The sequence below is a fragment of the Schistocerca piceifrons genome, chromosome 1, assembly GCF_021461385.2.
Source record: "Schistocerca piceifrons isolate TAMUIC-IGC-003096 chromosome 1, iqSchPice1.1, whole genome shotgun sequence".
In the NCBI taxonomy this organism is placed as follows: Eukaryota; Metazoa; Arthropoda; class Insecta; order Orthoptera; family Acrididae; genus Schistocerca; species Schistocerca piceifrons.
The window spans coordinates 876,556,929-876,761,720 of record NC_060138.1 but is presented as its reverse complement, the minus strand read 5'-3'; the positions used below and the strand labels follow the sequence as shown (position 1 = coordinate 876,761,720).

At 40.2% G+C, this 204,792-nt stretch overlaps 2 protein-coding genes across 3 annotated transcripts in view; both read right to left on the bottom strand.

The window, feature by feature from the left end:
* Window positions 1-15,596, bottom strand: part of LOC124716420 (SUMO-conjugating enzyme UBC9-B) — a 37,521-nt gene extending 21,925 nt beyond the window's left edge. The window contains exons 1-4 of one of the 2 annotated variants that reach the window (XM_047243172.1): window positions 15,443-15,596; window positions 14,747-14,833; window positions 14,587-14,670; window positions 14,396-14,513 (exon numbers count right to left, since the gene is read on the bottom strand). In XM_047243172.1, coding sequence (XP_047099128.1) covers window positions 14,396-14,513; window positions 14,587-14,670; window positions 14,747-14,812 — 268 coding nt within the window. In that variant the 5' untranslated portion in view covers window positions 14,813-14,833; window positions 15,443-15,596. Of the gene's footprint in view, window positions 1-14,395; window positions 14,514-14,586; window positions 14,671-14,746; window positions 14,834-15,412 lie in introns of both variants that reach the window. The other variant, XM_047243173.1, reaches the window with a different exon arrangement.
* A 73,479-nt stretch (window positions 15,597-89,075) lies between these two features.
* Window positions 89,076-202,126, bottom strand: LOC124792438 (4-aminobutyrate aminotransferase, mitochondrial). The gene is made up of 10 exons (XM_047257941.1): window positions 201,923-202,126; window positions 195,662-195,795; window positions 184,004-184,171; window positions 182,869-182,949; window positions 177,140-177,338; window positions 138,755-138,927; window positions 131,424-131,561; window positions 126,469-126,626; window positions 123,065-123,333; window positions 89,076-91,187 (listed from the first exon to the last, which is right to left on the bottom strand). Exons 1-10 carry the CDS (start codon window positions 201,999-202,001, stop codon window positions 91,066-91,068), a joined length of 1,521 nt encoding a protein of 506 aa, XP_047113897.1. The 5' UTR covers window positions 202,002-202,126; the 3' UTR covers window positions 89,076-91,065.
* Between the last annotated feature and the right edge of the window lie 2,666 nt (window positions 202,127-204,792).

Below are 204,792 nucleotides of genomic sequence, written 5' to 3'. Positions count from 1 at the left end.
TGGACTGAGACTTGGGTTTCGTTTCAACTGTAAAGAATGGGAAGTATTATAACTTTATTAGACAGAGCAGTAAAGTAAAGCCACAACTAAATACTGAACTGCAATGCAACTTACATAAGGTCTCCAACCCCAAGATTGTACCTAGACATGTAGAAGGAAACATTAGAAGAAGTCATCTTGTTCATTAAAATAATCAGCAGACAAAGGGAGCCACCAAGAGACTAGTGAAAAAACCACTTAAGAAAAAATGGACTGATTAATATAAGAAATACAAATGTACCAAGCTCAGAAAAAGAATTTATATCAGCAAATTCTTTTGCCACTACTGCTGATTTGTGGGTTTACATTGCATATTACAGATATTAAAGTTATAACAAACATTCCTAAACTTACTTGGACACAATGAAAGATGTTTCCAGAATAATTATGCAGGTAATGATTGGGTAGCACATTTATTAAACAAAATGAAGTTATCCTCACACCACGGCTTATAAACATCTTAACCGAAGTAAGACAGAAGTAAACTCAAAAAATACTTCATTAATTTGGAAACAACTTCCCAAAGATTTACCAGCCTGTAATTCATTTATGCTGAATACAATCTCCGAGATGATCCACGAAGGAAGAAACTGATATTTCACTGGAGCTAAGTGTTCTGACCATTTTCTCAACCATACCAAACCATCCACAACCACTATATGCAGATCAGCTTCTGATTTTTGTTGCCAGTAAGTTTCTCATAAAAGTGAAAATGTATGATACTTCGACTCAGGAGGCCCAATGGGTGCTGTAGAGATGGAACAACAATTGAACTCAACATAGGTGGTTTTACAATTTAGTATTAACAGATTAGTTTAAAAACTGCTGCCACCTCATGCTAAAATACCTGCCTAGAAAAAAAAAATAATGACAGGAGGCAACCTAAGTTCACATTCCACAAGTTTGGTTCTTCAGCTACGTGAAGAAAATGACATTCTCAGTCATACCATCGGCAATGTTTCCAACCCTTCTTAATGAATTCAAATAGTCTAGTGGATAAGACAAACCTCCAAAATGTGTTCAAGGGCATATGGAATACTCTCACTCAAAAAAGAAGCTGTCTTCTCTAAACTCCCAGGTGAACATGATAAGGAAGAGAAAAAGGAAGCTGTAGCTGAATCTCTGGCCTCTTATTTAAAGTCAATATGGAAAGAAAAAACCAATAGCCCTTCTAAAAACGATAAGACAGAAAACTGATAAGCCCTGGCAGTGTTTTAGCTGTTCATGCGTTGAGCACTGGCCCCGAAACATTTGCATATTAAATGAAAATGTGTGTGCACCACAAAAACTTCAAAGGAATAGTCCATATCAATTTAGGCAGGCTACAAAAATCTTTCATAGTCTCTGAAATTGAATTTAGCATATTTTAAAATGAGGGATCAAGTAAGAAACTTTTTCTTTCACCAAAAAATTTCTGCTCAGATACACCACTCCAAAGCTGACACTGCGCACACCATTTTGAAGATGTGAATTTTGGAAAAATTTCGAAATTCTTTATCTCTGGAACAGTTCTAAATATTTTGCTATGGTTTTTTATTTGAAAGATAACTGCTTATGATTGCAAAGAAATACTCCATTTGGACTTACCTGTCAAAGTTCTACTATAGCATTCTGAACTTTTTTGTAATTTATGGAAAAATTTTTTTTTTTTCAAAATGGCAATCCATAAAATTGATTTTTTCCGTTTATTAGTACCATATAGTTCTACATTCCCCGAAAAGGAGAGTTTCCACTTTTAGGTTGAACAGGTTTTATAAACAATTGAAATTTTTGCCGTACATAAAACCTGTTTTATTACTACATTATCACGTAACAGGCCCATAAAAAACAAAACCTAGCCTTACTTAACATAATTTTAGTTTTGAAAGATGAGTAATAAGAGACTCATTTTGAAAGCATTTTAAATGGTTCCAAAATGTATGTGGAAGGTCCGAAGACTTAAAGGTTTCAATTTATACAACTTCTGTGCACTCTGTTCTGTACTGAAATCAGCCAGTTACTGAACTAAAAATGTGTTCTACTATTCAGTATCTCCCTTTGATAGAGTGCACTGCCTTCCTGCTGAACCAATAGCAACTGGAGCACTTACAATCTTCAAAACATTTTGAAGAGGAAGTGAGCCCCGATGGCATTGCTGTCCTTCAGCTGGAAACCTATATCCAGCAGCTGATCCATGTGGTAGCATGAAGTTCACTACAATTTCATTTAACTCCTACCTGGTGTCTAATCTCTGCAACACACACACACACACACACACACACACACACACACACACACACACACACACCCATCCCCTTTCGCTCATCACTTTCTGTCCAGAAATGTGTCTTCTGAATTCCTTTCACAGAAGTAGTTTGGACCATCCTTTTTTCTGCTCAAGGAATTCTCCGATTTCCACTTTGGACAAAAGAATGAGGGCTGTTGATGTGTAAAATTTCACAACTCCCATAAAATCCTCAGCATTCTGAATTGCAGCTGTATTTGGTTGGTAAAGATTATATTCTGTAGCATGGTGCTTCAGCAGGCCTCTTACACCATTGCAAGGTCCCTTCCTAGTAGCACTGTGCACCCAAACAGTTAACAAGTGACTTAATTCAAACAGCTGGTAACTATTTTTAACATGACTAGGAGCACCTCAGAAATAATAATGATCTTCTCTGCCCCTCTTTGTAGTTGAATAATTTTGGGCATTGCTAGCAAAGCACATGCTAAGTCATGACCTGTGCCTTCACTTATAACTGCAACACCTGTGGTCTTGCTTTGTGAGCCCTGTAAAAATTGAAACTCTGTCATTACTCCAAAGATAGCCTCGTACTTGTTGTGGTAGAATTTCAGACCAGTTCTCAGCAAAATCACAGTAAAGCACTAAAGATAGTTCTTCAGCCTGTACACACCCTTTCACTTCTGCAATGTGTTGTTGCAATTTTTTCAGATGCTTCTGTGTTACTGCTTTCACTGACATTTACCAAGTTTATCAATGAAACTGTCAAAGGCAACAGTTTTCTTAGTTTATTTTCCTCCCAAGTTGCATATGTAATTTTTGCAGAGTTATTTGCTACACCTTACAGGCCAAGTGTGTTTAAAGGAAGACCTCTCTTCCCAGTGCAGTCACCACATTTTTGAGACAAACAAGTATCTCGCTTTATGTCACATACTACTAAAGACGTCACGCGCCCAACCAAGGTGTCATATGGCATGTGCTCCAGTAAGTTCTTCAAAGTTACTACACAAAGTTCAAAATTCACACAGTACAAACATAACCAGACATCCGTGTGGGTGTGGAATTACCCACTTAGGTCATATTGCATAAAATGTTGATCTTCCAATATGTGAAGTTGTATAGTTGCTCTTATAAATGGGTCAGTCCAAATGAAGTGGTCCAATAAAAATAAGTTGGTTGCTTGACCACATTTATATATTTTAATTTTTTTACCCTATAATTGAGAAGTTCAGAACGGTTTTTAAAAATTTTTACCTTTCACCTTTACTGGATGGCAGCCGTATTTATTTGTAGGCGCGCGATGATTTTTCAGTCTGAAGACATTAGCGAAAATTTGAATATCTCTGGACTGGGTTAAGTTAAAACACTGCAGTTGACTTTAAAAAAAAAGAAAAAAAAGAGTGTCCTCTACAACAGTGTCTATTACACAAAATATCCTAAATTCAAAAATAACCAGTCAAAATTACCTCCAAAGTTTGGTATACAAATTTTCAAAAATCCACTTTTTAGGCCCAAAAATAGCAAACAAATGATTTATGAGTTTTTTTTCCTATAGTTAGATATCATACACTACTAGCCTCATATAGAGCAAGAACACATAACTGTTTCCTTAATTTTTTTATGATTTTCTGAAATTTGATAATTTTCATTTTTGTAAATTTTGGGGTTGGTTATCTCAGGTGGGACTGAATATAAAAATGATTTTTTTACAGTTTGTACACCTATATGATAGCAATATACTGTAAAAATTTCAACATTGATATCTGATTGAACATAGATATCAATTTTTGAAAATGAGATAATTCACATTACTCTACAACTGATCTTATGGCTGTTGCCTATTCATGTGTGATTTTGGCAGGATATAATCAATTATTATTGAAGTAAGGTACTGAATTATATACAAAACGTGGAAACATCACTGAAATTAACATTTATATTATTTTGACATACTTAAATATTTTCAATTAACATCCTTCAAGATGCAACTGTTCCTAAACCTGGTGGTGAATGTTAAGAACACTTACTTCTTCAGGCAGCTTCTGTGATATAGAATAAGATCTCCCAGTTGCTGTGGCAAGATCAAGTACTGAAAGTTTCCTTAAAACATTTTTCATTGGTATCCAAACTTTGTCCCTAGTAGATTTATTGAATGATGGTCTTGTGCCAGCAGGGTGGTAAAAATGCACAAAAATAGCATTGTTTTCCAAACTTATTCTTTCAGCCTCTGCAAGCCACCACTGTCCATCATACACACACGCCACTATGTCATTCAACGTTACAGACAATTTTATTGACAATGATCCTCAAATTTCAGTTTATGATAATACATAGCAATGAACTAGGGTTTCTGCAATGCCAAGGAATTTGTGGAAATGCCTTGTTCCTTTTATTGCTATACACTTTCCAAATCTGGTTTGAATATTTTTCATATGCAGAACGATTTTTTTCTTGATCAGAAAAGAGGTAATGCCTTTCATATTATCCTTGCAAAGGACACACACATCCTGTACTGTGAGAATTTGGTCTGCAGTTGGTCTTTGTAGGGTGGCTTTACTTCACATTTTGTTATCGCTCCTACTCCATCACACACCATGGCAAGATGCAAAAAAGTGCCATTCACCCAAGTCTACTTTGTGGTTGCACAGACGTGAAAAATTTTTCGTTCTTATACTGACTACTACTTCCATCTGGAAAGTAGGCCAGCTTCTCAACTTGCGAAAATTTTCTTTTATGTAATTTATTACATACTTTTGAAACATGTACAGCCAAAGTGTTGTGCTCCAGGTAGTCGCTTAGAATGCGAACTGAAGAACTACAAACTTCATCCTCCTCATTTTTAAAGTAGAGGATAAAAGGATGCACTGTTGCCTGGTCACTGATCCAGTGGTACCCTTGTATTGCATCCTGAACCAAAAATGAAAAATTTTCTGCAAAATCAGCTAGCACTAAGCATTCAGTCTCATGAAGTAGTGCTTTTTGTCCTTCAAAAACTTGCTTTGGATTTTAGAAACATAATGGTGACTTGAGTTTTTGTAAGTTATCATTAAATATTACATGTACTCTTCCTGAGATTTAACCACTGTTATTTCTGCCCTGTCAGTTGTGACCCACTGTTTGAAGGTAATACTTTCTGGCATTTACTCATCATATTCTTGAAACAATTCAATAACGGTTTCCTTACCAGGGCATTTATTACCCAAACTCATCATACAGTCATAACTGTTAGTGTCAAAGACCATTAAATCCAGCAACTCTTTGTAGTTACTATCACTGAGTTTTGCACCCACAATCATCAGTTTGACATTTTGCTTATCTCATCAAACACGTAAGGAGTGTATCCTTGAGGATCCAGCCAAAATACACCACATAGGGCGGAGGTCACAAAATTTTGCAATCAGAATTTTCGAAAGCTACATAAAGTTCATTTAAATTCGACAGCACTAGTTGTTTCTGCTTTGTTACTTCAACTCCATTTATAACAACTCTTTCGCTATCTTTGCAACCTGGGCATGTTTTACTGTTTTCACAATCTTCAGAAAACTGCTGTATCTTTTCAGTTGTTTCTTCACTTATACCTACTCCTTTCTTCTTTCCTAAAACTGGAAGAATGCCTTGCTCTTCCACTAATTTTCGGGTTAGTTTAACCAAACGATGAGAAACACTGAATTCATGAACTATTTTTTCTCTTGACCGAGTCAGGGAGCAAACTTAAAATTTTAACTTTTTCCTCTTTAGATGTCACTGAACATCTAACTTTTAATTTCTCTATTAAGCTCAAATTTTCAGTGTCAGATGATGCTGGTGGTAGCTTTTCTTCTATAGAAACAATGTTGGTACCTGCATTATTAAAGCACGATTCCAAGTCTTTTCTAATTTTGTCTGGAATTTGTTGTACCTTATTTTCAATAGCTGCTTATCTTTTTCTGCTACTTAATTTTATTATTTTCGATGCAGGAGATACATCTAACTTAGAACAAGCAAAATCTAATATGCTAACAGCTTGCTCATTAGGAATATAAATGTCATTAACAACGTTACATGATTCTGGTTCTGGATTCACAACAAATATTTTTGAGTAACAATGTGGGCACAAGGAATTTCCAGGAATCACATTACGTTTCACTCTCACATAACAAGGACAAATGTTCAAGTTTTATTTCCCTCAAACCTTCAGTAATAGGCTTTTTATGAACTTTAAGTGGATCACAGCACTTTCTTCCAAAAATGTGGTTGTACTTCAGAATATGTTTCTTTATTATACTAACACAATGATGTTACAGAAGAACTCACTCTAAATTTAAACAAAGTTTGTCTAACTTCATCAAAGTCATTGACATTTTTCAAGTTTTCTGAAACTGAACCGTAAATTGTTGCGACACACTTCACTAGCTATCTGTCCAACAAGAGCACTGTTCATCAATGTTACTGCATTCCTGCTAATCTCTCAAAATTAATTACAAATTACACAGAGAACAAAGCACATTACACATTCTACACTGTTCAAGTATGTACATCCACTCTAACAGTGGTTTCAGAACTGACTGCATCAACACCACGCCCAGCAATAATGTACTTCTTTATTGACACTAAACCTAAACGGAAATGGGCATTTTCATTACCACAGACCAAAAGCAAATGCTCCTATTGTTTAATATTGTATTATTAAAATTAAATAAACTAAACGAATATTGGGTGATAGTGTTAACTAAAATGTCTCAAATTTTATTACAATGACAATAAACCAATTAAATGAGCAATAGCCATAAGATTAGTTTTAGAGTAATGTGAATTGTCGCCTCATATTCAAAAATTCGTATCTTTGTTCACAGTAAGATATCAATGTTGAAATTTACAGTGTACAAACTGTGCAAAAATCATTTTTATATTCAGTCACACCTGGGATAACTAATCCCAAAGTTTACATAAAATGAAAATTTTCAAATTTCGAAAGTTCATAAAAATTAAGGAAACATTTGTATGTGTTCCTGCTCTATACACGGCTAGTAGTGTATGGTATCTAACTATAGGAGAAAAATGCACTCAAATCATTAACCCAGTCCAGAGATATTAAAATTTTCACTAATGTCTCCAGACTGAAAAATCATTGCGCACCTACAAATAAATATGGCCGCCAACCAGTAAAGGTGCAAGATAAATTATTTTAAAAAACTGTTCTGAACTTCTCAAATATAGGGCAATCACATAGAAAGATTAAAATATTTAAAAATGGTCAAGGAACCATCCCTGGACCACTTTTATGGATTGACCCAAATTGCAAAAGTTTCTTTAATACTGCAAGTCATGTACCTCTAAGTTTCACAACTTTTTGACCTTCAACTGTTACAGTTATAGTATCTTTTTTTGATTGCACTCTGGTGATAACAGTCCCATTTGTCTTCCAGATAAAATGACTGCACTATCTGAACTTGAGCTGCTTCTACAGGATGACCATAATAGGGATCTGCTCTTCCAAAGACTCCACCTAGCATGTACTTTGATACTGAAGGAACGTGGTTCAAAGTTTTTTCTTTGAAAATGTCTCTGGAATAATAGTTAAAACTTGCACTTTTTCACTGTAGGATGAAGAATATTCAGCAACTGAATTGATATTTGTGAAAAATTCCTGCCGAGAGGTGCTCAAGAGCTTTGGTTCATTTTCTTCTGAAGATGGAATTTCTACTTTGAAGAGTAGTCAGTTTTGCTGTAGTGTCTTCATCCACAGCTTTAGTAATTTCTCTGCATTTTCTTGCTGCATAGAGCTTATCACTCTACTTCACTGACCACTGTTTTGTAACAGGACTAACACATACCTCTGTAGTTGGCTGATTCAGGGTATTCAATTCTTCTTCTATTGATGCAAAATCTGCATCATCTGCACCATGGGAGGCTCAACCTTGTTCACATACTATCATTGTTGTTATGTCAAAACAATAACACAAAACGTCACCACTGGCAACCTCTTCACTTTGAGATAGAGTCTTCAAATGAGAACACTTATTCCCAATCTGAACAAAGTGTTTCTTTAGTTTGTATTATGTATCACTTTTATGGATATGCACCCAGCACACTTCACTCACCTGTGGCCCCAGCCAGAAGACATTTCAAACAGTCCTTTTCACAAAAACGCACTGCAACTGTGTCAACTGGCACAGTCCTCACAAAAACACAGAACTCACTGGACGGTCTCAGATTTCTTAGAAGCCTCTTCAGTAAACAAATTAGTACTGAACAACCACGACAAACTGACAAGAAACTACAACAAAGTGATAAGAGATAACAGTATCAAAGACGGGATAATGGAAGTGTCCAATTCCATCCCTCTGCTTTGACCAATGACGTCACCAGTATGGCGGAAACGACCATTCACAACAACTCAGATACCGCTCCTATGACATCATGTAAACATAACAAACACGTAAATAGATTGGAAAACCACCAAACAGATGTTCCTCCAAAAATATAATGAAAGTAACGGGACAAGCAGTGCAAAATTGGGGGTTTTTTGGGTGGGGACATACTAAATATAAACAAATACCACTACACCAAACACCAAAAAACACTAAATTAACAAGACCCCACAACCTTCCCAAATTCCATTACATACAAAATCCACTGGAATCTATCACTTCCCTTGACCTATATAGGTCAACAGCAACTATCGATACCAAACCAGCCATAGCCACAATCACACCTTGCAATCAAACACTTCTCTCCCTCTCCCTCTCCACCACACAAACCAACAAAAAACCACACATACCAACAAAAAACCACACATACCAACAAAAAACCACACATACCAACAAAAAACCACACATACCAACAAAAAACCACACATACCAACAAAAAACCACACATACCAACAAAAAACCACACATACCAACAAAAAACCACACATACCAACAAAAAACCACACATACCAACAAAAAACCACACATACCAACAAAAAACCACACATACCAACAAAAAACCACACATACCAACAAAAAACCACACATACCAACAAAAAACCACACATACCAACAAAAAACCACACATACCAACAAAAAACCACACATACCAACAAAAAACCACACATACCAACAAAAAACCACAGGGTCGACAGAAGCGTCCGATCCCACGGGTCGGCTTTGACCCGTGACGTAAGGGTGTTGTGTGTGACGTCATGACGGCGCGGAGTTTGGTTTGAGTGTGGCTGTCTCCACTTCTGTTTTATCTTATTTTATTTTATTTTATTTTCTGATCTGTTCGTTCTATCTCTTGAGATTTTTTAAATTTAAAAACACTTATTACTTATTTTAATTATCTGTTTCCTCCAATTTCTGTTTTAGTTTATTATATTTATCTTTCTGATCTGTTCGTTCTATCCCGTGAGATTTTTTTTTTAAAGAGACAAAAAACACTAATCAGCTACTGAAGCATCTTTATCTTCTATGGGTTGCAGGGGTTACGACCCCTGGGGAGGTGGGTGGGTATTCATGCATGGCTGTCTTCAGTTACACGTTGTAGCTACGCAAGGCGTCTAAATTTGTTTATATTTACTTTGCCCCCGACCCAAAACACCCCATTTCCCGCGCTTGTCCCGTTAGTGTCATTAGGCTTCTTGTGGAAAGTGTGTGTGTGTGTGTGTGTGTGTGTTTTTGTTTCCGCCATATTTGTGATGTCATGGGTCAAAGCAGACGGGTGAGATCGGACGCTTCCGTATTTCCAAACCACACAAACCAACAAAAAACCACAACCAAATAAAACTCACGCAAATAAAAGACCCATAAACCAAGAAAAACAAAAAAATCACACTCACACTACAACTGCAACAAAATATCCTCTACACAAAATAAAAAACCACCCCTCCACATCCCTCTACAAACTTCACCATCAACTAACCCCCCAGCCCAACACCTAACCAACCCACAACCTTCGGCCTATACATCCTACTAACAACCTTTAAAAAACCCTAAAAATACAATAGCCCTCAGGGACATGTCCAGCTTAAAAATGGAAGCTCTCCTTTACAGAGAATATAGCACTACATGGCTATAATTAACAGAAAAATCAAGTTTTCTGGATTGGCATTTTTAGAAAAAGAAATTTCTGTAAGTTATAAAAAGTCCAAAAGGTGACAGTAAAAAATCTTGACTGTCCAAATGGAGTATACCATTGTAATCATAAAGCAATTATCTTTCAAATACAAATACAAAATATCTATAACTGTTACAGAGATACAGCATTTTAAAATTTTTTCGAAAATACTAATCTTAAAACTGGTGTTTGCAGTGTCTTCTTTGGAGGCCAGATCTCCGGGCAGGAATTTTTGTGGAGAAACCAAAAATACGTGTTCCTTACTTACTCTTAAATTTTAAGATATGCTAAATTCAACATCAGAGACTGTTAAGGTAACCCCCTGCCTGAAGTGATACGAATTATGCCCAAACTGTCCGCAGGTACAAATGAACCTCAGCATAGTTGTTCCACATCATCTACAGCTAATGAGCCCTAACTAGACAAGAAAATCTCTTCCAAAAGTGTGAATTCTTCATCAGATGATGATCTTTGTGTAATATTGCCAGAGTATCTGGAAACTCATTACAGTGATTTTGTTTCTTCGGACGATCCTGTTATTTGCTGCTCACAAAGTGCAAGTAAAGATCTTTTTCCAGATAATGTTATGGTGGAAGCAATTGGGGCTAAAAGAGGAAATAAGCTTTTCACTACATTTGTAGTATTCAATAAGTTGCAACAAAGGGAAAGGTAGTTTAAGTAATGGGGCTTCATTCCAAAAGAACATATTTTCACTGCACCATTCTGTTATATGATGTGATTGGCAACATGCCTCCACCAGAGCTAGACACTGATGGGTGTATAATTCTGTACGAATTTCCAGTGAGAATTTTGGTATAAAAGCTTAACATTTTTGTCACAATAGTTTTTTTACAGTGTGTTTCAATCAAGGATTGATAATATTCATAGAAATGTGTGTTTCAGCAATACCTAACTTATAAGCATTTTACAAAACACCCAGTTTTCAATGTAGGTCACAGAATACTTTACAGGGGCCCTACTCATACTGCACTAGAGTAACATTTATACCAAGACCATTCCGCCCATGTTTATAATAAAACAAATTTCAAGTAGTCAATGAAACCCCACGTTGCAATGTAACAGGGACCTGTTGAAGTTCTTTTTCTACGAGGGTGGTTTGAAAAGTTTTCAGAATCACCACGAGTAGTAAGTGCTAACACAACGAGCTGTTCACGTGATATTCATTGACTGTTGCCTGTAAACATGTGTCATGTCAGTGCTCTTGAAAGAGAGCTGTGGCAGTGACTTGGCTCTGTTGTTCCTGCATAGTGACTTGCAAACACTGGGGTAAAAAAAAAAGAAAGAAAATCTAGATTTGAGCAGTGATTAAGTACTTAATAAAAAATGTAAAAAGCAAAGGACATTCACACTGATTTCCAGACTATACTGGGACTGCTCCTGACATTCAACTGTTGCCAACTGGACAAATGAATTTAAATTTGGTTGGCAGAGGTTAGATGATCCGCACAGCGATCAGCCAAGATGTGTTACTACCCCAGAAATCATTGGAGAAGTGCACAAAACGGTCATGGAGGATTGCCAATTGAAAGTCCTCACACTTGCCAAATGTCATCTGAAAGGGTATATCACATTTTAACTGAAGAATTAGAAATGAAAAAATTATGTACAAGATGGGTGCCATGACTTGATGCGCACCCACACACGTGCCGTCGCCACGGCAAAATTACACAAACTAAGGTATGAATTGTTGCCACATCCACCTTATTCACCTGATATGACTCCATCATCAGAGTTCCATCTCTCCCCAAAACTGAAATTTTTTTCTTGGTGTGCAGATTTACTTCAAACGAAGAATTGATAGCTGGAGTTGACAACTATTTTGCAAGCCTGAGGAAACTCACTTTCAAGATGGGATCAAGGCACTGGAACATTGTTGGACCAAGTGCATTAATCTACAAGGAGACTACATCGAAAAAGTTTCAGAGATGTAAGTACATTTTATTGCGTTCCGAGAACTTTCCAATCCACCCTCGTAGTAATCTATGAAAAATATAACTTGCACAGTGCACTATGAGTTTTTGTACAAGAATAATGCATAAAATACTATGAACACAAATTGATATATGCCTGATAGTCTGCAAAAACATCAAAAAACGGATAAAACTTACCCTACATGATGGTACTGAAGTTTAACACCTTTGTAAAGATCAAACTGCACTTTGATTTGATATGCAACATTACCATTGACAATGTACTATGGGAGAAAATATTTTCATAATCTCAAAAACACCCCTCTTATTTTTATCAGAAGGGTGCATGTATTATGTACCTCTTTTACCCCTTGGGAAAATTTGTGGCATTTTTGTTGTAGCTTTAATTAAACTGTTACAAGATTTTCCACTGTGTATGCAGCTAATACCAGAAGTAGTGACTGAAGTGCACTTACAGTGTCAGCAGCTCTTCCACTATTGCTGTTAGCAGTTCATTTCTGCTGGTTGTCACTAATCAACTGATAGTATATAATAGTCAATAAGTATTGCTGAATCTAATGACTTATTTCTGAGAAACAAACATATTAAATATGCACGTTTTCAACATGGAGAATGCAGGATTGACAATTACTGATCTGGCTGCCATGTATTACAAGACTGGTTTTCCTATTTACATCTTGTAGCATATGTCTCTTGGAATATGACAAGATTTATTGCGATATTGTTTTGTTATCCAAAACAAATGGCTCCGAGCACTATGGGACTTAACATCTGAGGTCATCAGCCCCCTATAGTCTAGAACTACTTAAACCTAACTAACCTGTGGACATCACACACATCCATGCCCGAGGCAGGATTCGAACCTGCGACTGTAGCAGTCGCGCGGTTCCGGACTGAAGCACCTAGAACCGCTTGGCCACGCTGGCCGGCTGTTTTCCAAAACAGTTTGGTTGAGGGATGACAAAGCGAACAAATGTAAATGGTAGGAAACTAGCTGTGGTGGACTGAACTATAGCTTGGCAAAAAGATGTTTGAAAAAACCACAGCTCAAAACCAAGTGTTCAAGACTGAAAATTTCGAAAGTTAGTAATAAGGCAGGTTGCAAGTCAAAAATGTTATCACGTGTTCTGAAAGTCTGTGTGAAACAATGCTACTATTTTGGTGAGTTGGACTGTAAACAAAACAGACATTCCAAACTTGAACTATATGGCCTAAGCAACTAATTAGGGGAAGGAGCATTCTGAGCAGCAAAGTTGCTAAGCATGGGAAGAAATTATATTCAACAACAGCCAAGTTACTGAGACACTTCCCATGCTGACAAGATTGACAGAACAATGCCAGGGAAGAAAGAACCATCAACTAATGACAAGAAAATTAACATGCAGCAAAGGTTAATCTTGGCCAACCTTTGAGGCTAACAGCCTTTTTTTACTTGTGAGTACCAACTCATAAGGTATAATTTTTCAAGTTACGTGAACTGTTTTAGCAGACAGTCAAGAACACATCCTGTCTGTGATTTTGAAGAAAACTGATTTTATAGTTAAATACTTATTTATTCATAACATGAGAGAGGAGTGGTCAATACAAGTGTTATTTAGTTTCATATTCATTGGCTTCATCAAGGTGAGACAGCAGCTACTTTAGGATACCAAAGTGTGCATTAGCCAGTCTTTTTCACAAGATCAAATGTTTCATAATTATGGCACATGAAGATTTAAGCATGACATCAGTTTCAGCTTAGAATGAAAACCAATATTTTTTTTTGTTTAATTTGAAAAACACACACTCTACAAAGAGTAATATTGCTTGCTTACCTACTTTACAGGTGTATAGAATATAAACAAATCTGATTTAATGTGGAATGAACAACTAGTAAATATGCTCCACAAATGAAAGTGTTTCTTACTAGTCGCATTGTGTTCATACTGGATAAATACTGTCTGCTTTTTATAGTTTCTCTACTGACACTTTTAAATGGGAAAATTCAAATCCACAACTTTCAGAAAAATTGTTTTAGCTATCTGGCACAACCAAATCCTTTGTAATATATAACATGAAGGACTAAAATAACTGCAATAATGCACCTTGTGTGTACGCAACTTACCTGAAGGATAGACATTGGGATGGAACAACGGTGGTTCAAATTTGCACTTTGGGGGGCTAGAAGGATAATCATCCTTAAAGATCATTCTTAGTTTATATTGACCTCCTTCCCAAGGTGTCTGTAACAATCAAACATTTGTTAAAAACAATCATGTAATTTGTGGATGCACAATATTAGGCATATTTTCTTACCCCTTTCTTCCCAGGTATGGAACATTCCCAGCTCATCAGATTTAAGCTTCCATCTGCGTTCTTTACAGGTCGAGCTACAAAGCCCTAAACAACACAACAATTTCGTTGAAACTTTATTCCCTCAAACGAGCCTCAAACAGGAAAATAAGTGAATCCTTACAAATGGGTGATCCTTCCTCCAGGCTTTCCGCTCCTCCGCTAGACGTGCTATGGCGATCCCCGACATTTCTGCACCGAGCCTAGCGGTCTGAAAATAAAATGGATTTAAGAGGAAAAAAACAAACGATATTTCTCGCAACATTTTGCAATTTGAATATGTAGGGAAGTGGACTAAATAGAAAGCAGCAGCATTTCGAGATATGATTCTGTGGTCCATCAATTTGTTTGGACTGAGATTTGTTTTCGCTTGTCAAAGACACGTGCGTATTCTTTTGATTCGCACGTCAAACACTGGTCATTACAAATTTCACTGAATACGCTCATGACGACAGCGGTCATACACTGACCACCGCTGTCAACATAAAATTGTCATCGACCTTCTTTTCCATTATTTTTGAGCAAATGTGAACAGGCGGGAAATCGTTACACCATAACTATCGAAGACTGTCAATGCGACAGGTTTCCAGAATCAAGAATTCTTAGTATTATTTGTCACTTAAGACTCGGTTTCGCTGCTACCCCCTTGGCGCAATCCACAACTAATCATGCTGTACGAAGTAGTTAAAATCAATGCAAACAATAAATTTTCATGTTGACACTTATATATATGCCTCGTCCAATCCATGCAACCGCTTTAAAATCAGCGTAAAAAATCTTAATAACTTACACGTCATACTCATAAACTTCTACACCCTACCTGCCCCAAGCGTTAACCACGTATAACACGAAGAGCTATCCAAACACCAATCTTGCGAACACAATACCCCTCCCGTTCAAACACACGAATATGGCCGCTTCTCTTGAAACTCAAAGCCCAATAAACAGTCAGAGATCACACTAGTATGCTAAGACGATATCAAAGTTTCTCATTTTTTTATTTTATTTTCCAAACAATTACAATACAAATAAAATACTAAAGAAGCTGCCGTAAAGGATACAGCAAAAACCATAGTATAGAAGGACGTCACCTCGACTAAAATTTTCCATAAAAATCTGCCTATTCACACTGTGTTTGGAAAAAGGTAAAAAAAAAAACGGTTGAGCAGGTATTACCATAATGATAATAATGAGAATTCAAGACTTCTATTCGTTAAAGATACTATAGAAAATATTGTAAAATTCCTCGAGCGTATTATAGTTCACAGTTATTATAGTTCTCCGGCTTCTGCCTCGGGTACGAGATCTCCGCTAAATAAACCTGTCAATGTGCCTATTGCGAGACGCAACAAGTGTTTCTTAAGCTTCTCAAAGACTCGTGTTTTTCAGTTATAAAATGGTATATTTCACCTTGAAATAAAACAGTAGGAATTACTATTACTTCGTTTCATTATCCTTTTGGTACGTAATAATGTCTAGGCTCATCCACTACTGTATTAACCGTTAAGCTCATTTCACGCTCACGCTGAAGCAACCATTGCTCAGTTGCATTTCCACCAACGAGTTAAAATTTTAACTCGTTGATTTCCACGTTAATTTAACGGAGTATCGCTGCTCACAGAAACTGTTTATATTTTTATAATATACTATCAATATGCTTCTTCTGCGGAAGTTACTAATTACTACGACGCAGTTTCAATCAGCTTACGTATATAGTTCCGTGCGCCTTTCTGTGATTAAACTGAATCACTAAAATACTTTTACCCAACGATGCCGATGCGACGTAATACTTTCAACTTACAACACTCTTTAGCAAATTCTTCAGATTATTCAAGCGCAATTCTGCGCATGCTACAGCTTCTTGAAACGTCTCCCTCGTTCGCAAAAACCCGCGTGAGCAATAGAGCCTGAGCGTTGTTGATGTTACAACAGCGAGCAAATCAATGTCCTCGCCAGAAAAAATGCACGCTTAGGTTTGAAAATTCCAGAAGCCAGCCATGAGTAAGAAGTATGATTTTACAACGTCATAATACTACAAATAACAGGATTCCTCTCATCATCCCAGTGGAATTAAAAATAAAGAGAAAGTAGTTTTTGAAGCCCCACAACCCCTAAAAAAATAAAAATCCCTAAGAAAATTACGATCGAGCGAAATGATCCCCACAGAAACATATAATCGCATACTAGCGAACAACCCAACAGTAGATACTTCCTACTGAGTTATCAGTCCATTATAGCACACATTTCACATTGTTTTGTCCCTATACCAAAAAGGAGAATCTCTTTACATTTTAGTATTTTTATGAGGTGTAGACATAGAACACACATGAAAACTAAGTTGGTCAGGTAACAGAATTACACAAGAACAAAATATCGAAATTCTCTATACTTGTGTATTCGAGTAGCATCTGTGAAAATAGTATCAAAACAATATAAAGCAGTCCAATTAAATCTCTATCCCAAACAATTCTTCAAAAGTTGGCCACCAAGTGAGATATACATGTATATTTCCTCCAAAATAGTGTTAAATTTAAATTTGTTTTGTATGCCTGTAGTAATGTCTTTTCTTGTTACAAAGTGAACATTTAGCATTTATATTGCGCTTTCCCATGAAAACAACTTGCGTTATTTGAAACCCCGACAGTCGGGAAGTAGGCCGAAATTTGCGTCAGAAACATCGAAAATTCTATTTACGTTTTCTTAATAGTATAAATTTCGTCAAAACAAGGAGCTACTAGCAGTGAAGCTAGTCTATCCTTGCCACGAAAGAGTAATTAAACGTTTATAAATCGTACATCTCAATAGATTTCGTACTGACTACTCATTAAATAGACGCGATCTAGGCCTAAACCTTCCGTGTTATAGACATTTAAAAACGTAATGAAACAACCTTGATAACGCGAATTCTCTAAAACTAATTCATTCTTCTATCATTATATCTCCAAATCAGTACAAAAGCAGTGGCAACAGCACAGAACGCTTTTAGAGTTATTTCTATACAGCCAATCTGGTGTCTTTGATAAACTTGATACATTCTTTAAAGTTAAAGATTAGATTAGATTAGATTAGTACTTGTTCCATAGATCATGAATACGACACTTCATAACTATGTGGAAGGTGTCAGGTTAATAAAAGTTTTCTATACAAGATATTACATTACACAAAATATTACATGACACTTAATATTTTTTTTCGGTGTGGGCGTGGGGAAATTACTCACTTACTATGTCCAAAAATTCATCTAATGAGTAGAAGGAGTTGCCATTCAGAAATTCTTTTAATTTCCTTTTAAATGCTGTATGGCTATCTGTCAGACTTTTGATGCTATTAGATAAGTGACCAAAGACTTTTGTGGCAGCATAATTTACCCCCTTCTGAGCCAAAGTTAGATTTAACCTTGAGTAGCGAAGATCATCCTTTCTCCTAGTGTTGTAACCATGTACACTGCCACTACTTTTGAATTCGTTTGGATTGTTAATAACAATTTTTAAGTGAGTATATATATTGTTAGGCTACAGTGAAGATTACAGGCTCTTTAAATAAGTGTCTGCAGGATGGTCTTGGATGAGCTCCAGCAATTATTCTGATTACACGCTTTTGTGCAGTCAAAACTCTTTGACTCAATGATCAGTTACCCCACAATATGATGCCACACGAAATCAGAGAATGCAAATAGGTGTGACAAGCTAATTTACTGAGATGTATATCGCCAAAATTTGCAATGACCCTAATAGCATAAGTATCTGATCTCTAACGTTTCAGCAGATCTTCAGTGTGTTTTTTCCAATTCAACACCTCATCAATGCATACGCCTAGAAATTTCGAATATTTTACCTTAGCTACCGATTTCTGATCGAAGTCTATATTTGTTAATGGTGTCATTCCATTTACATGTGGAACTGTATATACTGTGTTTTGTCAAGGTTTAATGAGAGCCCATTTGCAGAGAACCACTTAATCATTTTTTGAAAAACATCATTTACAATTTCATCAGTTAATTCTTGTCTATTGGCTGTAACAGCTATACTTGTATCATCGGAAAAAAGTACCAGCTTTGCATCTTCGTGAATATAGAATGGCAAGTCATTAATATATATTAAGAACAGGAGAGGACCCAAGACCAAACCTTGTGGCACCCCATACTTGATTGTTCCCCAGTTTGAGAAATCACCAGTTTTTTTGCGTATTATGTGAACTGCTTATTTCAACTTTCTGCACTCTTCCAGTTAGGTATGATATAAACCATTTGAGTGCTGTCCCATTCATACCACAGTACTTGAGCTTACCTAGAAGTATTCCATGATTTACACAATCAAGAGCCTTTAAGAGATCACAAAAAATTCCAATGGGTGACTTCCCGTTACTCAGAGCATTTAATATTTCATTAGTGAAAGTATACATAGTATTTTCCATTGAAAAACCTTTCTGGAAACCAAACTGACATTTTGTGAAAACTTTATTTTTACAAATGTGTGAAGCTACTATACAATACATAACTTTTTCAAGAATTTTGGATAAGGCAGTCGGAAGACAGTAGTTGTTGACATCAGATGTATCCCCTTTTTTATGAAGTGGTTTTACTTCAGTCTATCTGGGAAAATACCCTGCTTCAGAGAGCTATTACATTTGTGGCTAAGACTCCCACTTATCCCTTGGGAACAAGCTTTTATTATCCTGCTGGAAATGCTATCAATTCCATGTGAGCTTTTATTCTTGAGAGAGTTCATTATCTTCCAAATTTCAGAAGGAAAGTGGGTGGAATTTCAATTGTATCAAATTGTGTGGGTAAGGCCTCTTCCATTAACTGCCTTGCTTCTTCTAATTAACATTTAGATCCTATTTTCTCTACAACATTTGAAAAATGATTATTCAATATGTTTTCGACTTCCGGCTTGTTGTTTGTCAAGTTCCCATTCGCTTTGATGGTACTCTTGGTTGCCCTGTTTCCCTTGTCAAAATATTAAAAATTGTTTTGATTTTGTTATCAGAGGTATTAATCTCAGACACGATTCACATGCTTCTGGACTTTTATATAACCTTTCTTAATGTAGCACAGTAGTTTTTATAACATGTGGCTGTTTCTGGGTCATTACCCTTTCTTGTTGTTAGATACAGCTCCCCTTTGTGGTTACAAGATTTTTTATTCCTTCAATAAGCCATGGTTTTTAGCATGGTTCCTATAATCAGATTTAACTACTTTCTTGGGGAAACAGTTTTCAAATTCTCTTACAAGTGTATGATGAAATATGTTCTATTTTAAATTAGCATGGGGTTCCTTGTACACCTAATCCCAGTCTAAATGCTGAAGATTTTGCCTGAAATTTCTAATTGTTGAGTCATTAATTGAATGCACAACTTTGGAGGGTATGGAGCTATGTCATATACTGTAACTATCTGAGCAACATGATCAGAAAGGCCAAGAATTTACGTTTTTAAACTTATCTTGGTCTATAAAAGTGTTATCTATGAATGTGCTGCTGTCCTTTACTACCTGAGTAGGAAAATTAATGACAGATGTCAAATTGAAAGAACCAAGCAAGACTTCCAGGTCATACTTCCTATTACACTCTTTCAGTGAATCAACATTGAAGTCCTGACAAATAATAATTTGCTTTCCCCTATCTGACAGATAGCACAATAAGGCATCCAAGTTTTCCAGGAATAAGTAAAAGTTTCCTGAAGGGGACCTATATACTGTTACAATTATAAAAGAGCCCTCCTTCAGTTTAAGTTGACAGTCACATGCTTCTATATGTTGCTGTAGACAAAACTTCTTTGTATCTATGGTTTTTACAGTGATACCTTTTGACATATATGGCAACTCCTCCTCTCACCATAATCTCTCTACTCATATGTGCAGCTAGTTTACAAGCACTAATATATACCTTTTCCATATCAGAAACCATCTGCTGTTCAGACAGGCATAGTATATCTATTACATTATCAGATTCAATGACATCTAAACAAAACAGGAGCTCATCTACTTTATTCTTCGACCCCGAAATATTTTGGTGAAAAATGGTAACATTATTTTTTACTTAACTTTTGTGATGATCTACTTTTTTCTTTAATCCACCAATATTTTGGTTAAATATAGTAACATTATTATTTATTTTACTGTTGTGGGAATCTTGTGAGTTTTGGACCTCTTTAGCACCTGCCTGCCTAAACTTCTCATTGGACACTGATATTAGTCTAAAAAAGAGGTACATCCATGAGTACTAGTGTCCCCCCTTATGGATTTCGCTAACAACCCTGCCAGTTTACCCTTTCCTTTCCTATTGAGGTATAGGCCATGCCTTGTGAAATACCCCCATTAATAGCCTTGGCAGGAACGAATCCAATGTCTGACAGAGTGGCTGCCCTACGCAACTGATCCAACTCCATATTTACCCTCCTGACAAAACGGTTCAACTGGGGCTGATCATGCCAGATCAGAGCACGCACCATCTCAACATTGGTATGGCTCGTTTCCGAGGCTATTTTCACCAGGTCACACTCAGTACTGTAGACCTGATCCCTATCAATACTGTTTCCCACTCCACCCACTATCATCACATTATCCTGCTTTGAGAAACCCTTGCACGAGGAGCCTATATCCTCTACCATCTGGCTAAGACATGCACTTGGCTTGAAAAAGTTTGTGACCTGGCACCTGGCACCTAATTTTTCCTGTAAAATCTGGCCCACACCTCTTCCATGACTGCTACCTAGCAACAGAACTTCCCTCTTACTTTCTACTTTTTTTGAAACAGTTGCTTTCCTAGAGAGATTCTGTTGCATCTTAACTACATCTACTTCTACTGGAGCCTCTTCCTTACTTAACTGTGGTAGCAAGGCAAATCTATTGGTTGTGCCAATTGGGAAACTGTCAGGCACTGTTTTCTTTCTGTGGCCCCTGTTCCCAGCTACCATTTCCCACCGCTGTTAATCCTCCTGCCCCTTAACCTCTTCAGTTCCTCCCTAGCTCTGTCCAAATCAGCCTGAAGGGCTCTAATTTTCTCCTCCTGTTCAGCTATAATCCTATCTCTTTAGCAAATCCTGCAAAAGAATGGAAGAGTCTCGTTTGCTTCCCCAATTCCCGCGCCGCTACAATTTCCCCAATGAAACCATCAGTAACAACAGCTGCACAAAACCCCTGAACTAACTTTCCTACTGCAGCTCACACACTTAGCATTCATTGTAGTTCGGAAATTAGTTAAGAGATTTACTAAGTGATAACGATAATATATTAAATACAGATGTAAAAGGACACAAATTATGTTTTGGAAACTAATATGTGAGTAAATTATTAGCAAATGCACTTAAATTTGTGGTACAACGCTAAATATGCAAGTTCAAAAATTAGGACTAAACAGCGGAATGTAACCAAAACGAACTTTTTGCGATTACTGGAAGAATACGCAAATAGAGGAAAAGCCTTAAATGGGAAGCTTGAAGAGCACACTAATGAATGTATTTAATCAGTTAATCTATAGCAAATGCACTTAATATTGCGGTATAACGCTAAGTATGCACATTCGGAAAGTAAGGCAAAGCCGCGAAATGTAAACAAAACGAACTTTTCGCGATTAATGGAACAATACGCAAATAAAAGAAAAACCTTTAATGGTGAGCTTGAAAAACCCACTAATGAACGTATTTAATCAGTTAAACTATAGCAAAAACTTAATTCTTCTTCCGAAACTGACAGTGAGTGGGAACTGTGAGAGTTGTTATAGGGTATTAAGCTGGAGATTTGTTTCCAGCCTTGTAGGAGATATTTTCACTGTGGGGCAGAACATTGGGGAACAGTAGATGCTCTCTCGCAAAACTGTAGGGTATGCAGCAAAAACATTTTGATTAAGGAACAGGAAAGGAAAATCAGTGTCCTTCAGGCAGAGTTGGTTGAACCAAGGTAAGAACTGATCAGAACCAAGGGAGATAGAGCAGAGGACGGTGGTTAGGAACTGGCTGTTGATAAGAAGATGGAGAGAAAGAGAACAGAAGCCGATAGTTTTATTATCAACATTAAAAACAGGTGTCTACCGCTGCCAGAATGAAGTGAGAAGAGCCTCAGGCAGGGCCAGCAGCAGGAAATGTGAAGCACATTTCAACTGATATCAGGAAGCCCAGGCATGTGCATAGTGTTTTGAAGAAGAAAGTGGTGCTACTAGGTAGTAGCCATGGGCGATGTGTAGGCAAATGACACATATGCTTCATGTCATAAAGAAAACGAAACCGTTGAAAAAACCAACAGGGGACATTTCGCAGTCTTAACTATGCTTCATCAATAAATGCAGTCAATAAAAACGTAGAATACAACAATTTTAAGTTGGGGCGCTTTCTGTAAACTGCACAGTAGTTTATGTCATTGACCATTGGCATAGAGACACAGAAATCCAAAATGTAGTATTATCATTATATGAAATGACAGTCTCTACTACAAAGTGTGGAGGATCATGCATCAGTATCAGAAAAGAAACACAGTTCAAATCAAAATGTGATCTTAGTACTTCATTAAAGGCAAACACTATGAAATATCAGCTACTGAATTAACAGTGTTTCATAACGAGGAGATATAATCATAAACACAAATGTAATAAATGAAACCAGAAGCGCCCTCATAAATATCCTTTAGAGATTTGGCATATCCCTGTTGACCACTTGTGCAATGCCTGCATGAGTAATTGACCATGCAGCCACAAATATGGATGGGGAAAAGTGTGATGTAGATCTTGGGCTATCAGACCATTTCTGCCAAATAATGACAGTAAAACTGTGGCATTTTCAAGAACAAATATTAGGTGAAGAATCTAGCTATATCTATATCTGCATCTGTAACCTGTAGCATTTTATCAGGTCACAGGTAACTCTGCAGTAAGTGTGATGTCTATTAAGATTTATTGTCAGGCCATTAAAATACAGAATTAACAGCAGAGGCTCCAAGCACTTTCCTGTGCCATGTCTAAAGTTACTTCACATCTGCCTCTAACTCCCCATCCAAGATAATATGCTGTATTTACCTTAACAAGAAATCCTTAATCCAGATGGACATTTTTTTGGTGTTGTGTATGATTGTACTTTCATTAGTAAGCTTTGGTGTGGTACTAAGGCAAATATATTTTGGAAAACAAGAAATACTGCAGCTACCTCACTGCCTTCATCCACGACTTTCAGAGTATCATGCGAAAAATGCATAAGGTGCTTTTCACATCATCTATGTGTTCGGAAACTATGCTGATTGGAATAGAGGAGATCATTCAGTTCGAGATACCTCATTACGTATCACATGATAATATGTCCTATGTCTCTTGGATGATAGTTTTGTGGATCATTTCTACTATCATTAATGTAGACAGTTTGTATTTCATTTATTTGCAGCAGTGTGAGAATAAAATTAGGGCGATACACTTGGGTTTTCATTTTGTAAGTAATGTTTGAAAACATAGTTCAGAATTTCTGCTTTTGCTTCGCTAACCCCACTTTTCAGTTCTGAATTCCTGGATAAGAGTTTTGGTGCCACTAACAGTCTTTACATATAATTAGAATTTCTTTTGGTTTTGTGAGAGATCTTCCTGTTATATAGTGCTATGATAATCATTGAAAGTTTCATACATCTCTGTCTTGACAGCCAAATGCTTTTCATGCAGCATCTCTCTACCTATTATTTACTTATTTATTTACATTTGAAATCTTTTGGATGATATATTGTACCCTAATGTCAGACCAAATTTTATTCGTTTAAACACTGTTAAATCGAATATTATTTGCTAGGGTCATTTTTATGAGGTTTGAATAAGCATATTTTACGATAGAGAAAATTCTTTACATGGGAAGTTTACATAATTTTCTATTGTTAAGTGACATATGTTTAATATATAGCCCTACACTTTGTTTTACATTTATCCTGCAGTAAGAGACGTTGGTAGGTACTGTGAGAGATGTGCTCTGAACTGAGTACCAACTTCAAGGGGGTGACAAAACTTGCTACATCCTGTGACACAATTTGCAACCTTTTTTTAAACCGATGCATGCTGACAGAAAATGTATTTAAAATGACTAACATAAAGTCTTTTGCTACATCTCCAATAGAGGACTTCTGAATTTCCATCACTGACCAATGTTCTGGGTGCAAGGAGTTCTTCCACCTGATGCAGCGGCTATAGGGAGTCACTTATGTGGCTACAAAACTGATTTCTTAAACATAAGAATGTAAGAAATGAAACTGTATCGTCAGATTTAGCATTACGTTTTATTCTACATGAAAATATAAAAAAAATCCCCTTTTTTCATGTGTTCCAGGAGGTTTATCCCATTAAAAAGAGGGCTATTCCCTTAAAGGTGATTTATCCCAGAGGATTATTCCAAATGAATTTATGAATGAAAGTATGCAATATGTGTTAACTTAATTGTCTCTCCCCGAGATCTGCAATGATTCTAAGTGCATATGTGCTGAGTTAGGTTGTTTAGGATATGTAAAGTGAGCTTCTTCTGGTCATATACTCATCATTATGGACATTTAAAAATACATTTTCCTTTCATTAGTTTCCATTTCACACAACGGATTGCACAATGACATATCAAAAATAGTTTATTGAGTCTTTCAAATCCTGTTACAGGATTAGACTACTTGCTCAGTATTACATATTTTTCAAAAATCTGAATTATGTAGCAACTTTTACATAGAAAAATTGGCCAGACATTGTCATATTTAAAGTCTTTTTTTACATCTCCATAAAGTATTCTGATTCAAAGGGGCAACATGAAAATTCAATACATACGCAAAAATAATATTAAACAAAACATAAAAAATATCTATCATAGGAAACACAAGTAAATTGTATACAGCATGAGATATTGCATTTATTTTGTAAAAAATGGTGTGGTGCTTTCCATACACATTCCCAAAACTGGTATACTAAAAATATAGAAGTTTCACTGTATCACAAATAAATCTAGATAGCTAAAAGGAATGCTGAAATGGTCAGTTTTCAAATTCCAGAGTCTTTTTACACAAAAATAAACGTGCATGAGGGACAAATACTAATTCATTATGTCCAATAAAGAAAGTTATATTAAGAACTAAATAAATGCTCAGGAACTGACTGAGTTTGTACTTAAAGCTTCAGTTTTTCAAATGATAAGTTAGTTAAAACATTACTCTATACATTGACAAATGACATTGTAAAAAAGAAATTACTTTACATGAAAAACATATTAAAATACAAATCATGACTTTTTAACAAACTTGATTTTCATAATATCAGTCATATTCTACACAAAATAATGCTGCAGAAATCTGCAGGTTGTCAACTAACTTCACCTGAAAAGGTTTTCATTGGAATGTTGCAAATTTTGGTGTTAACATTGTTTATAAGATTTCTGTTAACTGCATTATTGGGCAATTCTTCAACCTTCTTACAAAGGACAGAAACACTACTTTCTAGAATGTGGGTTTTGTTGTTACTCAATTTTACATTCTCTACGAATCTATCATTTACTGTCTTCATCTGTTCAACAAAACTGCTTTCAACAAGTGCCAGTTTGGTATCAACATTAGTTTCCAAAGTCGAAATTTGACTATTCACATCTTTGTCAACAGTTCTTATTTCCTCACACACTTTTTCGAAAACAATTTTGTTTTTCCCAATCTTCAGTGATTTTGACATTTTTGACTTGAGAGTTGAATTCAAGTTCAATTTCTCTCATTTTGGGCTCAACAGACTCTACTTGAACATCTAATCTATCAATTTCTTCGTTGGTACAGTTTATTTGAGCTGTATTTTTACCAATAGAATCAAATAACGCCCCTATTGAATAACGAAATTCTGAACTGTTTCTTACTTTCTTGTTCATGATTTTCAAATTATTCATTAATTTTTGCAAACTAGTCATTATTTTCTTGTTTATGACTTTCAATTTGCTCATTAATTCTTGCAAACTGGTTATTGCTCGTTATTATTAACAATGCCAACATGAGAGTTATGCCATTATAATTATCTCGTTTTACTAATTTACATGATTTGACAGCGTCTTCTTTTCTGTTCTACTGCTTCAGCAATAAAGCTTTCCTGTTTTTGTTTCATAGCTGTACCTAAGTCTCCCATGTCTATATTACTACCCACTGTTTTGGTTTCTTGTTCAATTACTGTCATTAATCATCATTATTCAACGAAACACTTCAGCACTAAAAGAAAAAAATAAAGAAAATATTTCCAGTGCTTTGTTGTTGGATGTCGGTGTTATTGATTGTTCAACTAACTTTTGATTTTTCACCCTCTTCTTCATGTTGATTGCGACCTCCTTTTGCTGCTATTGTTGTGGCTTCGTAGCATTGGTTCATACCTGGCTGATAGTTCACATAATATTTTCACAATATCTGCACTTTTAATCTGCAACAAGAAAAATGGCCCAACACAGTATTCAGATTTTATTTTCAGAAAATCACAAACGATGCCACCATACTCTGACAATTACCACCATCTTGTACCCCAAAGACACTTTATTAATTGTGAAGTATGTTAATAATTTGGGAGAGCAGTCACAGTTTCACACACTTGGCACAGTGAGTTTGTGACACACTGCAGTGAGAAGTAGCAATGGTAGAACTATAAATAGTTTTCACAAGACTATCTTTATTCTTCCTCTTTGCTCGAAGTCACATCCTTGTAGCCCATTCTGAAATGCCATATTTTTTTATATTGGTCTAGAGGATGCTAGGATTCAATTCGTTAAATAATATAACACTTACTTCCCAATACAAATCAACATCAACCACCATGCTAACACAACAAACACATAACTTTTGCTCCATCCTCGCCCTTCAAACTTGTACTACGAACTGCCCAAAGACAAAAGATTTACCTCTAACAACATATAGGAAAGAAAATACTATCATCTGTCGACCTATTTGTGCAAAATTACCTTTGAAACAAACATTTCAAAAATAAAGTACAAGTAACTTTATCAGTGCTTATCTTTTTAAGAAGTCAATAATCATCATCGTAATTACATTAAGTGTTTATATATGTTGACGTTTATACATTTTCGTATAGCTATATCGTAGTGGATTTCTGGGTTTTGATTCTTCAACTTGGGAACTGGTTATTTCATATGACCCAAGATCGGTTAGTACATTTATCTCAACAGAACGAGTTTTATTACAGTATCATACCCCAGAATTTACTGAAAACTTTTATTCTTCCACAGATATTTCTCTCCTTTCTCACAAGCAATACGTGTCACAGTCGATATGCCCACAAGACCAAGGTAAGTTTTAGGGACATTTCTGAAGACCCTGAACCTCACTGAAATGTCGTGCAAAAGGCTTGTCTTCGCAGCCTTCTCTGCCATTCACATTTCAGCCCTCTACAGCTTCTCACGTACCCACACGTTAGGAATTATGGTGACAAGATTAGATTAATTGTAGTATGCATAAAGACATTTAAATTATTGTTCTTCCTGTGCTTCAAATGCAAATGGAATGGGAAAAAACCAAACGCCTGTTCTAAAGCTAAGAAACTTCTGTCATGCACCTCACAGCGGTTGTCAGAGTATTTACATAAATGTATATGTATTTATAGATGGAGGAGACAAGACGATCAATACACTGGTTTTCGGAATTCGATATTTCGTCTAGTGGAAGTTGTGTTGCAAAGCTAAAAGGTAGTCTTGTCATGGGCATACCTCCACTTCGCCAGAGACATGCTATTGTTGTCTTAGGCTAAGCCTGTGTTCACTAACATCCATGACTTTGTAAGAAAGGCAGATTACTGAAGATCCCGGATTACCAAACGAACTGACAGAGATCTACATTGTCAAAAAATGGCTCTGAGCACTATGGGACTTAAAATCTGAGGTCATTAGTCCCCTATAACGTAGAACTACTTAAACATAACTAACCTAAGGACATCACAAACATCCATTCCTGAAGGAGGATTCGAACCAGCGACCGTTGCAGTCGCTCGGTTCTGGGCTGAAGCGCCTAGAACCGCTCGGCCACCACGGCCGGCCTCTCTATTGTCATCGCCGTCTGCTGACAGCACTATGACCCTCTGCACCGATAATACTCATAATGGGTTTCATACATACATGTGACAAGTGTTGCAGGAGTTTCACAAGTTTTCAAACACATGCTTTGCATTTAAAGTTTCTGCAGTGCTTTTGAACTGTAGCGTCACGTTTTTAGGCGCTTGAGAAGGACAATACTCGTGAACCAATTGAATTATGCCCACTTTGTGAGAGCAAATTTGATAAAAAAAAACACTTAATAACATCACTAGTCACACAGGGTTGCTATGGCGACAGAGACTTCGAGACTGAACAGTAAAATTTCCGAAAAATGGCAGATTCAATCTGAAAAGGAATCTAATTTCAGATTTGTAAAGCAACATGCTCCAAGACCCACTAATGTGGGTGTCCACGTGGAAAACTGCCTACAAGACACTTGGCATTCCATCTTAGCATATTTCTAAAGTGTATGGGCCCATTACCAAATAGGACCACAGCAGATGTATATCGTATACATGAAGGGCCTAACAGATTAGATTTGTAATGATCTTGCTTAAGCAGATAAGTGAGCACAAAATGCGATATGGAGTGAACACAGTGTGATTTGATCCCAAGTTTTGTGGCTGAACATTGAAGTCACGACTGAGTCCTAGTAATGTTTGATCCTAGAGACGTTAAACACTTATTTATCAGTGTGAAACTACAGCCAATGTGTGTGTTTATAACCATGCAGCATGAGGATGCAAGTATGGTAAGTAATAAGACTGAAACTAAAGTGTAAACATTGAAGAAATCAGCGAATCTAAACAGCAATGTTCGGAATAAATTTCCGTCGGTTGTAGACAAATGCAGGTAAACCTACTCTGTATGTATATTGTAAAAAAATTCCCAAATTAACTGCCTTCCACGAAAGTTCTTGCGTTCAAATTATTCTCGGGACCGAGAGCTGGCTGGATTTCGAAGTGGGAAGCTCAGAGATATTTAGTGAGTCACAAAACGTATATCAGAATGACTGATTAGAGACCATAGGAGAGGGAACGTACATTGCAATTGACAACAATATTGTTTCTACTGAGTTCTAAATTGAGTGTGACAATGAAGTTATTTGGTCGTGTATAAAATGTCTAGGTGAACCAAGCTAATTGTTGGATGTTTTTACTGGCCTCCCGAATCTGCTGTGACAGTTCTAGAATCATTCAAAGACTGACTACGGGTAGTAACTCGTAAATATCCAGATCATGCATTACTAGTTGGAGGTGACTGTAACCTACTGAGTATAGATAGAGGTGTCTATGGATTGAAACTTCCTGGCAGATTAAAACTGTGTGCCAGACCGAGATTCGAACTCGGGACCTTTGCCTTTCGCGGGCAAGTGCTCTACCAACTGAGCTACCCAAGCAGGATTCATGCCCCCTCCTCACAGCTTTACTTCTGCCATACCTCGTCTCCTGCCTTCCAAACTTAACAGAAGCTCTCCTGCGAACCAGCTTCTGTTAAGTTTGGAAGGTAGGAGACGAGGTACTGGCAGACATAAAGCTGTGAGGATGGGGCGTGAGTCGTGCTTGGTTAGCTCAGTTGGTAGAGCACTTGCTTGCGAAAGGCAAAGGTCCCGAGTTCGAGTCTCGGTCCGGCACACAGTTTTAATCTGCCAGGAAGTTTCATATCAGTGCACACTCCGCTGCAGAGTGAAAATCTCATTATGTTTATGGATTCGTTGAGAGGTGTACAGACAGACAATCATGCAAAGTACTTTTGAACACGTTTTCTGAAAGCTGTCTTCAGCAGATAGTTCAACAGTCCAATCACAATGGAAAAGTCTTAGACATTGTAGCTACAAATAGGCGGACCTTACCAACAATTTCAGCATGGAAAAGGCGGTTAAAGATCACGATATCGTAATAACAACTGTGGTTACAAAAATTGATGACTCAGTTAAGAAGGCTAGGAGAGTGTTTCTGCCAGGAAAGGCAGATAAGCAGTTGTTAGCATCTCACTTGGACAGTGAATTGACATCCCTTAGTTCCAGTCAGATGAATGTAGAGGAAATATGGGCAAAGTTTAAGCAGACTGTAAATGCTGGTCTGGAGAATTCTCTGTCTAGCAAGTGGACTAAGGATAGAAAATATCCCCCATGCTTTCATAACAAAATTCAGAAGATGCTGACGAAGCAGAGGTTGTTGCACTTGGTGGGTTCAAAATATAACGCGCAAATGGCGGCAAGAAAAGGTTAGTAGTGATTCATGCATCTGTGAAAAGATCTATGCAAGGAGTGTGCAACAACTACCATTGTCACACCTTAGCAAAACATCTGGCAGAGAACCCAACAAAATTCTGGTCGTATGTAAAATCTCTTAGTGGGTTTAAGGCTTCCATCCAGTCACTTGTTGAAAAGTGTGGTGTGGTAGTTGAAGACAGAGAAATGAAAGCCAAGTTTTAAATTTCACGTTGAAGAAATCGTTCATACAGGAGATTCGTACAAACATACATCGTTTGACCATCTAACTGACTCTTGTGTAGACAACACAGTAGTAAGCATCCCTGGGGTACAAAAACAACTAAAGGAGTTGAAAACAAATAAGCCACCAGGTCCAGATGGAATCCCAGTTCGGTTTGTCAAAAAGTACTCTATGGGATTGGCTGCTTACTTAGCTGGCATGTATCGTGAATCTCATACTCAGCACAAAGCCTCAAGCGGTTGGAGAAAGGCGCAAGTGACTTCTGTGTATAAGAAGGGCAAAAGAATGGACCTGCAAAATTACAGACAAACCAAACGTTGGTTTGCTGCAAAATTATTGAACATATTCTCGGTTCGAACATAATAAATTTTTCTGAGACCAAAAAGCGTGTGCCCTCGAATCAGCATGATTTTAGAAACCAACGCTCATGCAAAACTCAGCTTACCCTTTTCTCACATGATATACTGCGAACTATAGATGAAGGGCAACAAACGGATTCCGTATTTCTAGGTTTCGAGGAAGCATTTGACACAGTGCATCATTGCAGGCTGTTAACAAAAGTACGAGCATATGGAGTAAGTTCATAAATATGTGAGTAGCTCGAAGACTTCATAAGTTATAAACTCAAGTATGTTGTCCTCAACAGCGATTCTTCGTCAGAGACAAGAGTATCGTCAGGAGTGCCCCAATGAATTGTGATAGGACCGTTATTATTCTTTATATACATAAATGATTAGGCGGACAGGGTGGGCAGCAATCTGCGGTTGTTTGCTGATTGTGCTGTGGTGTAAGGTAAGGTTGTCGAAGGTGAGTGACTGTAGGAGGATACAAGATGACTCAGACAAAACATCTAGTTGGCGTGGTATATGGCAGCTAGCTCTAAATGTAGAAAAATGTAAGTTAATGTGGATGAGTAGGAAAAACAAACTCATAATTTTCGGATACAGCATTAGTAGTGTCCTGCTTGACACAGTCGTTTAAATATCTGGGTGAATCGTTGCAAAACGATATGAAATGGAAGGAGCATGTGAGAATTGTGGTAGGGAAAGCGAATGGTCGACTTCGGTTTATTGTGAGAATTTTAGGAAAGAGTGGTTCATCTGTGAAGGAGACCGAATTTAGGACGCTGGTGCGACCTATTCTTAAATACCTCTCTATTGTTTGGGATCTGTACCAGGTCAGATTAAAGGAAGACATCAAAGCAATTCAGAAACGGACTGCTTGATATGTTACTTGTAGGTCTGAACAACACACAAGTGTAATGGACTTGCTTTTGAAACTCAAATGGGAATCTCTGGAAAGAAGGCGACGTACCTTTTGAGGAACACTAGTGAGAAAATTTAGAGAACCAGCATTTGAAGCTAAATGCAGAACGAGTCTGTTGCATTCAGCATACATTGCATATTAGGACCATGAAACTATGATATGAGAAATTAGGGCTCAAATGGAGGCATACAGACACTCGCTTTTCCCTCGTTCTATTTGCGAGTGGATCAGGAAAGGAAATGACTGATAGTGGTACATGGTACCCTCTGCCATACATTTCCAAAACAATAGAAACCAGAATTAAAAACAGACTAATGAACTACTTGAATAAACACAACCTTCTATGCAATGAACAGTTTATTTATTTTTATCTATCTTTCAATATTAACATGCAATCGATGTTGTCAGAAGAATTACAGCTGTTTGTTCATTATGTTTTACATAACAAAATATTATATGGAAAAATATAGTAGGGTTGTACCCTACTAGCTTATAACTGCCTCTACACCCATATCTATACATGACAGTAAGCCTTAATTTATCAATAAGTTAGGTCATCTTCACAACTATTCTGAGGTTCTTCTATACTATAAAAGGTATTTTCCTTCATCCACACTTTGGCTTTAGTTTTGAAAATATCCAGTGAAACCAATTGAGCCTGTATGGGTAAAGTGTTGAATAATTTTATGCCTATGTATTCATAGCTAGATTGGGTTTTCTGAAGCCTGGTTGTGGGTATACCAATCATATTTGTTTGTCCAGTATTGTGTTGATAAACAGATATCTTTATAGTGTAGTGGTTTAAGTTTTCTTTTGTGTTTAACAGACAACAATATATGTAAAGAGATGGGACTGTGAGAATTCTTAAGTCTTTAAAATAAGGTCTACATGAGGTCTTGTTGTCAGTGATCCCATAAAGACGTCTAATTGTTTTTGTCTGCCAAGTGAAAATTTTTTTGGCTCCTGGAGAGTTACCCCACAAAAGAATGCCATACTGTAGATGGCAGTTAAGGAGGCGTAGTATGAATGAAGTAATAAGTCTTGTGTAACACATGTGTGTAGTTTGGCTAGTAGGTAGATAACTCGTGATAACTTATAATCTGTATGTGTGTCCCACATTAATTTCGAGACAATGTGTATTCCTAGTAGTTTAACAAATGATAACTCAGTGTTACTTTTTGATGGACTGAAGACTATCTTGACAGTCTTTTCATGGTTCATACTTAACTCATTAGCTTTAAACCAGATATTAGATATTTTGAGACATTCTTCACTTTCCTCCTTCAATTTGTTTATATCTTTTCCGGAATTAGCTAATGTCATGTCATCAGCGTAGAGAATAGATTTACAAGGTAAGTCACTCGGAAAGTCATTCACAAATAATATGAATATTAAAGGGCCAAGCACTGAGCCCTGTGACTTTTGTTCATTATGCTTTACAATTTGTTTCTCTTGCTGAGCTATGATTCAATTAGCGAGAGTTCGAAGTGTTTGATTCCATAGCAACACAGTTTATCTAATAATAATTTGTAGTTAACTGAGTCAAAGACCTTAATCAAGTCAATTAAAATGGCTTCAGCAGATAATTCTGACTTGAATGAGCTTAGTACAAAAGAGATAAGGTTTTAACTGCTTTGACTGTTGATAAGTTTGACCTAAATCCACACTGAGAATCATTTAATATATTATTGTCTGATATGTGTAAGCATATTTGCTGCAGTATGCAATATTCTATTATTTTTGAGAGAATAGGCAAAAGTGAAATTGGTCTATAATTATTGATACAGGACTTGTCACCCTTTTTGTAAAACGGTATGACAACTGTCTTTTGGAGACATTCTTGAAAGAGCCCACTAGAGAGCATTCAATTTATCAGTATGCAAAGAGGATATGTATGAGATCAACAATTTTTTTAATTACAAAGTTTGACAGGCCATAAACATCTGGAGTATCCTAATTTAGGAGTTGCTTTAATTATATCAATCACTTGTACTTCTCTCCATTACAAGCTGACACTATGTTTGTAATGTCTTGTTGAAAATTTCTGCCAGATGTCGGGTAAGAAATAGGTGAATGTGTAAAATTGGAATTCTGGTTGGCCTGAGTTGAGAGGCTAAGTTTGGCAGAGTTGATAAGAAAGTGATTGAAATCATCAGCAGTGATGTTAGCAGCATTTGTGTTGTCTTTATAGTTTATATCCATACCTAGCTCTGCTTTATTACTTTCCATGCAGCCATACATTTATTGTGTGATTTTTTAATGAAATCACCATTTGCCTTACACTTGGCTATTTTAATTTCAGATCTGTGTTTTCTTTTCAGTTATTTTTTAAGTTCCTTTATCTACTGCTCCCTTTTTGACCTTATTGTGACATTGCCAATAGTCTCAGTTTTTGTAATTGAGGTGAAAACCACTTCTGTAAAGTGAAGTAGTTAGGTTTTCTGACCTTTTTTGTTTTTTAACCAGTGGACAGCATGTATGGAAGACTTCAGAAATGATTTTGAGGAAAGTGCCGAAGGCTTCATCAACATTTCTGGAGGAATGTGTAACAGTGTTCCAATCTATAGACTTAAGTTCTTCTCTATACTTGCTAATATTTCTATCTGTAAATAGTCTCACACACTGAGTTTGTTTCTGGTCTTCTTTTGGTTATTCAGTAATTACTTTCACCCATATAACTCTATGGTCTGACAGGTAATCGACATTAAATAAGCCTAGCTCAAAATCACATTGGTATACTTTTATTATTAGATTGTCAAGACAGGCCCACAAGAAGTACACAGTCAGCTATAGTACAGTTTACTATGGTAGTGGTCGAAGCACTAGACAAGGACGAGAATGCAACAGGCATTTTCTGGGTCTGTCGAAAGCATTCGATTCAGATGACCACAGAAATTTACTATAGAAATTAGTAATATTAGGAATAAAGTGTATGGCACAGAATCGGTTTAAGTCCCACTTCAAAAACCAGGTGCAAAAAGTTGAAATCTCACATGTTTCTAAAAGACTAGTAGTAAAGATCCAAAGTATATTAATATAGGTGTTCCCCAGAGAAGTGTTATGCCCAATCCTTTACCTTATACATATAAATGATTTCCCACAGAGCGTCATGTATGGAGAAAAATTATGATTTATTGATGATGGCACCCTAGTTACTAAAGATCAAAATTCAACTCAGTTAGCATAAGGATCCAATGTAGCTCTCAGAGATGTCCACAATGATCTTTCAGAATAGAGTAAATATAAATGCGAGACAGACAAACTGCATAAACTTCCAACTCAATAAAAAAACCCAGTGATACAGTACTGAAAGTAAGCAATAATGTACTGGATTGTGCAACGGACACAAAATTCTTGAGGATGAATGTGGATTGCCAGTTGAATATGTGAGAATATTTTGGGAAAGAAACTATCCTCAGCACATTATGCCCTGTGAATTGCTGCACCAGTATGCAGAATTTTATGCCTAAAAGTAGTCTATTTTGGATACATGAATTCAATCCTCAGTTACAGGATGTTGTTGTCGTTTTTGTCTTCAGTCCTGAGACTGGTTTGATGCAGCTCTCCATGCTACTCTGTCCTGTGCAAGCTACTTCATCTCCCAGTACCTACTGCAGCCTACATCCTTCTGAATCTGCTTAGTGTATTTATCTCTTGGTCTCCCACTACAATTTTTACCCTCCACACTGCCCTCCAATACTAAATTGATGATCCCTTGATACCTCAGAACATGTCCTACCAAACGATCCCTTCTTCTAGTCAAGTTGTGCCACAAACTCCTCCCCAATTCTATTCAATACCTCCTCATTAGTTATGTGATCTAACCATCTAATCTTCAGCATTCCTCTGTAGCACCACATTTCGAAAGCTTCTAATCTTTTCATGTCCAAACTATTTGTTGTCCATGTTTCACTTGCATACATGGCTACAATCCATACAAATACTTTCAGAAACGACTTCCTGACACTTAAATCAATACTCGATGTTAACAAATTTCTCTTCTTCAGAAACGCTTTCCTTGCCATTGCCAGTCTACATTTTATATCCTCTCTACTTCGGCTATCATCAGTTATTTTGCTCCCTAAATAGCAAAACTCCTTTACTACTTTAAGTGTCTCATTTCCTAATCTAATTCCCTCAGCATCACCTGACTTCATTCGACTACATTCCATTATCCTCGTTTTGATTTTGTTGGTGTTCATCTTATACCCTCCTTTCAAGACACTGTCCATTCTGTTCAACTGTTCTTCCAAGTTCTTTGCTGTCTCTGAGAGAATTACAATGTCATCGACGAACCTCAAAGTTTCTATTTCTTCCCAAGGATTTTAATATCTACTCTGAACTTTTCTTTTGTTTCCTTTACTGCTTGCTCAACATACAGATTGAATAGTAACGGGGAGAGGCTACAACCCTGTCTCACTCCCTTCCCAACCACTGCTTCCCTTCCATGCCACTCTACTCTTATAACTGCCATCTGGTTTCTGTACAAATTGTAAATAGCCTTTCGCTCCCTTTATTTTACCCCTGCCACCTTCAGAATTTGAAAGAGAGTATTCCAGTCAACATTGTCAAAAGCTTTCTCTAAGTCTTCCGAAAATAATAGCTGGGAAGATACAGACTCTTTGCATGATGCAGAAAAGAGCTGTACGAATAGTAATAAATAGTTGTAACAGGACACACTGTAAAGAATTATTCAAAAAGCTAGAGATCCTGACACTTCCGTGCAAATACATCTATCATAACATAATGTATGTAAGAGTAATCTTAATCTCTACACCACAAACAGCACAATACATGACCTTGGAACCAAATCCAGATATGTATGCATCTAAACAGAAGAAACAAGTCAAAAATTCAAAATAGTCTATTATACTATGGAATAAAATTGTATAACAGTCTGGCACGAGAAAGAAATGATGTAGGTGATCCCCACACCTTTAGACAAAGCCTAAAATGTATTTACTAAATAGTAGCTACTACACTCTAAATGATATTTAAAATAATTATAGTATGTAACTTAATGTTCATGAAAATCTACTAAGTAACAATTTATGATATTATTAGAAAAGTAGGACTAAGTATAGGAGATATAAATACTGTAAAATGGATGTTTATTTTAAAAAGAAGTGTTGTGCAAACATTTGATGGCATCCATACCATGTATATTGTTCTACAGATGAATCAGTCAATCAATCAATCTACCTAGATGTCGATGTAGATTGTGCATAACCTGCTTAACTTAGTTATATTTCCATTCAGGAGCGAATCATTTAAAGCAACACAGTTATAAGAAACCCTTCAATCATTGCGCATAATAAAAAATTGCATTTCAGTAAGGTGTGTTTAATGCGTGGTAAAGATATGAGATCTTCTAATGTTGTTTCTGTTGAAGGATCAATGAACTAGGCTAATAATTAATTGATACATATGTACATTATGGTGAAGTTAGAGTTACAGATGTAATTCCACAGCCCCTCTAGTATAAGTAGAGATGTCAGAAAACAAGCTAATGCGATTTAAAACAGCATAATGCTTTCTACTTTATTATGGAAGTTATTAATAAGGCATAGATTATGGCAGTTGATATGTGGACCGTGTTGCAGAGACAGATGCATTAAGGCTGGTTCACACCTCAGTGAATGTTATGTCATATCATATCAACAAATTCCTCAATGCATTTCAAATTCCGACTTTCACGCCAGTCATCAATGGCAAAGAAAGTCACTTTATGTCACACCACCTGAATGTCAACGTTTTTCGGAAATATAGTTTTGTCGGAGCCCTTGGCGGTGGGAACTGTCTCAGTGTCTGCTAATGTTGGAATTTAACGTATTGTCATTGCCCTCCCTCAAGTTATAGAAAAGAATTTCGTGCTTTTGTCTCTTCTTAAAGTTTATTTTATTATTTTGCTTCATTTACATGGCAAATTGCAAATGTTCCATGTGATTTGAAAATTTTCTATTGATTGTTCTTCTGTAAGCGAGGCCAGATCTCCGAAAGCGTAGAATGATTTAAAGTTTACAACAAGAGAACAGAGGTGATTCCTGCACTGCGTATAATTAAAAATGCAAGTTGATGAAGCAATTTTCGTTAAATAACATTTGTTTAAGTAAATAAGACAGCTTTATTAAAGGAGAAAAACACGGTTGTTTATGAAGCTATTCGCTGCATAAGAAACAAACACAATGGATAAGTCAAACAGGCTCTATTTAATCTCTTATCAATGTTATTTGCTGTGTTTCCATGCATATATTTTCCCTATCAAATAAAAATCAGTGTTTTAAAAAGATGTTTCACTTCTCAACACATTATCAGACAAAACTGATTAAGAACATACATGATGAATTTGCTTTGGTCATTAATAAACGTTATCGCTATCAGTTTCCCAGTTCCGATACTACACTCAAACTGTTTGTATTCTCAATGGTATTCATAAGCGCACTTTCACTGTTCAATACTGGTCTAAGCAAATGGATGTGATATGACATCCAATGTTAATACATCCTGATGTTGACAAGACGTGACATGATGTGACCCCCTTTTCCATTGACATTTAGTATGAATCAGCCTTTCTTTGATGTTTACTTCACGTTATATAAACATAGATTGGCCCCATATGAATAATATTTTTATTTACAACTAAATTCCCTGATCTTAAGAAGACTAAAGTGGCTATTGCGAAAGAAATTGAGGAAGGGATGACTGATTGAAAAATTTCGCCAGACATCTATCAAGTTGCAAATGTGAAAAGGTTATGCTTCTTTCCAAATATATAACTGTTACGTTTCTGTTGCTGTATTAGTGTGTAGTGCCTTATTGTCAAATAGAAGTGTTACAATTTGTATAGTATTTCATCAGTGCACACCAAATTTTTCTCAATAAGCCTTCATAATTTCCACATCAGTTCTGTACTACTTCTCTCTTCTTTTTTTATTCATTAACATAGATTCTTAAAATGCAATGTCATCGACAGTCAGAAAAAATCGATAGTTTCAAGGACTGAAAAATAACAAATCCTTTGCAGCAGATGAAGCAGATCTCTATATTTTAATGCACCATGAAGATGATGATGACACTCTAAAGCGATGAAGCGGACATAAAAAGGATCTACCAAACCAGACTACAGTTGTAAGAAGTATTTTATGTATACCAGCAACAAGAGCACCCAGCGCTTTATTATCGACAAAATGTGTGAAAAGTTATAGATGTACAGGTTCCTCATATATTTGTTTATAAACACATTTGTGTTTATAGATTTCAGGGACAGTATTTATTTAATGTGAACATAGCATCCTATCACTAACAACCAGAATAAATCTACTGATCAGAAATGATTTTGCTTTTTTCTGTCGTTGCACAGCGATCATCCATCGAAAACCGTACTTGTCAAGTTTCTAGAACTAGAATCAAGTGAAGATTCTAGGAATACGTGGAACCCCTCACATATCGCGACCACAGGAACCGTGAAGACAAGGTTACACTAATTATAGTACACAGGTGGGCTTTTCAGCAGTAATTCTTTCCACGATCTGTGATGTGATGTGATGTGAGTGGCACAAGTGAAATCCTGATATATGATACAATTGGAAGCACCTTTCACAGTGCATATTACAATGGTTTGCAGAGTATGTACTGTGACATTGTAGAATAAATTATGGGATGTAAAATGATAATGAATGTTCACACTGCTCTTCTTTCTGATTCGTATTGGAGGAATAATTGTCTAATGGTGAAGTTAATAACCATTGTTTCCACTGAACATCGACTCATGAACCCCCAAGTACATTAGCACAAACAAACAAAAAATTGAATAAAAGCAAGCAAAAGCTCTGTTCTTAGGGCCTCCTTACATATGGTTAGATTTCAAATTATTGTCTGTGCCACTGTCCAGGGGCCAACCAACACATCCATCCCATTAACAATAAATAAAATCAGTAACAAGTTATATATATGTAGGTAGGAATTTGTGGCAAAACAATGCACGTCATACAGTGTTTTACATTATTTTGTAAAGAAACGGAGTTTATTGCATAAAACGAAAATGTCTCTTCATGCTGTTGACAATCAATATCTGTCAGTGCGAGGGCCTTACTAAATTGACCAACATCACATTTTCGCTTAAACTTTCGTAAATCCAAGAAAAAGTTTTGAAGTAGTTTCAGCATATTTTTAAGCTGAAGTTCTTTGATCGGGAATTAACAATATTCTAAGTGTTGATCACTCTCAAAGTTAACATAAGAACAGTTTTTTAAAGTTTCGACTAAGCACCCTAACCTGATAGAGTCCACATACGGCAAATGTTTCAGAGTCTTTGCGACTGTTAAGCAAGGAATACTTCAAGTCCCCACTAAGCAGTCTGGCCAATGTGGATTTCTATGTCCACACGAATTAAAGATATTTCAGAGTACTTGTGGTCATCACACGTAAACTTTTTACAAATCCGTTACGAAACGCGTAGAAAATATTTTGTTACACATATGAGGCAACATCCAAACCCACATTCGTCACACCTGTTCACAAACCCCACTCCAAGTACCCATGCGACAATGGCCACCATTACTTACATCTTTGCACTGATGTAAGTCAAGATTACGCACTTCTATTTCCTAAATCATGCATAAACTATGAATTTAATTTTATATGTACATATTTTCTGAAAAATGCCTTTAGCAAGTAGCTCGGTAACCCATATGCAATGGAAATAGCTTAGACATTGAGCTACAAATAGGCCAGACCTTATCGATAACCCCAGCATAGAAACGGCGATTAGCGATCATGATGTCATTATAGCAATTATGATTACAAAAGTTAATGAACCAATCAAGAAGGCTAGTAGAATGTTTCTGTTAGAGTAAATAAGCAGTCATCAGCAACTCACTTAGACAGTGAATTGATATCACATAGTTCCAGTAAGGTGGCCGTAGAAGAATTATGGGCAAAGTTCATGCAGATTGTAAATCGTGGTCTGGAGAGTTATCTGCCTAGTAAGTGAATAAAGGATGCAAAAGACCCGCGATGGTTTATTAACGAAATTTGGCGGATGCTGAGGAAGCAGAGGCTGTTGTACTCTCGGTTCAAGGAACCACACAAATGATAACAAGCGAAAGTTATAGAGACTTGTGCGTCTGTGAAAAGATCTATGCGAGAAGGATACAACAACTACCACTGTCATACCTTAGCAAAAGATCTGGCAGACAACCCAACACAATTCTGGTCCTATGTAAAATCGCTAAGCGAATATAAGGCTTCCAATCAGTCCCTTATTGACCAGTCTGGTGTGGCATTCGAAGATAGCAAAACAACAGCCGAAACTTTAAATTTCGCCTTCAAGGAATCATTCACACAGGAGAATCGTTCAAACATACAGCCATTTGACCATCACACAGACTCCTGTATGGACGACATAGTAATACGCACCCCTGTTGTAGAGGAACAGCTGGAAGATTTGAAAGTAAATAAATCACCAAGTCCGGAAGGAATCCTAGTTCAGTTTTACAACTTGTACTTCATGACATTGGTCTCTTACCGAGCCTGTATTTTTTCGTGAATCTCACGTCCAGCACGAAGTCCCAAGCGACTGGAAAAAAAGCGCCTGTGACCTCAGGATAGGATGAGGGTAAAAGAACTGACCCGCATACCTAACATTGGTTTGCTGCAGTATCCTTGAACATACTCTCAGTTCGAATATAATAAACTTTATTCAGACTGAGAAGCTTACGTCCACGAATCAGCATGGTTTTAGACAGCATCGCTCGTGCGAAACCCGGCTTGCCCTTTTCTCACATGATATACTGTGAACTACGGATGAAGGGCAACAAACAGATTCCATGTTTCTAGATTTCCAGAAACCGTTTGAAATGGTGCCCCATTGCAGGCTGTTAACGGGGTTATGAGCATGTGGAATAAGTTCACAGATATGTGAGTGGCTCGAAGACTTCTCGAGTTATGTGAGTGGCTCGAAGACTTCTTAAGTTATAGAGCGCAGTATGTTGTCCGCGACGGCGAGTGTTCATCAGAGACAAGGGTATAGTCAATAGTGCCCCAGGGAAATTGATAGGACCACCGTTGTTGTCTGTATACACAAATGATTTGGCAGACAGAGTGGACAGCAATCTGCAGTTGTTTGCTGGTGATAGCGTGGTGTACGGTAAGTAGTCGAAGTTGAGTGACTGTAGTAAGATATAAGACGACTTAACAAAATTTCTAGTTGGTGCGATGAATTGCAGCTAGCTCTAAACGTAGAAAAATGTAAGTTAATGTGAATGAGTAGGTAAAACAAACTCATAATGTTCGGATACAGCATTAGTAGTGTCCTGCTTGACACAGTCAAGTCCTTTAAATATCTGGGTGTAACGTTCAAAATGATATCAAATGGAACGAGCATGTGAGAACTGTGGAAGGGAAAGTGAACGGTCGGCTACAGTTTATTGCAAGAATTTTAGGAAAGAGTGATTCACTTGTAAAGGAGACTTCATATAGGAAACTGGTGCGACCTATTCTTGAATACTGATCAATTGTTTGGTATCTGTATCATGTTGGTAGGTTCGAACAAGACGTGTTATGGGGATGCTTCGGGATCTCAAATGGCAATCCTTGGAGGGAAGGTGAAGTTCTTTTAGAGAAACACGATTGAGAAAATTTAGAGAACCGGTATTTGAAGCTGACTGGCACGCGATTCTACTGCTGTCAACATACACTGTGCGTATGGACCGTGAAGATAAGACACAAGAAATTAGGGCTCATACGGTGGCAAATAGACTGTCGTTTCTCCCTCGCTCTATTCGCGAGTGGAACAGGAAAGTAAATGACTAGTAGTAGTACAGGTTAGCCTCCTCCTACGTGGACCGTACATTGGCTTCCGAAGTGTCTATAGCGGTAGATGTAGAATTCGGAAGCAAATTTCATCAGCTCTTCTATGCTTCTCATAGTTTTTGTGTAGCTTTAAAGGTTTTGTTAAATAGTGTTTTCTTTTGTGGACTTTATTTTGCGTCGTTATATCATTAATAAATATTAAATAATTAAACTAATTACGCTTATATATCCACAATTATATCTGTTTACTAATGCTGACGCTACTTTGACTGTTTATTTTATCTACGAGAAAATGCACTTTTTCATGCGCGGAATATAATTTAAAATATGTTATATTCACAGGCTAGAACAGTTTCATAGTAGTCACTGAGACCTTTCCATTGACACTGCATTTCTCTGAATAACTTAAGAAGGTAGTACGTTATTAATTTTTGAAAGGAATTTTACAATGAAGAGCCAAAGAAAATGGTACACCTGCCTAATATCGTGTAGAGCCTCCGCGAGCACGCATAAGTGCCGCAACACGACGTGGCATGGACTCGACTAATGTCTGAAGTAGTGCTGGAGGGAATTGAAACCATGAATGCTGCAGGGCTGTCCATAAACCCGTAAGAGTACAAGGTGGTGGAGATCTCTTATGAACAGCGCGTTGCAAGGCATCTCAAATACGCTCAATAATGTTCATGTCTGGGGAGTTTGGTGGCCAGCGAAAGTGTTTAAACTTAGAAGAGTGTTCCTGGAGCCACTCTGTAGCAATTCTGGACGTTTGGAGTGCCGCATTGCCCTCGGAATGCACAATGGACATGAATGGATGCAGGTGATCAGAAAGTATGCTTACGTACGTGTCACCTGTCTGAATCGTGTCTAGAGTATCAGGGATCCCATATCACTCCAACTGCACACGTCCCATACCGTTACAGAGCCTCTACCAGCTTGAACAGTCCCCCGCTGACAAGCAGGGTCCATCAATTCATGAGGTTGTCTCTATACCTTTAAACGTCCATCCGCTCAATACAATCTGAAATGAGTCTCATCCGACCAGGCAACACGTTTCCAGTCATCAACAGTCCAATGTCGATGTTGACGGGCCCAGGTGAGGCGTAAAGCTTTGTGTTGTGCAGTCATCAAGTGTAGACAAGTGGGCCTTCAGCTCTGAAAGCCCGTAAGACCGCTTCGCACGCTGACACTTGTTGATGGCCCAGCATTGAAATCTGCAGCAATTTGCGGAACTGTTGCACTTCTGTCATGTTGAACGAGGCTCTTCAGTCATAGTTGGTCCCGTTCATGCAGGATATTTTTCCGGCCAAAGCGATGTTGGAGATTTGATGTTTTACCAGAATCCTGATATTCACGGTAAACTCGTGAAATGGTCGTACGGGAAAATCCCATTTCATCGCTACCTCGGAGATGTTGTGTCCCATCGCTCGTGCGCCGACTATAAGACCACGTTAAAACTCACTTAAATCTTGATAAGCTGTCATTGTAGCAGCAGTTACCAATCTAACAACAGCGCCAGACACTTGTTGTCTTATGTAGGCGTTGTCGACTGCAATGCCGTATTCTGCTGCTTACATATTGAATACGCATGTCAATACCAGTTTCTTTGAAACTTCGGTGTATATCTACAACATTGGACTTTCAACAACTTCTTTACTAAATATCGCAGCGAAGATGCGTCTTTCTCATGCACTCGTCTAGTTTTTCTCTTTAAAACCAGGTGCCTCGCTTCTCTGTCACTGGTTTGATTTAATTTTCATTTAGAGTTTCTCTTATTTAATATTTTCCTTATTCATTTAATTCGTCAATGGCAGTTACCCTCCAAATCCACTCCAATGCCCATGGTTTTTTTTTTTTTTTTCCACCACGCAGCCTGTGTCTTCTTCTAGCTGACCTGTACTCAGGATTTCTCAGGCTTTGAAGTCTGCCAGTCACTGCATACCAATTTGAACAAGGAGGGGCAACTGACCCTCAACATAAGCAAATGTAACGTACTGCAAATACGTGGACAGGAAGACCCTTTCTCGTTCGATTACACAATTGCAGGACAATCACTGGAAGCAGTTTCTTCCGTAAAACATGTAGGGGTATGTACTTAGTGCGATTTAATGTGAAACGACAAAAAAAAACTAATGGCAGGAAAGGCTGTGCCACACTGAGGATCACTAGGAGAATCCCCAGAAAATGTTGTCCATCAACAAATGAGGTAGCCTACAAAAGCCTCATTGGACCAGTACTTGAATATTGCCCCTCAGCATGAGATCTGTACCAGAGAGAACTGATAGAGCAAATAGACAAGATCTAAAGAAGGCAGCACATTTCGTTACCGGTTCATTTAGTAAGACAGGAAAGCATCACAGAGATCATCAACTAACTCCAGTGGGAGACACTGCAAGAGAGGTGTTCTGTATCACAGTGTGGTTTATCGTTAAAGTTCGAGGTGGATATGTTTGTGGATGAGTCAACGAATATATAGCTTCCTTCTACATACATCCCACGAAAGAAGATCGGTAGTCGGTGTATATTGTTCGAATATGCAGGGGGCATTGTCGACATCAGCCCTGCACACGAAAGTGTCATTCTCATGTGCTACAAAAGGCGAGGGCTTTGCCTGTCGATGTGCAGCACCGAACTGAACACTGTATAAGTCACTGCCTTGTATTCGTACTTCTCCAACACTATAATTGCGAGATTGTTCCATTGTTGTCACATATAAAATGAGATGATGAATGCAGGATAATCTGTAGTAGGTGTTGACATTTGTCACGGGTCATCAACGCGGAGAAGATACAGATGAGGATGCTGCTGTATTGATTGTAAACACAAATACCGAATATGTACACTAAACTGCTTGGAAGCAACACACAAGAAAACGTCTGAATACAATTGGAGCTAAGAATGACATGACTGCAAAGATAATCCTGCAGCACATGTGCGTCACTGAGCAGACAGTTTTCTTAAACCAGCAGATGTAATCGCTGCTCTGTCGCTACAGAATTAATTGTAAAAGTCTCTACTGTCTGCTTCTATGCACTCCTTACGTAGGTGCTAACTCTGCCACTTATCTAGGCGCTTAACGCTCCTAGTACACGATTGAAAGCACACAAACTCATAAAATCTAAATACTTGAAAATGGACACATTCAGGCGACAATCAAAACTATAAAAATAATCTAGTATGTAGCACATCAGTTGTTGTAATACCTTATTGTACAATTAAAAAAAATAGCTTCTAAAGTTTTTGTTCGATCAATTAGTGCTGTACGTCAAAGTTTTCCATTTTAAATTCCTTTGCACTGTAGTGCTTGATTTTGTTATAGCTCAGCCAGTACTGAAAGATGTTCGTTATACAGAATCTGCATATTGCTGATCTGCCATTATTAATTTTCACTATGGGATGCCGTTACCATGTAAGACCATAGATTATGCCTATGGTATAAGGTTACCATTCTCACCAGGAGAACTTCGCCGCCGACACCGGCGGCCACACGGTTCTAGGCGCTGCAGTCCGGCACCGCGCGACTGCTACGGTCGCAGGTTCGACTCCTGCCTCGGGCAGGGATGTGTGTGATGTCCTTAGGTCAGTTAGGTTTAAGTAGTTCTAAGTTCCAGAGGACTGATGACCTCAGACGTTAAGTCCCATAGTGCTCAGAGCCATTTGAACCATTTTTTGAAGAACTTCGTCCGAGAGAGGTTGGGATGCTGGACTAACAAAGAAACTGATAGCTGCTTCTGCAAAAATGGCTCTGAGCACTAAGGGACTTAACTTCTGAGGTCATCAGTCCCCTAGAACTTAGAACCACTTAAACCTAACTAACCTAAGGACATCACACACATCCATTCCCGGGGCAGGATTCGAACCTGCGACCGTAGAGATCACGCGGTTCCAGACTTTAGCGCCTAGAACCGCTCGGCCACTCCGACCGGCAGCTGCTTCTGCAGTCAGAGTTTGGAGAACGCCTTTCAATGATCCTGTAACACACAGTTATATACATATACCCACATATGCAGAGAACAACTTCACTAACTTTTTGGTGAACAAAACGTTAGACACTCAGCTCCAAACAGACTGCAAATCGTCCATACCAGTGCACCAGTTCACAACCGATCTTCAATGTATGCGTGCATCCATCACATCAGTCCTCCCTCTTTTGGGAGAGCTGTAGCTCAGCCATGTTTGCTAAATGTCCAAATAGTGGGCACAAAAAACAGCATAATAATATTACAACTTGTGGAGCACTAAGTGCTATGAATGCAAAACAGTGCAAAATACAAGAAAAGATAAACATATTACGAGAGCAAGGTAATAGTAGATTAAAGTATAATGGACCAAAAATCGTTGACACAAGAAAACACACAATGAAACAAACAGCATAGACACTGTAATCTCCCCACGGAAAATTACCCTCTACCACGCAATAATTAATAATTATCAATCAAATCATCCACATTTATTCACTTTTGGAAAGTATCTGATCGGATTTTCTAGTAATATATGCGCCGACAGCTCGTCGACGCCAAGGTATTTTTCTAGTACGTTTATTCTTTGGAAGAACAGAGATACATATATGTATTCTCCATGGTTGTTAGGGACGGATAACGAGGACAGCTTCGGAAGTATCTGTTGGAAGATTGTCGGGTTGCTAAAAGAGACATATTTGCTCATCTTCTCGCTAAAGCGAGCTATTAACGTTTGTGCCACTAGCGGGTTATTTGAAGAGAGAGAAAAACTGTAAACGCAAATTAAGTAACACTTGTTATCAACAGAAAACGGAACATGTAATGGAGATGGATTGAATATACAATTTTCCTCAGAAATAAGGTTTGTGACCCTTTTATTCTAGAGTGAATGACGAATGAGTTCTCTGTCTGAATCATTGATGATTGTCTTGGCCCTGTAATTAGTGGGGAAGTTTCAGTTGTGACGAAGAGAGCCTGCAATCACCGAGATTTTATAAAATCGTCCAAAAAGGCTTCGGACACATCTGAAATTCTAAATCTGTCGTAAAATGAACGAATTGTTCAAACGATCGATTTTCCCAACTGAATGCAGCGCTTAACAAGAATAATAGATATAAAGATCTTTTACAGCAAGCCAGCCGCTGAATATTAAGACGAAGGGCTCCACCAGAGATTCTATTGGGCTGAGTTCACGTAATGAAATATTATATTTAAAACTGTATATAGATAAAGGACAGAGAGAGAGAGAGCGAATGAAATTAGAGAAAATACGCAGAATCCGCCATTAGTATAATTGTTTGCCTGTCTTATCACGGATCAGCCTAAAGATAAAACAGGAGGCCCTTACTTTACTGTACAGGTTTATGTGTGAGAGACATTACACCAAGTTAGCGGCAAGCTGCATTCACATACTTTCATCATTTACAGTATAATCCATTATAATGGCCAATCCGTGACAGGACACGTTTTTGGACGTTGTTAAAATAATTTTGTTCTCTGTTTCATGTGAACTATGACGAGCCAACTTAACTGACGCTTGGAAAAGAGAAGAAATACTCGCAGTCACATTAAGTGGATCTACAAATAAGAACATAAAACAACTCGGTGGGCGGAGAGAAAAGGCCAGATCTATAATTTTATTATTAAAGCTTGCTAGTATAGATGAAGTATACGCTTTTCTATTTAGTATTATTGGATATTTGAACATTGATTAATTGTGTTCATGCTAGATGTAGTTTGATTGACCTGTCCCAGTTGCATTTATTTGTATAAGTACAGTAAGAAACTAGCCACAGAAGTACTCTTGTGTGAACAGAGTTACATATAGTGACAGTAGAAGGGATATATATATATATATATATATATATATATATATATATATATATTGGCGGTAGAACATTTACATGGTTTTAACTAGGGCAATGTTTAAGATGAGTCAAGCAGAGCAGAGCAGCACGCAACAGCCTTCAGCTGTTAGCACTGATAATAATGATGTAGTAAGAAGTGTTGTAGAACCGATTGCTACAGATAGCGCAAGAGAACGCCCTGTAGACAGGGCTGGAGATGAAACGGCAAGTACGCAACATGGGTTAGATCCATTGGTCATTATCATGAGACAGATGCAGATGATAACCGAGAGCATGAATAATATGAATACAAAATTAGCCTCAGTTACTGAAGGGCAAAATGATTTGAACGCGAAATTAGCCTCAGTTACGGAAGGGCAGGAAAATTTGAAAACTGAGATTAAGCAGCAGTTACAAGACAGTTTTTCCGAATTAGAGCAGCGGATAGAGGCGAAGACAAAGGAACTTAAAGATCAGGCCGAAGAGACGGAACGAAAATTAACTGCACAAATAGAATTGGTGAAAGCTCAATGTGAGGAATCTACTCACCGCGTACGTGTAGAAATGAAGGAGTATGTGGCTATTAAGATAGATACCGTACGGGAACAGGTGGAAATGGTTCTGCAATTAGTACAAAAGTAAGATGCCATGTCATGTGCAATTGCGCAACTTCCTGAATTGGCACGTACACAGACTAACCTAAAGGAAAGTGTTGAACATCTGACAGAGCGTCAAGATGTTATAGACCACCAAATTAATGTATTAACGGGTAAATTATCCGAAATCACATTAGAAAACAAAAGGCTAATGTGTGAAAACGTTGAGCAAAATGTTAAGGCAGCATTCCAGAGTCTATTTGGCAAACAGGAAGAGAATTTGTTTGCGAAAGGACTTGAGGAAGTGCGACAGCAGTTAGGTGCTGATTTCGAGCATTGGAAACAAACGATAGAAGAGTCGATACGCGTTTCACAACAAGGCTCAGAACAAATGAATACAGGCCAGCAGCAGAAGTTGGCAGCGACTATAGAGCCAGTTACTGCACATTCGCACACGATACCGACTTGTGTAAGTAACTCAAACATTAAATTGCCTCGAGCTAGTTGTTCGCGTGAAGTCTTAACTAACGGAGATTGCGAAAGCCTTTGCCATGCCGAAGAAAAAATGATAAAGCATCGGCAATTCCAGATTTTTAACACTGACCAATTGTTTTTATTCGAAGTTTCAGAGGAGTGCTACCCAGAAATTGGTCGGAGTGGCAGAAGATCAGTTTCGTTACAGGATATATACAAGGTTCGGGGGCGATTTGGGCCTCGGACATGACTTCTGTTTGCTCGACATATGACGATTTTGAGAAGGCGTTTTTAGCAAAGTTCTGGTCAGAAGGAGTACAGGAACGCCTAAGGCAGGAGGTGCTCTACCCAGAGCCTTTCTCCTTTTCAAAAGGAAGCCTTAGGAAGTATTTTGAAAAATATATAAATAAAACTAGATACTGGGACAGACCTATGCCCTTGCCAGACATAATAAACATACTTAAGGAAAGACTACCAATTAGCATCCGGAATCAATTGATTTACGGCAATGATAAAGACTTGGAGTCGTTCCTCACGACGTTAGACCATATAGATATGGAAATATACGGCTTTCATTTATTCCGGAAGAAGTTACCAATTTACTGTAGTTCCTTTCGGACTCAACATTAGTGCTGGAATCTTTATAGCAGCTCTAGATTATGCACTAGGCCCAGAACTAAGAACCAGGATAACAGTGTTTGTTGATGATTTGCTTATTGCATCGAAGACTTGGGAGGAGCATATTACCTTACTGAGCTGGGTGTTGGACGTGTTCAAAACCTTGGGATTAACTGCTAACCTACAGAAATCTCATTTTGCAGTAAACAGAATCAAGTTCCTGGGGCATATAATTGACGCAAAGGGAATTTTACCAACCAAGGAGAAGCTAATTGCGATTAGTAAGTTTCCAACACCCAGAAATAGGAGGCAATTAAAAGGGTTTATGGGTCTTGCCTCATTTTTTAGAAGATTTATAACAAATCAGGCCATGAATGCAGCAGCTCTAAATAGTTTGCTGAAGAAGGATGTGCCCTGGCTCTGGACATTAGAGTGTCAAGAAGCATTCGAGGAGATAAAGAAGCAATTAGTAAATGCACCGCTTTTGTACCATCCGGACATGCAAGAAGAATTTTACTTGTCAACAGATTCGTCGGATGTGGGTCTTGGAGCGTGCCTTTTCCAAGTACGCAAGATAAATGGACAACTCACCTTCTGTCCTATTGCGTTTGCCAGTCGTGTTTTGTCCAACTGTGAACGAACTTACACGACGACAGAATTAGAGGCTCTTGCGGTCGTCTGGGGTTTTAAAAAATTTCATTATTATCTATATGGGTCAAAGACTAGCGTATATTGCGATCATCAATCATTAACGTTTTTACAAACGTGTAAACTGTTACACCCCAGACTGGCTAGGTGGACTCTCGCTCTGCAACAATACCAATTTAAGATCGTGCATGTCTCAGGACAGCAAAACATTATTGCTGACGCTCTATCAAGGTCACCGCAGGGTTTGACTAAAGAGATTGAAGTAAATAATAACTCTGAATTCCCTGTATTGCTGCTGCAGGAAAATCCATTTAAGACGTACTACGTCAATTTGTGTGCGCATATGGCACAGTTACAGAAAAGAGATGCTCAATGGGGAAGTGTCATTCAAAGGTTACAACACCAACTTTCGGATCAGATGGCAAATTATTACAAACTGGTAAATGGCGTATTATTTTTCCGCTGTGGAAGGCAAAACAAAATCCGTTGGTGTGTTTGTATACCTGAGGCGCAAATAGAGAAACTAATATGGTTCACCCATTTAACCTGGGGACATTTCGGTGCGACAAAATGTGCAGACAAGATAAGTGGGTACTGTTATTTTCCCAACATAAAGTGCAGAGCGCATGAGGTCTTCAAGAAATGCATAATCTGTCAAAAAACAAAGCCGGATTCAAAAGGGAGTAAGCACCCATTATGCTCTATATTAGTCCAAGAACCAAAAGAATTAATTTCGTGCGATCTGTGTGGACCGTTACCTACTTCAAGAGGTGGTGTTAGATATGTGTTGGCATTTCTCGATGTGTGTACGAAATACGTAAAGCTATACCCGATAAAGGCGGCTACAGCCAAAGTAATTGTATTAAGATTGATAAGGGATTATCTTCCACATGTTGGTACCCCTAAAGCGATCATAACAGACAATGCCAAGATATTCACGGGACTCCGATGGAAACAGACTTTGTCTCAAGTCGGTGTGAAACACATACTAACATCATTTTACCACCCACAAGGCAATTTGGTTGAGAGAATTTTTAGAGAGTTCAATCGATTTATGAGGACGTATTGCCATAATAAGCAGACTGCGAGGGCAAATTATGTGGAAGAGTTTGAGCAGATATACAATAACATGCCCCACTCCTCAACTGGATATACACCTCATGAATTGATGTTCGAAGCAAAAGAGGAACACTTCTGGACTGAACATATGCCCAAAACTCAGGAAACTGAGATGCCTTGGGAAGAAAAAATAAGACAAGCCATCATAAATATGCCGAAAAAAGCTGATCAGAGAAAACAACAATTTGACAAATTAATCAAGAGGGTACAGACATACCGGGTCGGAGAAAAGGTACTAGTCAAAAGACATACCAAATCATCCTTAAGAAAGAAAAGTATAAAGAAATGGGAGTTACTATATACTGGCCCATACATTATCCTACAAATTCCGAATCCTGGGGCTTATCTATTAGCATACCCGGGATCGAACAAAATAAAAGAGTTATTTTCCCATAACGACTTGAAAAAATTTAATGAAGATTAGAAGATAGGGAGGAATGGTGTTGCGAGTGACAGAGATGAACGCTCGTAAAAAACATAACAATAAACTGTGTGTGTAGTGTTAGAAAACTTTAAATTGAAATAATTAATCAGTGACATAGACTATAGAAATAGTGACTAACTATTACTATCGAGTGTTCCAAAGAAGATAGTGGAGATAGGCTTCACTTGTGTTTGGGTGAACATGGAACTTTAGCATTGCTAATGTCATCAAGATTTATAAAGGATCTAACTGACCTTCAAGAACAATGAAATGTTTCCCGTAAATGACGCTGAATAATCAAAAGAGGTTCCGAGTGAAGGTTCATATATAATTTCAAGTGCACGCTTAGATGAGTAAACGTGTGAAGGGATGTGTTGAGGCAGTGAATCATGAGTGACGGTTAACGCCGCAAAGATAATTTCCCGCGCAAAACAGTTGACGTCGGCGCGAGAGTTAAAATCGATATAGACGACACAGATATGCCTTGTAAGAGACTCGCATCAAACGCGAGGGTAAACTGATTCATTTTAAACTTTAAAAAGAAAAGGTGTTATAATTAGAAGTTAAGAGTTTTTAATTTATTAATGAATGATTAAAGAAAGTAATATTCATAGAATTAGTAGTTATTTAATGGTTCGTGTTCGTTTTGGAATTTTGTTTGAAAAATCCATTTCTATATATGTGCATGTATGAACGCCGTATGAATCAGATGTTGGTGGTGGTGGTGGTTAGTGTTTAACGTCCCGTCAACAACGAGGTCATTAGAGACGGAGCGCAAGCTCAGGTTAGGGAAGGATTGGGAAGGAAATCGGCCGTGCCCTTTCAAAGGAACCATCCCGGCATTTGCCTGAAACGATTTAGGGAAATCACGGAAAACCTAAATCAGGATGGCCGGAGACGGGATTGAACCGTCGTCCTCCCGAATGCGAGTCCAGTGTGCTAACCACTGCGCCACCTCGCTCGGTATATGAATCAGAGAATAAATGAAAGAAGTGAATCCGCATTCCTCAATGCTAATAACTTTTACATTACAGCAATCAAGCGGAGAAATATACGTATTTAGAATAAAAAGTTTTTGAGTATAGATAAATTATATGACTTTTCAAGGAAATGATGGATTATGTCTTTGTATAAAATGAACTACACTTTCCATTATTCGATGATTTGAATCCAAAATCTATTGTAAGTTGCATGAATCCTTTAAATTACGAAGAACAAATTAGTGATAGAAAATGTGTCAGAACTTTTGGACTTATAAGCACAAGTGGGGATGCAAAGTCAAAAAGAGTATTCAAACGAGAGTAAATATGATGATGCTTTTGGCAACATCATTAGTTAATGGCTAAATTCCTTGAAGTACGTCGTAACAAAAAGGATGCATGAAGCCATAAGGATTTTGCTTTCAAAAAGGATAATCTTGGACGGTGCAACCTAACCAGTTCTCTTACAGGAAGAGTTTCCCTTTTGGTCATTGCTAATTCTTTTGGAATGAACGTTGCATGTGAATTCGAGTATCCCTGTCCCTTCTACTCTTCCCATTGTGGGTCGCGTAGAAGACCGACTACAAAGTGGGCCGCGTAGAAGACCGACTACAAATGTGGACGTCGGGGACATGCAAGACCCGGGGGAGTTTTAGCACCGCAAGATATTGTCCTAGGAACAAGATTGTAAAACGAAAATTCACGTTATTTATTGTGAATATTTTTTTTTTTTTTTTATCGCGATAGAAATTGATCCCTGTCTTTCCTTTAGAGATCTATTTCAAAATTATTTTTTTTCTTCTATAGGCTTTCCTATCTTCTATGTACCGTAGGCTAGGGGTCTAGGTTTAAGAGGTTTTCCAAGGTTTCCCTGCTTAAGAAAGTTCCCGAATGGGTAGACCCTGATAACAGTTTCATGAAAGATCATCTTCTTTGGTTGTGCACAGCAAACATAACACCTAGATGCACGTAAAAGCAATACAGCCGCGGTACCTGTCTCTTCATTTCTTCTGTTTTCAATATTTCTTTTCTTCGTCTGTCTTAAACATAATATTCCTTTCCAGTCGGAGGACTGACAATTATCACTTCCGGGTTATCCACACTAATAGATAGCTCGCGAAGTGTGTTCGGCAAATAAAAATTGAGCTCACAAACTTCGCTCGCTGCGAGGGGCATTGTAATCTCCCCACGGAAAATTACCCTCTACCACGCAATAATTAATAATTATCAATCAAATCATCCACATTTATTCACTTTTGGAAAGTATCTGATCGGATTTTCTAGTAATATATGCGCCGACAGCTCGTCGACGCCAAGGTATTTTTCTAGTACGTTTATTCTTTGGAAGAACAGAGATACATATATGTATTCTCCATGGTTGTTAGGGACGGATAACGAGGACAGCTTCGGAAGTATCAGTTGGAAGATTGTCGGGTTGCTAAAAGAGACATATTTGCTCTTCTTCTCGCTAAAGCGAGCTATTAACGTTTGTGCCACTAGCGGGTTATTTGAAGAGAGAGAAAAACTGTAAACGCAAATTAAGTAAGACTTGGAATCAACAGAAAACGGAACATGTAATGGAGATGGATTGAATATACAATTTTCCTCAGAAATAAGGTTTGTGACCCTTTTATTCTAGAGTGAATGACGAATGAGTTCTCTGTCTGAATCATTGATGATTGTCTTGGCCCTGTAATTAGTGGGGAAGTTTCAGTTGTGACGAAGAGAGCCTGCAATCACCGAGATTTTATAAAATCGTCCAAAAAGGCTTCGGACACATCTGAAATTCTAAATCTGTCGTAAAATGAACGAATTGTTCAAGCGATCGATTTTCCCAACTGAATGCAGCGCTTAACAAGAATAATAGATATAAAGATCTTTTACAGCAAGCCAGCCGCTGAATATTAAGACGAAGGGCTCCACCAGAGATTCTATTGGGCTGAGTTCACGTAATGAAATATTATATTTAAAACTGTATATAGATAAAGGACAGAGAGAGAGAGAGCGAATGAAATTAGAGAAAATACGCAGAATCCTCCATTAGTATAATTGTTTGCCTGTCTTATCACGGATCAGCCCAAAGATAAAACAGGAGGCCCTTACTTTACTGTACAGGTTTATGTGTGAGAGACATTACACCAAGTTAGCGGCAAGCTGCATTCACATACTTTCATCATTTACAGTATAATCCATTATAACACTTAAGTAAAATATATCCTGCAGCCTGCAGGAAAACGTAGAATTGTTTGTTCATACATGGATATCTCTATTAATTTTGGCATGAAAAACCAGGCGCACCAGGAATCTACGGAAACGTACACCTCACTGGCCTGCCGGAGCATGTCTGCACTACTTGTTGGGTAGCCTGTGAAGGGGAAAGAATGTAGAAATGCTCAGTCAAGGGATCCCTATGGCTTGGGGCCGCCAAAAACTCATTCTGAAAGGCATGGTGTTCATCCTCAATGTACGCCAGTTTAAGGTGGTCAGCCGATATCGTATCCCGCTTTCCATTCTTATCAATGCTGAAGGTTTCTCTTTTCTATCAATCATCCGAAAGTAATCCACATACTGGGGGGCAAGTGGTGGCTTGACTGAATCATCTTTGACCGAGATGAATTTAAAAGCGAAGAGTCCTTGTGCTAGAAAACTGGCTTAGTACCGTGTTGGATAGGATGTATATGCTGAAGGATACGTCTGTGAATTTGGAAGCACAGTATTGCAAAAATTCGGAATATTCTCCAACTGATAAACGTGAAGGAGGAGTAGGGGAAAAAATTCATTAGGTATCCTCAAAACCTCGCCGTACTCCAGCTGGGTGGAGGAATATCCCAAATCGTCCTTGAATACAAACCCTAAGCCCAGTAGCACTAATGGGAGCGCAGTGGTCCAGAACTCTGCCTGACAAAACGGGTAGCATTCATCTCACGCTAGGTGAGGAGAACCCTACGTCATAATGACGTAACCGTACGTCAACGTGACGTAAATAACCTAAATCGACTAAATGAGTACGTATATCGATCTTTGCAGTTGTACCGATAACGTCAAAGCTAAATGTAAATACATGTGTACAAACGAAGTGGCAGGCGTTGTATGATATGCTCATCCCAGCTGAATGAATTGTTAAATGTAATCCAAACAATTTGCGATGTTATTGTGTATTTTTAAACATAATGTCTGAGCGAAGGAGCCATAAAGAGATAAAAAAAAAAGCTTGTCATTCTTTTTAAATCCGATGAATCGTGGATAAATCGTGTGGACAGAAAAGTGAAGTAATTAATTATTAAGCTGCAATTCAAAGAATGTGGGATGTTATTGTGTGTTTAATGAACGTAACGAATATCTGAATTAAGGAATCTTAACCATAACGAAAGTTAAAAAAAGTGTCTAGTCATGTTTTCAATCCGATTAATATTGAATAAATCATGTGGATAAAAACGTGAAATAGGAAGAAATTAAGGTGTTTCGTATTTTTATAAAATCCAATGAATTGTACATAATTCATATGGGCAGAAACGTTAAACTGAGAAATTAAAGTGGTTCTGAAGATAATTCCGAATGTTGCTAGAAACATTAAACCATCTAGTTCCATTTAATTTTGCCATCGTGTTGTAAATCAACAATGAAAGATAGTGAAATCTTTCAGACTATCTTCATGGATCTGCTCGAAAGTTATCTCCGTTAGAGCCCATATTCAGAGCGACGTAAACGCTAGCAACACCGGACAATAGGACAATGAAAGCACATAAACAAATAACAATGCAGATTCAAGACGCACACAACAGTCGATATATACAGAATGCACACAATAGTCGATAGGACAACTCGTGAAACTCATGATGACGCGTGCCTACGTCACTATGACGTAGGGCTCTCCTCACCTAGAGTGAGATGAATGCTACCCTGACAAAACAGAGCAGCCTCTAAAGTGCAGGTGCACACACTCCACCATCCCATTACTGTGCAAATGTAAGAGTTCCTCAAACAGCTAACAATCAAACTGTTTGCCTCTATCTCATGATATCAGCTGGGGAATCCGAAATGGGAAAACTAAGAGCAAACAACAGCAAGCACGACCGGAATAGCGGAAATGTCAGAGACAGGAATCGCCTCAGGCCACCTAGAGAATCGGTCCACCAAGAAACGAAAGCCCTCTGAGGGGGTAGAGGTGAGCAATATCTACATGGAGGGGAACAAATCTCCCTAATGGTGTAGCAAAAGCTTCTACAGGGGCAAATATAAGTCAGCAGACCTTAGATTTCTGACATTGGATGCAGCTTCATACCCAACGATGACAATCTTTCTGCATACCTGGTTACACAACTTTATCTGATATCAACTTTGCAGATACTTTGATCCCTGGACGTGATAAACTGTGGAATTCTTAGAAAACAGCACGATGCCAACCAGGTGGGATGAAAGGATGGGCCCTGTTGCTGACATGTCACACCAGATATGGAATGCAGATCCTGTAGTGGCACATGCCTCAGATGCAGTCCAGTGGAAGCAGCGTTTGATCGGCAATTCAGGAAGAACGGGTCAGCCTCTTGCTCGGCAGCCACTGCTGCCCAATCAATATCAGATATGGCTGTGCAGTTACGAGACAGACAGTCAGCAACCACATTCTGCTGCCTGGAAATGTGTTGGATATCCGTAGAGAATTGTGCGATAAAATCACCTTTGCATACCTGGCTGGGAGAATTGAGCTCAGTAACATGCAAACAGGAGTTTGTGATCTATGTAAATCTTGAACATTTGGCCCTCCAACCATGGCCGAAAGCGTTTAACTGCCAAATAAATGACCAACAGTTCCCTGTCGAAAGCACTCCAACCCTTCTGTTTCTCTGACAGGTTCTTAGAAAAATATGCCATAGGCTGCCATGTGGATGAAGTCATTTCCTGTAACACAGCACCCACAACGGTTTGACTCGCCTCTACTATCGACACGATGGATCCCAGGGACAGGGTGAGCAAACAATGTTGCACCCAGTAAAGCTATTATCAAATACTGATAAGCTTTAGTGGTCTCAAGATTCCAAGGGAATTCCTGCTACCTGGCGTGTTGTCGCCTTTAAGAAATTCGTTAAAAGGGCCTTGCATCTCAGCTAAATGTGGTAAATGTCGTCGGAAGTAACTGAGCATTCCAAGAAATCGGCGGTGGCGTTTAAAAGCTAAAGGAAGTGGCATCCACATGGCATCTGCTACCTTAACTGGAATTGGAGAAATGCCAGATTGTGTGATAATGTAACCAACGAACTCAATCTTGTCTTCAAAGACACACTTGTCTATATATGTATCTTGATCCCATATTTGTCCAATCTTGATAGTAATACACACAAACGTTTGATGTGCTCCTCCATTGTGTGAGAAAATGTCAGTATATCGTCAAAATAACAGAAAAAGAAAGGCAGCCCATGCAGTGCTTCATCCATGAAACACTGCCAAGTTTGGGCCTCATTTCGAAGGCCAAAAGACATAACATTGTGTTGGAAAAGACCAAATGGCGTTGTCACAGCTGTCTTATGTTTGTCCCGATCTGCCTTCGGAATCTGTGTGAAAGCCTTGGTGCAATCAGTGACGCTAAAGAAACTAGCACCACTCAAATTATTGTTGAAGTCAGACACATTGGGAACTGGGTATCTGACAGGAATAGTGCCTTCGTTGAGACCCCTATAATCCCCACAAATGCACCATGATGCGTTTTTCTATTTTACCATTTGCAACGGCGGTGCCCAGACACTGTATGATCTAGACACCGTCTCATCAGAAATCATTTCATCAACCGCATCTTTAGCGGCGCGTAATCTTTCAGGAGGTAAGCGCCTAGGCCTACTAACCACAGGTGGGCCAGCAGTAGTGCATATGTGGTGCGTGGTAGAGCGCCCCACTGTACCCTGGACCACAGCGGGATCTGTGTGTCGGGAACGCTCGAAGAATCAGCTGACCAAGGTCGTTGTCCGCCGGCGGCGAGTCCAAGGAAGGGGACCCAGAGGAAGGGGAAGAGGGCTGCGTCACGCAGGCACCGTAGCTCCGCGAGTATGTTCTCCAACTGCTGTTTCCGTGTTGCCACCTTCAATTTCAAATCGGTGTTTTCTTCGCGTAGTGTAGCAACATTCTGTACTTCCTTGGCATACAAGAGGTTGATCTCGTAGATTTATGCGTTAAGCGTCGCAAATTCCACCTGTAATGCAGCAACCTCGGAAATATCACACGACGGCGGCGGCGTCTTCTCGCGTAGCGCACACGCGTGCGCATCCACATTCAGGCGAAAACGGTGGCGGTAACAACTCATGTGTCGCGGTAGGAAAACGACGTGCTCGAAATCGGCGGCATCCCGCAGTACGCGGCCAGGCGCGGTCGCGAGCTCAGAAGACACACGTATATTCATCAGGCAGCAGCGTACCAAATCAGGGACCAAAGAAAAGTGCTTGAGAAAGTCTGTTCCCAATATCCGGCCTGAAACATCAGCAATCACAAATGTCCATGTAGGGGAAAACTCGTCGTCAAATGTCAACTTTCAAGTCTTTTTGCCAAACGTGGGAATGTGCGAATTATTTGCCGCCATCAAAATAGGAGCTGCATGTGGATCGGAGGACTGTTGGCAGTGATCTTCCTCTCATGGAACAACATTAGTCTCCGAGCCAGAATCCACAAGGAAATGAATCCCTGAAGTTCTGTCAGTAATGAATAATCTTTCAAATTTGTCTACTGCCGACACGCTCTGAGTAATCCGGACGAGTGCGCGCGCCCACTGGCGCTCGTCGATAGCATTTGTATAGTTGCAAGGACGGATGCACTGTCTTGCAGCTTTTCCAAAACGCCTGGGGTACCAACACCAAGAATAAGCCGTGCATTCAGCCTGGCAAATTCGTTGAGCAGTTTGTTCATAGGTGGCTCTGGAGCAGCGGCATGGGCTGCGCACTGTGAAATACAGGGATCGGGGGCAGATTCAAATGGTTCAAATGGCTCTGAGCACTATGCGACTTAACTTCTGAGGTCATCAGTCGCCTAGAACTTAGAACTAATTAAACCTAACTAACCTAAGGACATCACACACATCCATGCCCGAGGAAGGATTCGAACCTGCGACGGCAGCGATCACGCGGTTCCAGACCGAAGCGCCTTTAACCGCACGGCCACACCGGCCGGCGATCGGGGGCAGATGCCGATGCTAGCATGCGCGGTTCGTGGCCGCCGTCCAGAACTCTGCTCGTCACAGCACAAGAATTACTACTTGAACAAGCAGTTGCCACAGTGTCAGGTTAGCGCGTGAGTTCATCTAGAGAGAAGTCAGAGAAAGCAGAAAGGACAGCCCGTACATTTTGAGGCAACCTGGGGATCCAGAATAGCTGTAATGATTGTTCAGACAACAGTTCATTTCCCGCCAACGCGTGCAACGAATGGAGCACTTGGATGGAGGAATCACTAAGACAAACCTCATTATCTACAATATGTTGCAACCGCGCCTCTGTCGGTGAAAGGAAAGGCTGCAGCACAGTTTCTCTGAACAACGCATACTATTGATGGGTCAAAATATCGTCCAGCTGATAAATAGTCAAAGTAAATCTGTCAGTATCCGACGCAATGCCATACAGCCTGAAAATGGCTTCCACTTGCGTAAGCCAAAGTTGTGCTCGTGTGCGACAGAAGGGCGGAATTTTAATGTTTGAAAATCTGTTACCGTTGGTGCCGTTTTCGACGCATGCAGGAGCAGCAGACACCTGTACAACACCAGAAGAGGAGGGCAAAACAGATCTTCCGTCTTTACGTCGGCAGGATTCATTTGTGAATGGAGTGTAGCACGACGGAGAAAATGAGAAAAATCCGTTCAGTACGGGGTCACCACTTTGGAGAACAATATTCAATGATCCTCTAACAGACAACTGATATGAGCCCTTTATTATTCACAGTTATATATACACTCCTGGAAAAGAACACTTGACACCGGTGTGTCAGACCCACCATACTTGCTCCGGACACTGCGAGAGGGCTGTACAAGCAATGATCACACGCACGGCACAGCGGACACACCAGGAACCGCGGTGTTAGCCGTCGAATGGCGCTAGCTGCGCAGCATTTGTGCACCGCCGCCGTCAGTGTCAGCCAGTTTGCCGTGGCATACGGAGCTCCATCGCAGTCTTTAACACTGGTAGCATGCCGCGACAGCGTGGACGTGAACCGTATGTGCAGTTGACGGACTTTGAGCGAGGGCGTATAGTGGGCATGCGGGAGGCCGGGTGGACGTACCGCCGAATTGCTCAACACGTGGGGCGTGAGGTCTCCACAGTACATCGATGTTGTCGCCAGTGGTCGGCGGAAGGTGCACGTGCCCGTCGACCTGGGACCGGACCGCAGCGACGCACGGATGCACGCCAAGACCGTAGGATCCTACGCAGTGCCGTAGGGGACCGCACCGCCACTTCCCAGCAAATTAGGGACACTGTTGCTCCTGGGGTATCGGCGAGGACCATTCGCAACCGTCTCCATGAAGCTGGGCTACGGTCCCGCACACCGTTAGGCCGTCTGCCGCTCACGCCCCAACACCGTGCAGCCCGCCTCCAGTGGTGTCGCGACAGGCGTGAATGGAGGGACGAATGGAGACGTGTCGTCTTCAGCGATGAGAGTCGCTTCTGCCTTGGTGCCAATGATGGTCGTATGCGTGTTTGGCGCCGTGCAGGTGAGCGCCACAATCAGGACTGCATACGACCGAGGCACACAGGGCCAACACCCGGCATCATGGTGTGGGGAGCGATCTCCTACACTGGCCGTACACCACTGGTGATCGTCGAGGGGACACTGAATAGTGCACGGTACATCCAAACCGTCATCGAACCCATCGTTCTACCATTCCTAGACCGGCAAGGGAACTTGCTGTTCCAACAGGACAATGCACGTCCGCATGTATCCCGTGCCACCCAACGTGCTCTAGAAGGTGTAAGTCAACTACCCTGGCCAGCAAGATCTCCGGATCTGTCCTCCATTGAGGATGTTTGGGACTGGATGAAGCGTCGTCTCACGCGGTCTGCACGTCCAGCACGAACGCTGGTCCAACTGAGGCGCCAGGTGGAAATGGCATGGCAAGCCGTTCCACAGGACTACATCCAGCATCTCTACGATCGTCTCCATGGGAGAATAGCAGCCTGCATTGCTGCGAAAGGTGGATATACACTGTACTAGTGCCGACATTGTGTATGCTCTGTTGCCTGTGTCTATGTGCCTGTGGTTCTGTCAGTGTGATCATGTGATGTATCTGACCCCAGGAATGTGTCAATAAAGTTTCCCCTTCCTGGGACAATGAATTCACGGTGTTCTTATTTCAATTTCCAGGAGTATATATATATATATATATATATATATATATATATATATATATATATATATATATATATATATATATGCAGAGCACAACTTCACAAACTTTTTGGTGAACAAAACATTAGCCAATAAGCTCAAAAGACATTACAATCGTCGATACCGGTGCATACAGCATGCTACATCAGTTCACAATCAATCTTCGATTTATGTGTGCATCTGCCACAAGAGTACCAAGATCCTACACAGTGACAGCCATTCCAGCAGATGAAGTGAAGCAACAATAGTACTTTCATTGCAATTTCGAAATCTATTGTTACCTTTTCATCCTTCACAAATGATTCACCGCCAACTTGATTCGCAAGATTTACGTGAGTTTCGTGAAAAGTGATAAGAAGTTTGCCGCGCGGGATTAGCCGAGCGGTCTAAGGCGCTGCAGTCATGGACTTTGCGGCTGGCCCCGGCAGAGGTTCGAGTCCTCCCTCGGGCATGGGTGTGTGTGTTCGTCCTTAGGGTACTTTAGGTTAAGTAGTGTGTAAGCTTAGGGACTGATGACCTTAGCAGTTAAGTCCCATAAGATTTCACACACATTTGAACATTTTTGATAAGAAGTTTCCTGCTAGTACAAGACTGCATAAGTCTGATTGGTTAAAATTTATGTCCAGGTTGGTAGCTCACAAAGGTCCTATAGGTTTTTAGTTCAAAACTGCACTACTGCAACGCATTTTTTGCAACTTACCACATATTTCACCGCTGAAATCGGGATTTTTAACATGATAAATACCAACTTGCAAATTGGTACGGAGTCTGCATTGAACTGAGTACGCCAGTTCTTAGATTGGAAGAGGGAAAGGGCTTATCAGAGGCAACAGGATTATTCCAGTGGTAGCGACATTCATTTGTTACAGCGCTCTCTGCCTCTACATCCTGAGATGGTACATCCAGGAAATGGCTACTAAGAAACTTTAACAACAGACATGGTGTCCTGTTGTAATCCTAGCAGCTAAACTGGCAAGTGTTGTGGCAGCTACCAAGTGGTGCCTTAACAGCTGAGGGGGACAATTCCGAGCCAGACGAGCTTTGCGGCTTCGACACATCACTCCTTTGCAGGTCTTCCCCATTTCGCCACGATTTCCTAGCATCACGACTGCTCTATACACAACAGCACCATCTCCGAAAAGCCTCGTGGAACTTCCGTTGTTACCTACATGGTCATTTACACATGTTATGAAAAGTAATGGTCCTATAACATTCCCCTGGGGAACACCCTAAGTTACTTTTATGTCTAAAGACTTCTCTCCACCCAAAATAACACGCTGTGCCCAGTTTGCTAGAAACTCTTCAGTTCAATCACACAGTTGGTCTGATATTCCATACGCTCGTATTTTATTCATTAGGCGGCAGTATGGAATTGTATTGAATGTCTTCCGGAAGCTAAGGAACACAGCACCTATCTGGGCTCCTGCATCTACTGCTCTCTGCGTCTCGTGGGCGAACAGACCACACTGGTTTTCACACGACTGCTGTTTTCAGAACCCATGCTAGTTCCTACAATGGATATTTTCGGCATCCAGAAACGTCATAATATGCAAGCATAAAACATTTTCCAAAATTCTACAACTGACCAACCTCCGAGATATAGGCCTTTGGTTTTTTTCATCTGTTTGACGACCTTTTTTGAAAACTGAAATGACCTTTGCTTTTTTTTTAATCAACAGGAACACCTCACTCTTCCAAAGAACTATAGTATACCGCTGCTAGAAGAGAGGCAATTTCTTTCACATACTCTATATAGAATCACACTGGTATCCCATCAGATACAGTGACCTTCCCTCTACTGAGCGATTCCAGTTGCTTTTCTATCTCACGGTCACTTATGTCAATACTAACCATTTTTCGTTCGTGCTACACAAGCACGCACGCACGCACACGACGACGCAGTGCTGCTCGAAATGTCGATGCGAGAAGTGTCTTTCCATGCGAAGGGTGTGGCGGATCGTCGTCCGTCGGGGCCAGCTCAGGCGACTGAGCTGATCCCGGTGGCGGCCCCATCCGGCCTACCACCTATGACGAACCAGCTACCGGCCCATAACTATGCTAAGGATGACTCTTTTACTTCTGACTTGCACTCTAGTGACCGGGCGTTCATTCTTATGAACAAGCTCGCGCATGGGGCTCCTACCCTGGCCGAGAAGATGATGAAGCGGCCATACTCGCCTTCTGTAACATTCGGAAGGCTGCTGCACTACCGCACACGAGGCAGCAAGAGTCGGGTGTGTCACCGAGAGCCTCGCCGGGCGCACTGCAAGAGTTTGCCGGCCCGGCGGCGACGGCTTCGACGGGTGTTGCGCCGCTGGACTCGACCACTCAAGAGGTCGATGTGCCCCCGGTTGCCCCTCTGGCCCCACAGACACAGGAAGAGCCCGTGGCTGCGCTAGTTGATGCCCCGTCCTGCGCAAGGGGAAACCCCGCGGTCTGGACGGAGGCACAGTCAGCTGCAGAGACCACCGAGATGGACGCCGTCGAACTGCCGGACGCAAATCTTGCTGAGGCAATTGCCGAGGCAGAACGTCGCGACATCGACGCTGACGACGCCTGCGCGCCCAGAAAGCGCCTGGCTGTGACGCACGACGATTCCGACAACTCCCTGACCTCTGACACCGCGAGGCCGCGGAAGAAGGCGGCTAGGGCCTCCCGCGCCTCCACCACAGAGGCTGTGCAGACAGTTGCGGGCTCCTCCCGGAACACCGCCAAGCCGAGACCGGCAACGAAGACGCAGCGACCCACTCGTTCGCCTGCTGTCTCCCGGCAGCCTGATGCGGACGGCTTTGTTGCCCCACCCAGGCGGCACACCGCCAGGGCTGCTGCGCTGCAACAAACGCAACCGCTGACGACCGCCAACACGTTTCCATGCGCCAGCGTAGACGCGATGGAGGACGGCGACGCTTCTCTGGCGCCGTCCCAGAAGAAGCCGCCACCCCCGCCGCCTATCGTCGTCCAATGGGACGACGTATACAAGGATTCGCAGCAGAAACTTGGCAGGGTGGCCACGTCCACTACTGTCAAGGCCGCCGGTCGTGACCCCTACAAGGTCACAGTGACGTCAGATGAAGAGTACCGCGCGGTGATGGACACCATATGCACGGATGACCTCCCGTGCTACACGCACCCTTCCGAGCCACTCAAACTTCTGAAGGTGGTTTTCCACCACCTTCCCCACAAGTTTGGCGCGGACTACCTCCGTGAGGAGCTCGAGGACATGAGCTTTGGCATCTGGTCCACCGGCCTGATGAAGTCCCCTCGAACGCACCGAGACATGCCGCTGTACCAGGTTGTCCTCGTTGACAACCTGGAAAACCGGAAGAATTTCCAGGTGCAGCTGGTCGGCCGTGTCAAAGTCGCGGTGGAGCTGCTTCGGGCCAAAGGCAAGAGGGCCCAGTGCTTCTCCTGACAGCGGCTGGACCACGTCTCCCGTTACTGCTCAATGCTGCCTCGCTGCGTAAAGTGTGCGGGACAGCACGAGAGCACACCCTGCGGGTTCAACCGAGACGAAAAACCGACGTGCTGCAACTGCGGCGGGCCGCACCTTGCCAGTTACGGAGGCTGTTCGGCTTTCAAACGGGGCCGACACCAGCAACGGGGCGGGGCTGCTCCTTCTCGTAAAGTGCACCCGTCCACCAGCTTTGCTGCCGCCACCGAGGGCGGACCGTCTGCCTCCTCCACCCAGCGAACAGAGCAGGCCGCTGGCGAGAGGCAGCAGCCGACTGCGCCGGCCACGGCTTCGCCCGGGATGGTGGCAACCACTGCACCCACTGCTGGCGCGCGGGATGCCGCCATACGCAGGCGTCGCCGGCGCGCGGGCCGGGCCACCACTGCCGCTGCGCAACGGACTGCTGCCGACACCCTGCCGCGGCAGCAGCCGGCAACTCGTGCTGCGCCGCCACTGCAACCAGCTGCCGATGTTCCACGGCAGTTGGCTACTACGGTGCAGTCACAACAAGCCGCCCCCGTAGCGGAGGCCGCCCCAGCAGCCCCCGCCGCCCCCTCGGCTCCCGACGCAGCTGAGCTCCGATCGCTTTTGCGGTCGTTGAGCCAGCTGCTCGAGCAACTCCCGGTGCTCGTCACCGCTGTCACGACGGCCCACCAGGCCGGCGTTGCTACTTCTCCCCGCCACGGATAATCGCCACATCCGTGGCCTTACCGTTTGCGTCTTCAACGCGAACAACTCGGTCCCCCAGCAAGGGGAATTCCGGCTGTTCTTGCGCGACGAGGCAATTGACATTTGCCTTGTGTGCGAGACATTCCTGAAGCCGGGAATTCATGTCAAGGCGGCCAACTATCGGTGGTACCGCACCGACAGGCTTATCCACGGTAGCGGGACGACCATCTATGCCAAGACGTCCCTCAAACATCACGAAGTCCAGCTACCGCCCCTCACCGTGGTGGAGGCCACTGGGGTGGCTGTCACTACTACGGCTGGGGTTATTACCTTCGTTGCGGCCTACAGGCCGCCGAGGGGACTGTTTCAGGAGGCTGACTTCGACGCTCTGCTGGCGTTGCGAGGGAAGATCTTCATTGCGGGTTACTTGAACCCCAAGCATACGCAATGGAACTGCCGCATCACCAACGCCAGCGGCCGCCGCCTCCTTCGCGCCACACTACGGCATGGCGCGATAGTACTGGGGCCCTACGACCACACCGTCTTCTCCCAACGCGGCCAGCCTGACGTGCTCGACGTCACGTCTGTCACCGTTAGATGCGCCACGTCGTGCGACCACCTCCCGGTGGTCTTCGACATAGACGTCATTGGTGCCTCTATGCCGACAGACCGCCGCAACTTCCGCGGCATAGATGAGGCCAGATTTCGTACCGAGATCTTGGATTGCCTCGAAGGCGCGCCCGACCCGGATGTACAGGGAGCCGATGCAGCGTTGGCCTACTTCACCCGGCACGCTCTCGGCGCAGCAGAGGCGACCACTCCCAGGCGGCCGAGATGGCCGCTAGGCATGTCGCGCCAACTCCCGCCGCACATCTTGGAGGCGATCACACTCAAAAATCGCCTCTTTCGAGAGTGGCAGCTCACGCGGCTGCCCGAGAAGAAAGTGCCGCCTCAACAGGGCGCGGCGCGAGATTCGGGAAGCCATAGATGACCACCGAAATCGTGATTGGGCCGGCCTTGTGGCCACCCTAACGACGACAGATGGCAGTGCTTGGCGGACGGCCAGGCGCTTCCTTCGCCGTCTCCAGCGAGTCCCGCCCCTCCTCGAGGTTACGAACGTTGTCTGCGAGCCGGATACGAAAGCCAGTATCCTTGCGGACACGTTCGCGGAGAATTTCCAGCCCGCCGATGGCGTGTTCAATGCCGACCACGCCCGCCTCGTGGAGGACCGCCTCCCGGTTTTCCTCACTGCGCGTGAGGACGACGCGGTAGAGGAAATCACGGCTGCAGAAGTCGATCTGCAGCTCCGTGGCCTCACCCCAAGAAGGCGGGTGGCACGGATGGTGTCACCAACCGCCTGTTGAGATTGCTTCCGCCAAATGTACACCAGTTTCTGGCGGACATCTTCAACAGCGTCCTCCGCTCTGGGACTTTCCCTTCCGCGTGGAAACACGCGGAAGTGGTCGCCATCGCCAGGAGCGGCAAGGACCCACGTCAGGCAGCGAACTACCGGCGAATCAGCCTGCTCCCGTCCCTCTCAAAACTCTTTGAGAAGGTGTAGGTGGGGCGGCTGCTACGCCACGTGACTGAGCAGCAGCTCATCCCCGAGGAACAGTTCGGGTTTCGGAGCGGCCACTCAACCACCCAGCAGCTGTTGCGTCTCGTGGAGCAGGCGATGCGAGCGCTGGAGACGCCGGAGTACCTAGGGGCGGTGCTTATCGACGTCTCCGAGGCCTTCGACTGCGTGTGGCACGGCGGCCTCGTGTACAAACGTTTTGTACATGGGGTACCGACGTCGCACGTGGTCCTACTGCGCTCGTATCTCTCTGGCCGCGCATTCCACGTCCGAGCAGATGGTTGCACCTCCACCGACCGGCAGACTCGAGCGGGAGTGCCGCAAGGGTCGGTTCTCGGCCCCCTGCTGTACTCCCTATATACCGTCGACGCACCGCGGGTGGCACGCGTGGAGTTAGCGCTTTATGCTGACGACACTGCGTTGTTCATCCGCAGCACGAATGCGGCCGAGATTCGCCGCCGCCTTCAAGTCGGATTGACGTCCTGGGCGCCTGGTCCAAGAAGTGGCGCCTGAAGTACAACGCTGCGAAGAGCCAGGCTGTCGTCTTCAGCAGGAAGAGGCTACCTCCGGACCTGCCGCCGATCACGATCATGGGAAGCCCCATCCCGTGGTTGCAGACCGGCAAATACCTCGGGGTCACGCTGGACAAGCATCTGACGTAGCTGCCCCACGTCCGCGACGTCAGAGGGCGAGCAGTGGGGAGACTACGAGCGCTGTACCCGCTGCTCAACCCCTCGTCTACACTACCTCCACGCCACGGCCTCTCCACGTACCTGGCCTCGGTACGGCCAGTTCTGGAATATGCGGCCGTAGTGTGGGGCAATGCAGCAAAGACGCACATTGCGACGCTCCAACGCGTCCAGAATAGGACGCTGCGACTTGCCCTCCACAAGCCGCCTCGTTACCCCACGAGGCTGCTCCACGAGGAAGCAGGCATCCCTTTCCTGTGGGATCGCTTCCGGCACATCGCCAGGGTGTTCTACAACAACGCAGAACACTCTGACAGCCGTCTAATTCGTGGGATGGGCCAACAGGTCCACCACAGGCCGACAACTCGTTGGCCCGACCTACTGCGGGAGTAGTTCTCTCCCGAGTCCCGATGACGTTGCAAAGAGTGTCTCTACAGCCAGGGACATTCACTGAGGACAGCTCGTCACGATAGGTCACATTGCCAACACCATAGGTCAGCGCAGGAACAGCAGCTCCGCTGTTTACACTGCCTCTACACCTGGCATATGTCGCCAGTGTTTTACAGCGAGCGAACGAGCGTTCGTGCTACGATTTGAAGGAGGCACTACAGTGCGATCTTCCTCTGTGAAACAGTTTTGGAAAAAGACGTTTAATATTTCTGCCTTTTCTGTGTCGTTCTCCATTTCAGTGCCATTTTAGTCACAGAATGTCTGGACAGATGGCCTCGATCCGTATACCAGTTTAACATAAGACCAAAACGTCTTAGGATTTTGTGTCAACTTGGTAGACAGAATTTTACTTTTCTAATTCACTGAACTCTTCTTCACGCATGGCTCTCCTTGTGCTAGTTTTGGCTTCGTTTGGTTTTTGTTTGTCTGAGAGGCTTTGGCTACATTTAGATTTGCAGTGAAGCCCTCTTTCCTTTCATAGCAGTTTTCTAACATGGCACTCGAACCATGGTGGTTCTTTTCCATCCCTCACAATTTTGCTTGGTAGATGTCTGTGTAAAGCCTATTGTACACTTCTCCTGAGCTTTGTCCATTGATACTCAACAATGTTAGTGTTGCAGATGAAATTTTCGTACTTACCCCTCAGGTAATCGGACATCTGTTTCTTGTCGCTCTTGCTTTCTTTGTATGCACTCTTCACGAGTTGGTCCTCCGATTAACTGTTCAAGATATTTCTCTGATAAAGCACTTAGAAGAATCTGAAATGGTTCTCTGTCGCTACCACCCATTCTAATCACTTGAGTTTCCTAATATACAGCTGGTAAGTTAGAATCTACACCTAAAACAATAACATGACCAGGGAATTTACGCGAAATATTCTCCAAGTTTACCCTCAACTGTTCGGTAACTACTGCTTCTGTGGCAGGGGGTCTACAAAAGCATCCAATAACCAAATTTGTTAACATCGAGTATAGATGTAAGTGTCAGGAAGTCGTTACTGAAAGTATTTGTATGGAGTGTAGCCATGTATGGAAGTGAAACATGGACGATAACTAGTTTGGACAAGAAGAGAATAGAAGCTTTCGATATGTGGTGCTACAGAAGACTGCTGAAGATTAGATGGGTAGATCATATAACTAATGAGGAGGTATTGAATAGGATTGGGGAGAAGAGAAGTTTGTGGCACAACTTGACTAGAAGAAGGGATCGGTTGGTAGGACATGTTCTGAGGCATCAAGGGATCACCAATTTAGTATTGGAGGGAAGCGTAGAGGGTAAAAATCGTAGAGGGAGACCAAGAGATGAATACACTAAACAGATTCAGAAGGATGTACGTTGCAGTAGGTACGGGGAGATGAAGAAGCTTGCACAGGATAGAGTAGCATGGAGAGCTGCATCAAACCAGTCTCAGGACTGAAGACCACAACAACAACAACAACAACAACCATTTTTGATCTTCTTTTAATACTTGTCTTCAGCCAAATTGTTTCGCATTCCGTACCTGTATTAATCTCACTAGATATTAACGTAGTGTTTGTGGCTATAAACACCCTTCCAGTACCAGCGTTCAGTCTCCCTTTGCGATACGCATTCAATCGGAATTTAGAATTTCACATTGTGTTTCAGCCAGCTTTTTGTCCCCAGTACTACGTGTGCATTGATACCCTTTCGAAGCAAAATTAGTTACACAGTCTTTTCGTAGATGCTCCTGCAGTTAACTAATATTATGTTAAAATTTTCTTTCTCCGGTCTGCTATGACAAATGCTACTCTGTCTGACTCTGAAGGCGTCATATTGGAAGGGATTTCTCTATCCCAAAAAAACCAGATGAGCACACAATATATACTCCACTACCCTTGTAGCCGCTTCCTGCGTGTAAGGCATGCTTAATGGGAACCCAACAGTTCTCCATTCGATAGTGGAGGTCGAGAAATCTGCATCAGACACCATCGCAGAATCATCTGGGCACCTGTTTTACACCTTCACTCTGGCCCAAATCAGAGCACCACGATCGATTCTGGAGAAGATGTTCTGCTTCCATCATACGGTCGAGGCTAGCTGTCTTCATCAAATCAGCAGCTGTCTTTAGAAACAGAAGATGACCTCTGAACCCAGATGGCAGGCTTGGTGACTTTGGTGAAAATTGCAACTCGTTTGCATACAAAGAAGATGCTGTTGAACGAACCTTCACGGATAGACACAATGGAATTTTGCTCGACATTTGTCATGCGTATCACGTTGCATACAGTTCTGCCGAACCAGTTCTCATTGTCGTGTGGAACCTGTCCAGCTGGGCCACGCATGAACACTTTTGCAGAATTTTCTTCTGCGTCACAGTTGTCCCAAAAGAGCTTGTCCATCATTGCTGCCTACCAGCTGTGATGCCACATGCATACCAGAATTTTGGTGACATACCTATTAGCCTCAAATAACAATCCAAGCTGCCCACCACAACTGGTTGTGTGGTTTGCTATCGCAGGGGCATTCTCTACAACCATGGAATGTCTGATGACAGCTCTATATTTCTGACGTTACTAAGAAATCTAAGTGAATATGTCGACATTATTAAGACACTGTTACGCCCATCCAACTAGCAGCAAATATAACAAGGCGAAGATACGAAACAAGAGGACATTCTAAAGACAGCTGTTATCATCCCTTCTGAATTTTATGAATTCCTTTTGTGACATAGCCATGGATTTATTATGGTAGCCAATACCTTCCTACAGGTGATGAAAAGTCACAGTTTTCGTTGCAGATGTATGCTTACGACGGAACAAAAAAATGGTTTAAATGGCTCTGAGCACTATGGGACTTAACATCTGAGGTCATCAGTCCCCTAGAACTTAGAACTATTTAAACATAACTAACCTAAGGACATCACACTCATCCATGCCCGAGGCAGGATTCGAACCTGTGACCGTAGCGGTCGCGCGGTTCCAGACTGAAGCGCCTAGAACCGCTCGACCACACCGGCCGGCTTACGACGGAGCAGATCGTAATTGCTGCAGCTGTGGCTGAGTGATGTCATCATCATAGGAAGTCCTAACCAGTCAAAACAATGTAAAAAGGGTACTATACTTCTTACGTCGAGAGAAGAGCTCTGACAGCTGGCAGCCCTGTTGCCAATATTCGACATGGACAGGCAGCGAGCCAGCAGCGATCGCCCAGTACTACAGCACGCTGGGGCGTTGCCACAGTAACGTAAACAAAAGCTCACTATTTGATTGGCCGTCTTGGATGCGCGAAGCACGTGCGGCAAGGCCGCGTCAACTGTAGAGCTCGTCTCTCGCCATACGCACTGTAGGAAAGTTTTGCAATACGACGCAAAAATAAGTCGCAGGAGGCTGATTATTGCTGTGTTCTGAGAGTATTTCATACTTGTACTGTAGCCGCCGTGCCAAGTCTGTGGGCGCAGTCGTTCACTAGCAGGGTTTGTTTGAAGTGCTTGCTATGACACCGTGGTCACGAAGTGAGATTCGTACGGTTTTGCGGCACACATTCGAGCGTGGTTTAAACATAGAACATTTGCTTTGAAGAAATGACTCTTACACTTGGTGATGTGTGTCCACATTGTACAAGTATATTCAGTTGGTGCAGAGAATTCCAAAGAGGAAATTTCACTCTGGAGGACTCTGAGAGGACGGGAAGGCCATGATCATCAATTACAGAGGAAAACATTGATGCTGTGAGGAAAATGTTAGACAGACAGGTGAGTGACCTATAGGCAGATAGATGATACCTTAGGGCTAAATGCACCATCATGATCATTTGTAAGTAAAGAAACTTTGTTTTCTCTGTGTGCCGCATAGACTGATGGAAAACCAGATGACACGCAGTCAGCACCACCGCTTGTGTCATAGTGGAGACGTGCTGATTCACGTTGTCTGGGGAACGCGACACCACGCTCGGTCAGTGGCTGCGCAGGTGGGAGGAGGTTAGTGGTACGAGGCATGGCCCAGCTCGCAGATGCGGCGGCTCGTGATGACGCCGAGAGTCGCCGGGGCAGCAGCGGGCAACGCCCCCACTGGCCGGTCCTCGGGTGACAGCGTCACTGATGATGACAACGTGAAAGCGACCGAACGTCCAATCGGTCAAACCGAATGCTGATGCCCACCTCTGATGCCATTAAATAGTGCAGACCGCTGCCAGTTACGAGGCGGCATGTTTATTAGAAGGTTCTCGATGAGTTGGCTAACGCAACTGCGCCACACGCGGCCCACGCCTGCGTAATTCTGCTAATGTTACTTTCTGATGGCTGCCACGCACGTACGCACATACCGACGCTCGTTGCAAAACTGTGTCACCTGCATAACGTGCTGGCCAGCCTTCGTCCGCCGTATGCCGTGAGGCTGGCGCATCGCGCACTGAAACACACTAAATCACAATTTCGCACCATATTTCCCAAAAATAGCCCCTTGGCCTCTACACTCAAGATATCTTTAGCACCTCCTCCTTGAGGTTTTTCTGTATCTGCCACTGATGACACGGAATGTGACTTGGTGCTGGGAGATGTTAAAGAAGTTTTCATAGGGACAATCTCAGTATGTGAATAACCTCGTGTCAGGTGATGAGACTTGGCTCATGCCAACTAAGACTAAAAATAAAGTTTGGGTGTTTGAAGATGACGACACACCTGTAGCTATCATAAAATCCCGATCAGTAAAGAAGGAAATGATAGCTGTTTTTCTCAAACCGAACAGAATTGTGGAGCATGTTGTTTTGGACACACGTAAGACAGTAACAACTAAGTGGTACACTGAGTAATGCCTGCTCAGAGTCATCCAGTCTTTGAGGAACCTGCAACTGAAGTCAAGAATTGACACTTGGTTTCTCCATCACGACAACGCTCCAGCTCAGCACGCCAAAGCATGCACTGAATATTTGTGGGGTAAAGGATTGAAACTTCTTGAGCATCCTTCTTACAGTCCAGACCTTGCACCTTGTGACTTTCACTGTTCCTGCATGCGAAAAATGAAGCTGAAAGAACTGCAGTTTTCAAGTGCTTAGGACCTCCTGAGAGCTTGGAACAATGAGTGCGCCTTACTCCCTGCAGAAACTTGGGAGGACTGGTTTAGAGATTGGTTTCGGAGGATGGCGAGGTGTATTCAACATGACGGAAATTACGTAGAAAAAATTAAATAAATAAAGCTGTATTGCAAAACTTTCCTAGTACCCTTTGTATTTTAGTAATTATATTTTATCTTCTGCTAATATGATATCTTTTATTAATTACTGCAATTTAAAACATTTAGTTGTTAATCTGAATGAAGGTATGAATGCAAAGTAATTTGATAAATGAATATTGTTATGTCTATTAAGTGAGTAAATGATAGCATAGGAATTTGTATCTTTATAACATGAGTTATGTGCTTAGGGGAAATTTGTCATGTATAATTCACCAATTTGTGGTACTGGAGAAACAAGAAGCATATCAGATAATTTAGTTAGGTATTTGTGGATTTTCTAAATTTGTGCATTTAATAAATCGCTCCAAAAACATATTATGTTGTAATTTCTTCATCGTAAAATATGCAGGATAGCGTGGTGTAATACAGAAAACTGATCGGATTTGATGTCTCTTCACCAATCAGAAGCGAAAATATTCACACATATATTATGAAGTCTAGAATTCATTTCGAGCTCAGTCATTATATCTTTGTGATGCATATACTAGGAGTACTGAAAAGTGGTTGTAATTTTGCAGAATTATGAGTTAAAATTGACTGTGGAGTGCTGTAAGGTAATCGCAGACGACCGATAAAGACAAATGTGCGAATTCCGTAAATTCTGTGCAATCTGTGACTAATGAATAACTAAAATCTGCGTGGCTCTTTGTGCAAGTCGTAATCTAGAACTTAACATTCCAAGTGACCGATTTATAGGATATAGAGGGATCATTCAAAAACACAGAACATCTGCTTGTAAACTTTCCGCTGACGGTACTGGTTAAACATGATAAGCTGGCTATTAAGAGTGAATGTGATAGTGTGTGAATGTCGAAATTGTAACTTCAGATGGGTATGGACTTGGTCGTTATTATATATCAAAAAGAAGTAATAATACATCATTATGTTCATTCGATGTCTATTTATCATTTGGCGGTCCAGTTAACCTGATACTAGAAAACATTCGCTGCAGCCTTTAGAATCATTTAGAGCAACTAGTTTTGCTGGCGATGTATGAAGAATTTGACATTTTAATGACGATGTGGAGGACAGACCTATGACCATCTATACTGCCAATTGGTCTCTGGCAGGTTCCATTCGCAATCTAGCACAAGACTGTTGCCCATCGTGTTCTAGCCATTTAGATTAATTGTGCAATTCACAAAAGATATCTAACATCTTCATTGCACTGATATTGTTGTGGCAGATGATCTCTCGAGGTTCAACACACTCTCAGTGGGTAATGATTATGGCAAACCAGTGTAAGTATAACTGCAGGATGTGCAATTATGTGAACTCCTACATGACATATTAATCAGTTTACACATGCAATGACAGACTGATGGGAAAAAATCTCAGTACTAAGAATCAGGTGTGCAATATAAATGAAAGTCGGTACGAATGTTCCTACATCAGGAAGATGTTGTCTATTCAAATTTCGCGCCAGTCGCATGAGAGTGGCGCTAGTAGCGCCACTATGAGGATGCAAATCGCGTTTGCTTTAAAGGCACGCTGTAATGGTCTTGAGCATTGATGGCTTTTAAGATTGGATGTGGTGAGTTGATGTTATAAAAGAATGCCTTTACGCCCAGAAAGACACTATTATCAACAACTCACTGAATCTGCACAGGGTCATGCAATAGGGCTACAAGAAGTTGGATGTTCCTTCTGCGATATTGCAGAAAGACTTGACAAGAAAGTAGCCATTGTACCTGATTACTGGCAGCGGTGGTCACGAGAATGTACGGTCGAGAAGTCTGGGCTCCAGACTGCCTTGTGGCACTACTGAGAGGGAAGACCATCTCGGTCAGCGTATGGCTCTGACGCATTATACTGCATCTGCAACAGAAATTTGAGCAGCAGTTGGCACCACAGTGACACAATGCAGTTTTACAAATCGGTTACTTTGAGGATATCTCTGAGCTAGATGCCCTGTAATTTACTCCGTAGGTGCAAACAAAACGTTTAGGCTACAGACAAAGATTGTTAGAATAATAAAGCATGCTAAGTGCAGAGAGTCCTGTAGACCAATATTTAAAAATATCAGTATACTGCCTCTTCCTTGCTTATATATGTATGAAATATTAAATTTCACAAAAGGAAGTATTTTAAAAGATGGAAATATCTTCTAGTATAACTGTGATTACCACCCTCATGATACTAGGCAGAAACATTACTTGCATGTCAATACAGTAAGTACAAACATTTGTAAGAGAGGAGTGTATAACACTGGCATAATGCTGTACAATCACATGCCATCCTACTTGAAACATATGCAAAGTTTACAAAAGTTTAAAGTGAAACTGAAAGAGTACTTGCTTGACCACTGCTTCTATTCTGTTTCCGAGTTTTTAGAGTACCATAAAAGTGTAGTGTAATTGCTCAAATATTCTTAATAAGTCTATCATTTTATTTTATTATATTAAATTTGTTATCAATATTCAACATGTATTGAATAATTTTTAATTATTTATCCTTTCAAAATAACAATGGGTATGATGATGTATATACTGTACCAACCTGACTTGTCCTACATCGTTTGTGCAAAATATGTACCTAAACACGATTTACAGGACCAATAAAGAAATACAAATACATTCCATTGACTCTGAACCACCGCCATTTGCGACTTCAGTGGTGTCAAGTGAGAGCCTTTTGGAGGGCAAGGTGAAGGTGTATTGTGTTTTTTGATAAAAGCTGGCTCTGCCTCAGTGCCAGTGATGGCTGCATGTTGGTTAGAAAAGGATCAGTTGATGACCTGCATGCAACATATTTGTGTTCTAGACACAACTGACCTACACCTGTAGTTATGGTCTGCAGTGCGATTTCATGTGACAACAGGAGCAGTCTTGTGGTTATCTCATGCAACCTGACTACAAATCTGTGCGTCAGTCTGGTGTTTCAACTGATGAAACCTGTTTCGCTGGCATTCGTGAATGCCATTACAGAGGGTGCCTTCCAAGAGGATAACGCTCGGCTAGACACCACTGTTGTAACCCAACATGCTCTAAAGAGAGTCGATGGGTTGTGGCCTGCTTGATCACCAGATCTGTATCCAATCGAGCACATATGGGACATTATTGGACGACAACTCCATCATCATTCACAAATAGCATTAACCGCACTGCATTGACCGAGCGAGAGCAACAAGCATTGAACTCCATCCCACAAACTGCCATTTGGCGCTTGTAAAACATAGTGCATGAACATTTGCATGGCTGCATTCAACATTCTGGCAGTTACACCGGTTGTTAATGTACCAGCATTTCATATTTGGAATGGATTATCTTGCAGCTTCATTAAGCTTGCAACGTTAATTCTTAAAAATATTACATAGGCGAATGTATTCTGGAAATTTCATTACTCTACATTAATCCTATTTTGTTGTTGTGATATTTTTCTGATTCTATATATTACGAACTCTTGATCTTACTACTTTTTCAATAATTTTCACGTTGTTCTAAACTATTATCCACATTTTCTGGGCATTTACTCTCTTCTTCTACAACAACAAAGTTATTCTTGGATATGTATTAGTAGAAATTAATTTCCCAAATTCCCTGGGCAGTTAAGTTTGCTGTTTTCGTTTCTTTACCTTCACTATGTGCTTCAGTGTTATCTGACTTTATTTCTTATTCGCTTAAATGTAACTTTTGCTGACGAAAGCGCCTTTCCACTTACACATTTATACATTTCTTACAAGCAGATCTTATTTTTCTTAATTTTCTTCGAAATTCTTGTGTGATTTTTGTTTCCTTACCTTTACCACAAGTTTTGAAACGACTTCAGTTTATTTCAGGTAGTTTCCTTCATAGTATTTCTTTTGGCATACGTTAAAAGCAAATCTTGGTCTTCCAAATTTCTTACCAAACTCTTTTTCAAATTTTACTTCATTGTATTTAGTTCAAATTTTCGTAATGTTGTGTTATATAGCAGTACTTTATATATTTGTATAGAGGTATATTTAGTCCGTAGCAATTGGGACACATTTTTTAACTAAAAAATCGATCAATTCTATCTAAAAATAGTAATTTATAACTTATAATTTCTGTATGATTACAGATTTTGCCCCTGATTGACTTAATAAATTTCGATTGAGTAACTTCCCTATGAATAAAAGTGTTATCCCTGTAACCTCTTCTTCTGTGTAATGAACAGGTGAAGAAACATCAATATCTATTATAAATATGATAAACCTCAGCAGATACGCTTTGTTTTGTATTCAAAATAATCACTATTTAGTGATCATGCAAAGAAGAATCTTCAAAGATTCAGATAATATAAAAAAATTAGTATTAGATATTGGTTAAATTTTAAATACATTTCAAAATAAACTTAATATATTACATTAATTTATATTTTTGGTGAAAAATATTATGCTTATCTAAAACTTAATAACAGTACAAAAAGTAAATGGATTATGGTTACCTCACATTGTCAGCAGGAGGGTGATCTCGTCTTTTGAAAAATTTAATCTTCTTGTTAGAGAAGTTTTATTTTCCCAGATTGTAGTAATTACTTCTGTAGACAACTAGTTCCAGCAAATTTTAATCAACATCTTCAGATTATCTTCATACATCTAAATTTATGACACCCCATGTAGTTCACTGTCATCATTGAATGCATATGAGCTCATTTCGATGAGTTAGACAGACCAGTGTATGTTAAGTAAAAAACCCATAATTGTGGTAAATGCAAAAGTTATTGATAAATACGGCTGGTATGTAAGGTATTACATGCTCTGTCCAAGATGAAAGATGACAGTGAGTGTATCATGTATAGATCTAAAAATGCTGCTAAAATAGGTACAAGCATGGTTATAATGAAGTAGATAAAAGTGCAGATATACAATACTTCCTAAGGCTAAAATGTGTCATATTTATGAAGAAAATGTGAATGAAATAACTGATTCCTTGGACAAATTGAAGAATAAATTGGTACAAAAAATTAAAACACTTAACCCTATAAGACTTTGTGTCCAATACATTGGACTTAGACCATTTAACATTTTATACCAGTAACTGAAATTGTTCACCTCTGAGACCCAATGGCCTATTTGCTGGGCATCTGCTGCTTTGGCTTTCAAGCTTCATGCTGGCCTGTGTCCCTGGAATGGTGTACTACACTGGAAAACAGTCAACATGGTGGACCCATTGTGAACTGCTTTAGATGAGTTATATTTAAATACTAATTACTACAATATGCACACTTTATGCTGTAAGAGGCATGTGGCTATGAATATATTTCAGCTGTTCATCCCTCTTTTGCTTCATAATATACACTATAAACTAATGTAATTTAAATTATGCTCAAAAATGTCATTAATATTTCTATAAGGACATGATAAAGTGTAAAAATATTTTTTATTCTATTTTAAAAATAAGCCATGAAACAAGCAATGAGAACAGTTTCACCAGCTGCGACATAGTCAAATGTCAATTTTTCTTTCTTTTTTTTTTTATTCCAGTCTTTGATCACAATATAAATTCCTTTGAAGATGACCAGTTTCAGTCAGTAATGACCATCTTCAGATCTGCAATATAAAAAATTTTACACCTAGTGGGCAGTCTGTCTTTCAAAACAATATAGCATTTCATATCACAATATACTCTCATACAAACTGGGAAATGTACAGATAAAATAAGGTAAAGCGTACCTGTTCTACACCATGTTATAATGTGATAAAGCCGTAATGGCATCATCAAAACATTTATATACTCAGTAAAGCATCGTCACATAGAACTAAAATATGATGTAAAATAGGCCACAGCGTCCATACAGTCATTTTGCAACTGGCGTTTCTCAACAAAACTACTGAAGTGCAGTAGCTACCAGAAATCTGTTTTCCTACTTGCTTCATAGATTTTGCTACTGTGGGCTTAGATGTATTCTTCATTTATATGAGAACCATTATCTGATAAAGAAGTTTAATCAATTGCTTGAAAGTTGCATGACAAGGAAAAAAGTCTTTTGTAAGAGGATTTCTGAAGTCTGATGCATATGGTTCGGCAACTTAAGTTACAGAATCTTGTAGTTCATGGGAAGAGTTTCAGAAATTGTTTTTAAATGGATATTGGTCTGGAGGTGAACAACAGAGAATTTTCAGTGACTTTTGGATGTTGACATATATGGTCCTTGGAGAGGTGCTATTAAAGATTTTTGTCAATTTTGGATTAACAAATTAAAGTATTAAAGTATAACTGGGAAGAGAATCAATAATTATGGCATTAGAAAATAAGTTTCCAAATAAATGATTTTTTGAGCAATGTGGGGAAAGTAGAAAGAATCAGGCCCATAGTAGTAGGTAGTGAGACAAGCTTTGATTATAGGAACCATTAAAGGATGAATTATCACATAAACAGGATGAATTGAGCAGATGCAAGAAGTAATAATGGTTGTCCTCCGAATAATTGGGAGGATAATGATCCAAATGGAAGCAGAAATTAGTTACTTTGTATTTAATGTATCACACTAGAAATGAAAAATTAAATATAAGAGTAATAATTTGATGAAATGCTTATAATTTTCTGCTACGTACCTAATTTTCTTGCTGTTGGCAATCGCTATTTGTCTTTCCAATAAGAATGATGATCAGTAGAGGAACAAGGTTTTGATAATGAAGTGAAAATAATTAAAAAGTGACTGGAAACTGAGTATGCTGACCAGATTTGACATTAATGAGATAACAAGTATGAGAAATACTACATAGCATTTTGCAAATTTGACAGAAAACTTGACTTTTGAGTTCAGTAAAGTGAGATAGTATTTGAGTTAAAGTACAGACTAACATGAAGCCGACTCCATCCTCTTTACATTATGTTAGATAATGTGTTATGACAAACTAAAAAAAATAGTATGTATTTATGTGTAGCATCTCATTCTGTCCCCATAAATGCGATGACAGTGGTGCGTCAACATTCCATGTGACTAGTATTTGTCATTGTAGTTGTTCTTTGTCGTTAGTGATATAGATGATTCCATGCCTCTCTTAACAGCTTTCTTCATTTGCAAGCTATCAAGTGCAGGGGTGTTTTATATGGAAATAAATGTTCAATTCTACCAGATACCACATATTTATTGACCCCCACAATTACACAACAACATAAACCACGTCAGCTTCAGCTTTCCACACCTTATCAGAACACGAATGTTCCTTACTTCTGCATCAGTCATGCTGTGCTCATTCTTGCACAAAAATGGACTATCTGCCAGTCACCACAGAGCCGGCTACAAGCAGCACAGTTAACAGGGTTATAATTAAACCACCACCGTTCTGGCAACACAACCTGCTGTTGTGGTTTGCGCACCTTCAAAGCCAGTTCATCCTGGCATAGATATCAGCATACCAAACGAAGTATAGCTATGTAGTTTCAGTACTAACAGAAGACTTAGCTGCTGAGATACGAGATATCCTTGCTGCACAACCAAATGGTATGCGTCAATTAAGAATGTGCTAGTGATGCGCCTATCACAATCGGAAGCAAAGTGACTAGAGAAGCTTTTACACACTGAGGAGCTTGGCGATCAAACCCCGTCACAATTTTTATGCCATTTGTGCATAATGGCAAGTGACACAGTGAGTGATGATGTGCTGTGCAATATTTGGTTGTCCTGATTACCCTCTGACATTAAAAAAATTCTGATAGTGTGCGTGAGTGATTTGAATGCACTAGTGCAAACAGTATACAGGCTCATTGAGATGTAGCCCACAACAAATGTGGCAACACTGACACCATCCCTGCAGTGACACTAAATTGCTCCAGTCGCAAGTAGCCACATTACGAACAATGCACACACATCGTCAACCGAGGCGACGGTTGTCAAGAAGTCGTAAACGCCCACCATCGGCACAAAATTTGTGTTGGTAACACAAGAAATTCAGCAATGATATGTGGAAGTGTACACCACCATGAAATTAGAAACATGAACTGGAAAACGTAGCAGCAACAACTACTCATACCGGTAATGCATGTAGACTTTTTGTCACAGACCGCAACACAAAAGTAAAATACCTAGTGGACACAAAGGCAGAAGTGTCCATGTACCCACTAACTTGTGTATCACACCAGAGCTGTGAGGATTCTTGTCTGTTTGCCGCTAACAACTCTAAGATTAAAACGTATGGTTAGGCCACATTGTTGCTTAATCTTGGACTATGCTGTAAATTTGAGTGGTGCTTCACAGTAGCAGATATATCACAGCTTATTATAGTAGCTGATTTTTTTTATGCTTTTACAATCTGACACATGACCTCTGACGCAAGTAGCTGATGGATTCCACTACAAACCTGCACACTCCAGGGAAGTTGTGTTGCATCACTCTGATGATGGTACGTATGGTAGAGGAGATACGCCATACACACGATTACTAAAAGAATTTCCTGAAATGATGCACCAGTTATCTACTCCCCGCTGGTTAAACACGCAATGGTGCATAGCATTTTGACCATGCCAGGCCCGCCATCTCACCCTAGGCCTAGACATTTGATGCCAGAAAAGTTGCGAGTGGTGAAGCAGAATCCCACAGTATGCTGTCAATGGGCATTTGCAGAGTTTTGAGTAGCAGTTGGGCAGCCCCAATCCATGTGGTACCAAAGAAGAATGGATGGCATCCATATGGTGATTACTAACAGCTCAATGCGAGGACCATCCCAGATCGGTACCCAGTGCCACACATAGAAGGCTTCTCTGCCAATGTTTGTGGTAAGGCTATTTTTCCACTATTGATCTAGTCTGGGCATATTATCAGATCCGTGTTGCTGTAGAAGATATCCCCAAGACAGCAGTGACCATAGCATTTGGTCTGCTCGAGTTCAGTAGGATGCCTTTTGGTCTGTGTAATGCAACACAGATGTTTCAACGTTTCATGGACAAGATCAATAGGGACCTACACTTCTGTTATGCTTACATAAATGATATTTTTGTGATGTCTGTCACAGAAGAAGAACACTTACATCATATGGCTCAGACATTTAATCATTTACACACACAAGGCTTAATAATTAATCCTTCAAAGTGTACTTTTGGAGCAAGGGAAGTGCAATCTCTGGGTTACACAGTAGACACGCATGGTATTCAGTCACTGCTAGATAAAGTGGAAGCCATAAAAGGGTACCCTCAATCAGAGAGCTACACCGGTTTTTAGGGGTCATAAATTTTTGCCAAAGATCTGTATACAAATACGCATCGATAACTGCGCCCCTGAATGAATTTATTAAGGGCACACCAAAGCCAACCAACAAGTTTCATTGGACAATCGAAGCAGATGACACTTTTCAAGCTGTATAAACAGCAACTGCAGAAGCTGCACAATCAGCACACCCTGTGGCACAGGCTTCACTCACACTTATGGTTGATACCTCGTCTAAGGCTGTTGGCGCTGTACTGCAACAAGTCAAGTATTGTTGGCAGTCCACAGCATTCTTCAGTCAGAAGTCGTCACCTTCACAGCAACGTTGGGCAGCTTATGACCGCAAACTGTATACTGCTTATGCCACAGTCAAAAACTTCAGTCATTTACTAGAGGGCCAACAGTTCACTATTTATGCAGATCACAAGCCTTTTCTGTAAAAACAGAGAATGCATCACCGAGGCAACTACACGATTTAGACTGCATTAGCCAATTCACCACCTGCATTGTTTATATACAAGGGAATCTGAACATACCAGTGGCTGCACTATCATGTGTAGAGACAGCAGACATGCTCACATGTTTAAGCTGTGTACAGGATGGCAGCTAGTCAAGGAATATTTTAGGGAATTGGTTTAAGACATTTATTTCAAAGGCCCAGTGGAATCTTTACACGTTTTCACCCAGAGTAATTCACGCCATGTCTACGTGACACAAGTCGCTTGTCTTTCAAAACTGAGGCAGTTCTGTCCAGTTAAAGCTGCTGACAGGAGATGCCCTGAGCCCTCTGCTGAAACTGCTAGCGAATTCATGCCATTGATTTTAGCCAATAGCATGTGCGGGATACCAATCACGTGTGTGGACGTTGGAGCATCCTGCGGTGCAGAACACACTTGCTTCTCTCTCCTGTAATCCAGACCTCGAGCAGAACAGACGTCTCTTCAGAACGCAGAACCTCTGGCTCTGCTTTTCATGAACGGCCACCAATGTACGTTAACATGAACCGCTTCCCCTTCCATTGCCCATTTCAATTAATTGTTTGACCTCCTAGACTGGCCTAAAACTGTTAACTTCCAACCATAGGCACACTCCTTGTACACCATACATTGAAATACATCCTCTTTATTGCACCTAATTTCCTGTTTTGTTATTTAACAGCAGCCCTGGATGCCCACTCTTTAATCCTGACTGCTTGACCTCCTGCACCCTGTCGTCACGAGGCATATGTAACAACCAGCTCCCCCCTTTCCCAAACCCTATATACATTTACAATTGGCGTCAGAAGTGCCCATATACATCTACATTTGATGTCAGATGTGGTATAAACTCTACAGCTGTAATGGCTACCATTGATTTTGATGGCCTTGCACAAGTTCATCAATATGATAATGAGTTACAAGATTTGTTGAAACAACCAGGATGACTGAATTTATAATGTGTCATGATGCCTGAAGCGAATGTTGAATTGTATTGTGACCTATCTAGAGTGAAAGCATGTCCATTTGTGCCGCAACACTTTTGAGCACAAGCAATTGCATCACTACACAGTCTGGCACATCCAGGAATACAAGCCACTATTAGATGGTCAAACAAAGTTTCACTTGGCCTGGAATACATGCACACTGCAAAACATTTGTCAAGCAATACATTGCATGTCAGAGGAATACGATTAGACAGCATGTCGGAGCACTGCTACGCACATTTCTACTGCCGACTCGTTTTGAACATACGCATGTTGACATTGTAGGCCTGCTCACAGTCTCAGAAGGCTGCAATTATCATCTTACAGTTGTGAATTGATTTAACAGGTGTCCTGAAGCACTCCCCTTGAAGGATATCACTGTCAAAGCTGTGGCGCAGATATTTCTTCACGGTTGGATCACTTGGATCACCTGATTCGGCATACCACTACGGATTACCACAAGACCAGGGACGACAATTTGAAGCCTACCTTTCCAGAGCATTGGCTACATTATTAGGCATTAAGCACATACACACCACAGCCTATCATCCTGCGTCAGTGATATAGTTGAAAGTGTGCATCGCCAACAGAAAGCAGCTATCACACGATGCAGAATTGGATGGAGGCACTACCTACTATTGTACTCCTCTGACTATGGGCATCATTCAAAATCAATCTAATAACTATGGCAGCAGAGATAGTTTATGGGCAAACATTATGCCTGCTTGGAGAATTCTTGCACAGCATGGCACGCTAGATTACAAGCGCATGTACGCCAACTTACACCAGTGGCACCAAGAATTCAGGCTGGGAGACACTCCTTGAGAACTGCACACACATTTTCTTATGCTCTTACTGACTCAAGCCTGCATTTTTTGACACATTGGACACAGCAAGTACTGCAAGAGGTGAATGAGAAGATACGAATGTAGCACCAGAAAATGTCCCCATACCTCCCAGCTATCACAAGACACTCCAGGCGCCAGGCACCTCGGAGAAGGAAACCACATCGAAGACTGGCACCTCACATCTGTCTCAAACAACTGGTTCCAGTAGTACAATGCCAGGTTTCAAGAAAGCAGTGGTAATGTGTGCAGGATGATGTTTGAAGATTAACCTGCGATATCATTAACACTAGGAGGGGAGTCATGTAGCATCTCATTCTGTCCCTGCAAATACTAGTGTACAGTGGTGCATTAACATTCCCTGTTACTAGTATTTGTCATTATAGTTACTCTTTGTCATTAGTGATATAGACAATTCCATGGCTCTCTTAACAGTCAATTGGTTAACCTTCCACCCTTGCAAGCTATCCTGTATAGAGATGTTTTATGTGGAAATAAATGTTCAATTCTACCAGATGCCACATATGTATATAACTTTGTGTAATGAATGTGTAATTTCAAAACTGAAACATTCACTTGTGGGTGTAATTGTGATAATTATTAGTGTACTTAAGTATGATATTTTCTTTGTTTTCCTTCCATCTGTAATGACGGGGGGTAAGCCCCTCCAAGGGCACTAATGAGATCACATAACATAGCCCAACAATTTGGACCTGTGAGAGATTTGGATCAGTTTGCACCTAAGTGTTACAGTTAAAAGTGTATCTGTCATAAATAATTAGTGAAGTGACTGGAAGATAGAAAATTTCTTCAGTTTCCTGTTGTGTCTGTGTAAAACAAAGAGTAAAACATGTTGTCTTTCCAATTTTGTTCTCTCTTGCTACATAATTTCTGATTTTCAGAGACAACAAATTAAAATTAACTGAATTTAAAAAAGAAATTTTAATAAGGAGATATGTTTTCTTATATGCTGTACGATTTTGTTTGCGAATATGTTTTGAGCAGTTTGTATTTTTTTGTATTGTAGGTTTAGGACCAGTTTCAGTAACCTAAAATAATCTTGAATCTGAGTGTGTGATATGTTTTGCAAACAATTTATAGCTTATCGTCTAGACAATGGAATACATACTCAGCTATTTGGCAATATCTATTTACACAACACAGTGTGACGGTGATGTGACAAAGAAGCTAAATTGTTTACATATGTTACATTTAGCCCCCCCCCCCCCAAAATCCCTCAAATTCTTTTTTTTATTTTTACAAATTTTGATATCTTCAATATTGTCATTTATAATGTATGTGCACAATACCTTAAAATTTCAATAATTTCACATTTTGTTATCATTAGTCATATGTAAACATATACCCAGTTACTGTCTTCCTGATAATGTAGATAAAAAGCTATAGAAATAAGTAAAGTATTCATACATTCAGTAAAGAAAATATGTTTGTGACAATTTCACTCAATTTCAAGATAATTAATGATTGTAGGTAAAACATTGTTTCTGAAATAGAATAACCAGCATAAGTCAACCAAAAATTATTACTGTATCTGGAAGTTCATTTTGAAGAGATTCATTATTTAGTTGCTCAGAAATGTAATTTTGTAAATTATAATTTGTGAAAAATATGCATGCAAGAACTGACACATTCAATTTATGCTATTGTAAACTTACAAAAGAGGCACTGTTGGTAGCCATTTTAGTTATCTGTGTGGTGAGTTACGGAAAAGGCAACATCTGTGTCCAAAAAGATGTACACAATTTAGAACAAAAGTCAGCACATGCACTGCATGCTACATTAATGATTGATGGTGAATATGTGATTATTTTTCTTGACAGTGTTTTAAACTTCAACAATGGCTAGTGAAAACTGTACAATAGGATCAAACTATGAACTGTGTTATTTCCAAATGATAATTACTGTGCACATCATGTTTGTACCAATATGACTGTAACATTTGAAGGACAGTGCTTTAAGAGTTTTATTCAGTGACTGTTAATTATGTGTGTTTATCACATATGAAGGTCTGTAAATAATTACATCGGTGTTAGGTTACTGCACTCAAACAATATTTCAGGACATCTACGAAGTGCAGTAAGTGGCTTCTCATTTATCTGTACTGTAATTAAAATAGATTACACTCCGATCGGCCACAAACAGTTGTTCATTCAGCATCCACGAGAAATTAACATGTTTGAACTTCAATTTTTGGTGTGAGCTACATTATGGACAGTAAATTATACCTACCACCGATTTTCAGCCAATTTTGATGGAGGCACTGCTACTGAGGATAACTGTGCAGGTAAAAACAGGTAGGCTACCAGTCTCACCCAAGTATATGAACTTTTAAATTGAAGTTTTTAGTACCAATACCATAATTCTATGAAAAGTGTATGAGATTGAATTTTGGCTACAGTTTATATTTGTAACAAACATATTTAAATCATTAGGAAATTCAAAATTACTGTTAAATAATTTACCAGCAAAATGTGACCTTTATTTTTCAAATTTTTTTGTTAAATATACAATGATGTTACTGTATCATATAAATATATGGCTGTGTTTGGAAGACTTGATGAACACAAGCGTTTCATATTCAGTCTACTAAATTACTGACAATGAGGGCTGATTAAGCTAACAATATCTTACTTTCTTTAAAAGAAAAATTATAAAAAGCACAGTCAAAATAAATTCAGTCCTATACAGTGAAACTACCTTATACAAATTAACTCAGCATCATTCAGTATACAACCAATCACTAGAATATGAAATCTAAGTTTCAATTAATATACTGACTTCATTAACTTTTTCATGCAGTCTGCATATTATGTGTTAATTCTAACAATTATTTTGATATTTTTCGATAAATACAATACCATAACAGAGAGTAATAAAATCTAGCTATCAGAAGTAATTATAATACTCGGGAGTAAATAAACTTTCTATATAATACAAGGCATTTATGTATGCTAATTCTCTCTCTCTCTCTCTCTCTCTCTCTCTCTCTCTCTCTCTCTCTCTCTCTCCCTGACAAACAAAACATGACACATGAATTAGTATTGCTGAAACATCTGTATTTTGGAAGACTACCATACTTAATATCTATTGGTGACATATATGTATAGCCAAAACAGCTTATTTTCTTCATTTACACATGGGAATGCAAATAATGTGCCAACTGACTGCTCCATGGTAACTAAAAAGAGTTACATTCATTTTGTACTTTTCTCATTCAGCCTTTTCTACTCCTTTCATTATTTTAACTGTTTATATCTCCATAACATCAACATTTGGAGCACCACTGTGAAGTTGGAACAGCTTAATGACACATTCTTGAAACACAGAAGGAAAAGTTATGATATTGATTTTTCCAGCAGTCTGTATTAGATATCATTAGCTGCCAATAAATAATAGAGCTACTGTCTCTAGGATGCTTTACTTAAATGTTTAAGACCAGTAATCAGTTTCATAAACAGGTTACAGAGAAGCAAAAAGTGATGATCTTTATTTCAGAATGTGAACTGTGGCAAGGAAATAAACGAAAATTTTATCTCAGGATTTTGGGAGTCTCCTATATATTTTTCTTTTGTACTTTTACTTCTTCAATTTTGTTACACAGTTCAGCATTCGGAATTGGACAGATCATGTGTAATGACAATAGGAAGGTAAAAATATAAAAGTGGACCAATGGAAGAACACTAATTCATGGGAAATACATGTACAACATACATGAACTAAAGCACAAGATCAGATGCTAAACAAAAAAATGCATTCATCATAAGAATTTTGTGCAACACACAAAATATGAAAAGTACAATGGGAAAAAATAAAACAAAATCAGAAAATGCAAATTACAGTCTTTAAAAGTATTATGAAATGTTACACTATCTTACACCATCTTACACCATCTCTGTGGAAACAATCTTCAGGAATACTGGCAACATTTCCAGTTTTTTTTTTTTTTTAGATGGCTTTCACTTTTAGTTGCACTGGTTAATCTCTTTGGTGTCTTCAACAACAGACTCTTTGTAAGACTGAACACAACAATCTTGCAGGAGTTAAAATCTCACAATCATAAAAATCAATACAAAAATTTTACAAAACAAAGACATTATTATGCCAACAAAGCAGCAAGTGTAAAACAGTTTAAAAAATTAATATTAAAAATAGTTAAATGTTTGTCGTGCCAGTAAATAAAGCTCTATTAATGTAGTACACATCAACTTCAGTGAATTATTAAAATTTTTACTAATAATGTTAGGTAAGTATAAAAAAAATCATTTGCAGACATGTTTTTTCTTCTGTTTCCCAAGAAGATAATGTATTACAATTGTTTGCTTCTCCGTGCTGTGTATACAGCTTATTGTTTGTGTAAAGAAATTTAAAAATCCAATAAATTTCTGTAGAGAATTCACACTATTAGGTTTTTAAAATTAGGCCCCAGAACTGATCTCCACAACTGTGTTTATTTAGTTTCACGTAGAACTTGTCGGAATTGGTCCAGAAAAATTTCAGCATGTTGGGTCTGGAATATCAGAGCTGGTCGTATACGAACGCTGTACTCTCCGCATCCCCCAGATTGTATTCCTGTTAAAAAGAAATCATACATTTGAAGATAATAACAGCTTGTGCTATCAACGAGCAAGAAGTTCTGATTCTAAGTTAAAAGAAAAGTTTCAATCAAGACCCCTAACAGATTATCCTGGTGTTGAAACCAAAGACAACAGATAGACCCAAATTATTAAATTACACATTTAGTAACACATTTGTGCATACAAATACTACTGCCATTCCAATGTTTGAATGCTACATATAATGATGAATGATAGATATTGAAATAATCACTTCTGGCATTGGAAAATGATTAAGAGAATGTTGATGAATGTGGGCCACACAACAGCATGACCACCATCACCCTTACTGTCATACTTGTGGGTGGGGGGGATGAAGGCTTTCCCCACGGGCAGAGTTGTGTATAATGTATGATTATGATTATGATTATTATTATTATTGTTATTATAATGGGTTTAAAGCGATTAAACATCTTGGCTATCAGTCCCTCGCTGCACTGGTATGAGAAAATCAGAATTTACAGCTCCAGGGTTTGTGGCCTTGCTGTCGTGATAGAAAATTTGCATGGCAGCAGCTCAACTCACGTGGCTAAAAGTGAGGTAAAACCCTGGCAGCTAAAACTGTAGATGATCCTGAACCTTACAGTAAGTAGGGTTGCCAGTCAGTAGAGTTAAAATGGGGTAAGAAATGATTACTGTACTGACTAGATAACTAATTAGCTTAAACGGACAAAATATGTACATAATTTTTTTAAAACACATGACAGTGCAGACATAGAAAGTAGCTGGAGGCTACTCGGGCCATGCACCTCAGCGATATGTGCTACAACCCCCCCCCCCCCCCCCCCCCCCCCCCCCCCCCCCCGTGCCCCTGCCTAACATTGAGATGCATTAAATTTTGTAATAAAACCCACTTTTTATCAGGAAATGATGTAGGACTTCATTAGCTAATTCTTACTAATAATATTAGGTAAGTGTGAAAATCATTTGCAGACATGTTTCTTCTTCTGTTTTCCAAGAAGATAATGTACCTGCTTCTCCTTGCTTTTTGTACAACTTATTTTTTACTTAAAGAAATTTAAAAATCCAATAAATTTCTGCAGAGAATTTACACTGTTAGAAATTTTAAATTAAGTTCCAAAATTGATTTCTGAAACTGGATTTATTTAGTTTCATGTAGAACTTTATGTAATCCAACCAGAAAAATTTCAGCATGGTGGATCTGGAACGTCATAGTACCTGAGGTAGGGAGGTAGAAAGGATGACTGCTCATCTCACATCAGCCAATAGGATACACAGTGACAATATGGACTATTGTGAGATGACTAGCACAGTTTCACTGATGGAAGTCCTCTTGGTGAAAGAGGAACTTGTGGGAATATCTGGTGTGGCAAATACGCAATTGGTACTGTACAATGCCGTCTTTCTTGGATGTCTGGAGGGAAGTGTGCCACACCTTGGTGTTCCCCTTGATTAAACTTTGCTTGTTAAGGGTTATGGTAGCCTGCCGCTCCATATCCCATGTTTTCAAACATGGGTGTCACATTTACAGTCTTATGTCTGTGCCAGTTACTATGAGTTCAAGTTTGTATCCTGCAGATCTTCCTTAGCTAATTTTTACTTAGGAGGGGGGACAGCATTGGTCGTATTTTTTTGTTTTATTAACTGCAAAATCGATTTTCGGTCACTTAGTGACCATCCTCAGTGCTGTAATATACAATTTAAATTGGTAGGCACTGGTGTCAACAAGCTTAGAGCGATCACATAAACTCGAAAATCGATTTTGCGGTTAATAAAACAAAAAAATACGACCAATGCTGTCTCTCCTTCTAAGTATATCCATTATCTGGTTGTGGTGCACAGGACACTCCATGGAGTCGTCAATCAATAAATTTAGCTAATTTGTCAGCAAGTACATTTCTGCTCCAAATGAACATTATTGCCATTCCAGCACTGAGGAGATCAACTAATAAGTATGGGCTGTTAGTAATCAAAACATTTTTGTGAAAGGACTGAGATATGCATTTTAAACAGCTCATGGAATCACTACAAAAAAGGAGTCCTTTAAGGTGAGTTTTAATTTACTGCAGAGCCCATGATATGGTGAATGATTTGCAGCATATACACTGCATGCACTTGGCACAGAATATTTCATGTGCCCCCTTGCATGTTGCATGTGTCATGGACTTTTGTTCATCCAAGTGGTTGCACATCAAATTTGAGTAGTAGTCGAAAAACAAACAGAATAGGCACCCGAGAATGGTGGGATTGGCATTTTCTTTAGGGCCAAGGAAGAGGTCCATCTGAATCATAAGCCCTGTTGCACTCCCTGTGGGTGCTGAGAGGAAACACTGTACCCAGACAAGAGGGAACAGTCTGAGGTCCTTGCATAGAGCTTCCAGTAATATCTCAGGTGGTCTATCCATTTCTGGGTGATCCACAAACTGACTGAATTGTTGGTTGTGGGACACTGTTGAGTGATATAGATGGGTAGGCATCTGACAGGTTGTGACCGCATCACTCGCCAAGAGTTGCTCAGCCTCAGTGGTGGGGTACCAGAAGGATGTCTACAGGGCTCTTAAGGAAAGCTCTATTTGCCAACCACATACCACTGTGGTGAACAGGGTATAACAAGATAAATACTGATGGTGCTGCCAATCTGTAAGCAACACACCCATAGTCTAGGAAGGATCAAATTAAAGCTTTGTAGAATTTCAGAAGTCTGCAATCTGTGCCACAGGAGATTTTGCAGATAAATCTGGGGGTAATATGTTTTCTTATGTAATTTGCTTTCAGCTAGCATACACTAAATTATTGTCCAATAAAAGGCCTAAAAATTTGAAAGTTACAACGACTTTAAATAACTGTTTACTGAGGTGAAGTATCTACATAAGTGCATGACCCAAGTTTTGTGGTAGAAAATTTATATCAATATGTTCAGAGCCCAGTTATGTACTTTCTGTATGGCCCTCTGAAGTCAACACACTGTGGTGCACAATGATGAAGAGTGGTACACAGGTGAAGGTCCTGCGCATACAGTAATGGTATTCATAGAGGGGCGGGTTGGGGGAGAAATTGACCAAAGCAGTAGAATTCAGTTTAAATTCTGATTTTTCTCTCTCATCCCTGTATAGTTTCAGTTTCTGTGAGAATTTTCCTTTTTTTGTCTTCTGAGATAGAAAAGGCCTGTCCTTTTCTATGACACTCAAGACTATGGCTCTATCAGCTAGTTGTTGGTGGCAGACTGCTACTCTGTTTTGTCCTGAAAGGGAGGGCACCTTTGCAGGTGTCCTCTGGTGAAGCTGGAAGGAAGAGGATGAGGCATCTCCAGCTGTGCCAAGGAGATGGTCATGAATACTGCCACGTGTCTGGGGATTGAGGGAGCTGATGTCCCCTTCCCAGATTGAAAAACAAGCACTGACATGTGGCAAAGGTCAGGAGTTTCTGTTTGAGACATCATTGTACTATGTATGGATTTTGGCACAATATTTGTAAAGTATGACATCATATTGACTAGGTGGAGTCATTCTAACTATTTTTTAGCATCTTGATATGACAGACAGTACATTCCTTGAGTTTCTTCTCCTTCTTGAAAACTGAACATGTTGGCAAACAAGGGCCATGGTTATCTGAACAGTTTACAAAAGTAGGGGTTTGTTCGCAAACATATCCTCATATGTCCTACACACACCATAAGTAGCGTCATTAATACAGCAGGATGACTGTGTCCAAATGTGTGCGCTTGAAACACCACACGAGGAGAGAAAAATATTGCTCAACATCACATTATAAACCATGACCTTAGCTTTCTCAGTTAAAATATGTACATCAAAGGCTAGAATGAAATCTCCAGTGACCAATCTATTATCCTTAGGTACTCTCTGGATGTGATGAACAAAACAGACTCAGTGCCACTAAGTTAAGATGCATATCTTCACATGTTTGCAGTGTTAGGTTCCAATGAAATATTACACTTTGAATCCTGCAGAGTTCTTTGAGGAGAGAGAGTAACTGATATGCTTGTGAGCTTATCAAAGACCTGAAATGCCTGTGGTTGCTCAGCAAAGTTTCGATCAACAGGGATCTATTTCTCATATTCTCTAGTGCAGCAACTTATTCTCAATATTTTCAATATTTTTCATTGCAAAAGTTTCTCCGTCTGTTCTGCAGCATACCAAGAACTGGGCGAACTCTCTACCTCCATTTCTTCTTGCCCGACCCTCATCCTATAGCATACCCATAGACAAATGCCATGGGATTGTAACCCTTGGCATTAAGAACTTACTTTCTATCTGCTGAGAAGTCAGTGCTGACACAGCCACTAGTATGGGCGAGTTTGATCCTCTTCATTGCTGATCTTCCATCTTCTTGTTATTCACTGTGATCAGAGGCTCTCCTATGGGCATCATCGTAGCATGGCAAAGGCTACCTCACTTAGTAGCCATTGCCTGAAGTGTCAGTGCCTCAGACTGGACAGACACCTACCTATACCTCAGCATACATGGGGAGGTTACAGTTGTGGCATCAGCAGTGCGATCCTTGCATTCCGAGGCGGGTAAAAACTCAGAGGGTACATGACGAACCATCTCCCCCCATCCCCCCCCCCTCTCTCTCTCCAATGGCAGATTGACTACCACAGTGGTTTAAGTAATTAAGACAACAAGGTTTATGGAGAGGTTGTGAAATGAGATAAAATTGATGAAGTGGCTTCATAAAATCAAAATCCTTAATGTAAAAGTTGGTTCAAGTCTCCTTTTAATTACCTCTTGTGACAAGTAAGGAACAACCACAAGTCTGTTCTAGCCCCCCAATACCATTCAGAGTGCTTATAATGCATGGAAGTCCTCCTAACAAATAAAAAAACTGTCATAATGATACACTAAACTAAGACACTGAAAAATCATATAATAAAAATGCTAAACTGACTGCACAAGCTATCCATTCAGATCATGCTGACTTTCCCTTCCCAGCACTTAAGGGGTCAGACCTGACAGTTCACACACTGGTGTCAGCAACAGTGAGGAAGGTGGGCAGGTCTTCAGCCAAACTGAGGGTTGTCTTTATGTCTGCATATTATAATACATGTAACCACAACATGCTGGTCTGAACGTGGCATACCCAGAAACTTCACGGAGGGATGGATCGACGAGGAGAAAACACTGGGTTAATGGGCAATATCTTGTACACAGTTTTGTGAGCACATCAGTGTGGTTGTCATGAAGTCCATCATACCAGCATCGATGATTTCACTGACTGCAGTTTGTTGTTTGCCACTGACACATGATTTTTCTGTCCGACAATGAGATGAAGATAAGAAATAGGACAGCACATCGACATACAACACCACAGTTACACACTTCTCTGGCTGCTTTGTCATTTCCCTATGTTTCAATGTGTCCAGGTATTCAGCACAAGTATGTGTTGATCCATAAACCACAACACCGTAAGCTAATTGTGACCTGACAAGTGCCCTATAAAACATCAGGAGACAGGACCCGTCAATTCCCAACACCTTTCTGCTGAGGAATTTCAAAATATTCAATGATTTGATGCTCTTTGTATGCAGGTCTTTCAGGTGCAGAAGTTAATATTGTGTCAAATAGTAGGCTACAAAAGTGCTCATTGTCCTTAAAATTAAAAAAAAAAAAATGTTCCCCATCATGGGTTCTGGTTGGTTAAAACTTCAATAAGCACAGATAAAAATCAACACAGATAGTCATTTCTAGTGACAACCTACAAACCAGTTTTATTGGCCCAACTTTTCAGTCTCATGATAGTCAACTGTAGCTGCCTCATTGTCTTCTTAAGACTGGAGAAAGAGCAGAAGATTGGACAGTCATCCACAAACAAAGAATTTTTAACAGAACTTGTGACTGCTGTGGAGAGGCCACTGATAGTCACTGCAAACAGTTTGAATTGACTACTCTGCTTTGAGGGATCCCATTATTCTGAAAAAAGTGGCCAGAGAAGCTATCACCAATGCAATATGAAAAGCATTGAACAAGGAAGGAAGGGCTGAACAAGAAGTGACAGACACCCATGTAGTCCCCATTATGAAGTTGGCTAAGGATGTTGTACCTCAAAGAGGTGGTGTACATCTTTTCAAGGTCAAAAAACACAGACTATGGGTAAATGGTTTCAGCATAAAACACAATACTATGTCACAGTCTCCAGTATAATTAAGCCCCACAGCAAATTGTGTGCGCTGAAGTCATCCATTCCTCCTCACAGGTGGGGAAATGCCTGGAAAAACTCTGTCAGTGCACCTGCATCCAGCAGTGGAAGATGTAAGAAACCCACTGTTATGTTAGTAGGCATGAGAACTTCCACTGCAACTGTTTGAATGGTCATGACATGAATGACAGGAGAGGATTGGTATCTCTCATTGACAAAAACAGCCACCCCACTCTTAGCCCTATTTAGTAACATTGTCCTCCCTGTAGGGGTAGCAACCCCATAGTGCTGATGTGTTGGTGACTTTAAAATGAGTTTACTGCAAGCAGATGCAGAAACAGTCTCTCCTGAATCATGGAGTACAGTTTTCCAAATGCTACGGTAATTATGGAAACTGAAGAAATGCATTAAAATCTGTACTGTGGGTGGGTTAGAGCACACTCGTATAGACAGGTGTGGTCTTCTGTCAGACATGTGCAACAGAACAGTCATCAATCACGATGAAGCAGCTAGTGCAGTTGTAGTTTGATAGAATAAACATAAACCATCAGAACAGTAGAATAAAGAAACAATTCCATCACAAGTGCAGAAGTATTAATAATAATAATAATAATAATAATAATAATAATAATGGCACTGCCACTGCACATCAGATGTGCATGTTGTGACTAGGGTCTCATGTTTGTGCACACAAAGACCAGTAAGTCTGCAGTTACTATCCATTCTGCATGCTACATGTACTGTTGTGCGACATGAATCTGTGGAACATTATTGACATTCTCATCAAACTGTTGCATAGTGTCTTGTGTACGTACAACAGAAATAACTAAAGGCAAGAGAAAGTGAGCACCATTCCTACTGGACATAATTGATCAATGGAATGCATCAAATGCCATCGAAGAGGAAACATTAGATATTGATGAGCGAACAGGTGGAGCAGGATCTTTTGTTTGTGACCAAGTGAATGGACTAGAGTCAATGCCTTCAATATCACCACCAGAAGGGTCCTCAAGCAATAGAAGTTATGAAATATCACAGAAGGAGAAAAGGGTAACATTTTATTCAAGAAAGGAGAAAGTAAAAATGATCAAATATTGCCTCAACATCAAAAAACAGCCGAAGCTGACTCAAAAATTTGCACAGGACATGATGCCTGCAATGAGAAATAGATTTTGCACTAGATGTCCTGCACGGTGTATGTTGTATGAATGGAAACATCAGTGGGGAAATGGAGAGCTGTCTGTGATGGAGAAGCACAAACATTTATTTATTTATTTATTGTTCCATGGAACCAAATTAAGGAGAAGTCTCCATGGTCATGGAACGAGTCAATACATGAAGTTATAACACGATATTAGAAACAGATAAAATGAAATATAAAAAAACATATTCAGGTGACAAGTCATAAGTTTAAATGAAGAAAATCAACAATGTAACACTGGAATTTGCTTAATTTTTTAGCTCTTCCAGGAGCTCTTCGACAGAATAGAAGGAGTGAGCCATGAGGAAACTCTTCAGTTTAGACTTAAAAGAGTTTGGGCTACTGCTAAGATTTTTGAGTTCTTGTGGTAGCTTATTGAAAATGGATGCAGCAGAATACTGCACTCCTTTCTGCGCAAGAGTCAAGGAAGTGCATTCTACATGCGGATTTAATTTCTGCCTAGTATTAACTGAGTGAAAGCTGCTAACTCTTGGGAATACGCTAATATTGCTAACAACAAACGACATTAAAGAAAATATATATTGTGAGGGCAATGTCAGAATTCCCAGATTTTTGAATAGGGGTCGACAAGACGTTCTCGAACTTACACCACATATAGCTCGAACAGCCCGTTTTTGAGCCAAAAATACCCTTTTTGAATCAGAAGAATTACCCCAAAAAATAATACCATACGACATAAGCATATGAAAATATGCGAAGTAGACTACTTTTCATGTTGAACTGTCACTTATTTCAGATACTGTTCAAATGGTAAATAAAGCAGCATTTAGCTTCTGAACAAGATCCTGGACATGGGCTTTCCACAACAGCTTACTATCTATCCGAACACCTAGGAATTTTAACTGTTCCGTCTCGCTTATAATATGCCTATTATGTCTGATCAAAATATCAGTTCTTGTTGAATTGTGAGTTAGAAACTGTAAAAACTCAGTCTTACTGTGATTTAGCATCAAATTATTTTCCACAAGCCACGAACTTATTTCATGAACTACATTATTTGTTACTGTTTCAATATTACACACAAGATCCTTCACTATCAAGCTGGTGTCATCAGCAAACAGAAATATTTTTTAATCGCCTGTAATACTAGAAGGCATATCATTTATATAAATAAGAAACAGCAGTGGCCCCAGCACCGATCCTTGGGGAACGCCCCACATAACAGTGCCCCATTGGGACTGAACATCACTACCACTCTCAATATTGCGGAGAATTACCCTCTGCTTTCTGTTCTTAAAGTAAGAGGCGAACCAATTGTAAGCTACTCCCCTTGCTCCATAATGGTCCAACATGCACTACAATGCATATGACTGAAACCTTGAACACAGTCACCAGAAATGTGTATGTCTACACAATGTAGACATCAAAATGTGGGCAAAAAAAAAAAGACAGTTAAATTTCCCAAGATTTGATGCCAGTGACAAATGGGTCCCCGGCTAGAAGCATAAAAACAACACTGTAAGCTGTGAAGTCTAAGCAGTGAAAATTTACTGTAACAACGACGACATCCAAAAAATTGTAGAGGACTGGCAACAAGCAACTCGTAAATTCATGACAGCCTACACAGACGCAGATATCTGCAATCTCGATGAAAGGGGATTCAACAAGGAGATGACTGAGATGCAGTCTTGTAACTAGAGGTTATAAAGATATTGTAGGAGTTTCACAGTCTGTTCATGCGACAACCCATATATACACAGTTATTCCATTGCTTTCACAGATGGGCAAACTTGCTCCAAAGCTGTTTGTTGTCCTTCAAGAGCCTTGTCCTTTGACTACTTCTACATGTCAGTCCATATTCCCAGAACCAAATTTAATCATCCACTCTCATTTTTCCAGCACAGTGACCAAAGAACTGTTCAGGACATTTCTACAAGAAGCAGTTGTAGAACGAATCAGTGGAGAGAAACTTCTGCTAATACTGGATTCTTACAGGCCCCACAAAGACTAGTGTTCTTTGTGGCCTGCATGTACAAGTAACCTACCAAAAGACCAAATCACAATTCACACAATTCCATCAAACACAATCTCCATTTATCAACCACTTGGTCTTCATTTCTTCAGAATGTAGATGCATACGATTCATAAAATGTCCAATACCACTCAAGATTCTTTGGAAGATATTACTCTGCAACAGCAGAGTAATCTTCTTAAGCTACAGTCCCTCACATACCATCAGTTGTGTTCCCCAAGTTTCTATAATTTTACCACCACGAGTGGATAATGGCTAAACTCTTTGTCAAAATGTCAAAGAATACGGATTCATCAAAGTTTCAGACCCAAGCTTTCATGCTACAACCTACAGGGTGGATGCGCAAATGTGCGATTCATCAAATGTGCCTGGTGTACGAACATGATTTGATTCACACACTTCTTTGTATGCAACCATTATTGTGAAGCCTTAATTCCTGAATGAATGACATTGTATGTGTATGTGTGTGTGTGTGTGTGTGTGTGTGTGTGTGTGTGATACTTATTATTGATCTTATTATTACTACAGTTAGTTTTATCAAGCATATTATTATTATTATTATTATTATTATTATTCTTTCTTTCTCCCTCAGACGTTATGTCTGGTTAGAAATGGAAAGTGACACGGACCTTGATCAAGCGTGACTTCCTTTTAACTGTACGGTATATGTTACATTGCATTTAGGAACTTTCGGGTAATTGAACATGTATCAATAATTACAGATTTCTGTAGTTGCATATATACATTTGGATGTAGCTGTATTGCGTTGATGTACTAGTGGATATTGTGTGGTATGACTCCTGTAGTTGATAGTATAATTGGTATAATGTCAACTTTATCCTGATGCCACATGTCCTTGACTTCCTCAGCCAGTTGGATGTATTTTTCAATTTTTTCACCTGTTTTCTTCTGTATATTTGCTGTATTGGGTACGGATATTTCAATTAGTTGTGATAATTTCTTCTTTTTATTGGTGAGTATTATGTCATGTTTGTTATGTGGTGTTGTTTTATCTGTTATAATGGTTCTGTTCCAGTATAATTTGTATTCATCATTCTCCAGTACATTTTGTGGTGCATACTTGTATGTGGGAATGTGTTGTTTTATTAGTTTATGTTGTATGGCAAGTTGTTGATGTATTATTTTTGCTACATTGTCATGTCTTCTGGGGTACTCTGTATTTGCTAGTATTGTACATCCGCTTGTGATGTGATCTACTGTTTCTATTTGTTGTTTGCAAAGTCTGCATTTATCTGTTATGGTATTGGGATCTTTAATAATATGCTTGCTGTAATATCTGGTGTTTATTGTTTGATCCTGTATTGCAATCATGAATCCTTCTGTCTCACTGTATATATTGCCTTTTCTTAGCCATGTGTTGGATGCGTCTTGATCGATGTGTGGCTGTGTTAGATGATACGGGTGCTTGCCATGTAGTGTTTTCTTTTTCCATTATTATTATTATTATTATTATTATTATTATTATTATTACTTCCGCATGTGTGATGCAATTTTTTCTTTGTTTTTCTGCACCGATTGTATATTCTATGAAACTAGGTTTACCACTTTCAAAGAAGCTAAGAGAAAGCAGACTGCCAAGAGAACATTGCTATAAACTCCAAATATCTTCTGGTAAACCTTCCGGGTTGTAAGGTCGTGGTCCATGAAACTCTTCAGCTCCTAACGTTTCGTCCAGAGCTGCGCTGGACATCTTCAGAGGGGTGTTTCTCCCCCGGCGAGTCTTGCCGACTGACGGGTCGGACGTCTGAGAGTGGCTTATATATCGTAGAAAGTGGGCGTGACCAGAGTTACACGCGATATGCAGAGATAATCTTTGTCAGAGATAAAACTTAACTATCGATTGTAATCTCGTCGCGGATAAAACTGTCTAGCAATTCTGTAGTGCTTTGTAGAGAAGCAATTGAAATATATAAACATAGGGATAATTTTAATCGGAAAGAAGAGACCATGAAACTTAGTGATACTTGGACAGTAGCACTACAGAATTGCTAGACAGTTTTATCCGTGACGAGATTACGATCAATAGTTAAGTTTTATCTCTGACAAAGATTATCTCTGCATATCACGTGTAACTCTGGTCACGCCCACTTTCTACGATATATAAGCCGCTCTCAGACATCTGACCCGTCAGTCGGCAAGACTCACCGGAGGAGAAACACCCCTCTGAAGATGTCCAGTGCAGCTCTGGACGAAACGTAAGGAGCTGAAGAGTTTCATGGACCACGACCTTACATCCCGGAAGGTTTACCAGAAGATATGTCATTGGGTCGTGAAAGCTTTCATACTATGAATAACTCCAAATAGTCCTGGTTTGAACTGAGGTTCCTTGGTATGATGATCTAACTTCCACGTGGAATCTCTGAGTACTGGCGACTCAGTTATGCTTTTCTTGTGCGCCATAGTTCTGGCGTTACTTTTAGTTAACATTTACACCAATTCTGCTGGATAATAGCACATAGTACAAACTAAATCAGAGTTTTGGTTGATACTCTATTGACATACAACATTTGGTACCACTCTGAGCATCTGACATCTGGAGGTTTGGGTGTTAGTGGGCCTCTGATGCTGTGCTGTAGTACGTGGCTGATGTTCAAAGTCCTTAGCTGATGACTTCTGAATGATTTCAAGGTCAAGTACAGTTTTCCTCCTGCAGGTACACCGACATGTTCATATGTCTGTACTTGATTCTGAGGTGTCTGTGCAGATGCATCACTTTCAGCGACAGACTTCTTAAAGATGGGGACAGCCCTCTCTTCTCTAAGTTGTGAGACACTGTTCATCAGGTCCCTCCACTGAGGCCTGTCCATCTTGGATAGCCCTGCTACCACTGGAATAACCCTCAGTGTCATTGACATGTGCAGACACTCCAGTCCGGTGCTGAAGGTGCCTACAATTAAGTAGTGTCCACTGGGAGGGAATTATGACAACTCAAAGTGAATACTAAGAGCACTGAAGAAATTCCTATTAGATTTAGATTTACACTGAGGACACTGTATAATGATCCTCTTTCTTAGCTTGCATTTATCAGTAATTCATGCAAATAGAAAAGATAAAGAGATTGTATGCAGAGAACTACAGACCAGGATCCTTAATATCAAACTGTTGCAGAATCCCAGAGGACTTCTATGTTTTAATGTTCTGACACTTCTAAAGGATAAAAGATTCTCTAAGAACTTGCACAATAAGTAAATATTTTTAAGCCAGGTGTTGAGCTCAGTGAAGTCACCTGTGATTTAAGACCTCTGAGGGAAATTCTGCTTCAAGGTGATGTTATTGTAGTAATAATAATAATAATTATTATTATTATTATTAATATTATTATATTGTTATTATTATTATTGGAAGGATATCAGTAACTGAACTGTATGCTCAATTAAACAATTTAGGAAGGGCACAAACCTGAGAATGCTTCTGACACTAATGTGTTGAGTGTGTCACTCTGAGTGAGATGACAAGTCCTGAATGATGTATTCTTTTGCAAGTCTAAATGCAGAGCTTCAGGAGTCAGTCAACAGGGTGTTGTAAAAATCTGTTTTAGGGTGTAGCACTATAAATAGCTTTCTTCTTAAAATTGTCACTGTAATCACAGTAAATCTTCAACCTGGGATGCTGACAGTAAGCATATAAAAGTGGAATTGTGTGTGTGCATGGAGATATGCTAAAAACACGAATTTTAATAATTTGTGAGTAGGAGACTTAAGTGAAAGTTGAAAAAATTTCAGGGACGCAGATCATGCATAATGAATCATCATTTGGAAGTCACATAAACTGAGCAGATGCACATTGTTGGATTCAAGTTAATACTACATTATGACATGTATAATATAAAAAAGAGGGAGTTGCAACACAAACAGAAAGTAGAATAAAATTCTGGGTCTTAGACCTAAACGAATACTGCATTGAGCAGTTCTTTGAGTGTTGTGTTTCAGTAACATGCACTGAAACATACAAGATCGCAGGCCTAATAGTTTACAAGGACACACTTAAAAAATATTAGTCAGTTTTAAGTGTTGTATTTCAAATAACTTGACCCCAGATGTTACCCACCCTCACTCTCAGCTTCCAATGTAGTTATCCCTGATACCATTATAAAAGAAAACAGGATTCACAGTGTTGTCTGAATATTTTTATGAAATATTTGAATTTCTTATCTACCATGTGTCCCTGATAAACTTCCTTCCATTGTTTGCCCAGTAAATTATCTGTGAACAATGAACCAAGTCAGCATTTATGATTCTGTGAAACAGTTTAAACTCCAGTAAGCAACTGGAGAGAATAAAACTTAATGGAAACAACTGGAAGACATGGTATGTAGAAATTTCAATATTTTTTTCATTTCAGATAGTACTTATCAAGAGCACCTAGCATAAAGTAACATATAGAATAAGAATAGGAGAACACAGTGCAACAGTAATTATTAATTTATTTCTAAATACAATTGAGTTTTATGAAAGATGCATGCATCACTTAGTATGTGGTTCTCTGAACATGTTAGTCAAATGGCAACAATAAAGGATCCGTATCAACCAATTTTAACTAAAACGGTAAAGGTACAGATTCATATAATCATAAATGCTGACTTGGTCCACTGTTCAGGGATAATTTACTGGACAAACAATGGAAAGAAGTTTATCAAGGACACATGGTAGATGATAAGAAATTTAAATATATTCTAAACATATTCAGACAACATTATGAATCCTGTTTTCTTTTACAATGGTATCAGGGACAATTATATTGGAAGCTGAGAGCAAGGATGGCTCACATCCGGCATCAAATTATCTGAAATACAACACTTCGAAACTGACTAACATTTTTTTAAGTATGTCCCCGAAGATGTACTGTGATTGCAGTGACAATTTTAAGAAGAAGGCTATTTATAATGGTACATCCTAAAATATATTTGTACAAATTATGAGAAACATTCAACAGTAAAATCTTCTTGTCTGGTCAGCTGAGTGGTGGTATCATCTTGTCGCAACATTTGGCGAGTTTTGCATCAATCATCTTCCAGCAAAGTGTCAGGATGCTGTGTTCTGTGTATCTATATAGTCATTCGACTGCTGACCGCTTTTTTGTGTGGGCCAATACATGCTTCCAGAAGAGTGTGCCTTGCTGGTGGTGGGGCAACATGGCACAGCTCTGCTGCAGGCAAAGAGTACTGATGTCTATCCATTCTGTCCAGGGATGTGACTGCCTTTACAAGAGAGCACTCATATTGTATTTTCTTAATGGTGGAATCAAATGCTGTGCCGAGTTGAAATCCTCCACCCCACTTTACTAGGTTGTTGTGCAGGTTTTGACAATCAAGCCCCAGAACCCACTGACACTGCATACTTTCTTCATTTCTTCAAAATAGAAAGTGTGTTCCTTCTTGAGGCTGTGCTCTGGCACTGCAGACTTGTCTGTCTGCTATAGTTGAATGTTCCCAATGTGTTCTATATGGAGCTGAGATGCATTGCTGTGTGTGTTCAATGCACAACATCCCACATTTGCACTCAGTGCTATAAGCACCTGGTGTCTGCAGTTTTAACTGGTCTTTAGTTGAGTCAAGCATGTCCTTAATTTTCTTTGTTGCATAAAAAACAATCTGTATTTGATGTTTCTCTCCAGAGAAAACCTGCAGGAGTTCCAATGCCATCTCAATGGCACATGACAACATCAAGTTCATTATGGAGACTTAACATGATGGAAGCCTACCCTTCTTGGATATTTTGACCGAGTGAAATCCAGACAACAGGTCAGAAGATGCAGTTTATGGGAAGAAGACACATATGGACCTTTACCTTAAGCTCAGAGATCTCTGAATATATTGCAGTGCAACTCAGTGCCAACCACCTTAGCATGCAGAAACAGGACCATCTGCAGCAGGATGAGCCTGCCGCATGAGTTACAACATCTGCGCAGTGCTTTCCACAAAAATGGTTACAATAAGATGCACCTTAAAGGCAGATAGGAGGACAGAAGAAGAAGAAGAAGAAGAAGAAGCCAAATGTGTCACATTCCTGCATATGAAGGACCACCAACAGCCAAGATTGCAAGAATATTGGAGGAAACATCAAACAAATGCCGTTTTCCGTGCAACGCAAAAATTAAGGACATGTTTGGCTACGCAAAAACTGGCTAGACCTACGGATACCACATGTTTATAGCACTGAGTGCAAATGTCTGATGCAGTACATCAGAAAGACACAGTGGTGCATCTCAGTGCCATACAGAACATAAGAAACAGTCATTTAGGGTAGACAGATGAGCCTTCAGTTGCAGAGCATTGAATTAACGAGGAACACACCTTTGATTTTGGACAAATGAAGAATCTATGCAGTGCCAATGGTTTCTGGAGCTTTATTGTCAAAGACTCAGTAGAAATACACCTGCCCAACAACCCAGTAAACCAGGGTGGACGATTTCAAATCAGCACAACATTTGATACTGCAATTATGAAAATAAGATAGGGACACTCCGTTCTGAATGCAGTGACATCTGTGGACAGACAACGGTACTGACTGCTCACAGCAGGGCCAAGCAACATTCCCCCACCACTACCATGGCACCCGCTTTTGGAAGTGTGTTATTGGCTTGCACACAGAAGAGGTTAGCGTTCCAGTGGCTACATAGATATGCAGAACACAGCAAGACAACACTTTACCTGAAGATGATGGGTACAAAACTCATCTAAATGTTGTGACAAGATGATGCCACCACTCTGTTAATCACCTAAGAAGATTTTATCATTGGAATATGCTGAGAAAGTCGGCAATCCCAGAGAAACACTCAGTTTCAGACAGTGATTACATTGATCCATAGAATACATTCTCCAAAGTCCAGTCTCTGGGGCAATCATTCAGTGAAAATTTGAAGTAGTTTTAACATGGGCATGTAAATTTGTTATTAAATAGTGACAATAACCACAGTATGGAATACACTGAACACAGCAGTGCATGCATGGTAAGCCACTTAACTTTGGTTAGGAGGCTTGGACCTTTGCTCTCATTCTGATTATTTAGAACAGTCAGTTTCATATGCCAACTGAGAACAGGTAATACTATTCCAAGATTTGAAGAATTTATTGTCACAGGCCTAGTTAGTCATCTGGAAGGATAATCAATTTTAATCTTTCTTTGGAAATTTATTTACATGTTTTACTTTATTGTAAAAGCTGAAGGGCTCAGTATATAATGGCATTGGTTACTGGGGTAGTGGAAAAGGTGAGGAGTAGTATCAAGATTGAGGGTGCATTGGTGGAATAGAGGGCCATATAGTTCTGGGATGGGAACAGGGAAGGGGCAAGATGGGCAATGACAATGACTAATGAAGGTTGATGCCAGGGAGGTTACGGAAACATAGGATATATTGCAGGGAGAGTTCCCACCTGCGCAGTTCAGAAAAGCTGGTACTGTTGGGAAGGATCCAGATGGCACAGGCTGTGTAGGAGTCATTGAAATGAAGAACGTTGTGTTGGGTGGCATGCTCAGCAATGGGATGGTCCAGCTGTTTCTTGGCCACAGTCTGTCAGTGGCTATACATGTGGACAAACAGCTTGTTGGTTGTCATGCGCAAAATCAATGCAGGTAGTGGTAAGGGCGAGGAGAGAAATGGATTCCAGGGAGAGGTTCTGGGATGAGCCTAAGGATTTGAGGAGAGATGGGAGATTTTGTTGGATTTGTGGAATTGGGTCACTGCAGCAGGATTTGTAGGTGGATGAATCTGACAGCTGGCAGAGTCCTCCCGCTAGCTAATCCTTGCGGTCCAAAACAACAGTGATGGACCCTTTTTCAGCAGGTGGATTATAAGGTGGTTCTTTCTGTAGAAGTAAGGTTAGTTTGAATGTTGAGGAATTTGGGGAATGATGGTGAGGCAAGGTTTTATGTGAAGAAACTCTGAAAAGTTAATGGCAGGTGATTTGGGGGCATTAGGGATGGATCACAGGTGGATGGAGGCGTGAACTGAGTCAGGCACGGTTCAACATTGGTCTTTGGCTCAATCTGATTGGTAGTGTTGGTGGCAAAAAAGTGTTTCTTTAACAAGTCCGGCATGATTGAGCTGGGGAGTGGGTCTACAGATGAGACCATTGGAAAGGACTGATACTTTTGTGGGTCTAAGGCTTTTTGAGGAAATGTTCATGACTGTGTTTTGGGTCTGTTTAGGTTCTGGATTTGTATAGTGGTGGGACACAGTTTTTGAGGGTAAGGTAAATGTAGTAGGTCTACGAGACAGGGTTTGTCAGCTATGAGGGGACTTTGGGGAGGTTTGGAGGTAGTTGTTGAGCTGGTGGATAGTTGTAGTACGAGGCAGGAGTAGGTAGTGAAGAGGGTGGAGAGTTTTTTGAGGTGGCATTATGCATGTTGCTTTAGATCCTGGAGGGCAAGAGCTTTAATGTGTGTTATGAGATTGCATAGCAGGAGAATTTTGCGCATGGAGAGAACGTATTGCAAGGAGGTTTGAGCCTTATTGATATGGTGTTGCAGGACTAAGTTGGCGAGGGTTAAGGACTGGTGGAATCTGAACAGATGGAGGTCACTGTGCAAGGAAGGGTGGCAGCTTGAGATGGTTAATTTGATGGTAAGGCCATTGGGGGGGGGGGGGACAGTACAACACAGGGACAGTATGTGGGACTGCATTTTGGCTAGGAATCAGAAAACTTTTCTGTATTGACGCAGATGAAAGGAGCAAGGATACATGTTGGTGGATAAAAATGCGTAAAAGTATGTAAATAACATAGCATTACATCCAAAAAGTATTCGCAAATGTACACCCAAACACAAAAGGAAGAAATGGATGAAATAAGGGGAAATGAAATGAAATCTGAGGGAGTGGTTAGTAGTGAAAGGTGAAAACCAACTAATTGGCTTGAAGACACAATGAGATCAAAGAAAAAATAAATAAAAAGATTGTACTGTGGGTTGCAGCTCTGTGGGTGGATAAGTGTGAAGAAGCGGATGGCAGACGTGACTAGATTATATGAAGTTAGTAAATGCAAACTGCAATAGAGAGGAGGAGTGAGGTGATGGGGAGGGACTGGTAGGATGAGTTACAAGTTTGTGTGGCACAGGAAAGGTATGAGAAATAACATGCAAAAATACACAATAGTGATGCACGAAGAGTGATCAATTTGAAGGTACAGGATTAATGATATAGGCAGGAGTAATGTGGGACATGAGGGGACATGTGATGCTGTACCAACTCAGCATAGTATTGTAGCCGTCTGTTGTGCACAGCCAACAGTGTGGCTTGTAAGTAGACCGTGCACTGCCCTATTCCCATTCCAACAGTACACAGTCTTCTATTCCACTAAGGAACCCTTTCAATGTTTTTGCTTCACTCCTTTCCTGCTACTGCTCCCTACTCTCCGACAGTACCTAGCTGCCCTACCCTCTCTCCATCTTGTCCCTATATGCTTCCACAAGCAGCACTTTACCGTCCCCAACTGCTAACCCACTAACCCTCCCCACCCCAGCTGCCTCCTTATCCCCAACACCTGGTTGCCTCTCCCATAACTCACTGCTGCTCGCAGCCTGGCTTCAGCTGCCAGGGACTGTGGTTGTGTATGTGAGTTGCATTTGCGTGAGTGTGTGCATGTGTGTTACATTACATGCTGGATTTTCCATAGCTTAAATGTTCTAATTGAAATTTTTCATAAATGAAACCATTGTTGTAGTAAAATTACACATTTTGGGAAAAACAAATTTAGGGCTAGAAGACGACACTGAATTTTTGACAGGATTACATTTGAAGATTAGAATGCTCTACAGTTTTCAGCACAATGATAAATTATGAATAGGGGTACCTTTCAACATACAGAATTTCCAATGTTCGATAGAAACAAGAAACTAAGGATTTCAAGTAGAGTGCATCTATTCTAAAGCAAACAGTTATTAGTGGGTTGAATTGTCAAGTGCATATGGTTTTGGATGGCTGGTTTAATGATTAAAGGGACTAAGTTAAGAGGCCATTGGTTCCTCCTACCTGGAACAGCCAAGTCACCAAAACCGCACATCAAAGATGGGCATTTTCTGCAAAATTCAAGAAAAGAAAATCACAAGGTCTACCAGAGGCCCTCAAAGGCAGAAAATGCAATGGGGGTTATACCCCATCAACTTACAAGAGGACAAGAGGCACCCCATCCAACAATACACAGAAAAAAACTAGTGACACGAACAGTGTGATAGAAGCACAGGAAAACACAGGAAGAACACCAAGTAAAACGGAACATGCAAGAAGGGGAAGAAGAGCAAAAGAATGTATAGTGTTAGGGCTGGGGCAAACCACCAAACCCAGACAGCCATTACCTGGTTGGGGCAGAGGAGGTAACAAGGTATTCTGCCAACCCCTCAGTGGGTTGACAAGGCTGAGGTGGCCACCCTCAGAGTGATAAAACCCCCTTCACGGATGAACTGTAAAACCAGGTCAGCCACTGATGCATTGGCCACTAACAGCAGGAGTAGAGTGTCAGGAAGATCAAGAGTCTGCCACATGGCAGCTAGGTTGGGACAGTGCAGCAAGATGCAGACCAACATCATATGGGCATCACAACAACAGTGGGGTGGATCCTCATGATGGAGGAAACGACCCTGAGTCAACCAAGTATGGCCAATTTGAAGCTGGTAAAGGAGGATGGAGTCCTTCTGGGAGGCCCGCATGAAGGACCTCCACAAATTCGTTGTTTCCTTCACCACTAGTAGTTTGTTTGTCGAAGTCAGAGTATGCTGTTCCATATTTCAGATCTTTAGAACTTGATGACATAATACCAATCAAAGGTCCGATTCCGGAATACTTATCTCAGGAGGTGGCCTGCCAGTATACAATTTAGCCAGGCTGTCAGTTAGTTCATTCCCCTGGATCCCAACATAACCTGGGTTCCAGACAAAGAGCACTTGCTTGAGGGGAAAAAGGGAATCACAGATAGTCAGGACCAAAGGATGACAAGGATAACACTGGTCAACAGCTTCTAATCTGCTCAACGAGTCTTTACAGATGAAGAACTCACCAGTAAAGGAGCTCAAGAGAATGACAAATGGCTACCAAATCCACAGTGAAAACACTGCATTCATTACCTCCCACATGAATCAAGCCATTAGTGTATACTACTTCTGCGTCAAGAATAGAGAAGAACTGGCCCAGGAGGACCTTGGGCAGAACAGACAGTTTCACGCATTGTGATAGGTCAAGACAGCTGTAGACAGGGGTGAACCACAGAGGTTTATATGAGCTGTCCCAGAGAAGAGATGGTAAGAGAGGAAAGATGGAGCTCTGAAAAAGAGGGACCCAATGCGAATGGCATTCATATCCCCAGACCTGAGCCTTTGTTGAGAGATTTGAATCACTCTATCTGGAAATAGGAGATAGCAGTCTGGGTGTTCTGGGAAGCAGTGCATGCATAATGGTGCAAGTGTTGGCACAGAACCTACAATGGTTAAACCTCGGCCGCTGCTAGGATGATGATCATGGGGCTAATCCGAAAGGTGCCAGCTGCCAGTCATACCCCACAATGGTGTATCAGGTCTGGCATCTGTAATGTCAAAAGTGATGCTGAGCCATGTATGAGACTCCCATAATCTGGACAGGACTTGACTAATGAGTTGTAATGCCAGAGCACAGCAGAGTGGTATGTACTCCATTTGATATTGGTGAGGCATCAGAGAGCATTGAGTTGCAACCAACATGTCTGCTTTAGTTGATGAAGGTGGGGAAACCATGTCACCTGGGCCTCAATGACCAGCCCGAAAAAATAATGAGAGTCCACTGGCTATCAAGGTATCAAACCTGATGGAGATGCACTATATGATGACAACAGAAATGCATAACACAGGTCTTGTCAGCCAGAAATTGGAAGACATGAATGAGAGCCCAAACCTACACTCCATGTATCTGCTCCCTGCAGTCTGTGTTCAGCACTGCCCATTATGGATGAACAGAAATAAATGCAAAAGTCATCATCATACAAAGAGAGAGAGACACTGTGGGTCCTACAGCCTCCACGACCATTGACAGCCACTAAAAAGAGAATGACATCTCAAAACAGTACCCTACATAACCTCATTATGCAGCAGGTGGGAAGTGGTATGGAAGGCACCAACCTGTACTTGAAAAGTCCAACAGGAAAAAAAGGTCTGGATAAAAATCAGGAGCAGGCCATGGTGGCCCCACTCATGTAGGACAGCAAGGATGTGGTGATGCCATGCAGCATTATAAGCTTTATGAAGCTCACAGAAAATTTCAACAAGGTGTAGATGTTGGTCAAAAGCCATTCAGATTGCAGACTAAATTACAAGTATCTGCAGCAGAATGGCCTTGGCGAAAACCTCCCTGGGTCAAAGCCAAAAGGTTCAAGGAAGTCAAGAATCCAGTACAGCCTTCAATTCACCATAGATTCAAGTAACTTGCAGAGGGCATTGGTTAAACTGATTGGACAATAGCTGTCCATCAGAAGAGGCAGTTTACCCAATTCCAAAACTGGAATAATGACTATTTCTTGCCACTGGGATGGAAATTTCCCCTCGCTTCAGGGCCAGTTAAAAAGGGGAAGTGTATGACACTGGCTAGCCATTGATAAGTGTTGAAGAATTTGGTTGTGCATCCGCTCCAGTCCAAGAGCTGTGTTGGGGCCCAGAACAAGGGTTCTCACAAATTCCCCACTCACTAAATGGTGTGATGTAAGGCTCAGGTGAATGGGAATGAAAGAAATGAAATTGTTCCAACAGATGCTGAGGCCTGGGTGAAATGCCAAGCAAAATGCTCTGTGACAGAGTCCGGGCTGGTGAGGGTATCACCATTCAGGAAACTTCAAAGGACACTTGTTGGAGGACAGCTGGCCAAAAATTCACCTCATCTTTGACCATACCTGCAAAGAGGGAGTGTGCGGCCCTATGGCAGCAACATACCATTCCCAACAAATCCATTTCTGGCATTCAATTAGATAATGGGTCCAGATATAAAACTGATTAAAGGCAAAATAGGTGGTCGAGAGATGGATGCTGTTTATAGTGTTGGAGGGCATGATGGCAGTTTTTAACACCTGTAGCAATTTTGGGGATCCAACAAGGGACAGTCTTCCATCAGTGAGAACCCGAGGAAGACGGAATCACTGAAGTAGTTGCCAAAAGGATGGCATCACTCAAACTCTGTAAAGACTCACCAATGCTGTCACATGGTGGAATGTGTGGAATGGTGGCCAAGAAAAAGGCATCCCAATCTGCATTAGTAAAGGCCCATTTGGAAGGTCTTCCAGGTGACTGACGCTGAAGAAAAGATAAGACAATCAGAAAATTATAGCTGTCACACAAATAATGAATTCCCCATTGAAAGAAGGAGAGGAATCCTGGGCTACAGATGGAAAGATCAATGGCTGAGAAAGTGCCATATGCTACATTAAATAGGTGTGGGAACTCCACTTTTGAGAAGGCAGAGACCAATCTTTGCCAGCAGGACTTCAACAATCTTGTTACTGTCAGTGGTCGCAGCACCACCCTACAGAGGGGTTATGGGCATTAAAATCTCCAAGGAGAAGGCAGGGAGGAGGGAGCTGTCTAAGGAGGGCAAGAAGAGCAGAAAGCATAGGAGACCAATCTGGGGGGAGGGGGGAAGGAGATAAAGATTGCATATTGCAAGTCTAAATGGACCCAGATGGCCTCTACTTCCAGTGGAGTTTGAAGAGAAATCCAGGAACTAATGATGTCCATATGGAATCAATGTACAGACACCACTGGAGGCTTGCAAAGGGCTGACCTAGTTCTGGCAAGAGGCTTAGAAACCACAAATATTCACTGAATGAGTATCTATTAAATGAGAGTCTGCAATACAACACAAGCTATAGAATAGAGAGAAAGAAGAGTCTGCAATTTCAGAAAGTGACAATAGTAACCATAGCTCCATCAGAGGAGAGTAGTACAAGAGACAAGATGGCCACCACACAGGCCGGAATCGACCATTGTGGTAAGTCAGTGTCCATCACCAATAAGGACTGAGGACATCCATGAATGTAAGATCTAACCTTGATTGATTGAGAGAGAGAGAGAGAGAGAGAGAGAGAGAGACCTGGGATGTTGTGGGGGGGGGGGGCAGGGGGGGGGAGGGGTCATCTTGTCCCAAGACTTAAGCATATTTTTCTTCTTCTCCTTTGGAGGGTGAGAGGAGGTGTGGTCAGGAAGACAGCAAGTTGCAGTAATATCAGGAGTGTGTGTCTATATGTTTGTTGAGAGAGAGAGAGAGAGAGAGAGAGAGAGAGAGAGAGTGTATTTTGAGACGCTCAGATGTTCCAAGGTCGCATTGTGCTTAGACCCTAACCAATTTTCCAGTTTTCGATTTTATGACAAAATCCTCAAATTTTGTCAATATATAGGAACATAAAGGGGGGGAGGGGGCGGGGTACTCTAAGTTCAAAGAAAAAAATTCATAAAATGAACATTGTTTATTTTAACTGAGAAATAAACATGTCAGGGTCTGACAACAGGATTAAGTGTAAAATATAATTTTAACAAAGGAATCTCAGGAAAATCGCAGAGCCCAGTCACATTAATGTGACCATCATCTACTTATGTTAGATGTCATTGTGCAAAACCATTCACAGGCAGCAGCACTAGCAGTGGGGGGGGGGGTATACAAAGCATGTTGGGGGATGCTGAAAACACTGCAGTCATCATTGTAATGCAGAAACATAGTGATTTATCTGATGTCCAGAAGGGCACATTCATTGGCTTTTGGGCCAAGAGTGGAAGTATTTATGGTATGGCTAAGTTTGTACACTGTGCACATTTTGCTGAGGTTAAATTATACTGTGCATGGCAAATTGGCACTGTACAAAATTGGCATTGAGGCAACAGTGGTACACCACCAGCCACAGATGAAAGGGATGAACAATGGCAGTAGAGATGTATATGGGCAGACAGACGTGCAATTGTGGAGCAACTGACCATCCAGATGAACTAAGGGGCTACCAACAGTATCTCATCAATCACCATTCAGCGAACGTTGCTGTGTATCAGCCCCCAAAGCAGGCTCCTAGTGCATGCACCTATGCTGACTGCTGTTCGTCAGCAACTAAGACCACAAGTTTTCATGCCAATACAGCAACTCAACACCCAATAAGTTGTGACAGGTGGCCTTTCCAGATGAACCAAGTTTTATGTTCCATTGGATAGATGGCTGTTGGCATGTACAGCATGAAATGACTAAAAGCAAATACCCCACAACAATCGCCAGAAGGGTCCAGGCTGGAGGATTGAGTGTTACAGTCTTGGAATTGTTTCCATGGCATCCCCTGGGTGATTTTGCCATTCATGAAAACACAATGGGCCAACCCATTCTTGGGGGACATATTCAGTATTTTGACAGGTGGTCACATTAATGTGACTGGGCAGTGTAGAATGAGACTAGGTTGCAAAGGAAGTAAAATATTAATAAACATTTACATTAGGAACAATCAGTTGTTGGGAGCAAATGGAAGAGCATTGTCTACTTCGGTTAGAAATTACACCTTTTCTAAAGAGATCTAAGAATATAACCCAAATACCATTTGAACACAAGGATTGTGGAAAATATAGTAATACACCAATCTGATAAGGATGCATACATGGACATTAAGTGAAGCCACAAGCAGATAGTTTTCAGTGATAGAACTACTACTTCAATCTGACACACTGCTTTTACTCCATTGAAGAATGTTTAAATTTATGAAATGTGTTGTATAAATACTTATGTATAAAGTGTATTATTGTAACCTTAAATAAGTATGCCTAGAAATGATTTTCAGCTCTATGCTTATAACTTGACTTGTCCAATGTCTTATGCATAACCTGCTTTGTAGACAACAGGACCAATAAATTCAATACAAAATATAATACACTTCTTTCTCAGGACTTTCTATGAATTTTGTTTTCATACTTTGTAGTGCTATTGGCTTTTTTCTGGTCACTTTATTCTTTCGCTCATTTCCTTTTGAGGATGTCTCAGCTGTCCTTTTCTCCAACACTGTTTCATTGTACCTATCTAGTGCATTTCAGAAGCTGTGTATTAACTGCTTGTGATAGTTGCAGAGCAATAATCCTAGCATCACTGACTGCATTGTGAACAGCATTAATGGCTATGACAGTAGTGTCAGACAATTTTTTAACTAGAATGAAGTTTTCAGAGAAAACCCTTTCAAGGCTAGCATTGTCATGGAAGAGACTGCAAGCAACCTTGATGAATGTCTTCACATTTTCATGTCCACTCTTGACTCCAGTGACCCTCCTCCAGAACTTATTGATGCGAACACAGTCTCCACCAAAGGCTTTGAGGATTTCCTTTACTGACATAATCTCCACTGGGTTTTGGAACTCATGGCAATAGCATCAGCCTCACAACCACCAAAGAAAATTAGGGCAGTAAGATGTGTCAATGCTATACCTAACTGTCTCTTCTCATGGTCAACATTAATTGCCAAGTCTAAGACTAAAAGAAGAATGCCCTTCATAAAGAAACAACCCAAGAGTGATTTATCCAGGATTTTGGATATCCAGCTCTTCATAGATGTAAGGCACTCATTCTGTAAAGCCAAGGTATCTTTCCCCAATTCATCAACTGATCCAGACCTATTTAGGTTCTTACCTTATGTCCACTTCCGGAGGTTGCAACTGATTTTTGTTGTCATTCAGATCTGTTTTGAAGTTAGTCTGTTTCCAGAAACTTTTGATTTGATGAATTTTCTCACTAATTCTCTGTCTATAGACTGGAGACAAGAACAGAGGAAAGGAGTCAAGGGGCAACTGACTGAAATGACTCAGCCTTAGCACCCACAATCTCAAAAAATGTGAGATAAGCTATCAGCATCTTTCCCCAGAAATACACACACTACTTGGTAGCTATGTCTCTTAGGAATTCCAGTAGTGACCTTAAGTTTATGGATATACCTACTTCTGTTCCTTCTCTACTCTTTCTATTTCCTTTACATATTTTTACACAACTATTAATATCTACTGCACCAAGACTGACACTATTTTATTTTACACCCATCAAACAACACAAAACCTCTGTGGGAAAACAGAGGTTCTTGTAATACTATTGAAATCAGCTTGGCAGGAGGGAATTTTTTTTTAATTACATAAAGCTTTCATAAAATGAACAAGATTCTGACCAACAGAAGTACAACCTGTCAAATCCATCACACACTGTATATAAGCCACATGTCCCAAAGTCCGAAAGCATGGGACCCTCTAGATTACCCTCAACTTTGGGCTTGCTTTTCAGCTCTCTTCAGAATGTGGTATTAAAATTAGGACACTCATGGACACCTGAACAACTTGTCTTTTCAGATTTACCTCAGACTGGGCTGCAGCTTGAACTAAATCTTTGGCAACACTTTTTCTCAAAAACACTGAAGTGAGATATCTGCTCAAAACTTGGCCCAATATACTATTTCAAAAATGTATAAACACATCGAACTAGCATACCACATCACAGGCAGCAACAATCTCCTGTAGTTGTTTAATGAAAAAACAGCTCCAGTCCAAACACACTGCCATAATTTACTTTGACTTCTGAAGCTACATTTTGGAGGCAATGTTACTGTCTGTGGACAACCTGCCAATATCCCAAAAACATCAGTGCCTCACAGCAGCCAACAGGCACAAATGGGTCTCTGCATTCCTCATGACATCCCTCTTTGTGTAACTGGGCATAATTGGCCATCATCCAGAAGTTCCTGCAGTAGGTGCTTGGCACGATAGGCTTGGCATAACACCTTGTTTCTGGGACACACTGCAACTGCACGATACATTCAGCAGACTAAAAATACACAGAGGCTAATTAGAAATGCTACTTTTTTTCATTGAAACTGGTAATTGCATTTTCCAGTGCTCTTGTGGAATTGAAGACACCATCAGGATTGTCCTCTCCATTTTCGGAGTTGACGATCAGCTGAGTGTGTCCAAAGGTGGCGGGTGGCAACCACAGTGTCTATTCCTGTTGCAATAGCACTGGAGCTGTGGTTAGCATGGATATAGACACTGTAACTTTCCTAGTATCCTTGAGCCCAGCATGCTTCATCCCTCACATAACTGGCGAAGGCCAGCATTCTTATATTTCTGAGCGAGAAGTTGGTTGTACACAGCATGAATCAGACAATTTCTCAGACGTGTTCTCTCCAATCCACAAAAATTCTGGACCCTCAATACTGGGAGTGATTGAATGCAAACTTCCAGTTCATCATGTAAGCCCTGAGGTAATATAAGCTTAGAAAGAATTTCATCTAAACAATAAAGTGAGATGTCGCCAAGAGTGCACAAAGATGGGAAGTCACCAAAAATTTTTGTGACCCATGCTATTTTTCTTTCTTATGAGTAACTTCCACCCCACTCCCTCACCTACATCTCTCCCTGAAAGCAGTTTATGTTGACTAAGACCTGCAGCAGCATCGGAAATGTTAGCCCAGCCCCCCTCCCCATCCATGCACCAGGTGCACCGACTCCCACAGTGCCTACTCACCCTCCAGTGACCTGCGTTGCACTATAGGTTACAGCTCAATATTAATTAAACCAACAGCTGCACTCCAAAACTCAATGAGACTGATAGCTGTTGGCACATAAAAATTACTGTTGTATGTGCCAACAGCTATCAGTCTCAAATGCACTGTATGCAAACTTATGTCCTAGTATCCATGGTTCAAAATAAATGGATTCAAACAGGCCACAAACTTCCCTAAAAGTACCCATCTTTGTGATAACACTCTGTTAGCAAACAAGGCAGAACATTTGGACAAATGTAAATGTAAAACACATCAAATACTCACCACAGATTCTTGCTGTCATGTGTCAAAAAACACACAAGATCATGACAACAACAAACCAGTGCAGCACAGCCAGGCTGCAGTGACAGGCAGACATGCCATTCCATGCCAACAACAACAACAACAACAACAATCCTTGACAAAGCTTGTCTGGACTTGGCCAGGCTGGGCTAGCAGCTGTATTGGACTAAGTGAGGGAAAAGATTGGGGGATGCCAAAACCCTGGTGGAGGGTAGTTGCACAGTATGGAGCTGAGGGTGAACAGGGAGTGCTGTATTGCATCAAGCCAAGCAGAAGGCAACCAAATGTGTCTGCCCAAAATCAAATAAGACACCATGACTTTTCCAGAATTTTTAGGCAAAATGCAAAAATTCCTCAAGTATTCCACAGTAAAAAAATCCCCCTAGTTTTCCCTCCCTTCCCAGTTTTTCCAGGACACTGAACACTCTGAGAAGGTTTCTTCTCTGGCTGAGGAGAAGGAGCAGTTCTGTGAAGGAAGGGAATGTGAAATGCCACAGTAGAGGAAAGGGAATGGGGACAGGATGGAGGTAAGGAGGAAGGAGGAGGAATAGTAAAGGACGCTACAAAAGCAGAGATAACAGGTGGAGATGGTCGAATTTCTTTCGGGCCTCAGAGTAAGATAGACTGTCAAGAGTTCTGAATAGCTGAATCTTCTTTTTCTTTTTATAGATTAGGCAATTTGGCAAGCGAGGAGAATGCAGGCTGAAACAGTTCAGGCAGGCACTTGGGGACTGGGGTGAAAGGACTCCCCATGTGGAGAGGGTGGCCACAGTCACCACACATAGGAGTTGTCTTACGCTGCAGAAACATGTGATCAAAATGGAGACACCAGAAATACTACATGGCAGTTGGAATAAAAGGCTTCATGTTGCAATGGTAAACCATAACGTTTACTTTCTGGAAGGGTAACCCTCTCAAAAGCCAGGATGAAAGTGCTGGTATCAACACAATTATCCTTAAGTCCTCTCTGGACTTGTCAGACAAAATGGACGCTGCTCCATGCTAGGTTAGTCCCGAGTTTCTCATCAGATTGAAAGAAGAGGTCCTATGGAAAATAATGACTTGTGTAATATTTAAGGACTGGGGAGGTGTAATGTTCACTAGGATGTCTCCTAAGCACTCAAAAGCCCATAGGGAAGTAGACCGATTAGCGCAAGAGTTTTTGATCAGTAAGGAATCAGATCACATCTTCACCAAACTTATCTTCAATATTTTCTACAAAAGGGAGTGATTTGGTAGTGGCAAAAGTCCTCCTGACTGTCCTGGAACAAACTAAGTAATAGGGAGTAACCAGGGAGGGGAAGGCCAAGGAAGCAAAAGACGGAACAGAGAGAGAACCATTTCTGTCAGAAGAGATAGCTGTGGAAGAGTGGCCAGAAGTGTGGAGCTTAGCACACTTCATGTATACAGTGTCTGCCCTGGTACCACTCACTCTGATAAGGGACTACCCCTGTGGGCGCCACCCAGCAGCAACAAGCGCCACTTGGCACAGCGGTCATTTCCAGGAGTTCTCATGTCCCAAAAAGATGAGCAACCACTCCTAGGCGTACATGATGCAGTGACAGCTGAGCTAGGATACACAACAGCTCTACCATACGGACTAGATATTGTGCTGGTGACCTTGTGAGTGTGTGTGTGTGTGTGTGTGTGTGTGTGTGTGAGAGAGAGAGAGAGAGAGAGAGAGAGAGAGAGAGAGAGAGAGAGAGAGAGAGAGAGAGAGGAGGGGGGGGGGGGGGGGGGAGGAAGATGGTGGTTGCTACAGCAAGGAGGTAGGGGGAAGGAGGGAAGGGCAGTGAATCCCACAATGAAGACACTAGAGAGGCGTTCTTCCACAAACAATTTTGAAAGGGATGTCAAACTCCAAGAGGGACTAGCAAAACCCCAAAGAAAACAAAAGAGAGAGTGGGAAAGCAAGACAAGATAGTAAAGAGATAGCAGGATTGAGTGAACAGCCAATTTGTCATAAAGGGAAACCCCGAGGGAGAAAAAGGCGGGGGGGGGGGGGGGGCGCAGGATGGGCAGGAGCTACACTGGGAAGAAGTGGATAAGGAGAAGGGAGTGCATCCTAGGAGGGAAGAGAGGTTGCAATAGCTCAGGAGCTCACGCACACCACAGGTGTACCCATGAAAGAGCTGTGGGCCCCATGGAGGTTGCCTATGATTTTCATGAATAGTAAATTTTGAATATTTCTTTCAATAATTTTTTTGTTGAAACTATTTCTACTCTCACCAATACCATGAGGTAAATAATAATCTGAATAGTAAGGCTCAGAAAAATATGGTTTGGGGGAAGAAGGTTTAAACCTCCATCATCAGGGGGATTCATGTGAATTAATATGGCGTGTATGTGTTATATTACAACTTTCGAGTAACCTGTGACACTGTCTCTAGTGGTCACAGGCTCCTTTCATTGTCATGATACACCACAACACCATCACACTTTGTTTTCAGTTGTTAATGCTTGCACACACTCAAGAAATTCCCTGGTTCACATTATGAAAGGTATTTAACAAGTAAACTATGTTACAGTAAGTGAAGATTTGTTACAGTTATCAGAATATTTAGAGGTACTGAGAGTATGTTTTGATTGTTTCCATGGAAGATAATGATTTTATGAGTGATCACAAGTTGTTGTAACTCTTCAGACAATGACAGAAGTCAGGAATCCTGTGAGTGAAAGAATAATCAGTACATGCTTGTTAACTTGCTGAGTCTATTGAATGAAAGTTCAGGTCTGACGCTGTTCCAATTAATTTTAGGGGTAATAATAACCCTTAGAGATTCAAGCTCACATGGATGTTTACTGGCAACTGTTCTTTCCACAAACTATTCATGACTGGAACAGGAAATGGGGAAAGGGACAGTGGTATACAAAGTACCACACATTGCTAGGTGCTTGCAGAATATTTATGTAGATTTAGAATAACCAGAGAAAAATTCAGGCACAAAAACAAGGAGTAGAAGAAGAAGAAGAAGAAGTGGAAAATAGTTCAGGTATTTCATGTAAGCTTTGAAACACATTTTGGAAATAAATAAACAGTGACTGCTACCAGTGAACTGGTTGCTTCATTTGATATCTACAATAGTCACAGTAAAGCCTTGCCAAAAATATTTGTATTTAAAGGCATTCTGGATAATGCCACATTCAATTACTCCCAGTTGCGGTAATATACAGTCACTTGTGGAAAGTTCTAATAATTTCTTTGTCTATGGATTATGAATTACAGGCATTTGTTCATATAAATTATTCTCCTCAAAGTCTGTGTAGCTCACTGATATTTTTAACTGCCAGTATGTAGTTTACTATCTACAAGTTGATTGTCATCAGTATGTATAGTGGTGCTAAATTTGTATCAAATGAAAATAAAGTTCAATGGTGCTATTTGAATTATCTAAAAACTGCTTGCAAAGGTTCTCAGGCATTGTGTTGAATGTTGTCACTGAAGCTACACTACTTCAATGAGGTAGCTGCTAGTCATCTACAGATGAGTCATCTACAGGAGGAGGAGGAGGAGGAAGTGGGCTGACTGGTTGCTTCATTGAACTGTATTGTTTCACAGGACACATGGGAACCTTATAAGTAGTTATTGTGCTGGGAAAGTTTCATATAGCATATTAAACAGTTTTGAAGGAAATAGCAGTCCTTGATTGGACACAATGATAAGATGACTTATGAGACATCAAACTCTGATTACTACTAAATACTTTAAACACAGTTAATTACCTTTCTGTTTTAACCTGTTCACCAAGTCATCACGCAGCTTTGTTGATGTGCAGCTGATAGCAAGAAACGTCCCCCGGCCTCTTGCTGCAAAAAGCAGAGCAGGAAATTCTTTCTGCAAATCATATAATCCATTGAGAAGTTTCTCTCCTGACTTCTGGACAACTGAGAGAAGTGAATCTCTCTTTATAACTGAAAGAACTCCTTGAAGCAGCAGTAGTTTACCAGGGTCACCCATCCATGTATTAAATACTCTGTATGGTTGTGAAGGCCTGTTAAGGAGTGAAAACAACAGCATTAGGCACACAGTGAACATTTTCTTAGGGGAAAATGTGAGAAATTATAGAAACAAAAAATATATACAAATATCAAATCATATTAAATAATGAAAATATTGACAACAATGTAAGAGAGAATTTGTTGGAACAGTCTTGGAAGTAAAAAAAAAAAAAAGTATCATTCCACGTGGGAAAAATATATCTAAAAATAAAGATGCTGTAACTTACCAAATGAAAGCGTTGGCATGTTGATAGGAGACAATAAAAAACACACAAACACACACACAAATTTCGAGCTTTCGAGACCCAAGGTTGCTTCATCAGGAAAGAGGGAAGGAGAGGGAAAGACGAAAGGATGTGGGTTTTAAGGGAGAGGGTAAGGAGTAATTCCAATCCCGGGAGTGGAAAGACTTACCTTAGGGGGAAAAAAGGACAGCTATACACTCGCGCGCGCACACACACACACACACACACACACACACACACACACACACACACACACACACACACACACACACATGCATGCACGCACGCACATATACATAAGGTATAGGATCCAGGTGAAGGATGCTGACAATGACAGAATTTGGCTGTGGAGACTAAAGGTGAAACCATGGGGACAAACTTCAGTCGGATTGTTCCGTTGTGATGACACATTGACCACAGTGGTAGTTGTGCATGGTTTCTGGTCTGCTGAGGAGGGGGATCTAGCTCTTCAGCTGCACCAGGGTAGCCAGGTAGGGGATGGTGGCTCTGACAAGTTTGTGTAGTAGTCTGATGGAGTATTTTATGGTCATGGTGAGCAGGCACAATGCTTCTTGTAGTAGTACACTCGACTGTATTCCTGCCCCCACTGAAGGTGCTATCCTCCTCCTTTCCCACAAGCTGACATGTTCCAAGCCAGCATGATGTTTCCTAGCTCTGTCCCCAAATGTTTCTCCTGCACCCTATTTCCTGTCTCTTCCATAATCTTCCCACTCATCTGAGCCAAGACAGTTAACCACCCCCTTGGCAGTTGGTATTCTTGTAGGGGACATTGTGGCACAAGATGAACTTTATGGTAATTCACCAGTTATTGGTTAACCAACAGAAGCAAGAATTAATTGAGAAGTATTGCAGTTCAACATTCCATCAGTGCTAACAGAATACTATGAAACTATACATCACTCCAAAAGGTCATTTACAACTTAGTGGATATATAGGCCACAGTGTGTCAAATCAGCACAAATTCAATACTGGACAACAGTACAACGGCTGGTGAGCAGCATCAACATCTAGCTGCTGATCTACAAGCTGTCAGCTAGCACTGATGGTTCTGGGCTTCAAACTGGATCTGTCAAGGTGAGGCCACCCAGCAAATTCCATAATCTGAGACTGCAGTTAGTCTCCAAGGGTACTGGGTTCGATGTGGGATCTACACTGCACCAGCTGTCACATGCCACAGGCAATGCACACTGGCTCAGCCACCCAGCATAACTGTGTCACCAAACTGACAAGGTTGGATCAGAAAGATCACTGCCCACTACGTATGTTACTCACTGCCTGCTAACCAAAAGTGGCATCTGGCCCACTGTCCTAGAAGTATTGTACGGAAGGTATCAAGTAATGAATATTCCTTCTGATTAGGCATTTTTGACTCTGCAGTTGCCACAGTGCTGGCAAACACACCCACAGCTTTGCGCACACACAGCTCCACAGACAAAGTGGACATCCCATAACATTGGAGTCCAAAATGGCTGCACTGCAATAGCTCACAGCAATCAATGTGTATGCAATAAAACTGCCACTGGACACTGCAAGCTTAGAAAAATATCACCTGTACTGTTTAGTCATAATTCGCATTGGGACATGTTGATGGCAGGGTAGAAGTAAGACAAAAACTTCACAAGATGATGGATATTGCTTCTCAACAGGGTCACTATCTGAGTACATGGTTGAGTTTCTCTCATATGTGGGATGTTTAAATGGGGTAAAATAGGGCTTCTGCTATATTGGCCACTGGTGAACGATTCTAGAACTTTCTGTTCAACCACCTGCATCTGTCTGTTAACCCACAGAACACTGAGATGGCCTGCACACTGAAAGACAATGCACTATCCACAATGGTTTGAGGAACACTCCACACACAAAACAAAAATGCTTTTGTGGTTCTCCAGTCACTTAACCTCAATCCTATAAACCTACTGAGCATGTCTGGAACAGCACCAAGCAATATATATATACCTTGCACACCCTTAAAAACCATTTTCCATGAGTTGTGGGTGGCTGAGGAGCAGTTATTAAGTAGGGCGGATCCTCAATACTTTAGACATCTTTGTAATCCATTTCATATTTCATGACATGTTGTCACTGCCGTGTGTGTGTGTGTGTGTGTGTGTGTGTGTGTGTGTGTGTGAGAGAGAGAGAGAGAGAGAGAGAGAGAGAGAGAGAGAGAGAGAGCACTCCACTCTTCTTAAATTGTGCCTCTGATTCAATTGCAGATTCTACAATTATTCTGTTCCAACCATTACTGGACCAAGACAAATATTTGTGATATCACTGGTGTCATGGTATGATAATCTTGGTGGTGACCATGGGTTGTAAAATGGGTCACTCAACCCTGAATGTTGCATCTGTGCGGCATGTGTAAGACAGTCAAGAAATATGATTTTTTAAGATTCTAAGTGGAGAGATATGTTTGGTTTTATTAGCTCTAAGAGTCGATTGTGGTATTAGGCTTGTTAATGGAACACAAAGAGGTTTCATTTCCTATACTACTATTCTTTACTAGTATTGTGCAGTGGGTTCTATGGCAATCTAAGACACTATTGCTTTCAATGTGTCCAACATGCAGGCATTCTTTCCCACATTTATTTCAAATATCTGAGTTTGAAAAATCTCCATTTACTGGAATTCAGAGGTGTATTCCACTTTTCCCGTCCTGTGACCGGCCAAGTGAATGGAAGAATGCTTAATACAAACATAGTGCACTCCAGACAAACTTACTTCACTACAATAATAGTGAAATAAAAGCACAAATAATTAGTGTTGCAGACTTTCAATTATTCTATTTTTCAGAAAATAGAAGTTATCATTATAGCCTACAAGTTACAATTAAAAATAAAGGGAAACCACTATTCTGTTACTTGCCTAAACTCTTCCTTCATGTAGTACCCTCCAAGCTGCATCTTTTTGCTGAAACTCACAATATCAGGTGGGGAATCCAGATTGAAATGTTCATGGCACCACATTTTGCCTGTTGGACCACCACCTGTTTGTACTTCATCCACGAAAAATGCACAGCCATACTGAAAGAGAAGCAGACTGAAATCTAATGGCAGTAATTATATTTGTTCACAGCACAGAAATGCTTGACAAGAAAATATCAAGTGACAGTCAATGCAGTACTGTAGTCCCAATTAATTTATAATCTTTAGTGTGTCAGTGAACCAATGAATCCAACAACACGATGTGAACTTTATTGCTTTTGATAAAATACACCACAAAATTCATTAAATTGCTAGTATCTATTAAACAGCCTATATAATCTGTTAAACATGTTTTACTGCCTGGAAAATAATGCATAAAGAAAGTGGGAAACAGAATTCCTACGAACACAGCAACATAACATTAAAGAAAATGGTGAAGAAATAAACGACCCAAAAGAAGTGTGTGAGAAATTTATACAAAAGTTCAGTACTGTTGATACAAATGAAGTTCATGTCAAGCCACAAAATTTTAGTCTTGCAAAATCTAGCCAGTCCTTTTATATCCACGGCATTACTGAGAGGGACGTCCCAGCAATCATATCCGCACTTCGACCAAAAATGTCTTGTGGTTGGGATGACATTTCACCTAAACTGCTAAAGGAGTGCAGGGATGAATTAGTGAAACCCTTGACTCACTTGATAAATACCTCTCTTAGAAATGGAGTATTCCCTGACCTTTTGAAAATTACTAAAATTATACCAGTGCATAAAAAGGGATTAAAAACTGACACTAAAAACTACAGGCCAATATCATTAACCTCAGAACTAGGCAAATTGTTAGAGAGAGTAATACTAAATCAAGATGAATCATATTTCACCAAACACAATCTGTTAAACAACCTACAACATGGATTTAGAAAAGGGAGATCAACTACAACAGCAGTAGCATCTGGACAAAAGTGACAAGGTAATAGGCACTTTCCTAGATATGAGTAAAGCCTTTGATACTGGGAATCATACCATTCTTCTGTGTGAGCTAGAAGAGTACGGGTTGAGAGGACTAGCCTTGAAATTACTTACCTCCTATTTGAAAAACAGGAAACAGTGTGTAAATCTAACTTATCAAAATAATGAGGAGCTCCTAACAACCAAATCAACCTTCAGGACACTTCAATGTGGCATGCCTCAAGGAAGCGTACTAGGGCCTTTTCTGTTCCTTGTTTATTTAAATAACTTATTTGAACCCCAAAATTGCATGGATGTAAGCTATGCCGATGACATATCCTTCATCGGCTGTGGCAGTGATATGCAGTCTGCAGCTAACAGTACCGAGATCAGTTTCAATACTCTGTCCGCATACCTTACAGTAAACAAGCTTCTTGTAGATAAAGACAAAACGGTAATAATGAAGTTCATCCACAGTTATAATGTTGCCATAACTGATACTGTACTTACATCCCCATTGGGTCTTGCATATGCAAATTCACATAAATTTTTGGACATTGTTGTTGATGAACACTTATCATGGAAAGAACATGTAGATAATATTTGTAAGAAAATCAGTAGAAATGTGTATCTACTGAAAAGGGTCTCAGCCTTCTTGGACCATGATACTTTAAGACAAATATATTTTGGGTTAATTCATCTGCACCTTCAGTATGGTATTGAGATATGGGGTGGGGCATCAGCAGTTCATATAGATAGACTTTTTAGATTACAAAAAAAGGCAGTAAGAATGGTAGCCAAGGTAAAGAAGAGAGAGCCTTGTAGAGACATCTTTAGAAAATATAAAATTCTTACAGTGTACTCCATGTATATACTGCAGACAGTCATGTTTGTGAAACAAAATCCTGAATTTAATATGAGAAACAGTAATGTACACAACTACGATACACGGGGAAGGGAAAATTTTCGTAGAATTGTGACCAATAAAAAGGCAATGGACCACAGCCACACAGAATGGGAGCAATTTTCTACAATGCACTGCCCACTGAACCCAAGAAATTAAATCTAAATATGCTAAAGAGTAGACTGAAGCAATTATTAATAGAGAAGTGTTGTTACTCTATAGAGGACTTTAAGTTGTAGTGCCATCTTGGAAAACAGTGTATATAGACAATGTCTCCGATCTATTAGTGGTATGAAAGAATGTAATTATACACTGTATTATATGTACTGTACTATTATAAATATAAGCTAAATTGTGTTACACTATAGAGGAATCTACTTGTAGTGCCTTTTTGAAAAATAATGTGTACAGACATTTGTCTGATCCATATGTTGTTATGAAAGAATGTAAATATTTTACTATATATGCGTAATGTAATCTAAATTTTCCTGACAATGTCCAAAAACTTTTTGTTATATGGACAGAAAATAAATAAATAAATAAATACTTAGCTGCCTGTATGATGTTCCACTTCTACACCTCATTCAACTTTTGAGTTCACTATTCTTGCATGTTACAGTCCATCTCACTACAGTGTCCCTTCTTTGGTAAGGGTTTTCCACAGACTACTTTTCTGTTTCATTTCTAATGATTCTAGATTTCATACCTTAGCTGTCACATTAATTTTCAGCATTTTTCTGTGCACTGTTTCCACTTCTACCTTCTACAAACTTCCTAAGACTGTATCTACATTTCCTTCCCCTTTCAACAGGTTTTTGATATCACCCTCAATTCACCCACCTTGTGTACTTACTTCCAACATTACAGAACACTTTTTTTCACTTTCTTCATTGCTTATTCAACATATATACAACAGTGCTGAGAATTGTTAACCATTCTCTTCACAACCAGATGTTGGCTTTCTTGATTTTTCACCTATTACCCTCACGTGGTTTGTGTAGATTTTCTCTCACCTAGACTTCAAGCTAATTATTCTAAAAACTAGCTCCACCTTAAACACTGCTAGGCTTTCTTCAGCCTTCCTCTGCAACAGCTTCATCTTCTTTATTGAGTACAATGTCAGAATTGCTTCTCTACTATCTTACTACTAATTTTATTAGATGCCAGCAAAGGACCACATCTGAGCCACTAAGTTAGCAACATACTTTGTCCATTGCTCCATCTGTTCACTTGTTTTCCTCTTCTCTCTTCTACTGTCCACTTTCTTTCCTTTCTTCTTGAAGCTGTGTTATCTTGAAAACTTTTCAACTTCTAATTTTTTTCTGTCTCCAGTTTATTGGCTCTTTATGCCAGTCCTGTCCAGTCATTCATTTACTCATTCACTTTGATTAGCCAATGTGGTTTGAATTTTAGTGTTTCAAAACTTTTTTTACAATATTTTCCTCACCAACCAGGTAGGACTCCCCGAGATCTGCTCATTTCTAGTATATTTCTTGTTTATTCTGACATAAAACAGATACTTATCCAATACCTATCCATGTTTTGTCTTATTCCTCTGTGTATTATTCTAATCAGTAATTTACAAATGATGCATCTGACAATATCTGACAGTCATCACATTTATTCACTCATAAAACAATAAAAATCCCACAGGAGAAACTTTTTACATTTGTTGTAAATTTAACTTTTCTATTTGTCAGGTATTTTATAGTTTTAGTTAAGTGATCAAACATTTTGATAGCAGCATTAGTCATCCATATTTGAACTAAAGGCAACATTAGTAAAGGGTAGTAAACACTACTGCAATATCTCCCCATCTTTAGCTCAGTTTATATTACATTGACTCTCTTGGCAGCATTCACATTTGTTGTTTTAAGAAGTATCATAACACACCTTTCATTGATCATCTTTCAATTCCATGCCCTCTCTAAATAAACACATCCTAATTTCAAACTGTTTTTCAAAGAAACCCAGTTCACATTAGAGAGTATACATATGTTGAATAACTTAATGAATACACTTGCTCTGTACTAAGAGATTATCTTGGAAGTGACATAGTATAATCCAGAAACTGCAGGTGTCAAGTGAAAAACAGATTCTTTATAAATTGATTGTGTAAACTGAAGAGTGTTCTGAAGCAAAGTTCAATGATATGGTAGAAATTGGCTTCAAGCCAAACACCTTTTGTACCCCACATTAAAGTATTGTGGCTCATCGATAGTCTTAACCTCACAACTTTAACAAGATACTATACACAATACATTTTATTTTTGCTTCAGGTAACCTACAACACTATCATCACAAGTCATTTACACTGAAACAAGCTCCCTATCTGTCTAAATTACACCAATTTTCTAACATAACATTTTCTGTGCCACTTGTACAAAAATCAGTCCAACACTGGATGACAAACTAAAGTGTCAAGCCAGTAGTATCAGTTATTCAGGCTGTCAGGATAAATGCCTTACTTTGCTTCATATATGTTTATGCTACACCTACTTTTGACTTGTTAATATAGTCTTCACATTGTCATTCCCTGGATGCATGTTATAGCATGCACATGACTCAAAATTTTGTGTATTAGAGCAGCATCTTACAATGACCATCTGAGGATAAGTTTAAACTGGCCACAGTACATAAAATTTTCCTTCAAAACTAAAAACTGTTGCTGGTATGTCATTCTGCACTTATGCTTGTACCCCAGTAAAACACATGGAAACATTATATTTGTTGAGTTGCAATATATTATAGTCAAACTTCAGTCACGCTACTTTCCATTCAATATTTCATTTTTTTCAATGCAGACAAGTTTATAGTATAGCTAATAAGCAGAATCAGCATCAAATTGTAAATAATGAGATTCAAGGTTTGACTTTGGAAATGAACAAATCTAATACTTTACAGAGATGTAAGCAACAAATGCAAAATGACATAACTGCAACTTATTACGAAAAACTATTTTTTTAACGAATAGACATATGAGTTCAAGTACATGTTAATAATTTCTAGATGGTCTGATACTTCTCTGTAAGCTATCTGATACCAACCTTTTTACAAATTCTCTGCAACTGCTGAAAGAATTCTGGAGAGGCAGCATTGTCTCCACCTTCTGCTTGTATTGGCTCAACTATTACTCCTGCTACATTCTTCCCATGTTTATTATATTCAGTGATACGATCCTCAACCTGTTGTTCATAAAACATTTTGTCACATTGGGGGCAACAATAATAATTTACAGAAATGGCACATACTATGTGGTTACAATTTTTCACATCATACACACCATGGACTATGGGATGTGGAGTTCATGAACACAATCTGGTCCTTCATTTCTAAAGGAGAGAAGATGTGGTGCTGGTACATATAAGGGTCACCACATATTTAACAACAGATAGTGAACCAACCATCTCAGCAGTACCATATCACCACATTTGTTATCATTTATCTAAATATACTACTTTGTAGATCTCCTACACTACATTGAGCTTTTTGTAAACTAATAACAGACATAGAACACTGTGTTTCTGTATTATCATTCTGTGATACTACAAGAACAATATAATTCTCCCAAAATGTAATGACTGCCCAGATCTCTCAACTTTTCTGATACCCTCCTTCAATGACAGCAATGGTATTTCATGAATTGGAGGGGGGGCTCTTCAGTAAGAACATCATTAGTACACACAAATTAAGATACAATGATTGTTAACACCCTACATTTCCATGGTTACTATGGGTTTTTGAATTAGAGTTAATTGGCACATACACCATGTAATCAAAAGTATCTGGACACCCCCAAAAACATACGTTTTTCATATTAGGTGCACTGTGCTGCCCCCTACTGCCAGATACTCCATATCAGTGACCTCAGTAGTCATTAGACATCATGAGAGAGCAGAATGGGGCACTCCACAGAACTCACGGACTTCGAATGTCGTCAGGAGATGGGATGTCACTTGTGTCATACGTCTGTACGCGAGATTTCCACACTCCTAAACATCCATAGGTCCACTGTTTCCGATGTGATAGTGAAGTAGAAACATGAAGGGACATGTACAGCACAAAAGCATACACGCCAACCTTGTCTGTTGACTGACAGAGACCGCCAACAGTTGAAGAGTGTCGTAATGCATAATAGGCAGACACCTATCCAGATCATCACACAGGAATTCCAAACTGCTTCAGGATTCACTGCAAGTACTATGACAGATAGGTGGGAGGTGAGAAACTTGGATTACATGGTCGAGCAGCTAGTCATAACCCACAAATCATGCCGGTAAATGCCAAACGACGCCTCACTTGGTGTAAGGAGCATAAACATTGGACGACTGAACAGTGGAAAAACATTGTGTGGAGTAACGAATCACAGTACACATTGTGGCAATCCGATGGCAGGGTGTGGGTATGGTGAATGCCCAGTGAACATCACCTGCCAGTGTGTGTAGTGCCAACAGTAAAATTTGGAGGCGGTGGGGTTACGGTGAGGTCATGTTTTTTTTGGAGGGGGTTTGCACCCCTTGTTGTTTTGCGTGGCACTATCACAGAACAGGCCTACACTGATGTTTTAAGCGCCTTCTTGCTTCCCACTGTTGAAGACCAATTCGGGTATGGTGATTGCATCTTTAAACACGATCGAGCATCTATTCATAATGCACGACCTATGGCGGAGTGGTTGTACGAGAATAACATCCCTGTGGTGGACTGGCCTGCACAGAGTCCTGACCTGAATCCTATAGAACACCTTTGGGATGTTTTGAAATGCTGACTTTGTGCCAGGCCTCACCGACCAACATCAATACCCGTGCAGCACTTCATGAATAATGGGCTGCCATTCCCCAAGAAACCTTTCAGCACCTGGTTGAATGTATGCCTGTGAGAACGGAAGCTGCCATTAAGGCTAAGAGTGGGCCAACACCGTATTGAATTCCAGCATTACTGATGAAGAGGCACCATTAACTTTTAAGTCATTTAGGTGTCCTGATACTTTTGATCACATAGTGTAGGTAATTCACAGTGACAAGGGTATAATATTTTATTTTAACAAGCTCTATACAAAACAGTTTTAGTTGGACTGATTTTAACCAAAAAGGTAATTTGAGTACCTCCTATTGTTTTTGTTGTCTCATTACACTCAACACAGGAAATTTCTCTCCCATTTCTTATCATCATCATCATCATCTGTATCACAGACTTAATTAAATGGTAATATAACTCTCACATATTCAAAAACTGATTAAGCTATACAGAACTCAATTGTGAAATCCTGCTTGGACCAAGAATATTTTTTTCCTAGAACTTTCAAAACAGGTGACAATTTATGCTTTTGAAATAAAAAGTTTGTATTATGCTTTCGAGCCCACATGGAGGTTTACCAGTAATCATTCTTCCCATGAACCATATACAAATGGAACAGGAAAAGGGCAAAGTGACAGTGGTACACAAGGTGCCTTCCGCCAGACATCACAGGATGGCTTGTGGAGTATACAAGTAGGTGTATCTCTAATAATGTAATACTGTCACATTGAAAGCAGCACTCTGGCTGAAAACGGATTTAATAACTCAATACTCAAAAAGTGAGGGCGTTATGTAAAAGATCAGTTAAGGAGGTTAACTGCATCAATCGATGCAACAACCCTTAGTTCACTTAGCACATGTAATCACCAATATTCCACTTAACAGTACAATTACAATGTAAATAAACGCTCATACCAGTAATCCCTACCTTTTGAATGATATGAAATGTGTATTATTTTGAAGCAGCAATGCACCAAACCTAAAGAACTCAATTGATTGGTAGGAACAACTGAAATTACCACTTTATGATCTAATAATAGTACAATGAAATCTTAAAACGCAGTGTTTCTTAATTTTCATCCATTGGCATTTATCGCTGTGATAGTATCTTCTTGTGGAATTTCAATCACCAACTTTCTCCTCAGAATATAAAAAAAAATAATTTGTCGTCTCCCACCTACACAGGGAGAAATGATGATCATAATTAAAAAGAAAGACAGAGTTCACACAGAAAGATTTAAGGGTTAATTTTTTTTCCCATGCACCATCCAAGAGAGGAATGGTAGAGAAATAGCTTGAAGGTGTGCAATGATCCTTCTACAAGGCACTCAATTGTGAATTACAGAGTAATCATGTAGATGTAGATAAGTGTAATAACAGACCATTGAACAGTCATGAAGTTTCACATGGAACTTGGAAAAACTGGTACTGAAACCTATCTTTTATGAAGAAAAGTGTATGGCAAAGACTAGTTATCACATACACGAGCTTTTGAGTGGTTCAAGTATATCAAGATGGTCGAGAAGATGTTGAAGATGACACACACCCAGGATGCCCTTCATCATCATAAATGGATGAAAATATTGAAAGAAGTAGGTAATCTGATTCAATCTGACCCTCTATTGAGTTTTTGATCTACTGCTCGAACTATGTCATTCAACAAAGAATGCGTAAGGCAAATTTTAAATAACCATTTAACATGAGAAAATGTGATTCCGAAAATTCTCACCATCAAACAAAAAGAAGCTTGTGAAAATGTTTGCACTGACACTTTGAATGCCATTGGAAAGAGTGATAATACGTGAAAAATTTTGGTTTCTTGCTTATGATCCAGAACCTAAGTGCCAGTCCATGCACTGGAAGGGCCTAATCTCACTGACAGCGAAAAAAGCTCTAATGGGCAAATCAAGATACACAGTTTGCTTTTTCAATATTCATTCAACTGTGTATCTTGAATTGGTTCCTGAAGATCAAAATATTAATCACATTACTACCCTGAGAAAACAATCACCTCAGCTGTGGAAGAACAAGTAAGGCCGGTATTACACTATCATAAGTTGATATGTCAAATATTTATTTCAAAGACATTTGATGGTGTAATAGGGAACTTTGTCAAATCTCACCCATCATCAAATAAATTGATCAAATCTACGGCCTCACCGTCGATCTGATCATAAAAGTCACTTGTCTTCTCTTCACTGCAATGTGAAATGTTACCACTTGGAGCACTAGCATGGGTGCAGCATTCTGTCACCAGTAGTGTCTATGTGAACATGGCTGCGAAGTTTAATTCTTGTGTGCCGTCAACTACAAAATTAATAGAAATGTATAAAGCTGATGAGGTGCTTTACAGCAAGGCACCTTGAGAACAAAAATAGATTACGAAGAGCTACAAAAAAATTGTGGACGTCATTAGCCATGAGATACGGCCCAGGTGCACTGCTGACTACACAAAAAAGAAAATTAATGGCCTCCGCTCAAGCTACTCTCAAGAGAAAGCAAAAGTTCATATCGACATACTTATTTCATTATATATATCTACTTTTGTACTCAGGTTGCCTCACATTGTGAAGCACCTCATCAGCTTCATACATTTCTATTAATATTGTAGTTGTGGGATATAAAATGTAATACACAATAAAAATAGTTCTTAATGCAAATAAAGTGTATTGAACATTTACTTTCAGATATTGGCCCTTTAGTGCTTTATAAATTGCTTCACATGTTTCAGGTATTATTTTAGTTAATGTGCACTGTGGGATTTGAGTTCTGTACTGTAAGCTAGACTAACTCTCTCCTGTAGCAAGAAATCGGAGCGAAGCTGCGAGCCTGTCTTCTGCAGGTATAGCAGTTCTTCTGTGAGTGTTGTCCTTTGTGATATGACAAGACCTTCACTGCACAAATACTGAAATGTATGCTCATCCATTCTTAAGTAATTTATGTACAACTTTACGTTCTCCACTAGAAGAAAACAGCTGAAAACAGCTTTCGCATCCCGCAACTATCCTCCCGATTTGGTACAGAAGCAAATAACCAGAGCCACTTCCTCATACCCTCAAACCCAGAACCTCTCACAGAAGAACCCCAAAAGTGCCCCACTTGTGACAGGATACTTCCCGGGACTGGATCAGACTCTGAATGTGGCTCTCCAGCAGGGATACGACTTCCTCAAATCCTGCCCCGAAATGAGATCCATCCTTCATCCTTCATGAAATCCTCCCCACTCCACCAAGAGTGTCTTTCCACCATCTACCTAACCTTCGTAAACTCTTGGTTCATCCCTATGAAACCCCCAAACCACATTCCCTACCCTATGGCTCCTACCCTTGTAACCGCCCCCGGTGTAAAACCTATCCCATGCACCCTCCCACCACCACCTACTCCAGTCCTGTAACCCGGAAGGTGTACACGATCAAAGGCAGAGCCACATGTGAAAGCACCCATGCGATTTACCAACTGACCTGCCTACACTGTGACGCTTTCTATGTGGGAATGACCAGCAACAAACTGTCCATTCGCATGAATGGACACAGGCAGACAGTGTTTGTTGGTAATGAGTATCACCCTGTGGCTAAACATGCCTTGGTGCATGGCCAGCACATCTTGGCACAGTGTTGCACCGTCCGGGTTATCTGGATACTTCCCACTAACACCAACCTATTCGAACTCCGGAGATGGGAACTTGTCTTTCAATATATCCTCTCTTCCCGTTATCCACCAGGCCTCAATCTCCGCTAATTTCAAGTTGCCGCCACTCATACCTCACCTGTCATAGGCCCTAGCCACACGACATTTCATTTCATTTCAACAACATCTTTGCCTCTGCACTTCTGCCTCGACTGACATCTCTGCCCAAACCCTTTGCCTTTAAATATGTCTGCTTGTGTCTGTATATGTATGTGTGTGTGTGTGTGTGTGTGTGTGTGTGTGTGTGTGTGTGGTGGGTGGGGGGGGGGGGGGGCGAGTGAGTGTATACCTGTCCTTTTTCCTCCCTAAGGTAAGTCTTTCCGCTCCCAGGATTGGAATGACTCCTTACCCTCTCCCTTAAAACCCACATCCTTTCATGTTTCCCTCTCCTTCCCTCTTTCCTGACGAAGCAACCATGGGTTGCGAAAGCTTGAAATTTTGTGTGTGTGTGGTTTTTTATTGTGCCTATCTACCAGCGCTTTCCCGTTTGGTGTGTGTGTGTGTGTGTGTGTGTGTGTGTGTCTATATATATATATAATAGAGGGAAACATTCCATGTAGGAAAAATATATCTAAAAACAAAGATGATGTGACTTACCAAATGAAAGTGCTGGCAGGTCGACAGACACACAAACAAACACAAACATACACACAAAATTCAAGCTTTCGCAACAAAATGTTGCCTCATCAGGAAAGAGGGAAGGAGAGGGAAAGACGAAAGGATGTGGGTTTTAAGGGAGAGGGTAAGGAGTCATTCCAATCCCGGGAGCGGAAAGACTTACCACCATCCACACGTACGGGTATACACTCGCGCACACACACACACATATCCATCCACACATATGTGTGTGGATGGATATGTGTGTGTGTGTGCGCGAGTGTATACCCGTACGTGTGGATGGATATGTGTGTGTGTGCGCGAGTGTCTACCCGTCCTTTTTTCCCCCTAAGGTAAGTCTTTCCGATCCCGGGATTGGAATGACTCCTTACCCTCTCCCTTAAAACCCACATCCTTTCGTCTTTCCCTCTCCTTCCCTCTTTCCTGATGAGGCAACAGTTTGTTGCGAAAGCTTGAATTTTGTGTGTATGTTTGTGTGTCTGTCGACCTGCCAGCACTTTCATTTGGTAAGTCACATCATCTTTGTTTATATACACACTCAGCACCATATGACTTATGTATTCCCAAAGGTCAAATCTGCATTAAAAGGAAAAAGATTTCAGTCCACTAAACCAGCAAAAGAAAGAGCAACATGTGTCATCAAGGAGCTCACAGAGGAAGACTTCCAACACTGTTTCCATCAATGCAAAATCTGCATGGAACATTGTAGGGATAGAAGAGGGAAGTCTGTTGAGGGTGACAATAATTAAATATGTATGTTTTTTAAATAAAATGTTTTACAGCAATAGTCCTGTTAGTTTATAGTTACACCTCTTATGTTCTGCTCAAAGCAAAAGTAATTTTGTGTGCTTTAACTCATTAAAGAATCTGTCTGAAAGCTAGCAAAGTTTTCATTCTTTTTTATGTATGCCTGTTAACAGTTCAATGCTCCTTCTATGTAGTGGGCTTTTCTTTACTACTAAATTATTTTTATTTTCCCAGAACATATTTTAATCTTCTTCTTCTTTTGTAGGCAGCAATGAGCTAAAGTTTGTAATGTAATTTCTCTTTTTCGGAGGATTCATAATAGTGGAAATGTGAAAAGTATTAACACAACACTGAGAAGGAACACTGTTTTGGAATCCATGTTAAGAGAATAGCATTGAAAGCATCTTTCAGAACATAAGTCACTGATGCCAACTGATGATGTCAGACCATTTACAATTTGATTCCTCAGCAAGCACGAGTCCATTACATGTTTCTAATGTAGTATGTATTGTTTGATTTTCAATATATTTACCTCAGCCAGACATCTTCTGTCCTCAGCGTCATTTTCTGACTTGTGTTCTTCTAAAGGATATTTGTACTCTGGAAATGATGCAATTGGCCAGTCAAATGCTGGCACATCAATTTTGTGAATATATTTTGAATGTGTGGTAGATAGTGCACCAAGGGTGCGTCCATGAAATGCACCTGCAGGTAAAAAATGAACAAAAGTTTAGACCTGAGAATGAATATAAGAAAATAGAAACTGTTGCGATACTTAACTGTATTATGAGAATTCTCTAAGTGATCGGCGTTCATTGCAGCTTCAAACAGAAACATGATAATGCATCATTATTGCTTGGGCAGCTAGGTTAATGACATTACTTACTAACAGTCCATATCAAACCTTTAAGATTATGATTTACTGAACAAGAGGAAGGGGGGAGAGGGAGGGGAAGGGGTAGGGGGGAGAGGGGGGAGGAAGGGAGGGAGGGAGGGAGGGAGGGAGGGAGGGAGGGAGGGAGACCGACCAAGGTATCACTTGACAACAACACACTATTATAATTCAAATCATAATTACATTCAGTTACTTAGAACTGTTTAAACTAGATATTCAATGAGAAAATTGATGATGCAACAAAGCAGTATGGCAAAGCCGATAAAATTTTAAGATATGTATAAAGGGACAGGGTGATGGGGCATCTACTATGGCATCCAGGATTAGTAAACTTTATGCTGGAAGGAGTGATTGGCTCTGAGCACTATGCGACTTAACTTCCGAGGTCATCAGTCGCCTAGAGCTTAGAATTAATTAAACCTAACTAACCTAAGGACATCACACACATCCATGCCTGAGGTAGGATTCGAACCTGCGACCGTAGCGGTCACGCGGCTCCAGACAAGCGCCTAGAACCACACGGCCACACCAGCTGGCAAAGGAGAGATAGACGGGAAATAATAGTAGGGGCAAATCAACATTAGAATGTGCAGAATAGACTGTAGAAGAGATTGAGTGAGACACATTTATTTTTAATGATTTGATAATTAATTAAAATTTACTGCCAACCGTATCCCTTGTCCAGATATGTCATGCTTCTCTCTGAAAATAAATAAATGGCCTGCTCTGGTAGTAACACTTCTGCCTTTACTTTCATTAGATGGTGCTAATAATTAATCATATTACATCAACACAGCACAACACAACACAACCGAAACTGTTATTACCCATTCCTACATAGGGTTCTCACAACATTTTTAAGCAAAGTATTGACTTAAAATATTGTATGAAAAGGCTAGAACAAATGAGTAAAAATCTGAATGTCAGAATTTCCATTAATATAGATATACCATTGATTTATTTTGATGAAATCTTACGTATCACCAGTGGAAGTTAATAATATTACTGAGCATACAGTTTAGATATAAAAACAAATAATGTAGGCTCATTAGTAACTGAGCAGTCAGTGCATACACTCTAAAAGCTTATTTTATTGCCATTTTTCAGGGAAACTAACTTGTGTTTTGCTACTGGAATCCAGCTGTTAAGCTTAGCAATAGCATCCAGCAAAAAATTCCCCTGTATCTACACCGAAGCGAGAGGCACTAGAGTTATCACAGTAGAAAATACTATAATCAATTAGAAAACTGCTACATTTGACACTATAGGCACTACCCTCTTCATGTCCACAACAGGACTTCCACAGGACACACTACATGTTATATTATTTGGGAGATGATGATGACAACATTTTAATTAAAAAGTACTCAATATAAGATGACGATACCTTTTAATTTTGGTGTGTGGGGTCACATGGTCTACATTCCTCAAAGTTATGCAATAACTTTCCATGTGGGTGACTGTAGTGGCGTGGGAACAGGGGAAGTAAATGAGACTCATCAGTGGTTTTGTAGGATTTGTAGTAGAGATAGGAAGATACTGGAACAGGAGGGGAAAATTGCTGCCCTTCAGGCGGAGTTAGACAAGGCCAGGGGAGATCTTGACAGGTTAAGGAGGGAGAAGGGTAAAGAGAGGTGGGAAGTGGCAACAGGCAACAGGAGGAACAGGCCTAGAACTTTGTCTGACAGCTTTATGGTGAATGTGGAAAATAGATTTGACCTGTTGCTTCAGTTAGAAGCTGGTGAGCCTCAAGCAGTTACAGGTGTAGACAGGGCACAACAAACTTTCAGCAGCAAATTGAAAAGTAAGAATGTAGGGAAATCAGTAAAGAGAAAGAAAGTGTTGTTGTTAGGTAGTTCCCATGGAAGAGGTGTTGGCCAACTCTTGCAGGATGAACTAGGATCAGAATACCAGGTCACCAATTTTTTTAAACCTAGTGCTGGTCTGGAGCAGGTGACAGAGGATTTAGGATCACTTTGCAAAGATTTCACTAAGGAAGACACCGTGGTTATAGTGGGTGGGGCAGGTAACAGTATTGACAGAGATCCTGGGTACAGCATAGAGTGTGACCTGGCGAAGATTGCATCAGCATCGAGGCATACCAGTGTTGAGTTTGTATCTGTTCTTGGGCGCCATGACCGACCTCATTTGAACTCTTCTGTCAAGAGAGTTAATTTGGAGCTGGAACGGCTGCTCATGTCGGGTGCGGGGTCACACATTGGTGTGGTTCATGTTGATTCTATCAGTAGGTGGGATTATACTAGGCATGGCCTTCACCTCAACAGGAAGGGGAAGGGTAAATTGGCTGGGGAAATAGCAAGAAAGTTAAAGGGGGGAGGCACTGTCATGAGTGGTAAAATACCAGTGGTTATAGGATTCAGAAAAGACCCTTTTTTAGGGTAGGGAGGACAGAAAGAAAACAAATTTTAAGAGAGGTTAGAACTGAGACAAACCTTCAGTTTGAGAAAGAAATCAAAAAACATAATTCCAGCTTATTACATCAACATAAACAGCCATTGGTTAAGAATTTTCAACTGTCAGCAGATATTTTAACTCCACCCAATTTTAAGTCAGTCAATGTGAAATGTCAGCTATCTTTATTGCATCAAAATATTCGAGGACTGAGAAATAAAATTAATGAATTAACTATCTGCATAGATGAATTAGAGTCTTCAAACCCAGCTGACATAATCTGCCTCTCTGAACATCATGTGACCACTGGTATAGAACTTTTAAGTGTTACAGGGTTTAGGTTAGCATCTCACTTTTGTAGATCAGAAATGGAGAAAGGAGGAGTTGCCACATTCATCAGGAACTGTCATAAATTTAAGAACATAGACATTCATAAATTTTGCCTAGAACAGCATATGGAAGCATGTGCAACAGAATTAGATTTTCACAAAAAATCTTTCATAATATTAAGTGTATATCGAGCACCTGCAGGTAACTTTAATCTGTTTGTAAACCACCTTGAAGCTGTACTGGCCCATTTAACAACCAAAAACAAAGAAATAGTGGTTGCTGGTGATTTCAATGTAGATTTCCTTAAAGACTCTCCCAATAAGAACCTATTTGAGTTAGTAACACTATCATTCAACTTAATTCCCACAGTAAAGTTCCCCACTAGGATAACCACTCGCTCACAAACAGCCATTGATAATATCTTTATAGAAAAGTCTAATGAACAAAATTATATTACAAAACCAATAGTCAATGGCCTCTCAGACCATGACATGCAGTTCCTTCTGTTAAATGTTAATACTGAACAGGATATAAAATCTGTTAAATCTGAGCTCAAGAGGGTAATCAGTAAGCCAAAAATTGATTATTTTAGGACACTCCTCAGAGACATTCACTGGACTGATGTTTACAGTGCTCATGGCATGAATGAAAAATATAACATTTTTGCTAATAAAGTGCTTACCTTATTTGAACACTGCTTTCCCCCAAAACTTACCAAGGTTAGAGTAAAGTCTACAAAGAAGCCATGGATTACTCGAGGAATAGGGGTATCTTGTAAAACAAAAAGAAAACTGTATCTGTCAATCCGAAACATTTCCAATGTTGATGCTATAGCACATTATAAGAAATACTGCAAAATATTAAAGACTGTAATACGGATGTCAAAGCAAATATATTACAAGGAAAAGATAGTCATATCAGATAACAAAATAAAGACAATATGGGATATAGTGAAGGAGGAGACCGGTAGAACCAGACATGAAGAGGAACAAATAGCATTAAGAGTAAATGATGCATTGGTGACAGATGTGTATAGTGTTGCAGAACTTTTTAACAAACATTTTATAACTGTTACTGAAAAGATGGGGTTGTCAGGTTCGGTAGATGCTGCTATGGATTACCTTAGACCAGACATTTCAAGTAACTTCCATAATATGAATTTGACCCTCACTACCCCAACAGAAATAACGTCCATCATAAAATCTTTAAAATCAAAAACATCTAGTGGGTATGATGAAATATCAACAAAGTTAATTAAAGAATGTGATTCTGAGCTAAGTAACATATTAAGCTATCTGTGTAACCAGTCGTTTATCAGTGGAATATTTCCCGAATGGCTGAAATATGCTGAAGTTAAGCCACTGTTTAAGAAGGGAGATAAAGAAATAGCATCAAATTTCCGTCCAATTTCACTGTTGCCAGCATTCTCAAAAATTTTCGAAAAAGTAATGTACAGTCGTCTTTATAACCATCTTATCTCAAATAACATACTGTCAAAGTCACAGTTTGGATTTCTAAAAGGTTCTGATATTGAGAAGGCTATCTACACTTACAGTGAAAATGTACTTAATTCATTAGACAAAAAATTGCAGGCAACTGGTATATTTTGTGATCTGTCAAAGGCATTTGACTGTGTAAATCACAATATCCTTTTAAGTAAACTAGAATATTATAGTGTAACAGGAAATGCTGCAAAATGGTTCAAATCTTATATCTCTGGCAGGAAACAAAGGGTGTTATTAGGAAAGAGACATGTATCAAGCTATCAGGCATCATCCAACTGGGAACTAATTACATGTGGGGTCCCACAAGGTTCCATTTTGGGGCCCTTGCTTTTTCTTGTGTATATCAATGACCTTTCATCAGTAACATTACCAGATGCCAAGTTTGTTTTGTTTGCTGATGATACAAACATTGCAATAAATAGCAAATCAAGTGAAGTCTTAGAAAGATCAGCCAATAAAATATATGTGGACATTAATCACTGGTTCCTAGCCAATTCTTTGTCACTAAACTTTGAAAAAACACACTACATGCAGTTCAGAACTTGTAAGGGGTGTCCCAAGAGTATATGTCTAACATATGATGACAAGAAGATAGAAGAAGTGGACGGTGTTAAATTCTTGGGATTACAGCTTGATAATAAATTCAACTGGGAGGAGCACACCACAGAACTGCTGAAGCGTCTTAACAAATCTCTGTTTGCAATGCGAATTTTGTCAGACATAGGGGATATAAAAATGAAAAAGCTGGCATACTATGCTTACTTTCATTCCATAATGTCATATGGGATTATTTTCTGGGGTAATTCATCAAGCCAAGCTAAAGTTTTCCGGGCACAAAAACGTGCAGTAAGAATTATATGTGGTGTGAACTCAAGAACATCCTGCAGAAGCCTGTTTAGGGAACTAGGGATACTAACTACAGCTTCCCAATATATTTATTCCTTAATGAAATTTGTCATTAAAAATATATCACTTTTTCAAACCAACAGCTCAATTCATAGAATCAATACTAGAAATAAGAATAATCTTCACAAGGATTTAAAGTCACTTAGTCTTGTACAAAAAGGTGTGCATTATTCAGGAACACACATTTTCAATAACTTGCCAGCAGCCATAAAAAGCTTAACAACCAATGAAATTCAGTTTAAGAGAAGCCTAAAGGATTTATTGGTGGCCAACTCCTTCTACTCCATTGATGAATTTCTTAGGAAAACCAACTGATTTGTATATAAGTACAACATAACTTCTGCACAATTTCAGTGCAGTAATGTGTTCACTGAAAATGTGTGTGTGTGTGTGTGTGTGTGTGTGTGTGTGTGTGTGTGTGTGTGTGTGTGTGCGCTTGTGTGTGTGTAAGTGTAATCTAACTTCTGCACCATTTCAGTGCAGTAATGTGTTCATTGTAAATAAGTATTACAGTAGTTGTATTACATGTTTCTTACCTTATAAATAAATAAAAAACTTTTTTATTTTAAATTCAGTGCAATAGTATTTGTAAAATAACTCTTAATGTTCATTAAAAAATGACGATCATTCCATTTGGGACCTGTGGAATGGTACATTAGCTTATTTGTTTTAGTTGTAAATATTTGTCATGTATTGTTGTTTTTCTGACATGTTCCACATCCTGGAGGACCTCCTCACTACGGATCAATTGGAATGAAAGTAAATCTAATCTAATCTAATCTAATTGAAACAATGTAAAGGAATAGGGTACTGTGTTCAGAGACAAAGTACCCTAATAGGATTGTTGATTGGTTTCAAAGTAAAAGATAAGCTACATAGTAAGAAAATTCACAATACTTTACTGTGTTTTATTTCTTGTACTGCAGCCTTCTCTCCAGCAAGGGTTTCTGAACATTTTATTTTAATATACCCACTGTCCACAGATTTATGCAAGCAAATCTCATGTATCCCCCATTGATTTTTTCTGTTCAACCCCTTCCACTGCGAATACCTTACTACAGATTTTCCCCTTGGGTAATAAATAGTCCTCAATTTTAATGTCTCTAGTTAATGCTTTGCTCAAAACATGTAATGTCCTACGCTTCATCTAAAATCTAACACTGTCATATGCTTTTCAGTTCGTACTTCTGCGATGCACACATGTGACCTTACCTATTTCTGGCATCAGTGCGCCTTTACGCAAATAAAAATTGTTCTGTGGTTAGAGATGCCAGGTGTGGATAGCGGTTCTAAACGTGCACTGGGTGAGCCTTAGGGGGAGGGGGGGGGGGGTAATCTGGATGACAGAGGGGAGAGTAAGCCATGTAGTGAGAGCAGGCCACATGCTAGTTGTGTCTGGAAGCATGGCAAGAGCTACGAGGTCATCTGAATGATGGGTCAATGGCCCGGAGATTGCTGTTTAGTCAGCAGATGGTGGAAAGTGCATCACATCGGAATTAGTGCCTCCCACTCCTACTGAATTAGGCGAGTGTTGGCATTCAGTTTGGAATTTGAACTGAGTCATTCATCTTGGCTGGAACAGTAATTCGTCCATCTGTGATCTGACACAGGTCACAAGAATGGTCATCCTGTAAATTACACTGTTTCCAGTTAGCAAGTCTCAGGAGTATTTTTATTATTTCTTCTGGGACACATCACATTGGACATAGCGCCAAAGAGAAGGTTGGGCTCATCATTGACTGTAGTGCCATGATATTTTACGCTGACAGTGTTCTGAAAATTTCTATGTTATGTGTGGATAATCTGATGCCTTTCCATTTTAGACTTTCTGGGCTGTGCAAATCATGTTCAACTATGTGCAATGTATCATAGAGAAGCAATGTCAGCTTCAGGGCACTTTGTAATTGTGGAGACATGTTCTCAGGTTCAACTGGCCAAAATTTTGGATGAAAGGGGAGTTAATTAATTGTTGTGATTGCAAAGCTGCTTTTAAATGGCTTACTCTAAATCACCTCATGTTCAAGAGGCAGGGTGAAAGTAAAGTGCTTAAGATCGATAGTGATAATTTGTTGTTTGCCGTTTTTGTTCTTAGCTTGGGACTTTAGTAAAGAGTCATGTACCAATGTTTCTGATACTGACGAAACGCTGATTTGTGTGTGACTGCATTAGTGCATAACTTTAAATGCGAACATTTTAGGGTAGGTTTTACCATGACTGTTACTGACATTAAATGAAACAACACGTTTACTGTTACCAGTCACTGTTTATTTATCTCCACGACGTGTTTCAAAGAATTAAACCTCCATCATCAGGTGGATTTACATTTGTTAGTATGACATTTGTGTGTGTGTTGTGTTACGATTTTTTGGATGAACTTGTGGCACTGTCTAGTGGAGAAAACAAAACACGATTTCAGAACATGGTTTTGGGTTTCTTTTGACAAAAAATTAAATGTATATCTAACGGTAAACTTAAAATAAAAAAAAATAGAGTACCTCCAGTGGTCACAGGTTCCTTTAGCTGTCTTAACACATTATGTGTATACTGTCATACTTCCACAAAGTACAAAGAATATACACCGTAACAACATTATTATAGAATATTTCTAAGGATTTGGAGGTGCTTGTTTTGAGGTGTCGAATACATGCATTGGAATAAATACTTCAGGTGGTATATAAATCCAATTTTGAAAAGTTAAAATAGCTTAAAATTCATACTCATTTATACAATCAGGTGAAATGTTACAAACTTTCAGTACAATAATCATATTGACTACACCGGTAAAATTATACATAAATAACAATTTCGACTGGGATTAATAGATAGATATGAGAGGCTGCAGGCAGAAGGAGAGAAAGACAAAGTGGGAGGGAGAGAGAGGAAAGATTGATTGCAAGAGAGAAAACTTTACGTGGCACGTAGTATTAAGATTATATCTGTTACATGTAAGAACTTCCTAAAGGTCGGGGTTATACATTGGTTAATGCTTTAAAATATGCAGATGGATGTACAATTTGTGCCAGTAGTTGATGTACATATACACTCCTGGAAATTGAAATAATAACACCGTGAATTCATTGTCCCAGGAAGGGGAAACTTTATTGACACATTCCTGGGGTCAGATACATCACATGATCACACTGACAGAACCACAGACACATAGACACAGGCAACAGAGCATGCACAATGTCGGCACTAGTACAGTGTATATCCACCTTTCGCAGCAATGCAGGCTGCTATTCTCCCATGGAGACTGTTGTATCCTAGCCAGTAAGGCCAACCGAGCCCGCTGCCAAAAGGTTGGCAGCATCAAAGTACGGACGCCGTCCGCATAAGCAGCACCAGCGATACAGGAAATCGCCGCAAGTCTGAGCGCGCCACCGCTGGCTTCTGGCTTCTTAAGTGCTGGAGTCGCGAGCGCTAGGACAGTTCTGTATTCGCCGCTCAGTTGTGTACTCGCCACCGAATTGTGTACTTGCTAGTCAGTTGTGTGTTCATCGCAGCAGAGTTGTTGTTTGTCGTCAGCCGACGCTGACCTAGCCGCTCCGACTCGAACTAGACAGATTTCTGTAGACACCGAGTTCACTATTGTGTTATTGTATCTTCATAAATAAAAGATAAGTACCGACTTTTATTTAATCTGAGTGTTTGGGCTTTTATCTTTCTGTTCACTGTTCCAGCGGACCGGTCGGCCCGCTATTAAAAGTGTGGCGGTGACTTCGTAAGCCATTTCCACAGCCAAGTGTTTGTCGCAACGAACACCGCCACAAAACTGGCGACGAGGTCTTCCGAACTCGTGTGCAGGGCTGGTTCAACTTGTTCTTGTTATACTAATTATAGCGATAAACTTTTGGGGGCTGGTTTAATTTGTGTTCACTATGTCTGCCGAATTACAACAGTTGATCTTGTTACAGAGTCAGCAAATACAAAGTCTGGTGGACGCAATCGCCAAACAAGCGGCTAATCCTCCAACACAAAAGGAACAAGCACAGGCAGCACCACCGTTCAGGGCTTTTGATGAAGCCAGAGAAGAATGGCAAGAATATTTCGCGCAGTTGCAGGCGCACATGACAGTCTACAAAATCACAGGTACTGAGCGGCAGCTTTATTTAATTTCCACTGCAGGCGTGGAAATCTATCGACTCCTTTGTAAGTTGTTCCCGGAATCCCAGCCAGAAGCTTTAGACTATGACGTTGTTGTTAACAAGCTTGCTGAGTATTTCGAGTCGCGAGTTCATGTGGCAGCGGCCAGATTCAAGTTCTTCAGATTAAAGAAACTGCCACATCAATCTAATAAACAGTGGTTAACAGATTTACGGGGCCTCACCCGTCAGTGCCGATTTAATTGTGTGTGTGGAGCTTCCTACAGTGATGTCATGTTACGAGACGCTATTACTCAAAACATTGCAGATTCTCGTATTCGTGCTGCTATCTTAAAGTTGCCTGACCCGTCATTAGAGACTGTGATGAACATCATTGAAGCCCAAGATACTTTTGACTATGCTGAGTGTGAGTTAGATCAGCCATGTATTTCTCAAATTGCCTGTGCTAAGCAAGTTATGTCACGCCCGCGGCCCCACCGGCAGAGTCAGACTGTAAACACTAGCCGGCCGCGTCATGTTAAACACATTCGTCAGCCGCGTGTGCAAAATGATAGAGTTAAGTCTTGCCCTAAGTGTGTTCTTGCTCATCCTCGTGAACGTTGCCCGTTGAGAAACGCGGTTTGTCACTTTTGTCAAAGGAAAGGACACATCCAGACTGTTTGTTTGCGTAAACGCAAGAACAATTCTAGTGCTGCCCAGCCCATGGATATTCATGTTCTTCAAAGCCAGCCCGCCCAGAAGGTCGCGTTTAAAGACTCTTCCACGGTTCGTGTGGGTAATAAACTTGTTCGCAATAAGCCACCCACCCAGCCCTCTGCTATGCGACCCAAGCGTAAGTCAAACGCTGTAAAAAGTAATGTACAGACTGCAAGTGAAGCGGGAGTTGTTGTTCCGCCCGCCCAACCCACGAGTTGTCGTAAGCAGCGAACACGCGCTGATTTTGTGTCTTCCGCCTCCACTGCACCGATCCAGAGACAGTGTAATAAACTATTTGTGAAGCTACGCATCCAGGATAAGACCTTCAATTTTCAATTAGACACTGGTGCGTCTGTGACTCTCATCAATAGTGCTACGTATGCGGCTATCGGCCGCCCTAAACTTTCAGCGGCAAAACATTCTTTGGCTACTTATAGTGGCGAACAAATTCCTGTGTTAGGTGTATGTAGCGTGCCAGTCACATTCCGTGGCAATACAAAAACAGTTTCATTCACAGTGCTCCGCGCTGCAGACAGTGTAAACATTTTCGGATTAGACTGTTTTGACTTGTTTGGCCTGTCTATCCAAGACAATGTGTTGCAACTTAATTCTGTTGTTGTTCCTCAAGACAGCATAACCGATTTGTGTAAACGATACAGTGACATATTTAAAGACGAACTGGGTTGTGCTGCGAACTTTGCCGCTCATATTACGTTAAAAGATGATGCTCAGCCTCGATTTTGTCGTGCTCGTCCAGTGCCTCACGCCCTCCGGGCACCTGTAGAAAATGAACTTCGTCGTTGGCAAAACAACGGTGTTATTCAACCCGTTTCAGCGAGCCAGTGGGCTTCTCCCTTAGTTATTATAAAGAAACCGTCTGGCAAGTTACGTTTGTGTGCTGATTTTAAGTCGACAGTTAATCCTCAGACTGTCATTGATTCTTTTCCTTTGCCCAGACCGGACGAGCTGATGGATAAGTTGGGGGAAGCTCGTTTCTTTTCCAAAATTGATCTCCGTGAAGCATATTTGCAATTGCCCCTCGACGAGCAATCACAACAGTATTTTGTCATAAACACGTCGTTGGGGTTGTTCCGTTTTCTGCGTTTGCCTTTTGGTTGTGCGTCAGCTCCAGCTGTTTTTCAGCGTTTTTTGTCACAACTTCTGGCTAATGTGCCATCGTGTTGCAACTATTTAGACGATATTGTTGTGTCCGGTCGGACGCCTGCTGAACATTTCCGTAATTTGGAGTGTTTGTTTAAAGTGTTGTCTCAGGCAGGCCTACGTTGCAACATCGATAAATGTTCCTTTTTTCTTACGGAGATGGAGTATCTGGGACATGTTATTAATGCTCAAGGCATTCATCCCTCCCAGTCACATTTAGCAGCTATTCGTGATTTGCCTGCCCCTCGCAATCTGCATGAATTGCAAGCAGTTCTTGGCAAATTGACATATTATATTAGGTTTATACCTAATGCATCACAGATTGCTGCACCGTTGCATCGTCTCCGCCGTAAGAATGTTCCGTTTGTGTGGTCAGCTGATTGCCAATCAGCCTTTCAGCAGCTTAAAGAGGCTTTATTGAATGATCGTTGTCTGGTCCATTACGACCCTAACAAGCCTCTGGTGTTAGCTTGTGATGCCTCTTCTTACGGCCTCGGTGCTGTGTTGTCTCACCGCGTCGGTAACACCGAACGTCCTATTGCGTTCGCATCTAAATTGCTAAACAAAGCTCAGTGTAATTATAGCCAATTGGACAAGGAAGCGTTGGCTATTGTGTTCGGTGTCACGAAATTCCATCACTACCTCTATGGTAGACCATTCTATTTGGTAACAGATCACAAGCCCCTGACGTCACTGTTTCATCCGTCTGAACCAGTTCCTCAGCGGACAGCTCAGAGACTACAACGTTGGGCTCTTTTGTTATCACAATACCAGTATGAGATACTGTATCGCCCTACCGCTCAGCATGCAAACGCTGACGCGCTTTCTAGATTGCCGATTGCTGCGGATGATGTCTTCGATTCCTCCGAAGACTCTTGCCATCAGATTGACGCCGATGAGCATCAATCCCTCCGGGATTTTCCGATTGATTATCGTCAGGTGGCACGTGAGACAGCTACGGATCCTCATCTGAGTTTACTATTACGTTTTGTTCAACGTGGTTGGCCGTCCAAGGCAAAGGACATATCGGATCCTGTGGTTCGTCGCTATTATCCGCAACGTCATCTGTTGTCTGTTTCGCACGGAGTTTTGCTGTTACGCACCGAGAATGACCAGCTTCGTGTAGTGGTTCCCCAAGTGCTCCAATCCAAGGTCCTCGACTTGTTGCATCAAGGTCATTGGGGAGTGGTCCGCACCAAGCAGCTTGCCCGCCGTCATTGTACATGGATCGGCATTGATAAGCAGATTACGCAGATGTCTACAGATTGTTCGACGTGTGCCGAACACCAAGCTGCTCCGCCTCAACGCTATTTTGAGTGGGCATGCCCTGCCGGTTCCTGGCAGCGAGTGCATATTGATTTCGCTGGTCCATATTGGAATTCTCGTTGGCTCATCGTGATAGATGCATTTAGTAATTTCCGTTTGTTGTGCCCATGCAGTCTACAACGTCTGCACAAACTATACAGGCGTTGACTTCAATTTTTTGTATTGAGGGTCTTCCAGAAGTTTTAGTGTCTGACAATGGTCCACAATTTACCTCTGCTGAATTTGAAAGTTTTTGTTCTGCCAATGGCATTCGCCATGTTCTTACTCCGCCGTTCCACCCTCAATCGAATGGTGCAGCGGAACGTTTTGTACGCACATTCAAGGATCATATGGACCGCCTTCGTGCTACGCACTCTCGTCAGCAGGCCCTCATCACGTTCCTGTCGTCGTACCGGACCACGCCACGCGACGGCCCTTCGCCTGCGGAGCTTCTCCACGGCCGTCGTCATCGCACCCTACTACGGTTGTTGCACCCCCCGGATCGACCCGCCGCTTCTGAGCATCGCACGCGTTTTCAGCGCAACGACGCCGTTTTTTTCAGAGTTTATCACGGTCGCCGTCATTGGGAACGTGGTACCGTGATAAGTGTCCAGGGTCGAGGTTTTTATACTGTTCAAGGTGCTACTGGGGTGCACAGGAGGCATCAGAACCAGTTGCGCCGCGCTGGCCGCCCGGATTCTGGCGCTCGTTCTTTGTCCACAGATTTGGTCCGCGGCGGGTTCCAGCCGCGCCTTCCGACTTCGCTGCCGCCCCCAGGGCTGCAGCAGCAGCAGCCGTCGCCGCTACCACGCCGACAGCCCGTCCCGTTGATGCCTCCCGCGCAGCTTCATTCGGGAGCGCCCCAGGTGGTCGCTCCGGCGTCTGCGGTCCCTCTTCAGTCGCCACCGCCTTCGGAGCTGATGGACGTCGACCCCTCAGCCGGGCCGCCTTCCCAAGCGGTGGCTGTGCAGCCTGTCCTGCAGCCGCTTTCCTTGGGCACCCCCAAGGAGTCTGACACCGCAGCGCCTTGTCCGGCGCCCACTCAGCAGCCGTCGACGCAGCGTCAGGAGACGCTGCCTCTCTTCGTGGGTCCCGACGCCCCGTTGCGTCCAGTACCAGCAGCTGCGCCCGTGGTCACAGGCGTGCGCCCTGACCTCGGTTTTCAGTCGGTGTTTCCCGAGGCCCCTCGCAGCCAATGCTGGGGTGCGGACCGGGGACTGCCACCGACAACAGTCTCCGCCCCGGTCTCTTCTGCTACGCCTGCGGCCGGACCCCTCCCCCGCCGTCGACGCTCGCCACGTCATTATTCAACGACGGTGCGGCGATTTGGGGGGGAGGAGTGTTGTATCCTAGTCAGTAAGGCCAACCGAGCCCGCTGCCAAAAGGTTGGCAGCATCAAAGTACGGACGCCGTCCGCATAAGCAGCGCCAGCGATACAGGAAATCGCCGCAAGTCTGCGCACGCCACCGCTGGCTTCTGGCTTCTTAAGCGCTGGAGTCGCGAGCGCTAGGACAGTTCTGTATTCGCCGCTCAGTTGTGTACTCGCCACCGAATTGTGTACTTGCTAGTCAGTTGTGTGTTCATCGCAGCAGAGTTGTTGTTTGTCGTCAGCCGACGCTGACCTAGCCGCTCCGACTCGAACTAGACAGATTTCTGTAGACACCGAGTTCACTATTGTGTTATTGTATCTTCATAAATAAAAGATAAGTACCGACTTTTATTTAATCTGAGTGTTTGGGCTTTTATCTTTCTGTTCACTGTTCCAGCGGACCGGTCGGCCCGCTATTAAAAGTGTGGCGGTGACTTCGTAAGCCATTTCCACAGCCAAGTGTTTGTCGCAACGAACACCGCCACAAAAGAGACGATTGTAGAGATGCTGGATGTAGTCCTGTGGAACGGCTTGCCATGCCATTTCCACCTGGCGTCTCAGTTGGACCAGCGTTCGTGCTGGACGTGCAGACCGCGTGAGACGACGCTTCATCCAGTCCCAAACATGCTCAATGGGGGACTGATCCGGAGATCTTGCTGGCCAGGGTAGTTGACTTACACCTTCTAGAGCACGTTGGGTGGCACGGGATACATGCGGACATGCATTGTCCTGTTGGAACAGCAAGTTCCCTTGCTGGTCTAGGAATGGTAGAACGATGGGTTCGATGACGGTTTGGATGTACCGTGCACTATTCAGTGACCCCTCGACGATCACCAGTGGTGTACGGCCAGTGTAGGAGATCGCTCCCCACACCATGATGCCGGGTGTTGGCCCTGTGTGCCTCGGTCGTATGCAGTCCTGATTGTGGCGCTCACCTGCACGGCGCCAAACACGCATGCGACCATCATTGGCACCAAGGCAGAAGAGACTCTCATCGCTGAAGACGACACGTCTCCATTCGTCCCTCCATTCACGCCTGTCGCGACACCACTGGAGGCGAGCTGCACGATGTTGGGGTGTGAGCGGAAGACGGCCTAACGGTGTGCGGGACCGTAGCCCAGCTTCATGCAGACGGTTGCGAATGGTCCTCGCCGATACCCCAGGAGCAACAGTGTCCTTAATTTGCTGGGAAGTGGCGGTGCGGTCCCCTAGGCACTGCGTAGGATCCCACGGTCTTGGCATGCATCCGTGCGTCGCTGCGGTCCGGTCCCAGGTCGACGGGCACGTGCACCTTCCGCCGACCACTGGCGACAACATCGATGTACTGTGGAGACCTCACGCCCCACGTGTTGAGCAATTCGGCGGTACGTCCACCCGGCCTCCCGCATGCCCACTATACGCCCTCGCTCAAAGTCCGTCAACTGCACATACGGTTCACGTCCACGCTGTCGCGGCATGCTACCAGTGTTAAAGACTGCGATGGAGCTCCGTATGCCACGGCAAACTGGCTGACACTGACAGCGGAGGTGCACAAATGCTGCGCAGCTAGCGCCATTCGACGGCCAACACCGCGGTTCCTGGTGTGTCCGCTGTGCCGTGCGTGTGATCATTGCTTGTACAGCCCTCTCGCAGTGTCCGGAGCAAGTATGGTGGGTCTGACACACCGGTGTCAATGTGTTCTTTTTTCCATTTCCAGGAGTGTAGTTTCAAGCTGACAAGGGGTACAAGCTGTTGGTGTGATGAGATATATGTAAATGAGGTCAATCTCTTGTACTCTTGGCAGCTGTCATGGTAACATAACTATTTATGGTAAATATTAAGGTGTGTGTGTGTGTGTGTGTGTGTGTGTGTGTGTGTGTGTGTGTGTGAGCGCGCGAGTGCGCACTTGTGGTTTTAATGGTGTAGGCAGTTGCAGGAAACAAAGATGATACTATTGCAAATATTGTCATTTAGTATGGATTCAGGTTGTTTTGTGTGTGTGTGTGTGTATGTGTGTGTGTGTGTGTATTTGGAGTATTTCAAAGATGTCTAGTTTTCTGCCTTTTGGTTGGATGTGTAGGATGCTGATAATTGTGTTGTTAACATGGTGTTTTGTTTGTTTCATGCAGGTGGGTGGCTATTGCTGATGTGTCGTATTTATTGTTTTTTAGTGCTGCCATGCATTCTTTGAATCTAATTTCAAATGATCTACCTGTCTGGCCTATGTAGAAGCAGTCACAGTCCAAACATTCAATTTTGTACACACCTGTGTGATGAACTGGGTTTTGTGTGCTGATGTGAGGTAGCTTCTGTCCAATCTTGTTGTTGTCTGTGGTAAAGGATATGCTTATGCATTTTTGTTTGAACACATTGGCAATCTGATATGAAATGTTACCTAGAACGGGGATTGTGTGGAAGATGTTATTTTCTCTTTTTTTGTGTTGTGATTGCTTTGCCATTATTGAGTGTTTTAGAATGTCTACTATGGAGCTGTTATAATCATTTGCAATAGCTGTTTGTTTTATTATTTCAAGTTCTTGATCACATTTGTCTTCAGAGAGTTTTAATTGGATAGCTCTATTGATCATGTACTGGAATGCTGCCATTTTGTGGGCTGTGGGGTGACAAGAGGAGTTGTGGATTGTAGTGTGTGTTGTGGTAGGCTTCCGATAAATTTCAAACTGATGTCTGTTATTCTTTATTCTAATGGTACGGTCTAAGAAATTTATACTGGCATCTCTTTGGTGTTCAATGTGAATTTTATGTTTTCATGGGAGTTGTTGAATAACTGGTTCAACTAACTGATGTCATCTTTAGTGCCTTTAATTAAAATGATGGTATCATCTATGTACCTGTAGTAGTAGATGATATTTTTGAGAAGGTGGTGATTGGAATTCAGGATTTTGTCTTTTAAGTTACTTAAAAATATTCTTGCTAGCAATCGAGAAAGATCTGAGCCCATTGCCAGACCATCTGTTTGTTTGTAGACTTTATTGTTAAATTTAAGATAATTGTGTGAAAGTGTGAATTCAAGCAGGTCCATTAGTTCAGTAATGTGAGTTGAAGGGATTTTTTTGTGCTTTTGCAGGTTGGCATTGATTATATGTAGTGTGTGATCTACTGGCACAGAGGAATAAAGGTTTTGTATGTCAAATGAGGCAAGTGTGGCTCCATCAGGTACTTCTATGTTTTTGACATGTCGTGTAAATTCTGGTTTATTTTTACGTGTTCTCTCATTATTGAATGTGTATGCTTCTTTGAGAATTCTGAAGAGCATTTTGTTGAGTTTGAATGTTGGGCTGTTCCTACAGTTCACTTAGGCCTGATGGGGGTCCCATTTTTGTGTATCTTTGGTTGTGATCTAGGGCAAGGTGCTTGTGGGCACAACCATCTCCTTTAAGAAGCAAAATGACAGAATAGCAGCGTGCCACAAAATTAACGAAATCATTGAAAAGGAAACTGCAAAACCATTCCCAGCATACAAGAAAAAAGAAGATGCCCTTACACATACCATTAAGACTAAATTAAACATCAATAATGCAATAATTTTAAAAGCTCACAAGGGTAACACAACTGTTGTAATGAACAGAGCAACATATGTAGAAAACACTTTAGACTTCTTCCAAACCAACAACATAATAGAAATACATAAAGATGCAACAGCCAGAATACAAAGAGAGATTAAACACATTTCAAACAACATCAACTTTCTACTCACCATCCAACAAGCAAGAAACATTGTAATAACGAGCCCACAAGCACCTTGCATCAGATCACAACCAAAGATACAATTGGGACCCCCAACAGGCCTATAGCGTCATTTCAAATAGGTACCCCACTCATACAATTATAGTTGGTGATGACTTCACAATCTACCCTCGATATATTGGTAAAAATGTGTGTTCAAAGTAGGTGGTAGTGATACAAGGTCATCCAGAATCATACTGAATACCTTCTCAAAAAATTATTTTGAAAAACTAGTTCAGGAGCCTTCTCAAAGTGTAAATGGTTTTGAAAACATGTTTGACCTTTCAGCAACAAATAATCTGACCAAATAGCGAACATCGAGAGAGAGATACAGGGATTAATGACCACAAGGTGGTAGTAGCTAGAGTGAACACCATAAAATCCAAACTTACCAAAAATTGACACAAAATACATCTATTTAAAAAAGTAGATAAAAATTCTCCTTGACACTTTCCTAAGAGACAGTCTCCACTTCTTCCAACATTACTATTTTAGCATAGACTAGATGTGGTTTAAATTCAAAGAAATAGTATTAATGGGAACTGAGAGATACATACCAAATAAATTAATAAGGGATGGTAGTGAACCTCGATAGTACACAAAACAGGTCAGAACACTATTGCAAAAGCAATGAAAAAAGCATGCAAAAAATATCAAGATTGGCAAAGTTCTACAGAAGCTCCAAATTTAGTGTGAACTTCAACGTGAGATGCTTGAATAGTTTCTCTGTTTTTAAAACTGGCACAAAACCCACAGAGAATCTGGTCGTATGTAAAGTATGCCAGTGGCAAAATGGAGTCAACACCTTCAATGTGCAACAGGTAAAGCAGAATTACTAAACATGGTTTTCTGAAATACCTTCACACACAAATAACTTAGAAATAGATATGGTCAGTGTAGCGAAGCAGTTTAAAACACTTAAGAAAGGCAAGGCTTCCAGTCCAGATAGTATACGAGTCAATTTCCTTTCAGAGTACGGCTGATACAGTAGCTCCATATTTAGCAATCATACCAGGTGTACCGGTATGAAATGAGCGTTTTTTTGTGAAAATGAAACACTAATTTTGAATTGAAAAGTAAAAACATTATATTCAAAGGACTGACCATTGCTTTCTATACATTTTGACCACCTTTCTGGCAATTTGTGGACACCTTGCCAAAGAAATGTTCGTCTTTTCAAGCAAACCAATTAGACACCCAATTTTCGACTTCTTCGTAGGAATCGAAGCATTCCTCAGCCAATGCGTGTCCCATTGATGAAAAAAAGTGGTAGTCGGAAGGTGCCAAGTCTGGTGAATACGGCGAGTGGGGTAGCAGCTCCCAGCCAAGTGTTTTGATTGTATCCTGAACCAGTTTTGCTTTGTGTGCAGGTGCATTGTCGTGTGAAGAAATTACTTTGCCATGTCTTCTGGCCCATTCTGGTCTTTTTTCGATCAATGCATAGTTCAAATTGATCATGTGTTGTCTGTTGTGATTGGTATTCACAGTTTCATCAGGTTTTAGAGGCTCATGATACACCACACCTTTCTGATCCTACCAAACACAGAGCATTGTCTTCTTGCCAAATCGATCTGGTTTTGCAGTCGATGTTGATGGTTGTCCCGGATTAACCCATGATTTTTCCCATTTAGGATTCTTAAAATAAATCCATTTTTCATTGCCAGTAACAATTCGATGTGGAATTGATTTTCTTTCATGTCTTTGAAGCAAAATTTGACAAATGGTTTTTCAGTTTTCATCTGTCTTTCATTCAATTCATGTGGCACCCATTTTCCGCACTTTTGGATCTTTCCCATAGCTTTCAAACGGTCATAAATTGTTTGTTGTGCAACATTTAGCATTGCTGCCATTTGCTTCTGACTCAAAGTATCATCTTCATCCAATATTGCTTGCAATTCGGCATCTTCAAACTTTTTTTGGTGGTCTTCCACGTTCTTCATTTCTTACATCAAAATCATTATTTCTGAACCATTGAAACCACCTTTTGCATGTTTCTTTTGATAGAGCATGATCGCCATATGCCTCAACAAGCATTCAATGTGACTCTGCAGCACTTTTTTTCAAATGAAAACAAAAAAATTAATGCTTTCCGCAAATCATCACTTTCTGGTACAAAATTCGACATTGTTAACACGATGAAAACATATGATGATGATTGTTCCATGACTTGATGTATACTACATATCTTTGACAGATGTCATACCAACCTAACAAAAAAAAATTAAGGCTCGTTCACAACAAATGTTCCCTATCGACACATTTGTATCTTGTATTTGTATTTATTTATTTATTTATCCTGTGGATCACATATTGTACAAAGTACACATGATATAGGACAAGTCACTTTTCTTAACAAATATGTAGTTTGGAGAAAAAGAAAAATAGGCAATGGACTGCCATTTAAAAAAATGTACACAAAATTGTTCATTGATGAATATAGTAACTTCACATACAGAGAATACAAACAATTTACATGGGGAACTAAGAAACATGTAGGCAATGTAGTGCTACTTTAAATTTACACAAATAATCACTGAGATTACAGAATAGTGAAAATGCCAACTGGAAACACAACAGAAGGACAATGTCATTTAAAAACTACATTAAACATGAAATTAACGTTGAGATTTCACAGACAATTAAGTTTTAATACTAATAGAATGTGTACTTGTACATTCAAAAAGCGAGTTAAAAAATTTTGGGAAGTGAAACTGAAATGTAGTTGTGTATAGTAGAAATTAGGTTATTATTTTGCCTACAGAATGTTTTACTCTAATCACAGTATTTTACAAAGGAACTTTATAATTTTTCCATTACCAGGAATTCTTGTACTGAATAGAAACAGTGCTTTGTCAGAAATGCCTTTAGTTTATTTTTAAATATTGGATCTGGAGTAGTTTTTATTTGTTCTGGAATTTTATTGTGTAATACGACACCCAAATGAGTTATATATTTTTGGTATGATGATGTCCTTGAAAAAATTTGATGGATATTAGATTGCCCTCTGGTATAATGAGCGTGTATATCATTGTTTTGGATTAATTTGCCTGTTCTTGAGAGATATTCCCTGGTGAATAGGATTGTTTCTTGAATGAATAGGGATGGGATGCTTAGAACATTAAGTTTTATAAATTGACATTTACAGGATTCCAGCTTTTTGAGGCCACAGATTATCCTCAGTGCTCTTTTTTGTAGTTTAAATATATTTGTGCTGTGAGTTGAATTTCCCCAAAAGATGATTCCATAGCGGAGCAATGAGTGGAACTGCGCATGGTAGGCTTGCATTAGTGTGGATTTACTTGTAGTAGATTTTAGTATTCTTAGTCCATAGCACAATGATGAGAGTTTCTTTGATAAGTTGTTTATATGTGTGTCCCATTTTAAATTTTGTTGGACCCATAGACCCAAAAATTTTATTGCATTTACTTTTTCAATTTTATCATTATTTAACTTTACTTGGATAGTTTTTTGATTGGATGTGGGAATTAGATGGAAGTTGATACACACCGTTTTCCCACTATTAACAATTAGGGCATTTTTGTTAAACCACACAGAAAGTTTTTTCATAGAGTTATCAGATATTGTCTGAAGGGATTCAGGGCTAGATCCAGTCATCACTATGCTTGTATCATCAGCAAACAGGATAGTTTTTTGTGGGCTCATACATTCAACAAGATCATCTATGTAAATGAGGAAAAGTAATGGCCCTAGAACAGAACCCTGGGGAACACCATATCTTATTGTTCTTTCCTCCGAGAGGAAAACTGTGTTATTTATTTTATTCTGTACATTAATATCGTATTGAAGTGAAACCTTCTGTCTGCGGTTTTGTAGGTAAGAGCATAGCCAGTTGTGAGCCGCACCTCTTATTCCTCTTCTTTCCAATTTAGCAAGCAGTATTTTATGATCTAGTACGTCAAAGGCTTTAGAGAGATCTAAGAAGATACTTGCAGCTATATTATGTTGGTCAATTGATTTCAGTATGTGGTCCAACAGTTCAAAAATTGCTGTCTGGGTGGATAAAGATTTACTAAAACCATGTTGTTGAATGCCGATTGGTGCGTGGTTTTTTATGAAATTCATAAGCCTGTCATAAAAAAGTTTTTCCAGGATTTTTGAAAAGATGCTTAATATGGATAATGGTCTATAATTGAATATTAAATCAGGGGAACCTTTCTTTAGTAATGGTGAGACTTTAGCTATTTTGAGAGCATCTGGAAAAATGCCAGTTTTTAATGATTGGTTATAGATGGTTGATAATGGCTTTACTATATGGGAAGCACACACCTTTAATATGAGGTCAGGTACTTCATCATAGCCACTAGAGATTTTATTGGGTAAAAATTTTATTATGTTCCTAATTTCATCAGGGTTTGTTTCATAAACAAACATTGTAGCATTAGTGCTGTTTGACGTATTGGTGGAATTGAAGAACGATACCTTGCAGTTTGCCTGAATGAGATCTTCTGCTAGTGAGGTGAAATATTCATTGAACTTGTTTACAACTGTGTATGGATCTGTGACCTTAGAGTCATTAAGTGTTAGAGAAATGTTTTCCTTTTTAGGTGTTGAACTACAAGTTTCTTTTTTAATAACTTTCCACATAGCTTTCATTTTGTTTGAAGAGTTTCTTATGAAATTGCATTCCATAAAAATTTTGCCTGTCTAATCACTCTAAGATAAGTTTTTTTGTAGGCTTTACAATAGTCAGAAAATTCTTCAGTGACTATGTATTTTTTGGAGCAATATTGGAGAAATCTGTTTCTCTCACTAGAAATTTTGATTCCTTTTGTTACCCACGACTTTCTATTTTGATTGCTTGAAGTTTTTGTTTCAAAAGGAAATGCTGTATTAAAGTAATAAAGGAAGGTGTTATGGAAGCTTAAGGACATATTATGAACAGTTGTTTGCATGTAAACACTGTCCCAATTTTCCTTAGCTAATAGGAAGTTAAAAATCCCAATATTGTCATCTGAAAAGTTTCTTCTTTGAAATACTTTTTTGGGGCTGATTTTACTATTTTCCAAGTCAACGCTCAGTAGCTGAGCATCATGGTCACTGTATCCCATGCTCAGTACTTCACCAGTGAATTTGTAACCAGTATCAGTTATGAAGATTTGATCAATTATTGAATCAGTATGCTCTGTTGATCTTGTTGGAGAGTGTATTGTGGGGATCATAATAAAGGATTTGGTCATGTTTAACAAATCAAGTTTAGCATTACTGTATTTTGATAAATCAATGTTAAAATCGCCACAAAGTATTATTCTAATATTTAATGAGCTGACACTATTCAGCAGAACTTCTAATTTGGTCATAAAATTTGGAATATTACTACTTGGTGCTCTGTATACATTTATAATTATATAGTTTAGATCAGGCAGCTTAACCATAGAAAGCTCAAATTCCTTATCTTCAGATAATGCAACCTGTTCATTTAGGCCCACCTCACTGAATTTTATCTGGTCCTTTACAAATATAGCAGTACCGCCATGTGTGGAGAAATTCCTACAATAAAAGCTTGTTAATGAGTACCTTGGAATAGAGGTTGACTGAATTTCTTCTTTAGACAGCCAGTGTTCGGTAATACATATTACATCTGGATTTATTTGAGACTGAAGTAACACTTCCAGCATTTGAATCTTATTTCTGAATGACTGGACATTATGGTGTAATACAAGAAATGATGGACTTTGTGACTTTTCAGTTAAGGGTTTAATTAATTTCTTTTCTAAAGGTATTTCTGACACAGCACTTACCCTAAAAAATTGGCCGAGAATTTATTTTTGTGTGTGGCTTCTTGCACGCAATTTTCAGTAGCAGAGATGGTTTTGAGTGGTTGACACAGTTCTGCTTCCATCAAAGCTGTTTTTGGCCTCAACCATTTTGTAATTTGTGGTTGTTTGGCGATCTTGATACTTGGGGCTGATTTCTTCAGGATATGATTTTGGAGTTTTTCTACTATTTGGTCTTTTCCTAACATATTTAAATGTAGTCCATGAGCTGTATGAAATCTTCTTCCTAAATTGTATGTATCAATTATCTCTACGTTATGAAATGTAGAACATATTTCTGATATCAGTTTGTTTGCAATGTAAATTTCTTGGTTGACACAGGACCAGGAAGGCAAATCATAACAATGAGGAATGTTAACAACGAGTACAGTTGTATGTAATAGGTTGTTTAAGCATTCCTTCATTTCTTTTGCAAACCCTTTTCTTTCATTCCTATATATATCGTTTGAACCACCTAGAAGCACGACAAAATCACAATTACTTAAGTGAGATACATCAGTAGACTTTGTTAGTTTATTTACCTCACAAAACTGCACTCCTGGCTTCACAAAACCTGTTACCATTAAATTACATTTATCTTTCAATAGTGCTGAAATTCCACGTCCATGACTGTCACCAAGCACACAATTTTTTTTGTTTATCACAGTTTTGGGGCTAGAAGGTTTTGAAACGTGTTTTTGCTGTGTAGATATATTCTGTTTTTGCACATTCGGTAACCTTTTTTGATAACTATGAACCTGTGTTAACTTTGCGGTCTTGGGAGCAAATTTATTGTATGCAGCAGAAGTTTGTTTTTCACAATGACCACTGTTTTGTAGTAGGATATCGAATTTGTTTTTTTGAGCTATTACTGAAGAAGAAACACTATTTACGATATCCGCACACTTTATTTTACACAGACTCTGTTGTGTAGGTTCCACATTTTGCTTAATAACAGGCTTTTCTTTCAGATGGTGCACGATTTGATCTTTTGTAGATAGGCCTACCGTTTTTTGGAGCACGGCAGGAGAATTTATTACTAAAAACGACGAAATGATTGCGCTATGGTTTGCGTTAGCAGTACACCCAGAATGTGATGGAAAACTTGAAATGGCGACGGAATCATCGGTTACTGTGTACAAAAAAATGGCTCTGAGCACTACAGGACTCAACTGCTGAGGTCATTAGTCCCCTAGAATTTAGAACTAGTTAAACCTAACTAACCTAAGGACATCACACACATCCACGCCCGAGGCAGGATTCGAACCTGCGACCATAGCTGTCTCGCGGTTCCATACTGCAGCGCCAGAACCGCGCGGCCACTTCGGCCGGCCTGTTACTGTGTACACTTTATTTCTGTCGAATTCACTTACGCCCTGCTTGCCGGGTTTTAGTTTTCCATGATCATTTTCAAGACATTTGAGTCTATCAGCTAACAGTGTTTTCTGCCAAGGATCTGCGCACAATTTCTTGCAACGAATTAATAGTTTCAACTAGTTTTGCTTTGTCAGGATGGACTTCACATGTTACACACTTACATTTTGATTTGGATGATTTTTCACTGCAGGTTTTTTGCGTGGCACTAGACTTGAAACTTTGTGAAGCACTTTTGTTGATCATCTTCTTGCTATTGATGCCGGATAACATTTGAAAATTCGAAATAACTGGAGGCACAAATTCACTAAACTTCTCAATCGCCGCCATCTTGATGCTCATTTCATACAGGTACTGTTATACAACCACTCAATCATAGAAGGATCAGTATCTAACAACTGGAAAGTTGTACAATTCACACCAATACCCAAGAAAGGAAATAGGAGTAATCTGCTTGAATTACAGACCTATATCACTAACATTGATTTGCAGTAGGATTTTGGAACATATTTTTCACTTTAACATTATCACCTCGAAGAAAACAATTTACTGACAAATAACCAACAAGGATTCAATAAACATAGATCTTGTGAAACAGAGCTAGTTCTTTATTCTCATGAAGCAGTGAGTGTTGCTGATGGGGGGACATTAAATTGATTCCGTATTTTTAGATTTCCAGAAAGATTTTGACACCGTTCCTCACGAGCAACTTGTATTAAATTGCATGACTATGAAGTATCGTCTCAGTTGTGTGACTGGATTCACAATTTCCTGTCAGAAGGGTCACAGTTCACAGTAACCAATGAAAAGTTATTGAGAATAACAGAAGCAACATCTGGCATTCCCGCAAGGAAGTGTTATAGACTCTCTATTTTTCCCAATCTACATAAACAGTTTAGGAGATAATCTGAGCAGTCCTAGTAGATTGTTTGCAGATGGTGCTGTTATTTACCATAATGTAAACTTCACCAAATGATCAAAACAAAATGATTTAGACAAGACATCTGTACGGTAGTCATGAAAAGTGTGAAGGCATCCACAAGAGCATTAACAAGAATTTACTAAATTTCAATTACACAATAGATCACACAAATCTGAAGACTGCAAACTCAACTAGATACTTAGGGATTACAATTCTGAGTAACTTAAATTGGAAAGGTCACACAGATAATGTTGTGGGGAAAGCAAATCACATACTGCAATTTATTGGCAGAACACTTAGAAAATGTAAAGAGTCTGCTGAAGTGATTGCTCACAGTACACTTATCCACCCTCTTCTGGTGTACTGTTGTGGGGTGTGGGATCCACATCTGATAGGATTGACAGGGGACATTGAAAAAGTTCAAAGAGCAGCAGCTTGTTATGTATTATTGCACAATAAAGCAGAGAGTGCCACAGGCATTCTAACGGTTTGGACGGCTTAAAGTTTTGAAGTATGTATTCAAACTTCCACTTCTTTAATGAGATGACTTAATTGAGATGTTCGGCCAACCTTCCTTGGTGCTTAGCCTGCTGCTGCTAACCCTCTTTCTCTTCTTCTCTGAATCATGTTGTTAGTTACAGGAATTTCTCAAGACTTTTGCTACTTATAAAAATAAGTAGACGTACAAAGTTTCATTTGATTCAACCAATGATGTATATTTGAACTTCAGACATTTTACACAATACCACTCTTCACATAAATAAATACTGGTTAGTAAGTCTCTCTAGTGTCCAAACATCAGAAAAAAATTTAATTTACATATAAGAGAAAGTTGGCTTAATAACCATGTCCATTCTCAACATGAATCTTAACACACGTCTTCCCTTCGACAAGGTTCCCCCCCCCCCCCCTCAACTGTCCTTTCTTCACTACAATAGTCATGGACACTATTATCACAGAGTTACATAAATGCACTCACTAAACATCCATGGACTGCCCGACAGGTACTTGTCAGTGCCGTTCGACCACCGCATCTTCATTCTTCTCGCACAAACATGTGATACGCTGTAGGTAGGATTCTATCATCCCACACTCACATCTAAAATATCATATGTTCAAGGTGGTAGAATGACAAATGGTTCTAGAATTTACACCGAAATTCTCGAATCACTACAGTACGAGTATGATACATGAATCAGGGTGGCAGTCATTAAAACAAGGCAATTTTCACTGTGACCGGACCTTCCCATGAAATTTCAATCGCCAATTTTCTCCTCAGAGGGTGAAAAATATTTTGTTAGCACTCACCTACATAGAGAGAAATGATCATCATAATAAAATAAGAGAAATCAGAGCTCACATGGAAAGATTCAAGAGTTTGTTTTTCCTGCACGCTGTTTGAGAATGGAACAGTAGAGAAGTACCTTAAAGGTGGATCGATGAACCCTCTTCCAGGGATTTAATTGTGAACTGCAGATTAATCATGTAGATAAAACTTTGTTCAGCTCTTCTTCAATTTCTCTCTTCAGTTTGGGGGTTTAGAAGTATCACTTAATTGATCAATAGCAAGTGGTCAAGTGCAACAATTCCAGTATAAGGATAATGGTTAATTAGAAACCCAAGAAGAATGCATCTCTTTTTGATTGTACTGTATTTTATCAGAATCTAATTTCTGCATCTTTAATTGCCTCTAAAATACATTAATCAATTCTTGTGTTTAGTCAGATTTTCCATATTATATAGCAGACTTTAAATGTAAAGTCTCGCACAGTCTTAATTTCTCTTCCGCCATACTACTGGGTAACAGTTTTGCTCTGCCACTACTACTTGATTTGTATTTGGGAAGCTGTTGCTACACTGGGTGATTCACAAAGATATACAAATATTTTAATATGTTATTCTACAAGCAAAACTAAAGAAAAAAGTTCATATAAACATAGGGCCGCAAATGTTTGGTTATGGACTTATGGCTAATAAAATTTTTTGCCTGAAATTTAGCAACTTCGCTAATATGAAGGCATCGCAAAACTGTATGAGGTTAAAGTAAAGCACGATTTCCATTTATTTTGTTGTTGTTGATCTGGTGAATCTAATAGAACATGTCCCAGATGTGTAACTGAAGTAGTTTTCCACAACATCCAGAGAAGCAAAGGCACAATTTTGGAATATTTTTAGCTTATTAACTACTTGGTCCAATTTGTTTTTTAAATTCCAGACAATCACACAAAGTTTTCAACAGAAGTTGCAGAGAATTTAATTTTGGAAAATGATGATAATAACATTAACTGAAACTGTATGAATGTGTCAGATACTCTGCTTTTATTAATACCATAGCACATGTGAATTCATGTTAAACTGAAAAAAACAAAGCTTTCAATGAACAATACAGGAAACGAATTCGTTTCAAGGTCGGGAAACGAACGAAACAACTCACTAATGGTGACCAATAATGACAAATTTTTCTACATTCTTAATGGAAAGTAAGCAAATTTACTTGTATAATAATCTTTGCTTCTCTGAATGTTCTGGAAAACTAGTGCAGATACACACCTGGGAAATGTTTTATTAGATTCACCAGATCAATAACAACAAAATAAATGGAAATCATGCTTTACTTTAACCTTGTACTGTTTTGTAATGGCTTCATAGTAGCAAAGTTGCTAAATTTCAGGCAAAATCTTTCATTAGCCACCTCCGTAACTAAACATTTGCGGACCTATGTTTATATGAACTTTTTCTTTAATTTTACTAGTAGAATAACATTTTACAATATTTGCCTATCTTCTTGAATCACCCTGTATACACACTAGTGGAAGAGAAAAGTTAAGCACACAGAAGGACAGGAGGAAACTAAATGAAATTTCTCATGTTGATAGGATGTGTGATGTTATTTTGGTGATAACAAATCTGAGTTGAACTTAGAAAGAACTTATCAGTATGACATTGCACCAGCTCGCCTTGATGCATGCACTGATTTCATAGGGAAAGATGTCAAATCTGTTGCATCCTCTTCTAGACAAGCTGCTCCACACCTGTTGTAACTGGTATTTGATATTCTAGATACTGGCATTGGGATGGGGTTGACGTCTGAGCCGGTCCCACACACATTCTATCAGGGACAGATATTATGATCTTGTCGTCCATGATAGTATCTCAAGATCATGCAGATAGTTCATAGAGGCATATGCCAGTTGAGCATGACTATTGTTCTGTTGAGAAAAGGCACCACGATCCTGTCACATGACAAGTGTATGCACGAGAATGCAGGAAGTCCATGACATACCGCTGCACCATCAGATTTTCCTCTGCCACTATCAGCCATGAACTGACATCACACCCAATGGCTCCCTGCTCCTTGATGCCTCTACAAAATATTGGATAAATAGGGTATCTCCCAAAGCCACAGCCATACTCACCAATTATGGTCATCCAATGTAGTGCAGAACCTTGATTCATCACAGATGGCATTTGCCAGGCATCCATGCTTCCTGGTCATGGCATCACTCCAAACACAGCCATTTGTGTGGGAGTGTTAATGGCAGCCTACACATGGAACAGTAATTCCCTAGTCCAGCTGTTACTAGCCTCTGACAAATGGTGCTTGATACAACAGAATATTGCAGGGAGTCCATTACTCGCTCACAGATATGGCACACCCAGATGTGAACTGGGTTACAATGTGCTCGGTGCACAATATGGGATCCCCTCTTATGGTGATCAGATGCAGTTGACAGGAACATGTTTATCTGTCAAGAGGACAATGTGTGAGCCCTTCAACGACTACCGTAGCAGAATATTGTCAAATGATCTTTCACAAAATCTGAAAACATTTGGTCAACCCTTGAACAAGAAGCCATGCCCAGCAGTTGGAAGAAAGCACCCAACATCCTTAATGATTTGTTGTAAAATCTTAGAACATATTTGGAGTTGAAACATGAGGTATCTCTGAACAGAATGACTTCCTCCATGGCAACCAGAATGGGTTCTGAAAACAATGATCATGTGAAACACAACTCTCACTTTCTTCACATGATGTAATGAAAGTTTTGGATGAAGGTAGTCAAGTAGATGCAATATTTCCCGATTTCTGAAAAGTGTTTGACTCAACACCACATCCACGCTTATTGTCAAAAGTACAATCATATGGGTTGGTTGGTTGGTTGTTTGAGGTTAAAGGGACCAAACAGCAAGGTCATCAGTCCCTTGTTTCAAATAGACTCCATTCTGCTAACGGGACATCTCAGAAAAGTCAGAACAATAAAACGGAAAAAGGGGAAACGTAAAAGGGCAGTCACGTTGTCAATAGTAAAAACAAATGAGGGAAGTTGGCAAGAGAACGAACCCAACACTATGCTGAAGCAGCATAGGCAAGACCACCTGTGACTTAAAAGGTACAACTGCTATAATGCAGAAAGTACGTATTGGAATAGAAAAACTAACCAAGCCTTAAAAAGAAGAGGTAAAAACAGAGTAAAAGGGAAAGAAAAGAGGATTCCGGTCAGGGAGGTGAATCGGGAATCTCTGAACACTGCCTACAGTGGGAGACACCCAAACACTCACCGCCCTGCCCCAACACCAGAGGGAGATTAAAAACTTTAAAACTGAGAATAAAAACCACTCTCCCGGAGGAAACCTAGAACCAGAGAGACCATCCGGGAATCGTCAGCCAACATCAAAGGTAAAGTGTGGGGGAGTCTGTACTTAGCACGCAGAGCCAAAAGAAGGGGGCATTCAACCAAAATGTGGGCCACTGACTGGAAGGCTCCACAACCACATAGCAGGGGTGGCTCGTCACGCAAAAGGAAACCATGGGTCAGCCTGGTATGGCCAATGCGGAGACGACACAGTGTGGTCGAGTCCTTGTGGGAGAGGCGAAAGGAAGAACGCCATGGGCCTGGATTCACCTTAATGGCACGAAGTTTATTAGACAGTGGAGTAGCCTCCCAAGAATTGGCCCATGACTGTGCAAAGTGGGATTTGATGTGAAGCCGTAAATCCGCTGCAGGAGGGGTTACAGAAAACGGGGGGTAAGTAACTGCTCCCCTAGCCAAACGATCAGCGAGCTCATTACCCGGGATACCCACATGGCCCGGGACCCATAGGAAGTCAATGGAACAAGCAGCACGGTGAAGATCAGCGAGATGGTCATGGATGGCAGAGACCAAGGGATGGCGCGAAAAACACCGGTCAATAGCAAGAAGGCCACTCATCGAGTCCGTACATAACAAAATGCGGTTGTGTTGGTATTGTTTAATAAAGGTAAGGGCCCGGGAAATTGCCATCAATTCCGCAGTAAACACCCCACATGAGGGTGGCAGTAGATGATTTTCCGTTCCAACAAAGGACGTGAAGGCATACCCAACATGATCAGCAGATTTAGAGCCATCAGTGTAAAAAACAACAGCATCCCGAAACTCCCATAAAATTTGGCGGTAAAAGGAACGGAACACCACCAGGGGGATGGAATCTTTCGGACCGCGGCGGAGAGCCATCCGAAGTCGAGGCCGAGGAACTAACCAAGGAGGGGTGGAGGGGAGGGAGCGAGGAAGACAGGACAAAGAAGGAAGCCGAAAATCACGGTTAAGAGACGCAAGGCGCAGTCCAACCGGTAAACCCACCCGAGGGCGGGAGTCAGGCGGGCGACGTCCATGGTCTGGGAATAGGATAGAATAGGAAGGATGAGCGGGAGAAGAACGGATAGTAAGGGCATAAGACACCAGAAGCTGGGACCGCCGAACAGAAAGGGGGAGGATCCCAGCTTCAACCAGGAGACTATCAACAGGGCTAGTAGGAAAGGCACCGGTGGCCAAACGGATACCATGATGGTGGACCGGATCCAGAACGTGCAGCGTGGAAGGAGCAGCTGAACCATAAACTTGACAACCATAGTCCAAACGTGACAGAACTAGAGCACGATAAAGACGGAGGAGGAGGGAACGGTCCGCACCCCAAGAGGAGTGGGCAAGGAAGCGAAGGACATTGAGTTTACGGAAACATCCTACCTTCAGGAGTCTGATATGGGGCAGCCAAGTGAGCTTGTTGTCGAAAAGAAGACCTAGGAAACGAAACTGTGGAACCACAGGCAATCTTTGTGCAGCGAGATAGAGCTCTGGATCAGGGTGGACCGTAGTACGGCGACAAAAGTGGACCACCCGCGATTTTAAAGGAGAGAATTGAAACCCGTGTGAGAGGGTCCATGCAGAGGCACGCCGTATAGCCACCTGGAGCTGCCGTTCTGCAGATGGCATCGAGGAGGAACTAACCCAAATGCAGAAATCATCCACATACAGGGCAGGGGCGACCAAGGGACCGACAGAGGCCACAAGTCCATCGATAGCAATGAGGAAAAGAAGGACACTGAAGACAGAACCCTGTGGGATGCCCGTCTCCTGGGTCCGTGGAGAACTAAAAGCAGTACCAACTCAAACTCTGAATGACCGATGGATCAGGAACTGGCGGATAAAAATCGGGAGTGGGCCCCGAAGACCCCATTGATGAAGGGTTAGTAAGATGTGATGGCGCCAGGCCGTGTCATAGGCCTTGCGAAGGTCAAAAAACACTGCAACCAAATGGCGGCGCTGGGAAAAAGCCTGCCGAACTGCGGATTCCAAGCGAAGTAAATGATCGATTGGAGATCGTCCCTCTCGAAAGCCACACTGGTAAGGGGACAATAGATCCCGAGATTCGAGGACCCAAGTGAGCCGACGGGCTACCAGCCGTTCAAGTAACTTACAACCAACATTGGTCAAACTAATTGGCCGATAGCTGTCAATAGATAGGGGGTTTTGACCAGGCTTAAGGACAGGAACCACAATGCTATCCCTCCACTGAGAAGGGAAGTCACCCTGGAGCCAGATACGGTTAAACACCCGAAGAAGATGGTGCCGTTGTGGAGCACTGAGATGTTGAAGCAACTGGTTATGAATGGAATCTGGGCCAGGGGCCGTATCGTGAGAAGAAGATAGAGCAGAAAGAAATTCCCATTCAGTGAAAGGTTCGTTGTAAGATTCTGACTCACAAGTGGTGAAACATAAGGTGACAGCTTCAGCCTGCTGTTTTTGATGAAGGAAAGCAGCTGGATAGGAGGCCGACGCTGATGCCACTGCAAAATGGGTCGCAAGATGTTCTGCGAGAACTAATGGGTCCGTACAAATGCCATCTGGGAGGTGAAGGCCTGGGAGGGTGGACTGCCGATGGCAACCTTGGAGAGAGCGAAGTGTAGCCCATACCTGTGACAGAGGGACAGTGGAACCAAGGGAAGAAACGAATCGTTCCCAACATATCCGCTTGCTCTGTTTGATTGAATAACGGGCTTTAGCGCGAAGGCGCTTAAAGGTAGAAAGGCTGGCTACAGATGGGTGCCTCTTAAAGTGTTGCAAAGCTCGACGGCGATCATGGATGGCAATGGCAATGGCCGTACTCCACCACGGGACTTGCCGACGACGAAATTGTCCAGATGAGCGCGGGACAGCAAGGTTAGCAGCGCGAACAATCGCGTCAGACACGTCACGTAGGACGTCATCAATACAACCCGACAAAGAGGGAGAAAACTCGACCTGTGCAGTATATAGAGGCCAATCGGCGCGGTGGAAAGACCAACGAGGTAACCTCTCCATCGGGGAGCGGGAAGGGAGCGTGATAATCAACAGGAAATGGTCACTATCACAAAGGTCGTCGTGTGGCGACCAATGTAATGAAGGGAAGAGAGAGGGAGAAGAAAGAGAAAGATCAATGGCAGAAAAGGTACCATGACCAGCACTGAAATGAGTAGGGGAGCCATCATTAAGAAGGCACAGGTCGTGGTCTGCAATAAATTGGTCTATAAGAAGACCTCGTCTAGATGGAAAGGCACTGCCCCACAAAGGATGATGAGCATTAAAATCCCCAAGGAGGAGGAAGGGAGGAGGAAGTTGCTGAAGAAGGGTGGTTAAGGCAGCAGGTGTAAGAGTCCTGTCAGGAGGGGGATAAAGATTGCATACTGTGACTGCAGAGTCTAAGTGGACCCTAACAGCAACCGCTTCCAATGTAGTTTGCAGAGGAATCCACGTGCTAGCAATGTCTGTACGGACCAACGTACAAACGCCACCAGAAGCCCGCAAGGGTCCGACCCGATTTCGACAGAAAACACGGAACCCACGGAGGGTCGGTGAGTGAGCATCAGTAAAATGAGATTCCTGGAGAACCACACAAGCTGCTGAGTAGGACGAAAGAAGGGATTTCAATTCCGGAAGGTGACGATAGTAGCCATTACAATTCCATTGGAGAACCACAGAACGATGGTTTAAATGAGGGCTGAACACGCTAAATCCAGTCATACCGCCGGGTCCCCACCCGTCACCGACAAGGAGGGGGCGACATCCATAAACGACAGGTCAGAATCCGGTTGTGAAGTCGGGGAAGGGACCTCCGGTGACACCAGAGGCTCTTTGTCCCGGGACTTATGTTTCTTCTTCTTTTCAGGCTGAGATCGAGGAGGGCTGTGTGGTATAATGGAGCCAGCTGCAGCAAGATCAGGAACAGAAAGAGACCGGGCGACCTGGGGGCCGATAGACCGCGGCTCTCGCGGTCGCCGCGCTGCAGCAGACCTTTGACCTGGAAGGTGCCGGGAAGGGGCATCCCGGGAGAGGCGCCCTTGACCGGCAGACGCCGAAGGAGTGGGACACTTCTCCGGCTGGGGAGGGGGAGCAGCGCCCAGAGGAGAAGGTGTGGGAGCCGCAGGGGAGGGGGGAAGGAGAGGGGTCCGGGATGGGGGTAAGGAAGGGGGAGGAAGGGATGAAGATGTAACCAAGGCGTAACTAGATGTCATGGACACAGGGTGCAATCGTGCATATTTCTTACAGGCCTCTGTGTAGCTTAAACGATCAAGGGACTTATACTCCTGTATCTTTTTTTCTTTCTTATAGACTGGGCAATCTGCTGAACGTGGAGAATGACTACCATGACAATTTACACATACAGGAGGGGGAACACAGGGACTCCCCTCATGGAGTGGACGTCCACAATCACCACAGAGAGGGTCCTGGGAACAGCGAGAAGACATGTGGCCAAAACGCAAGCACTTAAAACACCGCCTAGGAGGTGGGATGTACGGCTTCACATCACAGCGATAGACCATAATCTTAACTTTCTCAGGAAGGGTATCCCCTTCAAAGGCCAGGATAAAGGCACCAGTATCAATTCGATTATCTTTAGGACCCTTCTGAACACGCCGAACAAAATGAACACCCCGCCGTCCGAGATTGTCCCGAAGTTCCTCATCAGTTTGAAGGATGAGATCTCTGTGAAAAATCACACCTTGTACCATATTTAGAGACTGGTGAGGGGTAATGGACACGGGAATTGTGCCAAGATGGGTACAGGCACAAAGGGCCGCAGATTGGGCAGCCGAAGCAGTTTTTATCAGCAACGAACCCGACCGCATCTTGCTCAGGGAGTCCACTTCTCCGAACTTGTCTTCAATGTGTTCCACAAAGAATAAAGGTTTGACACTGGTGAAAGTATCTCCATCAGTCCTGGTGCAAACTAGATAACGGGGGAAAGGTTTTGCCCCTAGACGATGGGCCTGACCCTCCTCCCAGGGGGTAGCCATGGAAGGGAAGGCCGAAGGGGCAAGAGAAGCAGCACTTGAGGAATCAGTACCACGCAGAGAGACGGCCGCAGAAGAGCGGCCAGAGTTTTGGACCCGTATGCGTTTCATCTGCATAGCGTCCACCCTGATACCACCCACTCCGATCAGGGGCTCTCCTCACGGGCGCCACCCAGCCACAGCAAGGGCCGTCTGGCACGGCGGCCATTGCCGGGAGTTCCAATGCTCCAGGATGACGAGCAACCACTCCAAGGCATGCATGAGGAGGTCACAGCTCAGGTATCAGAAGTGTGATCCCTGTGTGTTCAGGGGGCTCAACCAAAAGGGTACATAGCGACCCCACCACACGGGCTGGCTACCGTGCTGGCTATGCACCCTAGCATCAGACAACGACGTAAAAGAAAAGGTGGAATGTACTAGGAGGGCACACGTCGGAGACACTAGGTAAGGTGCTCTTCCCCAAATGGCTCACACTACGGAAGAGAAATTTTGGAATGGAGGTCAAACCCCAGAGGGGGACCAAGGAATGCCAAAAGGAGGAGATGATTACGCAACAAAGCCGGAGTGTAAAACCAACAGAACCAGGAGGATAGCGGGGGCCAACATAAGCAAGGACACCAATAGAGGGAGAGGAGAGGGCGAGGGGAAAGGGGTATGGAGGGGAAAGGAGGGGAAGGGAAAGGAAATGCAGCCCGGGAGAGAAAGAAGGCTGCAATGGCTCGGGGCCCCGTGCTCGCCACGCACGTATTCACAAAAGAGTTGTGGAGCCCCTGGGGGGTACAATCATATGGGGTATCAAATAAAATTTGTGACTGAATTATTTTTTGTAGGAAGGGCACAGCATGTTATCTAGGATGGAGAGTGATCTTCAGATGTAAAAGAAACTTTGGGTGTACCCCAGGGAAGTGTGTTCAGACTCTTGCTATTCATTCTGTATATTAATGACCTTGCAGACAATATTAATAGTACCTCAAACTTTTTGTAAATGGCGCAGTTACTTATAGTGAAGCACTGTCTGAAAGAAGATGCACAAATATTCCATCATATCTTGAAAAGATTTCAAAGTTGTAAAAAAAACCACACATAGTAATCCTGTGACTATAATATCAGTGAGTCGCAGTTATACTCAGCCAACTCCTACAAAGACATGGATGTAACACTTTGTAGGGATATGAAATGGGATGACCACATACGCTCAGTCATGGGTAAAACAGGTGACAGACTTTGGTTTATTGGTAGAGATCTAGGGTAATAAAATCAGTCTACGAAAGAGACTGGTTACAAATCACTTGTGGCATCCACATTAGAATATTGTGGAAGGATGTGGGACTAAATAGGGCAAGCAGGGGATGATGAATGTATACAGAGAAGGGCAGCATGAATGGTTACAGGTTTGTTTGAATCGTGGGAGTGTCAGAGATGCTGAAGAGACTGAAATGACAGTCTCTTGAAGACAGATGGAAACTATCCCAAGAAAGCCTACTTCAGGAACTGTCTTTAAAAGATGACTCTAGGAATATACTACAAGCACCTACATACCACTCCCGCAGGAACTGTGAGGCCAACTTTAGATTAATTCCAGCACACACAAAGGCATTTAAACAATCATTCTTCCCACACTCCATATGTGAATGGAATGAGGAAAAGCCTCAATAACTGGTGCAGTGCAACATATCCTCTGCCAGGCACTTCGCCGTGGTTCATAGAGTAGGTTGTAGATATACAACCTTGACAGTGAGTATGCCTGCCCTCATATTCCCACGTAATCCAACATCAGCACACAGTCATAATATCTGAATGATCCACAAATCTGGATACTGCATGATCCTACAAATGAAGACCCAGAATGAAGCCCTTTTGAAACTTTGTAATGTTAGGATAACACTGTCTCACATGAGTATGCTGCATCTCTGAGAGCTTCACAGTGATAACTCAGCTGGTGCTGTTCAAGTTCCTAACATGCTCTATCAAGCCCTCTAACAACACTAAACCTGAATGACACTAACGCACTCTGGTGGCCGGTCTACCTGTCAGAGAGAACTGCATCTCTAATCGTTTACACATCTGTCAGTGATGTGTACATGTAAGAAGCAATACTGGCATATGACCATGTCTTCTGGATGCTATATATTCTTTTTTCCCATGCAGTGTATTTTATGTGCATTTCAACCCCCTCCCCAGGAACCAATGAGTCTGAAAAGATAACCATTCTTCAATACTACATTTGACATGATTTAATTCCTGGTTAGAATCTTTTGTTGACATTGGAAGTGACAGCCATAGGTAAATAATGAAATGAAATGCAGCTCTGTTAAATCAAACTGTATGCATAGAATAAATGTTAAAAAAAATGAAAGAATCTTCAGCTCTGTCTTTTGTGGTAGATTGAACTAAATGCTTCATGTGTGTGTATCTGTATTAATATCCGTGACATTAATGTCTATATATGTGGGTAATGTGACACTTTCTTCCCTGGTATAGAGCAGTGTCAGTATCAATGAAATTTTATGCACTTTGTTGTTAAATTCACCTAAAGTCAATATCTGTAACTGAGCTGACTTTTCCTACATTTTGAACACTTAATAAATGGATAGCAGATGACAAGCATGACTGTACTTCTCCACAGGATCCATGTAATGGATGTCTTAAAACTGCAACCTCTGAAGAAAATGTTGAGAAAAGCATACAATGTGATAATGGATAATCAGCCATCAAAAAGTTGTGTGAATTAACCTGTACCACATGCATAAGAAGAAAGCTGTATTCTGTTTGCTTTATACATATGCTTGTGTTTGCAGGAGGTATTACTGCTAATTTTCAAATATATTTGTGAGGCTATCAAATACCACAAACCTTTGAAAGATAGAATGCTCAGCGGTGGAGAGCCAGGTGATTGATTTATCATGCAAGATGACCTTTCATCTTCAGTGAAATCTATATTTTCACCTCTCTGAGTTTTGCGATACCAGATGAAGATGTTCTTGAACGCATTTTCATTTGAACATGAACCACACATCATTGTAGTGACATGGCTCAGTCCCTTGGGGGCAACCTAAAATTAACACACAGTTTCTGTTAAACCATAAAAATAGCCAGTTTTAAAATAAAGCATCCAACTAATATATATAGTAATCTGTAAATATAAGAACAATGCTTAAATGTCCAAATAAATATGATAGCTCTATGAAATGGTGGGAAAATATTAACGGCTAAAATGAAAAACTATTATATATTCATTTTCTGACCAAGGGGTTGTTCTAACTTCAACCTCTTGCTAGTCGTGCATAAACCAAATGGTGAAGTACTAGTAGTGTTACATGCTTGGACCCGTAACCAAGTAATAGGAGAGGAAAGAGACCAATCAATATCAATGGAAGAAATTTAATGTAGATTACAGAACACTAAGTTTATGAGCAGATCATTCTAATGGACAGATACTGGTAAGTATCATTACACCCAGAATCAAGGAAGATGCAGTTTTTATTTCTGAATGAAGATCTTACCAATTTCAAGCCTTCCTTTTTGCCTTAAATGTATAAGTCTCTGTATTTATGAGAGCTCTTGATATGGCACTTGCTAAAGAATTGTTGTGCAAGGTGATTTTCTATGTTGATGATACGCTAACACTTAATGAAAGATGGGAAGCACACAAATGTTTATTACAAAGAGTCTTAGAAATGTTCCATGACAAAAAATTGACAGTAAAACTGTTGAAGTAGGCCTTTAAGACAAAAGAAATAAAATTTTAGGACATATTCACATGACTTGACCCAAACAATGTTGAAGAAATCATGTGCAGTCTACTGCCTCAAAACTGAAAACAGTCAAAAGTCCTTCCTGGCTTTGGTCGGATTTTATAGAAGATTAATACCAGGCAGAAGTATATCAAATGATCGCACATTAAATTTCTTGAAAGAAAAGACTAAGTAGGGCTAGTGTCCCAGAGGAATCAGCACCTTCAATAAGATCAAAGAGAAAATGAGTTGAGTGAAAAGTCTGAGCCACCTTAATTTTGAGGAAGCATTTAAAATGTGTACTGATGCATTAGATTTTGGATTAAGCTGCAACATCTTTCAGGGAGGCTTCAATAGTGAAGACAAACATTACAACATCACATTTTAAAGTAGAGTCCATAATAAACATTAATGTAATAACACAGTAGCTGAAAAAGATGCTTTGGCTGTAGTATGTGGCTTCAAACACTTCCAGTATCTTTTAGCAGGACACAAAATAACTTTCAACACAGATTATCAAGCACTGGCATTTCTAAATCAATGTGGTGAGTTTTGTCCTGCAAGAATTTAATTCTGAGATTTTAATACATCATATGTCTTCAAAATGTACTACTACCAACAGAACTGACTGACGAGGAAAGGTCAAGAGTAGAAATGAGGATTTACTATCCGAAAACAGAAGAGCATAAAAAGGGAGTAAAGGTAGTTGGAAATAAGATTATGAATTTGCAAACAAAAGAGCCCAAATTCAAATTAATCATTAAGAAAAGCTGGGTGATATCAGGGGAAAAAATAGGTAAGGAAATTTTAAAACAGTGTGTTGTAGTGGAATGGAACTATTAACACTGAGCTCAGTGTAACAGACGAAATTGTCCAAGCCCTAATTGTATACATACTAGAAGGATATGGTCACTTTGGAATTAGGAAATGTATATAGCCTTATGAGCAAAATTTACTATTTTAAAAAACTGGGAAGACAGGTAAGGAACAGCATCTGGACCTGCCTATTATGATAAGAAGTTAAAATTTTGCTGATATTTCCAAATATAAAAGTGTATAATGTTATACCAAAGGGACTGCAGGGCCTCCTAGATGCAGATTTTTTTGGTACTCTACCCAGGTGCATGGAAAAAGTAAGCTATGTATCTGTGGCACTAGAATGCTGGTCCAAGTTGGTAGCGCCACATCTAGTACAAACCACAACTACATAGAGAGTTATTAGATGCCTAAATAAGGATTATTTTGTTGAATTGCAAGTACCCACCACATACTATTGGATAAAGGACCATAATTTGTAAGCTTTGAGTTTAAAGAATTCCTCAGCAGTCAGAGCATAAAACAACTGCTAACCTCTAAGTACCATCCCTAGTGTAATCCTACCGCATGCATAATGTAAATACTTGGAAGACTGTGTCATGCCTTTTGTACAAGAAAACATACAAGGTTAGCAAAGGTCAGGCGCAAGAATTTTAAAAAATCCTCATTGTGTTACATTGTATGAATAATGACTTGACTGCTTTAGAGATTGTAGGCAAGGGAGTAGTAGATGAGACGTTACCCACTTTATTGTTACGGTCATCAGAAAATAATTGTAAACATGAGTGAACCCCTCAAGCAGTAAATGCTGATCTGATTACAAGTTCAGAGCAGCGACTGACAAGGCAAAATAAAAATGTTATGGAATCTCATAATAAGAAAGGAGAATTATTTGTGGTCAACAAGTATTTAAAGAGTTCCAGGGTGGGAAAAGGAACTGGAAGTTCTTTCACCTATATAGGGGAACTTACCAGATAATAAAAGTGGCACTGGTGCAAGATTCCATGACTGTACTGCACAGGGCAGATGAAGAGGTATACTGGAGGAATTCAGACAACACCCAGTGTCACAAAAGAGCTGACAGCTATAAATCACAATGATTACACTAATTTTTATATTTTTGTAAACTCTGTATTGGTTTTAGTTTCACTTTTAGTTACAGGGAAGGGTTTCCATAATTTCTGTAAGCCTTTTACTGACATTAGTTAAGAAACTGGGGTTGTTAGTGCCTCAGTGGAGCAAAGTACTTCTAAACTATGGACATGCAGAAAGGCTACTAGCAAATCAAGGCTGACTGGAAAAAGACTGCCTTCACAACACCCAATGGCCTCTACAAGTTCAAAGTTATGCCGTTTGGATAATGTAATGTTCCAACAACCTGTAAATGTATGGTGGGCCACCAGCTTCGACACCTTAAATGGATGATGTAGTTTTGCTATCTGGATGAGATTGTCAAATGTCATCAAAAAATTTGAAACTTGTAAGCTACTTGACAATCACGCTGAGGTGTGTTCAGTCTGCAGGCGTTCAAATGACTTTGAAGAAATGCCTCTTCATCACCCAAGAAATACCAATTTTGGAGCACCTAGTTAATGGTGATGAACACCGTCCTCATCCAGACAAAATAAAACCAGTTACAGATTTTCTAACTCCTCAACCCATTTGTGATGAGTGAAATTTTCTGAAAATGTGCTTATACTAATGGCAATTCACAAATGGGTTCTATACCAATGTACATCTCGTGCAAGAATTACCACACCGAGATGCCAAATTTTCTTGGGACAAGGAGCCTCTAAGATCTTTCCTTGTCTTTAAGGAGGTCTTTACATCTTCTCCGGTCGTAGCAGTGTATGATGAGAATGCTGAGATAGAACATCTCCTCAGACAAGTGGATATGGGGCACAAGCAGTCCAAGTGCAAATTCAAGAAAGCACAGAAAAGTGTCTTGCAGCTGCTTGGATTATTTACTAGCTCCAACTATATTTACTTGGCAAACCATTCACCACTGTGACAGGCCACCATTCTCTACACCTACTGACTGTCTTGTAGAATCCATTGAGTTGGATAAGGACACCAAACAGCCTTTCAAGGAATCTTTTGGTGGAACACAGCAGCATAGATGAAATCTCATCAAATGATACTGCTACTTAGCAGACAGAAGACCCAGCACTGCTGAAAACAATAGAAGTCTTAAAGAAGGAAGAAATCACTGAATGGGAATTAAAATTAATAAATGGAACATTTATAAGAGGAATTATGATCCAGTAGGCCAGAAATGGCTGCTTGTTATCCCAGATCATCTTTAGCCACTTACCCTGAAGTAATTCAACAATGCTCCAACATCTGGTCGCATGGGATTCATGAAGGCTCTAGACAGAACTAGATGCAGTTGTCACTGCCAAGGCCTCCCCCAATCTGTTAAGACCATGTGAGCCACTGTAAGGAATGTTAGTGATGAAAGCATTTGCTGCAATTAGTTCCAGGGCATCTGGTGGAATTCTGCCCGCAACAGTGGTATTACACCAGATGAGATCAACCTACCGGGGAGATTCCTCAGTTTGACAAAGAGGTATCAGTGGTTAAATATCTGCACTGATTACCTATTCCACTGCACATCACTAACTTGTGCCAATTTCTGAAGCTTTGGAAATTGCAAGGTTCCTTCTAAAAGATATCATTTTGAAGGATAGAGTCCCCCATGTGATGAACTCTGATCATTTAATACTTTTCCAGTCGAGACTAGTATCATATGTAATTTCTCATAGTGACATCGCCCACAGAATGAAAACCATCCACCATCACCAGAAGAATGGCCTCACAGAATACTTTAACAAGACATTGTAAGAAATGCTATTGGTGTATGTTGATGTCTAACAGAGATTTGGATACAATACTGCCTATTGTGACAGATTTAGAGCCCAAAACAACAATGGATACACTATTTCCGTTTCAAGGATGATTGTATGAATCATCTCATCACAAGGAACAATGAAGCAAGATACACACTCCTTGGACACTTCAGAGGAAGACCGAGTGTGCTATGATTCTGAGCTCTGGACAGTGAAATACAGCCCTGGGAGATTTGGTATGTACTTTTATGACTGTGCAGGGATATAAGAAAAATTACTAAAATGTTACTTTGGGTTACATTACATGCTCTGTCGTACATCAGACTTCACATACAAAGTCGATGATTTTGACTTGAGATCAAGAAGATAAAAGCACAGACACATTCTCCACATCCTGCATATGAGATCCTACTACTGTAAAGGGGCATAAATCAATGATGGGGGCTTCTTGGTTAATGGAACTGAAGGTTTACTGTATGACTGCAAAGCTTTGATGGAAGGAGCTATCTTCGATATTTATCTTCGTGAAGAAGATGTGACAGCACAACCCAAACAAGAGGATCCTCAGTACCGCCATACAGAGGACCATTATCTAGGATGTTGTAGTTAGTGCCAATGAGAACTTCTGAAGAAGTCAGTCATTGTTTCTCCAGGAGAGGGAGCAATGCTACGAGCTGTGCTGCATGCAATATGGAGTAGTGATTAGCACTACCGGCTGGCATGCTGTGGGCCCCTACTTCAAATACCACCACCAGCAAGTATTAATTTTTTAACATTTATTATTTCTAGAGGGTCCTCAAAATTTCTTATGTATGTTAAGTTTGCATTTTCTGGAATATTCAGTGTCTGTATAAATTGCAGCATTCTCCATCCAGGAAAAAGTTCTGTTGTGTCTTTATATTGGTCTCCATAACAAATATGGTTTCAGTGGTAAATGTTTTATTTCACTGGCAACCCTGCTCCCAGTTTCAGACTTGATTGTGGTTACAATGTGTATTAGTCAGGATAATTAAATGAGATATAGCAGTCCATGGGAACTAATATTAAAGTCTCCTTAGGATGGTGAAAACAGAGACTGGCTGCAAAAATGGAAAGAAAGGCAAATCATAAAATCACTATGAAATTCAACAAAAATTAACTTCACTGATTAACACACCCAACAATGAATTATAGTTTCACTTACATCAAGAAGGATATTTTTAACTTTTTTTGGCCAATCAGATCCTGGGAATACTCCAAGTGCAGGTCGATTTACAATTGCTTTCTGAAAAAGAAATAGAACAATGAAAAAGAAATCTAAAAAAAGAATCAGACTGTTGGCACAGTTTCTGAATGTGTCACTCTAAACACTAAGTCTCCAATTCACACAAGTTTTCAATGCATTCTCTCCCTTCCTCCCACCCCCTCTATTTTTCCTGACTCACATTCACATGTTCTTGATAACCATCAATTTTGCTCTCTTTAGTGTTTCATTTAACTCAGCTTCTGATACAGATTGTATCCTGGGTAAATATTCAGCATTCATCCTTTATGTATTCAGTTCTTTTAATCATGGGAATAAGACTTTTTGTTTCATGGATCAAAATAAGGTGTATATTTTGCAGACTATCTGTATGGCTGTATTACACTCTTGTATTCCATTAATAATGCGAGTTCTCTTTTCAGTTTATGCATACTTAGAATTGTGAGCACACAAGAAACACAAAGTAATAATGGGGAGAGAAGAGGAATCCAATGACGCACTCCAGACAGGTCCATAATACAAGAGGCAATGAGCTCTACATTTAGCACCAGACTCTAGCATTTTGTGTAAGCCTGTCCCTATTATTAGTACTTTAAAACCAAAAGAAAATCTAAATTATGAATACTTGTAATATGCACTAACAACAATGCAAGTGCTGAGATATGACATTTAATAAGTAGTTGTGGAAATGAAAACTTCAACTGTGTGAGGAGAGAACTTGCTGAGGTGTCTACAAAGTTGAGGATAACTATTGTTAAGCCCACAACCATCATATTATGAATATTAAGTTAAAGCAGCAAGGTCAATCTACTGATACTAAGTAGCATATCCTGTAACTCGAGGTTTTCTCTACGCAAAAAACCCCTACCATTTTATCAGCGATAGCTTGCTAGATTAGAAAGAACTAGTCCCTACACATGATGTCCTCACCAAGTGGCCTCATTCTTCTCACACCATCAGTATTATTTTTCCCCCTTGCTGCCTGGAACGAATATTTTAATGCATCCAAAAAAATCACAATTCATTAATCACTTCTTCATTAATTTATTAATGTTTATAAAATTTTATGACTTACCACATTAAAAGGGTTATCAAGCAATTTCAAAAGATCTGGATGATTGTACCCAAGAGGCAGTGACGATATCTGAGTGTACACATCAAGCAGAACATTTCCATCAACATCTGCTATATAATTACCAATGGAGCGGTCATAATCAACAAAAAGTTGTACTGATCCAGTTTGCTGTGGAAAGAAAATGGTGGCTGCAATAAATTCAGTGCAGATAATCTCTTAACATACAGGGTGGAGAAAAACTGTGTTACGGAATTTTAACCTTGGATAGCTGATGCCAATAGGAACCAAAATTACTAACGTTGTGTAGTTGACAACACACCATTTTTAAACTACAGAAACTTGGTGCCTCACACTCAGATTGGCTGTGGGATTGCCTCGTTGCTGTTCATCAGTTGACGGGCAGTGCTATGGTTGTCAGTTCACACACATAAACTCCCTCACCCCATCACTGCCCCAACGTGATACGCACATGGCAGGTAAAGCATTCGTGGGTCACGCATTGTCCAGAGCACCCAGCAACAGGGCAATCCCGTGACCAACTGGAGCACATGGTGCCAAGTTGCCATAGTTCAAAAATGGTGCACTGTTTACCTACACAACATTAATAATTTTGGTACCTACTGGCATCAGCTAACCAGGTTTAAAACTTCGTGACAATTTTTCTCCATCCTGTATAGTGGACATTATAAATATGTGCATGTATATAGGTGACCATGTGCATTCCTTTGTGCTGTCAGTGTTATACATTCTGTGAAAAATGTGGTACATATTCATTTAACTACTTAGGCTATGCAATAGAGCTATTAAAATCAATCTCTCCTTTGGCTGAAAAAATGCTTTACAAGGTAATCCACATGAAGCTGCGATGCCTTGAACAGCAGCACTGTATTTTAATACATATCCAAAAGGCAACCCTATTTCTGTTTAGTATAAGAAATAAGGCTTGTTTACAACACTTTTGGACAGCTACACCACAAGTTTCACTCACTGTATAAATACAGATTTGGTCAGCTCTCCTATAATGTAAACTACTGTAAAGCAGTCAAAAATTAAGTAGTACAGTTGTATTATGAGATCTAATTCTTTTTCCTCAACTTATAAGAGCCCCACTAAGAATAGCATACGGAGTATATTTGTTAAGATTTTTCTAGCTGCCAAAATCCAAGCTGATGATGTCCACATACAGATGTTATCAAATGTGACCTAGTAACTAGTGTGTGTCTAAGAAGCAAGGCACTAAGTTGGTATGCACAATAGTCAATAACATAAAGGTTTTCTTGGTGTTACTGATTAAGTGTGCTTCCAGATTTTTCTTCAGAGTTCATTTCAATGTTATGTAAAATATTTCAATGACCAAGCCATCCGGCTTCTTCAGATGCTGCAAGATTTGCCATTATGTGCACATGCTACCTGTGCCACTACCAGACTGAGCCATTGTTGGTTTCACCGAACTACTCATAGCCAAATTGACCCCAACACCCACTACACTGTTTGATGCTCTTCTTTCTCAGTGCTTGCATCAATATTCTGTGAAATGCAAAGTCTCTCAGCAGTTTACAGCTCTGGTGGACATGATGACTGACAAGATCTTAACAACTTGTGTGGCAGACCAAAGCCCAGTTTAAACTGAAATGTCCAGCCCTGTTAATTAGGATTTCTGACATCTTTGTTTCAATAGATTCCTTAATTACATTGTCCCAGAAACTCGGCATTTGTATCACAGTAATGATATTATCACATTTCATTTCTTGATTACATTTGTGGCAGTGGTCAGTAGCAATTGCGTCGTTTGGTTGTTTTAATCTGGTGTGTCACTGATGTTCCTTGCACTTCAAAACATGCCTCATTCGCATGGAATGTGATACACACCCAACTTTTGGAAACCTAGAGCATCTTTAACATTGCAAAGAATACTTTTTATCTTAGCTGAAGGAAGTAAAATACAGTGGATGATGGCTCTTCTTAATAAGTGCGGCTTGCCACATATCATTAAGGGTCTTAGGAACCAAGCACTCATGCCACCAAATCTATATGACTTTTCTAAGGTACACAAGAAAGAAAGTCCTCTAAGACCCATACTTAGTAATACTGGCAGACTTGCATACCAGCTGGTAATTTCCCTCTTTATGAGAGTTCCACTTTCTGATTCCTTAGAACCAATCAGGAAAGTTCAATGATTTTCTTTTTTCTGACAATTTATTTCCCATTCAGCAGAAAATATTTTGAACAAACTGATGGCATGGCTGTGGGTAGTCTGTTATTGCCTGTTACGGCGACTCTACAAATGGAACTCTTGAAACAAAGGCACAACAATTCACCAAGTGGAAACCAATGTGTTTCTCTCAGTACATGGGCCATGCATTGTTGGCAAGGCTTAATGGAACATAAAAGCTTGAAAAGTTCCTAGAACAATTAAATTCTATCGATAGTTAAAAAAGGGGGGGGGGGGGGGGGGAGAGAGAGAGAGAGAGAGAGAGAGAGAGAAAATAAGGCCAACTACCTTACCTTGACATGTTCATTAGCAGAAGAACAGACGGATCCCTATGTCACAGTGTACATAGGAACCCTACATACAATGACCTCCATCTATATGGCTCGAGCCATGATCATCCATTACAAATACATTACTAAAGACCAATCCATAAAGCTGAAGATAGGAGAGCCTCACCAAAGAATTACAACACCTATGAATAGTTTTCTGAAGGAATAGGTACTCAGGTCAGCAAATTGAATGAACAATGTGATCGAAATTAAGAACACCTAGGAAAGAGGTTGAGACAGACCATGGACAAAAAGCAGAAAAATTGTTTACCTACCTCACACTGACCCAATATCCCAAAAGATCAGTAGACTCCTACTGAACACAGCAACCATTTTATGTTGTTCCCTTCAACTAGGATAAAAAGTATTTTTTGTAATGTTAAAGATGATATAGGTCTCTAAGGTCACATGTGTATTGCATTTCATGCATATGTGGCATGTTTTATGTGAGTCAGATTACCAAAACAATTGAGGAATTCAGATCAAGTCAGCCATCACCGAGCACTGCAATCAGTATAACCAAAAAATGAAACAGTACAATGATGCTAGTATCATGGCATAAATTTAAACAAGGTTTGGCATCCAGTATTAATTTATTAAGATCTCACTGGCCATCACATCTACCAGAGCTGGATAATGCTGAAAGGATTTCCATTTTATGGAATAGTACTTAGGCTCAGAAAAATAATAGAGCATTCAAGAGTTGCAGCGACTGTCAGAAGTCAAATTCTGCTCTAAATAGCAGAGTGAGATCAATAATAATTTACAGTCTGGTTGGCATCCAAACAGTGTCTACACTTAATAGCAAAACACTCAGCAGCTGAAGAAGGCAGATGGCTGGTCATCAAAATACTGTGGATAGAATGCAACCCACATAGCAGGATACCTGGAAGTACACCATTTATCCTTTTAATTGTTTATTTTCCATATGGACTTCTATAATCATTACAAAAGCCAATGAGCGAATGTGATTACAGATTCTTTTGCTGCAGCACTCACTGATGCACTATTGTTACAATAGCAGTGTGACTTCACCTAACACCATTACTGTATGAAAGGTGTGTTATTAATTTTGTAAAATATAAATGTGAATAATGATGATAAATTTCCTTCAGAATGCTTATGAGATGTGCATATATGTTAAGTATGTATTCTTTCCAGAAAGAAGGAGAAATGAATGACTGAAGGAAGGGCAGTTGCCAATACCTACAATACCTTTTTTCTAATTTTTAACAAGCTTCCCTCAATTTACTAAAAAGATGCTGTATTCATGGATAATCACATTCCATTTTCACTTTTGATTAGAAGTGACAAGTTTGGAACAAACATACTTTATTTTCCTGATCATCTAACTGCAGGTTATTGTCTGTAAGCAAAACTTTTGGTAAGTATCCAGCAATTAGGTGGTGTCATTTAGTTTAGCAGCATTCTATGTACAAATCAAAAGTACAGGTTATGTGCTTGTAACTAGATTTGTCCTCTCCCTCCCTTCCACTTTCATGATCATTCCTAAGGAGCACAACACAACATAGCACAAGCACTTGTTCCAAGAATGTGTAAGCAAAATAAAATTTTGCACTAGGGATAAATCAAATGAGGAAGTTCAGTTGTTAAGATATTGACCCCATTCTGTCATGGTTTCTGAAATCATTTCAGACAAATTCCAGGATTGCAGGATTGTTCCTTCATCAGGGCCATGGCTGACCACCTGCTCAATTTTTATTAAACACAACTGTACATATTTATATGACTGCGAGTATGATTTACATTTTTTTCCTTGTATTGTGCTGACAAATCTTGTAATTCTACATACAGAAACATGTTGCTGCTGCTTAAATATGTGCACTCCCTGAGGCTTGACAAACATTTGTCCTGTCCGTCAAATATTAACAGGATGTGAAAAATGTGCTTTCTTTGGTTATAAATGAGAAAGTGATCCCAATTCAAAAGGTGTCCTAAGGAAAAACTATCAATGGTGCTTATTATTCACATTTTTTGGAACAAGGCAAGTCTGAGGCTACATGAAAGAAATGACATTATCTTTTAATGGCACCATCTTACTTTTAAGACAATATCTGTTGCCAAAGGGCAGAAATTCTTAAAAACTGGCTCACATGATTAGTTATTGAATAGTTGTATCACTTATTTATTCAACCATCCAAGGATCAGTCCATAGTAATATAGAAATTTTCATGGTAATATATATAAGTATGAGGATAGGATAAATGATCAGCCATGACCTTGAGCTTTTCCTATCTGCTTGTTAGACAAGTGGCCCAGCATTTACCTCTTATTATCAAAATTTAAAAATCCACTTGCTTGTGCATATATCTTGGCTTTATACACAAAATAAAATGATTCATCTCTAACATCAACATATCTGTGGCTGCGAACAGCATTACCAAGCCACCATAAAAAAAGTAATGGAAAATATTGGTGGTTATATAATGTAAAATATCCTGTTCTATGTTTTACCACAGCCAAAGTTAACCTTCATACCATCATTAAATTTCCAATCCTCGTGCTCCCTGTGGATAATAATTAGTTCAAAATGTGTATACAAATCCAGTATTACTATACAATCCAAATAGCCTTCTAATAACATGCATTCAATATGTAGTGCAACATTTCCTTTTTACTCAGGCAATTTAAGTTGAAAAAATGGAATCTATTGTGGGACATAGTGGAATACTCCCACCACAGCCCCCATAATTTCATGAAGTTCCAAAGGTGGCGGTGCTATATGTAGCTTTCAAAATGGCAACTGCAATGGAAGTGCATTCCAAGCAGAGAGCTGTCACTGAGTTTCTTTTCATGGAAAACCAGAGTGTAGCAAATATTCATAGGCACTTGCAAAATGCCTGTGGAGACTTGACAGTAAGTGAAAGCATGATGAGTTGTCGGGCAAAAAAAGTGAGTTCATCACTTTGAACCAAAAACAAAATGACAACCCATCAAGTGGTGCCACACCACCTCTCCCCCAAGAAATAGTCCAAAGCCGCTCCATCAGCAGGTAGAGTCACAGCGATGCTCTTAAGGGACTCGGGGCAATTCTGCTTGATGTCCTCCCTCAGGAAATCGAAGAAATGACTTCAGCATATTTGTAAAATTTGAAGTTTTCCTGGCGAATCAACTGCTCAAAAAGATTTTGGGCTTGCAGCCAGTTGTAAACTTCACTGCACGATATTTCAGCTGGACAACTGCCAGCCATCTTCAAATGAGCCAAGCGAGGACTCATTAAGACGTTCTCCGCTCCGTCTTATATAGTGTGCTGATAGTACTGCAACCCATGCGTTGCAGTCATGGAGACAGAAGGACCACACTGTCCAGCGACAGTGCCTTCACTGGTGGAACTGCAAGACTCAGCTACCGTCTGTGTTGTCGCTGGCTGCACCTATCGAAGTCTTCTGACATCTTCGTCTCTAGCAAATTTTGGAGATAACGGGATCCTTGTACAGAACATCAACATTGCACTCGCCTATTGCAACCTAGTAAGTCTGCAGTTGCGGAACATTGTATTTTTAACGGACATTCAATGGAGCACAACAAAACTTCGATTTCGGACAAAGCAACAACTTTTTGGGATTCCATTATCAAATAATCCATTGAAATACACATTGTGGAAAATCTAAAGAGCTGTGACAATGATTACCAATTTAATAATTCATGGAATCCCATCATCTCCAAAATTTTCTCGAGACAAAGATGCCTGAAGACTTTGACAGCTGTGGCCAGCGACAATACCAATGGCAGCTGAGTCTTTCAGTTCCACCAGCGAGGGTGCTGTTGCTAGGCAGTGTGGTCCTTCTGTCTCCACGACTGCAAAGCATGCGCGACAGTACTATCAGCGCACTATATAAGACAGAGCGGAGAATGCCTTTGTCAGTCCTCGCTCAGCTCAGCTGAAAATGGCTGGCAGTTGTTCAGCTGAAATATCGTGCAATGAAGTTTATGACGACCAACTGCAAGCCTGAAATCTTTTTCCAGCACATTTGTCACCACAAAAATGCAAACAAATTTCTCCATCTCCATGAGAGTGGAAGGCCCCACACAAGATGGTGCACTCAAGAGGAGCTCACAAAACTTCACTGTACTGTTCTTCCTCAATCACCCTACAGCCCAAATCTTGTACCTTCCAAATTCCATCTGTTTGGCCAAATGAAGAATTCACCCTGTGGGAAGCAGTACATGGATGAGGAGCAGGTTGTAGATGCAGCAAGATGTTGGCTTTGATGTCAATCAGGATAGTTGTACCAAGCAGGCTTACAGGATCTTCCAGTGATGTGGCTTAAGGCCATCGTACTGAACAGAGATTACATTGAAAAATAGAGTTTTGTAACCAAAAGAGTGGGGAATAATATGGTGTATTGCAAACCTGAATAAAAGGAACCTGCTTTCAGAAAAATTTGTTTCATTACTTATTGAGCTCCTGTCACAAAAGTGAGGACACTGCTGAAGTATGGACTTAAAGGTGTCCAAGTTCACTGTTAGAAATCACTTTTCATTTGAGTAAATTGGTGCAGTGCTTCAGCAACACTGATTTTTTTTCAGAACTTATGTCAAGATGAGACATTGTCACAACATGAGGTGGCTAATGCCATTTCTTGACACTGTTTCCACTTTCAACCAAAAGGAGATATTTAAATGATGCAACTGCAGCCAGGGATGACTATTCATAGTAGGGAGAGATGATGCAATGGAGCTCTACCACAGAGCCTTGCAAAATGCTACTTGGTACAGAACATCAAATATAACTATTTGCAATTTTTTGTGTGTGAAGATGACATCTATGCACATACACTTACATGTGCAGTGTGTGAGGGCCATGGGTGGACCAAGGCAGTCTGTCACTCAGCTTTGCTCACTGCTTCTCAGAAGCACCTGGAAAAATGTCACATTTCATTTAGCATTGCGATGCGGCCATTTTTCAGTTGGAACAACTGTCAGAGTTCACCAGGATTGTGCTCTCACCACTGTTTAACCTTCATTATTTGTTCATAGTATGAAAGATGTTCACAGGTCCAGTGGCTGTTTGCACAAGAAGAGGCAGTCTAGCGATCTATCATCGCAATCCTTTAAAATGTATGGGAATGACAGACAAGAGGGATGAGAATTCTCAATTCACACAAGTGATTATTTGCTACAAAATGACATTACAGTACCATGCAGAAAGAATTTAAACTTTTATATGACAATGAAAGAGCAAAAAATTACAATGATTGACAGAGTGAATTCATTTTTCTGTACACCAAGAAGCATTTTGTGCTTAAATCGCAGGCATGGAGCACTTTAAGAAATTCCTGAAGTCGCAACCATTATTCCATTCTCAGTTGGAACAGTTTTTAATGGAAATGAACAAAGATTACGGACACTTCATATATTACTGAAACACGAGTTGACTAAGGTGAGGGACATGCCTGGAATGATTTTTTTATTTAAATCTCACTATTGTTGAATTTCTGAAGGAAAAAGGAGTGAAGGAACAAAAATCAGAACACCCAGAATGGATTGCAGATTTCGAATTTTAAGTAGACTTGATTGCACATTTCTCACACTAAGAGACCGCATTGTAACGTCTTTCTGATTTGATGGGGATGCATTTTAAAAAGAAAATCACATTGTAGAAAGGACACATTCTGACAAAGACAATCCAGTTCACTGCAAGAATTACAACAATAGTTTTACAAGTGTTTTGAGGACACTGTCAATCTTAAATATATTTTCAAGCTATTTTCACAATTGTTTGCCATTTCAGTTGAAAGCACCTATGTCCATGTGCGGTCATAACTGATTGACCTGCAAGGTAATTCCAGTTTTAATTACAAATTTTCTTAAGTTAAAACTGTCCAGGCTGTCTACAGTGGTTTTCTCAGGTAGATTTTCCAAGTCTCCATAATGAGGTTGCAAAAGTGCTACAATATTTCAATTTGTGTGAAAGACTGTTTTTTCCAATTATGAAATAAATAAGTCACAACTACATGGCAACTTGAGCACAAAACTCGAAACTGTCTGTGTCTGTCCTTAAGCTGACAGTTTGTACCAGATAAAAATTATGTCTAAGTGCACCAAAAATAATTAATACTTAAAACTTGTTTTGTTTGTGATCTGCGTTGTTGGGAAATGTGAAATATAAAACCAAATCATAAGCAGTACAACTGTACTGCCATTCAAATACAGTGCATTTGCTGTTTTACCCTTTTCCCCCTTCTTGCACTCAGACGGCATGGCACAGCAGTGGGTAAATGTGAAGCAATGCTGAGCACTTTGGCACTTGGGCCTGGGTGTGGCCTGCATGCTGAAATCTTGGCCACTCCTGACAGGCGCATCAGTTATGTCTCAGCAACAACATGAGAATATTTAACGTATGGGGGGAGAGGGGATGGGGAGAGAGAAAAACACACACACACACACACACACACACACACACACACACACACACACACACACACACACACACAAAATATCCTACATTTGTCAGTGAAACATCCCAATATCATGATGGCAAACTAATGACATGAGGATAAATCAACAATGCCCATTATATGCTCATTCAAATAAATTAGAACAGCCCTCTGACAAAGCTGACGAACAGGAATTGAATATTCATCTAGTTGTTTGGTGAAGATTGCCATGAAGCTTAATCAGGGAACTACAAGATACAATGGAAACATTGCTCATCAGACTTTAATCCTACTGAATATGCCTACTAATCAAACTCCAGACATGTTGCAGTTAACCAGCAGTCCCATGACTATTTCAGAGTTGAGGATAGCTCTTCCTGAGGAGCAGTAAACTACCCCAAAGGAACTCGTCAACTGTCTTACAGAAATCCATAGATGTTGAGCAGTATGGGACATTTGAACAGAACAATCACTGTATCAAGAGACATTAACAAAGAGCACTTTGCCTGTTTCTGAGTTAATCCACAGGGACAAAACCATCTCCTGTCTGCAATAATTCTTGTTGTGATGGTTCTCAATCTAAAGCAGCTCTCCACTCCAGTCTATCCTGTGAAAGATTTTTCATCTCTGCGCAACATGTCTATTTGAAGCTACTTTCTGTATTATTCAAGCCTTGGTATACTTCTACAATTTTTACTCCATCCTCCCTCCCTCTCTCACACTTCCTCCCATTACAAAATTGACTATACCAGATGTCTCAAGATGTGTCCTAGCAACAAGTTCCTTCTTTTAATCAAGTTGTACCATAAATTTCATTTTTCCCCAATTTGGTTCTGTATTTCCTCATCTGTTCTCTGATCTACCCAACCAATCTTCAGTATCCTTCTGCAGCACCACATTTCAAAACCTATTCTTTCCTTGTCTGAACCACGTCCTGTCCACATTTCACTTTCATGTAAAGCTCCATTTCAGACAAATACTGTTGGAAAAGGCTTCCTAAGACTCAAATTTACATTTGATGATAATTTAATCCTCCTTTTCAGAAATGCTTTACTTGGTTATGCCAGTCTTCATTTTATACCTTCTCCTCTTTGGTCATCATCAGTTATTGAGCTGCCCAAATAGCAAACAGTGTCCACAGTGAGTTATTTCCTAATTCCCTCAGCATCACCTGATTTAATTTGGCTACATTCTGCTGCCCCAGTTTTTTTTTTTTTTTTTTTTTTTTTTTTACATCCACTTTCAAAGCTCTTTGCAACACACATTTATTCCATTCAACTGCTCTGCTCAGTGTTCTTCCAATGTCATCATCAGCAAACCTCAAAGATTTTATTTATTCTCACTGAACTTTAATTCCCTTTTGAAACTTTTCCTTGGTTTCCTTCACAGCTCGCTAAATGTACCGAATGAACAACATCAGAAATAGGTTACAACCATATCTCAGTGCCTTCTCAACTGTGGCTTTCCTTTTGTATCCTTCAAAACTTATAACTGAAATCTGGTTTTTAACAATCTTTTTATTTCCTGTATTTTATTCCCCCCACCTTCAAAATTTCAAAAAATGTATTCCAGTCAATGTTATCAAAAACTTTATCTAAATCTGCAAATGTTATAAATGTAGGTTGCCTTTCTCAACTTACCTTCTAAAACAAGTAACAGGGTCAGTATTACCTTGTGTGTTTCTACACTGCACCAGAAGCCAAACTGACTTCCTTTGAGTTGGTTTCCAATTTCTGTAAATAATTTATGTCAATAGTTTGTAATGTAACTGAGTAAAATGATTGTTCCACAGTATTCACACCTGTCAGCATCTGCTTTCTTTTGAATTGGAATTATCTGATTCTTCCTGTAGTCTGAGGGTTATTTTGCCCATCTCTTACGTCCTGCACACAATATGGAATAATTTAGTCACGGCTGGTTCTTACAAAGATCTCTATAATTTTGAGGGAAAGTGATATGGTCCAGGAGCATGGCTTGCACTTAGATCTGTCTGGGCTGTGGAAAATTTTTTCCACAGTATTGCATCCACTATGCCATCTTCACTGACTTCCTATTCTCTGTCTTCAAGTATGTTTCCCTTATATAGACCCTCCTTCCACCTTCTGGCCTTCCCTTCTTTGCTTAGTACAAGTTTGTCATCTGCACTTGTCGTATTCATTGAGCTGCTCCCTTTTTCTTCAAAACCTCTATTTTTCCCATCTTTCCCTAGTTCATTGTGTTTCTAAAGCCTTGCAGCTATCTTCTAACCATCCGCACTTTGACATTTTTCACTTTCTGTCAATCTCATTTGGTTTTTAGATGTCTGTACTTCTTTTTGCTAGCATCATTTGCTGCATTTCCCATTTTGTCAGTTAAATTCAGTATTTCCTGAGTTACCTAGGGATTTCTACTACGCCTTGGCTCTTTAATTATGCAAATGTACAGAGGAGAATTACAAGGCAGTTATACTGATTGTTCTAACATATTGTATTCTGTATAGAGGCAGTTTTAGAGTATGACATTTGGGGGAATTAAAAGACTATATGTCAATAATATGGGACATTTCATCCAATATTTGTTTTGACCAATGTAACAGAGATAAAACACAAAGACACACACACACACACACACACTCTACTTACACAAGTTACAGCAAATTCTTAGTGTAAAGATTTAATTGTAAATTACACCACATATTTTAGAGGAAAGGTTTGAAATTATGTAACTGTAAAAATACCTGTATAGCACTTAGTTCATCTAGTAGCTGCTTTGACTTTGGACCTGGAATGGATGTTTTTACACTTGGTCCATCAGGTTCTCCAACAACCAGGCTTGAAACATTCCTTATATAAATGTTTTGGCAAATGGAACCTATGAAAATATACATCACATGACACATACTTTCAGGGTACTAACAACATTACACAATGATATTGTTATGCATTTCTCAGCTGGCTCTTCTTTTTTTCTGTAATCCACACATATTATAAAAATGTATGTATGTATGCATGTATTATCTACATATGTATGTGTTTTCCAGATGTTATCCCAAAGCACTGGACCGATTTCAACCAAACTTGCTACACATACCCCTACTGTCAAGCAACAATCTCTTCCAGGGTAAGAACTACCTACCTACCATATTAAGTCAAATACCAAGACGTGTGAAAAAATTAAGCATTATGCATGAATTTTTAATACTTATACTTTTTACTGTTAAGAAACTGCTACAGCTGACTCAAAAAGGAAATCCTCAACACCTGGCAGCACTTTTGACAGCTTTCAACTGTGGACGGCAAATGGCTGCAGACAAAAACAAAAGAGAAAATGTGTTGGCACAGAGACATTTACAAAATATATATATATATAAAAGATTTTGTTTCTAATTGAAAACTGACAAAATTAATACCCAGGCAATGTCGGGTTTGTCAGCTAGTAACATGGTAAGAGTGTTGTTAATAGTTACCATGTTTAAAGTTATCTTCAGTTCATAGTTTTTGCAAATTGTGTCTACTCAGATTGCATTAATTTGTTTGAAGGCTTTTGTTCTAGTGCATTACAGACTGCTGAGCAAGAAGAGCTTACTTGTGGTGAACATAGTAAGTAACTCTCTGTTGTTCTTCCACTTTAAGAAATCAGAAGTATAACATAATATATATATTGGTATCAGTTGCAATCACAGCAATATCACGGTGATAATTTCATGGCAATTTGCACCAAAACTTACAATTTAAAACTTTATTCATGAGCAATGGAAATAAAATCAATCTCATACAGGACACTTACAGTGCCAAAAAAGACAAAAGTAGTTGTTCTCCCACCTAGCAACAGATCTAACAGCCTGTTGGAATTTCAGTTCTGCACTGATGTATCTTCTATTTAGTCTGACAGAATATCTTGTTTCTCCTCAGTTGTAATGGAGCATTCTGTAACTTTTCATTGAACATACTTTATAACAATTCCATCATTTGTTTCTCTACACTACAATTTTTTCCAAAGCATTAAATGTTCACATGTTTCCATTAGCCCACATTTCTTATTCTCTTTCCTTTTGCGATGTATAGAACCGTTAAGTATGTAAATGATCAAACCATGTTGTTCCATAAAAATGTCATAAGGAAAGATTTCAGTACAAGTAAAATATTTCAGGTAGTTAAGAAGTTTAAAACAAACTCCTCCCTCACGAAGGCCCAACGGTATCAACAGTGCCGAGTGACCACCGTGGCATCCTCAGCCCTTAGGCGTCACTGGATGCGGATATGGAAGGGCATGTAGTCACCACACAGCTCTCCCGGACGTATGTCAGTTTCAGAGACCTGAACCGCTACTTCTCAGTCAAGTAGCTCCTCAGTTTGCCTCACAAGGGCTGAGTGCACCCCACTTGCCAACAGCGCTCGTTAGACCAGATGGTCATCCATCCAAGTATTAACACAGCCCGACAGCACTTAATGTCAGTGATCTGACGGGAACCAGTGTTACCACTGCGGCAAGGCGGTTGGCAGTTAAGAAGTTTGTTGATGGAAAATTGAAGCTGTGAAGAGGAAGTAAGAAGTACATCTATGCAAAAAATGAGCTTTTGTAAAGGTGAAATGTTTGTCATCAGCAAACATAATTCTGAAAGAACTAAGAAAAAGATTTGCCAAGTGTTTTCTCTGGAGTTATATGGCAGTGAATCAGGGCAGTCAAACAGAAACAGGAAAAATGCTTGGATAGTTTGAAATGTGATTTTGGAGAAAAATGCCAAATTTGAAATGGATCGAGAGGATTTTGAATTAAGTACTTCCAAGAAAATGAGAGGAAAGAAAACCAATGGAAATAAGAAACAGAATGTCTTAGCTGAAATATGTACTGCAAAGAAATTGCCTGCAACAATCATAAAATGAAAGACTGCAGGGAAAAGATGAAAAGAAGGAAGAGAATTTGTTGTTAAACATGGACAAAGTTACCAGCAGGTTAAGGGAGAGGCATAGGACAGGAAAGTGGAGTGCATGCACATGATACCTGGTGTAAGGAAGTAACACAGCAGGAGGTGGTTTTCAACCAATGGATATTACACTGTGTAGTACAGTAAAATAAGTCATGACATTTATTGTGTAAATAGAAAATTGTTAGGTTTAATTCCACCAAGTCATAGTCAACATTGTAAGTGATGGTCAAAGAGGACTGTGCAAATATAACCTTGATACAAATTGCTAGCCTCATGACTAGATCTCCTCCAATTACGATCAGTCAGCAAAAGTGATGTGAGTAAGGAATGGGAACAAAACATTGGTGTACACTTTCTTCATGCAAGGAAACATCAAAATAAACATATTGAAAGATAGGATGGTATTAACAAACTGGTATGCTGGAAGATTTTTTCTTATGCTTTTCAAGACTCAAGGAGAAGTGTTCAAAGATGTCCTGCAAGTACATAGTTCTATATACATCACGTATCTTCACAGAAAAAAAGTAACTTATAATGAGAATAGTCTCCCACTTAGATCTGTCAATATATATAGTTCAATTGTAGCTCTTAATTAAAACAGAAATCAGCTGAAAATGTATGCTATGAAGTAATGTCAATTTTTCTGGAGGACAGACAATGACTTCATCACAACATAAAATTGTACCTGTAACTGGTGCTAAATAGATACATATGTTCCTTCCACACTAGAAAATATTACCAACAAATTTCATGAAATAGTCGGTGCATTTGCACTATCATGTAAAAACCTTCAGCATTTTAAATAGTGGTCATTATAAGGTCGATGAATTAATACAACTCATGGCCTGGTTGGCACACTTTTGGAATAAAAATATTCTTTCTACTTGTACCCAATACATTGCGCAATACATTGTCTATGAATGACAATTTGGAAGAGAAATCAGCTTGGGTATCACTGAAGACATCAACTGGCTGTTGAGGTAATTGAAATGACCTGGCAGATTAAAACTGTATTTGGGACAAGAACCTAGTCTTACTGACTGTGTTATCCAGGCACGACTCATTATCTGTAGTTATTCTTAGTTTCCGGAGTGATCATGAATACACACTGCCTTCTTTAGAGGTTCTCAACCACCCACAGTCACAGAAATCTAATGTCTTACTGTTAACTATTGGAAGAGGTCAGAATGTTAACCTTAACAGAATTACTCGCACTTGTTAAAGATTGAGGGTATTGCATTTATTGTCAGTCTACTATGTCCAACTCATTATCTACTTTATTACTCAGTTCCTGGCCCAAATTTGCAACAGTCGTGCTGGTTTTTGTTGCCTACAATAGTTGTGGAGTGATTTGGTTCACTCCGTAGGAAGTGTATTAGAGGCCAAATAGGATCATGTATGAAACCTCAAGGAATGTTACCTCATTTTCTATTACATAACAAGGCAAATCATCTTATTTTGCTTTGTGACACAAATCAGAGTGGGCCACAAAAGATACTCAGTGAGCACAATTATGTTTATCAAAATCTTCCATTGTTTTATGCAAAGACTTAGCTGGCTCACAGATGAGGTCTCCCTGATACCAAATCATGGGGCTGTCAATAAGCTATTTAATACTGTTTTCTCAGCTAAAAAACTTCAGAATATATACATAACTATTTTGATCTTTAACTGTCAACTTTATATAGTTTACTTTTCTTATAAAGTTATATCATTACTGATTATTAAAGTCTTTCTGATAAAAGAAGATCCTGAAAGAACATGTTACATGAGTAACTAGGTACGCTGCAAATGTGTGTCACATCAACATTCTTTATCATGTTGCAACACTTCACACTTTTTCTTGGTGGATCTGTTGAATGTAGAGTTGCTGGAACTGCCACTACAGCACGTTGCGCAACTCCCACAATATTTCATTCAGAGAACTGTGTAACATCTTCACGATGTTGCTGCTGACCGTTGGTAAGTGGCAACTGTTGGTTCCTCACTAAAGCAATATTCTTACTGAGCCCATGCTGGAAGGGGCTTATACAGCAGATCCTACTCGCCAGCAGTCACCTGATGTTCCCCTGATGAAATACTGTGGGATTAACACAACATGCTCCAGATGCAGATGTATGAACCATTTTGATTGCATCCATATTCAGCAACTGTTCAATGGGCCCTAACAACAATGACTTAATAATTACTTGCCGTGAATTTCTTAATCTTTGCTTTTCCTTTCTCATGATGAAATTATTGATAATTTGCAAAATAGATATCCAAATATGTTCCCTCTATCTGTCAGATTTGTTCCAAATGTTATGAATATCTCATAAGTCCCAGAATCGTACTAATGCATTGGTTCATGTGTGTATAACAATTGATACTTTTAACCATATTTGAATTTTTAAAGCTTTTCAATTTCCTGTCATTTATGGGGGCTGCTTCTAAAGTCAAAGTCAGACTACTCGCATCTACTCTGAACCATAGTCAGCAACACTAAGTCTATACGAAAATTATTTTTGTATCACTTGGTTGTCTATACCACAGTTCAGCTGCATATGTGTAAAAATATTTTTAAAAAGTTTTAAATAATTTCAACAACTAATTTCTTAGCATGTAAATAAATGCTGCAAGAGTTTCTATTACTGACTTTAAAAAGCATTCATAATGCTAATTTCTGGAGTATACAATAGTAAAATACAGATGTCTGCACAATTTTCCCTGAAAAATAGTTCATTAAATGATATTAATGACAGTATGAAAAATACAAAATTATTTTTATATGAGGCCCAGAGAATAAGAGCACTAGTAAGTACAAAGCTAGATGGACTGATTGCTATTATCTCATGAAAGCGTGTATTCCATTTAAACTCATCAATTATTACAACAAGTATTACAATTTCAGTCTTAGAGATTATTAATTTCACAGATATCCAGGTCAGTGACATTTTCTCAATTACAGACTGTAACCAAAAATCAAGAATTAAGGGTATGATAAAAAAATCCCATAAATGAGAAAATCTTACAGCATCTGTTTCCATACAAGTCAAGGTGAGAACAAGAAAACCAACTAAAACAATAGGATAGTAAGCCAATGATTTTCTAAACACTGTTGTAGCAAAAAATCAAAATATGTTACATACAGATGATGTAAAGGATTAATATTACAATGATAATGATTGCAGGGAAAAAAAGACTACTGTACCTTAAATTTTGATAGCCATATCGGAAGTACAGAATGTGGTCTTCTTGCAAAATCATTTGTGTAGGTAGCCAACTAAAGCATACAGAATACTGTAACTTTTCGTATAGTCAGTACATCACGGCAAAGCAGGAAAAATTTGCAAAGTATTTACAGTTTATGATTGGATGTAAATTGATATCATTTACGATATTTTACAACATACATGAAACTACAATAGGCGAATTTTTTTGGTGACAGTCACAAATCTTTACAGCCACTACACAATAAAATAAACAACACAATAATTCAACAGTAGAGGTAATGTATTTGAGTTCCAAATGTTGTAAAATTCGGTACAAAAATTGTGTGTGCTGCGGCAAACAGCTTTTTCATTTTTATTTTTTTTCTTTAGTTCCAAACACAGTACTGATATGAGAGAGGCAGGGGCTACGAAAATAATTTTTGCCCCTTTAATTTAGTTTTCTATAAGGAATTTCGAAACAAGACAAGGTAAAAATGGTGTATCTTGAGCTTTACTGTGCAACTTTTCTTGTTAAGATAAAGCTTGCTGATTGCACATACAGAACACAAGGAGTTTATGCGTCTTCTCAAGAGGAATTGTACTTTGACTTAAGAGTAAATGTATTTGCAACGGTAACTTGCATTAACACATTGAAATTTCAAGATGCTGAACGACTAACGCCGGAACTAACGTTCAGTCGATGTACATGTCAAAACAGTTCACAAGATCTGTATGCATAAAGCGTTAACAAATTATAAGATGATTTTCATTTCCCAGTCTTCGGACGACTTGAAAATGCAGTCTCACTATATTTTTTTCTCAAAATACCCATATTGTCATTTAGGAAAAATCTTTAAAAGAACAAGAGTCTAGTCTTTACCTGATTTCCACCATTGCTTAAGGCACAATCTACCAAAATTAATTGCGGGCGTTACGCCTCCGCCACATAGCTGTGCCATCTTCCCTAAACCTTCAGGTGAGCGTCGCACACTGAATACGCAAACGCCGAAGCAGACTGATTTTATTCGGGCGTGCGTACTGATACGGTGGACGGCGGATACTGGCGCTGTGTTTGAGCGACCCGCGTAGCATGACACTACTCGAGGGAACATAATTCAATTGCCATAAATTACTGTGTTTATGAATTTGACCTCGGTTTAACTTACGGCGCTTGATTGTGTGCTGCTCGACTTTAAGTGGACGTCGCAGCATTACTTGATATATTTATCTTGAAATAAACGTTCTCAAGCTGGCATCTGAATTAAGGGTTGAATTTACAACTGTGCTTCGACATGTACATTAGCTAGAAAAATGCGCTATTTTAATGCAGTAGAAGAATTTTCATTCTGAAATAGTAATAAATTGCAGCTTGCAAGATAGTAATATTGTAGAGTATAGACCTATTGCATCCAATAGGAGGACATCGGAAGTTTCCGCACAATGTACAACACGTGGAAATCAGTGTAGTGGAAGGTAAGTTTTACGTAAAATAATGAAAGACTTGATTTTTAAAAAATGAAAAGCTCTTCACATGTAAGTTTCTGCAAAAAAAATTATATTTATCTGAAAACATATTTTGATCCTTTGTATTTGACGCACATCCAATGAAGAAGTGTAGTAACCTGTCATTCGTATTGCAAGTATTTAAGTTCTTGTGTCCTACAAATATACATTTTAAGTCCAAACATGTCTACTGAAGTGTGTATTAATTTACGAAATTCGTAATAACTGACAAATTACAGAAAAATGAAGGCGAAAAATCTCGAAGCAATTTAGAAAATAAGAAATTCACACTCTAACCATGGAACTATTTTAATTTCTTTGGTTTTATTTAGGAACAATATATTTAGCAATTCAAAACCAAACACTCAAAAAGTGAGCAGTTTAAGATTGTACACGACAGTCAAGATATAGAAGAAGTTGACTCAGTCGAACTCTTAGGTTAAAATTTAGATAAAAATTTGAGCTGGCAGACACACATTGAATACCAAACAAACTGAGCATCCTTGCGTTTTACTGCAAATATTAACTGCAACTAACACGGATACACAAAAGGTAGCATATACAAGCTACTTTGAATCTATTATTAGGTGTGGTATTATTTTTTGGGGTAACTCGACAACTATAGTGCAGTTACTAAAAATATAGAAAAAAATCATTCGAAATATGTGCACTGCACATCATAAAGAGTTATATCGTCCATTATTTAGAAAACTTAAAATATTAACTCTGCCATCCCTACACCCTACCCCTACGAACCACGGACCTTGCCGTTGGTTGGGGCAATGCAGGAGTAGGTTTAATAATGAATAAAAAAATAGGAGTGCGGGTAAGCTACTACCAACAGCATGGTGAACGCATTATTGTGGCCAAGATAGACACGAAGCCCATGCCTACTACAGAAGTACACGTTTATATGCCAACTAGCTCTGCAGATGACGAAGAAATTGATGAAATGTATGATGAGATAAAAGAAATTATTCAGGTAGTGAAGGGAGACGAAAATTTAATAGTCATGGGTGACTGGAATTCGAGAGTAGGAAAAGGGAGAGAAGGAAACATAGTGGGTGATTATGGATTGGGGGAGAGAAATGAAAGAGGAAGCCGTCTGGTAGAATTCTGCGCAGAGCATAACTTAATCATAGCTACAACGGTTCAAGAATCATAATAGAAGGTTGTATACAAGGAAGAATCCTGGAGATACTAGAAGGTATCAGATAGATCAGATAATGGTAAGACAGAGATTTAGGAACCAGGTTTTAAATTGTAAGACATTTCCAGGGGCAGATGTGGACTCTGACCACAATCTATTGGTTATGAACTGTAGATTAAAACTGAAGAAACTGCAAAAAGGTGGGAATTTAAGGTGATGGGACCTGGATAAACTGAAAGAACCAGAGGTTGTACAGAGTTTCAGGGAGAGCATAAGAGGATAATTGACAAGAATGGGGGAAAGAAATACAGTAGAAGAAGAATGGGTAGCTCTGAGGGATGAAATAGTGAAGGCAGCAGAGGATCAAGTAGGTAAAAAGACGAGGGCTAGTAGAAATCCTTGGGTAACAGAAGAAATATTGAATTTAATTGATGAAAGGAGAAAATATAAAAACGCAGTAAATGAAGCAGGCAAAAGGGAATACAAACGTCTCAAAAATGAGATCGACAGGAAGTGCAACATGGCTAAGCAGGGATGGCTAGAGGACAAATGTAAGGATGTAGATGCTTATCTCACTAGGGGTAAGATAGATACTGCCTACAGGAAAACTAAAGAGACCTTTGGAGAAAAGAGAGCCACTTGTATGAATATCAAGAGTTCAGATGGAAATCCAGTTCTAAGCAAAGAAGGGAAAGCAGAAAGGTGGAAGGCGTATATAGAGGGTCTATACAAGGGCGATGTACTTGAGGACAATACTATGAAAATGGAAGAGGATGTAGATGAAGATGAAATGGGAGATACGATACTGCGTGAAGAGTTTGACAGAGCACTGAAAGACCTGAGTCGAAACAAGGCCCCGGGAGTAGACAACATTCTATTGGAACTACTAACGGCCTTGGGAGAGCCAGTCCTGACAAAACTCTACCATCTGGTGAGCAAGATGTATGAGACAGGCGAAATACCCTCAGACTTGAAGAAGAATATAATAATTCCAATCCCAAAGAAAGCAGGTGTTGACAGATGTGAAAATGACCGAACTATCAGTTTAATAAGAGGTGTTGTGAAATACTAACACCAGTTCTTTACAGACGAATAGA

Coding starts and splice junctions, on each gene's coding strand:
- LOC124792438 (XM_047257941.1), bottom strand. CDS start 202,001: ATGGCACAGCTATGTGGCGGAGGCGTAACGCCCGCAATTAATTTTGGT. Junction 195,796..201,922: donor TAAGCAATGGTGGAAATCAG/GTAAAGACTAGA, acceptor ATATTTTCATAG/GTTCCATTTGCCAAAACATT. Junction 182,950..184,003: donor TTGATAACCCTTTTAATGTG/GTAAGTCATAAA, acceptor TTTCTTTTTCAG/AAAGCAATTGTAAATCGACC.